The following is a 243,793-nucleotide window of genomic DNA, read 5'->3' as shown; positions in this document are numbered from 1 at the left end:
CTGTCTCCTCCTCTGTGGAGTGGGGAAAGAACCTTGTCTGCATCCCTGTCAATCAGTCACGTAACAGCTAGGAGAGCTCCTGGCACTGTGGGCAGAAGGACCCAGGAGACCCCAGGCCCTCAGGGGCATCCTGGGCAGGCCACAACCCCGAGCTTGCTGGTACAGAGAGGTGATGCCACAAGCCCGTCCTCACAGATAGACCCAACTGCACCCGCAGCCGCCCGCTGCTGACAAACCTCCATAAAAATCAGTGATCCATGCAGTTTTGTTTCAGGTGTTTTATTAAGTGGGCCATACTGTAGCTGGTTTCTAAGTTGCAAAACATAAATTTAATAATAATAACATAGCCAGTTAGATTGTGACAAGCTTTTCCTTTCCTTAAAAAAAGAAAATACTTAAAAACACACAGTGGAGGGTTAAATAAATAAAACATTTTTAAAAAGAAAAAAGAAAAGAAAAACCTGTTAAAACATGCTTATGTTTACTTCTGTGAAACTGTGCCAACAGGAAATATGATATTTGGCACGATGACACATCCCGGCATGTCTCCTTCCCAAATAATACTGACAAAAAAGAAAAGATGTGGGACTGACTCATCAGTGCTTACTTAGAGGCACTACTAAAAATCCCTTTGATTGGAGCATAGGGCTTCCCGCTCAGCACACCTGTGTGTGGCCTATGAAAGCCAAATAACCATAATAATGTTAATATAGAAAACATTAGTTTAAAAATGATGTGGAAGGGCCTCATTAATGCGACGGGGCAAGGAAACATAACTGTCCCGCACGCAGTGCCACAGGCTCAGTCCAGGGAGGCCTCAGGCTTCCAGCATGTGGCCACTGCGAGGGAGGGCACCAGCTTCAAAATAAGCGGCACCGGCCTCGCTCCCTCTCCCTATCACTCTTTCACATGAAAGTGTGTAAAAAGCAAATCGGCAAATAAACTCTAAAATAGATTATTTATTCCAAAAATCCTCTAGTTTTCTTTTTACAGTGAGTGTACATTTTGTCTCCTCCTGCACAATCGCTTAAGTCCGTTTGGGAAGAAAGGTCAGAGCTGCAGGGTGAGTCTTTCTTAGTCCTGCTGCTGACTGGTCCTGGGAGGTCAGATGTCGATGCCCTTGACAAGGGACGTCTCCAGTGTGATATTGAACTCCTGCAATGTCTGCAGCACGCGAATCAAGGAATTGACAAGTGTATGGTCTTTGATCAGTGCCACATCCTCATACATGTGTGCAGTGATGGGGCAGTCAGCCAGCAGGGCAATCCAGTGGTGTAGGAGGTGATCTCTGGCAGAGCAGGAGCAGTCCAGGTGGGTCAAAGGGGAAGGGAAAAGGAAGACAGACAGTTAGTGCAAGGCCAAGGGGGAAACCATGAACTAAGTCTGAAGCTGGAGAAGCTGACAGCTCCCCCACAGCCCCCTTTCCCAAACAGGGACTGGCAAAGAGGTCTTTCAGCTCCAGGACACCAAACAAACCTGACCCAAATCAGCCCTGTCACGAGCCCCCAGGCCTCCTCCTCCCCTGCCTCCCTCGCCCTGCCTAGACAGCCCCACCACCAGTGTCTCCCAGAGCTTCTCTCCTCCCACAGCTACCACCACCAGGAATAATAAGAAGCACTAACCTCACACAGCACTCAGCATGTGCTGGTACTAACATAAGAGTAATCTTCATGATAACCCTATGATATGAGGTAGGTACTATTATTATCCCCACTTTACAGATGAAGAAAGTGGGGTAGATGGAAGTTAAGTAGCTTGTCCAAGACCACATGGCTAGTAAATGGGTAACTTGAGATCTGAACATAGTGAATGCAGTTCTGGAGTCTGTATTTAACCACTATGCCAATTCTCTCCCTTTATGCAGCCTGAATAAACTACTGCCTTAAGTTTATTTGAGCTTCATGCTCTTTCACCTGACCTATAGGAATAACCCCTAACAATCTCGTCCACTCTAATGCATACCACCCATAATATCAGATTAATATTACTTCAGTCTCCTGATGAAACAATTTTGTACTAATATGAAAAGAATCTTTCTCTGTCCCAGCTCAGGGGCCCTATTCTGTTTCCTATTACTGCCCTTGCCACATTCTGTTATTTCCTTCCATTAAAGGCTCACTTAAATACCAACTCCTCCCTGAAGTCTTCTCTGATCTTTCTCCTCTATCTTTTCAGCATATTGTATGAATGTATACTTCATTTTTGGGCCCTCAAAACCTTCTTCCATGTTCTATATTTAATTAGGACAAGTAAGCTTCTAAATGGTGGCTGGGTGTGGTGGCTCACGCCTATAATTTCAGCACTTTGGGAGGCCAAGGCAGGCAGATCACCTGAGGTCGGGAGTTCAAGACCAGCCTGACCAACATGGAGAAACCCTGTCTCCACTAAAAATACAAAATTAGCCAGGCATGATGGCACATGCCTGTAATCCCAGCTACTCGGGAGGCTGAGGCAGGAGACTCGCTTGAACCTGGGAGGTGGAGGTTGCAGTGAGCCGAGATTGCACCATTACACTCCAGCCTGGGCAACAGAGTGAAAGTCCATCTCAAAATAAATAAATAAATAAATAAATAAATAAATAAATAAATAAATAAATGGCAAGGGGCCATGTTTTATTCAGCTCTCTTCCTACCAACTTCCATAAGGCCATTTAAATGTTTAATGAAGGAATAACTAGATATACTCTGCTTCAAACTTCCCCAGTGGTGTAATTTTGATCTTTCCTTTCAAAATGGGGCCCCTCCGCCCCTAGTTACATACACGCTCTCATCCCTACCCCAACAGATCACCACACACATAAGTCATGTGTTGCTTAATGACAGGGATACAGTCTGAGAAATGTGTCATTAGGCAGTTTCGTCACTGTGCAAACTTTATAGGGTTCTCATACAAACCTAGATGGTAGAGCCTACTATATGTCTAGTCTGTTGCTCCTAAGCTACAAATCGGTACAGCCCTGTCACCAGCCCCCAGGCCTGCTCTTCTACACTTCTTCTGGAGCTTCCTGCCAAAGCAGCCTGAAGAATAAAAATGAAGGAATACTGTGCTGAATACTGTAGGCAACTAAAACACAATGGTAAGTATTTGAGTATCTAAACATATCTCAACATGTAAAAGGTACAGTAAAAACAGTCTTATAATCTTTTTTTTTTTTTTTTTTTTTTTGAGACAGAGTCCCGCTCTTTCGCCCAGGCTGGAGTGCAGTGGCCGGATCTCAGCCCACTGTAAGCTCCACCTCCGGGTTTACACCATTCTCCTGCCTCAGCCTCCTGAGTAGCTGGGACTACAGGCGCCCGCCACCTCGCCCGGCTAGTTTTTTGTATTTTTCAGTAGAAACGGGGTTTCACCATGTTAGCCAGGATGGTCTTGATCTCCTGACCTCGTGATCTGCCCGTCTCGGCCTCCCAAAGTGCTGGGATTACAGGCTTGAGGCACCGCGCCCGGCCGAGTATTATAATCTTATAGGACCATCATCCCATAAACAGTCCATCACTGACAAATGTTGTTATGTGGCACATTTTATGTAGTGTGTGACCATACATGATACGCAAAGGAAATTCAAGCTTCTAGGAAGCCTTCTAAGGCCACATCTCCCTAAGGGCACCTGGTGAGCCATTCCTCACCCCTGCACCACACCAGGCCTCCAACACCACCACCAAGGCTAACTGCTGTGCACTCTGGGCCCCGGGTCTGCAGTACCTGGCTCCCAAGCACACCAGCATCTGAAACTTGCCGTCCTTGCCGATGTTCCGGGGAGTATTGTTGATTGCAGTGACAAATCGGCAGAAGTTCCGGGCTCTTGTATGCCAGTTTTCCTCAGAGACTACTTCATTCTGCTCTAATGTCTCATAATAGGTTTGTGCTTTTTCTGTGAAGAGTAGAAAAGCTTGCCAGTGAAAGACTCTCAACACCAACCTGATGGTCCTGCAGGCCACTTGCCATGGGCCTCTCCAAGTCCACGCAGGTAACTTAATGAGAATAGTACAAGTGTTCTGATGTCACCGGTCATGTTTCAAAATCATCCTTAGCTTCCCTATCCTTATTTTTACATTTAGTTATGTGGCCCTTGATCTAAAGATGTTCTTTTCCCTACTCTGAAGACACAAAAAATTCTGAGGATGGTTTCTTGCATGAAAATTCTCCATATTGGTGCAACATAGGGCTTGGGGCTCCAATACACTCAGCTGGACTTTGGGATCTATAAGGAGAAAGTGTGAGGACTCAGAACTAAGTCCATACTAAATAACAGATGTCTAGAAGAATCTTTTCTGTCCAATTCTCAAGAGGTAAGCATTTACCAAGGGGGGAGGAGAGCTCTTGTCATTCCCTTTAAGAAAAACCAGAGCAAACAAATGAGATCTTAGAGTCACCTAATTTGGGTTCTGCCTCTCAGAGTGGTCAGCACCTATGCTATGTTGGTGAGTCCCCCTATATCTCCACATGCTTTTCCCACCCTCATACTCCAGCTCAACTCACCCAGGAAATCCCAAATGAAGACATTTTTGAAGAGCCGGGGTGATTTAAATCCATGCTGGAAAGCCTGTTCCAGGGCCGAGACAAGGCCACACTCTCCACAGAGCAACAGCGTCAGACTGCCTCGCTAAGTAAGGAAACAGGGGAGGATGCCAGGCTTGTCTCAGCCGAGCTGCCCTCCCACCACTGCATCCCTAAACCCACAGCCCAGAGTTGGGAAGGCTGCAAAAGACAGGCTAGGACTCTATCTGTTCCCCTAACACCTGGCACAGTGCCTGGCTCAGAGCAGCTCCCAGTGAAGAGTTGTTGAATAAATGGATGAAAGAAGAGATGAGGGATCTGGGTCACACACAAGGAGATTCTCCACTGGAGGACAAAGCCAGTGTGGCCACTCTTCAAGGAGACCCAGGCAAATCTAGAAGAGGACAGGAATGGGTACTGTTCACTAGGGGCCCAGGGACTCTACTGGGTCATCAGTATGGAGGGAAAATAGGGTAATCTGAGGCAAAGGCCCCCAGAGGAAGGAGTCTGCTCCATCTCCAACTAGCTGAGGCACACACTCTACAAGACTCTAGGGTGTCCACAGCACATGGGCCTGGAAGAGCATAACAGGATAATTGGAAAAACAAAATTATTCTCTCTTACTCAATGTAAGGCCCTGGATTGGAGGGCAGGAAGGCTCACCTCTTTCTCAGGCTTATGGAAGTGCTTCACAATGCCATTGACTGCCTCCCCGATGGACTCCTGGATCTGCCCAGTGTTCAGCTCTAATAAAAATCAAGCAGACATCCCTAACCAATCTCAGAGGCTAACAGTGCTTAGCTGCCTGAGCAGGAGACTGAGGACATGGGGAGGGCCCATAGGAGAGGCAGGGCAGCTGGACCCTAGGAAGCAGAGGCTCTTGCCCACCCAGCTTTGCTGATTTAGCTCTTCCACAAATCTTGGGGGAAAAACACAAAAGCTAACACCTTAGAGTTCTATCTCTAAGAAATGCTGGTAAAGTTTATTTTCCATTTTACTTGGAATTGTGGGCAACCAAAAGAGAGTCATGCCTTGGCTGTGAAGCCCAGGAATCAGGAAGGAGAAGGCCAGAAAGTAGACCCTTCTCCTTTAATGGATCATGCATGAATATAGACAGCACCCAGGCTTGGCAGCATGAGTTCTCTCCCCTCCTGCCAGCCCTCTAAGGAGACTGCCAAATGCTCTCAGTGATTCATAAGAGGAGGGTGCCATATGCCTGAGGTGGCTTTGTCAGCAGAAGTGTTTCCTAAGGCAGCTGCACAGGCTGGGATCTGGGTTCCCCATATCAGGGCTCACAGAGCTCCACCCATTCCCTAGACTGTGTGGCATGAGGGCCCAACCTCTCCTCCCACTTACTGGGCTTGTTGTTGGGTGAGATGGTAACAAGCCTCCGGATGACACTGGGGGACTGCTGCAGCGGCGGGGTCCGGCACGGCCTCTCATCCACCTCAGGCTGGGATGTGAGCAGCTCCCCAACTAGGATCCGCTCCAGGCTTCCATCATCCATGCCCTTCCCTAACCACCGGCCACAAGGGAACCTGAAGGTCAGACAATGGACTGTCAGAGCATCCAGCTCCTCTTTGCTGCTCAGCAAGAGCCATAACAAAGCCAATCCCTGGAGATAGGCTCTGAAACCAGGATAGAGACTCCTTCAAGGCTCTGCTGGTTCCACCATGTATCATCAGAGAAGTGACCTGAGTGGCATGGGTGGCCTGGGATCTGGGCACAGCAATTCCACACATCTTCACCTGGAAACCCTCCTTCTGGCCAGGCCTGATGGCTCATGCCTGTAATCCCAGCACTTTCAGAGGCCAAGGCAGCTGGATCACCTGAGGTCAGGAGATCAAGACCAGCCTGGTCAACATGGCGAAACCGGTCTGTACTAAAAATACAAAATTAGCTGGGCGTGGTGGTGCATGCCTGTAATCCCAGCTACTCAGGGAGCTGAGGCAGGAGAATCACCTCAGCCCACGAGGCAGAGGCTGCAGTGAACCAAGATCATGCCACTGCACTCCAGCCTAGGTGACAGAGCAAGACTCCATCTCAAAAAAAAAAAAAAAAAAAAAGAGGAAACCCTCCTTCTACTTACTTTCAAGTGTATGAGGCAGAGCCAAACAGGAAGTTACCTCAGGTTATCGCAACCTAAAGGGTCTCCTTGGGAACTCCACATACCCAAGCATCAAAGAGCTCCTGTAGACACACCTTGCCCCTCTACCTTACAGCCTGAGGGAACACTTACTTGTAGGTATGTCCTGTGATCTCATTCCTGACCATCACATACTCCACCAGCCATTTGGCATACAGCCCAGAGTTATCATGGCCAATCTGGACAGTAGTAAGCTTCCCCAAGTTCTGGCACTGTTAGAGAATAGAGAAGATGAGGTAGGTCAGGAAAATCAGAGGAAAGAACAGTAGTCCTCAGAGGCACAGATCTGACTGGCTACCTGCAACATGACCCCTCAGCATCTGCAGGGGTAGAGGTCATGGCTTTATATACTGCCAAAACTGCGGTACAGCCCTATCTCATGGGGGCGCCCAAGGCTGAGAAAGAAAACACTCTACCTAGAAGAAGAATAGGGCCTGGGAGCAAGAGGTTCTGGAAGTGGGTTCTAAGGTCTCTGGGAACAGGTGGGCTGAGTAGCTGAAAGAACTCTTGGGGACTTCTCAACACACTATGCATGGAGAGATGTGCAAGTCCAGACAAGAAAGTGCCTTCCAAACAGACACTGTTTAGACAGGGTGGGGTCCCCCTCCTCAGGGTCAGTTCTTGGCTCCAGCCTCAGATCATCTCAGGAAGGTCAGCTATGCTGACACATTACACTGTACATAGCAAGGCCTCTGAAAAATCCTGCAGAAAACTCCCCAAAGCAGCTGTTGCAAACTCAGATCCCCACAGAGCTATGGCCCCAAATAACACATACCTCGAAGGTCATCTCTAGCACATTCCTGGGAATCTGCAGAATCTGTGTCTCACCCAATTCTCCTGATATACAGATCCATGGGTTGGCAGTGAACATGGAGCCCCCCAGCTTCTTGCTTGGTACGATCAGAATGTGGTACGGGATCACTGTTTAGGGGAAGCCACAAAAGTATTGAGGAGAATCAGGAATCCTTCCCAAACCAGATGGGACTCTGACCTGCTCCAGGCAAGCTGGCACAACTGTGGCCCCTGCTATCCTAGCCCAAGCAAAGCCCTGGAACAACAGGGCCCCAGGACCTAGTCCCTGGCTGATGTAGAATATTAGCCAACTATTCCACAGCCCCTCCTCAATTTCACTCCTCTCAGGCTTACCACCCAAACATCAAAGATCCAAGCCTATCTGTAGGCTCAGAGCTAACTGAACCTGTTGGTTAAACAATATCCCCAACTCCTAACGTACTGAACTGCTTTTTAGAGCACTCTTCAATCTATCATCTCATGAACCCTAAGAACAATCATAACAATCTTTGGAGAGGAAGTATTGCAATCCTTTTTCCAAGGCACAGAGAGAGACACGGTTTGCCTCAGATCTTTTAAATTCCAGTCCAGTGCTACTTCTATTAAGCCCATAGCCCTAGTCTCTAAAAGGGAAGATGCAGCATCAGATAGAAACAAGAGTCCATGCTGCTGAGTAATTGGCCAAAGAACTAGCCAAGTGGCAAACTCAGAGACTAAACTCCACCCAGCAGAGAATCCTGGCATCAGGGAAAGAAGAGGCTCAAAGGGAATTAGACCATATTGAACCCTCTTCCCTATTCTGTAAATAGAGAGACTGGGACTCACAGCAGGATAGACTCTGCTCACAGACACATAATAAGTTAGCCAAAACTGGGCCCAGACTTAAATCTCCCACTGGCATCTGGAGTTCTTTCTGCTACCTCAGGCAAGAGCTCTTTTTCCCTTCAGCCTGGTCTGAAATATTCTGTGATGCCAAGTGACACTCTTAGGTGAAAACAAAAGGGAGATTCTTTGTGGGTATGCAGGGAGGGAGGTAAACTGCATCAGCTCAACTGACTCCACTCTACCTTCATCACCTTAGGCTCCCAGAGCAGTGCCTAGGACAACATCGACAACACAATGGCAAAAAAGACTGAGCTCTCCAGTTCAGAACAAGAATGAGAAACTTCGGAGAAAACACAACCTCCAAGGAGGGCAAGTGCACCTCTCTCCCCACAGAAGCAAAAGACAAATAGAAAGTACAAGGGATTAATCTTCTTTCTTTAAAAAGGGGACAATGAGTGAGTCTCAGGCAGGTTCATAAAGACTGCCTTGAGAAGGCCAGCTGGGAGCACAGGGCTACTCACGGATAGTTGTGAAGACATTGGTGAAGCAAAAGTAATCGACGGCATTAAAAGACAGGAGGTGATAGAGGAACTGCTCCTTCTCGTCATCACAGCGCAGGAAGGCATAGCGCTTATATAACTTTCTGTTGGAGAGGAGGCAACACATCAGTCTCCGACCAAAAGGAAGGGAAAGAAACTAGAATTTTCAGTTCTGGAAGGAGACAGCTAAGGGAAGCATAAGATGTCAAGCCTCAAGTTCCTTAGGTTCACCCTATAAAGGAACAAAGCTATCTACTCTGTAACTAATGGACAGAGGGACAATGGTTTAAGCTACGGCAGGAACAACAAAAATCAAAAACTGCCTGTGTCCAAGGTATATGATGTTACTAAAATGTCAAGTATCAAAAGTCATGAAATCTCCTTTTCTAAACTGAGGGTTGTAATGAAATTCCATCAAGGATGACACAGGTCCTCTCAGGCTTCTGGTTAGGCTGTCAGCTAGTGTACGGTGTGTGAGTGGCAGAGGATGAAGGTCTGTGGTCACCATTCATCACCAGGCCTAGTTTCAAACCCTGAGTAGATCTGAGAGCCACGAGTCAGAACACTGCTCTGAATGGGGGTGTAAGCCCAGGACAGCTTCAGAAGCGATAAAGGGCAGGCTTCTGCTCCCGCCTCTGATCCAAGTCACAGGCAAGGAAGAGCCATGCAGATCATATCCTTCCGCTTTTTTCAAACTTTCTCCCTTCATTTCCACTGCCTATTCATCAGAGGTCAACTCCCTTGCCTGACATTCCAGGCCCTCTGCAGCTTCAAAGCAATGATATCTTCCCCCAAATAGAGGAGACACCCAGAGCCAAATGTGCAGGCCTTCAACACAAAGAACAAAAGAAGACAACTGTCCTGGTTGCCCAAGCTGCAATCACCATGGCCAGAGAGGTACAGAATTCAGATCTGTGAGGTTCTACCTAGCCAGGTTTATAAGGCACTTTCAACAGATAATTTATCAACCCAGGCCTGTTATGTCCAGGTGCTGGAAAGCGCCTATCCTCAAATGCAGTCTAAGTGAATAAATCAGGTAAAGGCCATGGTATAGGACTGCTCACAATGAATAATCAAACAAAAGGCTGTTTCTTGGAATTTAAAGAGTCATATGTTTCAGTGGTCCTGGAAGGCCTTCTAGAACAAGAGGGACCTGAAGGGCAGCAGAAATTTAGACAAGTGTTGTACAGATAGGTTTGGAAACCAGTTTGGCTGGAGTTGAGAGTTCAGTGAAGTGATCAGTTAGCAATGAGACTAAGAAGTTAGGCTATTATACCAAGGGTGTCAAATGAAACCAACAAACAAAAAGGCTATTCAAATGAAGGAAGGTCCTAAAATTTTAAACTAAGGACTTTGCAATCTGCCCAGTAAGTAAGGGGTTTCTGCAATTTGCCCTAGAAAAAGGGACAGCCATGACCAAATTCAGGAAATTTAAATTTAGTGCAGGTGAGAAGTGAAAGGGAAATGAGGATTAAACTAAGTCTGTGCAGTAAAAATGGTAAGGAGACAGGTGGGACAGAGGTGAAAGACCTGAAATCTGTATGTGGGAGATAAAGCAAAGCAAGGAGTCAAAACTGACTCCAAATTTTGAATGTAGGTATGGAGAAGAAGTGGGGGTAAGCTTTTCAGAGAGCACAGCGGCGACATTAACAAAAAATCTGAGAGTAAAGTAGTTATGGTGAAGACTCTGTGAAGCTTGCTTTTGTTCTCTCTGAGCTAAAGGTAAAATATCAGAATGGAAATAAATGCAGGAGTGGAGTTCAAAAGACATGTCAGGGCTAGAACTTCAGATGTGGGCATTTCCTGCTTAGAGGTGAGAGAAGTCATGAGAATGGGTGAAATCACCAAGTAAGAGAGCAAGCGAGAAAGCAACAAAGAGTGTGTGCATGTAAAGAATTGAAGACAGTGAAAGCCAACACTGTGCAAAGAGTAAGGGGAGAAAGAGAACAAGATGGTATAAGGTCATGGCAGCCACACAAAGTAAGTTTCAAGGTAAGGGGGGCACTACATGGTATTACTCACCGCAGACAAGTTAAGGAGAAAGAGTTTAGGCTCCCTATATAGGAGCTAACTCATTTCTTCCTTTGGAATTTAGAATTCAGTGGGTACCGTGAATATACAGCCCCCATGAATATACAACCCTGCCTCCACCTTACCACATCTCCAAGCTACAAACAGTCCTGGGGGCTAGCTGGAAATCGCAGAGACTGAGGGACATTCTATCAAGATATACTCTTCACAGGCTGTCCACCTCCTGTCTCTGCAGCTATGCACACCTTTTACGTGCACTGGCTGAATCCCTAGTGGATGCTAAGCAACATGCTCAGCCTTGGGAAAGGGATAGGTTTATGCCTTCAATGAAAGCAAACTTCAGTAAGTAGCAAGCAAATAGATAATGAAAATACAACACATCGTGGTAAAAAGGGGATGAACAAATATTCTAACATATGTTATGCATGCCTGGAGGAGGGATGAACCACATTTCTGGGGAGTCCAGGAAAACTCTGGGAAAGAAAACTGGGCCCTGAAGAAGTTTACCAGGTAGAGTGCAGACAGGGACTAGGGTCATGCAGAAGTACAGACAAGAAAAGGCTACAGACATCCTGAGAGGAGTGAGGGGTATGATGTGTTGAACAAGAGAGAGAAGAGGACATCTCAGAAGTTTCCTTTTAATTCTCCAATCCTTTGCTCCCCAGAACACGAAAGAGACAAAGGAAATGCCTTACGTCCAAGAGATATACATGTCACCTGATTACAGGAAGGAGAGGAGGACCTCATCCTTCTCACCACCTCTCTAAGAAAGCTAGTTTTGGGCATGCAGGTTGGGAAGACAGGGAGAACCGATATAGCAGAAGTATTCTACTGATAAAAAGGGAGAAGAGGAAATACTGCAAAACCTTCATAAGCAAAGAGGTTAGCTGAATGCAGCAGCAATGAATACTCCCCCTTCCCACACAAGTTTCCAATCTCTTCCCTCCATTCCTGGGAGCCTGCTTCTACTCCTGGCGGAGCAGCCTTACTTGGTGAGCTCATGGTCTGAGAGGAGCTGTTTCAGGTGTCTGGAAAGCAACTTTTTTTCCATGGACAGTCGCACCCATGCTCTGGCCTTTCCCACATCAGTCTTGATTTCCCCAATGTTCTGGATGTGCCTGGAGGAAGAATGCAAAAGGAAAGTGGAGGGCGGGATGGGAGATTAACTCACTGCCAAAAACTTACCTGCAAAGCCAAAGGAGACCTGCTGAGACGGCCCTATCCCAACCTAGGAGAACCTATCTCTATATTCTCCAAATACTGGGCTTCCATGTAGCTTTACCAGATAGGCTCACCATATTTTGGGAGGAAAAAAGACAGCACAGACCTTAAAAAGCCAGGCTAACTCTGAGCTCTTAGGGCCTGAGATACTCTCCTATGCTCCCTTACCTCCAAAAATGCCAGGAAACCCAACTGTTTGTAGAGCTTTACAAATGTATTATGAAACACAAGACTTTGTGATTAGAAGGGCTTCCATGTTAGCTGAGATGCTGTAGCAGCCACTGAGACCTTCTTACTTAAAGTGGACACCTAAGCAGCAACTGAAAACAGGATTTTAGTGGCTTATTACATGTGAGCCCATACTGACCTCATATCCTGAATCAGGGAGATCCTCAGGGGAGGCATGAGTGAGCTGGCATCAGACTTCCTACGTTCTGAATCAAGAAGTATTCCTAGAATAAACAAGTTGGTCATGTCCAAAGAGATCTGAATATCCAAATAGCTGACTACCCTTCCCTTATCTTAAATCACAAATTACTATGGGAAACAGTTGGTTACACTGGTAACACTTTAATTGATTGTTTCATAAATATTTATTAAATTCCTACTAGAGATCAAAATTTTGTATTTTTATGGATATTATCTCATTTAATTCTCTAACAATTTATAAGGTAGATAAAAAAGATACCACAATTTCCCCTACTTAACAGAGAAGGAAAATGATATTCAGAGGGGTTAGCTGCTTTGCCTACAACACCAACTAGCAAAGTCAGTAATGGAATACAGATCTCTTGGCTCCTAGCCTATCATGCTCTCATCATGATCCACAGAAGCAGTGCTTCCACTTGGAGCCACTACTCACATCCTGTTCTGGCTTCACAGCAGCCTACAAAAGCCCAAGAGAATGTATAAAGAACAAGAATGTTCTGGTTCTGTTCCAGAATGATAGGACCTCTAGGAGAAGAGAAGATATAATACCTTTATATCCTCATGTCTGGCCTAATGTTTAAAACTCAGTATTTTCCTCATCAAGCTATTGAGAATTTTTGGCTACAGTTTATTTCTCGGCAATGACTTCTATAGCATTCTTAATAAGAACCTGCTTTTACACATCCAGAAAGCGGGCCAAAAAATTCCTCATAAGCCTACCTGGAGAACTCTTGTCCCTAGTTAGTTTTCAGCCAATTATCTCCCCAGGTTCAGTGCTAGTTAAGGTCAACTAGTTCAAGGGCAAAGAGTTCATGCTCATCTTTTTACCCCATTTAACTTGCCTTTACCATTAAGATAAAAACATCCAAGAAAGGTAAACAAATATTTTGGCAGAGAGTGGAGAACAAAGGATGATGTGAAGGGGAGATGCACCAAGAAGTAAAAGAAGAAGGGAGACTACCCTGGAAAGGACACTGTAGGATGGTCTAAACATCAGAGCAGGAGACAAGATGACTGGCTCTTGTCTGGCCTCTTCCATGAGCTCACTTTGTGATCTTAAGTAAATTCAATTCCTCTCCGGACTTGTTTCCTCCTCTTGTAAAATAAAGGGCCTGGACTAGATGACCTCTGGAGTTGCCACAAACTCTGACATTTTTATTAGGTTAGAAACAGAAAGTAAGTATAAGGGATCATTCACACCAAGACTTGACTTTGAGGAAGTCCAAGGAAGGACACTGACCAACAGCTCTCTTGACTAATAGGATAGATAATCATAATGCGCATGTCAGAGAAATAAAACAAAAGACTCTGAAAACAGCCTGCTCCAAACCCGGTACCACAGTAAAACCCATATTCATTTTGAGACTGGCCTCTTGCCCATATAAATTTTCTATCTTGCCAATAAAAAGCATACAGAAATACATAATGAAAGCAAATGCCATGGTTTTGGTATGCTCTGTGGTTCAGAGAGTCTGGTGGTTCCATATTTAAAAGAGAAAACACTCCAGAGCAAAGGCTTCTTTGACCTAGAATGGTTTGCTTCAAAATGATCACTCCAGTGGGTGATGGAAAAGTGGAGAAAGGGCAGACTCTCCAATGCAGAGACTATCTTACCTGACATACTGAGGCTTCCTGATGTGAGTTTTCTCTGCCGGTTGTCCTGATAATGTAACAGGTGGGACCATAAGGCTGATTTCCCCTGGAACCAATGCAAGGGAGAAACACCTATCAGTTTAGATTTCGGGGGTCAAGGCTTTCAACATACAGATAGAAGCTTTTGCTTAAAAAAAAAAATATGTACTGTTTCTTGTTTCAATGTACATCCAGGACACAGCGTATGCAAATATATCAATTTACTAAAATCCAGAAGAAATATAAACAATGGAAGGTAACAGAAAAAGGAAATGGTCTCCCACTGGGAATAGAAAGGAGATGGGAAAGAGAGCCTGGGAAGGGACCGGTGGATAAGAAAGAAAAAAGCAGCTGGGCACGGTGGCTCACACCTGTAATCCCAACACTTTGGGAGGCCAAGGCGGGCAGATCACTTGAGGCCAGGAATTCGATTCCAGCCTGGCCAACATGGTGAAACCCCATCGTCTCTACTAAAAATACAAAAATTAGCAGGATGTGGTTGCGTGTGGTTGTAATCCCAGCTTCTCAGGAGGCAGGAGAATCACTTGAACCCAGGAGGCGGAGGTTGCAGTGAGCCGAGATCACGCCACTGCACTCCAGCCTGGGCAACAGGGTGAGACGCTGTCTTAAGAAAAAAAAAAAAAAAAGAAGAAAGAAAGAAAGAAAGAAAAAAGCAGGCCAGGTACAGTGTCTCACACCTGTAATCCCAACCCCAACACTGGGAGGCCAAGGCAGGTGGATCACTTGAGGTCAGAAGTTCGAGACCAGCCTAGTCAACATAGCAAACCCTTACTAAAAATACAAAAATTAGCCGGGGGTGGTGGCACACGCCTGCTGTCTCAGCTACTCGGGAGGCTGAGGCAAGAGGATCACTTGAACCTGGGAGGTGGAGGCACTTGAATGTGGGAGGCAGAGGTTGCAGGGAGCTGTGATCATGCCGCTGCACTTCAGCCTGGGTGACAGAGTGAGGCTACCTTTCAAAAAAAAAAAAAGAAGCAAATGACCTATCATCCTCTAAATGGTCCTTTGGTTTTATGTCAGCTTGATGGCTTTTGCACAGAGGAGTGGATATGCAGCCTATAAGTTTCCATCTTAGCTCCTGCATTTCCTAAAATATTTAAAGTTATTCCTTTAAATATTGTTCTAGTCCTGATTTTGCTACTTGGCGAACTAGGCAAAGCAGTTTGGTGAACCTCTCTGAATGTCAGTTTTCTTCTCTGTTAAGTGGGGGAAACTGTGGTATCTTTGGTTACCTTACAAGTTGTTAGCACAGGTTAGGGAGAGTAAGTCATCACTATAACGAGGATTTACTATTGAAGGTATAGTTGAAGAAATGTGAAGAAAGGTAGGCTGGTACTTAACTGTATGGCTGAAATAAACTACAGTCAATATAATAGAACCTTGGTGTTTGGAAAGGTAAGAACTGCAATTTACACTATTTGAGACATGTAGTAATTTGTCATTTTGCCAAGGCACAAACCTGAATAGTATTTGCAAGCCTGATGTGAGGCAGCGATTCACCTGGGTAATGAGTGAGCCCAGCTGGTCACCCAGCAACTGCTTTGTCTCTTTCTAATCATCGTTCAGTACATCATAACCCTTGTTAAATGATAACAACTTTATTTCAGATTCATGGTAAATGTTCCCATGTAGATAATAAAATAATATAAAGGTGGTATGTTTGTTTTAGTAAGATTATAATAGTTTTATAAATGACTTTGGTTCTATAATAATGATAGAAGCTACCAGGTCTTGAGGCTTACTATGAACTAAGCACTATGTCAGATATTCAAAATGCAATATTGTAATTAATGCTCCCAACAGTCTAACAACGTAGAGATCTCTATCCCTATTTTCTGTAGAGAAGAAAAAATTGAGGATCGGAAAGGTTAAGTAACTTGTAAGAGGTCACACCATTAGTAAGCAGAGTGTTGGGATCCAAGCTTAAGTCTATCTAATGTCAAAACCATTGCACTTAATAACTATGCTACACGAGATGTTTCTGAAAAGATCACTTAATTTTTTAAGTTATACTTTCTGAAGAAAATTTTGTGCTATGGAATGAATGTGAAGATTTAAGGTCTTAAGATTTACCCCATGAGAATATTGAGGGTCTATTTTGTTTCTATTCACAAACTTGACCTACTCTGGGGAAAAAAAAATCAAACATCTGAATGGTAGGAAACCCTCGCTATAGATCAGCAAGTTGTCAAAATAAGCTTGCTGCATGTTTGTGTTTCCTACAAAAATTCATCAACTTAAAACCCTACAACTTCAAAGACAATTTTTAAAATATATAAAAACTAAAAACTAAAATTAGAAAATACCAGGTTTTATTCATCCAAATACCAAATATTTGAATAAAAAAAAGTCTAACAACATTAATGAGACTTACAAATCCTATACACTGCTTCTAAGAAGGTCTATTGTTTCCTGTTGGGAGCCAAAAAGAAAAAAAAATTTTAATTAAAAAACTTAAAAAAAAAAAAAAAAAGAAGGTTGGCTGGGCGCGGTGGCTCACACCTGTAACCCCAGCACTGTGGGAGGCCGAGGTAGGTGCATCACCTGAAGTCAGGAGTTCAAGACCAGCCTGGCCAACATGGGGAACCCCCATCTCTACTAAAATACAAAAATTAGGCGTGCATGGTGACAGGTGCCTGTAATCCCAGCTACTCAGGAGGCTGAGGCAGGAGAATTGCTTGAACCCAGGAGGTGAATATTGCAGTGAGTCAAGATGGCACTACTTCACTCCAGCTTGGGCAACAGGGTGAGACTCCATTTCAAAAAATAAAACAGGTCTATTAATGTATCTAACAGATAATACAAGAGTTTAAAATATTTATGGTCTTTGACTTAGTAATTCAACTTCTAGAAATCCATTCATCCTTCCATCTACCACAACCATTAGCAAGTAGGTTTCTCAGCATCTAGGTAGACTAGGAAAGCAGCCTAAGAAAAATTAATAGAACTGTCTGAATGTGGCACACATTAAGTACAGCTGGTGACCAGAGAGCCTGACATGCAATAACACCAAAGAACCAAGGACAAGGGCAAAATCAGGCCACTATACCAGAAGGAAGCCCCTGGCCCACAGTGATTACAGAGGTGAGGAGAAAGAGCAAGGGCAAGAGTGGAAGAGCAGCAACTGGGCTGCTGCACTTTGGTTTTTCTAGTTCACAAAACATGGCCTACTCTTTTTCCTCTTTTGCAAAGGGCCTGATTGGGACTGCAAGGTTCAATACAGCCTGACTATCCATTTACGGACATGGACACACAATAAACTGCATCAGATTCTACAAGAATGTCATAAGCAAGAAAGATAAGTAACAACTCCTTTTCATGTGTCAACCCCAAATGGCAGCAGTTACAAAACGAGTATGAAAAACCAAACCTCTCTCTGATAGAAAAACAAACTATAGGTGGAAGTCCATCTCCTTGGAAGATGTCACTGAAAGCCAAAGAGAGTGGTGAGGATAACAGAGGTTCTTATGAAGACTTGCTGCAGGCAGCCTTGCATCCAAGCAGTCAAGGCTAGTAACAAAATTTAAGAGGCCAGCAGCAAAAATGCTGTTTGGGTTCTCTCTACTTTCTAAGCAGATAATAATGGGTGGTTGCTCAGGAAGGTGCCCCCACAGTGGCATAATAAAATCACCCTCTGAGAGCAAATTTAGTCACAATCTGGGTGTATGATAAAGGACAGCAGGTAATGAGGGTGTGACTGCTGGATTGGAAGATAAGTGAAGAATGTCTCAGCAGGATAAAGAAACCAGCAAAACCGAGGCCTAGGGAGAACATGGTGTTAGGAACCCAATATAGATCATCAGGGTCAATCTCCAGCTGAACATGTATCCCTAAGGGCATACATGCCATGCCGGCAAGAACAGATCTTCACTCTCCTCTGGTGACATTGTCACTGCTTCACTTCCAGAGCTCCAAAAGCCAGGACTCAGAACAAAATGGAACTTCAGCTAAAAAGCCCCCATTATTTTGCACTGGTTTCTCATCTCTCCAAAATAAGAGGGGGAGCAAATGAACTCTAAAAGAAATTCCAGTGTGGTCAACATGGTGAAACCTCATCTCTACTAAAAATACAAAAAAATTAGCCGGACGTGGTGGCCTGAGCCTATAATCCCAGCTACTCGTGAGGCTGAGGCAGGGGAACTGCTTGAACCAGGGAAGTGGAGGTTGCAGTGAGCCAAGATCGCGCCACTGCACTCCAGCCTGGGCAACAGAGCAAGACTCCGTCTCTAAAACAAAAAAATGATACAAAAATTAGCCAGGCATTGTGGTGCGCAGTTGTACTCCCAGCTACTTGGCAGGCTGAGGTGGGAGAATCACTTGAACTCAGGATGCGGAGGTTGCAGTGAGCTGAGATCATACCACTGCACTCAGCCTGCGTGACAGAGTGAAGGAAAAAGGAAAGGGAAGGGAAGGGAAGGGAAGGGGAGGGGAGGGGAGGGGAGGGGAGGGAGGAAGGGAGGGAGGGAGGGAAGGAGGGAGGGAGGCAGAGGAAGGAAGGGAGGGCACAGAGGGAGGGAGGAAGGGAGGGGATGGAGGGAGGGAGGGAGGCAGAGGAAGGAAGGGTGGGGACAGAGGGAGGGAGGAAGGGAGGGGATGGAGGGAGGGAGGGAGGGAGGCAGAGGAAGGAAGGAAGGACTTCTTACTGTGAGAATTCCTGCAGAATAATAAATTCCTCCTACAGTGAGAATTACTGCAGAATATTGCTGCAAAGCCTAGAACACAGACTTAGAACATATAATGATACGGTACTATTTTTCAGAATGCAGGAAGAAGCTTCACTAACTCCCTAGAAATTTTTGCAGTAAATATTTAAAAGTTATCGGCATATATGTTTTACCTCAAAGCTAAAAGAGCTCAACTATAGTGCCAGACTTGCTAAATGTTATGGAAAATGATAAAAGGATTATATATATTCTACTCACTTGTTACAGAGAAAAAGAAAGAAGTAAAGCCTTCATACAGAACCCAGCATAATAATAGCTGTCATATTTTGCATACTCATCACACGCCAGGTATTTCCTTTCATTGCCTCTAATTATCACAGCTGAAAGGTATTTATTTAATTCTTTTAACTTTTATTTTAGGTTCGGGGCACACATGCAAGTTTGTTATACAGGTAAACTGCATATCACAGGGGTCTGGTGTACAGATTACTTCATTATTCATGTAATAAGCCTCGTACCCCACAGGTAGTTTTTCAATCCTCTCCCTCCTCCCACTCTCCACCGTCAAGTAGGCCTTGGTGCCTGTTGTTCCCTTCTTTGTGTCCATGTGTACTCAATGTTTAGCTCCCACTTATAAGTGAGAACAAGCAGTATTTAGTTTCCTGTTCCTATATGAGTTCACTTTAGACTATGGTTTCCAGCTACATCCATGTTGCTGCAAAAGCCATGATCTAGTTCTTTTTTATGACTGTGTAGTGTTGCATGGTGTGTATGTATCTCCTTTTCTTTATCTGGTCTACTGTTGATGGCCATTTAGGTTGACAATAACTTTGCTATTGTGAATAGTGCTGCAATGAACATACATGTGCATATGTCTTTATGGTAGAACAATTAATATTCTAAAAGACAGGTTATTAACTATCTATCTTTCATGGATTTGGATTTCAGAAAGTGCAAGTTGCTTATTTAAAGTCATCCAGTGGAGCCAGGATTCAAACCCAAAGTCCTTCTGACTCACAGTTCATAGTGTTGCTACTACACCACAGTCTCAAAATTTTAGGGATGCAATACACAATTTTTAACATTTAAAAAACTCTATAAATGCAGTGTTGTTTACAACACTGAAAAATCAGAATTAACCTAAATGACTAATAATAAGAGATTGATTAAAGTATGGCACATCTATACAATAGATGTAGTCATTAAAACTGAGGTTTTACAATAACCACAAACATTTAGAGAGCCAGAAACCAGGCTCTGAGCTTAGTGCTTTACATTAATTATCGAATCCACACAAGGACCCAATGGAGGTAGGTACTTTTAAAATTCCATCAGGCAGGGCACAGTGGCTTATGCCTGTGATCCTGGCAGTTTGGGGAGCTGAGGCAGGAGGATCACTTGAGCCCAGGAGTTCGAGACCAGTCGGGACAACATAGGGAGACCTCATCTCTACAAAAAAAAAAAAAAAAAAAATTAGCTGGGCATGTTGCCACATGCCTGTCTCAGTCTCCAAGCTGAGGTGGGAGGATCAGTTGAGCCCAGGAGGTCAAGGCTGCAGTGAGCAGTGTTCATGCTAGTGCACTCCAGCCTGGGCAACAAAGCAAGACTCTGTCTCAAAAACTAAACTAAATTAAATATAAAATAAAATAAAATTCCATCATACATACAAGGAAACAGGCTTAGAGAAGCTAGATAACTTGCTCAGTTTCATAAAGTTATTACGTGAAAATCATACTTCAAACCCAGATCTGTCTGCTTTACAGTCAAGCTCTTAAACACTTACTATACTATCATCTAAAAATTAGTTAAGGACACAGAAAAGATATGAGATAAAAACAAAGCGAGTTGCAAAACATTACGTACAGTATTAACTTATTTGGATTTTTTAAAAAACCATTGAGATATAATTCATATTACCATAAAATTCACACATTTAAAGTATGCAATTTTCTGAAAAAAATCTGATTTTTAATATAGAGTTGTGCAACCATCACCACTATCTAATTCTAGAACATTTTCATCACCCCCAAAAGACACTCCATATGCATTAGTAGTCACTTCCCATTGCTCCCTTTCTCTAGCCTCTGGCAACCCTTAATCTACTTTCTGTCTGTGGATTTGCCTATTTTAGACATTTTGTATAAATGAGATCATACAATCTGTGGCCTTTTGTATCTGGCTTCTTTCACTTGGTATGTTTTCAGAGTTCATCCATGTTGTACCATATGTAGGTACTTTATTCCCTTTATTGCTCAATAATATTTCCAATGTATGGATACACCAAATTTAGGTCACCCACTTATCAGCTGATTAACATTTGGGTAATAATAGCCTCATATGATGACACTATTATGACTAATGCTACTATGAACTTTTTTTTTTTTTTTTTTTTGAGATGGAGTTTCCCTCTTGTTGCCTAGGCTGGAGTGCAACGGTGCAATCTTGGCTCACTGCAACCTCCACCTGCCGGGTTCAAGCGATTCTCCTGCCTCAGCCTCCCAAGTAGCTGGGATTACAGGCATGCACCACCACACCTGGCTAATTTTGTATTTTTGGTAGAGATGGGGTTTCATCAGGTTGATCAGGCTGGTCTCAAACTCCTGACCTCAACTGATCCACCTGTCTTGGCCTCCCAAAGTGCTGGGATTACAGGTGTGAGCCACTGCACCTGGCCTGCTATGAACATTTGCATACAAGTTTTTGTGTAGACATCTGTTTTCACGTCTCTTGAGTACGTATCTAGAAGTGGGCTTGCTAGGTCATATAAGAACTGTTTAACATTTTGAGGAACTGCCAAACTGTTTTCAAAAGTGGCTGCACCATTTTACATTCCCAATAGTAATGTATGAAAGTTCTCATTTCTCCACATCCTTAACACTTGTTACTTATTTTAACTACTCCAGTGGATGTGAAATAGTATCTCATTGTAGTTCCATTGGGTTTTTAAATATATAGCTATATATGCATGGGCATGTGTACACAGAAGAATGCTCTGAAAAACATATGTGGAAGATTGTTGCTATACCCATTAGAATGGACACTCCAGGAAGACAGAGATCTTGGTCTGTTTTGTTCACTGAGGTATTTCTAGTGCCTACAACAGTACCTGACATAGTAGGCCCTTGAGAAATACCAATGGATACTAATGTATTTTCTAATTTTTCCACGATAAAACTTCTTTTCAAAAAATTTCAAGTTATTTTCAAATTTAGAAATACATAAAAATAAAATGTATCTATCTTGACTACCAATTGAAAACAGAGTATTTTGAAATAAGGAAATTCTCTGGGTATTAAGTGGAAAAATCAAACTTACTCAACTTCCTGAGGCCTTTTCTCAAATGTTTAAACCATCTGCATACAAAGAAATGTTAATAACAGACTTTTTTTCCATTGTGAATATACGATTAGTGAAGAACCTTTAGTGTACAATTAGTACTTCCCGAGCTCCAACTTCTCTCTTTCTGGTCTATCTCTAGACTAGGGCCAGCTGCCAAACAGGACTTATCAGGTTGGCCTTCAGCTCTACCCCCAGGAAGAAAGATGCCTCTTTATAAAAGTCTGATAAACATACAGATTTATAAAGCTTATCTTTAAGGAAAATAGTTTGGATCACATTTATTTATTTGTTTATTTCAAATCTCACTCCAGAGCACTGCACACCATTCTTCAAAGCCAGTCAGCTGGACAAAAAGAGTGTGGGAAAGCTAGTAACTGAAAACAGGAAGACAATTTGCTCAGCAGAGAGAGGCAACACATCCATTACCTGTTTCACTTGTAGTCCATGACTCCAGATCCTTTCCAGGAGATCACAAAGGCTGGCAATCAGGGTGTTCTCTTCCACCCCTGTGATGTTCACCTCCCCATGCCCTAGCTCCACAGCTTCTCGGCCCATCTTTTCCACCAGCATCCTTTTGGTCTACAAGGAAGCAGTCAACAGGATTAAATAACCACAGTGAGCAGGATCACATACAACCGGAGAGGGTTCTGACAGCCTGCACAGTACATCTGTTGGGCTGGGAAGGACAGGATGAATTAGCCCCAAGGACACAGAATATATTTATACCCATATAGGTCAGGTTATAAGGGAGTGCATGCTTTAAAAATTTAGTTAAGAAAGGCCGGGCGTGGTGGCTCACGCTTGTAATCCCAGCACTTTGGGAGGCCAAGGTGGGCAGATCACAAGGTCAGGAGAGAGGTCAGGAGATTGAGACCATCCTGGCTAACACGGTGAAACCCTGTCTCTACTAAAAATACAAAAAAATTAGCCAGGCATGGTAGCAGGTGCCTGTGGTCCCAGCTACTCAGGAGGCTGAAGCAGGAGAATGGCGTCAACCAAGGAGGTGGAGCTTGCAGCAAGCTGAGATCGCGCCACTACACTCCAGCCTGGGCGACAGAGCGAGACTCTGTCTCAAAAAAAAAAATTTAGTTAAGAAAAGGATAAGAACACAGTAATCTTTATGACTCCTGGCCAGTGACTTCATCACTCTGTATTCAGTTTTTGCATTTACAAAAGAAACAAATAAACCCTTCAGTCATGCTCACCGCTGACATTCTCTGATTCCCACTGCTTAAATGACCCTACTAAACAAACCTTCGAGCATACATACAACTTAGAAATATACCTGAAATAACTGTCAAGGGGACAAAAATTGAGGAGGTAATTTATTTTACATAAAAATTTTCAACTGCTTATTGTAAGATCATAACCAAGAAAACACACACTGCATAATGATAATCACAGTTTTTATTAAGTACTGTGTCAGGCATTGTACTTAGCATTTCATTATCTCATTTAAGCCTCCTAACAATCTATGAAGTAACTATTATTATCACCCTCAATTCACCAATAAGGAAATTGAGAAATATAGTAATCAATATACTAAATTTAAACATAGTATAAAATAATACAGTATATTTATACTCTTAGTATAATTCTCTTAAGTAACTTGCCCAAAATCTATACTTAATATAGCACTATATTAAATTTTATATATATATATAATTTTTATATATATATATAACTTGCCCAAATGAAACAGCAAAGTAGCAACAGATCTGGCCTTCGAACCCATATCTGCCTGAACTTTGAGTCCAAGTTCAAAAGATTTAACTATGGTATAAATTTGTGATATATAAAAATCTAAGAAAAGGAAAACAAATCACCCCAATCCTACCTTTCAAAAGCAGCAACTCTTTTTTTTTTTTTTTTTTTTTTTTTGAGACGGAGTCTGGCTCTGTCACCCGGGCTGGAGTGCAGTGGCCGGATCTCAGCTCACAAAAGCAGCACCTCTTAATATTTTGGCATATATCTTTCCACTATTACTGTTTTTCACCTTTTTATTGTGAAATATATTTTATATATATATATATATGCTATTACATGATTATGACCAGCACCAGGCCAGTATTTTCTTTCTTTTTCTTGAGACGGAGTTTCGCTCTTGTTGCCCAGGCTGGAGCACGATGGCGTGATCTCAGCTCACTGCAACCTCTGCCTCCCCAGTTCAAGCAACTCTCCTGCCTCAGCCTCCCAAGTAGCTGGGATTACAGGCATGCACCACCACACCCGGCTAATTTTGTATTTTTAGTAGAGACGGGGTTTCTTCATGTTGGTCAGGCTGGTCTCAAACTCCCGACCTCAGGTGATCTGCCCACCTCGGCCTCCCAAAGTGCTGGGATTACAGGCATGAGCCACTGCGCCCACCCAGTATTTTATTTATAAATACTGTCTGTTTATACCTTTGAAGCACCCCATGTGCCCTCTTCCATTCACCTTCCCACTCTAGAAGCAACCACTTACACAATGAAACTACAGAAAAGCAAGAAAATTATTACGTATATTTTAAAGCCTAAAATATATGGTTTGGTTTGCCTGTATCTTCTTTTTTTTTTTTTTTTTTTAAAGACTGGGTCTCTCTTTATTGCCTAGACTGGAATGCAGTGGCTCGATCATGGTTCACGTAGCCTCAACCTCCCAGACTCAACTGATCCTCCCACCTCAGCCCCCGCAGTAGCTGGGACTATCGGCGTGCATGTCTCTTTTGTGATTTTTTTTTTTCCCCTTTAAGAGACTGGGTCTTAGTATGTTGCCCTGGCTGGGCCCAAACTCCCAGGCTCAAGCAACCTGCCCACCTCAGCCTCCCAAGTAGCTGGTATTACAGGTGTGTGCCAATACTCCTGGCTTGTGATTTGCTTTTTCACTCATGTTTATATTTGTGAAATTCATCCACACTGATGTGTATAACTGTTATCCATTTCCATTGTTGTATAGCATTCCACCATATGAATATACCACAATATATTTATTAATTCTCTTACTGATTGACTTTTGGGTTGTTTCCAGTTTGGGGCTATTAAAAGAATGCTGCTGTAAACTTCGTGTACATGTCTCTTGGGACATGCTCCAAAAGTTTCTCTAGGGAATAACCTAGGAGAAGAATTACTAAACAATACTATGCTGTTTTCCAAAATCATCATACCAATTTATACTTCCAACAGCCTGTTGCCTCATGTGCAAGCCAATAGTTTGTGATGTTATATTGATTACTATATTTCTTCAATTCTAGATGCACATTGGCCCACATATTAACATGTCTAAAATTGGTATGTATTTCAGTCATCACTGGCTAGGAATAGGAAGTTGTCACAGCCAGGTCATGCATCTCATGACTTAAGAATTTTGACAGTCCAGGCCAGTTGCGATGGCTCAAACCTGTAATTCTAGCACTTTGGGAGGCCGAGGCGGACAGATCACTTGAAGTCAGGCGTTCAATACCAGCCTGGTCAATATGATGAAACCGTGTCTCTATTAAAAATACAAAAATTAGCCAAGCGTGGTGGTGCACTCCTGTAATCCCAGCCACTCGGGAGGCTGAGGCAAGAGAATTGCTTGAACCTGGGAGGCGGAGGTTGTAGTGAGGCGGGATTGCGTCACTGCACTCCAGTCTGGGCGACACAATGAGACTCCATCTCAAAAAAAAGAATGACAGTCCAGCAGCTTAGAAAAAAAAATGTAGAAATGCAGCATCACCAGTGTTCTTCACAGCAGAAAGGCAGAAGAGACAAAATTGTATGGAAAAAAATCACAGATATTACTCAGAGTAAACTGACAGAAGTTTTACACACACACACACACACACACACACACACACACACACACACACGCACACACACAGGCCACGATGCCTGGCCAGAGTTTTTTTTAAACTGAATTTAAAATATCAGTACTGAGACACTAACCAGCCTTTTTTTTTTTTTTTTTTTTTTTTTTTTTTGAGAGAGGGTCTCACTCTGCAGCCTTGACCTCCAGGGCTCAAATGATCCTCCTATCTCAGCCACCAAAGTAGCTGGGACTAAAGATGCACACTACCACGCCTAATTTTGGTAGAGATGGGGTTTCACCACATTGCTTAGCCTGGTCTCAAACTTCTGGGCTCGAGCGATTCACCCACCTCAATCTCCCAAAGTGCTGGGATTACAGGCATGAGCCACTGTGCCCTGCCAATCTAGCTTTAAACACTAATAATTTCTTCTGCAAGAGACAGTATATTTTATTTCCTCCTATAAACGAATATCACTTCAAATGGGCACCACTGAGAACTGAAAGTGCAGGAAACTATTTTTATTCCATTGATAAATAAATAGGATGTAGTGGAAACTGAGATAGTTGAACTGCCCTAAAATTATGGTATGCTGACTTGGTTGAAAGATTCTTTTTATTAGAAAAGACATATAAATTCATAACTAAAACATTAAAAATTAAGAATAAATGTCTTTGTAGAACAGAGAAGAACATCCAAACAATCTAAGCTTAAACTGAATGACACATTTCAGCCTGGCACATAGTAGGTACTCAGCAAATTTATGTTTCTAGATAAAAGATATCATTACTATCAGATTAAAATAAAGGGACAAAAACATTTGCATATATGTAAGACTAATCTGTTGAAGTAAGTCAGAGTGAAGACTAGTCTGATTTAAAGTACTGTAAAATGTTGAAAATTTAAAACTATGCCTGGAACCCCAGCTACTTGGGAAGCTGAGGTAGGAGGATCACTCAAGCCCAGGAGTTCAAGATGAGCCTGGGCAATATAGTGAGATCCTGTCTTAAAAATAAGTTTTTTATGAAATTAAAAACTACATCTCTCTGTTATTTTTGTTTGTTTTGAGATGGAGTCTCGCCCTGTCGCCCAGGCTGGAGTGCAATGATGCAATCTCGTCTCACTGTAACCTCCGCCTCCCAGGTTCAAGCAATTCTCCTGCCTCAGTCTCTCAAGTAGCTGGGATTACAGGCGCACGCCACCACGCCCGGCTAATCTTTAGTAGAGACAGGGTTTCACCATGTTGGCCAGGCTGGTCTCGAACTCCTGACCTCGTGATCTGCCCACCTCAGCCTCCCAAAGTGCTGGGATTACAGGCATGAGCCACTGCGCCTGGCTTGTTGTTCATTTTTATGGAATATACATTAAGTTTATATCAATCAAAGCATGCATGCTCTCAATTAATGGTATATTTTATTTAAAACAAATATACCTAATTTCAAACTAACAGGACCTTAAAATTAGTACTGTCTCATTATATTAATGATTTTTTTTTTAAGACAGAGTCTTGCTCCGTTGCCCAGGCAAGAGTGCAGTGGTACAATCATAGCTCACTGTAGCCTTGACTTCCCAGGTTCAAGCAATCCTCCCACTTCAACCTCCCAAGTATCTGGGACTACAGCTGTGTGCCACCATGCCCATCTTAATACTTTTGTAAAGACAGGGTCTCACTACATTCTCCAAGTTGGTCTTGAACACCTGGGCTCAAGCAATCCTCCTGCCATGGTCTCCCGAAGTGTTGGGATTATAGGCACGAGCCATCACGCCCAGCCAACAGTATTTTTAAAATCCAGAGGGAGTGGTCAGAGCCAATCCTTGGTCTTACCTTGGCTGCTAACAGAAATAGCACACATACAGAGATGTCCACAGCTTACCTTATTGCGGCATTCCTTCAGCAGGCCCTCTACAAACTTCCAGTTGGTCTGGGCAATCACTGACGGAGAGAGGTTGGACAGTTTGGGCTGGCGAATAGTGCTGCCCATAGTCCTGGCTTCCTGGATGTACTTCTACATCAAACAGAAAAATAAAGACCCCTTGTGTCCAAGTACATAAACCAAAGGTCACCAGTACTGACGGGTGCCTGAAGAGGGCATTATTTTCTCACATTTTCTTTTTTTTTGTTTTTGAGACGAATCTTGCTCTGTTGCCAGGCTGGTGTGCAGTGCCGCGATCTCGGCTTACTGCAACTTCCACCTCCCAGGCTCAAGCAATCCTCCTGCCTCAGCCTCCTGAATGGCTGGGACTATAGACGCATGCCACCACACCTGGCTACTTTTTTGTATTTTAGTAGAGAAGGGGTTTCACCATGTTGGCCAGGATGGTCTTTATCTCCTGACCTGGTGATCTGTCTGCCTCAGTCTCCCAAAGTACTGGATTACAGGCATGAGCCACCGTGCTCAGCTTATTTTCTCACACTTTCTTAGCTGCCTCTTTCTAGGCTCAGATAGTTAGGAATACAAAAATTTTAACTTAATTCTTGTATTAAAGGGAAAAACAGATGATTTCTGTTTTAGCAGATGTAAAGCACTCCCTGAATAGTATAATTACCTTTGATTTAAAGATACAAGAGTCAGGCAGGGTACAGTGGTTCATGCCTGTAATCCCAGCACTTTGGGAGGCTGAGGTGGGCAGATCACAAGGTCAGGAGTTCAAGACCAGCCTGGCCAACATAGTGAAACTCCATCTTTACTAAAAATACAAAAATTAGCCAGGCATGGTGGTGCATGCCTGTAATCCCAGCTACTCGGGAGGCTGAGGCAGGAGAATCGCTTGAACTCAGGAGGTGGAGGTTGTGGTGAGCTAAGATCGCGCCACTGCACTCCAGCCTGGGCAACAGAGTGAGACTCCATCGCCAAAAAAAAAAAAAAAAGATACAAGAGTCAAAAAACACATGACTACAGCAAATCTCAAATGTCTGTGTAACATTGAGAAAATAAGTTCCCCCACCAAGCTGAGAGGAATTTAACTCCTCTGCCCATAAAGATATCTACCCTTTCTATCATTAAGTATAAAATTAAGGCCTGGAAAATAAGACTGCACACTCAAAACAACAACTGCAATTATTTTGTATAATGTGCCGGTTATTCTTCTTCATATGTTGTTTAACACGGAACCCACATCAATGCAGTAAAATGCACTCTGATATCCTCTCAGTAGGTTCATGACCAACATTTTTACCCTAAACTTCTCCTTTCCCCCATATTTATTCCAGTGGCATAACTCTGTCCATTCTATCTTATGGCCCCTTAATCTGTCTCTACTACCAACCCACCAAGGTTAGGGTCCAATTACTATTCTTGGACTGCTGTTACCTGTCTCCTAACTTGCTAGCTATCTCCATACCACCCTCCTCCAAAATATTCTGCCCACAGCCTCCTTTACACATTTACACACCAAACTTTAGATCCTGCCATGTCCTCTACTTGAAATGCTCTTCTTACAGCTCCAAGGAGATGAAAAAGAAAAAAAAAAAAGAAAGAAAAACAGCCAGGAGCAGCGGCTCACGCCTGTAATCCCAGCACTTTGCGGGGCTGAGGCGGGTGGATCACTTGAGCTCAGAAGTTTGAGACCATCCTGGGCAACATGAAGAAATCCTGTCTCTACCAAAAATACAAAAAAAAAAAAAAAAAAATTAGCCGGGAATGGTGGTGTGTGCCTGTGGTCCCAGCTACTCAGGAGGCTGAGGCGGGAGGAACGCCTGAGCCTGGGAAACGGAGGTTGCAGTGAGCCAAGATTACACCATTGCACTCCAATCTGGGTGACAGAGTAAGACCCCATCTCAAAATAAAATAAAAGCTCTTCTAACAATCCCATCTTTCTCTAAGGCTTAAAGAGATGCTTACTCCTCTTCCAAATCATCTTGTTTGATGATGACCCCAAGTCGAAGTAACCTCTGCTTTTTCTAATCAGTAATCAAACATTGGTTTGCTCCTCATATGGTCATTTCAAAAGATTATTCTCCTGAAGTTATCTTTCTGTCTGACTTTGCTCCCTTATATCAACTGGTATTCCCTGAGGACAAGACTAACCTCTTTTGTCACCTTTGTATTTCAAAGTGTTTACCTCAGTGATTTTTTTTTTTTTTTTTTTTTTTTTTGCTTTAGCAAAGGATTCCTTGATACCTCAGTGATATGGTTTGGCTGTGACCCCATCCAAATCTCATCTTGAATTGTAGCTCCTACAATTCCCACATGTTTTGGGAGGGACCCAGTAGGAGGAAATTGAGTCATGGGGGCAGGTCTTTCCCGAGCTGTTCTCGTGATAGTGCACAAGTCTCACGAGATCCAATGGTTTTATACGGGGGAATTTCCCTGCACAAGCTCTCTCTTTGCCCACTGCCATCCATGTAAGACGTGACTTGCTCCTCCTTGCCGTCCACCATGATTGTGAAGCCTCCCCAGCCATGTGGAACTGTAAGTCCATTAAATCTTTCTTTTGTAAATTACCCAGTCTTGTGTATGTCTTTATCAGCAACATGAAAACGGACTAATACACTCAGTGATTCTGACCAAGAAAAAGTGGTCAATAAACACTGCTGAAAATAGTAATGAGGAAGTTAGGTGGAAGACAGACTTTTAAAATAACACAAATAACCAAAATTTCTTATGCTACTCTCACAAAAAAAAAAAAATTTCAGTGTAACTATATCCTATAAATCAGCAGTTGAAAATTCATAACCATATCTTACAATTTTAATTTATTCATTAAAAACATAGCAAAGGGAGAATATGTTACTTATTTTCCAATTCACTGAGTTGCCAGACACATGAAAACAGTGTGCCTTCTTGGGTTCTATCTGTGCAAGATGAAAATTATAGGATCTTTTCTCAAAGATAAATTACTGAAATAGGTTTCTGAAGTTAACACTCATTTTCACAACTTCTTTGCAACTAAGTAAGGCACGGTCTACAACCTGAAGTTTATAACTAGAAACTTAAGAAGCAAGTTACAGTAGAGCTGAGAAACTCAGCTTACGAGCAATGAAGATTCAGGAGGTAAATTCAAGAATCTTGTGTTTCCAGGTACCTGATAATAATGTTCCTCTCCTTTAGTCTTTTGAAGAAGAAGGGGGAAAAAAAAAAAAGCCAAGATTATCTGTTTTAATTTAAGGTAAGAAACAGCAGGAAAAAAACTCTAACAGAATTAACTTCTTTCTGGGCCGGGTGCAGTGACTCACACCTATAATCCCAGCACTTTGGGAGGCTGAGGCAGGCGGATTACCTGAGGTCAGGTGTTTGAGACCAGCCTGGCCAACATGGTGAAACCCCATCTCTACTAAAAATACATAAATTAGCTGGGCGTGGTGGTGGTGCCTGTAATTCCAGCTACTCAGGAGGCTGAGGCAGGGGAATCGCTTGAACCCAGGAGGTGGAGGTTGCAGTGAGCCGAGATCGCTTCACTGCACTCCAGCCTGGGCAATAAGAGCGAAACTCTGTCTCAAACAAAAAAAGAATTTAAAAAAATTAACTTTTTTCCTATACACACACGTGCGCGCGTGCACGCGCGCGCGCACACACACATACACACACACAAAACACCAATTTTTAAAGGATTTCTCCCAAGTTTCAGACTCCTAACTTCTGAGGTTCCTATCAAACTCCCCAGGGAGCATCATGCATGAGTAATTACAACATGGTTAGTAGCTAGCTGGAATTTGTAAAACATCCTACATTCTGATTTGTGATAACCCAGGCCCACCATCAGATATCAGGAACTAGACCTATTATTAAGCCTTCTTTATGGGGTGAGGTCAATGCTGAGACATTTGAATCAGACCAGAGAACAGGAAATGAGAAAGAGAAGGAGCGCACAGCATGATAGCAAGGTCATCCTTGTCATTCTTAAGGTATCTTACCTCCCTCTGGTCATTGTCTAAACGCAGGTGTTCTGTGTGCTGCTTCTGCCGATCTTTCCGCCTCCACTGGGCAGGGGCATTCCTTTTCGTCCACCTAACACATCAGCATCAAAGCAGGCAATTAATAATGTCTCACTTAAAAAGCAATGTCAACTAACAGGAGAAAACATGAATGACTAAGAGCCAATGCTGGACACAGGAAATGACCAAGAAGTCACCAGAGACAGCTCAGAGACCTTGAGGAAGAGCAGATTAAAGATGAGTGACTGGACATGAGAGAGATACCTCCTCAGGGAACATGTCTCTCTTGAAACATCTACAAACACTTGACATATAGATCTAAAACTATATTCACTTAACTCTATCTGGGCTTTGATACAGTCATCTTCAAAAGCAACTAATGAGTAATTCTGCTAACTTATCTACTTTTCATTTCAGGCTCTGATTATTTCAACTGCCATTTAATAAATACAATGTTAGCTTGCTGTTGAATGGGATCCAGGCATGAGATGATTTTAACCCATTTGCAGCTTTTTGCAGGTCCTGGACATATGGAGCTATCCCAATCTGCATAGTGGAGGCAGAACTGAAAGACATTCTGTCACATACTTTCTTGTTCAAATAAGCGAACAACCTAGATAGTCTGGGTCTTCTCCATATCTACTTTACAAAATTACACGGTCTTCTGGGGATAACAGCCCTAGCCCAGATACTAGATGACCCTATTATGGCTAGGGAGTTGGATCAGTGATTCCCTGGAGTTGACTCACTTGTTGCTGGCTGGCCCAGTGGAAAGTACATCAGACTGCAGCTTAGGGAAGAAGCCTGGCTCATATTTCCCTTGTCCAATCTTCATGTCAAGTAAATGTGGGTGAACTGCAATATGGTCAATTTTTGCCAGACGTAGTTCAATTGCTTTCTCTGGATGAGAATACAAACACATACACACATAAATACACACACAAATCAAGTCAAACATTTTTTTTAAATCTAGCTACTCTTCCATTTCCAGCCAAGATGGAGTAAAAGGGAATGATTTTCCTGCAAATAGGAAAAAACCCATGCAAAATATATAAAATGATAAATTTCAAAACACTGGACATCACGCAATGAAGGACAGGAACCCTGAGAAACAGGTAACAAATGAGGTAACCCCTAGAACTATCCTAGCTAACTGCTTAGAGACAGCTTCCAGGCTGTGGCTCAGGGAGGGAGGTCTAGGCAGAGACTGGTGGACTCCCTGAGTTAAGGAGACCAAGGTGGCTAGAGTTCATATGAATGGTACCAGGGAAGACAGAGAATCCAGGGGATCTGCAGGGTATTCAGCAGGGTAATGGGTCAGTTCACACAAGTGAAGAAACTACTCAAGGCTGGAGAAAGAATCATTGGAAAGGATTAGGAGAAACAATACAAAATGCTCACACGGGGCTGGGAATAATGCCTGTCCCCACCTGCCAGACTAGAAAACCTAATCACTCATGGGGCACTGAGTAATGTACTCAGAGGGCCGTGCCTCGGTAGTGGAGAATTAATCACAGCCTAAAGGATTCTCTGGTCCTGCCAGAGGAAAACACAAAGGAAAAAGGAAAACACAAAGAAATCGAATTATTTCTAAGTAACTTAACTATATCCCAGAACAAAGATTGAGAATATTTATAGGAATATAGAAGTATCCAGGACTCAAATAGTAAAATTCACAGTGTCTGGCATCTAATCAAAGATTACCAGGACCTGGTAGCTTACACCTGTAATCCCAGCACTTTGGGAGGCCAAAGTGAGGGTATCATTTAAGGCCAGGACTTCAAGACCAGCCTGGGCAACACAGTTTTTGAGACCTCATCTCGTAAAAAAAAAAAAAAAAATGAGCCAGACATGGTGGCATACACCTTTATTCCTAGCTATTCAGGAGGCCGAGGCCAGAAGATCACTTGAGCCCAGGAGTTTAAGGTTACGGTGAGCTATAATTGCACTACTGCTCTCCAGCCTGGGCAACAAAGCAGAACCTCTTAAAAACAAACAAACAAACAACAACAACAAAAAATCAGAAACATAGAACTCAAACGTCTGAAGGTGAAAGCTGTGGAGATGAAAAATACACAGGCTGGGTTAAAAGCACACTCAACAATGCAGGAGAAAAACTAAGTGGGCCTGAAGCCATAGCAACAGAAATTATCCCAAAGAAGTCACAGAGGGAGAGAAAAAGCTGTTGCCATTAAAAGAGTATCAGCGGTGCTGGGATAATTTTACGCAATCCCAGATATTACACATATGTGTAACTGCAGTCCCTAAGGTAGGGATGGGGACAATAGAAAAATTACTGGAAGAAATACTGGCCAGAATTTTTGCAAATTTGATGTAAACAAAAAAATCCACAGATCTAAAAAGCACAATGAACCGCAAGAACAAGAATCATGAAGGAAACTACACCAAGTCACATCATAATCAAATTGCTCAAAATCAGTGATAAAAAGAAAATCTTAAAATCTGCTAGAGAAAGTAGACATTTTGCATATAGAGAAGATCAAAATTAAGGATGACAGCAGATTTCTTATCAGAAAACAATGGAAGTATGATATGGTTTGGCTCTGTGTCTGCACCCAAATCTCACCTTGAATTGTGATAATCCCCATGTGTGGTGGGAGGGACCCAGTGTGAGGTAATTGAATCACAGGGGCGGTTTCCCTCATGCTATTCTCGCCATAGTGAGTGAGTTCTCACAAGATCTGATGGTTTTATAAGCATCTGGCATTTGCCCTCCTGGCACTCATTCTTTCTCCTGCTGTGCTGTGAAGAGGTGCCTTCCACCATGCTTGTAAGTTTCTTGAGGCATTCCCAGCCATGTGGAACTGAGTCAATTAAACCTCTTTCCTTCATAAATTACCCAGTCTTGGGTATTTCTTCATAGCAGCATGAGAATAAACTAATTACAAAGTGAGAAGACAGAGGAGCAACATCTTTTTTTTTTTTTTTTTTTGAGACAGGGTCTCATTCTGTCGCCCAGGCTAGAGTGCAGTGGTGCGATCTTCACTCACTACAACCTCCACCTTCTGGGTTCAAGCGATTCTTGCACCTCAGCCTCCTGAGTAGCTTGGACTACAGGCACATACTATCATGCCTGGCTAATTGAGTGCCTGTGTGTGTGTGTGTGTGTGTGTGTATGTTTAGTAGCAACAGGGTTTCACCATGTTGGCCAGGCTGGTCTCAAACTCCTGACCTCAAGTGATCCACCCACCTGGGCCTCCCAAAGTGTTGGGATTACAGGTGTGAGCTACCGCGCCTGGCCTGGAGCAACACCTTTAGAGTACTGAAAGGAAAAAACTATTAACCTATACTCAGGGAAAATACCTTTCAAAGACAAAAGAATTACAAAAGCTGAAAGAATTCATCACCAGCAGATCTACACTACAAGAAATGTTAAAGGAAGTCCTTCTGGCAGTAGGAAAATAATATCAGACGGAAGTATGGATCTACAGAAAAAAAAGAAGAGCACCAGAAATGCTAACTACACAGTTAATGTATTAGATTTTGTACTTATTATTTAAATCTCTTTAAAAGGCAATTGACTGTTTAAACACAAATGACCATGTAGTGTGAGCTTTATGACATATGTAAAAGTAAAATAAATGACAATACCACATATGCTAGGAAGAGAGAAACGGAAATAGAGTTTTGTGAAGTTCTTTTCTGTTGTTGTTTAGAGACAGGGTCTCATCATGTGACCCAAGTTGGACTCAAACTCCTGGGCTCAGGCAATCCTCCCCCTTCAGCCTCCCAAACAGTGGGACTATGGGAGAACATGACTGTGCCTGGCAGTTCTGTACAGTTCTTATACTATGTGGACAGTGATATTATATCACCTAAAAGTAGACTGTGATAAGTTAAATGTGTACTATAAATCCTAAAGCAATAGCTAAAATAACACGTTATAGCTAGTAAACCAATAAAGCAGATAAAATGAAATCATAAAAAAATGGAAAATATTCAATTAGTACACAAGAGGGCAGAAAAAGAAGAAAAGGGAACAAAGAACAGATGGGACAAATAAAAAACAAACAGCAAAATGACAGGCTTAAACCCAGCAATCTCAATAATCACATTAAATGTACACGGTTTAAAGACCTCAGTTAAAAATCTGAAACTGTCAAATTGGATAAAAATGCAAAACCCAATTACATGCTGCCTACAATAAATACCCTTTAAATATAAAAGAAATAAAAACAGAAATAGATTAAAAGTAAAATAATGAAAAAGACATACCATGTTAGCACTAGTCAAAAGAAAGCTGGAGTAGTTATTAATATCCAACAAAATAAATTTCACAGTAAAGAATATTACTCTGAATAAAGAAGGCTATTTCTATATATATTTTTTTAAAATAAAAATTAGCCAGGCATGGTGGCACACATCTATTGTCCTAGCTACTCGGGAAGCTAAGACAAGAGGATCCCTTCAGCCCACTACTTCAAAGTTACAGAAAACCATGACCACACCACTGCACTCTAGCCTGAGCAACAGAGCAAGACCCCATCACCATTTAAAAAAAAAAAAGGAAAAAATATAATTCACCATATTAACAAACTAAAGCTAAAAACCATATAATTACCTCAATAGAGATACAGAAAAAATATTTGACAAAATTCAACATCCACCTCAGATAAAAACTCTGAACAAGCTAGTAAGATCCTTAACTGATAAAGGTTATCTATGAAAAACTTACAGGTAACATCATTCTTACGGTAAATGCTTTCCCCCTAAAGTCAGGAATAAGATGCCCACTCTCACCACTTCTATCTGACTTCATACTAGAGGTTCTAGCCAGTGTAATACAGCCAAAAAAAAAAAAAAAAAAAAAAGAAAAAGAAAGAAAGAAAAGGAAAAGAAATAAAAGGCATCCAGGGTGGTGGAAAGGAAAAGTAAAACTATCATTATTCACAGGTGATGTGACTGTCTATGTGGAAAATCTGATGGATGTACAAAAAAGCTATTAAAAGTAACTTTAGTATGGTTGCAGGACACAATATAAATATATAAAATTATGCTATTACAGTTATATATACTAGCAATGAACAATCAGAAATTAAAATTAAGAAAGCAATACAATAGTACCAAATTTATATAATACAAAACAATTTAAAATAACACCAAAAAATATGAACTACTTAGGGAAAAATCTGATAAGACATACAAAACCTGTACCCTGAAAAGTACATAATGCTGTTGAGAAAAATTAAAGATGACCTAAATAAATGGAAAGATATGCCATGTTAACGGATCAGAAGACTTGGTACTGTTAGGATGTCAAATATCCATCAAAATCTCAGAAGGCTTCTTTGCAGAAGTTGGCAAGTTGACTCTAAATATGTATGGAAATACAAAGAACCCAGAATAGCCAAAACAACTTTGAAAAGAAGAACAAAGTTAGAAGATTAACACTACTTGATTTCAAGATTTAATATAAGCTACAGTAATCATTTAATGTAAGCTCCAGTAATCAAGACAGTGTGGTATTGGTATAAATGTAGACCAACAGATCAATGAAACAGAACAGAGAATCCAGAAGTATACTAACACATATACAAACTAACAACATTTTGACAAAAGCATAAAGGCAATTCATTAGAGAAAGGATAGTCTTTTCAATAGATGAATATCTATATGAAAAACAAAAATGGACCCCTAACTTACACTACTTATAAAATTAACTTGAAATGGATCAGAGGCCTAAATGTAAAACCTAAAACTATAAAACTTCTATAAAACTCTATAAAACTTCTACAGGGAAATATAGGGGAAAATCTCTATGTGACCTTGGTAGGGCAAAAATGTCTTAGATACAATAAAAGCATAATCCAACTGATAAATTAGGCTTCATCAAAATAAAAGACTTTGTTCTCAAAAAGACACTGTTAAGAGAAATTAGGCACACACAAATCAAAATCACATCTCCCTTACATTTTCTAGTCTTCTCTCTTTACCTGTCAGCCCCTGTTCCAGGACCCTCATTAAGATGACAGTCCTTTTGGCAAAGGTTCGAGGACAAGTTGTCCATGCAATTAGACTACTTTAACTCAGGACATAGGATCCTGAACTAGAAAATACAAGACTTTGAAATAGAAAATGCAAGACTTTGTCTAAACTGTCAGCAGTTATATGTTCAAAGGCTAGAAACAAGCCTGGCATACTCATTCATTTGGCAAATATTTCTTGAAGACTTGCTATACGTTCGGCATCTGGTAGGTAGCTACAAAATGCGGCAAATGAATGATGAAAATATACAAAAATGCCTTAACAAGGACACTGAACATCCTGCAGGAAGTGAATACACCACTTAATCTAATGCTTCAAGCTGAAACCATTCTCTAGCTAAACTGATGTAGATGAGTTCTCTAAACAAAAGGACATGTTCAATCATTTGTGTAGATTACAACATACCTATGTGCTGGGTAAAATGCTAGAAGAATGGGGGTAAGAAAATGAGTAAATACAGTCTCTGCCCTTAAGTTGTTCCCTAATAATGATAGCTATAAAAATTAGAGATTGAGTAAAAGCATGCACAAAGCACCACAGGAACACAGAGGAAGAATCAACTGACTCAGTCTGGGAGCATCAGAGAAGGCTTCATAGAGAAGGAAACATATCTGCTAGGTTTTTGTGACAAATATCATCAACTGCTTACTCATAATTCATTCACCCCTTCTTTCTTGCTTATAGACCTTCATACTGTTCAGGGTAACGTTACACCCAGTTCAATGTTCACTTTCACAGCTTCCCATGCACTTGAGGGTGATCATATAACATGATTTTGGCCTATGAGACAATGAAAGTTGTTAGAAATTTCTGGGAAAGCTTTTGCTTTCTGATAAAAGTGGGAAAATAGGCCGGGCACAGTGACTCACGCCTATAATCCTAGCACTTTGGAATGCAGAGTGCTTGAGCCCAAGAGTTCAAGGCCAGCCTGGGCAACATGGCGAGACTCTGTCTCTACAAAATATAAAAAATTAGCTGGGTATGGTGGTATGTGCCTACAGTCCTAGCTACTTGGGAGGCTGAGGTGAGAGAATTGTTTGAGCCTGGGAAGTCAAGGCTGTGGTGAGCCATAATTGCACCACTACCCTCCAGCCTAAGCAACTGAGTGAGACCGACCCTGTCTCAAAAAAAGAAAAAAAAAGGTGGAATGGCGAATATAGCTGACATCAACCTTCCCCTCTTCTTGCCTCGAATGTGAATATGAAAAGCTTCTGGGGCTGGGTGTGGTGGTTCATGTGTGTAATGCCAACACTTTGAGAGGCCAAGACAGGAGGATCACTTGAGCGCAAAAGTTCAAGACCAGATGGAGCATAGCAAAACCTTGTCTCTACAAAAAAAAAATTTTTTTTAATTAGCCAGGCATGGGAGCACAAGCCTGTAGTCCTAGTTGCTTGGGAGGCTGAGGCAAGAGAATCACTTGAGCCAAAGAGTTCAAAGTTGCAGTGAGCTATGTTCACACCACTGCATTTTGGCCTGGGTGACAGAGAGAGACCGTGTCACACACACACAGAAAAAAGGGCAGAAAAGAAAGAGCTTCTGTAACCATGAGGCTTTCATTGACATCCTTTTAAAAAAAAAAAAAGAGGCAATAGTATGACCATAAAAGCCAACAACAAGGATTCACCGAATAAAAAGACAGAATCTCAGTTCTTGATTACATTGTTGAGCAGCTGAGCCAATACCAGCAACCACCAATTCTGTACTTCTTGCTAATATAAGAAAAATAACCCCCATTTGTTTAACCCACTGCTGATTAGGGTCTCTATTACATACAATGAGATTCCTAACTAACAGTGTTAAAGGATGAGAAGAAGATAACCAGGCAAAAAAAAAAAAAAAAAAAAAAACGAAGAAGATTACAGGCAATGGGAACCACATATGCAAAGGCAGAAACAGAGAAAGAGGCTGGCATATTTAGGAAAAGGGACATGTTAATGACATAATCCAAGAGGCTAGAATGTACAGTTCCAAGGAGGCCTTACCTGCTTCATCCACTGTGGTACACTTCTGGTACATGGATGTACGGAGAGTAGGTGTCCGAACATTCAACAGCCTGATCTTGTCAACTCGGGAATCAAATACCCGGAGCACAGGGTCTTTATCATCATCATCATGACACATTATTTTGTTGTCAATGAAAGATGCAAACATCTGGGTCTCCAGGAATCTTGAGAGGAAGGGCAAGTAGGGCTCAGGCTGATCTGACAGAAAAGATGCCTGGTGGGACCAAAAAGAAGCAGTAATTGACAGGGAAAAGGGTAATGTCAATGTGCCTGAGGAATCCAGTAGGTTAATTATTCTCTGGAGCTGCCTAGGTCTTTAAGAAAAACAAGCTGCAAAATCTCTACATTTAAAAAACAAAACAAAACAAAACAAAAACACTCATGTAAGTTCAGGTATCTTGAAACTTTGACACTGGAACAAACTCACTTGGGTAATCTACTGAGTCAACCAATCTTCCCAGAATCCTGATGTTCACTCTACATGTATATCTTTGTCTTAAGAGGATCCCTTTGGCTGAAGGTAAATCATCTGATAATAATAATCAGCACATCTATTCATAAGCGACAAGACCTATTTTATCAACATCAAATGGACCAACATCAAATGGACCATAAACTTGTTTCCAGCGTATAATAATCTTCCATTACTACTTCAAGTAATTTTCCACTACTTCTTCAAGACATAACTGGCAAGTTCTCATTCCTCACCACCTCCCAAGCAGGATTACACTCACTTTATCAAAGTTTTGCATCTGCTCCCTGTTGGTAAACCAGGATTCCTTATCCTGGCTGGGTTGGATGACAAACACCTCATAATCTGCAAACATCTGAGTGAAACGATTTGCAAAAACTTCCCGGATCTGAATGTTTAGCTGGTAAATCCTGAGTTCTTCTTCATCACACTGAACTTTGAGATCCTTATTGCTGCTGGGGTCTTCACGCACTTCCAACTAAAGAAAAAGAAAAAGCAATTGAGAACACACACACTTTTTCCTTTTAACCCAAGGAACACAATTCCTGATTTTTTTATCTGATTTTTTTCCAGTGCTCATTTACTTAGCAGCAAATCATGAGAACAAAAGAGGAAAACCTGGAAAAAAAAAACAAATAAAAGGAAAGAGACTCAGACATGAAGGAGAGAAAAATCAAAGAGTTTCACTTAAAGATATCCAACAACTCAATGAAAGTGGAGATAAGATCTTTATGGGCAGAGAGAGATTCTGCCATGAAAGAAAAGGTGCTAATTATCTCAAAGGTCAGGGAGAAAGGAAGGAATATGGGAGGTCAATTTAACAAAGCAATGAGGTTAAATTCTGGCTCTCTTGATTTTTTATTTTTTCCCTCATATCACTTTACTTCTTTCTGCAAAAAAAAAAAAACCTTTTGTTTTTTGTTTTGAGACAGAGTTTCGCTCTTGTTGCCCAGGCTGGAGTGCAATGGCACCATCTCAGCTCACCGCAACCTCCGCCTCCCGGGTTCAAGTGATTATCCTACCTCACCCTCCCCGGTAGCTGGGATTACAGGCATGCACCACCATGCCCGGCTAATTTTGTATTTTTAGTAGAGACGGGGTGTCTCCATATTGGTCAGATTGGTCTTGAACTCCCAACCTCAAGTGATCCTCCCACCTCAGCCTCCCAAAGTGCTGGGATTACAGGAGTGAGCCACCACATCCAGCCCAGAAAACCTTTCTCATTTCACCAAATATTTCTCTGTTCCTCTTTAACTGCCCATGATTTTTGAAAAATATCTACTCTACCAGGCAGGAAAAAATCTACTCTACTAAAGCAGAAAAAATGAAATATTTCACTAAAACACAGCCCAACAAGATTATTACATTAGTCCATTGGTTTATAAGTAACTTATAAAAGTAATTTAACAGTGAGAATTCAAGAGGACCAGATTCTAGACTCAGTTCAGCTACGTACTAGGCATTTAATCTTTAGGCAAAACACTTAGGATCTCTAAGCCTTGGTTTCTTTGGCTATAAAACAGTTAATACTTGTTCTGTCTGCCTTAGGTTGCTGTGAAACTCAAAGGGCAATGGATCTAAAAGAGATCTGGGCCTGGCACAGTGGCTCATACTTATAATCCCACCACTTGGGGAGGCCAAGGCTGGAGGACTGCTTGAGCCCAGAAGTTTGAGACTAGCTGAGCATCATAGTGAGACCCTGTCTCTAAAAAAAAAAAAAAAAAAATTAATTGTGTGTGGTGGCATGAACCTGTGGTCCCAGCTACTTGAGAGGCTGAGGCAGGAGGATCACCTGAGCCCAGGAGATTGAGGCTGCAGTGAGCTGTGACCGTGCCACCACACTCTAGCCCGAGCGACAGAGTAAGAACCTCTCTCAAAAAATAAGAGGTCTGAACACTAAGATTACTATCACGCTCTCTCCAATCACTCTGCTGTAGTGTTCACATAGAATGATGGCAGACTCTCCTGGATGTTCAAAGGAGAAGCTACCCAGATTTAGATTAAAGTAGTATTTACTAGGATAACATCTGCCAGATGGAATTCAGAGTCCCCCATACAGAACATTCTTTCACTGCTCACAAATATGACTTGTCCAGAACTGGGTGCTTTCTCATCCCACACTTTACTTCACCAGGACAGCACCCTAGCACAGATCACACGTGTCACAGACTAATATACACATCTTACCTTTTCCAGGCTCACCCCAGTCCTCTTGACCAAGGCTTGCAGCCGGGCAATAGTTTCATTCTCCTTAAGAAGCTCGTAGGAATGCAAAGGGGAGCCAGCAATGTTCCCATTCCTCTTGTCTGAGACAAGCTCAGAGGCCCGAAGCCTCTTCAACTTGGAGGCACTCTCACTGCAATGAAGATTCCCTTCAGGGGGAATTCCAAATGCCATGAGAATCTCAGAGACTTCCTGGACAAACTCCAATTTGTTGGGAAACTGTGGCAAGTCCTCCGGCAACTCAATGAAGTGGTTGTCAATGTCCACAAAGCAGAGGTTAGCCTGGAAGTCAAAACAGGATGAGGAGTATGAATAACTCCAGAGCATTACGGGAAGAAGTTTTAGAAAGGTTAGTGAACAAGAGGGCAAAGACAAAACACCTGAAATGGCTATATTTGAGATATGGTGTAAGGAAGACAGGGCTCAGAAATAATACAGACTTGAGTTCCAATCTTATCCTGCCACATTCTGGTTTTGTGACCTTAGGAAAGTTACTTAACCTTTCTGATTCTATTTCCTTAGCTGTAAAATGGAGATAAAGAGATAAACAATTTATGTTAGAGTGGTGAAGATTTTACAACATCATAGGTGTTTAGCATCAAACACATTTTATAATATCATAGATGTTTAGCATCAAACACAAAAGTCTCACACATGATAAACACTCATTGCAGGCACAGTGGCTCAAATCTGCAATGCCAACACTCTGGGAGGCTGAGATGGGCAGATCACTTGAACCCAGACTGTTGCCTAGTTGTTGTTCTCCATGTTGCCCAGACTTGTCATGGCAACATGGGGAAACTCCGTCACTACAAAAAAATGCAAAAATTAGCCAGGGGTGGTGGCATGCACCTACAGTCCCAGCTACTTGAGAGGCTGAGGTGGGAGGGATCACCTGAGCCCAAGAAGCCGAGGCTGCAGTTAGCCGTGATCACACCACTGTACTCCAGCCTGGGCAACAGAGTGAGACTCTGTCTCAAAAAATAAAAAAATAAATGCCTGGTGAATTTGTGAATTCTACACTCAGTGAAAAGAACCCTAGGAATGAGTTCAAAAAGTCTAGGTTCCAGATCTGACTCTGTTATGATCCCCCTCTATCACCCTGGATATACCATTCTCTCTTTCTGAGGCTCAGTCTTAATTTGTAAGGTTTAGTGGCTGATCTTTGTTCTTTCTGTGCTTCCTTCTGGATTTAAAATTGCTTCTGAGAGAATGTAAAGAGATAGTGCTCATACACTGCTGAGGAGGTAGATAATCTGGATTAACAAACAATTTAGGGGCCAGGAGCAGTGGCTCCTGCCTGTAATCCCAGCACTTTGGGAGGCCAAGGCGGATCACCTGAGGTCAGAGGTTTGAGACTAGACTGGCCAACATGGTGAAACCCCATCTCTACTAAAAGTACAAAAAGCAGCCAGGTGTGGTAGGCACCTGTAATCCCAGCTACTCGGGAGGCTGAGGCAGAATAATTGCTTGAACCTGGGAGGTAGAAGTTGCAGTAAGCTGAGATTGTGCCACTGCACTCCAGCCTGGGCAACAGAATGAGACTCCCTCTCAAAAAACAAACTAACAAAAAAACCCCACAGTAACGTGGCAGTATCTAGCTATCCCTATTTTACAGACAAAACTGACACAGACAGGTTAAGTAACATGTCAAAAGTCACACAGTTATTAACTAGTAGAGCTGGGACTTGAACTCAGTTACCCTGACTTCAGTCATAATCTTGAGTTCTTAACCACCTACTCTTCTCCTCTTTAGAGGTCTTGTACATTTAATTTAAATACTTTGTAGTTTAACAATGGTATACTATTCCACCATAAAAATGAATAAAATCCTGTCATTCATGGCAATATGGAGGATCCTGAAGGATATTATGTTAAGTGAAATAAGCTAGGCACAGAAAGATAAATACCACATGTTCTCACTTGTATGTGGGAGCTAAATATGTTGATCTCACTGAAGTAGAGAATAGAAGAGTGGTTACCAGAGACTGGGAAGGGTGGCAAGGAGGAGGAATAGAAAGAGATTGATTATCCAATACAAAATTATAGCTAGACAGGAGGAATGCAGTCTTCTATAGCACTGCAGGGTGACTATACTCAACAAAAATTTGTTGTACTTTTTCAAGTAGCTAGAAGAGATGATTTTGAATGTTACCAATACAAATTTTAAAAAAAAGGTTTGAGATTATGGATATGCTAATCACCATTTGATCATTACATACACCCACATCTGATCATTACATACATGTACTGAAATATACCATACCCTGTAAATATGTATAATTATGTGTCAATAAAAATATGTGTGTGTACATATATATTTAAATACTTTGTAGTTCTTGTCCCTGTTGGAATGTTCTTGCAGGTATAAATTACAAAAGTCTTTCACTTTTTCATATTTATCTTATATTCATGAACCTGTTCTAGCCAAGACAACATTTCCTTCATTGCAGCACATTATTAAATGCTTAAGGGTGCTTCTGTTCCATTCATGTAACAGGGATAATACTATTACCTACATCACAGATTTGTTTTGAGAATTATATGACAATAAATGTCAAGGATTTAGCACAGTGCCAGGCACACAGTACATAATAAATGTTAATCGACATTGTTATAATCATCATGAAATATACAATCTGAATGGACATATATACAATATTAATGGATAGAAAAAATCCATAAGATGCTAATAATCCCAAATTTACTTGTTAATTTAATGCAAATATTTCCAAAATCTCAGCAAGATTTTTTTCTGAAGGGTGTTATCTAATAACTAATTCTGAATTTTGTCTGGAAGAATAAAAGAAAAAAATAGCCACGACCATTGAAGGGAGACTTGCCTTACTAGATTCTAAAATAGACGAAAACAATAATCCACTAGAAAAGATCTTTAATAGACTTGAATATAGCCTGAATATTTGTCCCCGCACAAATCTCATATTGAATTGTAATCTCCAGTGCTGGAGATGGAGCCGGGTGGGAGGTGTTTTGGTCATAGGGGTGGATCCCTCATGGCTTGGTGCTATCTTTGTGACAGTGAGTTCTCAAAAGGTCTGTTAATTTAAAAGTGTGTGGCACCTCCCAACCACTCTCTCTCATGCTCCTGCTCTGGCCATGTGACATCCCTGCTTCCCATTCACCTTCAGCTATGATTGTGAGCTTCCTGAGGCCTCCCCAGAAGCCAAGCAGATGCCAGCACCATGCTTTCTATAAAGTCTGCAGTACAATAAGCTAATTAAACCTCTTTTCTTTAAAAATTATCCAGTCTCGCTACTGTAGTCCCAGCTACTTGGGAGACTGAGGCAGGGGAATCGCTTGAACCTGGGAGGTGGAGGTTGCAGTGAGCCGAGATTGCGCCACTGCACTCCAGCCTGGCGACAGAGAGGGACTCCATCTCAAAAAAAAAAAAAATATATATATATATGTGTGTGTGTGTGTGTGTGTGTGTGTGTGTGTGTATCCATATATCCATATATATATCCATATATCCATATATATCTATCTCCAGTCTCAGGTATTTCTTTATAGCAATACAAGAATGGCCTAATGCAAGATCCATGCATTGTAGATGAATTTTTCAACAAATGTTTTGGGGACAAATGCTGTCCATTTAAAAAGGTTAACATAGGCCGGGCGCGATGGCTCACACCTGTAATCACAGCACTTTGGGAGGCCGAGGCAGGCGGATCACCTGAGGTCAGGAGATCTAGACCAGCCTAACCAACATGGAGAAACTTCACCTGTACTAAAAATACAAAATTAGCCAGGCATGGTGGCACATGCCTGTAATCCCAGCTACTTGGGAGGCTGAGGCAGAAGAATTGCTTGAACCCGGGAGGCAAAGGTTGCAGTGAGCCAAGATGGTACCATTACACTCCAGCCTGGGCAACAAGAATGAAACTCCATCTCTAAATAAATAAATAGGTTAACATAATACTATACTCAAAAATAAAATTTGAGGCTGAGCGCAGCGGCTCACGCCTGCAATCCCAGCATTCTGGGAGGCTGAGGTGGGCAGATCGCTTGAGGCCAGGAGGAGTTCGAGACCAGCCTGGCCAACATGCCAAAACCCCATCTCTACTAAAAACACAAAAATTAGCCAGGCATGACAGTGCACACCTGTAATCTCAGCTACACGGGAGGCTGAGGCACGAGAATTGTTTGAACCCAGGAGGCACGGGTTGCAGTGAGCTGAGATCATGCCACTGTACTCCAGCCTGGGTGACAGACTCTGTTTCAAATAAATAAATAAAAATTGAGAGATGTTGAAAATTTAATTTTAAAAGCCACTTTTATGTTTTAAAAATAGTCTTATGGGCCGAGCATGGTAGCTCACACCTATAATTTCAGCACTTTGGGAGCCTGAGTCCAGGAGCTCAAGACCAGCCTGACCATAGCTCTTGCTATGCAACATAGCAAGACCTCGTCTCTACTAAAAATTTTAAAAGTAGCTGGGTATGGTAGCACACGCCTGTAATTCCAGCTACTTGGATGGCTGAGAAGGACTGCTTGAGCCCAGGAGTTCAAGGTTGCAATGAGCTATAACTGCACCACTGCACTCCAGTCTGGGCAACAAAGTGAGACTCTGTCTAAAAAAAAAAAAAAAAAAAAAAAACCGGAAAAAATCTGTTAGAGGTACATACTGAATATATCTGGATGGCAAAATAATACTGTGTAAGATTTGCTTTAAAATAATCCATGAGGTGGAGTGGAGAGGAGGATTTACACAGAAGAGTAGCCATGAGTTGATGACTGGCAAAGGTTGTAGTGAGCTGAGATGGCACCACACTCCAGCCTAGGCAACAGAGCAAGACTCCATCTCAACAAAAAAGAAAGAAAGAAAGAATTGGGCTAAAGGAGGGAGTGGTAAAAAGGCAAATTACTAGACTCATACAATAGCCTCGTGCTGTTTCCTCCCACTATACTGAGGGGCTCTGGCACACAGAAGTACTTACAAAATACTAGCAACTCCTCATACATCCTCTTTCCTCAGCTGATGAGGGATTAGTTCTTACATAACAGCTTTGGGGAGAGTAGCCTGGAAGAGGTATTGAACCCCAAGTGATCAGTTTTCCTCTGTTAACCTCCTGCCTTGTTGAGAGGGATTATGGGTAGAGTTAGCTGCTCTGAGATAGTGATCACATGGATCCCCCAAATCCCAAGAAGTCTCCCAAATATCTCCCACTCAAGGTCACAATGATCTTTCCCAATGCTCAGTTCCTAATGTCAAAAAACAGCCAGCTATAAATGCCAAAAAACAGCCAGCCAGTCTATCCTCATGTTATTCATTGAAAAGAAGTTCAACACACAGATGACTGGGAAAAAGCTATTGAAGGAGTGTCCTGAGAAAACGGGGGGAAAGTAGGAAAGAAGGGTCCAAGACAGAAAAAAAATGGTACCCCTTTAATATCCTTTGCTTAATTCTGTAATACAGCTGTGGATGAAATGCCTCCTTCCTGAACTCAGACAACGAAGCTCCAAAGAGAAGCATAAGACAAAGGATGCTTCACAAAGGCAGCTCAGCACTTTCACTTGCTCAGAGCCAGCTGAGCTCATGTGCTGGTACAAAAAGGAACAAAAAGCTTTTTACAGGCTTCTGATGCCCAAAGACGGCAGTAACTGATGAATTCTGATTTGGGGGACTAGGAAATGTACACTCTCTGTCCCTCTGGAGAAAGACCTTTTTATAAACCAAGCTTGCCCCACCTTACTACCTTGATGATGCCCCCTTACACAGTCCCAGGTGAATTTCCCCAGCCCTGCCGGATATGGTTTGGCTGTGTCCCTACCCAAATCTCATCTTAAATTCTCACATGTTGTGGGAGGAACCTGGTGGGGGATAGTTGAATCATGGGGGCAGGTCTTTCCCATACTGTTCCTGTGATAGTGAGTAAGTCTCAAGAGTTCTGATGGTTTTATAAGGGGAAGTTTCCCTGCACAAGTTCTCTCTTTGCCTGCTGCCATCCATGTAAACGTGACTTGCTCGTCCTTGCCTTCCGCCATGATTGTGAGGCTTCCCCAGCCATGAGGAACTGTTAAGTCCATTAAACCTCTTTTTCTTTCCACTCTCAGGTATGTCTTTATCAGCAGCATGAGAAAAGACTAATATATTTAATTGGTACCAGTAGAGTGGGGTGCTGCTTAAAAGATACCCAAAAATGTGGAAGCAACTTTGAAACTGGGTATCAGGAAGAGGCTGGAACAGTTTGGAGGGACCAGGAGAAGACAGGAAAATGTGGGAAAGTTTGGAACTCCCTAGAGACTTGTAGAATGGCTTTGACCAAAATGCTGATAATGATAATGATATGGACAATGAAATCCAGGCTGAGGTGGTTTCAGATGGAGATAAGGAACTTGCTCGGAAATGGAGCAAAGGTGACTCTTGCTATGTTTTTTTTTTTTTTTTGAGACGGAGTCTCGCTCTGTCGCCCAGGCTGGAGTGCAGTGGCGCAATCTCGGCTCACTTCAAGCTCCGCCTCCCGGGTTCACGCCATTCTCCTGCCTCAGCCTCCCGAGTAGCTGGGACTACAGGCGCCCGCCCCTGCGCCCGGCTAATTTTTTCTATTTTTAGTAGAGATGGGGTTTCACCATGGTCTCGATCTCCTGACCTTGTGATCCGCCCACCTCGGCCTCCCAAAGTGCTGGGATTACAGGCGTGAGCCACCACGCCCGGCCAAACTCTTGCTATGTTTTACCAAAGAGACTGGAGGCATTTTGCCCCTACTCTAGAGATTTGTGTGACTTTGAACTTAAGAGAGATAATCTAGGGTATCTGGAAGAAGAAATTTCTAAGCAGCAAGGCATTCAAGAGGTCTCCTGGGTGCTGTTAAAGGCATTCAGTTTTAAAAGGGAAACAGAGCATAAAAGTCTTGGAAAATTTGCAGCCTGACAATGCAGTAGAAAAGAAAATCCCATTTTCTGAGGAGAAAAGTCAAGCTGCTACAGAAATTTACATAACTAACAAGGAGCCAAATGTTAATCTCCAAGACAATGGGGATATATGTCTCCAGGGCATGTCAGAGGTCTTCACAGCAGTCCCTCCCTTTACAGGCCTGGAGGCCTAGGAGGAAAAAGTGGTTTTGTGGGCCAGACACAGGGTCCCCAAGCTATGTGCAGCCCAGGGACTTGGTGCCCTGCATCCCAGCTGCTCCAGCTGTAGCTGAAAGGGGCTATCATAAAGCTCAGGCTGTGGTTTCAGAGGGTACAAGCCCCAAGCCTTGGCAGCTTCCACGTGGTGTTGAGCCTGCAAGTACACGGAAGTCAAGAATTGGGGTTTGGGAACCTCTGCCTAGATTTTTGTGGAGGTACAGAAATGCCTGGATGCCCAGAGAGAGGTTTGCTGCAGGGGCAGGGCCCTCATGGAGAACTTCTGCTAGAGTAGTGCGGAAGGGAAATGTGGGGTCAGAGCCCCCACACAGAGTCCCTACTGAGACACTGCCCAGCAGAGCTGTGAGAACAGAGCCACCATCCTTCAGACCCCAGAATGGTAGATTCACTGACAGTTTGCACTGTGTGCCTAGAAAAGTCACAGACACTCAACACCAGCCCATAAAAGCAGCCAGGAGGGAGGCTGTACCCTGCAAAGCCACAGGGGTGGAGCTGCCCAAGACTATGGGAACCCACCTCTTTTTCTGTTGTTGTTTGTTTTTTGAGACGGAGTTTCGCTATTGTTGCCCAGGCTAGAGTGCAATGACACAATCTCAGCTCACCACAATCTCCACCTCCCAGGTTCAAGCAATTCTCCTGCCTCGGCCTCTCGAGTAGCTGGGATAACAGGCTTGCGCCACCATGCCCAGCCAATTTTGTATTTTAAGTAGAGATGGGGTTTCTCCATGTTGGTCAGGCTGGTCTTGAACTCCCAACCTCAGGTGATCCACCAACCTCGGCCTCCCAAAGTGCTGGGATTACAGGCATGAGGCACCATGCCCAGCCAGGGAATCCACCTCTTGCATCAGTGTGACCTGGATGTGAGACACGGAGTCAAAAGAGGTCATTTTGGAACTTTAAGATTTGACTGCCCCGCTGGATTTCAGACTTGCATGAGGCCTACAGCCCTGTGTTTTTGGCCAATTTCTCCCATTTGGAATGGCTGTATTTCTCCAATGCCTGTACTCTCATTGTATCTAGCAAGTAACTAACTTGCTTTTGATTTTACAGGCTCATAAGGAAAGGACTTGCCTTGTCTCAGATGAGACTTTGGACTTTGGAGTTAATGCTGAAATAAGGCTTTGGGGAACTGTTGGGAAGGCATGACTGGTTATGAAATGTGAGGGCATAAGATTTGGGAGGGGCCAGGGCAGAATGATATGGTTTGGCTGTGTCCCCACCCAAATCTCATCTTAAATTCCCATGTGTTGTGGGAGGGACCCAGTGGGGCATAGTTGAATCATGGGGGCAAGTCTTTCCCATGCCGTTCTCATGATAGTGAAAAAGTCTCACAAGATCTGATGGTTTTATAAGGGGGAGTTTCCCTGCACATGCTCTCTCTTTGCCTGCGGCCATCCATGTAAGACATGACTTGTTCCTCCTTGTCTTCTGCCATGATTGTGAGGCTTTCCCAGCCACATGGAACTATAAGTCCATTAAACCTCTTTCTTTTGTAAATTGCCCAGTCTCCAGTATGTCTTTATCAGCCGTGTAAAAATGAACTAATACACTGCCCCAAAGCTTCCTTCTAAGACTGCAGTTAAAAGACACCACATACTTTAAAGATGTGCATCAAAATATTGAAAGGAGTTCTCTCTGGGTGGTAAAATTTGAGGTAATTTTAATTTTATTCTTTATGCTTTTGTGCACTGTTAGGATTTTTTACTATAAACATGTCATTTCTGAGATACCCCAAAGTTGTCTTTCAAAGCCAGCTCTTCTCCCCCAGCCTAAGGTTTTTCCACAGGAACTACACAGGCTCAGATACCCTAGAGTTTATCTGCTAAAAATCAAGGTAGAAAATACCTAGCTATATAACTGCTCCCACAAATGTATGACCTTCAGAAGAAAAGGGTGGATGAACTGGGACTCTGAAACCCAATAACCACTTATGAAGTACACACACGTAATTCTACTGTTCCACTGTCACCACTCCTTCCCAAGCAGACTACAGGGGAGGCCAGAAGCTCAGATGTAAAGTTTGCAGCAGGGATGGGGAATACAGCAACATGGAGGCTCCAATAGCCCAGAACAGAGAGAACTTTTGGGTTTCTTTTTTGTTTTTTGTTTTTTCTTTTGAGGTGGAGTCTCACACTGTCACCCAGGCTGGAGTGCAGCGGCATGATCTCGGCTCACTGCAACCTCTGGCTTCGGGGTTCAACAATTCTCCTGCCTCGGCCTCTCAAGTAGCTGGGACTACAGGCATGCACCACCATGCCCAGCTAATTTTTTTGTAGAGACAGGGTTTCACCATGTTGACCAGAGTGGTCTGGAACTCCTGACCTCAGGTGATCCACCTGCCTCAGCCTCCCAAAGTGATGGAATTACAGGCGTGAGCCACCACGCCCAGCCAACTTTTGGGTTTCTTAAACAACCCATGGTTTCTTCAACAGTCCCATTAAGAAACCTATTGATCCCTCAGAGGTCCCTTCACATACCCATATACATGAAGTACATAGGCAACAATGTTGAAAAATCCTAGAGGGATCAGAATTTGCCCCAAGTATAAAGAAAGCTGATGCCAAAGAGGAAAATAAAACTGAGAAATCTGGCTTCTTGCTTAGTGGTCTATTTACTAAATTATGCACATAGCTTGCTTCTTTGGCCTTCCACCTTCAACAATTTTTTGTTATTGTTCTTTTTGTGACTTTACAGAATTATAATTAGGTTGACTAAGTTGTATCAATATTAAATAGACATTTGTTTAAAGCAAACAACAAACAGCTCTTCTTTCTCCAGTCCACTCTTCATGGATATGTATGGTACAGTAAGCAAGTACACAAAAAACTTCAATATTATCTCAACTCAATGATTTTATCCATCATTTAGATCTTTTTTCCCTTAATTAATATTGTTCCACCCCAAAGAGCACAATGCTCTATAAAGTCAAAGAAGAAAAAAGGGCAGAAATGGAAGAAGACAAGGAAGACATTTTGATTCTAAAACTAAAGAAGAGAGAAAAGAGCAAAGAGATGCATTTGACTATAATTTAAACATCACAGACATGGTCTAATTATCAGGGCATTCATCAAAGATGTTGCCCAGTCATGCCCAATGACACAGTGCTGCCCAGATCCAGTTCCATGAGAATGCTCTCTTCTTGGGGCCCCTCACTCATATTCCTCAGTCATATACAAAAATCTCTACCCCCAAAAAAAAGGCTGGTAGAGGGAGGAAACAAAGAGCTGTGGTGACACCAGTGTATGTATACTCCAAAGTTTGCTTCCCAGGCCTTTCTAATGACTAAGAAATTCAAAGTAGGAAAGCACTTCCCTGCAGCTAGTTTCACAACAGCCACAAAATTACATACCAGTTCTGCTGGTAATTCTAAAAAAATTAAAAATAAAACAATCTTATTTCTAATCATGCTTTAAATCTATTTAGAATGGAATAGGAAATACATATTTTAAATCAACTCTTTTCTTAGCCAGGCACAGTGGCTCATGCCTATAATCCCAATACTTTGGGAGGCCAAGGCAGGAGGATTACTTGAGCCCAGGAGTTCGAGACCAGCCTGGGCAACATGGTGAGACCCTGCATCTACAAAACATAAAAAAAACAATTAGCTGGATGTCGTGGCACACTCCTTTAGTCTCAACTACTCAGGAGGCTGAGACAGGAGGCTCACTTCAGCCCAGGAGTTCCAGGCTACAGTAAGCTACGATCATGCTACTGCACCCAGCCTGGGTAACACAGCAAGACCTTGTCTCTTAAAAAGCAAAACAAAACAAAAACAATAGTATAAATACAGAAATTACAATGTACGTATGTCAGTTGATAAAGATAGTAAATGTCTCTGGGATGATATAAATTGAACTAAATGTTCATTGTTTTTACTTTTTTCCTGAAAAGTTATTCATACTCACCAAAATAAAAGAAAATAAACTTGGTAACATCATGCATGCTGGGTTCATCCCAAAGCCCTTCTCTCCCCAATCCTGTATTGAGGCCAGAGGCACCAACACTCAAGCTCTCACCTCTTGAGGCAGCTCCAGCTTTGACCGGTCATCCAGGCCATTGGAATGCAAGCCCATCAGGTATGGAACAGGGGCATCTAAGAAATGCAGGAGAGAAGCCGGGAGAATAGGGACATAGACATGCTGCCACTGGAAAGGAAACATGAGAGCTGTAATCGTCTCCGCCACAGTCATCAGTCTCTGGTAATCTGGATCAACAACAACAAAAAAAAGCACACACACAAATCAGTCAAAAACAAGGCACTTGCTTTCGAAACAGTAAGTTAAAACTTTCAATACAATCTCTTATTTAGAAAGGATCAGGATAAACTTCAGCAAGGGTATGCTCAATGTGATTCCCATGAGGGTGTCCGAGAGACAACCAAGAGACCCTTGAAATATACCTACACGGCCGAACGCAGTGGCTCAAGCCTGTAATCCAGCACTTTGGGAGGCCGAGACGGGCGGATCACGAGGTCAGGAGATCGAGACCATCCTGGCTAACACGGTGAAACCCTGTCTCTACTGAAAAATACAAAAAACTAGCCAGGCGAGGTGGTGGGCGCCTGTAGTCCCAGCTACTCGGGAGGCTGAGCAGGAGAATGGCGTAAACCTGGGCAGCGGAGCTTGCAGTGAGCTGAGATCCAGCCACTGCACTCCAGCCTGGGCGACAGAGAGAGACTCTGTCTCAACAACAACAAAAAAGAAATATACCTACACACACAGGTCCTTGCTCATAATAAAATCTAATATAGAAATACAACAAAAATAATTAATGACATCTTGCTCCAAATACTACCCCAGAATGTTAAGTAGATCCTCTTAAGAAAGGGGGTAGCAGAACTGAACAAAAAGAAAGAACAGTAGTTCTGGGTCTCCATTCAGCATGGAAGCAAAAATAGGCTCATTTCTCACTAATATACTTCTGTAGAACATCCTATAAGGAGCTTATGTGAGCTTTGCCTGCAAAATCAAGCACAAAGAACCATCAAGCATGCAGAAGCTGGTTTTCCATGCTAGCCAAGTCTGCCCTTCACCTGGCAACCTTTCCTGAATGAGAACAGCATAAAAATGTTATTTTAACGTTTCAATAAAAAGCCTTCCTAGAGGCCGGGCGCAGTGGCTCGCGCCTGTAATCCCAGCACTTTGGGAGGCCGAGGCAGGTGAATCACCTGAGGTCAGGAGTGCGAGACCAGACTGGCCAACCAACATGGTGAAACCCTGTCTCTACTAAAAATACAAAAATTAGCTGGGCGTGGTGGCATGCACTTGTAATCCCAGCTACTCAGGAGGCTGAGATGTGAGAATCGCTTGAACCTGGGGACCAGAGGTTGCAGTGAGCCGAGACTGCACAGCTGCACACACCAGCCTAAGTGACAGAGCTAGACTCCTAAAAAAAAAAAGAAAAAAAAAAAAAAGGCTTCCCTAGAACTTGAAAGACCCAGAGGATTGACTTTAGTGACTCAAAACTCTTGTTATAGATCAGAGATCATATCATAGCCTAAAGGGAAGGCTCGTGGTCAATATTTGGCTTCTCTTCAGAGTATAATTTCTAGGCCTTTTTTTTTTTGAGACGGAGTCTTGCTCTGTTGCCCAGGCTAGAGTGCAGTGGTACCATCTTGGCTCACTGCAACCTCCACCTCCCGGGTTCAAGTGATTCTCCTGCCTCAGCCTCCCAAGTAGCTGGGATTACAGATGCCCACCACCACACCTGGCTAATTTTGTATTTTTGGTAGAGACGGGGTTTCACCATCTTGGCCAGGCTAATCTTGAACTCCTGACCTCGTGATCCACCCACCTCGGCCTCCCAAAGTGCTGGGACTACAGGCGTGAGCTGCCGCACCCAGCCAGCCTTTTTTTTTTTTTTAATGACTAATAAATATATTGGTAAAGCCAATAAAATTGACTGACTAAAACTTTTTTTTTTTTTTGACGGAGTTTCGCTGTTGTTGCCCAGGCTGGAGAGCAATGGTGCGATTTCGGCTTACCGCAACCTCCGCCTCCCGGGTTTATGCTATTCTCCTGCCTCAGCCTCCTAAGTAGCTGGGATTACAGGCATGCACCACCACCCCAGCTAATTTTGTATTTTTTAGTAGAGACAGGGTTTCCCCATGTCAGGCTGGTCGCGAACTCCCGACCTCAGGTCGAGAGTTCTCCGCCCACCTCAGCCTCCCAAAGTGCTGGGATTACAGGCGTGAGCCACCGCTCCTGGCCTAAAACTTAAATTTTACAAATTACTATTCACAAATGATATGATGGTTTCAGGCATTTAAGGACAAAGCAGAAATATACATTTTTAAATCATATGAGTAAAATCCCTCTGGAATGGCTGGTTTCAAATGAGCTGTCATAGGAATTAAAATGATGTTATGCACTAAAAACCCACCCCACCATTTAAATCACAGGTTGGTTCATAAAGTAGTTGTAAGGAACAAAAAACTTTCTAGGAAATGAAGAAGTCTCAGTACAAAGGGAACAGAAGCTGAAAAGTATTAAGGTAGAAGTTTAGCAAAACATCCTACATTTGCTCACTAATAAAGCTTTGAAAGTTGCCTATCACCTTGCTCCTAGCTAATCAAAGAAGAGCATAACCTGTAGACAACTTTACTAGTATGATAAATACGTATATTTGGTCTTCTTCGCAGTTTCTGAAACACACAGCTGCTAAAACTCTTGGAATCTACTGGGCATTAAAAATATCTTTTAAGTGAGATTGTCTCAAAAAACAAAAAAAGGAATGTCTTTTAAACCAGGTGTAATGGCTCAAACCCATAATCCCAGCACTTTTTTTGTTTTTTGAGACAAAGTCTCGCTTTGTCACCCAGGCTGGAGTGCAGTGGCACAATCTCAGCTCACTGCAACCTCTGCCTCCCAGGTTCAAGCGATTCTTTTGCCTCAGCCTCCCCAGTAGCTGGGATTATAGGCGCACGCCACCACGCCTGGCTAATTTTTGTATTTTTAGTAGAGAAGAGGTTTCATCATGTTGTCAAGGGCGGTCTTGAACTCCTGACCTCAAATGATCTGCCCACCTCAGCCACTCAAAGTGCTGGGATTACAGGTGTGAGCCACCACACCCGGCCCATTTTTATGACTTGTATGTGCAGATAAAGACATCAGACTTGGAATCACTCTATAAATAAGCCCCCTCTAAACAAACTACAGGGCAGCTACTACGTATTTACAAACAATTATAAACTATCCTGGGAGGTTGCAAAACAATGATTAGTATGCCCCCATTTGTGTTCTTTTTAAAAAGTATATATATAGTATATACACAGCTATGTCTACAAGGAAACGGAAAACAGTGGTAACCTCCCTGAAGGAGAACCAGGGTGCAGAGGTAGAAGTTGCACACGTCACTGTACACTCCTCTAATGCTGTAAATTTCTATCCTTCATTTTACACTCTTGAAATGCCTTTTTTCAAGTTTTATTTTATTTATTTATTATTTTATTGGACACAGGGTCTTGCTCTGTCATCCAGGCTGGAGTGCAGTGGTGTGATCTCCGCTCACTGCAACCTCTGCCTCCCGAGTTGAAGTGATTCTCGTGCCTCAGCCTCTTCAGTAGCTGGCATTACAAGTGTGTGCCGCCATGCCCAGCTAATTTTTGTATTTTTAGTACAGATGGGGTTTTATCATGTTGGTCAGGCTGGTCTTGAGCTTCTGATCACAAGAGATCTGTCCTCCTCGGCCTCCCAAAGTGCTGGGATTACAGGCATGAGCCACCGCACCTGGCCTCAAGTTTTATTTTAATATACCATAGAGATTTCATAGTGTATATGTATAATTTAAAGAATATTAAAATCAATACATGTATATTTAACACCTAACATAAAAAACAGTACATTGGGCCAGGCGTGGTGGCTCATGCCTGTAATCCCAGCACCTTGGCAGGCCAAGGTAGGGTGGATTGCTTGAAGTCAGGAGTTCAAGATCAACCTGGCGAGTATAGTGAAACCCCTTAAAAATACAAAAATTAGCTGGGTGTAGTGGCATGTGCCTCTAATCCCAGCTACTCGGGAGGCTGAGGCAGGAGAACTGTTTGCACCCAGGAGGCAGAGGTTGCAGTGAGCCAAGATTGCACCACCACACTCCAACCTGGACAACAGAGTGAAACTCCATCTCAAAAAAAAAAAAAAAAAAAAAAAAAAAAAATATATATATATATACACACACATACACATATATATATAGTGCATTATTAAAAATACCGGAAAAAAGGGAATTTTTAAAAATTAAAAGATTACTTCTCAGGGGTAGGATACTAGATCAACGAAAAAGGGGCCAAGTGCAGTGGCTCACGCCTGTAATCCCAACACTTTGGGAGGACAAGGTGGCCAGTTCACTTGAGGTCAAGAGTTTGAGACCAGGTTGGCCAACATGGCAAATCCCATCTCTGCTAAAAATACAAAAATTAGTCAGGTGTGGTGGCACGCACCTGTAGTCCCAGCTACTCGGGAGGCTGAGGCACAAGAACTGCTTGAACCCGTTAGGGGGCTGAGATCACGCCACTGCACTCCAGCCTGGGCAACAGAGCAAGACCCCGTCTTAAAAAAAGGGGGGTTGGGGGGAACTTCCAACTTTCTCTGTATTATATGTGCACATATTATTTATTTGTTTTTTAAAACTATTGTTTTCATTAAGGATACACAAAAAATTTGATATCTAGCTACTATATGAAGAAAAGAGAGGAAAATATTTGATTCCCTTTGGGATTATTTTAATTATATGCCTTAAGCAATCATTATTTTTACAGTAAAAGACTACTTTAGATAGCAAAATATCATTGGAGATTTCTTATCAGCCTCCACTTAGCCAACTCACTTTATCAATTGATTTTCCCCACTCTGAGTAAAGCATACATTGCTCCCACTCATTTGTTCCCAAACCTGTGCTAGCTGAACTTATTACTGGATTATATAACGTAACCAAATATTGTGTAAATAAATGGTAAAATCTGAGGGTAAAAAGAAAGAATGCCTGTTTCTCTGGAAACAAAATTAAATGCTTTCAAAAGACTCAGTAATACAAAGTCACTAAAAAACACTGTAATTGAATTAGGCATACCATGAAACAATTAAGAATAAAAAACTAAGGAATACGACAAAAATCTAGAAGTAGTCTCTGCTCATGTTCTTTTGCAAGGTTCTTTAAGTTATCACTCTACTTTAAAAAAAAAAAAAAGTAACCAGGGCTGGGCGCAGTGGCTCACACCTGTAATCCCAGCACTTTGGGAGGCTGAGGCGGGCAGATCATGAGGTCCAGAAATCAAGACCATCCCGGTCAACATGGTGAAACCCCATCTCTACTAAAAATACAAATTAGGTGGGCGTGGTGGTGCACACCTGTAGTCCCAGCTACTCAAGAGGCTGAGGCAGGAAAATTGCTTGAACTCGGGAGGCGGAGGCTGCCGTGAGCCAAGATCACGCCACTGCACTCCAGCCTGGTAACAGAGCAAGACTCCACCTACAAAAAAAAAAAAAAAAAAGTAAAGCAAAGTAACTAGGAAATCTAGTCAATGCATTATGGGTGTGGTTTATGCAAGGAGTGCAGATACCTGATTTGTGAATTCATAATCATGAGAAATGCCTGGACCCTTCATCAAAGATTAGTGACTATACAGTTATATGTTTTAAGTTAAATTATTTAGGCCAGGCGTGGTGGCTCACGCCTATAATCCCAGAACTTTGGGAGGCTGAGGCTGGTGGATCACCTGAGATCAGGAGTTTCAGACCAGCCTGGCCAACATAGTGAAACCTTGTCTCTACTAAAAATAATAAAATTAGCCAGGCACAGTGGTGTGCACCTGTAGTCCTAGCTATTCGGGAGGCTGAGGCAGAAGAATCACTTGATCCCAGGAGGCGGAGGTTGCAATGAGCCGAGATTGTGCCACTGCATTCCAGCCTAGATGACTGAGCAAAACTCCATCCCAAAAATAACAAATAATAAATAGTTTAACTATAAAATTAATTGTATATATCATTTTTAGGATTCTGTGACTTAACTGACTTTTTTGGTTTCCAATCAACTACTCTACTAGGCCACTTCAGATAAAGAGTTTCTGTTCTGCATATAATTTTAAAATAAGGCCGGGTGCAGTGGCTCATGCCTGTAATCCCAGCACTTTGGGAGGCCAAGGAAGGTGGATTGCTTGAGCCCAGGAGTTCAAGATCAGCCTGGGCAACATGGCAAAACCTCATCTCTACAAAAAATACAAAAACTAGCCAGACACGGCAGTACATGCCTGTAGTCCCAGCTACCCAGGAGGCTGAGATGGGAGGATCATCTGAGTCTGGGGAGGTCAAGGGTGCAGTGAGTTATGATTGTCACCTACACCATGTAGGTGACAGAATGAGACCTGCTCCAGTGTAGGTGACAGAATGAGACCCTGTCTCAAAAAAAAAAGTAATAATAATTTTTAAACAACCAATTAAAAATTATGCTATTAAAAAACACTATTTCTATATGGACTAAAGAATAAATATTATCCAGAAGTAAATAAAATGACCTATACCAAAAAGAAAACACTGCTTAAAACTGCCAATTCAGCGTTCCAAAGGGTTATACTTTCAGAGTCTTACAATTCAGCCTGCATTCCTTTTCCTCAAGTAACACCTCTTTTCTATTCAGAGGGCAGGACATGCAGCAGGTAAAATCAACTGCAGTGGTGACAGCTTGTTTTTGGCCAGAGTGATTTTTATCCATACAAGGAAGATGCCTTTGGATCATTAATAAAAACTATTTCAAGACAACCAACCTAAATTGTTTAAAGCACTCTATTAACAACAAAAAGCATAACTTACATCCAATGAAAAGTAATCCACTCCACTTTGGCCTCAGCAATATCCAGGAATTTCTGGAAAAAGCTTTCTCTTGTCCATGCTGAACGTGACTTTAGGTCCTAAGTTCAATTCAATTCTACATACTAACCATCTCAATTACATTCAAACCTCTTAAAATTTTTATTATGGATACAAGAACCCATATTCTAGGAAATACAAAAGAAATTCAGATGAAATAATGTTATTTTTCCCTTGTGTTCATCATATTTGTTTCAATCCTCCTTTCCTTGCCTCTAAACACCCCACTGCCTTATAGGTACCTAAAAGTCTACTGTATCTTCTAACACTCTATACAGTTTGGTTTCCTCCTCTCTGTTCTGTTCGAAACCAGAGAAGTTCTTCCCTATTCAACTAAGTCTCCATTTCAAAGTATTTTTATGAAGCTCCAGTCAAGAAATAGCTAGGAAAGCAATATGATTTGTCCAAGTCTGTATTTCACCCAGAGACAGGAGGCTGTAACTTCGTATCTTAAACTAGAAGCTGCAAAGTGAAGCCTCAGGAACTACATTCAGCCAGCAGATGCTTTTTGTTTGGCCTGCAGTGTTTAAAAAGAATATTATTGCCAATATTTAAAAATCAGAGATTTCATGTAAAAAATCTGGGTCCTCATGAAATATTGGAATATTTAGTAACATCAGGCCAGTATACCCACAAGGAATTAACTGGAGCTAATTAGTGGCTGTCCACTTTATATGAGGTATGTGCTCTTGAGTTCAACATAGTTTCCATTACTTCACCCTCAAACTGTATCCAGAACCGAACCATTTCACACCACTTCACTGTTACCTCCTTAGTTCTAACTGACATCACCTCTCACCTGGATTATTACAAATTACCTCTTAACAGAACTCTTTGCTCATTCTCCCTTTGGGGATATACTCTTAATATAATGGCCAGAGTGATCCTGTTAAAAGCCTGAGTTATTCATTCATTTAACAACATTTATTGAGCACCCTTATAAACCAGCCACGGTTTTAGTGCTTGGAATCCATCAGTGAGCAAAAAGCAAAAGCCCTGCCATTGTGGAGGTCCGTTCTTTTGTCCGTGGACCAAATCTGGGAAATTTGAGCATCAAAGTAAATAATTATAGTGAATTATAACTTGAGTAAAATAAAAATCTATGAATCCATACAATAATAAACAAAGGAGAAAGAAACATTCTTCATTATGGTATAATGCCAATTAATAAATACAGATAAAGTTTAAAAACCACTATTTTCCAGCCTGGGCAATAAAGCAAGACCCTAGTTCTACAAAAAAAAAAAGTTTTTTTAATTAGCCAGACATGGTGGTGGGCGCCTGTAGTCCCAGCTACTCAGGCAGCTGAGATGGGAAGATCATTTGAGCCCAGGATATCAAGACTGCAGTGAGCCATTATTGTGCCACTACACTCTAGCCTGGGTGATAGAGGAAGACTATTTCTTACAAAAAAAAAAAAATTTAAGGCTGGGCACAGTGGCACCTGTAATCCCAGCACTTTGGGAAATCAAGGCAGGAGGTTGAATACAAGAGTTTGAGACCAGCCTGGGCAATATAGTGAGACCCCATGTCTACAAAAAATAAAAAATTAGCCAGGCATGGTGGTGCGTGCCTGTAATTCCAGCTACTCAGGAAGCTGAGGTGGGAGGATCACTTGAGCACAGGAGGATGAGGCTGCAGAGAGCCATGATGGCACCACTGAACTCCAGCCTGGGCAGCAGAGTGAGATCCTGCCTCAAAAGGAAAAAAAAAAAGAAAAAGAAAATCACCTTTTTGCTACTATCCTTGAAAAAACTGATTCAGAATAGAAACATCAATAGATGCTAAACTATTAGGCATCCATAAACTGCAAATATAATACAAAAAAATAAAAACTAAAAAAGAAATGGTTACGCAAAACTTTAAAGAACAGAATAATTAGTTTCAAAGTATCTCCCCACAACTTACGTGTTAATTACCAAGGGAAAAATTAAAACTTTCCAGTTAAGAAACCACAGACACCATCTTAACCAAGTGAGCAGATTACTATCACCAAAAATGAGACAAAATGACATCATATGCCTGCCTCCTGTAATCATGAAAACTGACAGTATATGTCTCCTAATATAATGCACTGAGAGAAGCACAACATCACTTCTATGGTATTTTAGGCAAAAATTTATAATCTGAATCTAATCATGAAAACATCAGACAAAATCATTAAGGGACAGTCTATAAAATAACCTGCTTGTACTCTTCAAAAATGTCTATGTCATGAAAGACAAAGGCTGAGAAACTCACAACTAAAAGCAATGCAAGATATCGCACGAGATCCTAAATAAGGAATTTTTTTACATTATCATAATAGACATTATCAGGTACTAGAGAAACTTTAATACAGTACTGTCTCAATGTCAGGTTTTCCAAATTTGATCAATGATAGTTATTTCAGAGAATGTTATTCTTAGGAAATAAACATATGAGAATTTAGGAGTCACAATAACTCTCAATGGTTGTTATGTTCACACACAGAGAGAGACCGTAATAAAGCAAATGTGGCAAAATGTTAACAATTGGTGAATTTGGCATAGGGTATACAAGAGTCCTTTGACCACTCCTTGCAACTCTTCCATAAGCTAAAAATTATTTTAAAATAAAAAGTAAAAAAAATTGAAAACTCTGATGGCTATCTAAGAGCCATCTAAGAGTAAAAGCCAAAGTCCTTACAATGGCCTACAAGATTCTATACAATCTGGCCTCCAGTTAAGTCTCTAACACCATCTCCTACTATACTCCTGCTCATTCACTCCATTCCATCCACCCAGCTTCCTTGTTCTTGAACACACGAAGCACATTCTTGTCTTAGACCATTTATAAGACCTGGGCCCTTTGCCTGGAATACTTTTCCTACAGATATTAACAGGTCACTCAGGGATGCCTACCTAACCACTCTTATTATAAATTGGAACTTCTCTTCCCCAAATATTATCCCTTTCTCTGTTTTATTTTTCTTTATAGCCCTTATTAAGAACCTTACAAACTACATAGTTTATGTATTTGTTTAATCACCTCTCTTCCCCCACTAAAATTTAAGTTCCACTATAGCAACAATTTTTCTGTCTTGTCCACCACAACAATTTTTCTATCTTGTCCACCACTACCCTTGAAACAATGCCTGGCACATAGTACACTCTCAGTAAACATGTACTGAATGAATGAATTTCATGTTACTAGCCTGGTTCATTAAGTAAGCATCTGTTTCTTTCTCATCTACTTTACTATTTTGTCCAAATATGCTGCTTACACTCAACCTCCCATTTATAAAAACAATTCAGTTAAGTAAACAACAAAAAGAAGCAACACATCCACATTTTCTCAATATATAAAGGATTATCCTTTGTGAATCCTCAATTTTACTAGGCTAAGGAAGAGGCAGAAATAACTCTGCAGAATGACAGAACAGAATTGATGGAAAGTCAGCTTTCTGTGACCACCACCTCCTACCCACCCCTCTTTTCACTTCAATCAGAAGGGACATAGGAAGCAGTGTTCCCTTCCAAGACTGGAATGCCCAGCAAAAGGCCATGAAGACAGTTAATCAGAAATACTGGCCCTCTCATGTCCATCAATTTGCCATCCACCACCTACCTGCAAAAGATCTGGGTTTTGCTTAAACTGTAATAGTTCTTAACCTTTACAGTCAGTCCCACTGTATCTGAACATGGAAAGAAAGGAAGCCTGAGGCAGGCAGAAGGCTCTAGTAAGCACTGACTTACGCTGTGAGTAGAGCAGGATTTGAAACTCCAGAAGGGCACAAGTAAAAAGCTGAAACACATTCTCCACCCCGAGCAGTTCAAAAACCTCTTTGACAGGAAAGTCAAACAGGGGAAGCTCATTGGTACTTGGTCTCTGGCAGATTATTGGCCCATAGACCCCAGAAAACTTCAAGGACCGGCCAGGAGGTGGGAGTGGCACCTCGTAGAGTACGTTGTATATGTAGCTCTCAAGGGGCAGTGGAGGGGGCTGAGGTGAAGTGACCGCCTGGTGGAGTTGCTCCAGCACGCTCCGACATGCCTTCATGAAAGACATGGGCGTGATGAGGCAGATGCACTTAGAGACGTAGAGAGTGTCCCGGCTAATGTCATAGGAGTTGAAGCGCTGCAGTTTGGTCACAGGAGTGTCTTCACCATCCTCCATGCTGCTCTGGTCTCTGCCATCAGCAGGGGGAGCATGTAGGACATCATACTCAGCATTGTGCATGTGGTAGAGGGTCTGCATCGCACTGCAGATCTGCTTGCTAGTCACCTCTTCATAAAATGTGAGGGCAAACCCAAATGTCCGAGAGCCATCCTCCCTTGTGATAATAAAGGCATGGAATTGGGGCTCCCTGGGATCAGCCTGGGTCTTGAATGCCAGCCCTTTGGGCATACATAGCTGCAAAAGACAACAAGGCAACAAGCAGTAAGAACACTTACTGGCGATCCTCTTTCAGAACACCATCACTATTTATTTATTTATAGAGCACCTACTAAGCTGAGAGTGTATCTGGCTTAAAGCTCTCTCTTTCTAATGCAAGACACGCAAGTAAATAAAATCATAATGCAGTCATCAGGGATATACAGAAGTATATGCAAAGTACTATGGGAACACAGAACAGACAACTCAGCCTAGGAATATCAGAAAAAAGCTACAAAAACGGACCAGGTGCAGTGGCTCACACCTGTAATCCCAACAGTTTGGGAGGCCAAGGCAGGTGAATCGCTTGAGGCCAGAAGTTCAAGACCAGCCTGGGCAACATGGCGAAACCCTGTCTCTACTAAAAATACAAAAATTAACCAGGTGTGCTAGTGCACGCCTATAATCCCAGCTACTAGGGAGGCTGAGGCATAAGAATCACTTGACCCAGGAGGCAGAGGTTGCAGTGAGCCAAGATCATGCACTGCAGCCCAGCCTGAGTGACAGAGCAAGATTCTGTCGCCAAAGAAAGGTAATGTTAGAGTTCATCAGGTACACAAGGGACAGAAGGATATTTCGGGGACAAGAAGAAAATGCACAAAGACATGGAGATAAAAGAAAACTTGGAGAATTTAGGAAATGGTAGGTGGTTAAGCATGACAGCAAGGCAGAGAGTAAGATATGTATATTAGGAGACAATGCTAGAAATATATCTAAAAACCAGATAGATGCAACTTTATACCTAAAAATAAAACAAACTTGTAAATAGTATTGGACTATCACCTCACAAAATTTTGTCATTAGTAAAACTTATTTTCACATCAAAAAGTATGCTCATTTCATATAAACCAAGGAGATGACAGAATCAGGATAAAGATGTACTGTTTTCACTCTAATTCAGATGGGTTATATAAAGAAACTTGGATAGTTAATCGAACTGACCTGAATCAATCAGTTCCCATTTTCCAGTTTTACATGAACCTGGCTATACAAATAAAATATAATAGCCTGGGTTAACAAATACAAGGGCCTATATTATATTATATCTATTAGCCTTAAACTTGACTTCCCAAAGGCTAGGTATTTCTAGAATATAGCATGTTAAAATGAAATAAATACTAGACTAGGAGTCAAAAAACTTAAGTCTCTCAAAGACAGTTTCTTCATCTGTGAAATAAATAATACAGTTTCCTCTCCCTACTTCACAGGGTTTTTGTGTGCATCAAACAAGACCATCCTCTAAAAACTACAGAATGCCGTTAAGTATGTAATAGAAGGCCAAGTGCAGTGGCTCACGCCTATAGTCGCAGCACTTTGGGAGGTCAAGGTGGGCGGACTGTTTGAGCCCAGGAATTTGAGAACAGTCTGGACAATATAGCAAAACCCTGTTTCTATTAAAAAACATATACAAAAAGTAGCCAGGCATAGTGTCATGCACTAGTAGTCCCAGCTACTCGGGTGGTTGAGGTGAGAGGATCACTTGAGCTCAGGAGGATGAGGCTGCAGTAAGGAGAGACCACACCACTGCTCTCCAGCAGCCTGGGCGACAGAGTGAGACCCTGCCTCAAAAACAAATGCAACAGAGGCAGTACAAAGATAAGGTTAACAGCAGAAGTCTGGAACCAGACTACAGTGCTCAAACTCCAACTCAACTACTTACTGGCCATGCGAGCTTGAATACATTACCTAACCTCTTTGGATCTTAATTTCTTCATCTGTAAAATATGTACGTGTGTATGTGTTTATTTAATACTACCCATGTAAGGAGTACCATGAGGATTAAATAAATTAATTCATGTAAAATGCTTATTAGAGTGCCTAGCACAAGGTGAATATTCAATAAAGGTTAGCTTACTCATAGTGGTATATTCTTCCATATGAGATTTTAAATGCTTTCCTATCTAAAATTATGATGAAACAAAAAAATGAAAATAAAATTATGATGAAACAAAAATATCTACTTCTGTCATATTACTCAGATATATTCAGTGCAGAATGAGAGAAAACAATTTTAAACTAGTGAAGTTTAAAATTAACTCATCATATAATCTCAATGCAATAAATAATCAATAAATCAGGACCACAAAATAAGTTCACTGACACAATACTATGTATTTCTCTGATACAACAGAAACACATTATAACTTTTTGCATAGTTAATATATTCTGAATATTTGATACTTTGACCAAAATACCGAATAATAAACAACAAGTGTTATAATCCTTTCTTCAAAAGTTATTGGTATTTGGTGGTACCACTGCTACCACAGCCTGAATTCACAATCCTATTAAAAATTACTCTGTAAATTATCTCATACTTGTGGCTAACAAATACTAACCATTCCTACTGCATCTTGGTCAAAGGGATTCCATTCTACGTTCTCAGGATATCGTGCAAGGACCTTAGATTTGAATGTTCGTCTCAATGGCGTCTGCTCAAAATTTTCTCCTGTAAGAAAAAGAATGAAGCAAATCATCTCTACAAAATCCCTTTAAGTCACGGGGTTACAAACGTCTGAGCTTGGTAGTCCAGCAAGGTACAGAAATGAAGGCAAGGGGGTTAGTATGCCAACCATCTAAGAATAAGAATAGGAAAGGCATTAAAGTTATTAGGTCAGTAAAGAAGCTGAAAAAGTATAGCATGGTTAATGTTAGACATCACTAGCTGTCAGTTCTTCTTCAAAATGAAACTATTACTACAAACCCAATGGTTAATTTTCTTGGAAGAGAGTGAGAAAGCACAAGGAATGACAAGGATTGTATCTATCTTTTTTTTTCCCTGAAAGTCAGGTTTAATTTGCTTAAAGTCAACTAAAAACATCACAGAAGCATATTTTACTTAAAATTCAGAATAAACTACGCATTTCAATGATCTCTGGGAAAAATACAAAGAAACGAAAAGATATAAGAACATTAACAAAGCAGATTTCAGGGTAAATATAATGAGATATTCTGTCAATTCAGAATTACTTGAAATTTCCAGAACTGTCCTTTGTTTTCCCATTCCCCCTCCTAAAAACACTAGAGTATATTGAAATAAGAACATTAAAGTGAAGAGAGAAAGAACCAAAGAACCCACCACCTAGAGGGATACAAATCTGAATAATCTACTGGTCAAAAAAGGCACAAGAAAGTTAGAAGGTCAAAGGTTACAAAATGCCACTGGAGAGACATATGTAAGAACCATTAGAAAGCTTTGGGTGTTCTCAATTTTGTTTTGTTTTTACCTTCAGTCGTACTTGAAATGAAAGGGCTGGCACCATCCCTGGCTTTAGAAGCCTGTATGTACTGGCATAATGCTATATGATAAATGAAATAACAGAGTATTACAATAAAGCAGTGTTATTCAAACTTTTTTGACCATTATTCCAGTACAAATTACATTTTACATTATGAAGCAATAAACATATACATGTATATGTGTATACACAAATTTACCTAAAGCAAAAATTTCACAAAACAATACTTACCTTTATATATAATGTCCTCTCATATTTCCTACTCTATATCATTAAAACTAAAAATGCTGACTGCAGGCCTACTAATGATCACAATTCAGTTTGAAAAACATTATAATACGGTATAGTAGAATGAAGAGCTCAATTGATACCAAATTACTGTAAAGTCACTAGTGCTCTATCTAAAAGTATACTGTCCCAAATATTGCTTTTCCTAAGGAATTAGGGAGTATGGGACAAATTAAACACATATAAACAGTTCAAACAAATAAATTTTAGGTGTCATGGAAACATATGGGAAACAATCAAGGACAAGTCAAATGAATTATATTACCTGTTTACTGAGTAATCAAGGGACTTAGATACTGCAAGGAATAGAGATGAACCAGACAAAGCACATACCCTCAATGATCTCAATGTCAAATATACAGGAAAAAGAACATACATATACAAATAACCATTTCACAGGAAGGCTATTATCTGGGAGGCTCCAGATCTTTCACCTACATGGCCTAACCATTCAGAGCACACTGGCACAGGGTCCTGTTTGCGTGTTCTAGTTGATAGAATAAATTCTGTTACAAATACAGTTTTTTTAGTTGGTCTGGAACCTAAAGGGACTTGTGGTTATTAAGGAGGATGCATTCTTCACAATTACAGGATGAGATGCACCTAAGTCAGAAAGTCCTTTACCCTAAATCAATCCCAGAGGCACCTCAAAAGTTTCTAAAAGAGAAAAGTTTATAATAACTCTAAGGCACCTGCTCCAGAAACTAGTAATAAGTCCAGTCAGAAAGTTATTGCTTTTATAACTACAATGTCTCCTCTATTTTCTCTGAGGTTTTGTCCAACATCAGAAGCAGCAGCTCACTTATTCACAATTTTCAAATTCTGATAGGACCCAACCTTCTTTCTGTTATTAAAAGCAAGTGCCATAATTTCATTCCTCTTATTTCCTGATCCTTCTTCCAAACAAATTATTCTGAAACTTTCTTTTTGAGCAAATTTCATCCCTCAAAATACATTTGGTAATCTTCACTAAAGAAGACTGGCAAAAGTCAGCAGGCAGCTGGTAATAGCTGCAGCAACAAAGGCCTACAGCTTATGTAGAGCTAGGCTCAGAGCTTTCAGTAACACCTGCAAAGAGCCCACTCATGGTAAGCCTGCACTTACTGTACAAAGTAATTAAGCAGCAAGCAGCTGACATAATGATCTCGTCTACAGTCTGAAATTCTTGGGATGTATTTTTAAACTGCATTCATGGCTGAAAGAAGATAACTGTTTCTTCCTCCTAAGCTTCTTCACTTTCAGTTACCGCGTGCTCATTTATTCCTAACTAGCCAGAAAATCCCCTCAGTAAAAACCATGAAATATCACAACATAGAGAGGAATCATTGTCCTCTGTGAAGAAAAGATGCCTTCCTAAAATGGCTCTAGGCCTCTATGGCCATAACTACCCTAAATGTGCCTGATCTCATCTAAATGGCTGTACGGTGCTCCCTAAGACATGACATGCACGTGTGAGAAGATAGGAAAGCTGAGTGATTAAGGGGAGAACTTTTAAAAAGTGAGAAGAAGAATGGCGCCAAAGGTGAGCATGACCAGCTGATCTGACGTGTGGTCAAAAGGGAGAGAAAGGCTATGAATCATGGGAGAAGTAATTGTTAAAGCCTCTGTCCCCACCACCACCTCTCCACATTTGCCCCTTCTTTAAATCAGCTAAGGGAAGAAGTCTTGTTAAAGAGTCCAGTTCTGAATAAAAGACTATACAGGGTGCCGAAGTTAGACAAACGTCCTTCTGTGAATTAGACTAGACCAGTAGCAAGAGCAAAGTATCTTCTCCACAAGGGGAAAGGAGATGTATAAAGAAGTATGAGGGCCCTGAAAGCAAATCATATTCATTTTAGTCACTCCACAAAGAGTGCCAAAAAGGTAAGAGAAGGGGATTCACAAACCTAAGATTTTTTTTATTGAAATGATTCACTCATCATTTACTTAGGGCTGAGTTTTAAGAATAAACAGTAAGGGGCTGGGCACGGTGACTCATGCTTGCAATTCCAGCACTTTGGGAGGTTAAGGTGGGTGGATCACTCAAGGTCAGGAGTTAGAAACCAGCCCGGCCAACATAGTGAAACTCCATCTCTACTAAAAAAATATAAAAATTAGCTGGGTGTGGTGGCAGACACCTGTAATCCCAGCTACTCGGGAGGCTGAGGCAGGAGAATCACTTGAACCCAGGGGATGGAAGATGTAGTGAGCTGAGATCACACCACTACACTCCAGCTTGGGTGACACAGCGAGACCCCATCTAAAAAAAAAAAAAGGAAGAAACAGTAGGAAAACTTAATCCTCAGAAACACCTACACAGGCCCACCTCCTGAACCCTGTGTATCACAGGTACCTTAAATTTCAATTATTTAGACCCCTGGAAATTCAAACAATATTAGGAATATGACATCGCCACCACAACTGTCCTATTGTCCTAGAAACAACAACTAATTATTTGTCCAACACATACAGATTATACAAACATCAGCAGATCTAGATATCAGATTTTAAGCCCATTTCTAAGAACAATTTCAAAAGCAGTCAACTACGTGTCAGTCTATCCTTATGAATCTGCTTCCAAGGATGTACAGTTCAAATCAATCATAAAAGATTTTTTTAAAACCATACATGCCTTACAAGAACTTCTAATACGTTTTTTATCTGTTCTGCTTTGATCAAGCCAGAAACAAACCGACATTTGTTGTTGTTGTTTTGAGATAGAGTCTCACTCTGTTGCCCAGGCTGGGGTGCAGCGGCACAATCACGGCTCACTGCAGCCTCAACCTCCTGAGCTCAGGCTATCCTCCCACCTCAGCCTCCAGAGTAGCTGGGACCAGCACACCCAGCTAATTTTTTAAATTTTTTTGTAGAGTCAGGATCTAGCTAGGTTGCCCAGGCTGGTCTCAAACTGCCGGGCTCACGCAATCCTCTGATTTCAGCCTCCCTTAAAGGCATGCTCCACCACACCCCATTTAAAGACATTTTTATATCTGGCCTCTTGAAGGTGATAGGGAGAGTAATATAAAGATCTGTGAAACTACAACGGGAAAAAATTGATTTTATCAACAGAATACTTTATATCTAGTTCACAGAGGTTCTGCTTCCAGTCATGGCAGAATAGCTCCCATCAGACCAACTTTCCTGCAGACAAGTATGAGCTTGTCTGGAGAATTAAAAAGCAAGAAGATTCTCAAGTAGGGAAAAAAGTCATCATTTAGAAGAAGGTAATGATACCGGGTGAGTTTCCCTTTTTTATGGCTTCCAGTCAGGCAAGTACCTGTCTGTCATAAGAGGTGGGTAAAACTGAAAAACTCATAATCTTACTAGCTTCAGAAACCAGAGGACACATTTTAAGGCAAACCACAGCAGCTGGGAAGTGAAAGAGGGAAATTCCAGAGAGAACCACAGAAGGGAAGACCCAAAAATCTATGTACAAACTCTGCCTACAAAACTGGCTGATCCCTGAACCACGCATGCATGGAGTAGACCCCAAGCAGCCAAGTTAAGGGTAAAAGAACTGAACTGAGATTTAAGTTGCCACTCACTACAGGGAAACAGTTAACTTAAAAATAATAACAATAATAATAATAAAATAAGAATGCTCTCTGGAGGGAGGTAACAGAATCTAGTTCTTTACAATCCAGAACTGCTCAGCATATAAAGAAACAGAAAAATATGACCTATTCTCAAGAGACAAGTCAATCAACAGAAACCAACCCTAAGTTTACTCAAATACTGGAATTAGCAAACAGGAATTTTAAAGCAGGTATGATCATTATGAATGAAAAAAATAGATCTCAGGCCAGGTGTGGTGGCTCATACCTGTAATCCCAGCACATTGGGAGGCTGAGGCAGGAGTTCGAGACAAGCTTGGCCAATATGGTGACACCCCGTCTCTACTAAAAATACAAAAATCAGCAGAGCGTGGTGGCGTGCGCCTGTAGTCCCAGTTACTCGGGAGGCTGAGGTAGAAGAATCTCTTGAGGTTGAGGCGGAGGTTGCAGTGAGCCAAGATCGCGCCACTGCACTCCAGCCTAGGCAACAGACCAAGACTCCGTCTCAAAAAAAAAAAAATCGCAACAGAGAAACAGACATTGCAACGCAGTGGGCTGGCTTAAAAGCAGATTGGAAACGACAGAGGAGTTACTGACCTTGAAAAAAGAACAACAAAAATTATCCAATCAGAAATACAGAGAGAAAAAAGGATTAGAGAAAGAGCTGCCTGGGCGTGGTAGCTCACACTTGTAACCTCAGCACTTTGGGAGGCCAAGGTTGAGAGGAATGTTTGAGGCCAGGAGTTCAAGACCAGTCTGGGTAATACAGTAAGACCCCATCTCTACAAAATAAAATGTATAAATTTAAAAAGAAAGGGCAGCAGGAGAGAGGGACCTCAGAGATGTGTGGGGCAACAAGTCTAACATAATATAATTGGAGTTCCAGAAGGAAAATAGAATGAGGCAGAAAACAATATTTGAAGAAGAATCAAAATTTTCCCAAATTTGGTAAAAGACAAAAATTTACAGATTCAAAAAGCTCAACGGACTCCAAGCAGTATAAATGCCAATAAAATAATACACAAGTACATCACAGACAAACTTCTGGAAACCAGTGATAAGAGAGAACCTTGAAAAGAGCTAGAAAGAAAGGACACACATTATATTCGGGGGAAGAAACTGAAATTACAACTGCCTTCTCATCAGAAACAATGAAGGCTAGAAAACATGGCCGGGCGCAGTGGCTCAAACGTGTAATCCCAGCACTTTGGGAGGCCGAGACAGGCGGATCATGAGGTCAGGAGATCGAGACCATCCTGGCTAACACAGTGAAACCCCGTCCCTACTAAAAAATACAAAAAACTAGCCGGGCGAGGTGGCGGGCGCCTGTAGTCCCAGCTACTAGGGAGGCTGAGGCAGGAGAATGGCACAAACCCGGGAGGCGGAGCTTGCAGTGAGCTGAGATCCGGCCACTGCACTCCAGCCCGGGCGACAGCGCGAGACTCCGTCTCAAAAAAAAAAAAAAAAAAAAAGAAGGAACACCTTACAAGTACTGAAAAATAAATAAATAAATAAATATCTGTCAAACCCAGAACTTTATGAACAGAAAAAAAAAAAAAATCCTTCAAAAATGAAGGCAAACTTAAATAAAAATAAAAATATTTTCAGGCAAAACAGAGAGAATTCATCACCAGTAGACCTGAATAGGAATAAAAAAAGCCAATCACAACAGGTTACATATTGTATGATTCCATTTATATAATATTCTTGAAATGATAAAATTAGAGAAGCAAAGAATGGTGGGGGAGGGGGAGAGTTGGGTGGCTATGGGGAGAGGAAGGTAGATGGGTGTGGCTATAAAAGGGCAACCCCAAGAATTCTCACAGTGATGGAACTCTTTATACCTTGACTATATCAATGTCAAGTTCCTGGTTCTGATATCTTTTTTTTTTTTTTCTTTTGAGACAGAGTTTCATTCTTGTTGCCCAGGCTGGAGTGCAATGGCATAATCTTGGCTCACTGCAACATCCACCTCCCAGGTTCAAGCAATTTTCCTTCTTCAGTCTCCCAAGTAGCTGGGATTATAGGTGCCCGCCACCATATCCACCTAATTTTTTTGTATTTTTAGTAGAGATGGGGTTTCACCATGTTGGCCAGGCTGGTCTCGAACTCCTGACTGCAGGTAATCCACCTGCCTCAGTCTCCCAAAGTGCTGGGATTACAGGCGTGAGTTTCTAATAATATCTATATAGTTCTGCAAGATGTCACCAATAAGGGAATCTGGGTAGAGTGCACAGGGGATTGCTCTGTGTTATTTCTTACAATTGCAAATAAATCTATAATTACCTTTAAGTTTAACTTAAAGGTAACTTAAAGTTTATCTTAAAAAAAGAAACAAAAAAACTTTTTTTTAATGGTTCTAACAACCTCTCAGGGTTTTTAAAACAGAGACTGCAGGCAATACATTTCAAGCATTCAAAACTATACTGTGGGCAGGGTACGGTGGCTCACACCTGTAATCCCAGCACTTTGAGAGGCCGAGGCGGGTGATCAACTGAGGTCAGGAGTTCAAGAGCAGCTGGGCCAACATAGTGAAACCCCATCTCTACTAAAACACAAAAATTAGCCAGGCATGAGTTTCTGTAATCCCAGCTACTTAGGAGGCTGAGACGAGACAATCGCTTGAACCCTGGAGACGGTGGGTGCAGTGAGCTGAGATTGCACCACTGCACTCCAGCCTAGGTGGCTGAGCGAGACTCTGTCTGCAAAAAAAAAAAAAAAAAAAAAAAAGCAGCAGCAGCAGCAGCAAGCCAGGGAGGGGACAAGGGAACCTCTCCTGTTTCAGTATCACATGGACTGCGCCTCAACTTACCGTATCAACAGCAATCCTATAAGGTCTATTTCACATTATCTGCAGATTATCTGCAGCAAGAATGATGAAATTCTTTCCTCTGTGAATGCATATGTCTAAGTTAATATGCTATCCTTTGCATAGTGGCATTCTGGGATATCCTAAAATTGATACTATTGGTGACCATGGTCATCAACTGAGTGTCATCCATGCTATAATCAGTTTATTTCCCACACTAAAAGATGGCACTGTATCTTTCCTGTTATAAACACTTGTGAAATAGACTGCCCAGCAGCATAGCACTGCTACCAACTCACACTTCTATTTTTTGTACATGTTGAGAGGTAGGTTGTTTTCTCTTCAACTCTCTGGCTGCTCCAGCATTTCAATTCTCCCTATCTTCTACATAATTTCTGAACCCCTATACAAATCAGAGGGCATCACCTGTCTGATGGTGGGGCACAATGTAGGAAGGGAAGAGATTACACATTTCTAATTAAATGAGAATTAACCTTATGATTACTTTTACTAATAGATGACATTCATTAGTATCAGCTCTTTTTAAATAGAGACACCTTAAATACAGGCACACACACACAATAAGGACTGCAGAGTTTTGGAAGCTATCACTCTTCCTTATCTCTTCTTCACATGAAATTAAAGTGATTTTACAACTCCTACACCATGACGTAAAGAAGGTAACTGTTCCTTGAAGAGACAGGCTTTACCTTGGCCCACATCACCAGCTGACTGTGGTGCTCAGGAGTCATGCAAATAAGTACCCAGAATACAAGCAGTGAACTGTCCACTGTCCCCCAACCCCCACCCACAGGCCTTTTTTGTTTTGTTTTGTTTTTTTGAGACGGAGTCTCGCTCTGTCACCCAGGCTGGAGTGCAGTGGCACAATCTTGGCTCACTGCAACCTCTGCCTCCCAGGTTCAACTGATTCTCCTGCCTCAGCCTCCCAAGTAGCTGGGATTACAGGCGCCTGCCATCATGCCCAGCTAATCTTTCTCTTTTTAGTAGGGATGGGGTTGTGCCATATTAGCCAGACTGGTCTCGAACTCCTGACCTCAAGTGATCCGTCGTCCACCTTGGCCTCCCAAAGTGCTGAGATTACAGGCATGAGCCACCGCACAGGTCCCACAGGCCACTTCTAAGTCCTCTTCCAAGGCACTAACCCAGGAAAGCTGCTGACCAGGCTTTTCAATGTAAATTTAAGATAAACCCTGTTACTCCTGTTTTCTCGAGGCAGATTTGTTCACTCTCTTTCTCAACACATTTACTTTGTCAGATCGTTTTAGGTTTGTATATACAGCCATTATTCCTATTGATGTTTTGCCTCCTGCTTAACATCTTCCAGGTACCACACGTGATCCAACTCATGTACCCAGTATTTCTAAAATGGCTGAACTTCTTATGTGAGCAGTTTTAGAAAGACTAGGGTTTGAGAGCCTATCTAGTCAGGACTGTTCCAAACCACATCTAGGACAAACTGAAAGCACTTTTGTTCACATTGCATTCCTTTTAGCCCAGTCAAATGCCCTGCAGAGCACACATTTGTCAGGTAACATCTGGAACTCACATAATTTCCTGTTTAGTGGGTGATGCAACCAGCTGTCCAATTCACGGTCTTTTAGACCAGTCTAAGAAACCCAATCCTGTGTTCTTTTTTTTTTTTTTTTTTTTTTTTTAAGATGGAGTCTCGCTCTGTCACCCAGGCTATAGTACAGTGATGCAATCTCACTTCACTGCAACCTCCACCTCCCAGGTTCAGGCAATTCTCCTGCCTCAGCCTCCCTAATAGTTGGGATTACAGGCACACACCACCATGCCCAGCTAATTGTTTTCGTATTTTTAGTAGAGAGAGGGTTTCGCCGTGTTGGCCAGGCTGGTCTTGAACCCCTGACCTCAGAAGATCTGCCCGCCTCAGCCTCCCAAAGTGCTGGGATTACAAGCGTAAGTCACTGCGCCCAGCCATTCTTTTATATAATTAATAAATTAGTTAGATGTATACACACACTCTTTCAAATACAGTGAGCTCCCAGAGGCTACACAGGTAGGTACACATGCACCTTTCTCTAAAAGCTAGTCCCTCCAGAAAACTGGGCTTAAGCAAACCCATTTCTGTAACTAAAAAGTGGCAGAGGCCAAATCTGAGCAAGGGTCCCCATGCTCTCCTCAATACTGAATGTTAAAGTAATCAGCCTAAATTAAGTCTGAGCAACTAGTTAAGAAGGCAGGAGACAGGATTAAGGACCTAACTTGGCTACTTACTAATTGTATGACATTAAACAATTTACTAAGTCCTGTGAGTCTCATTCTCTTCAGCTGAAAGATGAAGTACATGACTAGCTGCTCATCTCTAAAGGTTTTTCTAGCTTGGTCATTCCATGACTATTGGGCCTAGAGCCTGACACAGCATGGGAATCCCACCTTTTAAACTTTCAGTTAAAGACTGAGGACTGAAGGTATGCATTAGCTCTTCCTCGGCTACCTCTCTCTTTCCAAAACCTTGCTAAAACAATGAGGGATGGGGAGTGGCACAAACCCACAAAATGAGAGCGAAGGTAATAGTAACAACATTTTAGAAGCTGAAAAGCAGATGAATGAGTGGTTACTAACAGTAGGCTTGAGAAAGGCTGAGATACAACATAACCTCCAAAAAGCTCAGGAACTTGTAGCATTAGGCACCTTTCAAAGTGGGGATAAAGATGGAGCTAAAAACAGGAGGACTGACCAAAAGCCTATTTAAGAACCAGCAGGGCCAGGGACTGTGGCTCATGCCTGTAATTGCAATTAATCAGGAGGATGGCCTGGGGCCAGGAGTTCAGAACCAGCCTGGGCAACGTAACAAGATCCTGTCTTTAAAAAAAATTTCTGGCCGGGCGCGGTGGCTCACGCCTGTAATCCCAGCACTTTGGAAGGCCGAGGCGGGCGGATCACAAGGTCAGGAGATCGAGACCATGGTGAAACCCCGTCTCTACTAAAAATAGAAAAAAATTAGCCGGGCGCAGTGGCGGGCGCCTGTAGTCCCAGCTACTCGGGAGGCTGAGGCCGGAGAATGGCGTGAACCCGGGAGGCGGAGCTTGCAGTGAGCCGAGATTGCGCCACTGCACTCCAGCCTGGGTGACAGAGCGAGACTCCGTCTCAAAAAAAAAAAAAAAAAAAAAAAAAAAATTTCTAGTTCTAGATCCTTGAGGAATCGCCATACTGTTTTCCATAATGGTGGAACTAGTTTACAATCCCACCAACAGTGGAAAAGTGTTCCTATTTCTCCACATCCTCTCCAGCACCTGTTGTTTCCTGACTTTTTAATGATTGCCATTCTAACTGGTGTGAGATGGTATCTCATTGTGGTTTTGATTTGCATTTCTCTGATGGCCAGTGATGATGAGCATTTTTTCATGTGTCTGTTGGCTGTATGAATTTGAGAAATTCATTTTGAGAAATGTCTGTTCATCTCCTTTGCCCACTTTTTGATGGGGTTGTTTGTTTTTTTCTTGTAAATATGTTTGAGTTCTTTGTAGGTTCTGGATATTAGCCCTTTGTCTGATGCCATCCCATTACTGGGTATATACCCAAAGGATTATAAATCATGCTGCTATAAAGACACATGCACACGTATGTTTATTGCGGCACTATTCACAATAGCAAAGACTTGGAATCAACCCAAATGTCCATCAGTGACAGACTGGATTAAGAAAATGTGGCACATATACACCATGGAATACTATGCAGCCATAAAAAAGGATGAGTTTGTGTCCTTTGTAGGGACATGGATGCAGCTGGAAACCATCATTCTCAGCAAACTATCGCAAGAACAGAAAACCAAACACCACATGTTCTCACTCATAGGTGGGAACTGAACAATGAGATCACTTGGACTCAGGAAAAGGAACATCACACACCGAGGCCTATCATGGGGAGGGGGGAAGGGGGAGGGATTGCATTGGGAGTTATACCTCATGTAAATGACGAGTTGATGGGTGCTGACGAGTTGATGGGTGCGGCACACCAACATGGCACAAGTATACATATGTAACAAACCTGCACGTTATGCACATGTACCCTAGAACTTAAAGTATAATAAAATAAATAAATAAATAAATGTAAAAAAAAAAATTTAATAATTACTAGTCTGGAGGCTGAGGTAGAAGGATTGCTTGAGCCTGGCAGATTGAGCTGCAGTGAGCTGTGATGGTGCTACTGCACTCCAGCCTGGGTGACAGAACAAGATCCTATCTCAAAACAATAATAAAAACAATAATAATAAGCCAGGCATGGTGGTATGCATCTGTAGTACCAGTTACTCAGGAGGCTGTGGTGGGAGGATCACTTAAGCCCAGGAGTTCGAGGCTGCAGTGAGCTATGATCACACACTACTGCACTATAGTCTGGGCAACAGAGCAAGATTCCATCTCAAAAAAATAAATACAAAAGAATCAGCAGGCATCAGCTAATGAACAGATGAATGAAATGTATAATAATACAATGGAACACTATTCAGCCACGAAAAAGAATGGTGTACTGTTACATGCTACGACACAGATGAACCTTGAAAACATGTCAAGTGGCCTAAGATCACATACTTTATCATTCCATTTATATAAAATGTCCTGGCTGGGCACGATGGTTCACGCCAGTAATCCCAGCGCTTTGGGAGGCTAAGGTGGGCAATCACCTGAGGTCAGGAGTTGAGACCAGCCTGGCCAACATGGTGAAACCTCATCTCTACTAAAAATGCAAAAATTAGCCAGGCATGGTGGGGCACGCCTGTAGTTCCAGCTACTTGAGAGGCTGAGGCAGGAGAATAGTTAGAACCCAGGAGGCGGAGGTTGCCGAGATCTCATCATTGCACTCCAGCCTAGGCAATAAGAGCAAAAACTCTGCCTCAAATTAATTAATTAATTAATTGCCCAGAAAAGGCCTATATATGGAGACAGAAAGTAGATTACTGTTTACCTGGGGTGAGGGGATACAGAGTGACTGCTAATTAGGACAAGGGTGCTTTTTAAAGTGATTAAAATGTTCTAAAATTAAATTATGGTAATGATTGCACAACTCTGCAAATATACTAAAAAACAGAAATTGTATACTATGAGCAGGTACGTAGGTTATGTAAATTACATCTTCATAAAGTGATTTAAAAAATAAAAAGACAACAAAAGAAATTTGGCACACTATAAAATATAGTCTCCTACTGTCAAAGCATGTGTCATTTCCAACAAAGTATCTTTTCCCACACAAAAAAATTATCACAGATAAAAGATATGCAGAGATAAAAGATGATACTACATATATAAAACAAGAATAGACTGTTGTTTTAAAAGAATATTCAGAAAATAAAACAAGGCCGGGCAGTGGCTGATGCCTATAATCTCAGCACTTTGGGAGGCCAAGGTGGGTGGAATTGCTTGAGTCCAGGAGTTTGAGACCAACCTGGGCAACATGGCAAGACCCCATCTCTACAAAATAATAATTAAAAGACTAGCCAGGCATGGTGGTGCCCACCAGTAGTCTCAGCTACTCAGGAGACTGAGGCAGGAGAACTGCATGAGCGCAGGAGGCAGAGGTTGAAGTGAGCTGAGATAGCACCACAGCACTCCAGCCTGGGTGACAGAGCAAGCCCCTGTCTTGAAAACATAAATAAAAATAAAAACAAGCTTGTGGAAATTAAAATGGTGTTAGAAAAATTTTAAACTCAATAGAAAAGTTAGAAAATAGATTTGAGGAAATATCCTCAAAAGTAGGACAAAAGAAATAAAATTAGAGAAAATATAGTAATAAAATTAGGCTGGGTGCAGTGGCTCACACTTAGGCTCAGCTCATGCTTAGGTGGGGTGCAGCGGCTCCCAGCTCCTTGGGAGGCCAAGGCGAGTGTATCACTTGAGCCCAGGAGTTTGAGACCAGTCTGTGCAATATGGCGAAATCCTGTCTCTACTAAAAATACAAAAATTAGCTGGGTGTGGTGGAGTGTGCCTGTAGTAGGCTGAGGTGGGAAGATGGCTAGAGCCCAGGAGATGGAGGCTGGAGTGAGCTGTGATCATGTCACTGCACTGCAGCTGGGTGACAGAGTGAAACTTTGTATGAAAAATAAATGTACTGGGCCAGTGTGGTGGCTCACACCTGTAATCCCAGCACTTTGGGAGGCTGAGACAGGTGGATCACCTGAGGTCAGGAGTTCGAGACCAACCTAGCCAACATGGTGAAACCCCACCTCTACTAAAAAAATAAAAATTAGCTGGGTGTAGTGGCATATGCCTGTAATCCCAGCTATTTGGGAGGCTGAGGCAGGAGAATCGCTTGAACCCAAGAGGCGGAGGTTGCAGTAAGCCAAGATCGCACCACTACACTCCAGCCTGGGCAACAAGAATGAAACTCCATCTCAAAAAAATAAATAAATAAAATAAAATAAATTTATTTATTTATTTAAGAAATAATAATAAAATTAGAGTCCATCCAAGAGGTCTAAAACCCAAATAAAAGTATGCCATAAAGAGGAAAGAGAGAAAATAAAGGGGAGGAAATTATCAACAAAATAATAAAGTTTCCCAGAAATGAAAGGCATGAATTTCCAAATTGAAAGTGCTCTTCAAGGATCTAGTACAGTGGATGAAAACAGACCCACACCAAGACACGTCATGATGTAATTTCAGAATGCCAGGGACAATGAGAAAATTCTAGATGTTTCCAGGAAGAAACAAATTTACCAAGGAAAGAGATCTGAATAGCACTGAATTTCTCAATAGCAACATTGGAAGCTAGCAGACAATAAGGCAATGTCCTCAAAATTCTGTGGGAAAATTATTTCCAGTTAGAATTATATACTCAGTCAAATAATAAGTAAAGTAAGAGAGTAAAAGAAAGAAATTTCAAACATATAATCTCAAAAACAAAATGTATTTTCTATGCATCCTTTCTCAGGAAGCATATGCTCTGCCAAAATGGGAATTAACAAAAAAACGACTTACATACAGGATGGAGGAAACTGGAGCCATCAAAAGAGAGTGACAAAGGGTAACTCCAAGATAAAGTGAGGGGACATCCCAAGATTTTAATGCAATAGGCCTGGCAGGCCAACACTCAAACGATCCTGACTGATGGGGCTCAGGCAAGAATCCACAGCTTGCATCATATTTTCCAAGGGATCTGTGAGCCAAAAAATACTTTAAGCCACTGCTTTAAGGTGTCCATTACAGGTCCTGCACAAGGGACAAATCACAACAGACTTCTGTAACAAAAAGAAATTTTTCAGATGTTACAAATCTCAAAGACAAAGAATGTGGAGTAATGCAGTAGATTAACGTTTTTTCTGATTGGATATCATCATTTAGAAAGAAAGGAAAGAGGGGCTCAGTTAAAGCACTCTAGAAGCCCAGGGAATTTTATTTTATTCAAATGAAGCTTAATACCTTACTCTACAAAACATTCTGAAGAGAGATTGGTTTGGTTTGGTTTTTTCAATTTGTGATTTATGTCCCACCTACCTACCCACCTCAAAAAACAAGGTGGTATATAAGAAAAATCATATAAAAAAATTAAAGCAGGACAAAGAACACTAAAAGAAAAAAAAAAAAAAAAAAGATGTGCTTAAACGCCTGTGGCATAACTTTCTTATAAATTGCAAAAAATGATAGTTTGCTTGCAACATATGATATTTAAAAATAATTCGGGTCAGGCACAGTGGCTCATGCCTGTAATCGTTAACATTTTGGGAGGCCGAGGCGGGCAGATCACCTGACGTCACGATTTCAAGACCAGCCTGACCAACATGGAAAAACCCTGTCTCCACTGAAAACACAAAATTAGCTAGATGTGGTGGCGGGCACCTCTAATCCCAGCTACTTGGGAAGCTGAGACAGGAGAATCACTTGAACCCAGGAGGTGGAGGTTGCAGTGAGCTGAGATCATGCCATTGCACTCCAGTATGGGCAACAAGAGCAAAACTCGGTCTCAAAAATAATAATAATAATAATTCAACACGAAAAAAATATGAATGAAAATACTGGCCAGGAGTGGGTGGCTCATGCTTGTAATCCCAGCACTTTGGGAGGCCGAGGCGGGTGGATCACCTGAAGTCAGGAGTTCAAGACTAGCCTGGCCAACATGCTGAAACCCTGTCTCTACTAAAAATACAAAAATTAGCCGGGCATGGTGGCGGGTGCCTGTAGTCTCAGCTACACTTGGGAGGCTGAGGCAGAAGAATCTCTTGACCTGGGAGGCAGAGGTTATAGTGAGCTGAGATAGCGCCACTTCACTCCAGCCTGGATGACAGAGCGAGACTCCATCTCAAACAAACAAACAAACAAACAACACCACCAACAACAAAAACACTGAATAGGTCCCAACGCACAAAGTGACACCTTTGGATATTTTGAAAATCGTTATCTAGCTCGAGTCATCCCTCTTCTCTGATCTTATGTCAGATCTGAAGTTTCTCTAATTTGTCTGTGGTATATTTATAGGAGAAAATTCCCTTTTTTTGCTCCTCATGCTCTTAAATAACTTTATATTTTAAAAATTCCTAGAAACATAAAATGTTTTACTATTAAAGGCCATTATAGGCTCTTCCAATCTGGAATGACATCATAAATGCTATTTAAAAAAATCCACACCCTTTGATCTGCTAAACCTGCAAGAAAAAGAAAAAGCAAAGCAAATGCCTATCAACAAGAAGACAGTTTGGCACATCAAGGCAATGGAATACAATCTAACCATTAAAGCAACATACATAGGAAAAGAAAAAAGACTAAAAATATTTATTAATTAGCAATACAACTCCAGGGTTAAGAAGTCTAGACAGAGGCCGGGCATAGTGGCTCATGCCTGTAGTCCCAGCACTTTGAGAGGCTGAGACAGGTGGATCACCTGAATTGAATTCAAAACCAGCCTGGGCAACATGGTGAAACCCTGTCTGAAAAATACAAAAACTAGCCAGGCATTGTGGCATGTACCTTTAGTCCCAGCTACTCAGGAGGTTGAAGTGGGAAAACTGCTTAAGTCTGGGAGGCAGAGCTTACAGTGAGCTGAGATGGCACCACTGCATTCCAGCCTAGACACAACAACATGACACTCTGTCTCCAAAAAAAAAAAAAAAAAAAAGTCTAGATACAAACAAGATTAGTCAAAAAGTTTAATGTCAATGGCTCCCAACTAGAATCCTAAAAAGGAATAAATAATAATGGAGGCATCAATTTTAATATGTCAAAAAGCTATTTGGAAATGTATGTAAAAATATTATACAAGCTAATTAAAAGATCAGATTTTTTGCCTTCGGTTGGAAATCTATTAACCCCACGTATATTTCCTTTTTTTTTTTTTTTTGAGATGGAGTCTTGCTCTGTCACCCAGGATGGAGTACAGTGGTGTGATCTCAGCTCACTGCAACCTCCACCTCTTGGGTTCAAGCGAATCTCCTGCCTCAGCCTCCCTCTCGAGTAGCTGGGATTACAGTTGTCTGCCACCACCCCCAGCCAATTTTTGTATTTTTAATGGAGATGGGGTTTCTCTATTATGATGTTGGTCAGGCTGGTCTCGAACTCTTGATCTCAGGTGATCCATCCGCCTTGGCCTCCCAAAGTGCTGGGATTACAGGTGTGAGCAACTACGCCTGGCCTGGCTAATTTTTGTATTTTTTTTTTTTTTTTGAGACAGAGCCTCGCTCTGTCGCCCAGGCTGGAGTGCAGTGGCAGGATCTCAGTTCAATGCAAGCTCCGCCTCCTGGGTTTACGCCATTCTCCTGCCTCAGCCTCCCGAGTAGCTGGAACTACAGGCGCCTGCCACCTCGCCCAGCTAGTTTTTTGTATTTTTTAGTAGAGATGGTCTCGATCTCCTGACCTTGTGATCCACCCGTCTCGGCCTCCCAAAGTGCTGGGATTACGGGCTTGAGCCACTGCACCCGGCCTAATTTTTGTATTTTTAGTAGAGATGGGGTTTCACCGTGTTAGCCAGGCTGGTCTCGAACTCCTGACCTCAGGCAATCCGTCTGCCTTGGCCTCCCAAAGTGCTGGGATTACAGGGGTTAGCCACTGTGTACAGCCAACCCCATGTATATTTCTAATTATTACAAGGAAATCAGAAGTTATAATTAGTAATAATTGCCAATAATGTCTTTAACTGAGAATTTTTTTTTTTTTTAAGACAGAGTCTCGCTCTGTTGCCCAGGCTGGAGTGCAGTGGTGCGATCTTGGCTCACTGCAACCTCTGCCTCCCAAGTTCAAGCGATTCTCCTGCCTCAGCCACCCAAACAGCTGTAACTACAGGTGTATGCCACCACACCCGGCTAATTTTTTATATTTTTAGTAGAGATGGGGTTTCACCGTGTTAGCCAGGATGGTCTTGACCTCCTGACCTCATGATCCGCCCGCCTTGGCCTCCCAAAGTGCTGGGATTATAGTCGTGAGCCACTGCGCCCGGCGAAAATTTTTAATATCCAATTATAATTTTACAAATGCAAGAATCTTTTAAGAGTACATGAGCTTTTTCTAACATTTTATCATAAAAAGTACAATGAACTGCCATGTATCTATCGCCTAGCTTTAGCAATTATCAATGCATGTCTAATCTTGCTTTACCTGTATATCCTCACGCCAGATTATTTTAAAGCAAATCCAGATATATCATTTTATTTATAATATTTCAGCATGTCTCTCTAAAAGACAGTATCTCTTTTTTTAACACAACCTCAATACTATTATTATACCTAGAAAAATTTGACCAAAAAAATTCTAATGCCAAAATTCTAGTCAGTGTTCAAATTTCTTTAATTGACTCATAAATGTTTGAAATCTTTTAGATCACTAAGTGGACTTAAAATAATGTATAATGGCCTGTAATAGTAAAAGCAAAATTTAATGTTTCCAGGAACTTTTTAATATGAAGTTGCTTAAGAGCATGAGAAGGAAAAAAGGCAATTTTTCCCTATAAATACACTACAGAAAAACTAGAGAAACTTCAGGTCTGACATAAGATCAGAGAATAGGGATGAATAGAGCCAGATATAAGATCAGAGAATACAGATGAATAGAACCAGATACAATTTTCAAAATATTTAACAATCTGTGCAGTGTGAGCACCAACCAATCAGAACAAACACTAGCCATACACATATGGCATATAGGCTAGATATCAACCCCGGATACAGCCTTGTATGAGGAAAAGCGAAGAGGCCTCAAGAACGTGCTTTCCATGCTGAAATTCAACCCTACCTGCAGTGGAGCAATAAGCTGCAATTACATCAGTTATAAGCAAAGTTGCCACAAGGTCTTGATATAGCACACCTTCTACCAGACATAGCTATTAAATGCTAAATCACTATAGCTGCAACTGATCATCCCTGCATCTATCATTTGAACTAGCCAAAGAAAGAATCATTTTTGAAGCAATTAGCATGGTAAAGTAGAAAGAGTTCTTGATTGTAGCATGATCTAGAATACAAGCTGCTTGTCTCTGAAAGTTAAAACTGTAATAGCTGGCTGGATGCGGTGGCTCACACCTGTAATCCCAGCACTTTGGGAGGCTGAGGCGGGCAGAATAGGCCAAGGCAGGTGGAGGTCAGGAGTTCAAGACCAGCCTGGCCAACATGGTGAAACCCCATCTCTACTAAAAATTAAAAAATTAGCTGGGCATGATGGCAGGCACCTGTAATCCCAGCTACTCGGGAGGCTGAGGCAAGAGAATCACTTGAACCCGGGAGGTGGAGGTTGCAGTGAGCCAAGATCTCACCATTGCACTCCAGCCTGGGCAACAGAGCAAGACTCCATCTCAAAAAAATTAATTAATTAATTTTAAAAATTAAATTAGCAGGGCGTGATAGCACCACGCCTGAGGTCCCAGCTACTTGGGAGGCTGAGGTGGAAGGATTGCTCGAGCCAGGGAGATTGAGGCTGCGGTGAGCTATGATCACGCCACTGCACTCCAGTCTGGGCAACAGAGCAAGCAAGAGAGAAAAGAAGCATAACATCTGACACTGGTACCTGGGAATGTTAATATCCTTCAACCTATTGACTGTAGGTTACAGCTTTTCCGATAAATTATTCAGCTTACTAAAGAATATAAAAGATAGTCCTCTGTGATTGTTATTTAGAATCCTTTCATAAACAGAGGCATGCCCTGACCATTTAAAAATAAACCTAAAACGGCCAGGTGCAGTGGCTCATGCCTGTAATCCCAGCACTTCCAGGAGGCCGAGGTGGGCAGATCACCTGAGGTCAGGAGTTCAAGACCAGCCTGGCCAACATGGCAAAACGCCATCTCTATTAAAAAATACAAAAATTAGCCAGGTGTGGTGGCGCATGCCTGTAATCCCAACTACTAGGGAGGCTGAGGCAGGAGAATCGCTTGAACCCAGGAGGCAGAGGTTGCAGTGAGCCGAGATAATGCCATTCACTGCAGCCTGGGTGACAAAGCAAGACTCCATCTCAAAAAATAAAATAAAATAAAATAATAAAATAAATAAAATAAAATAAAATATAAACCTAAAACAACATGCCTAAAGGAAGGGAAGAAGGAGAGAACTCTTGAAGGGAAGCAAGAAAGCTTGGGGTTCTAGCATGGTTCAACATATCTCAAGCCTTATGCAAATCACTTTATCTTCCTAGGCTCCAGTTTCTCCACCTGCATATAAGGCACCTGCCAACATCCCTAGTGATGCCAACATCTCACCTCCCATCACGCACTCTCTCCCCCTAATACACTGATTCACTTGAGTTCCCCAAACAGGGTATGCTTTCTCGTGCTTTCATTCTTTGTTAGATGATATTCTCTGCTTAGAATAACCTTTATATCCTTCTTTGCGTGGTTAGCCAATCTAATATTTATTCAAGTGAGTGCTATCAAAATCCATGGTGCCCAGCGCGGTGGCTCATGCCTATAATCCCAGCACTTTGGGAAGCTGAGGCGGGCAGATCATGAGGTCAGGAGTTCGAGACCAGCCTGACTGACATGGTAAAACCCCGTCTCTACTAAAAATACAAAAATTAGCCGGCTGTGGTGGTGCACGCCTGTAATCCCAGCCACTCAGGAGGCTGAGGCAAGAGAATCGCTTGAACCTGGGAGGCAGAGGTTACAGTGAGCCAAGATCGTGCCACTGCACTCCAGCCTGGGCAACAGAGAGAGATTCTGTCTTTTTAAAAAAAAAACAAAAAAACAAAAAAAAACTATAGTATCCCAACAATGTTTTCATCTTCCCATCCCCAAGTTCTTCTGGAACTTTTCTGTGAGAGCTAGGGTCAGAGCCATTTACTGATTATAAAACAAATCTGCTCCTTTGAATGTAGTTCATATGACATGGTTTTCAGTTCCCTCACAATCCTAGTTCCTAGAACTGACATCTAACTCTATGTGTAATTTAACTATTTAATAACACAATTTAAAACAGGACTATGCACTCCCTCTTTTTTGACAATGTATCTCTAGAATAGAAGCCAAAAATCACAATTTTTGGCAACTAAATCACACTTTTGCCATAAATCAAACTCGCAGCCAACTAAAAGTCTTACATTTTTTAAAAAGTGTTGACAGTTGATATTAGGTCACATCTTCTTTCTATAACCTCTACTTCTGCATCACTTATTTCATCATACCGCTTAAATTTCTCTTATTCCCAACTATATCCTAGTCATTCCTGTGAAATATTCTTGAATCCAAAAATGGTAGCTGACAGTATTTCCCGTTCTATCCATGTACTCACCTGAATGAACACATGGTTAGTCTGACCTAACACATTCTTAGTGGGCAGATGTTGGCTCTTAATAATAATAGTTTTGGGGCGGGCACAGTGGCTCACGCCTGTAATCCCAATACTTTAGGAGGCTGAGGCAGGCGGATCACTTGTGGTGAGGATTTCGAGACCAGCCTAGCCAATGTGGTAAAACTCTGTCTCTACTAAAAATACAAAGAAATCAGCCGGGCATGGTAGCACATACCTATCATCTGGCTATTCGGGTGGCTGAGGCAGGGGAATCACTTGAACCTGGGAGGCGGAGGTTACAGTGAACCAAGATCATGCCACTCTACTCCAGCCTGGGCAACAGAGCAAGATTCTGTCTCAAAATATATATATAATTAATAATAACAACAATAATAGTTTTGGCCAGGCACCGTGGTTCACGCCTGTAATCCCAGCACTTTGGGAAGCTAAGATGGGTGGATCGCTTGAACCCAGGAGGTCAAGACCAGCCTGGGCAACATAGCAAGACCCTATCTCTACAACAAATAAATTAGCTGGGTGATGTTGGCATATGCCTAGGCCCCAGTTACCTGGAAGGCTGAGGTGGGAGGACTGATTGAGCCAGGGAGGTCAAGGCTGCAATGAGCTGTGCTCACGCCACTGCACTCCAGCCTGAGCAACAGAGTGAGACCTTGTCTCAAAAATCATCATCATCATCATCATCATCATCACCATCATCATCATCAATCAGGTCTTTTCCTAAACCCTCAGATTATATCCTTAATAAGCTACTCTAGATTTTGACTGGAACATGCCATGCTCTTACCTTCTTCCCAGTTTTGAGATTATGTCTTCTTGCAGTAATTCTATGATTCCTCAAAGGTTATTGACATCTACTGAATGATCTCATCCCAAAATTATCTAGAATCCTGTGGTATAATTTGTCTGGGTCAGGAGACTTTCATTCAGAGCAATTAAATGATCCTGTATAAATGAGTAATGATCTCAGTTTCAGTCTCCTCTTAATCAATTTGGTTCTATCCTTTCCAATCTATATATAATTTACCTTGACAATGGGGGAAAAAAAGTTTCTGGGGCTATTTCAATCTTCAAGGTTTTTGTTTTTGTTTTTTCAAATGTGGTTATTCGGGATTTCACATTTAGAGTATTACCCAACATAAAATACTCTTCTTAAAGAAGTATTTAACACGATAAAGTTTTCCTTTTTCTAATTCATAAAACTGTAAGAGGAAGCAGAGATGCTAATTATAACAGAGCTCTTCTTACCACAGTAGCAAAAACCAAACTGACGAATCTATTCTCAAGTAAGCTAAACAAGAGTTGTGAAAATTAACAAACTTCCTTCAGGTGAAAATTTCCCCATAATCCATCACCATGTCCTACAAATATTTACTGAAAGTGCAAGACTCTGAATCAAAACAATTCACCCAAAACCTCACATCATACTTACACCCTCTCAATAAATCCAAGCTATAAAAATAAGCACAAGGCTGGGAGCGGTGGCTCACGCCTGTAATTCCAACACTTTGGGAGGCCAAGGTGGGCGGATCATCTGAGGTCAGGAGTTCAAGACCAGCCTGACCAACATGGAGAAACCCTGCCTCTATTAAAAATACAAAATTAGCCGGGCGTGGTAGCGCATGCCTGTAATCCCAGCTACTCAGGAGGCTGAGGCAGGAGAATCACTTGAACCCGGGAGGTGGAGGTTGCAGTAAACTGAGATCACGCCATTGCACTCCAGCCTGGGCAACAAGAGTGAAACTCCATCTCAAATAAATAAATAAATAAATAAGCACAGAGTGATATTTTCTCCGCTCAATCACCATGGGATTTATAAAGACCTTATCTTCTTCACGTTGAGCCGTTTTGCTACATTATTACATTATTATTACTCAAACAACTGATCCATCACTTTTCTATTGAGTTCTGACTATCTATACAACTCTATGTTAAGTGCTATGGAAACATACAAATTTATAATTAAAAACCAGTCACTCTTGGAACGCATAAGCACATTTTTATAAACGTGTACCTCCTTCTCCAGGCAAAGGAGTCCTCTCAAATCTGAAAGGGCATCTCATCCAGATGAAGCTGGGAAGGTACTGCAGTACATTCTGTGTTACATACACTATAGTGGAAAGCACAGGACTTTAATGATAGGAAAATTTAGAACTCAAGTACTAGTTCCATGTTTTGTTTAATTTCTTCTAGGTAATTTGTCCAAGGTCTCTGTGAAAAATGCATATTTGGGCCAGGCACATTGGCTCATGCCTGTAATCTAACACTATGGGAGGCCAAGATGGGAGGATCACCCGAGGCCAGGAGTTCAAGACCAGCCTGGGCAACATAGCAAGATATTATCTCTACAGAAATAAAAAATTTAAATTTAAAAAAAATGTGGCCGGGCACGATGGCTCGCGCTTGTAAATCTAGCACTTTGGGAGGCCATGGCAGGCAAATCACGAGGTCAGAGGTTTGAGACCAACTTGGCCAACATGGTGAAACCCTGTCTCTACTAAAAATACAAAAAATTAGCCGGGCGTGGTGGCACATGCCTGTAATCCCAGCTACTTGGGAGCCTGAGGCAGGAGAATCACTTGAACCCAGGAGGTGGAGGTTGCAGTGAGCGGAGATCGCACCACTGTATTCTAGCCTGGGCGACAGCAAGACTCCATCTCAAAAAAAAACAAAAACAAACAAACAAAAAATGTACATTTGGTCTTAGTCCCTGGTTACTGGCATGCAGCTCCTAAAACCTTTGGAATCTCCCAGATGAGGAGACCGTTTGTATGCTAATGACATGACTGGTGACCAGGGCCACTAAATAGCTTAAGGGTGGTGGCTGGTCACCTGAAAGACCAAGGGTGATTACAGAATTGAAACTTTCAACTCCCCACTACCACCTGCAGAGAGGAGAGAGGCTGAAGTGAGTTAATCACCAATGAGCAATTATTTCAAAATTCATGCCAACACAGTAATGAAAACTCCATTTTAAAAACCCATAAGGCCGGGTGCGGTGGCTCATGCCTGCAATCCCGGCACTTTGGTAGGCCAAGGCAGGCAGATCACCTGAGGTCAGGAGTTCGAGACCAGCCTAACCAACATAGTGAAACCCCATTTCTATTAAAAATACAAAAATTTGCCAGGCATGGTAGCATGTGGCAGAAGAATTGCTTGAACCTGGGAGGCAGAGGTTGCAGTGAGCTGAGATCACATCAGTGCACTCCAGCCTGGGCAACAGAGTGAGACTCCATCTCAAAAAGAAAAAAAAAAAAAACATAAACAACAGGGTTCAAGGACCTTCTGGGTTGATGAACACACTTAAGTATTGCAGAACGGTGCACCCAAAGTGGGCATGAAGGCTCCACACACACATCTGGCCACAACAACTTGCCCTACCCATCTCTTCTACTCGGCTGTTCCTGAGTTATATCCTTTATAATAAATGGGTAATAGTGAGTAAAGTACTTTCCAGAGTTCTGTGAGTCATTCTGGCAAATTATGCAAACTTAGGAAGGGGTCATGGGAACACCTGACTTATAGCAGGTTGATCAGAAGTACAGACAGGCGGCAATCTGGGACTTTCTATTGGCATCTGAAGTGGGGACAGTCTTGTGAGACTGAGCACTTAACCTATGGAGTCTGCACTAAGCCCAAGTAGTTAGTGTCAGAATTGAACTGAATTGGAAAATAATAATAATAATAATTGAATTGAATTACAGGACACCCAGTTGGTAACCAGAGAGTTGGAGAATTGGTTAGCATAGTGTTAGATTACAGGCATGAGCCACTGCGCCTGGCCCAAATATGCATTTATCACAGAGACCTTGGCCAAGTTACAAATGTGGGGAAAAAACTCACACATTTGGTATCAGAGGTGTCATGCCTGGTATTGAGGCTCAAAAAATGATACCCCTAAGTAAGACACTCTGGCATGCTGAGTACTATGAACTAAAGGAGACTGGAAGACCTCAGAAATAGCCTCAGAAGCAAAGTCTCTCCTTGCCCTCCTCTTTCACTCCTCTTACTCCCCCAAAGCAAGTCACAGAAACCAGAATCCCCCTTTCCCCAAGGCGGGTCACAGATACCAGAAAAGCAAGCCATAATACCTAAAAAGTATTACCTCCCACTCAAAAGCCATAAACCTCTCCCCCAAAGTAAGCCATAACACCTAAAAATGTCACTCTCTCCCTTCTTCCTTGAAGACCCTCGGCTCCAGCAGGGTCCTGCCCTATACCCAGGAAGAAGGAATGCTGCACAGAGTCTAAGAAGAATCTGAACAGACAGGCTCTGCTGGGTCCCCCTCCCCTACCCAGTCTGTTACCATTAGATAACACCCTTTGTCTACTAACATTTCTACAGGCCTCTTCCTTTCTTCATTCTTCACTGAGCCTAAGCATGAAAAGAGTTTCCCTAGGTCTTTGGGTCTTCATTTCTGAAAGCTCCCATTGCATGTAAAACTTTAATTAAATAAATTTCTTACGCTTTTTTCTTTTTCTTTTCTTTTTTTTTTTTTTTTTTTTTGAGACAGGTCTCACTCTTTCACCCAGGCCAGAGTGCAGTGGCACAAACAGAACTCACTGCAATCTCAACCTCCTGAGCTCAAGCAATCCACCCACCTTAGCCTCCCAAGTAGCTGGGACTATAGGCACGCTCCACCACGCCAGGCTAATTTTTAAAATTTTTTGCAGACGGGTTCTCACCGGGTTGCCCAGACTGGTCTCAAACTCCTGGGCTTAAGCAATCCTCCCAGCTCAGCCTCCCAAAGAGCTGGGATTACAGGTGTGAGCCACACCCAGCCTCTTATGCTTTCTTCTTGTTAATTTGTTTTTAGTTGCAGGAGTGTCAGCCGTTGAACCTATGATGGGTGAGGAAAGGTATCACACCTTTCTGCCCTTACTGTAGAAACACTAAGGGTATTTTTTCTATAAATCTCAATTTCCTCATCTATAACATGAGGATAACAATACCTGCGCCAGGCACAGTGGCTCACATCTGTAATCCCAGAATTTTGGGAGGCCAAGGCGGATCACCTGAGCCTAGGAGTTCACGACCAGCCCAGACAACATAGGGAGACCCGTCTCTACAAAGAAATACAAAAATTAGGCATAGTGGCACACACTTGTAGTCCCAGCCGCTAGGGAGGCTAAGAGGGGAAGATCACTTAAGCCTGGAGGTCTAGGCTGCAGTGAGCAGTTAGCGTGCACTCTAGCCTGAGTGACAGAGCAAGACCCTGTGTCAAAAAAACCAAAACAAAAAACTACCTACCTCATCAGCCTATTGAGAGGAATGAATGAGTTAACATATGTAAAGCATATGGGACATATTTATATGGAGCATAAGAGGTACTCAACAAATATTAGCTCCTTTCTTTCCAAAAGGTCTGTCATATAAGCAAGAGTCATCTCAAAATCTTTAGCCATGAAAATAGGACACACAAATGTGCTAGAAGTTACCAAATGTTTCCTAAGAAGCAGACCTCTACTGCACTAAAGTGGCAACACACATCTGTTTCACAGAATGTATACCACAGCAAAGCCCACAGCAGCAAACGTGGCTATACTAAGAACACCGACATGTCCGCAAATTCAGATTTCAAACCACAACTTATAAGGGACCACCCAGCAGCCTCTTCTTCCCCATAGCACATAAGCAGATTTAAGACTCTGGGAGCCAGGCTGGGTGCGGTGGCTCATGCATGTAACCCCAGCACTTTGGAAGGCAGAGGCAGGTGGATCACCTGAGGTCGGGAGTTTGAGACCAGCCTGACCAACATAGAGAAATCCCATCTCTACTAAAAACACAAAATTAGCAGAGCGTGGTGGCGCATGTCTGTAATCTCAGCTACTCAGGAGACTGAGGCAGGACAATCACTTGAACCTGGGAGGCAGAGGTTGGCGTGAGCCAAGATCATGCCATTGCATTCCAGCCTGGGCAACAAGAGCGAAACTCCATCTCAAAAAAAAAAGACTCTGGGAGCTTCCTGTTAGTTTACCCTCAGTAACATAAGAGAAAGTTTCCTTTACCTTTAAGAACTTTTATAGTAATAAATTCTCTTTTTTTTTTTTTTTTAACAGAGTTTCCTAACCACTAAAATTTTACCAACTGGTACTATATCAAAGCACAAAGACTAGCATTTGTTTTATCAAATGTGCATTAAAAGCACTGTATTGGTCAAATCAAAGCCTTGTTGTACTTCAGGCCCAGCTGTGAGAGCAATGGTAATGTTTCTCTTTCACTTGCAGAATGCTGAAAAATGGCCAAGAAAAAAAAATGGGAAAGCTTTTTTTTCAGGCAGTACACAGTAGTGTTAACAGCAGAGTGTTTAAGAAAATTAGCCCTAGGATTGTAGATTTAAATATGAAAGGTAAAACAAAAAAGCCTTTAGAAGAAAACACAGAACATCTTCATGATCCTGCAATAACAAAGATATAAAATGCACTAAACATTAAGATAAAACATATAAATTGTACATTACAACTTAAAACTTTTGTTCCTTGAAAGTCACCATTAAAAGAACGAAAAGGAAACGCACAGATTACAAGAATATATTTGCATCATATATATATATGAGAAATGAACAAAAGACTCATATCTAGAACATACAAAGAATTGCATTTAATCAATAAAGAAAAAAGATCACTCAAAGAAAAATAGCAAAAGCCCTGAACAGATACTTCAAAAAAGACATATAAATGCCTACCAAACTTTTGAGAGGTGCTCAACTTCATTAGTCATCCGGAAAATTCAAATTTAAATAACAATAATATTATATAACCACCAGAATAGGTAAAATGAAAAGAAAATGCCAAAAGTTGGTAAGGATAGGGAGTAACCTACACCTCATGCACTGCAAGTGGGAATGTAAACTGGTACAACCACTATGGAAAACTGTCTGGCAGCACCTACTAAAGTTGAACATATGTACACCTATGACCCAGCAATTCCACTCCTGAGCATAGACCCAACAGACCAGAAGCCATGTTCACGAAAAGGCACATACAGGAATGTTCATACATGTCACTATTGTAATACTCAAAAACTACAAACTACCCATGTGCCTATCAACCGCAGAATTAACAGATAAGGTGTGGTAAAGTCACACAAGGGCAAACTCTATAGCAGCGAGAATGACCAACCTAAAACTACACACAATATGAATGAATCTCTCATATTGTACAAAAGAATCCAGACACAAGAGTTCACAGTATATAATTACATTTATATAAAGTACAAAGAAATGAAAAACTATGCTGTTAGAAGTCAAAATACTGGTTACCTGTGGTGAGTAGGAAGGCAAATAGTGACGGAAGTAGACTGCTTCTTGCTCACACCCTAAGAAATTCAAGAAGGCTGGTTGCAGTGGCTCACGTCTATAATCCTAACACTTCGGAAAGCCGAGGTGGGCGGATCACGAGGTCAGGAGTTCGAGACCAGCCTGGCCAACATGGTGAAACCTCGTCTCTACTAACACTACAAAAAGTAACTTGGCATGGTGGCGGGCACCTGTAATCCCAGCTACTCAGGAGGCTGAGGCAGGAGAATCGTTTGAACCCAGGAGGCAGAGGTTGGAGTGAGCCGAGATCGTGCCATTGCACTCTAGCCTGGGCGACAGAGCAAGACTCTGTCTCAAAAAAAAAAAAAAAAAAAAAAAAGAAAAAAAATTCAAGACCTACCCTTTAGAACCTCTGGAGTGGGTTGAATGGTGGCCCCAAAAAAGGTATGTCCACATCCTAATCTCCAGAAGCTATGAATGTTATCTTATTTGGAAAAAGGATCTTACAGATGTAATAAAAAATACTGAGATGAGATCATCCTGGAGTAGTTGAGTGTATCCAAAATATCATGACAAGTATCCCTAAAATAATAGACACAGAGGAAAAGATACACACGAAGGTGAAGGCCATGAGAAGACAGAGGCAGAGATTAGAGTGGTGTGGTCAGAAACCAAAGCATAATGCCAACAGTCACCAGAAGCTCAAGGAATTATTCTCCCCAAGAGCCTCTGAGGAGCTGTGCCCTGCTGACACCTTGATTTTGGACTTCTGTCCTCCAAACCTGTGAGAAAATAAATTATTGTTGTTTAAGGCCACCCAGTTTATGGTAATTTGTTGCCACAGCCATAGTAAACTAATATAGGCTGGGCACAGTGGCTCAGGTCTGTAATCCCAGCACTTTGGGAGGCCAAGGTGGGCAGATCACTTAAGGTCAGGAGTTCGAGACCAGCCTGGTCAACATTGTGAAACCACGTCTCTACCAAAAATACAAAAATTAGCTGGGCATGGTAGCACATGCCTGTAGTCCCAGCTACTTGGGAGGCTGAGGCAGGAGAACGGCTTGAATCCAGGAGGCAGATGTTGCAGTGAGCCATGATTATGCCACTGCACCCCAGCCTGGGCAACAGAGCAAGACTCCATCTCAAAAAAAATAATAATAATAATAAGGCAACTAATATAAACTAATACACCCTCCAAACCACATTCCTTTATTCACCCCAATTCTGTAGCAAACTCACCAGTTTTCCTAAGCAAAAGATTCAAAAGCACCCCAACCTCAATCTTTCCCACTGATTCCTCCCCCAAAAAAATAGCAAAAAGAGATATTATAACCAGCATACAGACAATTCACAATATCAGTACAAAGAATGAGTAATTTTTTTTCTATCTACTTGAGTAGTAGTCAACGAAATACAGATTAAAACACAATGACAGCAAAAAATGAAAATCAAGTATTAACGAGGATATGGAGAAAGTGGAAACCTTGTTGGAAACAGGCCCCCAAAAATCTGGCCATAAACAAAATTTCTGCAGCACTGTGACATGTTCGTGATGGCCATGACGCCCACGCTGAAGGTTGTGGGTTTACCAGAATGAAAGTAAGGAACACCTGGCCCACCCAGGGCAGAAAACCACTTCCGTTCTTAAACCACAAACAATAGCATGAGCAATCTGCGCCTTAAGGACATGCTCCTGCTGTAGACAACTAGCCAAAGTCATCCCTTCATTTTGGCCCATCCCTTTATTTCCCATAAGGAATACTGTTAGTTAATCTATAATCTATAGAAACAATGCTTATCACTGGCTTGCTGTTAATAAATGCGTAGGTAAATCTCTGTTTGAGGCTCTAAGCTCTGAAAGCTGTGAGACCCCTGATTTCCCACTCCACACCTCTATATTTCTGTGTCTGTGTGTCTTTTATTCCTCTAGCACCGCTAGGTTAGGGTCTCCCTGAACCAGCTGGTCTCGGCAAACCTGATACATTGCTAGTGAGAATGTAAAATGGTGCACTGCTGTGAAGACATTTTGGCAGTGTCTTAAAGGGTTAAACACAGAGTTACTATATGAACCATTGATTACATTCTTGAATATATACATAAACAGGTGCTCAAACAGAAATTTGTACACAAATGTTCATAGCAGCACTATTCACAATAGGCAAAAAGTGGAAACAACCAAAATGTCCATCAACAGATGAAGGAACAAAATATGGTATGTATTATTCATACCACATGAATATTCCAATAATAGAATATTATTCAGCCACAAAAAGAAATAAGGTATTGACACATGCTACAACATGGATGAACCTTAAAAACATCCTGCTAGGCTGGGCACAGTGGCTCACGCCTGTAATCCCAGCACTTTGGGAGGCCAAGATGGGCGGATCACCTAAGGTCAAAAGTTCGGGACCAGCCTGGCCAACATGGTGAAACCCTGTCTTTACTAAAAATACCAAAATTAGCTGGGCATGGTGGCAGGCACCTGTAATCCCGGCTACTCAGGAGGCTAAGGTAGGAGAATTGCTTGAACCCAGGGGATGGAGGTTGCAGTCAGCCGAGATCGTGCCTCTGCACTCCAGCCTGGGCGACACAGCGAGACTCTGTCTCAAAAAAAAAAAAAAAACAAAACATGCTACCTGAAAGAAGCCAGACACAAAAACCAAACACAAAAGGCCACATGTTGTATGATTCTACTTACATGAAATATCCAGAATAGGTAAATTCAGAGACAGAAAGCAGACTACTAGTTGCCACAGGCTTGAGAGACAAGGAAATGAGAAGTAACTGTTTAATGAGCGCAGCATTTCCTTTTGAGGAGATGAAAATGTTCTGAAACTACATGATGATGATGGCTACACAAAACCATAAATATACCAAACACCACTAAATTACACATTTTTAAACAGGCTGGGTGCAGTGGCTCATACCTGTAATCTCAGCACTTTGGGAGGACAAGGCAGGAGGACTGCTTGAGACCAGGAGTTCAAGACCAGCCTAAGCAACAAGGCAAGAATCCATCTCTACAAAAAATTTAAAAATTAGCCAGGTAGTCCCAGCTATACAGGAGGCTGAGGCAAGAGGATCACATGAGCCCAAGAGGTCGAGGTTGCAGTGAGCCACGTTTGCACCACTGCACTCCAGCCTGGGCAACAGAGCAAGACCTTATCTCAAAACAAACAAACAAACAAACAAATAAAGTTGGCTGGGTACAGTGGCTCATGCCTGTAATCCCAGCACTTTGGGAGGCCAAGGAAGGCGGATCACTTGAGGTCAGGAGTTCGAGATCAGCCTGGCCAATATGGTGAAACCCTGTCTCTACTGAAAATGCAACAATTAGCTGGGCATGGTGGCGGGCGCCTGTAATCGCAGCTACTCAGGAAGCTGAGGCAGGAGAATTGCTCAAACCCAAGAGGCAGAGGTTGCAGTGAGCCAAAATTGCGCCACTGCACTCCTGCCTGGGGGACAAGAGCGAAACACCACCTCAAAAAAAGAAAGAAAGAAAGAAAAATAAATATTTAGTATTTTTAAATAGTAAATTAAAAATGGAAGATACAAGCTAGGCATTGGGCACACCCCTGTAATCTTGGATACTAGGGAGGCTAAGGCAAGAAGATTGCTTGAGCCCAGGAGTTTGAGACCAGCCCGGGCAACAAAGCAAGACCTCTGTCTTGAAAGAAAGAAAAATAAAAAGAAGAAAAAGAAAGAGAGAGAGAGAGAAAAGGAAAGAAGGAAGGAGGGGAAGGGAGGCGAGGGGAAGGGAACAGAAGGGAAGGGAAGGGAAGGGAAGGGAAGGGAAGGGAAGGGAAGGGAAGGGAAGGGAAGGGAAGGACAGGGGAGAGGAGGGGAGGGGAGGAGAGGGGAGGGGAGGAGAGGGGAGGGGAGGGGAGGGGAGGGGAGGGGAGGGAAGGGAGGGAAAGAAGGCATGCAAAGGATCCAAAAGTGTATTTCTCTGATGATCCCAATTTTATAAATATATATTATGTGTATGTATTATTTCATTGTGACTATGTTTGAAGTTTTGATATATTTCCTGACAACCTGTTTTTAATACATAGAAATATATTTAGAACACATAAAACAAAATATTTGTAACAGAAAAAGAATTTCCACAAATCAATCAGAAAAAAAGATAAACACCACAATAGAAATATGGACAAACGGCCTGAACAGACGATTCATAGAATAAACAAATGTATATGAACTATATGAAAAGATGTTCAGCCTAATAATTAAATTCAGATTAAAAAGAGATATGTTCAGGCCGGCGCGGTGGCTCACGCCTATAATCCCAACACTTTGGGAGGCCGAGGCGGGGAGATCACCTGAGGTTGGGAGTTTGAGACCAGCCTGACCAACATGGTAAAACCCCATCTCTACTAAAAATACAAAAGATTATCTAGGGGTGTGGTGGCACATACCTGTAATCCCAGCAACTTCGGAGGCTGAGGCAGGAGAATCTCTTGAACCCAGGAGGCGGAGGGTGCAGTGAGGCAAGACTGTACCATTGCACTCCAGCCTGGGCAATAAGAGTGAAACTCCATCTCAAAAAAAAAAGAAGATATGTTCTTCCTAGTAGACTGGAAATGTTTCAGAAAAGCAGTAACATTTTATTACAGGTATAAAGAAACTGGAATGTTAAACATTACTAGTAGACGTATAAATTGGCACAATTTTTAAGGAAAGCAATTTAGCAATATCTATTAAAATTTAAAATGTACATTTCTTGGCACATGCTTATAATCCCAGCACTTTGGGAGGCCAAGGCAGAGAGACCACCTGAGGTCAAGAGTTTGAGACTAGCCTGACCAACTTGTTGAAACCCTGTCTCTACTCAAAATACAAAAATTAGCCAGGCATGGTGGCAAGCACTTGTAGCCCCAGCTACTAGGGAGGCTGAGGCAGGAGAATCACTTGAACCTGGGAAGTGGAGGTTGCAGTGAGCCGAGATTACGCCACTGCATTTCAGCCTGGGCAACAGAGCGAGGCTCCATTTTAAAAAAAAGGTACATTTCTTGGATTCAACAAAGTCCAGTTTTAGCAATTAATGCTCCAGAAAAACCCCTACAAGTGTGTAAAAATAAGTGTACCTGGATATTTGAAAAAAGAAAAATTTTAAATACTCCACGGGTCCACCAGAAAGATCTTTGTTTTGATGTGGGATCATCTTTTAAGATGTTCTCTGTTATCTCATATACAACATGTTAATTTGATATCAATTCAACTTGAGTAGGTTTTTTGAGTGGGTGTCTGCTCCTTATAATTAAATAACTCTTAACTAAGATCAGTGGAATTTCAGGAGCATACTCATAATAAGTATCAAGAAATACTCATGATAGAACATCAAGTGAAAAAAGTCAAAACAAAATTTTACATTACACATTATCACTCTGTTAAAATATATACACATACACCCACACATAGTAAAATCTAGAAAGAACTGATCCGGGTGATGATTAAATGCATATATATATATATATGAAGCTATATACTTACATACTTAGAATTTGTGCACTTTACTGTCTTTAAATTACTTTTTTTTGTTTTTGAGATGGAGTCTCACTCTGTCGCCCAGGCTGGAGTGCAGTGGCACCATCTCAGCTCACTGCAACCTCCGCCTCCCGGGTTCACACCATTCTCCTGCATCAGCTTCCCGAGTAGCTGGGACTACAGGCGCCCGCCACCACGCCTGGCTAATTTTTTATGTTTTTAGTAGAGACGGGGTTTCACCGTGTTAGCCAGGATGGTCTCGATCTCCTGACCTTGTAATCAGCCCGCCTCGGCCTCCCAAAGTGCTGAGATTACAGGCGTGAGCCACCGTGCCTGGCTCAAAAATATTTTTTAACTGAAAGGAACTACATAAAGACATCAACGTGCTTATAAAGCTTAATTCCAGATAAAGGAATAATGAGTGAATTATTTCCACATCCTTCTATAATTTCTTTTTTTTTTTTTGACACCGAATTTTCTCTCTTGTTGCCCAGGATGGAGTGCAGTGGCTCGATCTCGGCTCATTGCAACTTCGGCCTCCTGGGGTCAGGTGATCCTCCTGCCTCAGCCTCCTGAGTAGCTGGGATTATAAGTGCATGCCACCACACCCAGCTAATTTTTGTATTTTTAGGAGAGACCAGGTTTCACCATGTTGGCCAGGCTGGTCTTGCACTCCTGACCTCAGGTGATCTGCCCACCTTGGCCTTCCAAAGTGCTGGGATTATAGGTGGGAGCCACTACGCCCGGCCTACATCCTTCTACAATTTCTAAGTTTCCTATTAGAAACTGTATTTTGGCCGGGCGCGGTGGCTCAAGCCTGTAATCCCAGCACTTTGGGAGGCCGAGGCGGGCGGATCACAAGGTCAGGAGATCGAGACCACAGTGAAACCCCGTCTCTACTAAAAATACAAAAAATTAGCCGGGCGCGGTGGCGGGCGCCTGTAGTCCCAGCTACTCAGGAGGCTGAGGCAGGAGAATGGCGGGAACCCAGGAGGCGGAGCTTGCAGTGAGCCGAGATCGCGCCACTGCACTCCAGCCTGGGCAACAGCGTGAGACTCCGTCTCAAAAAAATAAAAAATAAAAAAAAAAATAGAAACTGTATTTTAAAACTCAACATTTTATTTATTTATTTAAGAGACAGAAGCCTCACAATGTTGCCCAAGCTGGACTCAAATTCATGGGCTCAAGCAATCTTCCTGCCTCAGCCTCCGAAGTAGCTGGGACTACAAGTGCATACCACCACACCTGGCTCAACCTTTTTTTTTTTTTGAGACAGGGTCTTGCTCAGCTGCCCAGGCTGTAGTACAGTGGTGTCATCATAGCTCACTGCAGCCTCAATCCCTCAGACAAGCAATCCTCCTGCCTCCGCCTCCCAAGTAGCTGAGACTACAGGCATGTACCACTACATTCAGCTTTTTATTTTTTGTAGAGACGAGTCTTGCTATGTTGCCCAGGCTGGTCTCGAATTCCTGGGCTCAAGCCATCCTCCTGCCTCTGCCTCCCAAAGTACTGGATTACAGGCATGCGCTACCATGCCTGGCCAACATTTTATTTTTAAAGAGAGAAAAATACCATTCCTTATATGGATGACCTTCATGTTTCTTTCCTATCCCAAGAGTTCAAACTCTTGGTTCCCTCACTTTCTAGTTGTGTCCCTCTCTTTCAACCCTCAGATTCTATAATTTATGTATAGCCCCTTGGGTATTTTTGCATATATTAAGTGAGTATTAAATTAATCAATGAATAAATCAGAGAGATTATGTTTTTGTTCAGGGTCACACCCAGAGCTATAGTAAATTTTCCAAGACACAAACTGCAAAGCTAGATAACAGTACTCTTTCCCTCTGTTGAACCCCAACAACACATCATCATCTGTTCCTTTTAAAGAACTGATCCTAGGCCGGGCGTGGTGGCTCATGTCTATAATCCCACCATTTTGGGAGGTGAAGGCTGGTCAGGAGTTTGAGACCAGCCCGGCCAACATGGTGAAATTCCGTCTCTACTAAAAATACAAAAATTAACCGGGTGTGGTGGCAAGCGCCTGTAATCCCAGGTACTCGTGAGGCTGAGGAGAATCGCTTGAACCTGGGAGGCGGAGGTTGCAGTGAGCAGAGATTGCGCCATTGCACTCCAGCCTGGGCAACAAGAGTGAAAACTCTGTCTCAAAAACAAACAAACAAACAAACAAAAACTGATCCTGACTGGGCACAGGGCACTCGCCTATAATCCCAACACTTTGGGAGGTCAAAGCGGGCAAATTACTTGAGTCCAGGAGTTGAAGACCAGCCTGGGCAACGTGGCGAAAACCCATCTCTAGAAAAAAGACAACAATTATCCAGGCTTGGTGGCACCTGCCTGTAGTCCCAGCTACTCAGGACAATGAGGTGGGAGGATCACTTGAGCCCTAGAGGCAGAGTTTGCAGTGAGCTGAGATAGTGCCACCGTACTCCAGCCTGAGCAACAGAGACCCTCTCTCAGAAAAAAAAAAGAACTGAAGAACTGATCCTTTCCTACCTTGTTTCACAGTGTGCCTGCCCTTCTCTTCTCCAGCACTCAACACAGACCCTGATAAGGGTCATGGGTGTTGAGTTATTCCTGACAGGCAACTACCCATGACAGGATCATGAAATCTCAAGTAGAAACAAAATATGTGGCTGATAGATGTGGTATGAGATATGTTAACAACCATTCAACTGCTTGTTGAATTAACAACCAGTTAAATTCAACCTATAAATTTAAGCAGTCCAAAATTTGGAAGTTCTTTCATGTGAATAGTTGTCTTGACAGGGACTCATCTGCCCTAGTAACTCTGTCTGTGTGTGTGATGTTTGTGTATTTTTCCCCTCATGTAATCCCCACAAGCTGATCCAAGGCCTCACAACTAGAAAGTGAGGAAGCCATAATTTGAAACCAGAACTGAAAGACTCTAAAGCCAAAGCTCTACAGTCATTCAGGTACTGAACTTAAACCTACATCAGTCCTAAGAATTTGCAGCCATGTAGGTATGTAACATTAAAGCTCTTACAGTAGCCAAAACTGTGGTTCTCAAACCTTAGTATGCATCAGGGCAGTGGCTTGTTAAAATACAGGTTTCTATGCCCCACCCCCAGAGTTTGTGATTCAGCGGGTAAAGGGTGGGGCTAAAATGTACATTTCTAAGAAGTTCTCTGGTGATGCTGATACTACAGGTCCAGAGACCAGACAATGAGAACCACGAGCCTATAAAGCCCTACATCTTTCCCCCACACTCCCTTTCCTTGTCTCTCTAATCTCATCTTCCTACCACGTGTCCCCTCATTTAATACCTCCAACCTCAGTAACACTGTAAACAGTTCTAATACATCAAGTATACTCCTAGCTTAATGCCCCTGCACAGGCTCTTCTCTCTGCCTGAAATACGTTTCTCCACATATACATATGGCTCACTCCTTTGACTCCTTAGAATTTTTCCTCAAATTGTCACCCTCTCAGTGAGGTATACCCCGACCATCCTAATAAAAGTACAACATCAGCTGGGCGCGGTTACCTCCCAGCACTTTGGGAGGCCAAGGCGGGCAGATCACCTGAGGTCGGGAGTTCAAGACCAGCCTGATCAACATGGAGAAACCCCATCTCTACTAAAAATACAAAATTAGCCGGGCATGGTGGCGCATGCCTGTAATCCCAGCTACTTGGGAGTCTGAGGCAGGAGAATCGCTTGAATCTGGGAGGTGGAGGTTGCGGTGAACAGAGATTGTACCATTGCACTCCAGCCTGGTCAACAAGAGCGAAACTTCGTCTCAAAAAAAAGAAAAGAAAGAAAGAAAAGTACAACATCTGTCTCCACCCTGCCCTTACATTCCTGATCCCATTAACCCTGTTTACTGTTTCCATGGCACTTACTTCCTAATATACTATGGAAATTACTGATTCATTATGTTTATTTTTCAATGTCTCCTTCCACTAAAACCAAAGCTTCACAAAGGCAGTTTCACTCATTGATGTGTCTTAAGTACCTAAAATAGTGACTAGCAAATAACAGAAACTCAGTAAATAAGAGCTGAAGGAGGGAATGAAAAACAAACAGAGCAAACTAATTTTGAGATCTTCTAGATAATCACCGATTGCAAGACACTCTCAATTACAAACATACCTTCATTATATCAGTTATCACAGTGCATTGTCGTTATTGGCTTACATGCCTAACCCCTCAGAAGACTATGAGCCCCTCAAGGACAGTGACTGTCTCACTTACACATCTTTGCAAACAAGGCCCCATCACTAAGTTGGTCTTTCAATAACACAAAGGTAGAAGACTTTAGAGACAGGGAGAACAGGTTTCCAATTCTTGCTTTATGGTCTCGGGCATGTTATTTAAATTCTCTGCACTTTAGCTTCCTAATCTGCAACATGGGGATAATGCCATCTAATACCTGGCATTGAAATGTATTCAATAAAAAAATAGCCATTAACTTAAATATCATCTATGAATAACAGGGATGGAATGTTACCAGCCTCATGTTTTTTGGCTCCCTATGACCCACAATATACTAGTGAGCAGGATGGTCAGCTGAGGTTAGCATAAAAGGAGGTCGAGGCCAGGCGTGGTGGCTCACGCCTGTAATCCCAGCACTTTTGGAGGCCAAGGCAGGTGGATAACAAGGTCAGGAGTTCGAGACCAGCCTGGTCAACATGGTGAAACCCGTCTCTACTAAAAATACAAAAATTAGCCAGGCGTGGGGCACTCACCTGTAATCCCAGTTACTCGGGAGGCTGAGGCAGGAAGATCACTTGAGCCCAGGAGGCAGAAGTTGCAGTGAGCTGAGATCACGCCACTGCACTCCAGCCTGGGCGACACAGTGAGACTCCGTCTCAAAAAGAAACTGAGTCGAATAAGGCTAACTGGAATATCTGCTCTTCTGGAGACTAACTCAATGACTTTGGCCTCCTTAAATACACCACACTCATAACCAACTGAGCTAAGCAGTCAACAGTGCTAGATGGGCAGACTGACAATCCTCCACCAAACACTAAACATTCTTCTAGTAGATAAAATTCAAAATGTACTAGTTTCCATACACAGGAGAAAGAATGTGCTTCACACAGATGTTGTGAGACAATGGGTGGGGAGATCTTAGATTAAATATTTAACAAAGAAAGGGTGTAAACACTACGGTTGACCCTGGAACAATATGGGTTTCAACTGTGTGGGTCCACTTATACATAGATTTTCTTCTACCTTTGCCACTCCAAGACAGTAAGACCAACTCCTCCTCTTCCTCTTCAGCCGACTCAGTGTGAAGATGATGAGCATAAAGACCTTTTTGATGATCCACTTCCACTTCATGAAGGACAAATATATTTTATTTCCTGGTCAGGCATGGGGGCTCACACCTGCAATCCCAGCATGTTGGGAGCCAAGGCAGGTGGATTACAAGGTCAGGAGTTCGACACCAGCCTGGCCAATATGGTGAAACCCTGTCTGTACTAAAAATACAAAAATTAGCCAGGCGTGGTGGTGGGCACCTGTAGTCCCAGCTACTTGGGAGGCTGAGGCAGGAGAATTGCTTGAACCCAAGAGGCAAGGGTTGCAGTGAGCCAAGATCGTACCACTGCACTCCAGCCTGGGCGACAGAATAAGACTCCATCTCACACAAAAAAATAATAATAATATTTTATTTCCCTTATGATTTTATTAATAATGTTTTCTCTAGCTTACTTTATTGTGAGAATACAGTATATAATACATTTAACATACAAAATATGTGTTAATTAACTATTTATGTTATTGGTAAGGCTTCCGGTCAGCAGTAGGCTATTAGTAAATTTTCAGAGAGTCAAAAGTTATATGTAGATTTTCCGCTACACGGAGAATTAGTGCCCCCTAACCCCCAACTTGGTTCAAGAGTCAAGTGTATTTGGACATACAGAACCTCAGAGTTCAGCAAAACTGGATGTCGGTTTAGCAGATGATACTCCTAAATTTTTGTTATATTTCTGCTGTGGTTTAAATGTGTCCTTTCCAAAATTCAGGTGTTACCAATGTGATAGTATGAAGAGGTGAGGCCTTTAACAGGTGATTAGGCCATGAGAGCTGCTCCCTTGTTAATGGGATTAAGGCCCTTTTATTTTTTAATTTTATTTATTTTTTTGAGATGGAGTTTCACTCTTATTGCCCAAGTTGGAGCACAATGGCACGATCTCAGTTCACCGAAACTTCCACCTCCCGGGTTCAAGTGATTCTCCTGCCTCAGTCTCCCAAGTAGCTGGGATTACAGGCATATGCCACCATGCCCAGCTAATTTTCTATTTTTACTAGACACGGGGTTTCTCCCTGTTGGTCAGGCTGGTCTCGAACTCCCGACCTCCAGTGATCCGCCCGCCTCGGCCTCCCAAAGTGCTAGGATTACAGGCGTTAGCCACCGTGCTCAGCCTATTTTATTTAATTATTTATTTATTTATTTATTTTTATTTTTGGAGATAGGGTCTCGCTCTGTCACCCAGGCTAGAGTGCAGTGTTGCTATCTCGGCTCACTGCAACCCCACTTCCTGGGCTCAAGCAATCCTCCCACCTCAGCCTCCTGAGGATCTGGGACTATAGGCACAAGCAACCCAGCTCAGCTAATTTTTGTATCTTTATTGGTAGAAACAGAGTTTTGCCATTTTGCCCGGGCTGGTCTTGAACTCCAGGGCTCAAGCGATCCACCCTCCTTGGCCTCCGAAAGTGCTGGGATTACAAGCATGAGCACCGTGCTTGGCTCTAAGACCCTCATGCCTGTAATCCCAGCACTTTGGGAGGCTGAGGTGGGTGAATCACGAGGTCAGAAGACCAAGACCAAGACCATCTTGGCCAACATGGTGAAACCCTGTCTCTACTAAAAATACAAAAAAATTAGCTGGGCATGGTGGCATGCACCTATAGTTCCAGCTACTCAGGAGGCTGAGGCAGGAGAATCGCTTTAACCCAGGAGGTGGAGGCTGCAGAGTTGAGATAGTGCCACTGTACCCGAGCCTGGCGACAGAGCGAGACTCCGTCACAAAAAAAAAAAAAAAAAAAAAAATGCAGTGGCTCACACCTGTAATCCCAGCACTTTGGGAGGCCAAGGCGGGAGGATTACCTGAGGTCAGCAGTCCGAGACCAGACTGGCCAACATGGTGAAACCCTGTCTCCACCAAAAATACAAAAATTAGCCGGGCATGGTAGCACAGGCCTATAATCTCAGTTACTCGGAGGCTGAGGCAGGAGAATCGCTTGAACCCGGGAGGCAGAGGTTGCAGTGGGCTGAGATCGCGCCATTGCACTCCTGCCTGGGTGACAGAGCAAGACTCCGACTCAAAAAAAAAAAATAAATAATAATAATAATAATAATAATAATAATAATAAAAGAGGCCTCACTTTGTGTTGGGATAGCTTGTCCTTCTTCCTTCTCCCATATGAAAACACAGCCAAAAGGCCCTCACTACAGCAAATGCCAGTGCCTTGATCTTGGACATCCCAGCTCCAAGAACTGTGAGAAACAAATTTCTGGTTTTTTTTTTTTTTTTGAGACGGAGTTTCACTCTTGTTGCCCAGGCTGGAGTGCAATGGTGTGATCACCGCTCACGGCAAACTCCACCTCCCAGGTTCATGCAATTCTCCTGCGTCAGCCTCCCAAGTAGCTGAGATTACAGACATGTGTCACCATGCCCAGTCAATTTTGTATTTTTAGTGGAGATGGGGTTTCTCCATATTGGTCAGGCTGGTCTCGAACTCCCTACCTCAAGTGATCTGCCCACCTCGGCCTCCCAAAGTGTTTGGATTATAGCCGTGAGCCACCACGCGGCTCGGCCTTTTTTTTTTTTTTTTTTTTTGTCGCCCAGGCTGGAGTGCAATGGTGTGATCTCAGCTCACAGCAATTTCCGCCTCCCAGGTTCAAGCAATTCTCCTGCCTCAGCCTCCTGAGTAACTGGGATTACAGGCGCCCACCCCCACACCCAGCTAATTTTTGTATTTTTAGTGGAGACAGGGTTTCACCCTGTTAGCAAGGCTGGCCTTGAACTGGTGACCTCAGGTGATCTGCCTGCCTCGGCCTCCCAAAGTGTTGGGATTACAGGCGTGAGCCACCGTGCCCGGCAGGAAATAAACTTCTGTTCTTTTTAAATTACCCAGTCTGTGGTATTCTGTTATGGCAACACTAAGATAATTTCCAAAGGATATTTTTCCCAACAAGAGGTTGCGATCCTGAGCCAACAAAACTGGTTGAATAAATTAAAACTAAATTCATTTTTAAATATACAGATTAGCCAAGAGCAATAATGGCTCATGCCTGTAATCCCAGCACTTTGTGAGGGTTAGAGGGGCGAAATCACTTGAGGTCAGGAATCCCAGACCAGCCTGACCAACATGGTCAAACCCCATCTCTACTAAAAATACAAAATTAGCCAGGAGTGGTAGCACATGCCTGTAATCCCAGCTACTTGGGAGGCTGAGGCAGGAGAATCGCTTGAACCCGGGAGGCAGAGGTTGCAGTGAGCCGAGATCAAGCCATTGCACACCAGCCAGGACAATGAGAGCAAAAGTCTTGTCTCAAAAAATAATAATAATAATAAATAAAAATACAGGTTAATCTGCACTATTACACAATTTAATATGTAAATCATAAAATAATGAGTACAATACAAAATGCTTCTCCCACTACCTTTTTTTTTTTTTTGAGATGGAATCTGTCACCCAGGCTGGAGTGCAGTGGCACAATCTCAGCTCACTGCAACCTCTGCCTCCCAGGTTCAAGCGATTCTCCTGCCTCATCTCCCGAGTAGTTGGGATTACAGGCGCACTTCACCATGTCCGGCTAATTTTTGTATTTTTGGTAGAGACTGGGTTTCACCATGTTGCCCAGGCTGTCCTCAAACTCCCAACCTCAGGTGATCTGCCCACCTCAACCTCCCAAAATGCTGAGATTACAGGCGTGAGTCACCGCACCCGGCCCTACTAGCATCTTATTTCTAGGTCTGACTCTGGTCCTTGGCTTTTTGAGAATTTTGGAAAAACAATCACAGTTCTTGCTATTCTTCTCTTCTATAAAGCCCCCACATTCTCTGCTTACTCAGCACTTAGGAAAGTTGTGGAAGTTTGGCTTATTAAGTTACAAAAAGTTAAGTACTATACGTATATCAGAAAAAAAAAAAAATGGTATAGCCAGGCTTGGTAGTGCGCCTGTATTGAGAGGCTATTTGAGAGGCTGAGGTGGGAGAATCACTTGAACCTGGGAGGCAGCGGTTGCAGTGAGTTGATATTGTGCCACTGCACTCCAGACTGGGCAACAAAGCGAGACTCCATCTCAAAAAAAGAAAAAAAAAAATGGTTACACAGAATTATTTTAAAATCTGAATAGGCAGGCTAGGCACCATGGCTCATGCCTGTAATCCCATCTCTACTAAAAATACTAAAATTAGCTGGGCATGGTGGTGCATGCCAGTAATCCCAGCTACTCGAGAGGCTGAGGCAGGAGAATTGCCTGAACTCGGAAGGCAGAGGTTGCAGTGAGCTGAGATCGCACCACGGCACTCCATCCTGGGCAACACAGCAAGACTCTATCTCGGGGGAAAAAGAATCTGAATAGGCAGCCTCTATTTTTAATTTAATTTAATTTATTTATTTATTTACTGTCGAGAGGGAGTCTCACTCTGTCCCCTAGGCTGAAGTGCAGCAGTACGATCCTGGCTTACTGCAACCTCTGCCTCCCAAGTTCAAGTGATTCTCCTGCCTCAGCCTCCCAAGTAGCTGCGAATACAGGCGTGCACCACCACACCCAGCTAATTTCTGCATTCTTAGTAGAGACAGGGTTTTACCATGTTGGCCAGGCAGGTCTCAAACTCCTGACCTCAGGTGATCCGCCTGCCTCAGCCTCGCAAAGTGCTGAGATTACAGGCGTAAGCCACCACACCCAACCTATCTCTCTTCATAATTAATACAACAAATATTCATTAAGCACCTACTACATAAAGTATGGTGTTCTACCAAAGTTAAGAAATTTGCCTACCTGACTCTGAGATGGAGCAGGGACCCCCTTTTTAGGGCCTGCAGACCCCAAGCAAGGAAATAAAGGAAAATTGTGAGTTCCTTCAAGGAAAATTCCAGCGCCCTAGCTAGCCCTAGAAGTGACTAAGCAACCTGTTAAACAAGACAGCAGCCTAAAACAATAGCCAAGGAAGTCAGTTACAGAGATGTTTGCTTTCCCCACACAAACTAAAGAGAACATCTTAAAATGTATCCCTGAGTTGCCTTTCAGAAATTCAGACACCCACTGAGGTTCCACACCGGACACATAGCCCTCAGATAAAAGGGTTGTAGGGCCAGGTGGGGTGGCTCATGCCTGTAATCCCAGCACTTTGGGAGGCCAAGGCAGGAAGATCATGAGGTCAGGAGATCGAGACCATCCTGGCTAACAGGGTGAAACCCCATCTCTACTAAAAATACAAAAAACTGGCCGGGCGCGGTGGCTCAAGCCTGTAATCCCAGCACTTTGGGAGGCCGAGACGGGCGGATCACAAGGTCAGGAGATCGACACCATCCTGGCGAACCCGGTGAAACCCCATCTCTACTAAAAAATACAAAAAACTAGCCGGGCGAGGTGGCGGGCGCCTGTAGTCCCAGCTACTCGGGAGGCTGAGGCAGGAGAATGGCGTGAACCCGGGAGGCGGAGCTTGCAGTGAGCTGAGATCCGGCCACTGCACTCCCGCCTGGGTGACAGAGCAAGACCCCGTCTCAAAAAAAAAAGAAAAATACAAAAAACTAGCCGGGCATGGTGGCACGCTCCTGTAGTCCCAGCTACTCAGGAGCCTGAGACAGGAGAATCACTTGAAACCAGGAGGTGGAAGTTACAGTGAGCCGAGATTGCACCACTGTATTCCAGTCTGGGCCACAGAGCAAAACTCCATCTCAAAAAAAAAAAAAAAAAAAAAAAGGGAAGTAAAGACTGAAAGTTAACCATCGTAACTTTCTAAGGTTCTAAGGTTTCTTCCAGAGGGGCTTAAAGAAAGTTACTCCCCCTAACTAGTTAACATTTTTCTACTGACCCCAAATTTTTAAACAAAGCTTTTCTTCATTAACCAACTGCAAATCAGAAAATCTTTGCATCTACCTACAACCCGTAAGCCCCACTTCAAGATAGCCCTTCCTTTTAGGCCTAAATCAATGTGTAACCTCCAAGTATTGATTTACAATTTTGCCTGCAGCTCCTGCTTTCCTGAAATTTACCCATGCCTTTAAAAACCCTTGCCTGCAAGCCATTAAGGAGGCCGGGATTTGAACATTCTGCTGCCTAGTCGTCCTTGCTTGGCACCCTGTAGTAAAAGCCTTTCTTTCAATGACTGCAAATCTCAGTGTAGATAACTGGTTCTACTGCACTGGGCAAGCAGACTCCAGTTTAGTTCTACAACAATTCTGAGACAAAGGAGTTTATAATACAGCTCTATAATGTCTGCATTTTCATAATGACCTATGGCTTTTAAAATCAAGAAAAAAATAAAGAATGCTGTTATCAAATAAAAACTCTAGGAAAAACAAGGAGAGAGACACCTAGTGAAGGAAAAAAAAAAAAAAACAAGCTCCGTAAAATATTTAAAGAGATTTATTTTGAATCAATATGAATGACCGTGGCCCAGGGAACAGTCTCAACACGTTCTGAGAAAATGTGCCTGAGATGGTCATGTTACCGTTTGGTTTTGGTTTACAAATTTTGGATGAAGCCTCCAGGTAACCAAGAGTATAGATGGTAAATGTCTCTTTTCAGACCTTAAAAGGTGTCCAACTCTTAGATAATCTTCTAGATCTAGGAAAGCCCTGTCTGTATTAATTGCATCTCTACAGACGCAAATTTCCCCCACGAAAGACAGCTTTGCAGGGCCATTTTAAAACATCTTCAAAGAAATACATTTTGGGGTAAAATATTTTTATTTCTTTCAGGGTCTGCTATGTGTCATGTGATGCTAGATGAGACTCAGGTTGGAATTTGGTATCTTTGGATTTTGTTTTGTTTTTGAGATAGGATCTTGCTCTGTTGCCCAGGCTAGAGTGCAGTGACATGATCTCACTGCAACCTCCGCCTCCTGGGTTCAAGCAACTGGTTCTACAGGTGGGTGACACCTCACTTGGCTAATTTTTGTCTTTTTTGTAAAGACGAGGTTTCACCATGTTGCCCAGGCTGATCTGGAAACTCCTGGGTTCAAGTGATCCACCTTCCTCAGTCTCCCAAAGTGTGGGATAAGCCACAGCGCCCAGGCATAAGCCACAGCGCCCAGCTGGAATTTGGTTATCTTATTGCCAAAGAGTCTCTTTTGTCAGTTTCATGATCTCCATTTTAACATTAATGGTGGTCATGACTTAAAGGGAGGTTGGCCATGCCTCATTATACCCCTCTTCAAAAGAGAGAGGGAAGCTGAGGTAGGAGGATCCCTTGAGCCCAGGAGTTCAAAACCAGCCTGGGCAACATAGTGACACACTCACTATCTCTACAAAAAATTAAAAAATGAGCCGGGTGTGGTGGCAGGTGCCTGTGGTCACAGCTACTCCAGAGGCTGAGTAGGAGGATGGCTTGAATCTGGGAGGTCTAGGCTGCAATGAGCTGATTGAGCCACTGCATTCCAGACTGGGCAAAAGAGAGGGATATAATGAGGGCAACCTCCCCTTGAGTCATGACTTGGAATTTAGTTTTTCAGGTTTCTCTAGGGTCCCCTTAGCCAAGTGGGGGTGGGGGGTGGGGGAGCATTCAGTTGGCTGAGGGACTTAGGGTTTTACTTTTGGTTTACACACCTAACTTACCCAAAATAAAATATTTAGTTTTCTTCAACAATATAACAATATATCCCAAAATTAGTAGCTATCTTCATAACTAGGCTAAAACATTGTCAGAGGGTCACTGTTCTAAAACTACAAAAAGAAAGAATGAAAAAGGCATCGGAGATGATACACCTGAAAAAAGAACCAAGTCCTGGCTGGGCATGTTGGCTCACACCTGTAATTCCAGCACTCTGGGAGGCCAAGGCGGGCGGATCACAAGGTCAGGAGATCAAAACCATCCTGGCTAACGTGGTGAAACCCCATCTCTACTAAAAATACAAAAAAATTAGCTGGGCACGGTGGCGGGTGCCTGTAGTCCCAGCTACTCGGGAGGCTGAGGCAGGAGAATGGCATGAACCCGGGAGGTGGAGCTTGCAGTGAGCTGAGACAGTGCCACAGCACTCCAGCCTGGGCAACAGAGCGAGACTCCGTCTCAAAAAAAAAAAAAGAAGAAAGAAAAAGAACCAAGTCCTCCGACATTCCGGGATAGTAATTCTAATGTATTGTGATGAAAAAGCATGTAATTTGTTATAAATCGGGTTTATTCATTTACTGTCTTATAATTGTGGCCTGTAATTATTTCTTCTATTGTTTCTTTTTGAGATAGGGTCTAGCTATGCTGCCCAGGCTGGAATGCAGTGGCTCAATCACAACTCATTGCAGCCTGGACCTTCCAGGCTCAAAGGATCCTCCCACTCAGCCTCTGGAGCTGAGGCACATGTCATCACACAGATCTCATTTTTTTATTTTATTTTATTCTATTTTTTTGAGATGTAGTTTCGCTCTTGTTGCCCAAGCTGGAGTGCAATGGCGCAATCTCGGCTCACTGCAACCTCCGCCTCCCAGGTTCAAGCAATTCTCCTGCCTCAGTCTCCCAAGTGGCTGGGATTACAGGAGCCCGCCACCATGCCCGGATAATTTTTTTGTATTTTTAGTAGAAATGGGGTTTCACCATGTTAGCCAGACTGTTCTCGAACTCCTGTGTTCAGGTGATCCACCCACCGCGGCTTCCCAAAGTGCTGGGATTACAGGCATGAGCCACGGTGCCTGGCCTCATTTTTTAATTTTTTTGTGGAGACAGTGTTGCACTCTGCTGCCCCGGCTAGCCTCGAACTCCTGGGCTCAAGGGATCCTCCTACCTCAGCTTCCCAAAGTGGTGAGATTACAGTATTGAGCCATCGCACCCGGCCTGATCATTATTTCTAAACCATTTCCTCTTCTGTGTTTGTGCCTTTAAAAAAAAAAAAAAAAAAATCCTTAAAATTTCTCAGGTGTTTTCCACATCATCTTATTATCAAGAATACGGCTAATCAGAAGTCACAGCCAGCCCCCAAACTACAACTACAAAACATGCAAATTATAGGCTACACTGAGGGATATCTGAGGTTAGTAAATGCAAATCTTTTTTTTTCCTTCAAAGACAAACCCAGGCAAAAAGCATAAAACATCCTGAAACTGTCACCAAAAAAAAAAAAAGAAAGGTTTCTTAGAAGCAAACCCCTAGTAACTACATAGTCTAAGAAAAACATTTCCAGAACTGATAAAGAGTAGGGAAAGAGGAAAAAGAACAATGGTCGTTGTTAACTACAATTCTGAAAACAAGCAACCTGCCTCCTCTCCTGACACAGCTCCTCTACTGCAATGTGGGCTGGAGACTGAACCACAAAGAGGCCACACTTCAGCTCTGAATTTCAACGATTATGCCACTGCTTCAGTTTTCCCACATCTATAATTTAAAAAAAACAAACCAACCTCAGTAACAGTAAGACAGCAGACCGAAGACCTGGATTCTAACAGATCTTTCTAACTTGGTGGGTAACAAGGGACAAAACAATTTTATTTCAAGTGAGACTAAAAAAAATAAAAATCATTTAAAAGTACACTGTAAAACTACAAAGTCATTTACAAATATTAATCATTACCATCTGTCAAAAGTGATGGCTGAACTATCTCTGATTTCTAGTTCTGACATTTTTTGATTCTGTGACCAATATAAACAAATGCACATGCATTGTTTGGCCAACTGGAATAGTTTAGAAATCAAGGAATTCCTGCTGGGCACAGTGGCTCATGCCTGTAATCCCAGCACTTTGGGAGGTTGAGGCGGGTGGATCACCTAAGGTCAGGAGTTCGAGGCCAGCCCAACCAACATGGTGAAATCCCGTCTCTACTAAAAATACAAAAATTAGCTGAGCACGGTGGCAGGCACCTGTAATTCCAGCCACTTGGGAGGCTGAGGTAGGAGAATCGCTTGAACCTGGGAGGCAGAGGTTACAGTGAGCCGAGATCAAGCCATTGCACTCCAGCCTAGGCAACAGAGTGAGACTCCATCTCAAACAAAAAAAAAAGAAAGAAAGAAATCAAGGAATCCCACATTCACAGAGGAATGAAACTCAATGTGAGAAACCTCTACAGACTTTTCACTGTTCAGGCCTCTCAGCATTCCAGGAAAGCATTTTAGCATTAGGCTAACCCAGCTAGTTCAGTACATAAAGTAGACCACAGATGGCCAAGCAAAATTTTAACCTGACTTACCCATCACATAATGAACAATAAAAAATAAAAAATTAGGCCGGGCACGGTGGCTCAAGCCTGTAATCCCAGCACTTTGGGAGGCCGAGACGGGCGGATCAGGAGTTCAGGAGATCAAGACCATCCTGGCTAACACGGTGAAATTCCGTCTCTACTAAAAAATACAAAAAACTAGCCGGGCGAGGTGGCGGGCGCCTGTAGTCCCAGCTACTCGGGAGGCTGAGGCAGGAGAATGGCGTAAACCCGGGAGGCGGAGCTTGCAGTGAGCTGAGATCCGCCCACTGCACCCCAGCCTGGGTGACAGAGCGAGGCTCCGTCTCAAAAAAAATAAAAATAGAAATAAATAAAAAATAAAAAATTACCCCAGCACTTTGGGAGGCCGAGGCAGGTGGATCATGAGGTCAGGAGTTCAAGACCAGCCTGGCCAAGATGGTGAAACCCCGTCTCTACTAAAAAATACAAAACTTCGCTGGGCGCGGTGGTGGGTGCCTGTAATCCCAGCTACTGGGGAGGCTGAGACAGAAGAACTGCTTGAACCCGGGAGGCGGAGTTTGCAGTGAGCCGAGATCGCGCCACTGCACTCTAGCCTGGGTGACATAGCAAGACCTTGCCTCAAAAAATATATAAATAAATAAAAATAAATAAAATAGGCCAGGCACGGTGGCTCACGCCTGTAATCCCAGCACTTTGGGAGGCCGAGGCAGGCGGATCACGAGGTCAGGAGATCGAGACCATCCTGGCTAACACAGTGAAACCCCGTCTCTACTAAAAATACAAAAAAATTAGCCGGGCATAGTGGCAGGCGCCTGTATTCCCAGCTACTCGGGAGGCTGAGGCAGGAGAATGGCATGAACCCGGGAGGCGGAGCTTGCAGTGAGCCGAGATCACGCCACTGCACTCCAGCCTGGGCGGCAGAGCCAGACTCCGTCTCAGAAAAAATAAAATATAAAAAATACAATAAAATACAATAAAATAAAATAAAAAATTACTAACCTGGTTCTCTTTAACAGGAAGCTCTACAAGAGACTCCATGTATGACAACAAGCAAATATCAAAGAAAGTACAATATTTGAGAAACACAATATTCTAAATTATACCTATTGCCATCTTACTTCCCAAGTTATATCTGATCCCCCTGGAGGCATACTGAAAACAGCTTGACATCTGGCACATACTCTCATTTTCTGCCATGCCAGGATTCTACCATTCATAAGACTCAGCCTAGGGTTCTACGTACACCAAACCAAAATCAGCAACCACAGAAGATTTGGAATATGGCATTTGACTAATATCTGCTTCACTTAATAACTTCTAAGAACTAAATCTGGCCAGGTGCAGTGGCTCACCCCTGTAATCTCAGCACTTTGGGAGGCCGAGGCGGGCGGATCACGAGGTCAAGAGATCAAGACCATTCTGGCTAACATGGTGAAACCCCACGTCTACTAAAAACACAAAACTTAGCTGGGCATGGTAGCAGGCGCCTGTAGTCCCAGCTACTCTGGAGGCTGAGGCAGAAGAATCGCTTGAACCTGGGAGGCGGAGGTTGCAGTGAGCCAAGATCACACCACTGCATTCCAGCCTGGGTGACAGAGCAAGACTCTGCCACAAAAAAAAAAAAAAAGAACTAAATCTAAAAATCTGGCAGTAATAGCCTGTGTTTAATTACTGAATTCAACCAGGCGCAGTGGCTCATGCCTGTAATTCCAGCATTTTGGGAGGCAGAGGTGGGTGGATCACCTGAGGTCAGGAGTTCAAGACCAGCCTGACCAACATGGTGAAATCGTCTTTACTAAAAATACAAAAATTAGCCAGGTGTGGTGGCGCTTGCACATAGTCCTAGCTACTCAGGAGGCTGAGGCAGGAGAATCCCTTGAACCTCGGAGGAGGAGGTTGCAGTAGCCGAGATCACACCATTGCATTCCAGCCTGGGTGACAGAGTAAGACTCCATCTCAAAAACAAAACAAAACAAAACAAAAAAACTGAATTCCACAAGGAAGTCACCAGCTTCTGAAAGGCAAGCCTCTTTCTCACTGGATATTAGGCCATCTCCAGCAGGAACCTAAAACATACCAAGTATAGGTTCCTTCATGTGTACCCAGGTTCCTGAGAGACCTCTAAGACTACCTGACAGTAATTCAAACTCAGGGATAGCAACAGGAATTTTTTGTTTGTTTGTTTGTTTGTTTTTTGAGTCAGGGTCTCACCCTATTGCCCAGGCTGGAGTGCAGTGGCACAATCATGACTCAACACAGTCTGGACCTCCCTGGACTCAGCTGATCCTCCAACCTCAGCATCCCAAGTAGCTGGAACCACAGACATATACCACTACACCAGGCTAATTCTTCTATTTTCTGTACAGACTGGGTCTCACCATGTTGCCCAGGATGGTCTCAAGCTCCTGGCCTAAAGCCATCCTCCCCGACTCCACCTCTCAAAATGCTGGGATTACAGGCATGAGCTACCACACCTGGCCACAACAGGAATGTAGAAGCTGAGCCAAGTCCAAGTATGCCTTCCAACAAAGACAGCCAAAAAACAAACTTATAAAAGGATGTAGGACTGGAAAAGGGTGTTACCAAAAGAGGCTTTAGGCAAAGAAAACTTTATTTTTAACCTAGGAAGGAAGGTCTGAGCAGGCTCTAAGAGAATTTGATTTAAGCACCAAACACTGTGACGCAGGATTTCCTTCTAAGAAGAGAATTGCAGGGCCCTAATATTACTAAAGTAAAATCAACTAATTTCAATATGATCCTCCCTGCCTGATGGAGTCAAATAGGGTTCTCTTATGTTCTTAGAATATACAGTCTCAGCCGGGCACAGTGGTTCACGTCTATAATCCCAGCACTTTGGGAGGCTGAGTCAGGAGTATCACTTTTGAAGTTGTTCAAAACCAGCCTGGGCAAGATGGTGAGAACCCATCTCTACAAAAAAAAATAATAATTAGTTGGGCAGCCAGGTGCGGTGGCTCACACCAATAATCCCAGCACTTCGGGAGGCCGAGGTGGGAGGATTACTTGAGCCCAGGAGGTCAAGGTTGTAGTAAACCATGATCGCACCACTGCACTTCGGCCTGGGCAACAGGGTGAGACCCTGTCTCAAAAAAACAATGGGTGCAGTGGCTCACACCTGTAATCCCAGCACTTTGGGAGGCTGAGGCGGGCTGATCATCTGAGGTCAGGAGTTCAAGACCAGCCTGACCAGCATGGAGAAACCCCATCTCTACTAAGAATACAAAATTAGCCAGGCATGGTGGTGCATGCCTGTAATCCCAGCTACTCAGGAAGCTGAGGCTGGAGAATCACTTGAACCCGGGAGGCGGAGGTTGTAGTGAGCCAAGATCGTGCCATTCCATTCCAGCCTGGGCAATAAGAGCAAAACTCTGTGTCAAAAAAACAAAACAAAACAAAACAAAAAACAATGAGCCAGGTGTGGTGGCACATGCCTGTTGTCCCAAGTACTCAAGAGGCTAAGGTAGGAGGATCCCTTGAGCTCAGAAATTCGAGCTCAGAAACGCTGAGGAAGTAAGGTATGATTGTCCACTGTACCCCAGCCTGGGTCTGGCTTTGTTAAGCCAGACCACATCTCAAAATATGTATATATACAGAAATTTAGCTTGTATTTTAACTGCCTTGGGCTACTCTGTAATTGTTTTCTGTGTGGGTCTCATCTCTCCTGACTTCTTACTTGTTGTACCTAAAAAAAGAAAACACATAACCTAACTTAAGAACTCTTTCTGTACTTCAGTAGCCTTGACTTCTGGAAGCATCCACAGACGTCTGAGATAAGCCATAAGATTTTGAGTTTTGCTGCAGCTAGTAATCTGGGCTTCAGAGCAGAGATGCCTTTATAAAATGACCCCAAGAATCTGCCCAGAATCAACCAGCCTAGTAGAGAAAGATGAAAATTAAGTTTAGTCCATATGGACTCCTAGTTTGAAACTGGCTTATCAAACTTTTTATAGCTACTTCATCTCCGGGGAGGGGTATCCTTTTCTCTTTGAAATAAGAAGTCTTATTTAAAAGTCTTAGTCGGCAAGGCGCGGCGGTTCACGCCTGTAATCCCAGCCCTTTGGGAGGCTGAGGAGGGTGGATCATGAGGTCAAGAATTCGAGACCAGCCTGGGCAATGTGGTGAAACCCTGTCTCTACTAAAAATACAAAAATTAGCTGGGCGTGATGGCAGGCACATGTAATCCCAGCTACTCGGGAGGCTGAGGCATGAGAATCGCTTGAACCCGGGAGGCAGAGGTTGCAGTGAGCCAAGATCGTTCTACTGCACTCCAGCCTCGGCCACAAAACAAGACTCCGTCTCAAAAAATAATAAATAAAATAAAATAATAAAATAAATAAAAATAAAAGTCTTTGTCTTCCAGGATATGCAAATTAAAACCATGAGATACCACTTAACAGCCACTAAGATGGCTATAAACAAATAGATAAGTATTGGTAAGGATATGAACAAAGTGGAATTCTCATACACTGCTATTAGAAATGTACACTGGTGCAGCTGTTTTGGAAAACAGACTGGCAGTCAGTCTCTCAAAAGGTTAAACACAGGCGGGCACAGGGGCTCACGCCTGTAATCTCAGCACTTTGGGAGGCTGAGTCGGGAGTATCGCTCTTCAAGTTGTTTAAGACCTGCCTGGGCAAGATGGTGAGACCTCATCTTTACAAAAACATTAAAAATTAGTCGGGCAGCCAGGTGTGGTGGTTCTTACTTGTAATCCCAGCACTTTGGGAGGCCGAGGCAGGTGAGTATCACCTGAGGTCAGGAGTTTGAGACCAGCCTGGCCAACATGGTAAAACCCCATTTCTACTAAAAATACAAAAATTGGCCGGCGTAGTGGCTCACGCCTATAATTTCAGCACTTTGGAAGGCCGAGACGGGTGGATCACGAGGTCAGGAGTTCAAGACCAGCCCGTCCAATATGGTGAAACCCTGTCTCTAGTACAAAATACAAAAATTAGCTGGGCATAGTGGTGCGCACCTGTAGTCCCACCTACTTGGGAGGCTAAGGCGGGAGAATTGCTTGAACCTGGGAGGCAGAGGTTGCAGTGAGCCAAGATCACGCCACTGCACTCCAGCCGGGGTGACAGAGTGAGACTCCGTCCTAAAAAAAAAAAAAAAAAAATTACCCAGGCATGGTGACGGGTGCCTGTAATCCCAGCTACTCGAGAGGCTGAGGAAGGGGAATGGCCTGAACCCGGGAGGCAGTGGTTGTAATAAGCTGAGATTGTCCCATTGCACTCCAGCCTGAGCGACACAGCAAAACCCCATCTCAAAAAAAAAAAAAAAAAAAATTGAAAAAAATTGAAAAAAAAAAGGATTAAACACAGAGTTACCATATGACCCAGTAATTTCATTTCTAAGTATTCAGCAAAGAGAAATGAAAACACAGGCCCACACACACAAAAAAGAAGTGTACACAAATGTTCATAGCATTATTCATAACAATCAAAAAATGAAGGCCAGGCACAGTAGCTCACACCTGTAATCCCAGCACTTTAGGAGGCCAAGGCAAGTGGATCACGAGATCAGGAGTTCAAGACCAGCCTGGCCAATATGGTGAAACCCTGTCTGTACTAAAAATACAAAAATTAGCTGGGCGTGGTGGCACATGCCTGTAATCCCAGCTACTCGGAAGACTGAGGCAGTAGAATTGCTTCACCCTGGGAGACGGAGGTTGCAGTGAGCCAAGATCGCACCACTACACTCCAGCCTGAGCAACAAGAGTGAAACTGTGTCTCAGAAAAAAAAAAAAAAAAGGAAGAAAACAATCCAATGTCCTTCCACTAATGGATAAATACATAAAATGTTGTATATTCATACCATGGCATATTATTCTGGCATAAAGAGGAATGACATACTGATACATGCTACAACATAAGTGAACCTTGAAAACATTACGCTAAGTGAAAGAAGCCAGTAACAAGAGACCACACACATTACTCCATGTATATGAAATGTCAAAAACAGGCAAATCTATAGAGATAGAAAGTAGATGAGTGGTTGCCTAGGGTTCAGGGTTAGAGGGTTGGGAGAAAATGAGGAGTAACTGCTAATGGGTACAGGTTTTCAGGGGAGAGTGATTAATACACATTTCAAAATTGATTGTAGTGTGATTGTAAAACTGTGAATAAATTAAAAATCACTGAATTAAATAAGTGAACTGTATGGTATATGAATTATATGTCAATAAAATTGTTTATATATGGACACACATATAAATGATAAAGCAAATGGGGCAAAATGTTAACAATCATTGAATCTGGTTAAGAGATATACTGGAGTTCTTTGTTCTATTCATGTCAATGCTTCTTTTTCTTTTTTTTTTTTTTTTTTTGAGACCAAGTCACTCAGGCTGGAGTGCAGTGGTGCCATCTCGGCTCACTGCAACCTCTGCCTCCCAGTTCAAGCGATTCTCCTGTGTCAGCCTCCTAAGTAGCTGGGATTATAGGCACCCACCACCACGTCCGGCTAATTTTTGTATTTTTAGTAGAGACAGGGTTTCACCAGGTTGGCCAGGCTGGTCTCAACTCGGCCTCCCAGAGTGCTGGGATTATAGGCGTAAGCGACCACCCACGTCTGGCCCTCAATGCTTCTTTAAATGTGAAATTGTAACAAAAGATAAAGCAATAAAGCTATGGGCCTGGGAGGTCAAGGCGGCAGTGAGTCATGATTGTGCCACTGTACTACTCCAGCCTGGGCAACAGAGACAGACTCTGTTTCAAAAAAAAAAAAGATATCCTTAATGATAATCACACACAGTATTCTTTTTTTTTTTGAGACAAAGTCTCACTTTGTTGCCCAGGCCGGAGTGCAGTGGCGCCATCTCGGCTCACTGCAGCCTCTGCCTCCCAGATTCAAGCGACTCTCTTGCCTCAGCCTCCCAAGTAGCTAGGATTATAGGTGTGCGCCACCAGGCCCAGCTAACTTTTGTATCGTTAGTAGAGATGGGGTTCCACCATGTTGGCCAGGCTGATCTAAAACCTAAAATTCTTGACCTCAAGTGATCCACCCACCTCAGCCTCCCAAAGTGTTGGGATTATAAGCATGAGTCACCATACCGGTCCACACACAGTATTCTTTCTTTTTTCTTTTTTAATTATACTTTAAGTTCTGGGGTACATGTGCAGAACATACAGTTTTGTTACATAGGTATACACGTGGCATGGTGGTTTGCTGCACCTATCAACCCGTCACCTACATTAGGTATTTCTCCTAATGTTATCCCTCCCCTAGTCCCCCACCCCCAAACAGGCCCCAGTGTGTGATGTTCCCCTCCCTATGTCCATGTGTTCTCATTGTTCAACTCCCACTTATGAGTGAGAACATGCGGTGTTTGGTTTTCTGTTCTTGTGAGAGTTTGCTGAGAATGACAGTTTCCAGCTTCATCCATGTCCCTGCAAAGGACATGAACTCATCCTTTTTTATGGCTGCACAGTATTCCATGGTGTGTATATGTGCCATTTTCTTTACATAGTCTATTACTGATGGACATTTGAGTTGGTTCCAAGTCTTACTATTGCACACACAGTATTCTTTCTTAACATGAAACAGAAATCTGGACTAGAAAAAAACTACCGTAATGTCTGTTCCTGCCCTGCCAGACAAATTTTTTGCTTGTTCCCCCTACCTCCACCACTCATCAAAGGTCTGCAAAGCATGCAAAATATCACTCAAGTAGCAGAATGAAATGTGGCAAGGGAGACAAATATTATCCCACTTCCTCAGGGCCTCAGTTTCCTCACCTGTAAAATCAGAAGGTTACATAATTGCTAAGGATGCTTTCATGCTTAATGTTCAATAATTCTGAAGTTCAAATTTCACTGCTCAATACAGTTAAGGAGGAGTACAATCTGACTAGTCATCTAGCTTTCCTAGACAGTCACCTTTTTCTCTTTCTTATTTTTATTTTTTATAAAAACAGAATATTAGGCTGGGCGCAGTGGCTCACGCCTGTAATCCCAGGACTTTGGGAGGCTGAGGCAGGCAGATCACCTGAGGTCAGGAGTTCAAGACTACTCTGACCAACATGATGAAACCCCATGTCTACTAAAAATACAAAATTAGCCAGACATGGTGGCACATGCCTGTAATCTCAGCTATTTGAGAGGCTGAGGCAGGAGAACTGCTTGAGCCCGGGAGGCAGAGGCTGCAGTGAGCCGAGATCGTGCCATTACACTCCAGCCTGGGCAACAAGAGCAAAACTCCGTCTCAAAAAAATAAACAACAGGCCGGGCGCAGTGGCTCACGCCTATAATCTCAGCACTTTGGGAGGCCGAGGTGGGCGGATCACGAGGTCAGGAGATCGAGACCATCCGATTGAGACCATAACACGGTGAAACCCCATCTCTACCAAAAAAAAAAAAATACAAAAAAATTAGCCAGGCGTGGTGGCAGACACCTGTAGTCCCAGGTACTTGGGAGGCTGAGGCAGGAGAATGGCATGAACCCGGGAGGCAGAGTTTGCAGTGAGCCGAGATCATGCCACTGCACTCCAGCCTGGGCGACAGAGTGAGACTCCGTCTCAAAAAAAAAAAAAAAAAAAAAAAAAAAAAACAGGGTCTTGCTACATTGACCAAGGTGATCTCAAACTCCTGGACCCAAGCAATTCTCCTGCTTCAGCCTCCCAGAGTGCTGGAATTACAGGGTGAGCTGCTGTACCAGGACCCTCTCTCTCTTCTAAAGGTGACATTAAGAGACTATTTCAGGCCAGGTAAAGTGGCTCACACCTGTAATCCCAATACTCTGGGAGGCCAATGCGGGTGGGTCACCTGAGGTATGGAGTTTGAGACCAGCCTGACCAACATGGTGAAACCCTGTCTCTACTAAAAATACAAAAATTAGCCAGGTGTGCTGGTGCACACCTGTGGTCCCAGCTACTCGGGAGGCTGAGGCTCAGAATCACTTGAATGGGAGAGGCACAGGTTGCAGTGAGCTAAGATCATGCCACTGCACTCCAGCCTGGGCAAAAGAGTGAGACTCCATCTCAAAAGAAAAAAAAAGAGAGACTATTACAGTGTAGTCTCAATTTTCTAAGTAAGTTCATACAGGACACTGGCCAGTTTTCCATCTATCCTTATCCCTAGCCACTTCTCTTCAATTCCTGGCAAGAGCCTCTGCACAGAGCCTGGGAAAATTGGAGTACCAGATGAAAGAACCTAGGATACTTATATCTCAATGCTAGGTGCAGATCAGTTCAGAGGAACTTACAGATTCCAAGGTAAGAAATAGGTCACAAGCATTCAGGAACCTTAATTCTCAAGCAGAGACAAGGAAAATAAACTCATGAACCCCATTTCACAGTAAAGCCTTCTTCTGGGGTCACCTAGTGGTGACCATAAGAAACAAAGAAAAAGAAGATTCACCAGGACATTCGCCCATCAGAGGTAGAAAAAGAAACTGAACACTACCATCTGCCTCTCCACTTAGGATGTGCCAAAAATAATGGAAAACATAAATCAGAAGCAATTCTTCCAGATTTGCTTACCTAACTGACAAGTTCAAAAAGCCAACAAGCAGATGCCATATCCTCAAGGTGGCTAAATTTGTGCTTTGCTCACAGATTACCTTCTTCTTCTTCCAGCCCAAAGAGCTTCCTCAACCAGAAAACAAAATTAATTTTCACACCCTCCTCAATTCCTTGCACAAAAAACAACTCTACATTACTTGCCTACATGCTGAGTCTGCAAGAAAGGGAAAGAGGTGACAGGAAGAGATTCCTATAAAATCCAATTATCTCAATCTATAATAAACACAGCAAGCTCTATGCTTATTTGGGGTTTTTTATTTTTATTTTTCTTCAGGTATATTTATTTATTTGAGACAGGGTCTCCCTCTGTCGCTCAGCCTGGAGTGCAGTGTAACAATCTCAGTTCACTGCAACCTTTGCCTCTTAGGCTCAAGTGACCTTCACACCTGAGCTTCCTGAGCAGCTGGGACCACAGGCACACGCCACCACACCCAGCTAATTTTTTGTACTGCTGTAGAGACAGGGTCTCGCCGTGCTGCCCAGGCTGGTCTCAAACTCCTGGGCTCAAGCCTCAGCCTCCCGAAGTACTGGGATTACAGGTATGAGCTACTGTGCCCAGCCTCCATGTTTATTTGTTGCAGACAGAGGAATGAATCTTAACCTTTCTCCACAAAACAAGAAGGAACACTGAGCATCTTTGATTTGCTTATTCTGGGTTCACTTTTTAAGAATGTAGATGCTACCTGAGCTATGTAAGTGAATTATGTGGAGTGCACCTTCTTAGAGACTCCTCAATACCTTCTTGGAGAACCTGGGTGCAAATTACAATTTCCTGCAGTTTCACTGAGTACAATATCATCAGTTTGGGAGCTACAAGGCAGGCTGAGGAGAGAAAATGCACCCTGGAGAGTCTCAGGAAGAACCTGCTATTTGTATTGTTTTGTTTTATTCAAAGATTCCCTCTGGGAGTGGTGGCTCACGCCTGTAATCCCAGCATTTTGGGAGGCCGAGGTGGGCAGATCACTTGGTCAGGAATTCGAGACCAGCCTGGCCAACATGGTGAAACCCCATCTCTACAAAAGATACAAAAATTAGCTGGACGTGGTGGCGCGCGCGGCTCGTAATCCCAGCTACTTGGGAAGCTAAGGCAGAAGAATTGCTTGAACCTGGGAGACGGAGGTTTCAGTGAGCCAATATTGCAGTACTGCACTCCAGCCAGGGCAACAGAGTGAGATGTGTCTCCAAAAAAAACAAACAAACAAAAAAAAAAAGGTTCCCCCTCTGGATAGTTCAGATTCCCCTATCAACCCACCAGAAATGAAATGAAGGGAGGAAAAAAAATCCTTTCAACATTGCATACTCTAACAAACGCCACCTATTGGAAATGTGGTCTCGGCATTCCACTACTGCAACCACATTTAAAAAAAAAAAAACAGAAAATACCCTTCTTTACACATTTTATACAACTCATCCCCCTTTATTATCCCAATAAACTTTCACAGGGACATAATTTTAGCTTGCCAAAAAGCCAGATAATTAACACATATTCATTAAAAGAGAGTAACATTTCTCTTTTAATGAAATGTTGAAAGACAGTTTTTAAACATTTTTGAAGGTCTACTTGATTAGATTATTTTTATTTACATTCTTTTTTTATAGATGAGGACCCTGACAGGGTTATCTCTAACTTGCTCCCAATCACAGAGATAGTCAATAGCAGGGCAGGAATGTTACCCCAAACTCATGCTCTCACTAACAGTTAACTTCCCAGCTTCATTCTTATGCTCTATCATTCGCAAAACATTCTATCTTCTCAAACCAAGTGTTCATACAATTTGACACCCAAAAGCACAGCATTAAAAAAAAAAGTTTAGGCCGGGCGCGGTGGCTCAAGCCTGTAATCCCAGCACTTTGGGAGGCCGAGACGGGCGGATCACGAGGTCAGGAGATCGAGATCATCCTGGCTAACACGGTGAAACCCCGTCTCTACTAAAAAATACAAAAAACTAGCCGGGCGCGGTGGCGGGCGCCTGTAGTCCCAGCTACTCGGGAGGCTGAGGCAGGAGAATGGCGTGAACCCGGGAGGCGGAGCTTGCAGTGAGCCGAGATCCGGCCACTGCACTCCAGCCTGGGCGGCAAAGCGAGACTCCGTCTCAAAAAAAAAAAAAAAAAAGTTTAGGCCGGGCGCGGTGGCTCAAGCCTGTAATCCCAGCACTTTGGGAGGCCGAGGCAGGTGGATCACAAGGTCAGGAGATCGAGACCATCCTGGCTAACCCGGTGAAATCCCGTCTCTACTAAAAATACAAAAAACTAGCCGGGCGTGGTGGCGGGCGCCTGTAGTCCCAGCTACTCGGAGGCTGAGGCAGGAGAATGGCGTGAACCCGGGAGGCGGAGCTTGCAGTGAGCCGAGATCCGGCCACTGCACTCCAGCCTGGGCGGCAAAGCGAGACTCCGTCTCAAAAAAAAAAAAAAAAAAAAAAAAAAAAAAAAAAAAAAAAGTTTAGGCCGGGCGCGGTGGCTCAAGCCTGTAATCCCAGCACTTTGGGAGGCCGAGGCAGGTGGATCACAAGGTCAGGAGATCGAGACCATCCTGGCTAACCCGGTGAAATCCCGTCTCTACTAAAAATACAAAAAACTAGCCGGGCGTGGTGGCGGGCGCCTGTAGTCCCAGCTACTCGGAGGCTGAGGCAGGAGAATGGCGTGAACCCGGGAGGCGGAGCTTGCAGTGAGCCGAGATTGCGCCACTGCACCCCAGCCTGGGCGACACAGCGAGACTCCGTCTCAAAAAAAAAAAAAAAGTTTATTCCACCACCTTAAAGTTTCTTTTATTGAGAAGAATTATGTTGTTTTTAACATTTCTCAACATCAGGCCAATGAGATGCAGTTTAATGTCATGAGAAGAGCACTGGACCAAGCAATTAACTAGTGGATGCAGGTCCCACTGTCCTTCCTGGGCCTCATTTTCCTCTCTGAGGTACCCTTCCAACACCAATACCTTGAACCGAATTCCAAAAGTTACATCAAAGTCACATACTTACCACATAGGAAAAAGATGAAAAACATCTGTACTATAAGAATTTGAAGACCTTAAAAGATGAACTTGAACAATTATTATGTACCCATCAAAATTGACATTTATTTATTAATTTTTTTTTTTTTTTTTTTTTTTGAGACGGTGTTTCGCTCTGTCTCCCAGGTAGGAGTGCAGTGGCACAAGCTCACTGCGAGCTCCGCCTCCCGAGTTCATGCCATTCTGCTGCCTCAGCCCCCACGAGTAGCTGGGACTACAGGCGTCCGCCACCATGCCCGGCTAATTTTTTGTATTTTTAGTAGAGACGGGGTTTCACCGTGTTAGCCAGGGTGGTCGCAATCTCCTGACCTCGTGATCTGCCCACCTCGGCCTCCCAAAGTGCTGGGATTACAGACGTGAGCCACTGCGCCTGGCCTAAAATTAAAATTTTTTTTAAAGTAAATTAGAAACAATAAAACTACCCCAACAAAAAGCCTAATATTAATTATATTACTGCTCTGCTTCATATTTTCTCTACCTGCTATTGAGGAAATAGCTTATTTTTTTCTAACCTTGTTAAAGCATGAATTTATCACGTTTTCTTTTTTTTTTCTTTTTTCCCAGACAGAGTCTCGCTCTATCACCCAGACTGGAGTATAATGGCGCAATCACCCAGACTGGAGTGTAGTGGCGCAATCTCAGCTCACTGCAACCTCCGCCTCCTGGGTTAAAGCGATCCTCCTACCTCAGCCTCCCGAGTAGCTGGGATTACAGGCACACGCCACGACGCCCAGCTAATTTTTGTATTTTTAGTAGAGACAGGGGTTTCACCATGTTGGTCAAATTGGTCTCGAACTCCTGACCTCAAGTGATACGCCCCCCTCGGCCTCCCAAAGTGCTGGGATTACCCGTCAGCCGCCGGATGGTGAGCCACTGAGCCCCGCCTAATTTTTTTTCATAAGAAACACTGGACTTTTTCTGGTGACCAAAAACAAAACTGTCTTGTCATCGTTGAAGCAAAGCAAGATTAGTCAACAGGATAATCACTTTCGAGAGAGAAACCTTAGAGACAGAAAAGTGAAAAGGGGTTTCCCTCATCAGGATCACATAACCTTAAAGTACAACTCGACAAACCTCCACCCACTTGAAACCCACTAACTGTAAACTCCAGACAAAAACTTATTTTCAAAACTGTTACAATTCAAAGATTCCAATGACAGTGCAGTGGAAAAGTCACGGGGACTGTAATTTTCACGCCTTCTGCAATGAGTGCCAAATCTGATCAGGGCCCCATCTTTGACTCCTCTCATCACTTTCCCTTTGAAAGATGACTTGAGACACACCACAACACACCAAGCCTCTCCAACTAGAATGCTGCTACCCTTTTATTCACAAACGCCTCTGGCCTCATAAAGGACATAAATTACTTTTCAAAAAAGGCATGGCCCCGGGATACAAGCCCTTTCCAGGGCTAAGGGAGTTCCCACTCTTCTTGATGCCGCCCAAGTTCACTTTACTACTTCATGTCCCATCCAGACGTGCAGAGCTGCAATCTGTAGGAAAACTCAGGGGGCCCAGCCGAGGGCTGGGTTATAACGGTTTTGAGGAACTGGTATCACAGGCTTCTTGGGAAGTGGCCAGATACACTCACCAAGTTTTTGTTTTCCTTTTTTTAAAGTCTGGGTGGAACTTACTTTCACTAGGACGTGGGACGCCTTCCCTCCCTAATGGGTGTTGGAGGACAAGCTTTCCTTTATTTTAAACGAAGTCACTCAACCTACACCAAACTGAGAACACACAACCCTCCGTCTTTCTGGTCGCCGAAGACGTGGCCACGGCGCAGCGGGCCGCAGGTTTGGACCCCTTATGGCTCAGAGCCCCTCATCCGTTTCCCCCCTCCAGCCCAACGCCCCCTTCGCCCGCGCCCGCCCTGGTCCTCCTGGCCGACACTCGCCCGGCTCCCGGGACAAAGCGGGGCTAAAGGGAGGTTTCTTCCTGGGTCCCCGACCACAGCGGGCGCGGGAAAGCGGCCCTGGGCTCGGCGCGCACTCACCCGACAGCTCGTCCGGCTCCAGCCCGGTCTCGGTGTCCAGTCCACAGATGACAAAGTAGTCGGCGAAGCGACTGGGCGCCGAGCCCCCTCCGCCGCCGCCGCCGCCGCCGCTCATGGCGCCGGGGCCGAGACGAGACGGGCCGGGCCGTGCGGAGCCGCACGGAGCCCCAGCAACCCGGGCGCCCGCCCGCTCGCCCTCAGGCCGCCCCTCCCGCAGCCGCAGCCGCTGCCGCTGCCGCCGCCGCTACCGCGGCTCAGGCCGCCGCCCCCGGCCCTGGCCCGGTCCCCTCGGCCGCCGCGGCTGCCGTGACGGGGCGGGGGGGCACCGGGCCGCCCCGCGCCGCATCCTGGACACCTTCCCCTCCGCGCCACCGCCGCTGCAGCTAGCCAAGAGCGCCGCGGCCCGAGCGAGCCTGGAGAAGGGCGGAAAGCGCGGGGACAGCCCCCACCTCGACCCTCCTCCCGCCGCGCCCGCGCAGGCGCCCTCCGGGAGGGGGCGGACTCCTGGCGGAAAGGATGACGTGATGCTCTTCGCAGCCCGCGGGCCGCAGCTTCCCGGAGGGTCGCCGCAGCGCAGCCGGCGACTCCTTGGTCGCCCGCAACTGCCACCTCCCCTCCCCCGGGATTGAGACTCCTTTAGGGAGGGCTCAGGAGGTGCGAGAAGAGTGGGCGAAGCCTGCAGAACCGGGCACTTGGCCCATGCTCTGCCCCCAACCACCCACACAGCAACCAGAGGTTCAGAGATCTTAGCGCGGCCTTGCCATGAGGATGGGGTCTCACGGCTGAGCTCGGAAGCTCATCCAATCCTATCTGCAGCGTGTCAGCCTAGACCCCTGACAGGGCCTTCTCCCTGTCCTCTCTTTTGGCAGGGGCGGATCAGCCGGTTTTATATTTACCCTTATTTTCCAGACGGGGAAACTGAGTCTCAGAAAGAAGCAAGGACTTATCCAAGGTTACACTGAGTCTAAGAGACAAAGCCTGGTCTAGAATCCTGGGCTTGTGGTCAGCATCCCATTCCTCGCCGCTCCCACCTCCCAGCCTGCCCTTTTCCCACGCTCTCTCCTTTTTTCTCTGGAAGCCTCTTGAGGCGACTGCCATTTGGGAGCTCCCCTTTCTCTTCACTCTGTGAAAACTCTCAGATCCACCCCTAAACCTGTTTTCCTGTAAGAAGATGGGGAGAAGACGGAGGGAAACTTAAGTATTGGTCCTCGTCCTAGGACCCTCCGATTTCCTTTCCCATAGAAGCTAGGCAGATGTGTCTTTGTTGGAAACTGGAGATCAGAGGCCAGAAAGGCAACACAAGTATAGTGGTTACTAGGATGGGCTCTAGAAAAAAATGCTTGGATTTCAATCCTGACGATCATTTACTTTTGACCTTGAGCAAGTTAATCTCTAAGTGCCAGGCGTCATGGTTTTTGAGACCATTACATAAGATAAATGCAAGTACAGGTAAAGCAATGAGAATACTGCCTGGAACATGGAAATCACTCAGTAAATATTACAGAATTTTTTTTTTTTTTTTTTTTTTTTTTTTGAGATGGAGTTCTCTCTTGTTACCCAGGCTGGGGTGCAATGGCCCGATCTCGGCTCACTGCACCTCTGCCTTCCAGGTTCAAGCGATTCTCCTGCCTCAGCCACCCAAGTAGCTAGGATTACAGGTGTGCAACACCACGCCCGGCTCATTTTTTGTATTCAGTAGAGACGGGGTTTCACCGTGTTGGTCAGGCTGGTCTCGAACTCCTGACCTCAGGTGAGACTCCATTAAAAAAAAAAAAAGTTACAGAGCACAGAAGGAGGACATCTCTCCAGATTGGGGAATGGTCAGGGAAGGTTTCCAGAAGGAGGTATATACTCTGACCTGAGTTCCAGAAGATCAACAGGAAGTTTCTCAGGTAAAAAGGGTCGGGGAAACTAAGTATGTGTAACAACAGGGAGCAACAGATAAAACGGTATGTTCAGGCACCAACAAGTAATTCATTAACATTAAGATGGGAGATGGAGAGTTTAAAGGGAATGAAACCAGGGGAGGAAGAAGAACAGAGGAAGGAGTACTGGATTCAAATACAAGGCTAAAGAATTTATCCTTGGCCAGGTGTAGTGGCTCACACTCACACTGGTAATCCCAACATTTTGGGCACCAGAGGCAGGAGAACTGCTTGAACCCAGGAGTTTGAGACTAGCCTGGAGAACGTAATGTGACCCATGTCATAAATAAATAAACAAACAAACAAAATTTTTAAAAAATAATTTATCCTGTAAGGTACATGAGTTGAGGATGAGTGAGATAAAGTAAAGGAATTCAAGCCAAGGGGTGACAACATCTGACCCAAATCTGAGAATGATCACTTTAGGGGTGATGTGGAAAAAGAAATTTGAGAAAGGAATAAATGTCCTCAACTGAAAAGTCCAGAAACTTTTTATCCAAGGTGTCCGGGGTGATCTGGTGCTAGACGACCTCTCATATTAACTCAACTCATAAAACACAAGTTAAAAACAAATGCATAACTGTATTAATTTGCCCTGGGAAATGTAACTGCTCAGAAGCCCAGACTACTCAACTGTAAAGTGATCTCCTTCCCAGTAGGAAATAAGTTTGGCAGAGTGATTGCTTCTTAGAGAATAAGAAACTATAGGAAGGGATGCTCATAAGATTTTTTTTTCTGGGCCGGGCGCGGTGGCTCAAGCCTGTAATCCCAGCACTTTGAGAGGCCGAGACAGGCGGATCACGAGGTCAGGAGATCGAGACCATCCTGGCTAACACAGTGAAACCCCGTCTCTACTAAAAAATACAAAAAACTAGCCGGGCGTGGTGGCAGGCGCCTGTAGTCCCAGCTACTCAGGAAGCTGAGGCAGGAGAATGGCGTGAACCTGGGAGGCGGAGCTTGCAATGAGCTGAGATCCGGCCACTGCACTCCAGCCTAGGCAACAGAGCGAGACTCCGTCTCAAAAAAAAAAAAAAAAAAAAAATTTTTTTTCTTTTTTCTTTTTTTTTTTTTTTTTTTGTCGCCCAGGCTAGAGTGCAGTGGCTCCATCTTGGCTCACTGTAACCTCCGCCTCCCAGGTTCAAACGATTCTCCTGCCTCAGCCTCCCAAGTAGCTGGGACTACAGGCTCGTGCACCATGCCTGGCTAATTTTTTTTGTTTGTTTGTTTTTTGTTTTTTGTTTGTTTGTTTTTTGAGATGGAGTCTCACTCTGTTGCCCAGGCTAGAGTGCCATGGCAATCTCTGCTCACTGCAAGGTCCTCCTCCAGGGTTCACACCATTCTCCTGCCTCAGCCTCCCGAGTAGCAGGGACTACAGGTGCCCGCCACCACGCCAGGCTAATTTTGTTGTATTTTTAGTAGAGACGGGGTTTCACTGTGTTAGCCAGGATGGTTTCAATATCTCGACCTTGTGATCCACCTGCCTCGGCCTCCCAAAGTGCTGAGATTACAGGCGTGAGCCACTGCGCCAGGCCAAGATTTAATGTTTTTTTGTTTGTTTGAGACAGAGTCTCGCTCTGTCACCCAGGCTGGAGAGCAGCGGCACAACCTCGGCTCACTGCAACTTCTGCCTCCCGAGTTCAAGCTATTTCCTGCCTCAGCCTCCCGAGTAGCTGGAACTACAGGCGTGCGCCACCATACCCAGCTAATTTTTGTATTTTTAGTAGAGACGGGGTTTCACCATGTTAACCAGGCTGGTCTCGAACTCCTGACCTCAGGTGATCTGCCCACCTCGACTTCCCAAAGTGCTGGGATTACAGGCGTGAAGATTTAATGTTTAAATCCCCACTCCCATTCTTACTAGCTGTGTAAACTGGGGCACATCAGTTAAACACTGAAATGAGAAGAGTCATTCTGACCCCTCATAGAATTGCATTGAAGATTCATAAATTAATGGAAAAAAGAAATTTTGAAAATCTGGGACATAATATACTTTTAATAAGTTGCAATCTGGGACACCCATTTTAGGATGAGGAACATGAGAGAGCAAGTGGACATCTGAGGGAACATAACCCCAGGAGAGGGTGTGCGGCAGAGTGTGCCTGGAGTGTTCATAGAGCAATAAGGAAGCCAGGGTGGCTGGAGAGGGTTAGGGTGGGGATGAGTGGTGGAAGATAGTAGAAGGTGTGGTGGAGTTGGCTTGCAATTCAAAACATCAATTTTCTCCTCCATAGTGTGTAGACCCGCCTCCTCAGGGACACTGCCCAGCCCTACTTGCATCCAGATGTGGCCATGTGACTAGTTCTCAACAATGGAATGTGTGTAGGACTTTTTGTATGCCACTGCTAGATGAGGGCACTTAAGAAGCAGATTAGACTTCTCCCTTCTTTCTATTTTTGCCTTCCACCAGCTAGAATTAGAAGATTCTGAGGCTCTAAGTAATGGCAAAGCACATGGAGGAAAGGCTCCAGCTGACCAAGAATACCCACACCGGACTGTTCTGTGAACAAAAAATAAACTTCAGTTGTGTGAAGCCACTGGTACTGTGGGGTTTATTTGTTACAATAGCTAGTATTAACCATCACCAAAGTAGATGTCGGGGTAGGAGGATAAATCATGGAGAGCCTTGTAGGCACACTATAAAGATTTTGCCATTGTCTGAATAAAATGAGAAATCACCGGAGAGTTTTGAGCGAAGGAGTGACACAACCTGACAGCTTAAAAAGAAACACATAGTACTGTTTTAAGCACTTTACATATATTAACTCTAACTGGAATTTACCCCTGGACTCTAGCTTTATATACCCAACTGACTTCTTATAATCTTTTTTTAATTATAATTTTTTTTTTTTTGAGACGGAGTCTCGCTCTGTTGCCCAGGCTGGAGTGCAGTGGCGCAATCTTGGCTCACTGCAAGCTCTGCCTCCTGGGTTCACATCATTCTCCTGCCACAGCCTCCTGAGTAGCTGGGACTACAGGCGCCCACCACCAAGCCCAGCTAATTTTGTTTTGTATTTTTAGTAGAGATGGGGTTTCACCATGTTAATCAGGATGGTCTCAATCTCCTAACCTCGTGACCCACCTACCTCGGCCTCCCAAAATGCTGGGATTACAGGAGTGAGCCACCGCACCTGGCCATTTAATTATAATCTTTTTTTAAATTAAGATGGGGTTTCACCATGTTGCCCAGGCTGGTCTGGAACCCCTAAGCTCAAGGGATCCTCCCACCTCAGCATCCTAAAGTGCTGGGATTACAGGTATGGGCCACTGCGTCCTGCCTCAATGAGTGTTTTGAAAACGTCAGTTTGAAGAGACAGGAGATTACTTGCCTTTTTATTACTCTCTCCAGCCTTGCTTCTGCCTTGGAGGAAGGCACGAACAGCAGAGCTATATCTTGCAAGTCTATACCTTGCAAAAGCAACACCAAACTAGACAGAAGGGAGGATATGATCACGACAGATCAGTCTAAGAGTGGAGGGAATGAATCCTTAGGAAAGGTCCACACAGATCCACTCACAGAGCCGAACCCTGTTTTGAAAACCAGAATGAGGTATTGACATATATCTTGGATCAAATATATATAATTACAAATATACATAATTTGCTGTCTGTAACAGCAAAAACTGTTATAATTGCTGTTTGTAACAGCAAAAACTGAAAACAGAGCCGGGCGCAGTGGCTCACACCTGTAATTCCAGCACTTGGGAGGCTGAGGCCGGCAGATCACCAGGTCAGGAGTTTGAGACCAGCCTGGCCAACAGGGTGAAACCCCGCCTCTACTAAAAATACAAAAATTAGCTGGGCATCGTGGCTCGCACCTGTAATACCAGCTACTCAGGAGGCTGAGGCAGGAAAATCGCTCACCCCCCGGGTGGCAGAGGTTGCAGTGAGCCGAGATCGTGCTACTGCACTCCAGCCTGGGAGATAGAGCTAGACTCCGTCTGAGGGGAAAAACAAAACAAAACAAAACACTGAAAACAATCTAAATACCTAGCTATAGGAGACAGATTAAAGAAACTATAGTTTCTACCAACACTGGAATACTATGCAGCTATAAAACAAAACAAGAGAAAGAAAAAAAAAAGGAAAAACTGTGTAATATGTTATCAAATGTATAAAAAAGAGAAAATAAAAGAATTATGTATTTTTATATATATGCATAGCCTATTTAATACAAAAATTAGCCAGGCATGGTGGCGGGCACCTGTAATTCCAGCTACTTAGGAGGCTGAGGCAGGAGAATTGCTTGAACCCAGGAGGCAGAGGTTGCAGAGAGCTGAGATCATGCCATTGCACTCCAGCCTGGGTGAGAGCAAAACTCTGTCTCAAAATAAAAATATCTGAAAAAAAACAATTGATTGCTTCTGGGGAAGGAAACTGAATGGCTGGGATCAGGAATAGAATGGAATGTTTCACTATACATTGTTTCATACTTTTTGAGTTTTGAACCATAAGAATGTATTACCTATTTGTATTAATCAGGGTTCTCCGGAGAAACAGAACCAACAGGATATATATAGATATAGAGAAAGAGATTTCTTTTGAGAGATTGGCTCATATGATTACGAAGACTGAGAAAGAAGTTCCACAATCTGCTATCTATAAGCTGAAGGCTCAGGAAAGCCAGTGGTGTAATTCAATCTGAGTCTGGAGGCCCAAGAATCAGATGTCCAAAGGCAGGAGATGAAGAATGTCCCAGCTCAAGAAGAGAGAGCAGGCCAGGCATGGTGGCTCATGCCTGTAATCCCAGCAGTTTGGGAGGCCAAAGGGGGTGGATCACTTGAAGTCAGGAGTTCTAGACCAGCATGGCCAACATGGTGAAACCCCATCTCTACTAAAAATACAAAAATAGCCAGGAGTGGCAGTATGCACCTGTAATTCCAGCTACTCGGGAGGCTGAGGCATGAGAATTGCTTGAACCTGGGAAGTGGAGGTTGCAGTGAGCCTAGGTCGCACCACTGCACTCCAGCCTGGATGAATGAGTGAGACTCTGTCTCAAAAAAAAAAAAAAAAAAAGAGAGAGAGAACAAATTCTCCCTTCCTCTGCCTTTTTGATGAATTCAGGACCTCAGTGGACTAGATGATGCCCACCCACATTGGTGAGGGTGATCTCAGTCTACCGATTCAGATGCTAACCTCTTCTGGAAATGCTTTACAGACACACCCAGAAATAATGTTTTACTAGCTACCTAGGCATCCGTTAGCCCAGTCACGTTGACACATAAAATTAACCATCACACTATTAAAAAATATGTAATAGACCGGGTGCGGTGGCTCATGCCTATAATTCCGGCACTTTGGGTGGCCGAGGTGGGCGGATCCCCTGAGGTCAGGAGTTTGAGACCAACCTGACCAGCAAGGTGAAACGCCGTCTCTACTAAAAATACAAAAATTAGCAGGGTATGATGGTGCGTGCCTGTAGTCCCAGCTACTCGGGAGGCTGAGGCACGAGAATTGCTTGAACCCAGGAAGCAAAGGTTGCGGTGAGCTGAGATCAAGCCATTGCACTCCAGCCTAGGCGACAGAGCAAGACTCCATCTGGAAAAAAACCAAAAACATATTAAAACAACTAAGAAATACCTTTTACTGTGAAGTGAGCAAAGCCTTGTGAATCCTTCTGGAGACAGCCTATACCTATGCTAGCATGGGTCAGCTCAGCTCTACCCAGGCATAACCTGTCTACTCTCCAGCTCAGTATAGCATTCAAGAACACATCAGCTGATGAACTCACAGGTGCTCAAACACTTTCTCTCCAACACTCAATGTGGAGTTCACCATGTACAATCGAAACAAATTCCACGTATCGTATAGAAAAATGTAAGCTTCACAAATATGGGCTTTCTTAAGACTAGAAACACCAATATATCTAAGGAAGTAGTGACGCACTCAGCTACCTCTGACGCATCTTTACAAAATAAGTCACATATGCCTCACTTCCCCATACCCTGTGTCCCACTAGCCTCCAACACCTTGCCTGTAACCAGCTTCAGGATCCTCATGTCTCTCAAACACAAGCTTCCTAAATCAGTTGAAAATTAGACATTACCTTTCATCTATCCTAACCCACAGCAACAAAGAAGCCACAAAAAATAGTCAGCCTCAGGCTTACTCTGATACCCCATGGTGAGGAAGTATGAAGTTGAAGCAACAGGAGGAGCAAATTACTGATAACGTCCCCAAGTGATGCAAGATGCAACTTTCCCAGATGTGTGAGCTTGTGTATTTCTGTTTGAGCTTTTTTTTTTTTTTTTTCTTTTTCTTGAAATGTAGTCTCTCTTTGTCGCCCAGGCTGAATTGCAGTGGTGCTATCTCGGCTCACTGCAACCTCTGCCTCCTGGGTTCAAGCGGTTCTCCTGCCTCAGCCTCCAGAGTAGTTGGGATTATACAGGTGTGCGCCACCACACCCGGGTAATTTTTGTATTTTATTAGGGACAAGGGTCTCAGTATGTTGTCCAAGGTGGTCTGGAACTCCTTAGCTCAGGCATTCACCTACTCGTCCTCCCAAACTGCTGGGATTACAGGCATGAGCCACCATGCCCAGCCTGTTTGAGCTTATTTCTATGTGAGTAAGCATTTGTGCATAGTGGTGATCATGTATGTATATTATGTGCTTATATATATTAGATGTATGTGTGTTTGCATGTGTAAGTAATTGTATGTGTGTACTTTATATGAGTTTGTGGGCCATGTGCGGTGGCTCATGCCTGTAATTCCAGCACTTGGGGAGGCCCAGGCAGGTGGATCACCAGAGATTAGGAGTTCGAGAGTTCGAGACCAGCCTGGGCAACGTGGTGAAACCCCGTCTCTACCAAAAATACCAAAATTAGCCGGGTGTTGTGGCATGTGCCTGTAGTCCCTGCTACTTGGGAGACTGAGGCAGGAGAATCCCTCGAACCCAGGAGGCGGAGGTTGCAGTAAGCCAAGATCATGCCACTGCACTGCAGCCTGGAAGACAAGAGCAAAACTCCATCAAAAAACAAAAAAGAAGAAGGAAGGAAGGAAGGGAGGGAGGGAGGGAGGGAGGGAGGGAGGGAGGGAAGAAAGGAAGGAAAGGAAGGAAAGGAAGGAAAGGAAGGGAGGGAGGGAGGGAGGGAGGGAGGGAGGGAGGGAGGGAGGGAGGGAAAGAAAGAATAGTGTGTGTAGAGGCTGAGACAGGGTAGGGTGGCTGGACCAAGGAAGCAGAAGAGTCGCTTTGGCTCTCCTATAAGCCCAGGAGTGACTCCAATGCTCCCCTCAGCCTCTTCCCCCTTCTCCCTGGGTCCCCCTAGGTTGAGAGTATTTTTAGAGTATGGGTGGATGACTTTATCTGCTGCACCCACCCTTCTCCCTTACATTGTGAACACAGTGGCCTCCTTATTCACATCAGTTTGAGAACCAAGAGCTTCCTAGGAAAGGCTGGATGATATAATGAAGGGAAGTGAATGGCACTTGGACCAGATCCCAAAAGGAAGATATATTTAGCTATAGCTGAGCTCTTAAAAGCTTTGGGGAACAAAATTATTATTCTATTTTTTGATTGCATAGTGATTACACAATTATGTTTGCCAAAACCTATAGAACTGTATATTATAGGAAGCAAAACATCTTCCAGATGCCTCCTTAACGCAGTAGGCAGCGCATCAGTCTCATAATCTGAAGGCCCTGAGTTCGAGCCTCAGAGGAGGCAAGGTCACCTTGTTAAGCTGGTGCAAGATAAAGAGCTTGTCTGTATTCTATATATTTTTGAGACAGAATCATTTTATTTATTTATTTATTTATTTATTTATTTATTTATTTAGACAGAGTTTTGCTCTTTTCGCCCAGGCTGGAGTGCAATGGTGTGATCTCGGCTCACTGCAATCTCTGCCTCCTAGGTTCAAGTAATTCTCGTGCCTCAGCCTCCTGAGTAGCTGGGATTACAGGCGCCCACCACCACGCCCAGCTAATTTTTTTTTTTTTTTTTTTTTTTGAGATGGAGTCTCACTCTGTCGCCCAGGCTGGAGTGCAGTGGCATGATCTCGGTTCACTGCAACCTCCATCTCCCAGGTTCAAGCGATTCCCCTGCCTCAGCCTCCTGAGTAACTGGGATTACAGGTGCTTGTCACCATGCCTGGCTAAGTTTTGTATTTTTAGTAGAGGCAGGGGTTTCCCCATGTTGGTCAGGCTGGTCTCAAACTCCTGACCTTGTGATCCTCCCACCTCAGCCTCCCAAAGTGCTGGGATTACAGGAGTGAGCCGCTGCGCCCGGCCTTTTTTTTTTTTTTTTTTTTTTTTGAGAGGGAATCTCGCTCTGTCGCCCAGGCTGGAGTGCAGTGGTGGGATCTTCGCTCACTACAACCTTTGCCTCCTGGGTTTGAGCAATTCTTCTGCCTCAGCCTCCTGAGTAGCTGGGATTACATGTGTGTGCCACCACACCCGGCTAATTTTTGTGTTTTTAGTAGAGATGGGGTTTCACCACGTTGGCCAGGCTGGTCTCGAACTCCTGACCTCAGGTGATCCACCCACCTCGGTCTCCCAAGGTGCTGGGATTACAGGCATGAGCCACCTCACCTGGCCTAATTTTTAAATTTTCAGTGGAGATGGGGTTTTGCTATGTTGATCAGGCTGGTCTCTAACTTTGGGCCTCTAGCAATCTGCTTGCCTTAACCTCCCAAAGCGCTGGAATTACAGGTGTGAGCCACCACCCCTGGTCCTAGATCTTGTCATTAATACAGATATGTGGACCACAAAAGGTAATATAATTCCCATCAAATGTAAAATACATAGTTTTTTTTTTTTTGGTAAGCCTATACAAACTTCTCCTAGAAAAAACACCACTCCCATGTAGTAGGTTTTGACAAATGTTGGAACTGACCAAAAGCCCCCACCAAAACAATCTACCTGGGCTGCCAGGGGCGAGACAATAAAGTGAGAAGCAACTCAACTGACCACCTTTGAGGCTGGGACCCTGGAGTGATATAGCTGGGCCACCCCTTGGCCTGCTGCCTCAACTCCTGCCTGCCACCCTCAAGGTTTGCTAAACTCAAGTTGTGAGTTATCAGCATATGTGACCTGGCACCAGGGGCCCTGCAGGTGACAGGCAGGGCTGCTGTTCATATTTGTGTACCTCGTACCATGAGACACCATCATTGTACTCATTATTAATTTATATAGGTATGATGACAGTTTTCCAACAGATGGCAGTAAAGTATCTTAAGAAAGAGGCATCTGGCCAGGCACAGTGGTGCATGCCTGTAGTCCCAGCACTTCGGAAGGCCTAGCTTCGAGGATTGCTTCAGCCCAGAAGTTCAAGACCAGCCTTGGCAACATAGTGAGATCCAGCACCCCCACCCCCATCTCTACAAAGAAAAAAGAAAGAGGCATCTTCTTTTTCTTTTTTTGAGATGGAGTCTCGTTCTGTTGCCCAGGCCAGAGTACAGTGGTGCGAGCTCATCTCACGGCACCCTCAGCCTCTCGGGCTAAGTGATTCTCCCACCTCAGCCTCCCAAGTAGCTGGGATTACAGGAACGCTCCACCATGCCCTGGTATTATTATATTATTATTATTTGTATTTGTATTTGTATTTGTATTTTTAGTAGAGATGGGGTTTCACCATGGGTGATTTTGCCCAGGGTAGTTTTGAACTCCTGAGCTCAGGCAATTCGCCCGCCTTGGCCTCCCAAAGTGCTGAGATTACAGGCATGAGCCACCTTGCCCGGCAACATCCTTTTCTACTTCATCCCAAATCACCATATGAGCTAACAGTAGGGCTATGTTGCCCAGCGTGGTGCTAGCAAATAGTAGAACACAAGACTCTCAGAACCAGAAAGTCAACATTCATTGTGCTCTGTCACATCACATGGCTTCCTCCCATGCCTCTACTTCATTCTTGTTTTCCATCCTCGCTTATCAAATCCAACATTTCTCTACTAAATAGAAAAGCAGCTGGGCACCATCGCTCACGCCTGTAATCCCAGCACTTTGGGAGGCCGAGGTGGGTGGATCACCTGAGGTCAGGAGTTCCAGACCAGCCCGACTTACATAGTGAAACCCCGTCTCTACTAAAAACACAAAATTAGCCGGGCGTCGTGGCACATGCCTGTAATCCCAGCTACTCAGGAGGCTGAGGCAGGAGAATTGCTTAAACCTGGGAGGCAGAGGTTACAGGGAGCTGAGATTGTGCCATTGTACTTCAGCCTGGGCGACAAGAGAGAAACTCTGTGAAAGAAAGAAAAGTACGGAAGGAAAGACGGAAGGAAGGGAGGGAGGGAGGGAGGGAGGGAAGGAAGGGAGGGAGAAAAGAAAAGCTTCAGGCCCAATTTCTCCCTGAAGTTGCAGAGCATATCTCTGACCGTCCCACCTCCCCACCTCACCCTCCTTCCCTCAGAACCCTCCTACCACACCCAGATTTTTCTAGAAGTTTATCTATTTCATCTAGGTTTCCCATATATTTAACACATATAATTTGGTAACATAAAAAATTTCTCTTTTCCAGTGTGGTGGCTTAAGACTGTAATCCCAGCTCTTTGGGAGGCCAAGGTGAGAGGATCACTTGAGCCGAGAGTTGAAAGCAGTCTTGTTCACGTTGCCTGCTGCCTAGACAAGACAGGGGCATTGCAATGGAGAAAGGGTAATTTACGTAGAGCTGGCTGTGCGGAAAGGGTAATTCACACAGAGCCAGCTGTGCTGGAGACCACTGTTTTTTGTTTGTTTTGTTTTTGTTTTGAGATGGAGTCTCGCTCTATTGCCCAGGCTGGAGTGCAGTGGCATGATCTCGGCTGACTGCAACCTCTGCCTCCCAGGTTCAAGCGATTCTCCTGCCTCAACCTCCTGAGTAGCTGGGATTACAGATGCACACCACCACGCCCGGCTAATTTCTGTATTTTTAGTAGAGACAGGGTTTCACCGTGTTTGTCAGGCTGATCTCAAACTCCTGACCTCATGATCAAAAGTGCTGGGATTACAGGCGTGAGCCACCACGCCCAGCCCCAAATTATCTTTAGCAACTGTGATCCCTCAATGCTCGGGAGACTGATTGGAGTAATAATGAAACATCAGGGCTGGGCACGGTAGCTCACGCCTGTAATCCCAACACTTTGGGAAGCCGAGGCAGGCGGATCATGAGGTCAGGAGATCGAGACCATCCTGGCTAACATGGTGAAACCCCCGTCTCTACTAAAAATGCAAAAAACTAGCCGGGCATGGTGGCAGGCGCCTGTAGTCCCGGCTACTCGGGAGGCTGAGGCAGGAGAATGGCGTGAACCCGGGAGGCGGAGCTTGCAGTGAGCCACGATCACGCCACTATACTCCAGCCTGGTCGATAGAGCAAGACTCCGTCTCAAAAAAAAAAAAGAAGAAGAAGAAAAAGATAATTTGGGGCCAGGTGCAGTGGCTCACACCTGTAATCCCAGCATTTTGGGAGGTCGAAGCAGGCAGATCACTTGAGGTCCAGAGTTTAAGACCAGCCTGGCCAACAGGATGAAAGCCCATCTCTACTAAAAATACAAAAATTAGCCGGGCATTTTCGCGGGCGCCTGTAATCCCAGCTACTCAGGAGGCTGAGGCAGGAGAAACCCTTGAACCTGGAGGCGGAGATTGCAGTGAAGTCGAGATCCCGCCACTGCACTCAACCCTGGGTTACAGAGCAAACATCCATCTTAAAAAAAAAAAAAAAGTAATTTGGCAGGTAGGGGCTTGGGAAGTGGGAATTGCTAATTGGTCAGGTTGGAGATGGAATCATAGGAGGTTGAAATGAGGTTTTCTTGCTGTTTTCTGTTCCTGGGTGGGATGGCAGAATTGGTTGAGCCAGATTACCGGTCTGGGTGGTGTTAGCTGATCTATCTAGTGCAGGGTCTGCAAAATATCTCAAGCACTGATCTTAAGTTTTACAGTAATGATGTTATCTCCAGGAGCAATTTGGGGAGGTTCAGACTCTTGGAGCCAGAGGCTGCATGACCCCTAAACTGTAATTTCTTTTTCCTTTTTTTTTTTGAGATGGAGTCTTGCTTTGTTGCCCAGGCCGGAGTACAGTGGTACCATCTCAGCTCACTGCAACCTCCGCCCCCCAGGTTCAAGCAATTCTCCTGCCTCAGCCTCCCAAGTAGCTAGGATTACAGGTGCCCAGGACTATGCTCGACTAATTTCTGTATTTTTAGTAGAGATGGGGTTTCACCCTGCTGGCCAGGCTGGTCACGAACGCCTGACCTCAGGTGATCCACCCACCTCATTCTCCCAAAGTGCTAGGATTACAGGTGTGAGCCACCCTGCCCTGCCCCAAACTGTAATTTCTAATCTTGTAGCTAATTTGTTAGTCCTTCAAAGGCCGACTGGTCCTCAGTCAAGAAGGGGTTTTTTTTGAGAAAGGGCTATTGTCAATTTTGTTTTTAGAGTCAAACCATGAACTGAATTGCTTCCCAAAATTAGTTTGACCTGGCCGGGCGCAGTGGCTCAAGCCTGTAATCCCAGCACTTTGGGATGGCCGAGACGGGCGGATCACGAGGTCAGGAGATCGAGACCATCCTGGCTAACCCGGTGAAACCCCGTCTCTACTAAAAAATACAAAAAACTAGCTGGGCAAGGCGGCAGGCGCCTGTAGTCCCAGCTACTCGGGAGGCTGAGGCAGGAGAATGGCGTGAACCCAGGAGGCGGAGCTTGCAGTGAGCTGAGATCCGGCCACTGCACTCCAGCCTGGGCGACAGAGCGAGACTCCGTCTTAAAAAAAAAAAAAAAAATTAGTTTGGCCTATGCCCGGGAATGAACAAGGACAGCTTAAAGTTTGGAAGCAAGATGGAGTTGGTTAAGTCTGATTTCTTTCACTGTCATAATTTCCTCAGTTATAATTTTGCAAAGGCGGTTTCAGCCTAGGCAACATAGGGAGACTTTGGCTGGCTCTACAAAAAAAGAAAAAATTTAAATTAGCTTGGCATGGTGGCTCACACCTGTAATCTCAGCTACTTGGAAGGCTGAGGTGGGAGGATCACATGAGGCCAGGAGTTGGAGGTTGCATTGAGCTATGATCGCACCATTGCACTCCAGCCTGGGTAACAGAGTGAGACCTTGTCTTAAAAAAAATATTCTCTCATGCATGTAGCCATTTCTTTTCCTCAGTCTTCATTTTATTTATTGGCACTTTTTCTTTTTGCCTTGATCAGTTTTGCCAAATGTGTAAAACTTAATATTTTCAAAGTACTAACTTTTGTTATTTTTCTGTATTGTTTCTGTCAATGAAAAGAGTCAAATTCTGTAAAATGTTTGAAGATATTTATTTATTTATTTATTTATTTATTTATTTATTGAGACGGAGTCTCACTCTGTCACCCAGGCTGGAGTACAGTGGCACAATCTCGGCTCACTGCAACCTCCGCCTCCCGGGTTCAAGCAATTCTCCTACCTCAGCCTCCTAAGTAGCTGGGACTACAGGCGTGCGCTGCCATGCCCAGATAATTTTAGTATTTTTAGTAGAGATGGGGTTCCACTATGCTGGGCAGGCCGGTCTCGAAATCCTGACCTCCTGATCCGCCTGCCTCAGACTTCCAAAGTGCTAGGAATACAGGCATGAGCCACCAAGCTCGGCTTTTTTTTTTTTTTTCCAGACAGAGTCTCGCTCTGTCACCCAGAATAGAGTGCAATGGCACAATCTCCGCTTACTGCAACCTCTGCCTATCAGGTTCAAGGGATTATCCTGCCTTAGCCTCCCAAGTAGCTGGGATTACAGGAGCCCGCCACCATGCCCAGCTAATTTTTGTATTTTTAGTAGAAGCAGGGTTTCAGCAGGTTGCCCAAGCTGGTCTTGAACTCCTGACCTCAGGTGATCCACCCGCCTCGGACTCCCAAAGTGCTGGGATTACAGGCATGAGCCAACGCGCCTGGCCCATACTTAATATTTTTATTTAGTTATGATTTCCTGTTCTTACATATCTTTATAATCTTGAATATGCTTATTAAAAAATCTATCTGACCCAATTATTCTACTTATAGTGTTATATGTTGTTCAATGTGTTCTTTAATAGTGTTTGTTCTTGGGTGTCTAGTTATATCTCATGTTCTGATATTAGTTTAGTATGTTAATATGTATTGAGGAAGGGCTGAAGGTCAAGCCCCAGTGTCTTTCTCAGTGGATTAAAGAGAGAGATGACCGGGCACAGTGGCTCACGCCTGTAATCCCAGCACTCTGGGAGGCCAAGGTGGGTGGATCACCTGAGATCAGGAGTGGGAAGCCAGCCTGGCCAACATGGCGAAACCCCATCTCTACTAAAAACACAAAAATTAGCTGGGTGTGGTGGCATACGCCTGTAATCCCAGCTACTTGGGAGGCTGAGGCAGGAGAATCAACTGAACCCAAGAGGCAGAGGTTGCAGTGAGCTGAGATCATGCCACTGCACTCCAGCCTGGGTGACAGAGCAAGACTTCATCTCAAAAAAATATAAATATATAGAGAGAGGTTAGGCTGGGTACGGTGGCTCATGTCAGTAATCCCAGCACTTTGGGAGGCCAAGGCGGGTGGATCACTTGAGGTCCAGGAGTTCGAGACCAGCCTGGCCAACATGGTGAAATCCTGTTAAAAATAGAGCCAGCCGAGTGTGGTGGTTCACACCTGTAATCCCAGCACTTTGGGAAACCAAGGTGGGCGGATCACCTGAGGTCAGGAGTTTGAGACCAGCCTGGCCAACGTGGTGAAACCTCATGTCTACTAAAAATACAAAAATTAGCTGGGCGCGGTGGCGTGTGCCTGTAATCCCAGCTACTCGGGAGGCTGATGCATGAGAATCGCTTGAACCCGGGAGGCAGATGTTGCAGTGAGCCGAGATAGCACCATTGCTCTCCAGCCTAGGCAACAAGAGGAAAACTCCGTCTAAAAAAAAGCCAAGTGTGGTGGCATGCACCTGTAATCCCAGTTCCTGACGGGGCTGAGGTAGGAGAATCGCTTGAACCCAGGAGGGGGAGGTTGCAGTGAGCCGAGATCACGCCACTGCACTCCAGCCTGGGTGATAGAGTGAGACTCAGTCTCAAAAAAAACAAAAATAGGCCAGCCTGGCCACAGTGGCTCATGCCTGTAATCCCAGCACTTTGGGGGACTGAGGCAGGCAGATCACCTGAGGTCAGGAGTTCAAGACCAGCCTGGCCAACATGGAGAAACCCCATCTCTACTAAAAATACAAAAACACAATCGCTTGAATCTAGAAGGCCAAGATTGAGATCGTGCCATTGCACTCCAGCCTGGGTGACAGGGCCAGACTCCATCTCAAAAACAAACGAACAAACAAAGAGATTAGAAGAAGCCTTGGGTAGAAATCCTCAGGCACCAAAATTCTGATCATTTCTACCTTTGATTCCCACTTTATCAGGCCACTCCTCTTGTCAGGAATTTGCCTATAAACTCTTGGGGAAAAACTCTCAATATTGGAGGTAGTTTCCTTAGTGAATTCCCAGTCCTGGATGGAGGAAGTAGGGAGACAGAAGTGAATATTGAGGTTGCTAACACCTTCAATTCCTCAGCCTAAAAGGGCTTTTTGCATTACTGTTGTTAAACTGGTGGTAAGAAGCCTGGGCTCTTTTTTTTTTTTTTTTTTTTTGAGCCGGAGTCCCACTTTTACCAGGCTGGAGTGCAGTGGCGTGATGTCGGCTCACTGCAACCTCCACCTCCCGGGTTCAAGCAATTCTCCTACCTCAACCTCCCAAAGTAGCTGGGACAACAGGCGTGCCCCACCACGCCCAGCTAATGTTTGTATTTTAGTAGAGACGGGGTTTCACCATGTTGGCTAGGATGGTCTTGATCTCTTGACCTTGTGATCCGCCTGCCTTGGCATACCAAAGTGCTGGGATTACAGGTGTGAGCCACCGCGCCCAGCCAAGAAGCCCAGATTCTTATTCAATGATGGAAGAGCAAACAATCAAACGTAACTTTTGTTGTTTCATTGCCCTCCAGTCTGCTCCTTGAGCTGTAGTTACCAATATTAATGCAAACGTGCATGTGCACTCCATTAACTAAAGCTTCTTTTGGTTTCTGGGTTTTGTTAATTTCTCAGATCTATTCTTCTCTTTTGCTTCCATTGTTTCTCCAGGGTTGCTTTTACTTTTATGTATTTTTCATTGAAAAGTATTAATTGCGGGGTGTGCTGGCTCACGCCTGCAATCTCAGCACTTTGGGAGGCTGAGGCAGGCCTGAGGTTGGGAGTTCAAGACCAGCCTGACCAACGGAGAAAGCCCATCTCTACTAAAAATATAAAATTAGCCGGGTGTGGTGGTGCATGCCTGTAGTCCCAGCTACTCGGGAGGCTGAGGCAGGAGAATCACTTGAACCCGGGAGACAGAGGTTGCGGTGAGCCACTTTCACACCATTGCACTCCAGCCTGGGCAACAAGAGGGTGACTCTATCTAAAAAATAAAAATAAATAATTAACGAGCCCCGGTGCAAGTGGCTCACGCCCGCCTGTAATCCCAGCACTTTGGAAGGCTGAGGTGAGTGGATCACCTGAGGTCAGGAGTTGGAGACCAGGGTGGCCAACATGGCGAAACCCTGTCTCTACTAAAAAATACGAAAATTAGCCGGGCATGGTGGCCCACATCTGTAATACCAGCTATTCAGGAGGCTGAGGCAGGAGAATCACTTGAACTCGGGAGGCAGAGGTTTCGGTAAGCCAAGGTTGTGCCGCTGCACTCCAACCTGGGTGACAGGGCAAGCGTCCATCTCAAAACAAACAAAAAGACTATTAGGTATTTGGCATAAAAAATTGAATGCGGCCAGGTGCAGTGGCTCACAACTGTAACCCCAGCACTTTAGGAGGCTGAGGCGGGTGGATCACTTGAGGTCCAGATTTCGAGACCAGCTTGGACAGCATGGTAAAACCCTGCTCTACTAAAAATACAAAAATACAAAAATTTAGCTGGGTGGGGTGGTGCATGCCTGTAGTCCCAGCTACTCGGGAGGCTGTGGCAGGAAAATCGCTTGAACCCAGGAAACAGAGGTTGCGGTGAGCCAATATCAGGCCATTGCACTCCAGCCTGGGCAACAAGAGGGAGACTCTGTCTCAAGAAAGAAAAAAAAAAATCAAAAACAAAACAAAACAAAAAAAACCTGAATGTATACATGGAGCTATTTTAAAAATGAAGACTGAGAAACAAAATTGGAGGGCTCTTTTGTAGAGCCCTGTTTCACTTTTTGCATAAAACATAGAATAATTGGAGTCTTAAAGTAATCCCCAAGTTGGGTGAATTCCCAGGTAGAGTCTTCTGCCACTCTCCCCATTCCCAGAACCAGGTCTCTCTTTTGTTTTTGTCCCACATCATCCCAGGGATATCACTGGCTGCTTTAATGTTTAATCTCAGGGTCTCTATCACTGTTAAGGGGAAGGACATGATATGACCTACAAGCTTTCTGTTCACAGGGATCAATTCAGCTCGTTTCCAATCTCTTTTTTTTTTTTTTTTTTTTGGTGGGTGGGGGAGGGGCAGCTAGGGTCTCACTCTGTTGCCCAGGCCAGAGTGCAGTGGCATAGTCTCGGCTCACTGCAATCTCCACCTTCCGGATTCAAGCAATTCTCATGCTTCAGCCTCCTGAGTAGCTGGGATTACAGGCATGCACCCCCATGCCTGGCTAATTTTTGTATTTTTAGTAGAGACGAGGTCTTGTCATGCTGGTCAGACTGTTTTTTTTTTTCCTTGTTTATTTTTGAGACAGAGGCTTGCTCTATCTCCCCGGCTGGAGTGCAATGGCACGATCTTGGCTCACCGCAACCTCAGCCTCCTGGGTTCAAGCGATTCTCCCACCTCAGCCTTCCGAGTAGCTGGGATTACAAGCATGTGCTGCTACATCGGCTATATTTTGTGTTTTTTTTAGTAGTTGACCAGGCTGGTCTCGAACTCCTGACCTCAGGTGACCTGTCCGCCTCGGCCTCCCAAAGTGTTGGGATTACAGGCGTGAGCCACCAGGCCCAGCCTGTTTTTTTCTTTTTTAAAGACAAGGTCTCGTGGCTGGGTGCGGTGGTTCACGCCTGTAATCCCAGCACTTAGGAGGCCGAGGCAGGCAGATCACCTGAGGTTGGGAGTTCGAGACCAGCCAGACCAACATGGAGAAACCCTGCCTCTACTAAAACTACAAAATGAGCCGGGCATGGTGGCACATGTCTGTAATCGCAGCTACTCAAGAGGATGAGGCAGGAGAATCGTTTGAACCTGGGAGTGGGGAGGTTGGGGTGAACCGAGAGCGAGTCATTGCACTCCAGCCTAGGCAACAAAAGCGAAACTCCATCTCAAAAAGAGAAAAAGACAAGGTCTCATAGTGTTGCCCAGGCTGGTCTCAAACTCCTGGGCTCAAGTGATCCTCCTGCCTCAGCCTCCCAAAGTGCTGGGATTACAGGTGTGAGCCACCTCGTCCAGCCTCAATTTCCTATTCTCTTCCCCTTCATATCAGCATTCCATTTCTTTTTACATTCATCCGGTGGGATTGTAATCATGTGTCTGTCCTGCTCTCCCCCGACCAAGTGGTAGGCATGTGACCCCTGGTATGCAAATGCTGAGCAAGTAATGACAAGATGTCTGCACTTTATTTGGCAGTAGCCTGACCTCCATCCCACTGTGAGGCATTTCTGGGTTCTAGCCTCTCCCTTTTGCTTAAGCCAGCCAGCATTTGTTGCTTGCAATCAATAAACCCTCACTGACAGCAGCCACACTGTATGGAGTATCAGGACACGAGTGCGGCCTGCCCCAAATGCCCAGCTTCAGCTCAATATATCAAATGAATGTTTCTGCCCCACACACCTGACTCAGGTAGCCCTTTGTTTTCCCAGAATCTTCCCTATATGTTAAGGCCTGCTCAGATACCATCTGGTTTGTAACCAACCCTTCCCACATTCACAGCTGAAGCCAACTGATGCCCAAGGTTTGCTTTAGGCAGCACTTCCACCAAAAACAGGAAACGTGTTTACTCACTTCTCCCAAAAATCTCACTCACTGGGCCTCTGAACTCAACTCCAGCTCCTCAGATCTGAACTGATGCCTCTCCTTCCAATAAGGCTCTTTAGAATTGTTTTTGTTTTCTGAGGCAGAGTCCTCTTCTGTCCCCCAGATTGGAGTGCAATGATGCCATCTCAGCTCACTGCAATCCCCATCTGCCGGGTTCAGGGGATTCTCCTGCCTCAGCCTCCCAGAGTAGCTGGAATTACAGGCATGCGCCACCATGCTCAGCTAATTTTTTATTGTTAGTAGAGATGGAGTTTTGCCATTTTAGGCTGGTCTCGAAGTCCTGACCTCAGGTGATCCACATGCCTCGGCCTCCCAAAGAGCTGGGATTACAGGCGTGAGCCACCGCGCCCAGTCCCTTGACTGGTGTTCTAACACCAATGAAACAGTCTACCCTAGGCTGGGAAGGTGGCTCACACCTGTAATCCAAGCACTTTGGAGGCCAAGGTTGGCAGATCACCTGATATCAGGAGTTCATGATCAGCTTGGCCAACATGGCAAAACCCCACCTCTACTAAAAATACAAAAATTTAGCCTTGCGTGGTTGCGGGCACCTGTAATCCCAGCACTTTGTGAGGGCAAGGTGGGTGGATCACCTGAGGTCATGAGTTTGAGACCAGCCTGGCCACCATGGTGAAACCCCATCTCTACTGAAAATACAAAAATTAGCGGGGCACGTGGTGGTGGGCACTTGTAGTTCCAGCTACTCAGGAGGCTGGGGCAGGAGAATCACTTGAACTCGGGAAGCAGAGGTTGCAGTGGGCCAAGATAGTGCCATTGTACTCCAGCCTGGCGACAGAGCGAGACTCCGTTAAAAAAAAAAAGGGGGGGGGGCCAGGGCCAGGCACGGTGGCTCACACCTATAATCCCAGCATTTTCAGAGGCTGAGGCGGGCGGATCACCTGAGGTTGGCAGTTTGAGACCAGCCTGACCAACATGGAGAAACCCCGTCTCTACTAAAAATACAAAAATTAGCCGGGCGTGGTGGCACATGCCTGTAATCCCAGGTACTCAGGAGGCTGAGGCAGGAGAATCGCCTGAACCCGGGAGGTGGAGGCTGCGGTGAGCTGAGATCACACCATTGCACTCCAGCCTGGATAACAAGAGCAAAACTCCATCTCAAAAAAAAAAAAGAATTAAATTACATTCAATTAAAAAAAGAAAAAAAAGGGATGTGTAGGGTGGGGGATCAGACTGGGGAGGAACATATACGTAGATAAAAGTACTGGCAATGTTCTGATTCTTGGGAAGCGGAGGTTGCAGTGAGCCGAGATCCTGCCACTGTACTTCAGCATGGGCAACAGAACCAGACTGTCAAAAAAAAAAAAAAAAAAAAAAAAAAAAAATAGGGCCACCCTAGTGATTTAGTTACTAGGCAATCCTGTCTCAGAGGTGAAAGGTACTGAGTTTTGAATCAACACATTAATATTTGCCTGAGGCCTGTTAGCTTACCACGAAAGAATCCACTTTTAGTAGTGTCAGTTAATAATGGGCAAAAACACCATCTTCCAGTGATTCATGATGGGTTTTTATAGGTTTACTCTAGAAAGTTGAGACTATTAAAATATGACTAGTTTTCCATGTAAAATATACAATATATAGGACAATGTATTCCTTCACACTGCTTCCATAACATAGTGTTCTAATGCTAATCTGAGGGTAGTTTTTAAAACTGCCTTCAGACTTTGGTTACCCCAGAACCATAATGGTGAATACTGGGTCAATTTCTACTCCCAGCACTGTATTGAGCAGTCTGGTCATAATGAAGAGTGCTCACTTGGCACAGCTCTAGAAGCTGGATAAGGCACCATACAGCTCAGATGGAACCCGAAAACGTAACAGTTAAGTGAGGTTCCCCCTCCTTCTATTCTCAAAGAGCAATCCCTGCTAACACATAGTAGTAAACAGATGACTTGATATTATGGTTTGTCATACCAAGTGCTATTTCAAGAATTAAAGAACTCTAGAAGAGTCTCTTTATACCTCTATGGAATTCTCATTTTATCTTACTTTGTATTACGAGCAAAGTAATAAAATGGAAATCAATGCAATAAATGGCAATAAAACATCCAAGAAGCAGCTCGTTTTGTTTTTCGATGTGGTTGAGTATTTCATTATAAACAGTATGGTGGCACACATCTGTAATCTCAGCTACTCCGGAGGCCAAGGCAAGGACTGCTTAAGCCATGGAGTTCAAGACCAGCCTGGGCAACGTAGCAAGTCCCAGTCTCAAAAAAAAAAAAAAAAAATACTGGGCACAGTGGCTCACGCCTGTAATCCCAGCACTTTGGAGGCCGAGGTGGGTGCATCACAAGGTCAGGAGTTCAAGACCACCCTGGTCAACATGGGGAAACCCATCTCTACTAAAAATACAAACATTAGCTGGGCACGATGGCGGATGCCTGTAATCCCAGCTACTCGGGAGGCTGAGGCAGGAGAATTGGCTGAACCCGGGAGGTGGAGGTTGCAGTGAGCCGAGATCACGCCACTGCACTCCAGCCTGGGTGACAAAGCAAGGCTGTCTCAAAAAAAAAAAAAAAAGAACGTTAATTTATTTAAATGTGTGTGAAAGTATATTGTAAGCTGTAAAACAAGCTATACAAAGCAAGGTACGCTTAATTTAATATTCTGAATTGGGGCAACTTATTAATCTTTTTCATTAATTTCAGAGAATCCTATCATGTCTGAGCTGTAAGGATCCTGGACCTTAGAGCTCTTTTTTCTAGATGAGAAAAATGAGGACGAGAGCTTAAGCAATATCCTGCCTCAAGTCACCCAGACTAAGTTTGTCCCAGATAAAAGAAAAATAATAATCAGAATACTGAAAACTGCAGTAAGAGGTATCTTCTAAACATCTTAAGTATGACCACTGAATGATTATCAGGAAAGCTTCAGCCCTTTTGATTATACCCATTTTCAAAAAGCCAGAGACCTTTAAAAATATTCCTTTATAAATAACTCATTCTATATACTAGAAATATTTACTTACCTCAACTATTTACTTAGCAACAGGGTGCCACTCTGTAGCCCAGGCTGGAGTGCAGTGGTGCTAACTCGGCTCACTGCAACCTCCACCTCCTGGTTTCAAGCGATTCTCCTGCCTCAGCCTCCTGAGTAGTTGGAACTACAGGCATTCACCAACACATCCAGCTAATTTTTGTTATTTTTAGTACAGACAGGGTTTCACCATGTTGGCCAGGCTGGTCTCAACCTCCTGACCTCAGGTAATCTGCCCACCTTGACCTCCCAAAGTGCTGGGATTACAGGCGTAAGCCACTGTGCCCAGCCTTACCTCAACAATTTAAATAATTGCTTTAGAATCCTCAAAAGCCGGTTGGCCATGGTGGCTCACGCCTGTAATCCCAACACTTTGGGAGGCCGAGGAGGGTGGCTCATCTGAGGTCAGAAGTTCAAGACCAGTCTGACTAACATAGAGAAACCCCATCTCTGCTAAAAATACAAAATTAGCTGGGTGTGGTGGCACATGCCTGTAATCCCAGCTACTCGGGAGGCTGAGGCAGGAGAACCGCTCGAACCCGAGAGGCAGAGGTTGTGGTGAGCTGAGACCGCGTCATTGCACTCCAGCCTGGGTAACAAAAGCAAAACTCCGTCTAAAAAAAAAAAAAAAAAAAATCCTCAAAAACCAAGAATTACAAGTTTTAAATATTTCAGCTGGGCGCTGTGGCTCACGCCCAGCACTTTGGGGGGCCAAGGTGGGCGGATCACGGGGTCAGGAGATAGAGACCATCTTGGCTAACACAGTGAAACCCTGTCTCTACTAAAAATACAAAAAATTAGCTGGGCATGGTGGTGGGCGCCTGTAGTCCCAGCTACTTGGGAGGCTGAGGCAGGAGAATGGTGTGAGCCCGGGAGGCGGAGCTTCCAGTGAGCCGAGATTGCACTCCAGCCTGGGTGACAGAGTGAGGCTCCATCTGGAAAAAAAAAAAAAAAGAAAAAAGTTAAAATTTTTTTTTTTGAGTCTCGCACTCTTGCCCAGGCTGGAGTTTAGTGGCGCCATCTCGGCTCACTGCAAGCTCCACCTCCCAGGTTCACGCCATTCTCCTGCCTCAGCCTCCCAAGTAGCTGGGACTACAGGTGCCCACCACCACACCCAGCTAATTTTTTGTATTTTTAGTAGAGATGGGGTTTCACCATGTTAGCCAGGATGGTCTTGATCTCCTGACCTCGTTATCCACCTGCCTCTGCCTCGCAAAGTGCTGGGATTACAGGTGTTTGAGCCACCACGTCTGGCCCAGAATTTAAGAATATACTTTTATTCAACGACGAATTTGTTTTTAGTTTTTTGAGAAGAGTCTGGCTCTGTCACCCAGGCTGGAATGCAGTGGCGCAATTTCATCTCACCACAACCTCCACCTTCTGGGTTTGAGCGATTCTCGTGCCTCAACCTCCCAAGTAGCTAGGACTATAGGCGTATGCCACCACACCTGGCTAATTTTTCATATGTTTAGTAGATGGGTTTCACTATGATGGCCAGGCTGGTCTCGAACTCCTGACTGCAGGTGATCCACTCGCTTCCGCCTTCCAAAGTGCTGGGATCAAAGGCGTGAGCCACCTTGCCCGGCCAGAGTTTTTTAATCTAAGTACTTCCATGAAATAAATCCCAAATGTGACATTTAGGTTTCTCCAGTACAATTTATTATTATTATTATTACATTTTAGCTTGCATTTACTAAGTGTCATGGAAATATTATACTCAAAGTAACAGAGTTCCAGAGAAAGACCATTAATTAAGAAAGAACAGTTTCACTTTCTTAGCATGTCAACTTCTAGTTAGCCTGCTTGTCTCCGCACCACAGATGCTTGTCTTCTTGTGGTTGTTACCGTATAATTGTCAAGCCAAAGCTTGAATTTACATGTGGCATCAGGCCGAGTCTATGAATCCATGAAGACAGGCCATCAACTGCACTGAGGGTACAGCCTGCTGAAGGGTCCTTTCTTGACAGTCAATGATGATGAATCTGGAAAAACTGTCTATTCTCTTAGGAGAAGAAAATATACCCCACCTAAAGTCGTAGCTACCATTAACAAAAAAAAAAAATTAGCAAAGGGAAAGAATCAATGATAAGGACAGTAAATATACTCTGAGAATAGAGTAAGTACAATTTACACACGCTGGAGTAAATAGTGAAGCTTCTGAGTCTAAGCTCATTTTTAAAATTCTGATAAAAATTTACTCAATTACATTTTATACAGTAATATTTAGTGAATTTGTCCAAAAAGGCTATGTTTTAATTTATGTGTAAAAATAACAAAGGATTTATCAGTCTCTGGGCAATAAGAAAGGAAGAAAGCCTTGCTAGAAATAATAATCTCACACAAAAGGCCAGCTGACATAAGAATACTATAATAATCAATATATTTTCTTTGTATTTACAATAAAATCTATGTTAATACTGTGATAGAAAAAATAATCAGTCCACATCATGTAGTAAAAACAGGCTTTTGAGGATGATTATACCTCTCATAATAAAAACATACAAGGATTTCTCATAGCTAAAGGACTTTTCAACATAATGAGTCATGGGTGAAGGTAAAACTGACAGAACACTTTAGATCAGCTATGTCCTACAATCAAGGAATCAAGGGCATTACCCATTTACCAAGCAGCAAAAAGCACTTTCATTTTTCTAGAACTATTTAAATATAGTAGTTGCCATGTGATCAGTTAATTTTACTTTGTGAGTTAGAAAAAGACTAAATTGGGAAACTGCAATAAGTAATCAAAAGCAGCTCCAAACAAAAAAGCCATCAATAGAAACAAAAGGCATTTTTCTAGGTGTATTATGCATAAAAATAATTACACATTATTAAATGTATTCTTTAATAACCAGATTAATAAATGAGGTAAAATTTAGTCATTGGAACAAATAAACTATATTTAATCACTTGTGTTTTGCTGTCATTGTTTAAAATAATTAATGTCTAAAAACTACAAACTCTTAAGTGTTTGCTTTTTAGAGCCCCTTTTGAGATATTAAAGAGACATAACAAATTATCTGAATATAAATTATCAATACCACGGCCGGGCGCAGTGGCTCAAGCCTGTAATCCCAGTACTTTGGGAGATGGAAGTGGGCAGACAGCCTGAGGTCAGGAGTTCAAGATCAGCCCGGCCAACATGGTGAAACCCCATCTCTACTAAAAACACAAAAATTAGCTGGGCATGGTGGCACACACCTGTAATCGCAGTTACTCAGGAAGCTGGGCCAGGAGAATCGCTTGAACCCAGGAGGCGGAATTTGCAGTGAGCCGAGATCATGCCACTGCAGTCCAGCCTGGGCAACAGCAAGACTCCATCTCAAAAAAAAAAAAAAAAAAAAAATCAACAATATCAAATACGATTCAGTTATATAATACCAATTTTGTACATGCACAGTGGAAATACTGTAAAAACTACAAGATAAAAGAAAACAGACTGGCCAGAACTTTAAATTTCAGACTAATCCATGATAAAAATCTAGAAGATAAAAAACAAAAATGAAATTAACAAAATAGACAACTTGATATCCTTTCTATATTCAGTCGTCTACTAACATGCAATTTCCAAACAAATCCATTACCTCAAAAGAGGAAGAAAATGTAAATCTTTTTAAGTTTTCCAGTTTATGCTCTGAAAAAAGCCTAACATTAACAAAACTTGCAACACTACTTTTAAAAATCTAGAATTTAAGAATATCTATTTTAGTTATTAAAGAGAAAAAATATTCAATTAAATCAAATGAATTAGCTGGATCAACAATTTCCTACCACACTACTATTATCTATAGCTACCCTTGGTATAATACTTTATGTCTAAGATGTCTACCTTAATACCATAATACTTTATGTCTAAGATGTCTACCTTATTGATAGCACTTTCACAGTATACCAATTTCCATTTTTACTTTCTTCTCCCCTTGTCGCTTAAATGTATTACTTTAACTATCTGACAGGAAATTTTACTTTACAAATTCCTTGTTTAATTACTGAAGAGGTGATTTTAAAACATAAATGGATGCACCTGTTAATCCTGAGATGGTGATGACAGGAAAACTAAAAATCAGATGATTATTTTTACTCAAATTTCTGCTTTAGTTTTTTTTGGAAGATGGCTGGCAGAATAGAAAGCACAGCCAAGATCATCAGAATAAATATTGAGTTCCAGGAAACAGCTTCTCCTGCTGTTGTAAGTTGATACAGTGTTGTTCCTGCCTTAATGGCTACAAAAGAAGGAGGTGCAACACCTGAAATAAAAAATAAAAAGATACAGTAAAAACCACCAACTGTTTTTAAAAAATTAAAATTTTCTGTGGGCATAAAGTTTCTTAATAGAGCTATTTTCATTTTGGGAAAAAAAATTAAGAATTTAAAGCTCAAGTTTATTTCCATATAAAGAATTCAATCTTTCCTAATCACCTCTTAAAGATAATGATCTTTTTTTATTTTTTATTATTTTGAGACGGAGTTTCCCTCTTGTTGTCCAGGCTGGAGTGCAATGGTGCGATCTTGGCTCACTGCAACCTCTGCCTCCTGGGTTCAAACGATTGTCCTGCCTCAGCCTCCTGAGTAGTTGGGATTACGGGCATGCACCACCACACCCAGCTAATTTTGTATTTTTAGTAGAGATGGGGTTTCTCCATGTTGGTCAGACTGGTCTTGAACTCCCGACCTCAGATGATCCGCCCACCTCAGCCTCCCAAAGTGCTGGGATTACAGGCATGAGTCCCCATGCCCAGCCAGGATAATGAATTTTAAAAACCCAAGATAAGTGCCCAGAGAATAATTTTATATTTATCAAAAATGCTTCCCCGCCACCCCCCCAAGAGTTTGACTCTATCCACTCATTGCAGCCTCAGTCTCCCCAGGCTTGGGTGATCTTCCCACCTCAGCTTTCTGAGCAACTGGGACTACAGGCATGTACCACCACACCCAGCCACTTTTTGTAATTTTTGTCAAGAGAGGGGGGTTTGCCATATTGCCCAGGCTGGTCTCTATAACTCCCAGGCTCAGGCAATTCGCCCACTTCAACCTCCCCAAGTGCTGGGATTACAGGTATGAGCCACCACACCCAGACTATCAAAAACCTTAAAAGAAAAAAAAAGGCCTGGCACAGCGGCTCGTGCATGTAATTCCAGCACTTTGGGAGGCCAAGGCAGGCAGATCACTTGAGGTCAGGAGTTTGAGACCAGCCTGGCCAACATGGTGAAACTCCATCTCTACTAAAAATACAAAAATTAGCTGGGTATGGTGGCGCACACCTGTAATCCCAGCTACCTGGGAGGCTGAGGCAGAAGAATCACTTGAACCCAGGAGGCAGAGGTTGCAGTGAACTGAGATCACGCCACTGAACTCCAGCCTGGGTGACAGAGAGAGAAAATCTGTCAAAGGAGAGGAAAGGAGAGGAGAGGAGAGGGGAGGGGAGGGGAGGGGGAGGGGAGGGGGAGGGGGAGGGGAAGAGGAAGGGGGAGGGTAAGGGGGAGGGTAAGGGGGAGGGGGAGGGGGAGGGGGAGGGGGAGGGGAAGGGGAAGGGGGAGGGGGAGGGGAAGGGGGAGGGGGAGGGAGGGGAAGGGGGAGGGGGAGGGAAGGAAAGGAGAGGAGAGGACAACACACAGAGGAAAGCAAAGGAAAGGAAAGGAAAACGGAAAGGAAAGGAAAAAAGGAGGGAGGGAGGGAAGGAGGGAGGGAGGGAGGTCTGTTCTAGCAATTTCAAGTTTAAGATACTGAAAGTGTGAGTAAAGAGAGCAGTGCATACAAAAGTACATACAGAATGATGGCATTTCACTAAAAATCAAAACAAAGGGAAAGATATTACTTTAGCCAAAGCTAAAATTAAATCTCTGCCTTTCACCTGTAAAATGGAGATAGAAACAAAAATTCTCTCTTTAGATTCCATGGATATGACATTTAACAAAATTAAAAATTCCCCATGCTGATGTCAGTTTGTCAATTTTTTTTTTTCTTTTCATTCTTTCTTTTTTTTTGAGATAGTGTTTTGCTCTGTCACCCAGGCTGGAGCGCAGTGGCACAATCTCGGTTCACTGCAACCTCTGCCTCCCGGGTTCAAGTGATTCTCCTGCCTCAGCCTCCTGAGTAGCTGGGACTGCAGGCACCTGCCACCACGTTCAGCTAATTTTTGTATTTTTAGTAGAGACAGGGTTTTACCATATTGGTCAGACTGGTCTTGAACTCCTGACCTTGTGATCCGCCCACCCTGGCCTCCCAAAGTGCTGGGACTACAGGTGTGAACCACCGCGCCCGGCTAATTTTTTTTAAAGTAACAATAAATAATTGATTTTGGTTATTCTTTTCAAAAAGAAATATTCTTACAAGAATTAAGCTTTCATAGATATTCAATATGTAAGAAATCTGCTCATTTTTTTTTTGGACATCTAAACAATTCAACTTGAACTGGAAAGAAAAGCAAAACACTCCTACAAAGAATCATGAGAATTCACAAAATATATAAATAATCTTCATGTCCACTGATTAATTTCAAAATTAAGGCCGGGCACGGTGGCTCATGCCTATAATCCTAGCACTTTGGGAGGCTGAGGCGGGCGCATCATCTGAGGTTGAGAGTTAAAGACCAGCCTGACCAACATGGAGAAACCCCATCTCCACTAAAATACAAAATTAGCTGGTCGTGGTGGTGCATGCCTGTAATCCCAGCTACTCGGGAGGCTGAGGCAGGAGAATCGCTTGAACCTGGGAGGCAGAGGTTGCAGTGAGCCGAGACAGCACCATTGCACTCCAGCCTGGGCAATAAGAGCGAAATTCTGTCTCAACAACAAAAACACACACACAAAAAAACACACAAAAAAGCAAAATCAAGTATTATTTCTTTAAAAGCAAGAACGTTTGTTGATCATTGCTTTCTCCATATTTTTGATAACATCCACAATAAATGCTGGTCTCAATAAAAGGAAAAATAGGATCAATTCTCTCCTGAAAATTCAAGTTCAACATTTTAATACTTCATTAGGAAACAAATTTGCTGCCGGGCACGGTACCTCAGGCCTGTAATCCCAGTACTTTGAGAGGCCGAGGCGGGTGGATCACGAGGTCAGATCAAGACCATCCTGGCTAACAAGGTGAAACCCCATCTCTACTAAAAATACAAAAAGTTAACTGGACGTGGTGGCGGGCGCCTGTAGTCCCAGCTATTCAGGAGGCTGAGGCAGGAGAATGGCATGAACCCAGGAGGCGGAGCTTGCAGTGAGCCGAGATCGTGCCACTGCACTCCAGCCTAGGTGACAGAGCAAGACTCTTGTCTCAAAAAAAAAACAAGCAATCAAATAAACAAAAAAAAAAAAACTCCAAAAAACACAAAGGAACCATTTTGCCAAAGCAACATTTAAAAAAAAAAAAAAAGGGCTGGGCATGGTGGCTCACGCCTGTAATCTCAGCACTTTGAGAGGCTGAGGTAGGAGGATCACAAGGTCAGGAGTTTGAGACCAGCCTGGCCAACATGGTGAAACCCCATCTCTACTAATAATACAAACATTAGCCAGGCGTGGTGGCATGTGCCTGTAGTCCCAGCTACTCGGGAGGCTGAGGCAGGAGAATGGCGTGAACCCAGGAGGCGGAGCTTGCAGTGAGCCGAGATTGCGCCACTGCACTCCAGACTGGGCGACAGGGTGAGACTCAGGGAAGGGGAAGGGGAAGGGACATAGGAGAAAATTGCTCAAAAAAGGCAATTTGATTTTTTTTCCTCTCCACTTAGAGGGACTGGAGGTTATAGGTCCTGCTTAACTCTCTATTATTAAAACGATATACAGTAGAAAGTGCTCTTCTTTAAAGAGGCAACACAAAAATAACCTAAATCAACACGATGCAACAAACACTTCTGAGTATCTATTTATACAGCCAGGCTTTGTGCCCAAGAGTTCTAGATGGTGCTGACATATCTGCAGAGAGTATGCATGCAATCTAGATCAGCTGGACACTGTTAGATATGTACACAGTAGCTCATACACGGCAAGAACCAGAGGCCTTACCTAGAAAAGTACCAATAAAAAAAACTTTCAATGGCACGTTTATCACAGGAGATGTGATATTAATAAACCAATTAGGCAGAAATGGTGTTATTCTCAAAAATATAATGTAGTTAATGAGATGTTCTCTATGACGGTCAACCTGTCATAAGAAAGAAAATAATTAGCATCAGATTGAGGACAACTTCAAAATAAGTCGCTTAATATAAACACCTTATTTCAAATTCTCATTCCTGATACTTCAGAGCATACCCAAGACAAATGATCAGGCTGGCATGGTGTTTCATGCCTGTAATCCCAGCACTGTGGGAGGCCAAGGCAGGTAGATCACCTGAGGTCAGGAGTTCAAGAACAGCCTGGCTAACATGGTGAAACCCATTTCTACTAAAAATAGTGGTGGCATGCGCCTGAAATTCTAGCTACTTGGGAGGCTGAGACAGGAGAACCTCCGGGAGGCGGAGGTTGCAGCGAGCCAAGATGCACTTCAGCTTGGGCAACAAGAGCGAAACTCCGACTCGAAAAGAAATGAAAAAAGAGAAAAGATCAAAAAAGGCCAGTGGTGACTCATGCCTGTAATCCCAGCACTTTGGGAGGCTGAGGCAGGAGGGTCGCCTGAGGTCTGGAGTTTGAGACCAGCCTGGCCAACATGGTGAAACCCTGTCTCTACTAAAAATACAAAAAATTAGCTAGGCGTGGTGGCATGCGCCCATAATCCCAGCTACTCGGGAGGTGAGGTAGGCAGGAGCATTGCTTGAACCCAGGAGGCAGAGGCTGCAGTGAGCCGAGGTCATGCCACTGCACTCCAGCTGGGTGACAGAGCAAGACTGTGTCTCAAAAAAAAAGAAAAGAAAAAAATGCACTGGGAGTTGGCTGATACAAGTGTTTCAATAACACATGCACAGAATACTGCATTAACATAAAATGGATAGGTATCTAATTATGTGGATGCCTTTATACTGACACTTTGACTTCTCTGATTGAATTTACTCGGATAAAAATTACCATCACAGGTCTAAAACATTTGTATGTGAAATTATTAACATTCATATTTGCCTACCACCTATTTTTATTTGGTCAGAAGATAGTTGTTATTACTTGAGTTAACTTAGGAAATAATTTGTGTTGGTTTAATACATGTAGCTAATTCATGTAGGCACTAAACACAGAACTTCCAATTAACAAAGAGTTACATCAAATAATTTAACAATACATGTTTACCTGCTGTGACCATTTTACTGCTTTCTCTGTTAGGTATTTGTATACAACTGGTCTCCCAACTAAATAGGAAAGCATATAACAAAAAGAGGCACCAAGTCCAGAACACTGGAAAACAAAAAGAAGCCATAAGCATTTTGTATTTTTCCATCTTACTCACATTGATTTATTCACCTGAGTAAAAGCTCAATTAATTTACTTCTTTTGGAGGTGGGGAGGGTACTCTGCAAGACATCTCTTGTGCAGAGATGATCTAGTACTTTCTCAGACCAAATTGTACCTCAAATGAGATCAGCTAAAACAAACTGGCACTTGTGATTACACCTAGTGACTATATCCAAATAATTAATGCTAGGCTTTAGCCTAAGAATAAAATTTCAGGAGCCAATTTCCAACCTCCTCCCAACCCCCACAATTTCTAAGCTTGAAAACACCACCTCTGGCCCTGGGACTTAACTCATTGTGCTCATCAACACTCTTTTGGACTGTGGCAGTTACAAAATCCAATAGGAAAGAAAAGCTAAAACATAGCTTATAAATGCAACTAAGTCTATAATTGGTCTGTTCTGGGGGAAAAACAAATTGTAACACCTCCTTGTGAAGGGACTTTAACTCCTGGTATGCTTACATAGACTAGTGGGATTAAAATATCATCATCCTCATCATTCTATTGTTTTTTTTTTTTTTCAGTCTCCCAATTTTATTTTTTCATACTTACCAAACAAACAAGAAATAAGGCCAGTGGAAAGGGATAAAGAAACCCTGAAAGTATACTGAGAAATATAGAGCCTGGAATAGCAAATGTTTGCAAGCTGGTAACTTTTAAGTTAAGGATTAGAACACAATTAAGTGGAATTTTAAAAGACAAATGTAACATTTCGGGAAAAAAGTATAAATACAGAAATTATCATATAATGAGATTATAACCAAAGGTTTAGCCTCTAAGTTGACCATTTACTAAACGGTATCATAAATACTAGCAAGTGTGCGCTACTAAAAGGTTTCCAAGACAAAAATTCAGTATGTACTAGATAGAGAGGAATCGGGCACTTTGGGGGAGGAAAAAAGAAAAGATCTTCCGTAATCTTTCAGTGCTTCTCTAATACATTTTACTCCCAAATGTTTTCAGGGAAATCATGTACATGTAATTATTTCTAATTTAATTATGAAGATTTACCTAAATTTACTACTCATTTTAAAGGAATAGGAGCTACAAGAGAATTAAAAAAATAAGAAAAATAAAATAAGAATAGAAATTACAAAATATAGTAAAAGTCACAAATCTTATTTATTTTTGAGAAGGGGTCTTGCTTTGTCACCCAGGCTAGAATGCAGTGGCGCACTCATGGCTCACTGCAGCCTCAACTGCCCAAGCTCAAGCAATTCTCCCACTTCAACCTCGCAAGTAGCTAGGATCACAGACATGTGTGTCACCATGCCAATTTTTATTATTTGTAGAGATGAGGTCTGGCTATGTTGCCCAGGCTAGTCTTGAACTCCTGGGCTCAAGTGATCAGCACTGCTCATCTTCACTTCCTCAGAGGAGATTCTCTCCTTGTTCCCTGTGACCTGCTTTACTTTACTATTCCACTATGCTATTGAAACTTCCTCATAGCCAATATTAATAACTTTTTCTCAACAGTCACCTTTCAGTGATCCCTGCATAGGATTAGACTTCATCCTGCATGAAACATGGCTTCAGTGAACTGTACTTCTTCTTCTACATTACAGGAAATTTCTTCTCTAGATTTTTCTCTTTGCCCTCAAATCTGAAATTTCTCTAACGTTCTGTTAGTCACACTCTCCCTTTCCTTTGACAAATTTGGCAATTTCCATGGCTTCAAGTATCACCCACATATAGTACTAAAACTCAAAACTCTCTGATCAGCCAACCTCAAATTTTCGACCTGTTTCCTACACGTCTCTGTTAAAAACAAAACACACACACACACACACACACACACACATTTTGGGTTACGATTGTATTATATGGGCCGGGTAGGGTGCCTCATGCCTGTAATCCCAGCACTTAAGGAGGCTGAGGCGGGCGGATCAAGAGGTCAGGAGATCGAGACCATCCTGGCCAACACGGTGAAACCCTGTCTCTACTAAAATACAAAAATTAGCTGGGTGTGGTGGTGGGCGCCTGTCGTCCCAGCTACTTGGGAGGCTGAGGCAGGGGAATGGCTTGAACACGGGAGGCGGGAGATTGCAGTGAGTCGAGATCTCGCCACTGCACGCCAGCCTGGCAACAGAGCGAGACTCCATCTCAAAAAAACAAAACGAAACAAAAGATCATATTATGGATAGTTTCACACATATATAAATGCAGAAATATTCAGTGTAAATGATGAGTTGATGGGTGCAGCAAACCAACATGGCACATGTATACCTATGCAACAAACCTGCAATGTTGCACACATGTACCCCAGAACTTAAATAATTAAAAAAAAAAAAAAAAAGAAAAGAAAGCAAGACTCCAAAGGATGAAAGGAGATAAATGGAAATTTTCCCTTGAGGAAACTGAGAGAAGCAGGAATAAATGAGGACAAGTTCCCAGGAAGTGTTTTGTTGTTTTTGTTGTTATTGTTTAATGCAACTGTTTTTTTTTTCTTTTTTTTTTCCCTAAAATTTGGTGAAATTCCTACTTGTCTGAAAAGGAAACCTAAAATTACAGCTGAAATTGGGGGAAAAAAAACAAAGTTGAGAAACTAGTGTTACGATGCCCTATGTCAACATATTTCAGGCTGGGTGCAGTGGCTCAGGCCTGGAATCCCAATACTTTGGGAAGCTGAGGGTGGATCACTTGAGACTAGGAGTTGAAGAACGGCCTGGCCAACATGATGAAACCCCATCTCTAATAAAAATACAAAAATTGGCCGGGCACAGTGGCTCATGCCTGTAATGCCAGGTCCTCAGGAGGTTGGGACACGAGAATCACTTGAACCCAGGAGGCAGAAGTTGCAGTGAGCCACGATCATGCCACTGATCTCTGGTCTGGGCAAGAGTGAGACTCTGTCTCAAAAAATAAAAATAAAAATAAGGCTGGGTGCGGTTGCTCACGCCTGTAATCCCAGTGCTTTGGGAGGCCCAGGTGGGAGAATCATGAGGTCAGGAGTTCGAGACCAGCCTGCCCAACATAGTGAAATCCTGTTTCTTACTAAAAATACAAAAACTGGTCGGGTGCAGTGGCTCACGCCTGTAATCCCAGCACTCTGGGAGGCCGAGGCAGGCGGATCACGAGGTCAGGAGATCAAGACCATCCTGGCTAACACGGTGAAACCCCATCTCTACTAAAAAAGTACAAAAAATTAGCCAGACGTGGTGGCAGGCACCTGTAGTCCCATCTACGCAGGAGGCTGAGGCAGGAGAATGGCGTGATCCCGGGAGGCGGAGCTTGCAGTGAGCCGAGATCGTGCCACTGCACTCCAGCCTGGGCGACAGAGCGAGACTCTGTCTCAATAAAAAACAAAAAACAAAAACTAGCCAGGAGTGGTGGTGCGTGCCTGTAGTCCCAGCTATTTGGGAGGCTGAGGCAGCAGAATGCTTGAACCTGGGAGGCGGAAGTTGTGGTAAGCCGAGATCATGCCATTACACTCCAGCCTGGGTAACAGAGTGAGACTCCATCTCAAAAATAAATAAATATAGGCCAGGTGCAGTGGCTTACGCCTGTAATCGCAGCACTTTGGGAGGCTGAGGCAGGTGGATCACCTGAGGTCAGGAGTTCGAGACCAGCCTGATCAATATGGTGAAACACTGTCTTTACTAAAAACACAAAAATTAGCTGGGAATGGTGGCACGCTCCTGTAGTCCCAGCTACTCAGGAGGCTGAGACAGGAGAATCGCTTGAGCACAGGAGGCAGAGGTTGCAGTGAGCCCAGATTGCGCCACTGCACTCTAGCTTCGGCAACAAGAGCGAGACTCTGTCTCAAAAAATAAATAAATCAATAAAATAAATAAAAATAAAAACCCCACATTTTTCAACGTCCAAATTGTTTATTATTAAAATAATTCCTTTTCTGCCAGGCGCGGTGGCTCACGCCTGTAATCCCAGCATTTTGGGAGGCTGAGGTGGGCGGATCACCTGATGTCACGGGTTTGAGACGATCCTGGTCAACATGGTGAAACCCCGCCTCTACTGAAAATACAAAAATTAGCCGAGCATGGCGGCAGGCGCACGTAATCCCAGCTACTTGGGAGGCTGAGACTGGAGAATCGCTTAAACCCAGGAGGTAGAGGTTGCAGTGACTAGAGATTGCACCATTGCACTCCAGCCTGTGTGACAAGAGTGAAACTCCATCTCAAAAAAAAAAAAAAAATTGGTTTAAAAATGATGATTATTTTTATAACATCAAGAGGTAATGTCTTTCATTAACTGAGAAGATCTGGAAAATAGTTTGGATAAGAATAAAAGATATTAACAAATCAGAAATGAAAAATTAAACTCCACAATTTGCAAAATTAAGCACCCACAGCATAAGCCATTTGAAATAAGGCTATTTTCCTGACTAGTTAAAATGTAATCTATTTCTATAAAATAAATATATATCAAATTGTAAAAAAAATTCATTCCTTTGAATAAGTATCTTAAGAATTTTTACAAAAGAAACAATGCAAGAAAAAAATCATGAACAAAGGAGATTCATAATACATACCTATAAAAATTAACACATTATATCTCCAAACCTAAGAGAACAATTATAAAAATACTATTTTGACTAATAATTTAAAATAATTATATAAACTAATATCATCAGTTAATTAATACAATTATAAATCAAACCCATAAAATAATATGCAGTAAAGGAAAATGTTTGATAAGTGAAAAAAGCAGAATACAAAAGAATCAAAAGAACTTGTGATAAATATTCAGACATAAAAACAGTCCAGGAAACAGGATTAAAGTGATAATTTTTTTCCATTTCAAATTTTCAATTATTTAATATTGTTACGCTGCAATAACAAATTTTAAAAGGAAAATATGTATAAATGAAGAGCAGACCTTTTACACTTTTTCTTGAACAAAATTAGAAAACATTTTTTCAGTTAAAAGGATACAAAATATATGTAGCAAAATAAGCTACAAGTACTTGAACATAAAAGGTGTCCTTATATTTGGATAAAACTTTTCCTAGAGCCTTGGCATCATCCATATCTCTGGGAACCTTCATATTCACTCTTTCTTCTCTAAAGAAATAAAGTGAAAAATTTTAGAACAGAATTTTGCCAAGATAATATCAAAGTCAAGTTCACAACATGAAGTTTTATCCAAAATGATTTGATGCCTTGATCTGTTGTCTAAATTAGCAATTTTTAAGTTTAAAAGTTTATAATGTTTTCTTCATTTACATAGTCTTGCTCTGTTGCCCAGGCTGCAGTGCAGTGGTGGAATCTCAGTTCACTGCAATCTCTGCCTCCTAGGTACAAACGATTCTCCTGCCGCAGCCCTCTCAGTAGCTGGGATCACAGGTGTGCACCACCATGCCAGTTAATTTTTGTATTTTTAGTAGAGAGGGAGTTTCACCATGTTGCCAGGCTAGTTTCAAATTCCTGTGCTCAAGTGATCCTCCTGCCTCAGCCTCCCAAAGTGCTAGGATTACAGAAGTGAGCCACCGCACCTGGCCTATAAATTAGTATTAATTTTATTTTATTTTTATTATTTTTTTGACACAGAGTCTCACGCTGTTGCCCAGGCTGGAGTGCATTAGCGTGATCTCGGCTCACCGCAACCTCCACCTCCCAGGTTCAGGTGAGTTTCCTGCCTCAGCCTCCCAAGTAGCTGGGATTATAGGCACATCCCACCATGCCTGGCTAATTTTTGTATTTTTAGTAGAGACGGGGTTTCACCATGTTAGCCAGGCTGGTCTCAAACTCCTGACCTCAGGTGATCTGCCCGCCTTGGCCTCCCAATGTGCTAGGATTACAGGAGTGAGCCACTGTACCCGGCTATAAATTATTTTTTAATGCTTTAATATAATTTTATGAGACATAATTGTTCTCTTAGATTTGGAGATATAATGTGTTAATTTTTATAGGTATGTATTATGAATTTTTTCTTTTTAATGTCTCAGCAGAATCAGACAGGTAATTTATACATGAAAGTTCTGGATGACACAAACCAAGGGTTAAAGGCATTTGTTCCAACATCGAAATAAATTTTGACTTGAATATAAGAAATGAGCCACTGACCAGGCATGTGGTGGCTCACGCCTGTAATCCCAGCACTTTGGGAGGCTGAGGCGGGTGGATTGCCTGAGGTCAGGAGTTCGAGACCAGCCTGGCCAACATGTTGAAATCCCGTCTCTACTAAAAATACAAAAATTAGCTGGGTGTGGTGGTGCACACCTGTAATCCCAGCTACTCGGGAGGCTGGGGCAGGAGAATCACTTGAACCCAGGAGGCAGAGGTTGCAGTGAGCCGAGATCGTGCCACTGCCCTCCAGCCTGGGCAACAGAGTGAGACTCTGTCTCAAAAATCTCAAAAAAAAAAAAAAGAGAAAAAGGAAAAAGAAAAAAACAAATGAACCACAGATGTTAGTATATTAAAAACATTTAACATCATTTTGGGTAATCCTGATGATAAACCAAATAATAATTTACAATGAAAATTAAGTAAAAATGTAACAAATTCATAGTTTACTTTCTTGAATTCACAAAAAACTGCAAGTTTTCCATTTTACTCTATATTTGGCACTTTGTTTGGAACTGAATGATTTCTTGCTTAGGGAAGCATCGAATAATCACCTTTGTGTTTCATGCATATTATGATCATTTGTGTTGTTTGTTTGTTCTACAGGCAGGCTCCCATGCTTTGTCACCCAGGCTGGATGGAGTGCAATGGCACGATCATAGTTCACTATTACCTCCATCTCCTAGGTTCAAGCGATCCTCTCACTCAGCCTACTGAGTAGCTGGTACTGCAGGCACGTGCCACTATGCTTTGCTAGTTTTGTTTTTGTTTTTGTTTTTTTAAAGACAGTCTCGCTCTGTCACCCAGGTTGGAGTACAGTGGCGCTATCTCGACTCACTGCAAGCCCCGCCTCCCGGGTTCACACCATTCTCCTGCCTTGGCCTCCCAAGTAGCTGGGACTACAGGCACCTGCCACCACGCCTGGCTAATTTTTGCATTTTTAGTAGAGATGGGGTTTCACCATGTTAGACAGGCTGGTCTCGAACTCCTGACCTCAGGTGATCTACCTACCTCAGCCTCCCAAAGCGTTGGGGTTACAGGCACAAGCCACCAAGCCAGGCCACTCTGCTAGTTTTAAAAATTTTATAGGCCGGGCACAGTGGATCACACCTGTAATCCCAGCACTTTGGGAGTCCAAGACGGGTGGATCACGAGGTCAGGAGTTCAACACCAGCCTGGGCAGCATGGTGAAACCCTATCTGTACTAAAAATACAAAAATTAGCCGGGCATGGTGGCACACACCTACAGTTCCAGCTACTTGGGAGGCTGAGACAGGAGAGTCGCTTGAACTGGGAGGCAAGGGCTGCAGTGAGCCGAGATTGCACCACTGCACTCCAGCTTGGGTAACAGAGCAAGTGAGACTCCATCTCAAAAAAAAGTTTTTTGGCCGGGCGCGGTGGCTCACGCCTGTAATCCCAGCACTCTGGGAAGACAAGGTGGGCGGATTGTCTGAGCTCAGGAGTTCACGACCAGCCTAGGCAACAAGGTGAAACTTCGGTCTTTACTAAAATACAAAAAAATTAGCTAGGTATGGCGGCGTGTGCCTGTAGTCCCAGCTACTTGGGAGACTGAGGCAGGAGAACGCTTCAGCCTGGGAGGCGGAGGTTGCAGTGAGCCAAGACTGCACCACTGCACTCCAGCTTGGGCAACAGTAAGACTCTGTCTCAAAAAAAAAAAAATTTTTATAGGGCCGGGCGTGGTGGCTCAAGCCTGTAATCCCAGCACTTTGGGAGGCCGAGGCGGGCGGATCACAAGGTCAGGAGATCGAGACCATCCTGGCTAACACGGTGAAACCCCGTCTCTACTAAAAAATACAAAAAACTAGCCGGGCGAGGTGGCGGGCGCCTGTAGTCCCAGCTACTCGGGAGGCTGAGGCAGGAGAATGGCGTGAACCCGGGAGGCGGAGGCTGCAGTGAGCTGAGATCCGGCCACTGCACTCCAGCCTGGGTGACAGAACAAGACTCCATCTCAAAAAAAAAAAAAAAAAAATTTTTTTTAGACAGACGGGGCCTCGCTACGTGACCCAGGCTGTTCTCAAACTCCTGGATTCAAATGATCCTCCCACCTCAGCCTCCCAAAGTGCTAGGATTACAGGCATGAGCCCTCATTTGTTTACATGGTAAAAAAAATTTAACTGAGCTATGACTGGGAAAAGCGACTCACACCTGTAATCCCAGCACCCACCACGTCTCTACAAAAAAATTTAAAAACTAGCAGAGCATGGTGGTGCAGGCCTCTACTCCTAGCTACTTGGGAAATTGAGGTAGGGGATCGCTTCAGCCCAGGAGGTTGAGGCTGCAGACAGCCGTAACTGTGCTACTACACTTCAGCCTGGGTAACAGAGCAAGACCCTGCCTTAAAACAAAACAAAACAAAAAAAAAAGAGGTGTGAGCCCCAGTGCTGTTTTCTCAAGTCAAACAAGATACCCAGTAAACTAAAGGTTCCTACTTATGAAATTTATAAAACTAAAAAGACTCTAGGCTGGGCACAGTGGCTCACGCCTGTAATCCTAGCACTTTGGGAGGTCAAGGTGGACAGATCACATGAGGCCAGGAGCTCAAGACCAGCCTGGCCAACATGGCAAAACCACAACTCTACTAAAAATACAAAAATTAGCCAAGTGTGGTGGCGCAAACCTGTAATTCCTACTTGGGAGACTGAGGCAAGAGAATTGCCTGAACCCAGGAGGTGGAGGTTGCAGTGAGCTGAGACGGCACCATTGCACTCCAGCCTGGGCAACAATCTCGAAACTCAGTCTCCAAAAAAAAAAAAAAAAAAAAAAAAATTGTGGGCTGCGCACAGTGGCTCACGCCTGTAATCCTAGTACTCTGGGAGGCCAAGGTGGGCAGATCACTTGAGGCCAGGAGTTTGGGACCAGCCTGGCCAACATGGTAAAACCCCATGTCTACTAAAAATATAAAAATTAGCCAGCCATGGTGGCGCACACCTATAATCCCAACTACTCAGGGGGCTGAAGCACAAAAATCCCTTCAACTCAGAAGAGGAGGCAGAGATTGCAGTAAGCCAAAATTAATACCACTGTGCTCCAGCCTGGGCGATAGAGTAAAGAAAAGAAAAAAAATGAAAAATGAAGAAAAGAAAAAAAAAAAAAGAATTGTGATTGAAGGCAATTTGGAGAAAACATGTCCTTCCTGATACTTTTAAAACACATTTCATAGTTCTCCATTACCACATCAGGCTGGCCCTGGTTGAAAGTCTAACTACATCTTAGTAGTCCTTTATATAATCTATGATTATACCAGGGTGGTATTACTAGGGTTTAATAGCTCTGGGATATTTTGCCCTTCTAAAACGTATTTCCAGGCTGGGCACAGTGGCTCACGCCTATAATCCCAGCACTTTGGGAGGCCAAAGCAGGTGGATCACCTGAGGTCAGGAGTTTGAGACCAGCCTGGCCAACATGGTGAAACCCATCTCTACTAAAAATACAAAAATTAACTGGATGAGGTGGCCCACCCCTATAATCCCAGCTACTCGGGTGGCTGAGGCAGAATTGCTTGAATCTGGGAGGCAGAGCTTACAGTGAGCTCAGATCACGCCACTGCACTCCAGCTTGGACAACAGGGCAAGACTGTCTCAAAAAATATATATATATGTATGTGTGTGTGTGTGTGTATATTTTAACATATATATATATAATATACACACACACATATTTATGTATGTATTTCCACATGGGTTTTGTCGTGTTGCCCAGGCTGGTCTCACACTCCTGGACTCAACCAATCCATCCACTTCGGCCTCCCAAAGTGTTGAGATTACAGGTGTCAGCCACTGCACTTGGCCTTAATCCACTTTCATCTTATAAATATCTATACATTTTCAGTTTATTTCCCATACTTACTCACTAAGCTGAGGAAAATTTTTATATACCAAAAACATAACAAAAGCTGCAGATAAGAAAATGGACACCAATATAAGGAGTGACATTCTTGCTGATCCAGCTTCTGCCCAGGATTTTTCTGAAAGAAAAAAGAAGGTATAATTAAGATAAATATAAAGAAAGACATGCCAGCAAGTAATTTCTATAAATGCTTTCCTTCCAGATAATGGTGTGTACTTTTGCCTAAAACGATGTGACATTAAATTTAAGCACTGGGCTGGGCGTGGTGGCTTACGCCTGTAATCCCAGCACTTTGGGAAGCCGAGGCAGGCAAATCACTTGAGATTGGGAGTTTGAGACCAACCTGACCAACATGGAGAAACTCTGTCTCTACTAAAAATACAAAATTAGCTGGGCATGGTGGTGCATGCCTATAATCCCAGCTATTTGAGAGGCTAAGGCAGGAGAATCGCTTGAATTCGGGAGGTGGAGGTTGCAGTGAGTGGAGATAAGAGCCATTGCACTCCAGACCGGGCAACAAGAGCAAAACTTCATCTCAAAAAAAAAAAATTAATTAAATTTAAGCACTGTACAGTACTTGAAGTTTATTAACTGGACATATTACTTTTGGGGGATACATCCATTTTAGAAGTATGAAAAAGCAGAACACCAGAGTCTGTAGCACTGGCTTACTGATAAGCCAAAGGGGAAAAAAAGAACATTGTTCTAAATGTTCTAAATTTTATCACATACTGTCAATTTCATATTTCTATACTGGGAGCCAACAGCATAGACAAAATGGCCCTTTTGGAAAAATGAGGTAATTTGGCAATTACTTCAACTGTTTTAAGAACACAGATATTCACAAATGCAACTGGAGAAATGTTACACTTTCTCTTTATACCAAATGCATCAGAATATAAACTTGAATCTCAAATGTTTTGGGTACCTCTGTAACTCCAACAATGGGAGAATATTTGTAGTCCCACAAAAGGTAATCTCAGTATTAGCTTAAAAAATTATATGAACAATAAAAGTACAGAATGAGATTCAGGAAACAGTAAGTAGAAGGAAGTACAGGGCTGTTCTGCCAGGAACTGGTCAATAGCGCGGAGGCCAGGACAACTTTACATTGTGCTCACTGGGGAAGAGGTAGGAGTGGGTGACTCAATTTTTATTTTACCATTATCCCTTGTGTACACTGATAATACTCAAAAGTATTTAAAAATATGTATACTATATGTCCGGGCACGATGGCCCATGCCTGTAATCCCAGCACTCTGGGAGGCCGAGGTGGGCGGATCACAAGGTCAGGAGATCGAGACCATCCTAGCTAACACGGTGAAACCTTGTCTCTCCTAAAAATACAAAAAATTAGCTGGGTGTGGTGGCAGGCACCTGTAGTCCCAGCTACTTGGGAGGCTGAGGCAGGAGAATGGCGTGAATCCGGGAGGTGGAGCTTGCAGTGAGCCGAGATCACACCACTGCACTCCAGCCTAGGTGACAAAGCGAGACTCCGTTTCTTAAAAAAAAAAAAAAAAAAAATGCATACTATAATTCAGATTTATGATTTTTAGTTCCCTTAAAATGGATTCAACTATTGCACAGGTGGCTTTCAAACATACTTTTATGAAGTATCCTAAAAGTACTGAACTGCCTATACTCTACTACTTTAGCAAATCCTTCTTCATAAAAGTTTATAAATGTGTATTAGACAGCTGTCATTGCTGCTCTACCCATCTCCCTTCCTTTGAATTAACACCCTTCCCTTGTCCCATAAGGGGGCCAATCTCAGGAGCCCCTATTCTTACATTCTACCCTCCCAAACCCAGAAGGCTCTCTGGCCCAGGGTTGGACACTTGACCCAAGTAGAAACAAATCATTACTGGCTGACCGGATTTTCTCTTGATAATTTGAAAAAAAAGAGATACTGGTTGTCAAGGGACAGTGGGACTTGGAGCTAAAAGGTTAAATGGTGGAGGACACAGTAAGCCAAAGTGGTAAGCCAAAGACATGTATCAGAAAATAGGAGAGGTTGGAACAGAAACCCAGAGAAGCAGAATTGGGAAATATAGCTAAGTTACTTGCTGATTTCTAATGTTCCACTTCCCCTGATGCCTACCTCTATTTCTTGCTCAGTGAGATTATTTCTTATATTCTTTTTCTCTTGTTTAACAATCTTCCTTTTTATTTTTCTTAGTTTAAACTGATGTCTATTCCTTTCAACCAAAAAGTCTTGACTAAATAAAAGATAAGCTTCATTTTATCCCTTGTCTCACTACCACAATTGGAATTAGTAAGATTTTGCTAACTTTTTTCCCCCCGAAGAGACAGGGTCTCCCTATGTTGCCCAGGCTGGACTTGAACTCCTGGGCCCCAGCAATCCTCCCACCTCAGCCCCTCAAGTAGCTGGGACTAAGGTATGTACCACTGAGCCCTGACTAGGTATTACTAAATTCTATGTTGAACACATAGAGAAATAGAAACCAACTGGCTCCTTGCTACTGGTAGACTACAAGAATCAGCATTATCAGGAAGCTTGATGGAAATTCAGATTCCCACTGAAGCAAAAATCTGCATTTTAATGATACTCATGTGATCTTCACACACATTAAAGTTTGAAAAGCTAAAATCTGGCCCACTTTTACAAGTAAGAGGCCCAAAGAAGGAGACTGCACTATCTAGTTATAAAAAAAAAATTCCTGAGCCATAGTGGTGGTGGTGTACACCTATAGTCCCAACTACTCAAGAAGCTGAGTCAGGAGAATCGTTTGAGCGCAGAACTTTGATTCTGGCCTGGGCAACACAGTGAGACCCTATCTCTAAAAGGAACCAAATAATGTGAAGCGTATTTCCAAAGCATTTTGTTGTTGTTGTTGTTGCTGTTTGAGAAGGAGTCTCGCTCTGTCGCCCAGGCTGGAGTGCAGTGGCGTGATCTTGGCTCATTGCAACCTCCACCTCCTAGGTTCAAGCAATTCTCCTGCCTCAGCCTCCTGAGTAGCTGGGATTACAGGCATGTGCTACCACATCCGGCTAATTGTTTTTGTATTTTTGGTAGAGATGGGGTTTCACCATATCAGCCAGGCTGGTCCAAGTGATTCTCTTGCCTCAGCCTCCAAGTAGCTGGGATTACAGACGTGCACCACCACGCCCAGCTAATTTTTGTATTTCTAGTAGAGATGGGGGTTTCACCATGTTAGCCAGGCTGGTCTTGAACTCCTGACCTCAGGTGATCTGCCCACCTTGGCCTACCAAAGTGCTGGGATTACAGCCGTGAGTGAACGTGCCCAGTCTCCAAAGCATTTTAATATCTATTTATAATTAACCTGTAATTTCTCTTGAAATAAGAATTGCTTAGGTTAGTGCTTTGATAATACTAAATATAAATTATTCTTACCTATTCGTTAAATTTAGCAAGTTTTCTATAAGATTTTAGTTATGTGAAAAACTAAATTATCTTTTCCCACTTTCAGTAAACAATCAATCTAACTTCCCAACTAGTCCCTATTCTTCTTCTTTTTTTTTTTTTGAGACGGAGTCTTGCTCTGTCTCCCGGCCTGGAGTGCAGTGGCCTAATCTCAGCTAACTGCAACCTCTGCCTCCCAGGTTCAAGTGATTCTCCCCTTTCAGCCTCCGGAGTAGCTGAGATTACAGGCACGTGCCACCAGGACCAACTAATTTTTGTATTTTTAGTAGAAAAGGAGTTTCACGTTGTTGGCCAGGCTGGTCTTGAACTCCTGACCTCAGGTGATCCGCCCACCTTTGCCTACCAAAGTGTTAGGATTACAGGTGTGAGCCACCGCACCCGGCCTCCAACCAGTCCCTATTATTCTAACTTTGTTATGTTTCATGTTAATCTCAAAAAGAAGATTTGCTCATCTCTTATTTCTGAAATTTATTGCAGGAAGGAAGAGGATCATAATATAGGACAAAAGGTACTTTCAGTGGAACAATAAACCAAGCATGCCTATCTCTTAGTACTCTAGTTCATTAACCCACAGATGTATTGATATGTGGCTTTTTAGGAGCACAGAGAATTAAAAACACACTTTAAACATCTCAGGTCAAACATGAAAAGGTCTCTGCAGAATCTTGTAATAACAAATGGCTAAATGTCTGTTACATTTATGCTCTGGTTACTATCTAATTTAATATATATCTTGAGGCCTCCTAATAAGTTATATTCACTCATAAGTTATATTCTCTAAGAAAAGCATAATCAGCAAAAAGTTGCAAAAACATCAGGGTGTACTAAATCCAATTGAACAAAAAATGTTGTTTTGGTTTATAAATATAAATCCCATTTATTTATTTATTATTTACTTTTATGAGATAGTGTCTCACTCTGTTGCCCAGGCTGGAGTGCAGTGGTGCAATCATAGCTCACTGCAGCCTTCAACTCCTGGGAGTTGAACGCCTTCAACTTCAATCCTCCTGCCTCAGCCTCCTGACTAGCTGGGACCACAGGTGTTTGTGACCATGCCTGGTTAATTAAATCATTATTATTATTATTATTATTTTTGAGATGGAGTCTCGCTCAGTCACCCAGGCTGGAGTGCAGTGGCGTGATCTCGGCTCACTACAACCTCCGCCTCCTGGGTTCAAGCAATTTTCCTGTCTTAGCCTCCCAAGTAGCTGGGATCACAGGTGCCTGCCACCATGCCCAGATAATTTTTGTATTTTTCGTAGAGATGGGGTTTCACCATGTTGGCTAGGATGGTCTTGATCTCTTGACCTTGTGATCCGCCCACCTCGGCCTCACAAACTGCTGGAATTACAGGCGTGAGCCACTGCACTCGGCAATTTTTTAGTTTTGTATTTAGAGACCAGGTCTCACTATTTTGCCCAGGCTGGTCTTGAACTCCTGGCTTCAAGCAATCCTCCTGCTTCAGCCTCCCAAAGTGCTGGGATTACTGGTATGAGCCATTGAACTGGGCTAGAAAACCTATTTAAACACAAACCATTTTCACAAGGCTAAAATAGTTATTTTTCTATTTTATTGAATAAAAGGCTATTCAATAAACTAGGTAAGGAATGAGGGTAATATAAATATAAATATTGAGTTTTCTATAGGTTGACATCAAAGTAAAGACACATTATACACACAAGTAGTGTATATTTTTTCAGGACGTCCATTATGATAATTTATAATTATAGAGCGGGTGTGGTGGCTCACTCCTGTAATGGCAGCACTTTGGAAGGCCAAGGTGGGCAGATCGCCTGACGTCAAGAGTTCAAGACCAGCCTAGCCAACAGGGTGAAACCCTGTCTCTACTAACAATATAAAAAATTAGTAAGGCGTGGTGGCACACCCCTGTAGTCCCAGCTACTGGGGAGGCTGAGGTACGAGAATTGCTGGATCCCGGGAGGTGAAGGTTGTGATGAGCCAAAATTGTGCCACTGCACTCCATCCTGGGTGACAGCTATTAATTATAGACAAGTCATAGATAATAAACTGTTTTGGAGATACACATCACATTATATACTTCTTAAAGTTATGCTACTTTTAAATCCATCTAAAGGTATGCTACTTTTAAATCCAATTAACTTACCCCAGCCCAGTTTTTTTTTTTTTTTTTTTTTTGAGGCGGAGTCTCGCTCTGTCGCCCAGGCTGGAGTGCAGTGGCGCGATCTCGGCTCACTGCAAGCTCCGCCTCCCGGGTTCCTGCCATTCTCCTGCCTCAGCCTCCCGAGTAGCTGGGACTACAGGCGCCGCCACCACGCCCGGCTAATTTTTTTGTATTTTTAGTGGAGACGGGGTTTCATTGTGTTAGCCAGGATGGTCTCGATCTCCTGACCTCGTGATCCGCCCGTCTCGGCCTCCCAAAGTGCTGGGATTACAGGCTTGAGCCACCGCGCCCGGCCAACCCAGCCCAGTTTTAACTTACTTTCCTGCTAGAATCAGGTGCAGAGTATAAGAAAAACTAACACAAATAATTTAATATTATAAGCATCTTTTTAAAACCTTCAAAACCTTTTTTTTTTTTTTTTTTTGTAGAGGGAGTCTCTCTCCGTCACCCTGGCTAGAGTGCAGTGGCATGATCTCGGCTCACTGCAACCTCCGTCTCCTGGCTTCAAGCGATTCTCCTGTCTCAGCCTCGGGAGTAGCTGGGATTACAGGCGCCTGCCACCACGCCCAGCTAACTTTTTTGTATTTTTAGTAGAGACGGGTTTTCACCATGTTGGTCAGTCTGGTCTCGAACTCCTGACCTCAGGTGATCCACCCGCCATAGCCTCCCAAAGTGCTGGGGTTACAGGTGTGAGCCACTGCACCAGGGCATTCATAATTTTTTTTATCCTGAAAATATCTGCATACATAAGAATGACTTTTAAGAAAGAATGATGGCTCTTCCTCCCCTTTCTTAGCAATTCTCTTTAGAACTTCTATCCAAGCTATGTACTTAAATATAGTTGTGATTAGCCCTGTCCGCTAAACATCTATTGAGTACCAAATGCTTTGTTCACTCTGTGCTCCTAAGAAGCTGATGCCACCATTAGCTAGCTAGATATTCCCCTTCCCCCGACAAGGAAGAGTAGAGTTAAAAGGGGCATTTAGTTTATAGGAAAGCAAGATCACTGGGCTAGAGTGAAGGCAAGATTCATGGAGTTTGTGGAAATTTTGTTGAAGATTAAAAGATGGGAAAAGGGGGAGGGCGCAGAGGCTCATGCCTGTAATCCCAGCACTTTGGAAGGCTAGGACAGGTGGATCACCTGAGGTCGGGAGATTGAGACCAGACTGGCCGACATGGTGAAACCCCGTCTCTATTAAAAATGTAAAAAATTAGCCAGACACGGTGGTTGGCACCTGTAATCTCGGCTACTCAGGAGGTTGAGACAGGAGAATCGCTTGAACCCATGAGGCAGAGGTTGCAGTGAGCAGGGATCGTGCCATTGCACTCCAGCCTGGGTAACAAAAGTGAAACTCCCTCTCAAAAAGAAAAAAAGAAAAAACAAAAAGATGGAAAAAGAGTCAGCTTTTGTTTTGTTTTGAGATGGAGTTTCGCTCTGTCACCCAGGCTGGAGTGCAGTGACGCCATCTTGGCTCATTGCGACCTCCGCCTCAGCCTCCCAGGTTCAAGCAATTCTCCTGCCTCAGCCTCCCAAATAGCTGGGACTGTAGGTGCCTGCCACCATGCCTGGCTAATTTTTGTATTTTTAGTATATACAGGGTTTCACCATATTGGTCAGGCTGGTCTCGAACTCCTGACCTCAGGCAATCCTTCTGCCTCAGCCTCCCAAAGTGCTGGGATTACAGGCATGAGCCATGGTGCCCGGCCTACAGTCAGCCTTCTATCCTGTACATGTGCAGCTAACTATTTTAAAAGACTTAAATAGGTAATAGTCTTTTTTTTTTTGAAACAGGGTCTCCATCAACCAGGCTAGAGTGCAATGGTGCAATCACGGCCCCCTGCAGCCTGGATCTCCAAGGCTCAAGAGATCCTCTTAACCGCAGCCTCCCAAGTAGCTGAGATTACAGGCGTGCATCATGCCCAGCTAATTCTTGTATTTTTTTTTTTTTTTTAATAGAGACAGGGTCCCACTATGTTATGTTGCCCAGGCTGATCTCAAATTCCTGGGCTCAGGCAATCCTCCTGCCTTGCCCACCCAAAGTGCTGGGATTACATGTGTGGGCCATCAAACCCAGCCTAATGTACTCCTCTTAAGTTAAAAATTAAATAAGGCTTTTAGTATGCTAGCTCTAAAACTATAATATTTTTCTTTACATTATGAATTTACCAGTACTAAAGTAAAGAATAAGATGAGTGAAAGGAGTTAGTGTTTAACTGGACTAAAGAACATTAATTACCCTGAGTTTTCCTTGAGTAGACAGGTCTCTAATTGCTACCTGTCTTATTATAGTTGAATGATGAAATATATAGACATTTGAACAAAATTAAGATCTAAGTTTAACTTGATATTTTCCTCACTCTCTAAAATTAGGCAAACTTTCTCAAGCATTGTATTCTATAGTAACACAAGAAAACAACTGATGAGGGTGCAATAAAGCCTAATGACATTCCACTCTGAGGTTCTCCTTTCGCACAAACTGGTAAACAGAGAATGCTGGCAATTATAATTCAACAATCCTTGGGTATAATTCTAACAAGAGTTCTAAACATAGATTAAAAAGTCATAAATCTTGTTTTTATACGTCTACATTTAAATTTATAGCAAACACATTTATAATGTGCCTTCTTATGGCCACATTACACATACGTGCCTTTTAGCATTACAGCTACTTACACCAGTACTGCTCTATCACCCAGGCTGGAATGCAGTGGCGTGATCTTGGCTCACTGCAACCTCCACCTCCCAGGTTCAAGTGATTCTCCTGCCTCAGCCTCCCAAGTAGCTGGGATTACAGGTGTGCACCACCATACCCAGCTAATTTTTGTACTTTTAGGAGAGACAAGGTTTCACCATGTCAGTCAGGCTGGTCTTGAACTCCTGACCTCATGATCTGCCTGCCTCGGCCTCTCAAAGTACTGAGATTACAAGCATGAGCCACCATATCAGCCTAAGTAATGTATATGACCTGGTGTGTGTATATATATATATATATATATATATAACTCAAGAAAAGATTTAAAAAATTTTTTAAAACCAGCATTTAATCCCAAAGCACTGATATTTTCTCTTCTATTCCATTATTTAAAAATGCTTATTTTTGATTATCCATCAAATTGATTTCACACCCCTCACAAGGGTCATGACTTACATACTGAAAAACACAGGCTGGGCACGGGTGACTCACACCTGTAATCCCAGCACTTTGGGAGGCCAAGGCAGGCGGATCACAACGTCAGAAGATCGAGACCATCCTGGCTAACATGGTAAAATCCCATCTCTACTAAAAATGCAAAAAATTAGCCCCGCATGGTGGCGGGTGCCTGTAGTCTCAGCTACTCGGAGGCTGAGGCAGGAGAATAGTGTGAACCCGGGCAGTGGAGCTTGCAGTAAGCCAAGATCATACCACTGCACTCCAGCCTGGGCAACAGAGCGAGACTCCATTTCAAAACAAAACAAAAAAAAGATAGAGGTTTTTCATCATAATTAAATTTCCACAAACCTCCCCAATCACAAGTATTATAAGTGGAAGTAAAAAATCACATTTTACAGATCTCGAATTTGTCTTCAACATTTAGTTCATCATCTTCAAAAAATAGCTCCCCTACTAAACTCATTAGCTATATGATCTATCCAAGCAGCAACAAGATGGCCAGGCCATGGCAATCCTCTTCCCATTTTCCCTCACCACTCAGGGCTCAACAGCATGGTGAAGCTCAGGTGGGGGTAGGGGATGGAGAGCACAACGGCTACTTTCCCCCATTACAACATGGCATCTGAAGCTTGATAGGAGAGCAGAACTGGTGAGACCTGAGGGAAGGGTCCAGGGCCTGTATTCAGTCAGAATCACTGCTGGAAGAGGAGGAGGAATGCTTGCTATGCTTGTGCATCTTTTTATGAGCTTTCTTCATCTTCTTCTGTATCTTCTTGTCCACTATCACTGCTGGTCTGACCATGCCAGGAGCCAAAGGATTCACAGGAGGCATTCCAGGGGCAGGTGGTAGGTATGGAGGAGGGTAGGGACCCGAGCGTTGGCATCCTGGATACCCTGGCTGTGGCACAGGATGAGGGGCCAACCTGGGGGGAAAGCCGAATTGCCCTGTGGAGCTCCTGGGGGAGGAGGACAGGGACCCGGGGGAAAGGGTGGGTTGATAGGTGGTGGGTGGGCAGGATTGGAACCTACAGGGCACCCGATGTTGGGGGGATATGGATTTGGCCCTGGCTTCCCGGCATTGGGATTCCGCATGTTTAGGTGTGTCCTCCAGCCTTTCCACCACCGCCTGGGCTTGATGCATCCTCAAGAGCTTCTTAACTAGTTCCACCTCCTGTCTGCTCTCTCATCTTCATCATGCAAAAATTAGACTTTCCGTGTTACTTCTGCCTTACTCAAGTATTCAAAGTGGTCCACAGACTACTAGGCTCAGCTCTGAGACTAGAGGCCAGAGTAATGGTAAGGAATCCACTAAATGTGCAAACATTGCAGATAGCGTGTAAAATAGTTCAAACATACATATGATGACAACTACTTATTCGCCAAAGTTATATATGTCACTTAATAAAATACAAATGCATTTCCAAGTATCATGGAATTTACAGGAACATTCTGACACCATCCTGAACAGGCCAACTTCATCGCCTACTGACACCCAACAGAAACCCTCTGCTCTTGACAAGGTAATCTTACCTACACACATAAAAGTTTCACACTAACCTTCAATCCTACTACTCTATTTCTCCTAGCCTGGAACACCCTTCCCTTCTCTCTACTTATGCAAATCTTACTTACCTGGCAAAGCACAATGGCTCATGCCTGTAATTCCAGCATTTGGGGAGGCCAAGGCAGGAAGACACTTGAGCCCAGGACTTCAAGACATCCTGGCCCGCCTCTTCTCTATAAAAAATAAATAATTAGCTGGGCATGGTGGCACATACTTGTAGTCCCAGTTACTTGGTGGAGCTGACGTGGGAAGATCGCCCGAGCCCAGGTGGCTGAGGCTGCAGCGAGCTATGATCATGCCACTGCACTCCAGCACAGGTGACACAGCGAGGCCGTGTCTCAAGCCACTAAAAACAGGCCTTACTTCACCATGAAGGCATGCCTTCACATCCCTTCCCTGTCTTCCTATAGATTTGTGATCTATAGATGTCATGTGACAGCATCATAAGAATAATTGTGTTGAATGTTCTGTTGTAATAAAATAAGATAAAAAAATAAGAGTACTTTGGAAGTTTCAAGGTTTTATTTTTTGAATAGCTTTAGGTAAACATCATGAATAGTAAAACTGGCTGCTACCTCAAATGAGATGTCAATTTTTAGGGATGCCCTATCTGGAAAACACTTTTTCAGGAAATGCAGACCTTGGAATATGTCACCCTCAGTAGTAGAGTCTTCAAAACAATCTTTTATTCAGAGCTGATTTATACATTAACAATGATTCATTTCTCTGTTTTTGAAGTTATATGAAGTTACCTGGCTTCAGTGTATATAAGCTGGAAAAATACCAAATACATAAAGGTGACAGAGTCAAATTAGACTGTTGGAGACATTTTAAATTATTTGAAAATACATTAACATTTTCTGCTACACACTCTTAAAGCTCTCCTTAGCCATCACTGGTGGTGGAACACACCTGTGTGAGCTACAGACAAACTTCTTAGGATCACTTCAAGTTTATGAGCTTTAAAATCATTTAAAGAACAATTCCAGGCCAACACGGAATCAAAGTAGTTTGTAGGCACAGTTTTTTCCTTAAAACAATATTTAAAGCCGTGAGTGAGATTCTGCAATTATAGAGGCAGTAGGAATAAAGAGAAAACAAAAACCAAAAATAAAGCCGTGAGAAATGTCAGGATGTAGTAGGGGGAAAAAACTTTAGAATGAGTGACCTCAGCTGTAACTAAGTAACTGCTAATATTTATTTAGCCCCCACTTCATATCCAAGCATTACTCTAAATCTTTTACGTGAATTATTTCGTTTAACCCACGCACCACCTATTAAGTAGATATTATTATCCCCATTTCACAGTTCAGACACTGAGGTTTTCTGAAAGTTACCAAGTCCAAGATCACAAGAAAACAGTAGGGCAGGGACTCACACACCACCTGCCACCTGGAAGTATTAAGTCCTTGCTCCTAACTACTACTTCACTGATCTGGCTTTATGACTTTGTAAGTCATATACCCACCTGGGCCTCAGTTTCTTCATCTGTATAAACAACGCAACGAATGCTACAGTACAGCTCCTTCCAGCTCTGCCTAGCGTCGTTATTATCAACCTTACAATCTACCTGAGCGTCAACAAGCCAGTGTCATCCTTTCTTTTAAGTGAATTGTACTCAAACAGCATTTACAATGCACCGACTAGGCGTACGGCCTTGTGCTGCGCGAGCGCCCAAGCCCAACTCCCTCACGGTCTCTGCTCCCGCCCCTGCGCCAGCAGGCTCCCTCTTTCCCCACAACTCTCCGAGACCTGCGGGGGTCCTTTTTCCCTCCGGACACACAGAAGCCTCCGCCCACCCCCAGCTCTGCTCCCTGGGCCCACTCACCCTTCTGGTGATCTCCGCGGCCAGGCGCCGCGGGACCCTGCGTCTCCGCTGCCCCGTCCCCCACGGGGGTCGTGTGGTGAGCGCCCGTCCGCGAGCGTTCGGCGACTCTGCCTTTCGCCATGGCAGCTGCAAGGAAGCTGAAAGAAGCGGTGCGGTGCCGCGCCCCCTAAACAACAAAATTCTATCGCAGGCTCCTTACTACGCCGAAGCGCCACGGCCAGATCCACTTCCGGTGCGACCGCCTCACCCGGGACGACCTCAACCTAGCTAGCACAGCGACGCCCTGCAAACACCCGCAGCGCCCGCCCCAGGCTAAACCCCGCCCCGTGCCGCCCCCGAGCCTCGCGCGCTCGTGCCGGCCCAGTAACCGCGAGACAAGTCAGGGTCCTGGACCGCCCCTTTCAGTGCCCCGCCCCACCTACGGGAAAGAGGTAGTCACATGGCGCCGGGGCGAGAGCATGCGCAGTCGCGGCAACCAAGTCACCCGGCTGCGGCTCACTGGCCCTGGCGTCCAAAGCTCAGCCTTAATTACCCGGAAGTGCGGTCCCCGGGACGTCAAACCTTTTGTCCAGGCCGCCGGAAGTGCCTGTGATTAGTCGGCATTTCGCGGCTGAGGCTGATTCAGCCCATTACGTCAGTTCCGCCGCTGCTGTCCTCATTTTGGAGGCGCCAGAGTGCTTGGTCTAAATATGGTGGAAAATACAAAGGCTGAGCAAAACCTGCCTGAGTTTCAGGAAACTAAGGCTCAGAGAGGGCTACGTAAAACCTGTGAAGGTCACAGGATGGCAAAAATGGGCTTAGACTCCAGGTTGTCTTGTTCCCAAAGCTAACCGCTTTGCATTACCTGCTGCCCCCCCCTTCCTTACTACTAAACCCAAGTCAGCTCTACATTTAGCTCATTCGTAAACTAAGCGGAAACATGCCTTTTACACACGTACTTTTTCTGCTTCTACCCCTCAGAGCACATTCAGCTTACTCACCGTGGTTACCTCTTGAAAGTAACTTGGAGGCCAGGCGCGGTGGTTCACGCCTGTAATTCCAGCACTTTGGGAGGCCAAGGCGGGTGGATCTTCTGAGGTGAAGAGTTGGAGACTGGCCTGGCCAACATGGTGAAACCCTGTCTCTACTAATAATACAAAAATTAGGCCAGGTGCAGTGGCTCATGCTTGTAATCCCAGCACTTTGGGAGGCCAAGGCGGGCAGATCACCTGAAGTCGGGAGTTCGAGACCAGCTTGGCCACGTCTCTACTAAAAATGCAAAAAATTGGCCAGGCTGCTGATGGTTCAAGCCTGTAATCCCAGCACTTTGGGAGGCCAAGGCGGGCGGATCACCTGAGGTAAGGAGATCAGGACCAGCCTGGCCAACATGGTGAAACCATGTCTCCACTGAAAATACAAAAAAATTAGCCGGGCGTGGTGGTGGACGCCTGTAATCCCAGCTACTCGGGAGGCTGAGGTAGGAGAATCGCTTGAACCCGGGAGGCGGAGGTTGCAGTGAGCCGACATTGCACCACTGCACTCCAGCCTGGGCAACAGAGCGGGACTCCGTCTCAAAAAAAAAAAATACAGAAATTAGTCGGACATGGTGGTGCACACTACTCTGGAGGCTGAGGCAGAAGAATTGCTTAAACCCGGGAGGCGGAGGTTGCAGTGAGCCGAGATCGTGACTCTGCACTCCAGCCTGGCAACAGACCGAGACTCCATCTCAAAAAAAAAAAAAAAAAAAGAATAAAATACCTAGGAATACAGCTAACCAGGGTGGGAGGTGAAAGATCTCTACAATGAGAATTACAAAACACTGATGAAGGAAATTAGAAACAATACAAACAAATGGAAAAATATTCCATGCTCATGATCATGGACAGGAAGAATCGATATTGTTAAAATGGCCAAACTGTCCAAAGCAATTTACAGATTCAATACAGATTCAATGCTATATCTATCAAACAGCTAATGACATTTTTCTTTTTCTTTCTTTTCTTTTCTTTTTTTTTTTTTTTTTTTTTTGGTGGCGGGGGGGATAGAGTCTCACTCTATTGTCCAGGCTGGAGTGCAGTGGCACAATCTTGGCTCACTGCAACCTCTGCCTCTCAGGCTCAAGAGATTCTCCTGCCTCAGCCTCCTGAGTAGCTAGGATTACAGGCACCCGCCACTGTTCCCAGCTAATTTTTGTATTTGTAGTAGAGACAGGGTTTCACCAGGTTGGCCAGCCTCCCAAAGGAGGCTGAAGCCGGCAGATCACTTAAGGTCGAAAGTTCAAAAATTCAAATTTTCACAGAATTAGAAAAATACAGGCAGGCACGGTGGCTCACACCTGTAATCCCAGCAATTTGGGAGGCCAAGGTGGGCAGATCACTTGAGGTCAACAGTTCGAAACCAGCCTGGCCAACATGGTGAAACCCTATCTCTACTAAAAATACAAAACAATTAACCAGGTGTGGTGGTGGGTGCCTGTAATCCCAGCTACTGGAGAGGCTGAGGCTGGAGAACTGATTGAACCTAGGAGGTGGAGGTTGCAGTGAGCTGAGATTGCACCACTGCACTCCAGCCTGGGGCGACACAGCGAGACTCCATCTCAAAAAAAAAGAAAAAGAAAAAGAAAAAGACATTCTACAGTTCATTTGTAACCAAAACAGAGCCCAAATAGCCAAAACAATCCAAAGCCAAAACAACTTCAAACCAAACAACAAGATTACAGTAACCAAGACAGCATGGTACTGGTACCATAGACCAATGGAATAGATTAGACACACAGACCAATGGAACAGATTAGAAAACCCAAAAATAAAGCCACACGCCTACAACCATCTGATCTTCAACAAAGCCAACAATAACAAGGAATGGGGAAAGGACACCCTATTCCATAAATGGCGCTGGTATGACTAGCTAGACAGAGACAGAAGATTGAAACTATATCCCTTCCTTACACCATATACAAAAATAAACTCAAGATAGATTAAAGACTGAAATGTAAAACCCCAAAACTATAAAAACTGAGAAGAAAACCTAGGAAATACCATTCTGGATGTGGACCCAGCAAAGACTTCATGATGTCGACTCCAAAAGCAATTGCAACAAAAACAAAAATTGACAAGTAGGACCTAATTAAACTAAAGAGCTGCACAGAAAAATCAATGATCAACAAAGTAAACAGAGAAGCTACAAACTGGGAGAAAATATTTGCAAACTATGCTTCTGACAGAAGTGTAATATTCAGAATCTATAAGAAACTTAAATCAACAAGCAAAACCCAAGGAAACCCATTAAATAATGGACAAGGGTTAATTTGTGCAGTGGTAATAGAAAAAAAAAGGAAAAAGATGGGCAAAGGACCTGAATAGACACTTCTCAGAAGAAGACATACATGTGTGGCTAGGCACCGTGGCTCATGCCTATAATCCCAGCACTTTGGGAGACTGAGGCAGGCAGATCACCTGAGGTCGGGAGTTCCAGACCAGCCTGGTCAACATGGCTAATCCCCAACTCTTAGTAAAGTACAAATATTAGTCAGATGTGGTGGCGCACACCTGTAATCCCAGCTACTCAGGAGGCTGAGGCAAAAGAATCACTTGAACCTGGCAGGCGGAGGTTGCAGTGAGCCAAGATCATGCCACTGCATTCCAGACTGGGTGACAGAGGAAGACTCGTCTCAAAACAAAAACAAAAACAAAGCAAATCCCAGGTCGGGTGCAGTGACTCACACCTGTAATCTCAGCACTTTGGGAGGCTGAGGTGAGCAGATCATCTGAGGTCGGGAGTTTAACACCAGGCTGGCCAATATGGTGAAACACCATCTCTACTAAAAATACAAAAAACAGGCCGGGCGCGGTGGCTCACACCTGTAATCCCAGCACTTTGAGAGGCTAAGGCAGGCGGACCACGAGGTCAGAAGATCAAGACCATCCTGGCTAACATGGTGAAGTCCCGTCTCTACTAAAAATACAAAAAAAAAAAAAAAAAAATTAGCTGGGCATGGTGGCGGGTGCCTGTAGTCCCAGCTACCCGGGAGGCTGAGGTAGGAGAATGGCGTGAACCCAGGAAGTAGAGCTTGCAGTGAGCCGAGATTGCACCACTGCACTCCAACCTGGGTGACAGAGCAAGACTCCATCTCAAAAAAAAAAAAAAAAAAAAAATTAGCTGAGCATCATGGCGCATGCCTATAATCCCAGCTACTTGGTAGGCTGAGGCAGGAGAATCACTTGAACCCAGGAAGCGGAGGTTGTGGTGAGAGAAGATCGGTCCACTGCACTCCAGCCTGGGCGACAGGATGAGACTCCGTCAAAAAAAAAAAAAAAAAAAATCCCAGCTAGATTATTTGCGGAATTTGACAAACTGATCCTAAAATTCATATGAAATCCAGGGGACCCCGAATAGCCAAACCAATCTTTTTTTTTTTTTTTTCTTTTGAGATGGAGTTTCGCTCTTCTCTCCTAGGCTGGAGTACAGTGGCATGATCTCAGTCCACTGTAATCTCTGCCTCCTGGGTTCATACAATTCTCCTACCTTAGCCTCCCGGGTAGCTGGGATTACAGACGCCTACCATCACGCCCAACTAATTTTTGCATTTTTAGTAGAGACGGATTTCACCAGGTTGGCCAGGCTGGTCTCGAACCCCTGATCTCAGGTGATCCTCCCACCTCAGCCTCCCAAAGTGCTGGGATTACAGGCATGAGCGGCCGTGCCCAGCCTGTATTGTATTTTCTAAAGTTTTTGCAATTGGTTTGTGTTACCTTAATAATTAGAATAAAGCAATGAAAGCAAAAAAGATTTTAAATGCTTGTAATGTTAGTGAGCATACAATTTTTGCTATGCTTCTTTAATTTAATATCATGTGGGGTTGGGCCTGTAATCCCAGCACTTTGGGAGGCCAAGGCGGGTGGATCACGAGGTCAGGAGTTTGAGACCAGCCTGACAGATATGGTGAAACCCCATCTCTACTAAAAATACAAAAAAATTAGTTGGATGTGGTGACGTGCACCTGTAATCCCAGCAACTCGGGAGGCTGAGACAGGAGAATTGCTTGAGGCTGGGAGGCAGAGGTTGCAGTGAGCCAAGATCGTACCATTGCACTCCAGCCTGGGTGACAGAGCAGACTCTATCTCAAAAAATATATATATATATAATAATAATTTAGTATAATGTGAAGTCTTCTTACCTCTTCCTTGACTAGAGGAATTCAGTGAAAACAGCATCTTCTCCCTGGGCTGTGGGCAGGAAATGGAACCCCTAAGCTTTGCTTTGCAAGATGAGGAGACCTCAGGCTAAGGTGGGAATGGAAATAGTTTAGAAACAGAAAAAGAAGAGCAGTTTCTCAGATTGCCAAAGAAGGAGAATGTTGTCCTAAAAATAGATTAGAATGTGGTGGCTGGAGTCAGGCATTCTGAACTAAATTTTCAAGTCTTAGTATTCAGGAAGCTGTCAGACAAGGCAGACCAGAAGCCAATAGGATCAGGTTCCTGGAAACCAGCTAGTGAAGCTGGAAAGAAGAAGCCGACTATGGTTGCAGGGTAGCCAGGGTCCGCACCTTCCAATACTGGGGCAGCAGTGAGTTCTGTCCCCAAACTGTTTGGGGAAAGGCCTGGGCTCCTGTCAAGGGCAATCATCCAGGCCAACCTTCCTGAATTGACATCACTCAAGTGCCAAAAGAATGTAGGACGCTCAGCTGGACTCTATTTTGAGACAAGGTCTCACTCAGGCTGGAGTGCAGTGGCATGATCTCGGCTCACTGCAATCTCCACCTCCTGGGCTCAAATGATCCTCCCACCTCATCCTCCCGAGTAGCTGGGACTACAGGTGTGCAACACCATGCCCAGCCAAATATTTTTTTTTTTAAATTTTTTGTAGAGACAGGGTTTTGCCATGTTGCCTAGGCTGGTCTCAAGCTCTTGAGCTCAAGTGATCCTCCCACCTCGGCCTCCCAAAGTGCTGGGATTATGGGCATGAGCCACCGCACCTGGCCTTAGCTGCCTTTCATTTGTACTGGGTGGAGAGAGTGCCGGACAGGAGTCCAGGTAGTTCAGGCTTTGAGGCTTGGCCCTCTGGCCCATATCACTCGATGCTATCCGCCCAGGCCAGTAAACAATTCTAGTATCTAAAGAGTCTAAATTACCTGAACAAAATCAGAATATTATTACCTTTTAAAAAGAACAGCTTTAGGCCGGGCACGGTGGCTGACGCCTGTAATCCCAGCACTTTGGGAGGCTGAGGCAGGCAGATCATGAGGTCAGGAGATCGAGACCATCCTGGCTAACATGGTGAAACCCCATCTCTACTAAAAATACAAAAAAATTAGCTGGGAGTGATGGCAGGCGCCTGTAGTCCTAGCTACTTGGGAGGCTGAGGCAGGAGAATGGTGTGAACCCGGGAGGCAGAGCTTGCAGTGAGCCAAGATCGCGCCACTGCACTCCAGCCTGGGCGACAGAGTGAGAGACTCCATCTCAAAAAAAAAAAAAAAAAAAGAAAAGAAAAGAAAAAGAAAAAGGACAGCTTTATTTTCTATGTTTTTTTCATAGAACATATCATCAATCATCATTATATTATACGGCATATTTGCATGGATTTATTTGTTTTATGGTCCCTCCCTAGTTGGAATCTAAGTTCCATGAGGGCAGGGGACTTTTTCTGCTTCCTTCACTGCTGTCTTTTCAAAGCTTAGGAGAATCCCTGGCACATTATTGCTCAGAAAATCTTTGATGAGTTTGTTGACCAAAAAAAAAAAAGGTTACCAAAGGTCAAACAGTAAAGTTCAAAAAGTAAAAGTTGGCCGGGCACAGTGCCTCACACCTGTAATCCCTGTACTTTGGGAGGCCAAGGTGGGAGGATCATGAGGTTAGGAGTTCAAGGCCAGCCTGGCCAACATTGTGAAATCCCGTCTCTCCTAAAAATACAAAAATTAGCCAGGCATGGTGGCAGGCACCTGTAATCCCAGCTATTCAGGAGGCTGAGGCAGGAGAATCATTTGAATCTGGGAGGCGGAGGTTGCAGTGAGCCAAGATTGTGCCACTGTACTCCAGCCTGGATGACAGAGCAAGACTCTGTTCCCCCCCAAAAATAAGTAAAAATTAAGAGTCCCTATCCATATCTTTATCTAATTCCACTTCCCTAAAATAGCGGCTATAACATTTCTGTGTGCAATATTAATCCTAGAACAATCTGTCTTGTTTACTTCTGTATATCCTAAGCAGAGCACAGTGCCTGGCATACATCAAAGTACTTAATAAAAGCTATTTGAAAATTCACTGAATGAGTTGCAAGCAGTTTTGAGGTTGGGGTGGCATGGTTAGCAGGAAGGGTTGGCAGCTGTAGGCTATTTCCCCAGACAAGTTACGGTGCGCTCCTTGAGTTAGCCATTCATTTATGCACCCCAAGTACCCAGAAGCATGCCTGAACACGCTAACATTTATTTATTGAGCACTTGCACAATTATCCAATCATATATTGTCAAGAGGAATTTGATACTGCAGACCGCTACACTACTTCTGACTTCCTTGAATAAGGCTCCCTGCCCTATTAAACTGGCCCAGTGCCTTCCTACCAAAATATGTGGCCTCAGGGCAGAACTCCTACCCCAAGGGGCTCTCTCTGCCTCTTGGCTACTGACCAGGCCAGTAGACACAGACACTCATACTCACGTCCATCATGTCTGGATGGGACACTGCCCAGTTAGAACCTCTAAGAGACAGTGATCTGTCAGCGTCTCTGTGAGGGTGTTGATCGCCTCCTCTTTGGGGGCTTTGTCTGAGAGCTAGCTTCTCTGTGGAAAAGGCAGTCAAAGCCAGAAGTGAACCACTCAGTCACACTGAAAATACAATGTTGAAGCACTAACCTGAAATGTGGCAATTTACAGCTGTCACACCACAATCACTAAGTGAAATCACATTTTGCACCAGACTTCCAAAAACTTAATCATATGAAAACTATTTATATTGCTTTGAAAGATTGGTAAAAGCTGTTTGCCTCAAATGTAAAAAAAGTCTACTATAGGATTTCTGTTGAGAAGCACAAATACACAAGGCAAAGTGGTTCTTTTCTTTTCTTTTCTTTTCTTTTTTTTTTTTTTGAGATGGAGTTTCGCTCTTGTTGCCCAGGATGGAGTGCAATGGCACGATCTTGGCTCACCACAACCTCCGCCTCCCAGGTTCAAGGGGTTCTCCTGCTTCAGCCTCCCGAGTAGCTGGGATTACAGGCATGCATCACCACACCCAGCTAATTTTGTGTTTTTAGTAGAGACGGGGTTTCTCCATGTTGGTCAGGCTGGTCTCAAACTCCTGACCTCAGGTGATCTGCCCGCTTCGACCTCCAAAAGTGCAGGGATTACAGGCTTGAGCCACTGTGCCCAGCCCAAAGTAGTTATTTTCTGTTTTTTCTTTTTTTTTTTTTTTTTTTTTTTTGAGACGGAGTCTCGCTCTGTCACCCAGGCTGGAGTGCAGTGGCCAGATCTCAGCTCACTGCAAGCTCCGCCTCCCGGGTTCCCACCATTCTCCTGCCTCAGCCTCCCGAGTAGCTGGGACCACAGGCGCCGCCACCTCGCCCGGCTAATTTTTTGTGTTTTTAGTAGAGACGGGGTTTCGCCGTGTTAGCCAGGATGGTCTCAATCTCCTGACCTAGTGATCCGCCCGTCTCGGCCTCCCAAAGTGCTGGGATTACAGGCTTGAGCCACCGCGCCCGGCCGTTATTTTCTATTTTTCATCAGAATATATTTAATTATCAATAAAGTGACGTACTAAGCATAGAAGAGTGACTTAGGTGGATTCCTTGATAGTTAAAAACTTTATTAAATCAACAAAACAAAATCAAATTTCCTAGAATTTACCTTCATGAGAGTAAAACTTCTTAGCAGGACTGGTACACTTTTTTTTTTTTTTTTTTTGAGACGGAGTCTTGCTGTTGTCACCCAGGCTGGAGGGCAGTAGTGCAATCTCAGCTTGCTGCAACCTCCACCTCCCGGGTTCAAGTGATTCTCCTGCCTCAGCTTCCCGAGTAGCTGGGACTACAGGCACATGCCACCATGCCTGCCTAATTTTTTGTATTTTTAGTAGAGACGGGATTTCACCATGTTAGCCAGATTGGTCTCGATCTCCTGACCTCATGATCCGCCTGCCTTGGCCTCCCAAAGTGCTGGGATTACAGGCGTGAGCCACCGCACCCGGCCAGGACTGGTACACTTTTAGGTTCCGATTCAGCTTTGTTTTCTTCTTCAAGAAGACAAGAGAAATGTCACAACTATTTGCCATATAGTATTCAATCCTGTATTAGAAATAAAGACCGAGTGTGGTGGCTCACACTGGTAATCCCAGCATTTTGGGAGGCCGAGGTGGGTGGATCACCTGAGGTCGGGAGCTTGAGACCAGCCTGACCAACATAGAGAAACACCCTCTCTACTAAAAACACAAAATTAGCCGGGCGTGATGGCACATGCCTGTAATCCCAGCTACTCAGGAGGCTGAGGCAGGAGAATCGCTTGAACCCAGGAGGCAGAGGTTACAGTGAGCCAAGATCATGCCATTGCACTCTAGCCTGTGCTACAAGAGTGAAACTCCATCTCAAAAAAAGAAAGAAAAATAACAACAATAAAACTAATCAGCTATAAGATGCTATTGGAACAAGTGGGGAAATTTTAGTATGGATTTAACATTAGATAATAGCATTAAGTTGCCAGGCATAGTGCCTCACACCTATAATTCCAGCACTTTGGAAGGCCAAGGAAGGAGGATCACTTGAGCCCAGAAGTTCAAGACCAGCCTGTTCAACATAGGGAGATGTCATCTCTATAAAATATAAAAATAAAATTAGACGGCTAGGCGCAGTGGCTCATGCCTGTAATCCCATGAGGCCAAGCTGGTGGATTACTGAGGTCAGGAGTTCACAACCAGCCTGACCAACATGGAGAAACCCTGTCTCTACTAAAAATACAAAATTAACCGGGCGTGGTGGCACATACCTGTAATCCTAGCTACTCAGGAGGCTGAGGCAAGGAGAATCACTTGAACCCAGAAGGCAGAGGTTGTGGGGGGCCAAGATCATGCCATTGCACTCCAGCCTGGGCAACAAGAGAGAAACTCCATCTCAATAATAATAATAATAAAATAAATAAATAAATAAATAAATAAATAAATAAATAAAAATAAAATTAGCCAGGTGCGGTGGTGTGTGCCTGTGGGCACAGCTACTTGGGAGGCTGAGGTGGGAGGATTGCTTGAGCCAGGGAGATCGAGGCTGCAATGAGTCGTGATCATGCCCCTGGACAACAGAGCAAGGCTGTCTAAAAAAAAAAAAAAAAAAAAAAAAGCATTGATTCAATATTAAGTTTCTCTAATATGGAAATTATTCTGTAGTTATATATGAGAACATCTTTGTTCTGAAGAGCTACATCTTAAAGAGTTTGGGGGTAAAATGTTAATGATGACTACAGCTTACTCTCAACTGGTTCAGCCAAAAAAAGTAAGAGTGTGAGAGAGAGAGTGTGTGTGTGTGTGTGTGTGTGTGCAGGGAGAGAGACAGAGAGAGAAAGCAAATATGGGAAAAATGTTAGCAGTTAGGCAATCTAGACAAAGAGCATATGGGTGGTCATACTATTTTTGCAACTTTTCTTCAGGTTTGAAAATTTTTTAAATAAAAAGTTGGGAAATTATATATATACATATACATATATATCTATTTGCATACTATACTTAAGGCCTACAGTTTTTACATACTTAGTATCCTTTTCTTTCTCCCTATGATTACAGACCTGTCACATTGCCCCCTCCCAATCATGGGACCTCTTTACCTGGCCACAGTGAGTGGCCCAAGGCAATGGTGATAACTCAAAGTATTTAATAGTTGGCAGGTCAGAGGTTGTTACCAATCAGAGTAGACACTGGATAGATGCTGGTACCTGGGCACACTGGTTGAATATCAGTGCTGGTCCAAATGTGAGCATGTGACACACGATGAGCCAATCCAAGTCCTTCCCATGGATTTTTTGTAGAGGACTACGTGCTCGCAAACGAGACGTTCCCGATAAGTCCTGCTCTTGCAAACGAAGCAGGGCGTTCCGGTAAGTCCTGCTCTTACAAACAAAGCAGGGCATTCCTTCCCTGCAAACAGGGAGGACAAAGGAGCCAGCTGCTAACAGCAGACCCTGGGGGCTTGTTTATGTGTAAACATCTTGAAAATCCAGAAAGTCAGGGAAAGGTCAGAAAAACAACAATGTGTCTTGTGACTTGGCAACATTCCACAAACGACTGTATAAAATAAAGCAGAGCACGCCATTGGAGGCGGCCGCCACGTTTGTCTTGTCTTGTGTGTTCATTCCTTTGTTTAGGAAACATGTGGACCCCAACATCTGGCGCAGCGAGTAGGGTCCATGGCTCCACGAGAGCAAGGAACTGGAGGGGGATCACCCCGGGCAGGTAAATAAAGTAAGGGGGACCCACGGGAAAATTATGGGGAATTCCACCTCTCTGGCCTCTGAATATTTGCAGTTACTCCAGGGACTGTTGATGTCTATAGGAGTAGAAGTAAAAGAAAAGACTTTGAAGCGATCATTTGCCCATGTTGAACAATATTGTTATTGGTTTCAATATCAAACCAAAGTGCAGTTAAATCGAAAGGAATGGTTACAAGTGGTTAAAGTCCTGCGTAGAGCTCATCAGTGAGGGCAAACAATGCCTCTGACTTTGTGGACTTTGTGTAGTTCCATTACTGAGGCATTAGAGTTACTTGAAACTGACTCAGAGCATGGCCATACTGCCACAGGAGGTGAGGCATCTGAAGCTCTAGAGAGGAACATATTTATGCCCCGGTTGTTGAGGCCAAGGAATTGGAAAAAGAGCTAATGCCTCCTTCATCTGAAGGAAATTCTAATTTGCAGCGCATTTTAGAGATGTTACAACAGTTGTTAAAATTGCAAGGTACCGCTGCTCCTGTTTCTCCTATCTCTCTGCCACGAGACTTCCCTGTTACCTTCCCTTCTGCTCCTTTGGAAAAGGACTTCCCTTTGCCTCCACCTCCAACCTCTTTGCCTATGTCAGGTCAGGTTTTCTCTGTGACTCTTCCTCCTGTAGGAGAAAAGAAGGAATCAAAGGAAAAGGATGATTTTGAGGAATTAGATTTATTCCCAATAACACGGGCTGCTTTCGGCCCCAATGCTCAGTTCCCAAACGGTGGCCAGAATGTGACTTTTACAGCCCTACAATTTAAATTTTTGAAAGAAATGAAAGCTGCAATTTCTAATTATGGACCTCAGTCACCGTTTGTTCTTGGCCTTCTCGATTCCTTCTCTTCAGAACATATGATGATTCCTATTGACTGGGAAACGTTGGGACAGGCTGTCCTTGATCATTCGCAATGGCTTCAGGTAAAAATTTGGTGGTGGGAGGAAGCAAGAGTACAAGCTAGAAAAAATGCTACCTGAAATCCCCCAGGACCTACTGAAGAGCAGCTTACGGGTTCAGGACAATACGCCACTTTTAATGCTCAGGCAGGCTTAGATGATATTGCTCTCACTCAGATTAAAGCCTTGTTTATAAAAGCATGGACTAAGGTTGAAATAGCGGGTAAAGGCCAGGCACGGTGGCTCAAGCCTGTAATCCCAGCACTTTGGGAGGCCGAGACGGGCGGATCACAAGGTCAGGAGATCGAGACCATTCTGGCTAACACGGTGAAACCCCGTCTCTACTAAAAAATACAAAACCCTAGCTGGGTGAGGTGGCGGGCGTCTGTAGTCCCAGCTACTCGGGAGGCTGAGGCAGGAGAATGGCGTGAACCCGGGAGGCGGAGCTTGCAGTAAGCTGAGATCCGGCCACTGCACTCCAGTCTGGGCGACAAAGCGAGACTCTGTCTCAACAACAACAACAAAAAGGAAATAGTGGGCAAAACTTCTTTATCTTTTGTAAAGATCCTATAAGGAGCCACTGAGCCGTATCCAGATTTTGTAGCCCGTCTTCAAGATGCTGTATTAAAGACTGTAGGTTCAGGTCCTGCTGCTAAAATTCTTTTGGATACTCTGGCTTTTGAGAGTGCTAATCCCGAGTGCCAAAAATTGCTGCATCCTCTAAAAGCTAGTGGAGCTGATTTAGATGAATACATTCGGGCTTGTGCAGGTGTTGGAGGAGCTATTTACAATGCTCAATTGTTTGCTGGGGCACTTTCTAAGGCTTTAAAAGGCAATTCTAAACAAAGTATATGCTATCAATGTGGGAAACCCAGTCATTTTAGAAAGGAATGTCGGAAAAAATTAGGCTCTTCTGCTCTAAAAGAAAAAAGGTTACCATCTGATATGTGTAAACGATGTGGCAAGGGTTGACACTGGACCAATGAATGCCGTTCAAAAACTGATAAAAGTGGGAATGTATTGTCACCCCTCTTGGGAAACGGGAGCCGAGGCCCACAGGCTTGTGGCCCCAACAACTACAATGCAGGCCTACCCCAGTACCCAGTGAGCAGTGGCTTACAACATCGAGGAATGACCTCGAGTCCTCCTTAAAGACATCTTACCCTACCCCAGTTTCTCAGCTTTATGCTGCCACCAAGCAGAGTGCCGCTGCTGACCTAGCTATTGTCCAACCTTATACTTTATCTCCTAATAGAGGAATATATAAGTTGGCTACCGGAGTGTGTGGTCCTTTGCCAAAGGGACATGTAGGACTTTTACTAGGTCGAAGCAGCAGCGCTATGCGGGGTTTAATGGTGGTCCCAGGAATTATTGATCCTGATTTTACTGATGAAATCCTTATTAAGGTACAAGTCTCACAACTTATGCGCCTAGAGGCAGGGGAACGTATTGCACAATTGCTTTTATTGCCTTTTTTTCCTTTCTTATCTAGAGACGTGTCTCGTCAAGGAAGTTTCGGTAGTACTGGGAAAACTGTTTTCTGGGAAGCTTTAGTTTCTGATCAAAAACCTTTATGTTCATTGCAAATTAATGGGATACTTTTTGAGGGATTAGTCAACACAGGAGCGGATGTATCTATTATATGCTTGGCTCAATGGCCTGATCATTGGAAAAAGAAACAAGTATCAGTTACTCTATCTGGCCTAGGTACTGCTTCTATAGTCTACCAAAGTGTCGAGCCCCTGAGCTGTATAGGACCTGAAGGACAACAAGGAAAAGTATTCTTTTATATTATTCCCATTAATATTAACCTTTGGGGCTGTGATCTTTTACAACAATTTGGTGCCTCTTTTTTTTTTTTTTTTTTTTTGAGACGGAATCTTGCTCTGTCACCCAGGCTGGAGTGCAGTGGCGCGATCTCGGCTCACTGTAAGCTCCGCCTCCCGGGTTCACGCCATTCTCCTGCCTCAGCCTCCCGAGTAGCTGGGACTACAGGCGTCCACAACTGCGCCCGGCTAATTTTTTTTTTTTTTTTTTTTTTTTGAGACGGAGTCTCACGCTGTTGCCCAGGCTGGAGTGCAGTGGCGCGATCTCAGCTCACTGCAAGCTCCGCCTCCCGGGTTCCCGCCATTCTCCTGCCTCAGCCTCCTGAGTAGCTGGGACTACAGGCGCCCACCACCGCGCCCGGCTAATTTTTTTGTATTTTTAGTAGAGACGGGGTTTCACTGTGGTCTCGATCTCCTGACCTTGTGATCCGCCCACCTTGGCCTCCCAAAGTGCTGGGATTACAGGCGTGAGCCACTGCGCCCGGCCAATTTGGTGCCTTTTTAAGCATTCCTCATATTTCTTCAACTGTCAAAAATATGATGTTCAAAATGGGCTACAATCCTTTAAACTCTTAGCCACTGTCCACAAGCCTCAAACTTTACAATTGAAGTGGAAAACTACAACTCCTGTTTGGGTGGAACAGTGGCCATTATCTAAAGAAAAACTTAAGGCTTTAAATAATTTAGTTAAGAAACAATTGGCCGAGGGGCATATTGAACCAAGCACTTCTGCATGGAATTCCCCTGTGTTTGTCATTAAAAAAAAAAAGAAAAGGAAAATGGCACTTATTAACTGATCTTAGAGCTGTAAATGCTTGTATTCAACCTATGGGGACTTTACAACCTGGGCTTCCTAATCCAGCTCTTATCCCACAAAATTGGAAATTAATGGTTATAGATCTTAAAGATTGTTTTTTTACTATCCCATTACAACCCCAAGATTGTGAAAAATTTGCCTTTACTGTTCCCGAATATAATAATGGACAGCCTACTCAAAGATATCAATGGAAAGTTCTTCCTCAAGATATGCTTAATAGTCCTACCTTATGTCAAGAGTTTGTTCATACAGCCTTAAATCCCGTTAGATGTCAATTCCCTACTGTGTTAATATACCATTATATGGATGATATTCTATTAGCAACTCCTGATGAAGTCCTACAAGGTCAAGTTTTTCAGGTCTTACAACAACAATTAACTCTATAATTTACATATTTCTTCTGAGAAAATACAGACTCAATTTCCTATTCAATATTTAGGATACCTTTTAGCAGAAAAGCATATTCGGCCACAAAAAGTTCAAATTCGAAGAGATCAACTTTTAACCCTTAATGATTTTCAAAAACTGTTAGGAGACATAAATTGGCTTCGCCCCATCTTAGGCATCCCTACTTACAAATTGCAATATCTATTTGCTACCTTGGAAGGAGATTCAGATTTAAATAGTTCTCGTCAATTATCCCCTGTAGCAGAAAAAAAAAAATTGTCATTTGTAGAAAATAGAATTAGTGAAGCTTGGCCGGGCGCGGTGGCTCAAGCCTGTAATCCCAGCACTTTGGGAGGCCGAGACGGGCAGATCACGAGGTCAGGAGATCGAGACCATCCTGGCTAACACGGTGAAACCCCGTCTCTACTAAAAAATACAAAAAACTAGCCAGGCAAGGTGGCGGGCGCCTGTAGTCCCAGCTACTCGGGAGGCTGAGGCAGGAGAATGGCGTGAACCCGGGAGGCGGAGCTTGCAGTGAGCTGAGATCTGGCCACAGCACTCCAGCCTGGGTGACAGAGCCAGACTCCGTCTCAAAAAAAAAAAAAAAAAGAATTAGTGAAGCTCACCTTGATTATATTGCACCCAATCTTCCACTTTCATTGTGTCTTTTTCATACTCCCCATTCGCCAACGGCCGTTTTACACCAAGATAATATTCTAGAGTGGCTGTTTTTGGCTAATAAAGCCATTAAGAAAATTAACCCATATATTGATAAATTGGCTGAATTAATTATTAAAGGACATCGAGCTCATCAGTTGCTTGGTGCTGACCCTATAAAAATTATTACCCGATTATCTAATCAATACATTGAATCTCTGTTGGAAACTCATGAGGGTTGGCAAGTGGCTTGCGCTGAGTATACTGGTTCTTTTTCTTAGCATTATCCTAGTAATAAATCATTTGCTTTTCTGCAACAATATTCTTTACTGCCATATAATCCTATCTCTTACACTCCAGTTAAAGGTCCCACCTTTTTTACTGATGCTTCAAGCAATGGAAAGGCTGGATACTGGACTTCAGACAATTCAAAAATTTCTCACTATCCATTTGAATCAGTACAACAAGGAGAACTTTTTGCCATTCTTATGCTTCTACAAGACTGGCCTCAAACCCCTGGTAATATAGTTAGTGATTACCAATACGCAGTATACATAACTAAATATATATCTCAAACTTCTTTACCGTTATTTCCTCAAACTCCTTTACAAAAATTATTTTCTTTATTATTTATAGCTCTTACTTCTTGCACTACCCCCCTTTTCATCACTCATATTGGCTCCCATTCGGCGTTGCCAGGACCTTTAACTTTTGGGAATAACCAGATTGATTTCTTACTTATTGGAAGTGTCCAACGGGCTCAGGTTGAGCACCAACTACATCATACAAATAGTTTAGGATTACAACGGCGATTTTCTATAACATGCCTTCAAGCCCGAGCTATTGTCAGAGCCTGCCCATCTTGTGCTCCTATTATTACACCTTTTTAAAGTCCAGGTATTAATCCTCGAGGCACTCAACAAAATCACATTTGGCAAATAGATGTAACTTATGTTCCTTCTTTTGGTCGTTTAAAATATGTTCATCATACAATTGATACCTGGTCACATTTCCAATGGGCTACACCATTGCCTTCTGAAAAGGCTGACTCTGTTATTACTCATTTACTTACTTGCTTTGCAGTTATGGGAGTTCCTGCTGAACAAAAAACTGATAATGCCCCTGCTTATTGCTCTCGTAAATTGGCTGCCTTCCTTTCTTTATACCATATTCGTCATTCCACTGGTATTCCATTTAACAGTCAAGGTCAAGCAATTATTGAAAGAGCCAATGCTACCTTAAAATTACAACTTTTAAAACAAAAAGGGGGAGATGGGCGAGATTCCCCAAAACATCAAATTCTGAAAGCCCTTTTTACTTTAAATTTTCTCAACCATTGGCGCCAATTACAGCAGTCTGCAGCGGTGAAACATTTTCAACGGCCTTTAGAAAAGCCGCAAAACAGTATTCTGTGGGTGTATTATCCTTCATTACAAGGGAAATATTTAAAAGGAAAAGTTTTACAATGGGGCCGAGGCTATGCTCTTGTCCATACAGGTGCGGGAGACAAGTGGTTTCCATCTCGACTGTTGAAACAGTGCCATGGCAAAGTGAAGCCGATCCGAAGAGATCCTGAAGGAATTCCAGGAGCTAAATCTGAGCGCTCAGAGAACATTCACCTTTGGAACTCGACGTGCGGAGCCCCTGACGTGGGGTCAACTGAAAAAGCTTACTCAGAAAGCTGAAGGGGTTGTTCAACAAGCTGGGCAGCCCAAAACCCACTGACTTTATTCCTGGCTATGCTGGCCATAGTAAATTGTCAGGTAATGGCTGGAGAATTTACATACTGGGCTTATATTCCTTTTCCACCCTTATATCAAGGTGTGGCCTGGGGAGACAGAAAAGGCCCAGTACTTACTAATGATACTGCTTGGATGCCATCGCCTTTTTTAAACCAGGATCCTGAATTAGACACTGGCACAGTAAATAGTTCGTATCAATTTGGGGTTGAAGGGTTACCTATATGTCTTGGGGGTAGTCCACATTGTCTGCATCTTTCTCATGAGGCTTGGGCTGTTCGCTATAACCATAGTCGTATCTCTGCCTTTACTATGATTATTGTGGCTCAAAGTTTTAAGTATAATCATACTGCAGTACTTAATGAAACTCTGCCAAGTACATTATCTTTATGCCCCATCCCCGATGTGTCCGGATGTGTTTCCCAACTAGAGTGGACTAGATGTAGAGGTAGTGGGCCACGATTGTTGTTAGAAGTAAAAGGGAAGAGTCATAAATACCTTGTTACAGATTGGAGTGTACATGGAGATTTTCAGACTACATTCAGCCATGTCAACCTGCGTTGGCATAAAGGTAATCACAGCATTTCTGCAGATGGCAATGAAACTATTATTTGGCATGATGGTGGTCTATCACCCCCTATGCCACATTTGGCTAATACCTCACAAATACAAAGTCATATTTGGAAGTTGCTAGCTGCTGGTAAACCAATGTTCACTTTCACAGGAAACATGTCCTTAAATCTTACTACTAATATTGCTAACCCTTTCCATATATCTGCATCGAAATAGTTCTAGATATATTATTGCATGTGTAAGAAAACCTTATGTGTTGTTAACAGGAATTTTTAAATGGGATAATAATACAGGGGTAGTTAACTGTACAAACAATTGTACATTCTTAAGTTATATAAATACTACTTGGTGGAATAATAATTGGAATGAGTTTCATTCTGATTTATATATACTAAGAGCCAGAAAAGAAACCTGGCTACCTGTAAACTTAACATGTACTTGGAGTGAATCTGCTAGGGTTACTCAAATTTACAAGGTTATGCAAGATCTTGTCCACCGCAGTTGGAGGATGGTTGGAATCATCGTGACCGCAGTGATAGGACTTGTAGCAATTGCTTCCACTTCCACTGTTGCTGGATTAGCTCTACACCAGAGTATACAAAATGCAGAATTTGTGCAACAATGGCATGAACAATCACATTTGTTGTGGCAGCAGCAACGAGACATAGATGCTCGTTTGACTGAACGAGTGGATAATCTGGAGCAAGTAGTTTCTTGGTTAGGAGATCAGCTAACAGTGTTGAATACTCGAGCTTTGTTAAAATGTGATTGGAATACTACCCAATTTTGTATTACTCATGTTCCTTTTAACAGCACTGTACATAATTGGACTGAGATAAAGAGACTTTTAATTGGTCATAATAATCTTTCCCTAGAAATACAAGAATTAACACAAAACATTTCTGAAACATTTCGCAATCAGTTACCGTTGCTGACTGGTGCAGATTTGATGACTGGTATTGCACAAAATTTGACATATTTGAACCCTATGAGCCCTGTAAAAACTTTGCTGACCTCTGTTTCTAGTAATGTATTGATTGTTGTTCTTGCCTTTGTCATTTTCACAGTCTGCTGGAGATGGTACCAAAGGGCAAACACCGAATCCCAGCGAGCCCAACATGTAATGATGGTTTTAAAAGAAATTCAAACTTGTAAATAAGGAAAGGGGAAATGTAGAGGACTACGTGCTCGCAAATGAGACGTTCCCAATAAGTCCTGCTCTTGCAAACGAAGCAGGGCGTTCCTTCCCTGCAAACAGGGAGGACAAAGGAGCCAGCTGCTAACAGCAGACCCTGGGGGCTTGTTTATGTGTAAACATCTTGAAAATCCAGAAAGTCAGGGAAAGGTCAGAAAAACAACAATGTGTCTTGTGACTTGGCAACATTCCACAAACGACTGTATAAAATAAAGCAGAGTGCGCCATTCCAGGTGGCCGCCATGTTTGTCTTGTCTTGTGTTGTCTTGTGTGTTCATTCCTTTGTTTAGGAAACACGCAGACCCCAACATTTTTGAAATTAGTCCTTAAAAATAGTGAGAGATTCCATAAGCTGTGAAGTCCTAGGGTAAGCTTCACTTCTCCCTTTCTCAGGGTTTGTTTATATGAACCAACAAATTAACCCTCTGGAGCTTACACTAGTTTGATCTGGACTTCTGTCACTTGTAACCAAAAAGTTTTTAAATTTATTTTCCCAGAATTTATTTATTTATTTGTTTGTTTGTTTGTTTGTGTGTTTGCTTATTTTATATATATTTTTTGGAGATGGAGTTTCCCTCTTGTCCCCAGGCTGGAGTTCAATGGTGCGACCTTGGCTCACTGCAACCTCCGCCTCCTGGATTCAAGGAATTCTCTTGCCTCAACCTCTTGAGTAGCTGGGATTACAGGCATGTGCCACCATGCCCAGCTAATTTTTGTATTTTTAATAGAGATGGGGTTTCACCATGTTGGCCAACCTGGTCTCAGACTCCTGACCTCAAGTGATCTGCCCACCTTGGCCTCCCAAAGTGCTAGGATTACAGACGTGAGCCACCATGTCTGGCTATTTTTCCAGAATTTAATTAAGGATATAAAACATTATTATTATTACTATAGAACTAGATTTGTGGCCAGGCATGGTGACTCACGCCTGTAATCCCAGCACATTGGGGGGCTGAGGCAGGCAGATCATGAGGTCAGGAGTTCGAGACCAGCCTGGCCAATATGGTGAAACCCCCCATCTCTAGTAAAAATTCAAAAATTAGCCAGGTGTGGTTGCGCATGCCTGTAATCCCAGCTACTCGGGAGGCTGAGGCAGAAGACTCACTTGAACCGGGGAGGTGGAGGTTGCAGTGAGCTAACATCATACCACTGCACTCCAGCCTGGGCAACAGAGTGAGGCTCCCTATCAAAAGCAAAACAAAACAGTCCAGGCATGGTGACTCACACCTGTAATCAATCCCAGCACTTTGGGAGGCCGAGATGGGCGGATCATGAGGTCAGGAGATTGAGACCATCCTGGCTAACACAGTGAAACCCCATCTCTTTTGTATTTCTAAAAATACTAAAAATTAGCCCGGTGTGGTGCCTGGTTCCTGTAGTTCCAGCTACTCAGGAGGCTGAGGCAGGAGAATGGTGTTAATCCAGGAGGCAGAGCTTGCAGTGAGCTGAGATTGCGCCACTCCAGTCTGGGCGACAGAGTGAGACTCTGTCTCAAAAAAAAAAAAAAAAAACTAGACTGTGGTTTTGTTAATTTAGTCTTCTCTCCAAAACAAACAATTAAAAGTTAATAATGGGCTGGGCGCAGTGGCTCATGCCTATAATCTCAGCACTTGGGAGGCTGACGGGGGCAGATCACGAGGTCAGCAGTTTGAGAACAGCCTGGCCAAGATGGTGAAACTCCATCTCTACTAAAAATACAAAAATTGGCCAGGCATGGTGGCGGGCACTTGTAATCCCAGCTACTCAGGAGGCTGAGGTGGAAGAATCACTTGAACCTGGGAGGCAGAGATTGCAGTGGGCTGAGATCTCAACATTGCACTCCAGCCTGGGGGACAATAGCGAAACTCCGTCTCCAAATAAATAAATAAAATTGAAATAAAAATAAATTTTTTTTTTTTTTGAGACAGAGTCTCGCTCTGTCACCCAGGCTGGAGTGCAGTAGCACGATCTCAGCTCACGGTAAGCTCCACCTCCCGAGTTCATGCCATTCTCCTGCCTCAACCTCCCGAGTATCTGGGACTACAGGCACCCACCACCAGGCCCGGCTAATTTTTTTTTTGTATTTTTAGTAGAGATGGTGTTTCACTGTGTTAGCCAGGATGGTCTCGACCTCCTGACATTGTGATCCGCCCGTCTCAGCCTCCCAAAGTTTTTATTTTTTTATTTTTTTATTTTTTTTATTTATTTTTTTTTTGAGACGGAGTCTCAGTCTGTCGCCCAGGCTGGAGTGCAGTGGCGCAATCTCGGCTCACTGCAAGCTCCGCCTCCCGGGTTCACGCCATTCTCCTGCCTCAGCCTCCTAAAAAAGTATTTTTAGTAGCCTCCTACTAAAAATACAAAAAAATTAGCTGGGCATGGTGGCATGCACCTGTAATCCCAGCTACTCCGGAGGCTGAGGCAAGAGAATCACTTGAACCCAGGAGGTGGAGGTTGCGATGAGCTGAGATCGCACCACTGCATTCCACCCTGGTGACAGAGGCTACCAACAGTAGGAGAACAAAACTGAACCAGAGTGGTAGACACCAGGGATGCCTCCCAAACAACAGGTGACCCTGCCTCAAGCTGGGGAAGAACCCTGATCACCTCATCTCTCTCCCTGACCTCTTGCCCAGAACAGGGAAGGAGACAAGGTGTGCTGGGCATGGCCTGGCCTCCACCTGCCTTCTAGGGCACCAGAGTGGGAGGAGGATGGAAAATGTCAACCACTCTCCTCTTGCCATAAGTGTAGCTTGGGTTAGAGAGGCAGAGAGCTTTAAACCAATAATGAGATTGACGTTTTAAACAGACAGAGCTGAAATTTAGTAATCAAGTCATAGGATGTGCCCCAGGTTTCATAAGGTACAAGAGAGGCTGATTTACCGCAACACAGTTGAAAGGGTTAATTAAAAATGATAACATTTAATAATTACTGACCAGTCGCAGTGGCTCACACCTGTAATCCCAGCACTTTGGGAGGCCGAGGCAGGCGGATCACTTGAGGCCAGGAGTTTTGAGACCAACCTGACTATACCTGTCCTGAGATTTCTTAGTAAGCCAGTTACCCATATGTTTGGGGCCCACCACATGTCAAGACCATGTAATGTGTCAGTTGAGAGCTCTCTCTTCTGCTTGCTCAAAGAATAAAATCCTGGCCAGGTATGGTGGCTCACACCTGTAATCCCAGTACTGTGGGAGGCCCAGGTGGGCAGATCACTTGAGGCCGGGAGTTTGAGACTAGTATGGCCAAAATGGTGAAACCTCGTCTCTACTAAAAATACAAAAATTAGACAGGTGTTGTGGCTCATGTCTGTAATCCTAGCTACTCAGGAGGTTGAGGCAGGAGAATCACTTGAACCTGGGAGGTAGAGGTTGCAGTGAGGAGAGATTGTGCCACTCCCAAATACTTTGGGAGACTGCTTTCTGATGTAAATTGTTTGCTGTTAAAACATGGGGTTAGAGAGACAGGAATAGCAAGCAGACAGAGCTGATGCCCTCTTAACTCTTCTTGGTAGGTGAGTGAATTTGGCCTTTATTCTACAACAAAAGCTGGACTTACCTTTAAAATGTCTGCTTTGAACAAGCTAAGATTTATCGGAATTCATATCCTGAGAGATTTTTTTTTATTATTTCTGAGACGGGGTCTGGTGGCTCTCTTGCCCAGGCTGGAGTGCAGTGGTAACATCTCGGCTCACTACAACCTCTGCCTCCCTGGTTCAACTGATTCTCTGTGTCAGCCTCCTGGCTAGCGGGGATTACAGGTGAGTATCACCAGGCCTAGCTAATTTTTTGTGTTTTTGGTACACACAGGATTTCACCATGTTGGACAGGCTGGTCTTGAACTCCTAACCTCAAGTGATCTGCCCACCTCAGCCTCCCAAAGTGCCTGGCCCTAAAGGTGTTATTCTTAAACTACATCATCTCTTGCCAGAGATTTCTGCAGTTTTTTCAGTTCCTTTTATAATTCAGTTTGACAAATATTATTGACTACCAGAACTGTTGCAATGAACTGTGTTGAATGGTCCTTCCCTCAAGAAAAATCACACTCTACTAGGACAGAAAGAAAAATACATAACTAGCAGTAACTCAAGTCAGATTGTAATATTTGTTCTAGTGGTGCTATGGCAGTCCAAAGAAGTGAATGTGCAGTCTTTTGGTTTTTTTTTTTTTTTTTTTTTTTTTTTCTGAGACAGGGTCTGGCTCTGTCACCCAGGCTGGAGTACAGTGCAGTGGCACAATCTCAGCTCACTGCAACCTCTGCCTCCTGGGTTCAAGCGATTCTCCTTCCTCAGCTTCCTGAGTAGCTGGGATGATAGGCACTTGCCACCACACCTGGCTAGTTTTTGTGTGGTTTTTTTTTTTGGTACAGACAGGGTTTTGCCTTGTTGGCCAAGCTGGTGTTGAACTCCTGACCTCAGGTGATCCTCCCACCTCGGCCTCCCAAGTGCTGGGATTATAGGAGTGAGCCCCTGCAGCTGGCCTGAATGTTCATTCTTCACAGGGTTTGTCAGGACCTTCATGAAGGCCTTATGGAGGAATTAGCATGTTGCTTGGATTTTGAAAAGATAAATAGGATTTAGATAGGACAAAATGGGAAAACAGCGTTCTGGAGAGAAGGACACCAAATCAAGGGTCCAGCATGGTGGCTCATGCCTATAATCCCAGCACTTTGGGAGGCCAAGGCAGGCTGATCACTTGAGGTCAGGAGCTGGAGACCAGCCTGGCCAACATGGTGAAACTCCATCTCTACTAAAAATACAAAAATTAGCCAGACCTGGTGTCTCACGCCTGTAGTCCCAGCTACTCGGGAGGCTGAGGCAAGAGACTCACTTGAACCCAGTAGGCAGAGGCTGCAGTGAGCCAAGATGGCACCACTGCACTCCAGCCTGGGAAACAGAGCAAGACCCTGTCCCACATGCACACAAAAAAAGAAAATATATTGAAGACAAACACGGACAGTTTAATGTGGTCTAAATAGTAGATACTATTGAGGAATTATTGTTTATTCTCTTAGTTATACTAATGGCCAATTTGTCACTTTTTAAAAAATGCCCATATCAGTTCAAAAAAAGAAAGAGGAAAAAAATGGGAGGGAGCAGGGGATGAAATATGAGAGATACAAATAATAAATATTGAAAAATTATCACCAGATGCCATGGCTCAAGCCTGTAATTCCAGCACTTTGGAAGGCTGAAGTGGGAAGGTCACTTGAGGGCAGGAGTTTAAGACTAGCCTGGGCAACATATCTAGACCCCGTCTTTGCAAAAAATTTAAAAAATTAGCCGGGTGTGGTGTCTTACACCTGTATTTCCAGCTACTGAGGAGGCTGAGGCAGGAGGATCTCTTGAGCCAAAGAGTTTCAGGCTGCAGGGTGCTAAGATTGCACCACTGCACTCCAGCCTGAGCAGCAGAGCAAGACCCTGTCTCTTAAAATACTGCTACTAATAATACTGAATTTCCTCAGTAAAGAAAATACCTATAATGTTGAATTTTAGAGTTCTATGTCAAAATGCATATTCATGTGTCCGTTTCATGTATGTTCTGTTTAATCATGAAATTTATTAATCTGAGACTTCGTGGGCCACTTGTGTTTCTTTCTTTCTTTTTTTTTTTTTTTTTTTTTTTTTTTGAGACAGAAGAGTCTCTCTCTGTTGCCCAGTATGATCTCAGCTCAATGCAACCTATACCTCCCAGGTTCAAGCTATTCTTCTGCCTCAGCCTCCCTAGTAGCTGGGACTACAAATGCGTGCCACCATGCCCGGCTAATTCTTGTATTTTTAGTAGAGACAGGGTTTCACCATGTTGGCCAGGCTGGTATCGAACTCCTGACCTTGTGATCTACCTGCCTCGGCCTCCCAACATGCTGGGATTACAGGCATGAGCCACCGCGCCTGGCTAGGCCACACATGTTTCTATGTTTCAACATGTAGTAACACAACGCTCTTGGCCTTTTTTTTTTTTTTTTTTTGAGATGGAGTCTCGCTCTGTTGCCCAGGTTGGAGTGCAGTGGCGCTCTCTCATCTCCCTGCAACCTCCACCTCCCGGGTTCAAGCCATTCTCCTGGCTCAGCCTCCCAAGTAGCTGGGATTACAGGGGCGTGCCACCACTCCCAGCTAATTTTTGTACTTTTAGTAGAGATGGGGTTTCACCATGTTGGCCAGGCTGGTCTCAGACTCCTGACCTCGTGATCTGCCTGCCTCAGCTTCCCGAGGTGTTGGGATTACAGGCCAGGTGTGAGTCAACACTCCTGGCAACTCTTGTCCTTCTTTTGGATTTAATTTTGTTAATTCTGGCAGACAGAGCAACTATAATTAAAGATATTTAATTAAAACAGCCAGCTTATTCATGGTTTCTGCTAAATAATTTAAAATCTAACAGCAGCCGGGCACAGTTGATCACGCCTGTAATCCTAGCACTTTGGCAGACTGAGGCGGGTGGATCACCTGAGGTCAGGAGTTCGAGAGCAGCCTGGGCAACATGGGGAAAACCCGTCTCTACTAAAAACACAAAAATTTAGCCGGGCATAGTGGCAGGTGCCTGTAATCCCAGTTACTCGGGAGGCTGAGGCAGGATAATTGCTTGAACCTGGGAGGCAGAGGTTGCAGTGAGCCAAGATGACGCCACTACACTGTAGCCTGGTTGACAGAGTGAGACTCTGTTTCAAAAAAAAAAATAAATAAATAAATAAAAAATAAACAGCAGGCCAGGTGCGGTGGCTCATGCCTGTAATCCCAACAGTTTGGGAGGCTAAGGTGGGAGGATAGCTTGAGCCCAGGAGTTTGAGACTAGCCTGGGTAACATAGTGAGAACTTGTCTCTACAGATAATAATAATTTTTAGGGCCGGACTCGGTGGCTCACTTCTGTAATCCCAGCACTTTGGGAGGCTGAGGTGGGCGGATCACCTGAGGTCGGGAGTTCAAGACCAGCCTAACCAACATGGAGAAACCCCATCTCTAATAAAAATACAAAATTAGCCAGGCGTGGTGACGTATGCCTGTAATCCCAGCTACTTGGGAGGCTGAGGCAGAAGAATTGCTTGAACCCTGCTGGTGGAGGTTGCAGCGAGCCCAGATTGCGCCATTGCACTCTAGCCTGGGCAACACGAATGAAATTCTGTCTCAAAAAAATATATTAATAATAATAATTTTTTTAAATTAGCTAGGTGTGGTGGCACGAGCCTGTAGTCCCAGTAACTTGGGAGGCTGAGGCTTGAGCCCAGGAGGTTAAGACTGCAGTGAGCTGTAATTGAGCCATAGCACTCCAGCCAGGGTGGAATCTCATGAGACCCAATCTCATTTAAAAAACTAATAAAAGACTGGCTGGGTGCGGTGGCTCATACCTGTAATCCCAGCAATTTGGGAGGCCAAGGCAGGCAGATCACTTGAGGTTAGGAGTTCAAGACCAGCCTGGCTAAGGTGGTGAAATCTGATCTCTACTAAAAAGTACAAAAATTAATCAGGTGTGGTGGCAGGCACTGGTTCCAGCCACAGAGTAAGACTTCATGTAAAAAAAACAAAAAAACAAAAAAACAAAAAACTAATAATAAAATCATAAATAAAAATAAACAGGCAAAAAAAAAATCTTTCTGGCCGGGCGCGGTGGCTCAAGCCTGTAATCCCAGCACTTTGGGAGGCCGAGGCGGGCGGATCACAAGGTCAGGAGATCGAGACCACAGTGAAACCCCGTCTCTACTAAAAATACAAAAAAAAATTAGCCGGGCGCGGTGGCGGGCGCCTGTAGTCCCAGCTACTCAGGAGGCTGAGGCAGGAGAATGGCGGGAACCCGGGAGGCGGAGCTTGCAGTGAGCCGAGATCGCGCCACTGCACTCCAGCCTGGGCAACAGCGTGAGACTCCGTATCAAAAAAAAAAAAATCTTTCTGAAGTAAAATGGATTGGACAGCATTATGATGGATGATCCCAAAATGAAGTGTCTGTTTGTCTGTTTCTGAGCACATACTTTTACTTTTGGCAACAGACTTAGACCACTGACGAATCTTCACCATTGGGCAAGCTGGTCTCAAACTCCTGAACTCAAGTGATCTGCCCACCTCGGCTTCCCAAAGTCCTGGGATTACAGGCGTGAGCCACTGTGTCTGGCTGAAATTTTTTTCTATGTTTTCAAAGCAAATGACCAAGAAGAACTCTTTCAATTGCCTTATCACCACCCTGGAAAGGCAGACGGGTATTATCCCAATCTGATATGTACAAATGGGCATACAAATACTGAATTATTTTCTGTCATTCTCCATTGTGTTCAGAGGTCTGCCAGGAATAAAAAAAACCCTTTTCAGTCTCCCGACAACACTCTTCCACTCTTCCTTTATTATTATTATTATTATTATTAATTTTTCTTTTTGAGACAGAGTCTTGCTCTGTCACCCAAGCTGGAGTGCAGTAGCGCGATCTCGGCTCACTGCAACCTCTGCCTCCCGGGTTCAAGCAATTCTCCTGCCTCAGCCTCCCAAGTAGCTGGGACTATAGGCGTGCACCACCATGCCCAGCTAATTTTTGTATTTTTAGTAGAGACAGGGTTTCACCATGTTGGCCAGGCTGGTCTCAAACTCCTGACCTCACGTGATCCTCCCACCTCAGCCTCCCGAAGTGCTGGGATTACAGGCGTGAGACACCATGCCTGGCCCTATTATTATTATCATTTTTGAAATGGAGTCTCACTGTGTTGCCCAGGCTGGAATGCAGTGGCTCAATCTCAGCTCACTGCAACCTCTGCCTCCCGGGTTCAAGCGAATCTCCTGCCTCAGCCTCCCAAGTAGCTGGGATTACAGGCGCTTGCCATCTCGCCCGGCTAATTTTGCTGCTGTTGTTGTTGAGATGGAGTCTCGCACTGTCACCTTGGCTGGAGTGCAGTGGCACGATCTCCGCTCACTGCAACCTCCACCTCCCGGTTCAAGCGATTCTCCTGCCTTAGCCTCCTGAGTAGCTGGGATTACAGGCACCCACCACCATGCCCCAGCTAATTTTTTGTATTTTTAGTAGAAACGAGGTTTCACTATGTTGGCCAGGCTGGTCCTGAGCTTCTAACCTGGTGATTCGCCAGCCTCGGCCTCCCAAAGTGCTGGGATTATAGGCGTGAGCCACCGTGCCCTGCCATACTCAGCTATTTTTTGTATCAATATTCTTCTTTTCAACAGAAAACTGGAATATATGAACAGTTCACCAATAATAAACTTCTACAGCTTATTTATTCTGCAAAACTAACCACTAGACACCCACTTAGTCAGGCACCCTAAATAGCTTCTGGCAAATAAACACCTCAGCAGAAAAGACAATTGAGAATTAGCTCTTTCAGCACTTGATCTTTTTCATCCAGTTGTTCTGTGCCTCTTTCCTCCTCTGAATAATCTTTCATCATTTGCTCTTTAGGGAACCTAAGCATTGCATTGCCTTTTGAGAATAAGGCATTTCAAGTCCCTTGTTTGGTAAGAGCAGAATTTCTCACTGTGAGAAAGGTATTCTACTTCTTGTAGGTAGGACTGTGCAGGACTTTTACTTCCTAAGTTAAAGAATTCTGAATTGTTTGAAGTTTTTATGAGTATAAATGCTTTTGTAATCAGAAAGATATATATAAACATTTATATCTTTAAAATCATCAACACCAAAAAAAAAAAGGCAATACCACAGAAAAATTTATTTTACACATGGAGCTCTCCAAGGGGATAAGATTTCCTCTTCTAGTGCATTTTGTCCTTTTTCCTCTTCTAATGGTGAAATTCCATGCTTTCCTAGAAATTTTGACGTCTTAAACTGAACTACAGCTGGGTATGGTGGCTCATGCCTGTAATGCCAGCAGTTTGGGAGGCCGAGGAGGAATGACTACTTGAGGCCATGAGTTCAAGGCCAGCCAATATAACAAGACCCTGTCTCTACAAAACATACAAAATAGGGCTGGGTTCAGTGGCTCATTCCTGTAATCCCAGTATTTTGGGAGGCTGCAGCAGGCAGATCACCTGAGGTCAGTAGCCTGGCCAACATGGTGAAACCCTGGCTCCACCAAAAATACAAAAATTAACTGGGCGTGGTGGTGCATGCCCATAGTCCCAGCTACTTGGGAGGCTGAAGAGAAAGATTGCTTGAACCTGGGAGGCAGAGGTTGCAGTGAGCTGAGATTGCACCACTTCACTCCAGCCTGGGTGTCAGAGTTGGACTCCATATCAATAAAATAAATAAATAAATAAGTAAAAATTAGCCAGGTGTGGTGGTGCATGCCTGTGGTCTCAGCTACTCGGGAGGCTCAGGCAGCAGGATGACTTGAGCCTATGAGTTCAAGGCTGCAGTGAGCTATGATCATTCCACTGATTTCACTGCACCCCAGCTTGGGCAACAGAGCAAGTCTCAAAACAAACAAACAAACAAACAAACAAAAACAAGCTGGTCGTAGTGGCTCACGCCTGTAATCCCAGCACTTTGGGAGGCTGAGGTGGATGGATCACGAGGTCAGGAGTTCAAGACCAGCCTGGCCAAAATGATGAAACTCCATCTCTGCTAAATATACAAAAATTAGCCAGGCATGGTGGCTGGTGCCTGTAATCCCAGTTACTCAGGAGGCTGAGGCAGGAAAATTGCTTGAACCCAGGAGGCAGAGGTTGCGGTGAGCCAATATCATGCCACTGCACTCCAGCCTGAGTGACAGAGTGAGACTCCATCTCAAAATAAAACAAAACAAAACAAAAAACAAAAACAAACCCTAATTTTTTTTTTTTTTTTTTTTTGAAACAGAGTTTCCCTTGTTGCCCAGGCTGGAGTGCAATGGTGCAATCTTAGCTCCCTGCAACTTCCGCCTCCCGGGTTCAAGCAATTCTCTTGCCTCAGCCTCCCAAGTAGCTGGGATTACAGGCGCCTGCCACCATGCCCAGGTAATTTTTTGTATTTTTAGTAGAGACAGGGTTTCACCATGTTGGTCAGGCTGGTTGCAAACTCCTGACCTCAGGTGATCCACCCACCTCCGCCTCCCAAAGTTCTGGGATTACAGGCATGAGCCACCGCACCCAGCCAAACCTATTATGATAACCTCTGGTCTCTGCCTCCAGTCTTGCTCTGTTCAAATCACTCCTAGCACTGTTACCAGAGTGATCTTTCTAAAACATAGATCTGAGTGTGTCACATCCTTACTGCAAATTATCTGAGGCTTTTTATCCCCTGTAATCTTCAAGGACTCCATGTTCCAATCCCTACCTACCCACTTCTCTAGCCCATTACTCTCTACCTATCACCTGCTCTTTAAACTTCCACAATATTAGACTAAGCTTTAAGGGATTGTTCCTCAAAGCCCAGTCCAAACTATTTCTGTCTATGTCCAGATGAGGATGTACAAAGACTTTCGAAAAGCTTGACTTTGCTGGGGCTGGATTCAGGTGTGTTCCTGTCAGTAGGATTGAGGTCATAGGAATTGAGACACATGAGTTGGAAGTAAGGTGGGTGAGTGTCATCACCTTGCTGATTGTCTGTCAATGTCTCTCGAAACCTGCCTTAACAATAGCAGAATCAGCAGTGCATATCCACATCCCTTTGATATCTGTTTTCTCTGTGTGCTGCAACGTCTGCTAAATGGATTACCTGGCATTTCTAAACCAGAAGCTGCCTCAGAATGAGTGTCATGTAGGTCAGAGGCTGCTGTGGCTTAGATTTACTGGGCCTCTTAAGTTGCTGCTGTTGCTGAAGGGATCAGGAAGTGAGGGTGGGGAGGGGGAAGGGACTTAAGGAGTAAGAGAGGCCACAGCAGAGGAGTTCTGTACCCCTAAAGACTGTTTTATTAAAGGCCAAGTTCTTCCTTGCCTGCATTTATTGTGCAATGATTGGAAGCACCTCAAACTTCACTCCCATTGGTTATGCACAGTTTACTGAACTAGTGTGCTGTAAGAACACAAAAAGTGTGTGTTAGTAATTGCACCTGGAGCAAATACAAGGAGAGGTGGTCAAGGTCTAGAAAAGCATCCACTAGAATATAATTAGTAATGTGTCAGGTAGAGGTATTATGGATAACTTTTTTTTTTTTGGAAATTTTAAAATTAATTCATCTTTTAAATAATGTTAACAGAAGAGTGGTTAGCGGGGGAGAATGCTGTCTCCTTGAGACCTGAATTTCTAGAAGCTAATATTATGGAATGCATTTACAGATGCTCTTCAACTTATGATGGGGTTGTGTCCTGATAAACCCATTGTAAATTGAAAATCTAGTAAGTCAAAAGTGCATTTAGGCCAAGGCAGGTGGATCCCCTGAGGTCAGGAGTTCAAGACCAGCCTGGCCAACATGGTGTAACCCTGTCTTTACTTAAAAAAAAAAAAAATTAAAAAAAAAAAAAGGGGCCGGGCGCGGTGGCTCAAGCCTGTAATCCCAGCACTTTGGGAGGCCGAGACAGGCGGATCACAAGGTCAGGAGATCAAGACCATCCTGGCTAACACGGTGAAACCCCGTCTCTACTAAAAAATACAAAAACTAGCCGGGCGAGGTGGCGGACGCCTGTAGTCCCAGCTACTCGGGAGGCTGAGGCAGGAGAATGGCGTGAACCCGGGAGGCGGAGCTTGCAGTGAGCTGAGATCCGGCCACTGCACTCCAGTCTGGGCGACACAGGGAGACTCTGTCTCAACAAAAAAAAAAAAAAAGAAAGAAAAATTAGCCGGGTATGGTGGCGGGCACCTGTAATCCCAGCTACTTGGGAGGCTGAGGCAGGAGAATTGCTTGAACCTGGGAGGCAGAGGTTGCAGTGAGCCAAGACTGTGCCACTGCACTCCAGCCTGGGCGACAAGAGCAAAACTCAGTGTCAAAAAAAAAAAAAAAAGTGCGTTTAGGCTGGGCACGGTGGCCCACGCCTGTAATCCCAGCACTTTGGGAGGCTGAGGCAGGCGGATCACGAGGTCAGGAGATCGAGACCACCCTGGCTAACATGGTGAAACCCCAACTCCACTAAAAATACAAAAAAATTAGCCAGGAGTGGTGGCGGGTGCCTGTAGTCCCAGTTACTCAAGAGGCTGAGGCAGGAGAATGGTATGAACCCGGGAGGTGGAGCTTGCAGTGAACTGAGATTGTGCCACTGCACTCCAGCCTGGATGACAGAGTGAGACTTCGTCTCAAAAAAAAAAAAAAAAAGTGCATTTAGTACACCTAACCTAAACCAAACTTCAGAGCTTAGCCCAGCCTACCTTAAATGTACTCAGAACACTTATATTAGCCTAGACTTGGGCAAAGTCATCTAACACAAAGCCTACTTTATAATGAAGTCTTAAGTATCTCATGTATTTGATTGAATACTGTACTGAAAGTGAAAACAGAATGATTGTATGGGTACCTCCTAAAGTCAAAAATCCTAAGTTGAACCATCATAGATCAGAGACCATCTGTATGCCATAATAATTCATCCCAGTCCATGAGTCACCATGGAGCTCATCAGAGCACACCTGTAGAACTAGAGAGTCATAGAAGGTCCCTACCTTAAAGACAGTCTAGTCCAATTTTTCCTTTCTTTTTTTTTTTTAAAAGAGTCTTGCTCTGTCACCAGGCTGGAGTCCAGTGGTGCGATCTTGGCTCACTGCAACCTCCATCTTCGGGTTGAAGCGATTTGCCTGCTTCAGCCTCCCAAGTAGCTGGGACTACAGGCACGTGCTGCCACACTCAGCTAATTTTTTGTATTTTAGTAGAGATGGGGTTTCACCATGTTGGCCAGGATGATCTCAATCTCCTAACCTCATGATCTGCCCCGCTCGGCCTCCCAAAGTGCTGGATTATAGGCGTGAGCCCCTGCACCCGGCCATCTCGTTTTTTTTTTTTTTTTTTTTGAGACGGGGTTTCGCTCTTACTGCCCAGAATGGAGAGCAATGGCACGATCTCAGCTCACCGCAACCTCCGCCTCCCAAGTTCAAGCAAGTCTCTTGCCTCAGCCTTCTGAGTAGCTGGGATTACAGGCGTGTGCCACCACGCCTGGCTAATTTTGTATTTTTAGTAGAGATGATGTTTTTCTATGTTGGTCGGGTTGGTCTCAAACTCCTGACCTCAGGTGATCCACCTGCCTTTGTCTCCCAAATTGCTGGAATTACAGGAGTGAACCACCATGCCTGGCCCTATTTTTTTTTTTTTAAGAGACAGGGTCTTGCTCCGATGTCCAGGCTGGAGTACAGTGGCACAATCAAAGCTCATTGTAGCTGGGCATGGTGGCTCGTGCTTGTAATCCCAGCACTTTGGGAGGCCCAGGCAGGCGGATCACCTGAGGTCAGGAGTTCGAAACCAGCCTGGCCAACATGGCAAAACCCAGTCTCTACTAAAAATACAAAGATTAGCTGGGTGTGGTGGCATGTGCCTGAGGCACGAGAATCGCTTCAACCTGGGAGGTTGCAGTGAGCCAAGATCATGCCACTACACTCCAGCCTGGATAGGAACAACAACAAAAAAAAAAGCTCACCGTAACTTCCAACTCCTGGGCACAAGTGATCCTCCCACTTCAGCCTCCTGAGTAGCTGAGACTACAGAGGACATACCATCATGCCTGGCTAATTAAAACAATTTTTTTTTTTTTTTTTTTTTTTGTAGAGATGGATTCTCACTATGTTGCCCAGACTGGTCTCTAACTCCTGGCCTCAAGTAATCCTCCCCTGGCCTCCCAAACTGCTGAAATTACAGGCGTGAGCCACTGTGTCCAGCCTCAATTCTTCCTTTCATAGAAGAGAAAACAAACCTAGAGGGTTCAAGTAGTTTTTCCACACTAGCACAACTCATTCGTGGTAGAGCTGAAAAAAGAATTCAGGCTTCTTAGCTTTTGACCAAAGGAATGAATGATTTTAGTCTTTCTTACTACTACCTTTCAAACTCACTGCAACCCCCGCTTCCCTAGCCCTTTACCCTAAGGTCTTTTCTGTCTTCCAACAAGCCTCTCACCTAGCTCTCAGGTGAGATAACAGATGAGTTTCTCTACCTCACAACTCAAGGCACTCATGTCACACTGTCCCAAGAAATCTTCTCACCACATTCTGCTCTAGTTGCCAGTAGCCACAGAGCGTTTCTTCCACTCAGCACATAGCACCATGAGACACTAACTTTCCCACTCACTCCTTGCTTGCCCTTGACTTCAGAGCGAGAAAACCACAGCACTCAGACAGTTCTCTTCAAAGAAATCCTCACTTTTCAAACTTCCTCTCCTTGATTTTCTTTTCTCAGGCCAAAAGTGGGTAATGGGCTACAGGTTTCAGAACCAATTTGGAGGCTACCCCTTGAGCAAGTCCTGCATAAATAATTAGACATGTCTCTTTATATGGGGGTACTTGTCACCTATTGTTTTAAGCTCCAAAACTAAGAAAATAGGAAAATCTAATTTAACATCCTGTCTCAACTGCATTTATTCTTTCCCAATTCTCTTTGTTTCTTAATGCATTCCAGCTGAGGTTTTTACATTTAATTTTTATTAGGTTATGCATTCCAATGAGAGAACACACACCTCCTTTTTTTTTTCTTTTTCTTTTTTCTTTTTTTTGCAGTTCCATGATTTAATAGAGTGAAAACAGAGCTCCCATACAAAGGGAGGGGACCCAAAGACGGTAGCCATTGCTAGCTCCAATGCCTGGGTTTATATCCTGATCATTGTCCCTCCTGCTGTGCTCTCAGGCAACAGATGATTGGCTATTTCTTTACCTCCTGTTTTGCCTAATTAGCATTTTAGTGAGCTCTCTTTACTACCTGATTGGTCAGGTATGAGCTAAGTTGCAAGCCCTGTGTTTAAAGGTGGATGTGGTCGCCTTCCCAGCTAGGCTTAGGGATTCTTAGTCAGCCTTGGAAATACAGTTAGTCCTGTCTCTCAGTCCCCGCTCTCAACAGGAAAACCCAAGTGCTGTTGGGGAGGTTGGCCGACGACCGCTCTAACTGCTTCCTGCTGAACTGGGGTGTAGTAGGGGTTGTGCAGCTGAGATTTCCTCGGGAGGGGTGCCTTCGATGTCATTAACATTGGAGCATGGGCTAGCTGGTCCAGGGATCCGCGGTAGATCTTAGTCATGGACTGCATCTGGGGCTCCATTTGAAGAACTATTTGTAGCTTTACAGCTTCGATTCTGGAAGAGACAAACTTAACAAGGAGGTTAAAGATACAGGGTACAAAGAGGAGTAACAATATTATAGCTGCTAGAGGTCCTAAGAAGGGGAGAATCCAGGGCATCCATTGGCTGAGGAGGCCCCAGGGTCCGGTGATTTGAAGCTCCTCTGCTCTACGTTGTATTCGATCTCAAATTACTTTAATTTTCTCGGTGACGATTCGTGATTGATTAACATAATAATAGCATTCTTCCCCTAAAAATAAATAGGTTCCCCCTCTTTCAGTGGTTAGAAGTCTAAAGCTCTTTGATTTTGAAGGATTACTGCTGCTAGGGAGTTAGGTTGATCTTGCAAGGTGACCAGGGAGTCGGCGCCTGTTCCATGTCACCATTTAGTTCTTGAGATAGTTTGTAGTAGAACTGAGTAGAGGCTGTGATACTGCCAATGCCAGTACCTAGTCCGCCTAGCACTCCTGCTCCAATAACAAAAGGAAGAATGGGTACTCTTTTGTTGCGGAGCTTAGGTACAACGTAATTGTATAAATCTTGTTCAGTGTAGATGGTCATAGGTGGCACTAAGAATGAGAGGAAGCACATAGATTCTGAAGAGCCATTCAAACAACGATAGGCTGAGGCACCACAGACAAAAAATATTCCTAGAGGGTAGACAGACTATTCATGTGGGAGGAGTTACCCACCTGATGCATTGGGAGTTGGTTGTGTCTATAGTATTGCTAAATTTTTCACAGGTGAGGTTTGAGGTATGGGTTATTTCCAGATGGAAACAAGAGGTCCTACTAAAACGGAAGTGGTGTTTATTTCTGTGCTGAAGTTGTTCCATTGTTCAGGTACAGGGATTGAAGTGTACGACCTGAAGTGCAGGGGGAGGCACATCCAACAGTTAGTAGGGTTTTGGGCCGAGACCTCATGGAGCCCAGTGAGAGTGGTATTAAATAGGCTTACCAGGTGAGTATGGGTATGGAGGGTTTCATGTAGTTTTGAGATCTAGTCCTTTGTAGGGGCTAGGGTGCTATGTACTCGGGTCAGTTGGGAGATTACTTCCTTTACATGTTTTTCTCTTGCCTGATCTTGAACTCCACTCCCATTAGACACACCGGTATGAGTGAAGTAAGTCCAACAGACAGTGGCTCCAAGTCCTCCAGTACAACTAGGATTAATCAGTTTCCCTGTCCAATAATGAGTATTTGCATGCATGTAAAGAGTGGCAGAGTTATAGCAGTTGCAGGGCATATGGGCAAACGCCTCCTTTTTATTACTATTATTATTTTTTGGAGACGGAGTCTCGCTCTGTTGCCTAGGCTGGAGTGCAGTCGCACAATCTCGGCTCACTGCAACCTCTGCCTCCCAGGTTCAAGCCATTCTTCTGCCTCAGCCTCCGGAATAGCTGGGACTACAGGCGCGTGCCACCACTCCCGGCTAATTTTTTGTTTTGTTTTGTTTTTTCTAAGTAGAGACAGGGTTTCACCATGTTGCCCAGGCTGGTCTCGAACTCCTGAACTCAGGCAATCTGCCCGCCTCAACCTCCCAAAGTGCTAGGATTACAGGTGTGAGCCACCATGCCCGACGCACCCACCTCCTTTTGAATTTGTTAGACCTTCTTGTGGGACCAGCCTCTGTCTCCTTCCTTCCCCTTAGCTAGAGGCATTCAATACCACCTGCAGGCTCATTCTTGATCTAGTCACTGCACAAAATTTGCCCAGAGGCAGGAGGAATTTATGGCACTTCAGTTCCCCACTCAGATTTTCTTTTCTTTTTTTCCTTTCTTCTTCTTTTTTTTTTTTTTTTTTTTTAGACGGAGTCTTGCTCTGTCACCCAGTGACTTGATCTCAGCTCACTGCAACCTCTGCCTCCTGGGTTCAAGTGATACTTCTACTTCAACCTCCCTAGTAGCTGGGACTACTGGGCACAGGCCACCACGCCTGGCTAATTTTTATATTTTTAGTAGAGACGGGGTTTCACCATATTGGCCAGGCTGGTCTCGAACTCCTGACCTCATGTTTTCCCCCCTCAGCCTCCCAAAGTGTTGGGATTACAGGTGTGATCACCATGTCAGCCAGGATGGTCTCGATCTCCTGACCTCGTGATCCGCCCATCTCGGCCTCCCAAAGTGCTGGGATTACAGGCTTGAGCCACCGCGCCCGGCCTTGTTTTGTTTTTGAGACAGAGTCTCACTCTGTTACCCAGGCTGGAGTATAATGGCATGATTTTGGCTCACTGCAACCACTACCTCCTGGGACCAAACGATTCTCCTGCCTCAGCCTCCTGAGTAGCTGGGATTACAGGTGCATGCCACCATGCCCGATTAATTTTTTTTTTTCTTTTTCCTGAGATGTAGTCTTGCTCTGTCACCCAGGCTGGAATGCAGTGATGCGATCTCAGCTCACTGCAACCTCTGCCTCCTGGGTTCAAGCCATTATCCTGCCTCAGCCTCTCGAGTAGCTGGAATTACAGGCATGTGCCATGATGCCCAGCTAATTTTTGTATTTTTAGTAGACACAGGGTTTCATCATGTTGGCAAGGCTGGTCTTGAACTCCTGACCTCATGATTCACCTGCCTCGGCCTCCCAAAGAGCTGGGATTACAGGTGTGAGCCACCTCGCCCGCCTCAAGTCCCAGTTTCATCCAAAAACTGACCTCCAGTCTCATTCTTGAGATCTAGTTTCGCCTTGGACTCCAGACCCAATGCATGGATTTCAGCCTAATGCCTTAGATCCAGTCCTGTTACCCCTTCCAGTGTCCTGATCTCCCTACAACTGAGGACTTCCTGCTCCTTCCTTCCTTCCTTCCTTCCTTCCTTCCTTCCTTCCTTTCTCTTTCTTTCTTTCTTTCTTTCTTTCTTTCTTTCTTTCTTTCTTTCTTTCTTTCTTTCTTTCTTCTTCTTTTTCTTTCTTTTTTTTTTTTGGAGACAGAGTCTCGCTCTGTTGCCCAGGCTGGAGTGCAGTGGCAAGATCTTGGCTCACTGCAACCTCCGTCTCCTAGGTTCAAGGAATTCTCCTGCCTCAGTCTCCTGAGTAGCTGGGATTACAGGCGTGTGCCACCACACCCGGCTAATTTTTATATTTTTAGTAGAGACAAGGTTTCACCATATTGGTCAGGCTGGTCTCAAATTCCTGACCTCTGGTGATCTGCCCACCTCAGCCTCCCACAGTGCTGCAATTACAGATATGAGCCACTGCGGCTGGCCAAATGAACATCTTTCCTGCTCCTTTCAATTCCTCATTCCCTGGGACTGGAATGCCTTTGAACTTTAGCCGAGTGGCTAAAGTTCTACTACTTGGTTATCAGACTTATCTGTCTGAAATCCTGATGAGCATCTCCTGTCTCAGAATTCTCTGTCTCCCATTAAGACAATATGTCATTCTCTATTTGGCCCCAGATGCCAACTGCTTGTCTACACTATTGCTTGCCATTTGTCACTGTGCCCTCCTAGTGGCAGATTTGGCCTGTCCGGTGCTACTGCAGCTGACCCTGTGTCCCCTTGTGGAACCACTTTCTAGTGTCTTCCTCTCAGTTGACCACCACAGGACTCAAGCCAGGGATGGACCATTATCCATGAGTGGAATGTTTTATTATATAACTACTCCAAGGAACAGTATAACTCTTGGGACCAAACCAAGAAAACCATAGCCCTATGTAATAGGGCCTTTGAGAATGGTATTCAAGAGCAACAGATCATGGAGTTACCTGCAGTATCTACCCAGAAAGTGTCAACCTGGATCAGAGACTGTTGAGTCCTGGGTTCTCATGCAGTGAAAGTGTATGTAATGAATGTCCATTTTGCCCATCCAGCATCCCTTCTTCTGGTGAGGTACCATAATTTGCCTTCCTCATTTCAATCCATAGGGTTCACAGCCTTAACTGACTAATCAGAGCAACACAGCACCCCTTGAACATAGCGACTGTTTCAGGCATGTGTATACGACCCAAGCTGGGCCAATGGCAGTCTTACCTGAGAATTTTATTGGCACTCTTGGAAAAGAGGTGGTTTCTGTTGGAGTTACTAGGTTGGTAGAATGTAAGCTGGAGCTGCTGGTGACCATCTTTGTTACCGCATAAACAGAGCCTACCTGGGAATAAAGTAAACTTAGAGGAAAGCAAAATTGAAAGATGGAAGCAATGTTGCAACCCTGATCTAGTCCTAAAGCTGGCAATCTACCAGTGGACTCCTTGGCTCATTAATCAACATATTTACTTTTATTGTGTAAGTCAGAATGAGTTGGAGTACCATTACTTGCAACTAATACAACTGGCAAATATTTCCTTCTGCTTTACCAGCTGAGCAAGCCTCTAGGGAGGAAATACAGCAAAGAAAAGCAAGTTTTAAAAAAAATGTGCAGGTGGGCACGGTGGCTCATGCCTGTAATCCCAGCACTTTGGGAGGCTGAGGCAGGTGGATCATGAGGTCAGGAGTTCAAGACCACCCTGGCCAAGACGGTGAAACCCCTTCTCTACTAAAAATACAAAAATTAGCTGGGCGTGGTGGCGGGCGCCTGTAATCCCAGCTATTCAAGGGGCTGAGACAAGAGCATTGCTTGACCCGGGAGGTGGAGGTAGTAGTGAGCTGAGATTGCACCACTGCACTCCAGCGTGGGAGGCAGAGCTAGACTCTGTCTCAAAAATAAAATAAAATAATAAAATAAATAAAAAATAAAAGGCCAGAGTGGTGGCTCACACCTCTAATCCCAGCACTTTGGGAGGCTGAAGCAGGCTCCTCACCTGAGGTCGGGAGTTCAAGACTAGCCTGACTAACATGGAAAAACCCTATCTCTACTGAAAATACAAAAATTAGCCATGTGTGGTGGCACATGTCTGTAATCCCAGCTACTTGGGAGGCTGAAGCAGTAGAATCACTTGAACCTGGGAGGCAGAGGTTGTGGTGAGCTGAGATCAGGCCATTGCACTCCAGCCTGGGCAACAAGAGCAAAACTCTACCTCAAAAAAAGAGAAAAAAAGTTTGCTCGGCCTGGCGCGGTAGCTCACACCTGTAATCCCAGAACTTTTGGAGGCCGAGGTGGGCGGATCACCCAAGGACAGGAGTTTGAGACCAGCCTGTCCAACATGGTGAAACTCCATCTCTACTGAAAATACAAAAATTAGCAGGGCGTGGTGGCACGTGCCTGTAATCCCAGCTACACAGGAGGCTGAGGCAGGAGAATCACTTGAACCCAGGAGGTGGAGGTTGCAGTGAGCCAAGACTGCGCCACTGCACTCCAGCCTGGGCGACAGAGTGAGACTTCATCTCAAAAAAAGAAAAAAAAAATGTGCTCAAGGCCGTGTGCAGTGGTTCATGTAATCCCAGCACTTTGGGAGGCTGAGGTGGGCGGATCACCTGAGGTGAGGAGATGGAGACCAGCCTGACCAACATCAGGAAACCCCATCTCTACTAAAACTACAAAATTAGCTGGACGTGGTGACAGGCACCTGTAATCCCAGCTACTCTGGAGGCTGAGGCAGGAGAATCACTTGAACCTAGGAGGCAGAGGTTGCAGTGAGCCAAGATCTCACCATGGCACTCCAGCCTGGGCAACAAGAGCAAAACTATCTCAAAAAAAAAAAAAAAAAAGTGCTGAAAAATGAAAAAAAAAATTTATCCATTCAACCATCACTTAAGAATTGCAACACAGGGCCAGGCGTGGTGGCTCGTGCCTGTAATCCCAGGACTTTGGGAGGCTGAGGCGGGCGGATCATGAAGTCAAGAGTTTCAGACCAGCCTGGCCAACATGGTCAAACCCCATCTCTACTAAGAACACAAAAATTAGGCCAGGCAAGTGGCTCATGCCTCTAATCCCAGCACTTTGGGAGGCCGAGGCAGGCGGATCATGAGGTCAGGAGATGGAGACCATCCTGGCTAACATGGTGAAACCCCATCTCTACTGAAAATACAAAAAATTAGCTAGACATGGTGGCATGCGCCTGTAGTCCCAGCTACTCGGGAGGCTGAGGCAGAAGAATCGCTTGAACCCGAGAGGCGGAGGTTGCAGTGTGCCAAGATTGTGCCACTGTATTCCAGCCTGGTAACAGAGCGAGACTCCGTCTCAAAAAAAAAAAAAAAAAAAAAAAAAAAATTAGCTGGGCGCATGCCTGTAATCCCAGTTACTCGGGAGGCTGAGGCAGGAGAATTGCTTAAACCTTGAACCCAGAAGGTGGAGGTTGCAGTGAGCCGAGATCACACCACTACACTCTAGCCTAGGCTACAAAGCAAGACTCCATCTCGGAAAAAAAAAAAAAAAAAAAGAGCAACACAGTGCAGTGAAAGCAACACAAGATTTGGAGCCTACCAGAGCACTACTCAAATCTTAAGTCCCCTACTTTCTGGCCATGTACACTGAATATGTTAATTAATATTTAGAGCCTCTGTTTCCTTTTTTTTACAACGAGGATAACTATCTATCTCTTAGGGGTATTAGGAGTAGATATAATATACATGGTGTCTGTAACTAAAAGGCTTTCAATAAATGGTAGTTAGCCTTGGCAACATGGCAAAAACCCCTCTCTACAAAAAATACAGAAATTATCTGGGCGTGCTGGCTTACGCCTGTAGTCCCCACTACTCGGGAGGCTGAGGTGTGAGGGTCATTTGAGCCCAGAGAGGTTGAGGCTACAGTGAGCCATCACACCACTGCACTCCAGCCTGGGTGAGAGAGCAAGACCCGCCTCAAAAACAAAACAAAACAAAACCAAAGTCAATGAATGGTAATTATTTTAATTATCAAACACTTTGATCTGCAAGGACTTTGGGCTAGTGTATTCAAGAGGGATTAAAAAACACAACAAAAACTTGAGTCCTATCTCTGGCAGTTAAAATACTAGATTAAAAGAGAAGACACAGATGTTAAATTGGGAGAGAAAAGCAGTGCAAGCAGTGATGTGACTGGCACAGGCCTTGGCAGCTGAGAATAAGAAAATAATTCCCTTTTAGCTATTCATAAAAGGTTTCATGGAATAAGTGAAATCTGGGCCCTAAAAGATGAACAGATTTTCTGTTTGTTTGAGAAAGAGTCTAGCTCTGTTACCTAGGCTCTGGAGTGCAGTGGTGCGATCACAGCTCACTGCAAGTTTGACCTCCCAGGCTTAAGCCCACCTTAGCCTCCTGAGTAGATGGGACTACAGGTGTCTACCACCATGCCTGGCAATTTTTTTTTTTTTTTTTTTGAAGATATGGGGTTTCTCTATGTTGCCCAGGCTGGTCTCAAACTCTTGGTGTCAAGTAATCATCTCAGAATTTTTTTTTTTTTTTTTTTGAGACAGTCTCACTCTGTCACCCAGGCAGGAGTGCAGTGACGTGATTTCAGCTCACTGCAACCTCCACTTCCTGAGTTCAAGTGATTCTCATGCCTCAGCCTCCTGAGTAGCTGGGATTATACACACACTCCACCACACCTGGCAAGGCCCAGGATTTTTGATAAGCAGAAAGTGGGAGAAAGAGCATCCCAGAAAAACAAGTGTTTTTAAAAAACAAAATGCACAGCTGTGTCTACAGGCATTACTGGGTATATCATTATGGCCAGAGTAGAAAGAAAGGGAGAAAGAGGGAGAGAGGGAGGGAGGGAGGGAGGGAGGGAGGGAGGGAAGGAAGGAAGGAAGGAAGGAAGGAAGGAAGGAAGGAAGGAAGGAAGGAAGGAAGGAAGGAAGGAAGGAAGGAAGGAAGGGGAAAAAAAGGGAAGGGAAGGAGAAGGGAAAGAAAGAAAGAAAATCACTTGGGTCTTCTTTCAAACTGCACACTTTCATCAACTGCCCCTAAAATCCTGCCTCAGTGAACCATTGTAACTGATGAGAGTGTGTTAGAACCCTCAGCTGTGTGTTCGAACACGAAAAATGGTTGGGAAACATCAGCCCAGAGGCAGGAAGACTGTTTTAGAGACTATTGTGTGTGGTCAAAAGGACACCTGGGGCTGCGGGCAGTGGCTTATGCCTGTAATCCCAGCACTTTGGGAGGCTGAGGAGGGCGGATCACCTGAGGTCGGGAGTTCCAGACCAGCCTGACCAACATGGAGAAACCCTGTCTCCACTAAAAATACAAAATTATCTGGGCATGGTGGTACATGCCTATAATCCCAGCTACTCGGGAGGCTGAGGCAGGAGAATCACTTGAATCTGGGAGGCGGAGGTTGTGGTGAGCCAAGATCGTGCCATTGCACTCCAACCTGGGCATCAAGAGGGAAACTCTGTCTCAAAAACAAAAACAAAAACAAAAACAAAAAGGACACCTGGATCAGTAAAGCTATTTTTTAAAAAGGAGGGAGGGGGCACTTGTATTCATCCCTCACTTGGTCCCCTATAATCATTTCTTCCTAGCTGCATTCCCTGTCTCCAGTCCCTCTTTCAAATAACTTTATTTTATTTTTATTTTATTTTTTTTGAGACAGAGTCCTGCTCCATCGCCCAGGCTGGAGTGCAATGGTGCGATCTCGACTCACCACAACCTCTGCTTCCCGGGTTCAATCAATTCTCTTGCCTCAGCCTCCTGAGTAGCTGGGATTACTGGCATGAGCCACCACACCCGGCTAATTTTTATATTTTTAGTAGAGACGGGGTTTCACCATGGTGACCAGGCTGGTCTCGAAATCCTGACCTCAGGGGATCCACCTGCTTCAGCCTCCTAAAAGTGCTGGGATTACAGGCGTGAGCCACCGCTCCCGGCCATCATTTTCTATTTCATGTCTAGATTAATCTTCCTGTTCTGATCCTATTATCCCAACCCCAAAACCCTTAATGACAAACCACAATCTACAGAACAGACTAGAATTCTTTGGCTTTCCATAGAAGGCTCCTTTTGGATGAGGTAGCAATCACCTTTCAGATCTCATTTCTTACTATTTGTCATCAGGTATCTTCAGGTCCAGCCAAGCTGAACTACTCAAGAGTCCCTTGCTTTTCTGTCCATGGATTTTTCATGTTGCTCATTCTGCCTAGAATACCACTTCACAGTACTCTTCTCAGCTGTCTTAATCTTCTGGGTCCCTGAAGGCTCAATTCAGACACCTTTCCTTATTCCACCTTTCTCTCCCACCACTGCCTTTGATAATGTCTCTCCATTCTGAACTCCTATAGAACTTTACCTGTACCTTTTGTAAAAAGTAGAGGTTCCTCTTCAAAAACTTTCCTACCCATCTAATTAGGAATAGTTACTTCTCGTAGAAGCAAAATTTATTCAAAGACCTGTGCTAACACTCTTAAATATCTGCTAGCCATAATAAAGAAATCAATGTATTTTATGTTCTTAGCTCCCACAATTTAGCCTAAATATTTGCCCTGATATGCTTATACTGGTCCAAGCAAGCATTAAGTCATAGTCTTCCTTATTTAAAGGTGTTTTTACCTTTCTCAGCTTTCCACAAGTTACTTCCTCCTTCCTTTGTTCTCCTCTGCCTTTGTCTCTTTTAAAAAGTTCTAAGTCACTAGCCAATCAGGACAAATACAAAATGTGAGGTCCCGTTCCAGCCAATGGAAACTGGACACAGTAGTAAGGTGGATGTGTCAGGTTATAAATGACCCTGTCTCCTTTGTTTGGTGTACTCTCATGGCAAAATTGCTGGCAAGTGTACCCTTTCTGCAGAAAGTAAAAATGGCCTTGCTGAGGAAGTTAAATTTATGTTCAATTGCTATTCATTTATGACACCAAGGAACAAACATTTCAATTTCTTCATGCGTGGATCATTGGCTTTTTTTTTTTTTTTTAACTCTGTCATTGTTTATTTTGTTTAAATCAAAATTTAAAACAATGTAATGAATAAAATACCAACCACCCAGAATCACCAACTTTTAACACTGTTTCATATTTACTTCCATATATATGTGTGTGTGTGTGTGTGTATATATGTGTGTGTGTATATATATCTCTATAGTTTTTTTTTTTTCTTCAGAAGGAGTTTCACTCTTGTTGCCCAGGCTGGAGTGCAATGGCACGATCTCAGCTCTCTGCAACTTCTGCCTTCTGGGTTCAAGCGATTCTCCTGCCTCAGCCTCCCAAGTAGCTGTGATTAAAGGTGCCCGTCACCACGTCCAGCTAATTTTTGTATTTTTATTATTTTAGTTTTCATTTTTTGAGATGGAGTCTCACTCAGTCACCCAGGCTGGAGTACAGTGGCATGCTCTCGGCTCACTGCAACCTCCGGCTCCCAGGTTCAAGCAATTCTCCTGCCTCAGCCTCCTGAGTAGCTGGAATTACAGTTGCCTGCCACCACGCCTGGCTAACTTTTGTAGTTTTAGTGGAGACAGGGTTACTCCATGTTGGTCAGACTGGTCTTGAACTCTGACCTCAAGTATTTTCACTACTTTTAAAATTAGCATTTCAACAAGGAAATTAAATAATGCTAAAAAATGTGATTTTAAAAATCATTATATAAATGTACCATAATTTAAAAAACTTATTACATTGTTGCCAGTTTTTAATTTCTAACTAAACAATCTTTTTTTCTGAGAGGGAGTCTCACTCTGTCACCCAGGCTGGAGGGCAATGGCGCAATCTTTGCTCACTGTAACCTCTGTCTCCCAGGTTCAAGCAATTCTCCTGCCTCAGCCTCCTGAGTAGCTCGGAGTACAAGCACATGCCACCACACTCAGCTAATTTTTGTATTTTTAGTACAGACGGGGTTTCACCATGTTTGTCAGGCTGGTCACGAACTCCTGACCTCGTAATCTGCCCACCTCGGCCTCCCAAAGTGCTGGGATTACAGCCACGAGCCACCGCGCCTGGCCTAATTAAACAATCTTATATAACCTAATATGCACCCACATAAATTGAAAATAAATGAATTAAAAATAGATAAAAATGGGATATCTAGAATTAAAAAAATACTGCAGTGACTGGCATACATAAATCTTTACCCACATCTGCTATTATTGCCTTAGGATACCTACATAGAAATAAAATTACTGAAACAACAGGTTTGTACGCTTTTACTTTTATCTGTATTTAAAAATGCATGAAGTTAAAAAATATTTTGATAGCACCAAGAAATGTGTAGTGGAAAAAAGTAGTCTTCTGCCTCATTCCTCTTCATAGCCCAAAGGCAACCATTTTCCACTTTTTTCACTGTTATTTTGGGTATTTACCTCCATGCATCAAAATAATGTGCTTATGCTATTTCTTGATGTATCTGTTTTAAACGCAATCTATTGCTTTCCTGTTATGGTAGATGAGGTTGTAGCACTCTTACAAATACACCACATACCCACCACCATTTCTCCTTCCCCAGCCTCCCAAAGTAGTTAAATCATAATTTTGGTTCACATCAATAGTAAGCATTTACATTATGATTAATATGTGTAATTTTCTTTCTTTTTTTTTTTTTTTTTTGAGATGGAGTCTCGCTGTCGCCCAGGCTGGAGTGCAGTGGCTGGATCTCAGCTCACTGTAAGCTCCGCCTCCCGGGTTTAGGCAATTCTCCTGCCTCAGCCTCCCGAGTAGCTGGGACTACAGGCGCCTGCCATCTCGCCCGGCTAGTTTTTTTTGTATTTTTTAGTAGAGACGGAGTTTCACCGTGTTAGCCAGGATGGTCTCGATCTCCTGACCTCGTGATCCGCCCGTCTCGGCCTCCCAAAGTGCTGGATTACAGGCTTGAGCCACCGCACCTGGCCAATATGTGTAATTTTCACAGATGAGTCAGGAAGTGTGCTGTGATTCATTTCTTGTAAAACTCTATTGAATAGGAAGACCCATTTTACTTCATCTGCACCAACACTGGGTAATAAAAATTTTTTTCTGATATTAAAAACATGTTGCCAGACATGGTGGCTCACACCTGTAATCCCAGCACTTTGGGAGGCTGAGGCAGGTGGATCACCGGAGGTCAGGAGTTCGAGACCAGCCAGGCCAACGTGGTGAAACCTCGTCTCTATTAAAAATACAAAAATTAGCCAGGCATGGTGGCAGCGCACACCTGTAATCCCAGCTACTCGGGAGGCTGAGGCAGGAGAATTGCTTGAACCCAAAAGGTGGAGGTTGCAGTGAGCCAAGGTCAGACCATTGCACTACAACCTGGGCAATAAGAATGAAACTCCATCCCTCCCCCACCCACCAAAAAAAAAACCAACCATGTTCACCATGGACAAATTTAATTCAGAAAAATAAAAAGAAATTAAAATCTACTGTAATCGCAGACACTATATGAACTGCAGCTCTTACCACTTCTGTGATCCCTGTCCTCTCTGCCTGTAAGTACCTATATCAATGCTACTTGGGCCATCTGTTATGTCCCTGAGGTGTCCTTAATCCTGAGGCCCCCTTGGAGCCTCAGCTCTCCCTGCTACTGCCACCTAGAATCTGTCACTGACAACTTGCAGACCTTCACTGCCCATCTCTCTCTGGCCAGTAGGTAAATGCCTTTCTTACATTCAGCTCTTTTTAAAACTGAGGATCCCACAGAGTGTGTGCTGGGTTCTTAATAATTCAATTCTTTCAGCATGCCACGCAGAAGAGGACCTGGGCTCCTGGTGATTCAGTGGTTTCCATTTTAGTACACAGCCTTCTCCTTCCCAGGACTGATAAGCGTGCCCCAAAGGGTTGAGCTGGGGCAGGTTTGAACCTAGAATCCTCACAAACACTGTCTTCTCTAGCACTCAGGCCCTATGGTCAATTCTACTCCTTATAAGGGTATCCTTGGTACAGAATTTTTCCTGTAAGGAATCCATTATTTCTTTCTGCAAACTGTATTTCATCAGGTGGTAATCATTTTAAAACCCAAATTTTATTTCCCACAATACTTCTGGATCCAAGAAGATTAAAGTATGGGGCTTGATGGTTCAAACCTTCTGTAACAGCAACAGAGCAGAGCACAATGATGCCTTCGAAAACCTACAGCAACAAGGACACTCTACTATATACAATATCTATCACAGTGCTGGTAAACGCCTCACAACCATCAAGCCATCTCCCTACCCCATATATTTCTTCCTCTGTGAAGCTTTTCTTCTTCCCCATCTATTCACTGAGTTGCTCTCTGTCCTGTTCACACTTCGATCAGAACACTTATTACACAGTATAATAATGACATAATTATATATTTATCTCCCCTCACTAGAGCTCTGGAGGGCAAGAATCCGAGTACCACAATACAGGGTGCAGAGCAGGCCTAAAATATTTATGGGAAGGATGGGAGCCAGACTATGCTGGAGTGCTTTAAATACCAGTGAAAGGACTTTCCAGTCAAACCAAAAGACAACAGAGTATTACATTTTCTTGCACAGAGGAATGGCTTGCAGAATACAGTGTGCCATAAAAATGCACCTGGTCATTGTGTGAGGTTGGATGGGAATGTAGCAAAACCAGTTAGGAAGTTGCTGAGGTGACCCTGACCATGGAGAGCAAGAACTACATCGAAAAGACATTTCAAAGAAAATACAGGCTGGGTTCGGTGGCTCTCGCCTGTAATCCCAGAACTTTGGGAGGCCAAAGCTGGCAGATCACGAGGTCAAGAGATTGAGACCATCCTAGCCAACATGGTGAAATCTCGTCTCTACTAAAAATACAAAAATCAGCTGGGCGTGGTGTCCTTCGTCTGTAGTCTCAGCTACTCAGGAGGCTGAGGCAAGAGTATGAACCCGGGAGGCGGAGGTTGCGGTGAGCCGAGATCGTGCCATTGAACTCCAGCCTGGGCGACAGAGTGAGACTCCGTCTCAAAAGAAAAAGAAAGAAAGAAAGAAAGAAAATACAAACAAAAGCTCAGACTTGCTGAGCTCCTGCTATGTGCTAGGCAATGCCAACAACAAAGTGGCATCAACAAGGTGGCATGGAATCAATCATCCTCATTTCTGTTAAGTGGGTGGGGGTAGGAGTAAGGGAGTGTCACACATCCGCAAACGGTAACGCTGAACTTCCAAGGTAGGTCCATCGGGCTCTCAGGACCCGCGGCTGTCCGAGGCCTCAGTTGCCTCAATTAGTCTGAGGCTAACTTCCTCCTTGCACCGCAGGGTAAGGAATACTTTCCTGTGCGGAGGCCTCAGCTCCTCAATGTACAGAAAAGGGCCTTGCAGGGCCTAAGCACTGGAGCTCAGGGACCCTTTATCAAGCTGCCAAACCTTGTCAGGGGCTTGGAAGGACACCTAAGGGCGGAAGCGAGCGTGCTGTGGCCCCTCTGGGGCAGTGGGAAGGCGGCAGGGCTTCGCGGGCGGAGGCCAGAGCTCCGCTGACGCCGGAGCGGAAGCGGCTGAGTCATGGTGGGGGCAGGAACACCGCCCATTTGGAGAAGGCTCGGGACGCCGGCGGCTCCAGCATTACTGAGCTGTGACTTGGCGTCCGCACCTTCACTGCAGTCGGGAACCACCAGTGACGGCGGTGACCGGAAAAGCTGAGTCAGCGCAGACAACGCGAGCGACGGCGGGGAGGGGCTGACGCTCCCGGGGCCGCGCGCCTGGGCTCCAGGGCCCAGCGAACCGCCACGACCCTGACGTTGCAATTCCCGCCAGCTCGGCTGGGGCTGCATGGGGCTGGGTCTCCCGGATCCCGGGAGGGGATTGGAGTCTGAGGCTGAAATTTGAAATCTTGAAGTGGCCCCAAGCCACAAATACTACAGACAGGTTTCAGTGGGAATTAGGACCTTGGGAAAGGAGACAGCAGTGCCCCCAAAGACTGGGTAGATTTTGAAGATTAAAGCCACTTGCCTAGGAACAAAAATGATTTGCCTGACTCAGTTCCAAAATGCAGCAAATAATAATTAACGCGAAACACACACGCACTTTTTTTTGTTTTAATGCAAGAGCAAAACTTTTAAAATTCCGAAAGAAAATAAATCTTGGTTTCCGAGATGAATTGCGTCAAAGGAACATATCTTGGGGCCGGCCCCAAGATCACTCAGCTAAAGGGAAAAGTCGAACTGGGAACTGCTTAGGGAAAACCTGTCTCCCATTCTATTCAGTTACCCCTCTGCTCACTAAAATAAATGCGTATCTGATTGCCTCGATTGGAGAGGCTAATCAGAAACTCAAGAGGCTGGGTGCGGTGGCTCACACCTGTGATCCCAGCACTTTGGGAAGCAGAGGCGGGCGGATCACTTGAGGTTAGGAGTTCCAAACCAGCCTGGCCGAAATGACGAAACCCTGTCTCTACTAAAAACACAAAAATTAGCCGGGCATGGTGGCAGGCGCCTGTAATTCCAGTTACTCGAGGGTCTGAGGCAGGAGAATTGCTTCAACGCGGGAGGCGGAGGTTGCAGTGAGCCGAGATCAGCCATTGCGCTCCAGCCTGAGCAAGAGAACCAGACTCCCTCTCAAAAAATAAAAATAAAAATAAATAATAAATAATAAAAATAATAAATAAATAAATAAATAAATAAAAACAGGCTGGGCACGGTGGCTCACACCTGTAATCCTAAAACTTTGGGAGGCCGAGGTGGGTGGATCACCTGAAGTCAGGAGTTCCAGACCAGCCTGGCGAACATGGAGAAACCCCGTCTTTACTAAAAACACAAAAATTAGCCGGACCTGGTGGCGGGCACCTGTAATTCCAGCCGCTTGGGAGGCTGAGGCAGGAGAATCACTTGAACCTGGGGGCGGAGGCTGCAGTGAGCCGAAATCGGGCCACTTCACTCCAGCCTGGGTGAAAGAGGGAAACTCCGTATGAAGGAAAGGAAAGGAAGGGAAGGGAAAAGGGTAGGGAAAAGGGAACAGAAGGAGGGGCGTGCCACGGGCGTGGTGGCTCACGCCTGTAATCCCAGCACTTTGGGAGGCCGAGGCCGGCAGATCACGAGGTCAGGAGATCGAGACCATCCTGGCTAAAACGGTGAAACCACGTCTCTACTAAAAACACAAAAAGTTGGTTGGGCGTGGTCGCGGGCGCCTGTAGTCCCAGCTACTCGGGAGGCTGAGGCAGGAGAGTGGCGTGAACCCAGGAGGCAGAGCTTGCAGTGAACCGAGATCACGCCACTGCACTCCAGCCTGGGCGACAGAGCGAGACTCCGCCTCAAGAAAATAAATAAATAAATAAAATAAAGAAAAAAAGAAAGAGAGAGAGGGAGAGAAAGGGAGGGAGGAAAGAAGGAAAGAAAGCAAGCTCAAAAGAATGCAACCATTTGTCTCCTATCTACCCATGACCTGGAAAGCCCCCATTTCCAGACCAAACCCATGTTGATCTTATATATGTTGATTGATGTCTCATGTCTCCCTAAAATGTAGAAAACCAAACTGTGCTCTGACCACCTTGGGCACATGTCCTCAGGATGTCCTCAGGAGGTCCTCAGGGCGCGCATCCTCAACCTTGGCAAAATAAACTTTTTAAATTAACTGAGACCTACCTCTGATTTTTGGGATTCACAAGTTTTAACAGGATGAGAGTTTTGCAGAGGGAACTTTACATAGGTCCCTGAAACTTGCTCAGAGGTACCGGGACTCAGTAGTTTATCTCTTTCGCTAGTTTCTCCCCACTTCCACACTACTGAGGCCAGAACTCATTTTTGTATAATAGTGCTTAATTAGGCTGGACACAGTGGCTCACGCCTGTAATCCGAGCTACTCGGGAGGCTGAGGCAGGAGAATCGCTTGAACCCCCCTCAGGAGGTGGAGGTTGCAGTGAGCCGAGATTGCGCCATTACACTCCAGCCTGGGCAACAAGAGGGAAACTCCATCTCAAAAATAATAATAATGCTTAATTGATTTTGTTCAGGTTTCTTTTTTAGATGAAAAACAACTATATTATAGAATTTTCTTTGGGGGTGGGGGGAACACACTTAATTGCAGTCGCTAAACCAGAAGTCACAATTACTTTTGCTTCTTTTCCTACATTTTGTTCACAAGAAGAGGTTTTTGTTTTTGTTTTGTTTTGTTTTATTTTGAGATAGTGTCTCACTCTGTCGCCCAGGCTGAAGTGCAGTGGCACGGTGTGGGCTCACTGCAAGCTCTGCCTCCTGGGTTCAAGTGATTCTGTCGCCTCAGCCTCCCGAAAAGCTGGGATTACAGGCGCCTGCCACCATGCCCAACTAATTTATATATTTTTAGTAGAGACAGGACTTTGCCGTGTTGGCCAGGCTGGTCTCGAACGCCTGACCTCAAGTGATCAGCCCGCCTCAGCCTACCAAAGTGTTGGGATTACAGGCGTGAGCCACTGTGCCTGGCCTCAAAGTGTGAGTCTTTCTCAATCATATCAGTGATGAAATGGAGAATACAAAACAAAATAATGGATAATGGTGGAAATGAATGTAATGTCACAGATTATTTTTTGTTTTTTATTTTTCATTTTGAAATGGAGTCTAGCTGTTGCCCAGGCTAGAGTGCAGTGGCACGATCTTGGCTCACTACAACCTCCGCCTCCCAGGTTCAAGCGATTCCCCTCCCTCAGCCTCCCAAGTAGCTGAGATTACAGGCATCTGCCACCACACCCAGCTAATTTTTGTATTTTTAGTAGAGGTGGGGTTTCACTGTGTTGGTTAGGCTGGTCTCCAACTGCTGACCTTATGATACACCTGCCTCGGCCTCCCAAAATGCTGGGATTACAAACGTGAGCCACCGTGCTTGGCCTGTCACAAATTTTTTGTCTTGGGCAATGGAACTGAGGATGAGAGGGAGAAGAAAACAGTCAAGAAGCTATTCCTTTTCATCTGAAAGTTCTTATGCACTTCTTTGTAACCATGTGCATATGTTACTTTTTTCTTTTTTTTTTTTTTTTTTTTTTGAGACGGAGTCTCGCTGTGTCTCCCAGGCTGGAGTGCAGTGGCGTGAACTCGGCTCACTGCAAGCTCTGCCTCCCGGGTTCACGCCATTCTCCCACCTCAGCCTCCCAAGTAGCTGAGACTACAGGCGCCCGCCACCACGCCCGGCTAGTTTTTTTGTATTTTTAGTAGAGACGGGGTTTCACCATGTTAGCCAGGATAGTCTCGATCTCCTGACCTCGTTGATCCACCCGCCTCGGCCTCCCAAAGTGCTGGGATTACAGGCTTGAGCCACCGCGCCCGGCCACTTTTTTCTTTTTTGTTGTTTTGTTTTGGATGTGTGGTCTGAGTGCTCGCTTTTGAGTCACTGGGCTTGACAGTTCTTCAAACTGAAAACTACTCTAAGAGTCGCAGATCTGGTTCTGGTATAACACACACTAGAATTTTGCTATTTTATTGTTTTCTCTTAGGCACCATTTTCAACTGCTGCTATTCATTCATCCATTCAGCACATATTTGTTAAGGGGCTTTTATGTGCCAGGCACTATGCTAAGGTCCTAAAGATGTCCTTCAAACAGCCAGCCAAAAATTGGAACATGTTTTATGCCAGCTACATAGAGTGTGTTTTTGTTAAAGACTTCTATTATTGTGGGCCTTTGTTCTTGTTACTCGTCAATCTTGTGATGATGTAATAGAATGTAGCTTTCTTTGCAACAGAGCTGGACCCAGAACATTCCATTCTGGACTGCAGAGTCCTGCACATGTGAAATAGAGATAGGACTGACTTTGGACACTGTGATAAGTAATTCTCTTCCATTAATACTGCTTTTCTGGAGCTATGCCCTAAGATAATGTTATACCAAAGGGTCCCGTGGACACTTTGCTGCAGAAATTATTTGATTCAAATCAATTCAATATAAAATCATGTATTGAGTGCCTACTACTTATAAGCATGGGGTAGGAATGGGAGATAAGCCAAAGATGAAAATAACCCAGACCCTGAAGCTCATCATTTTTTGAGAGTCTTAAATCTTCCTAAAGACTGATCCAGATACTTCTCTTTTTAAAATCTTTAATGGGTCTCGTTGGCTTTCAGATTTTTTTCATTTCAAAACAAAACAAAACAAAACAAAACCCCACTGCGTTTTAACTGAGTACCAGACACTGTGCTAGGGGTTGGTTATACCATTTCAGAAAATTACATTATTGATGGCAATGGTGTTGATAGTATTTGAGTCACCTGCACAACATGCATGTGTCAATCAGAATTTGCAGCTGTAACATGCATGATTTTGCTATGTATAGTTGCTAGCAAATGACTACTGCTTTATTTATTTATTTATTTATTTACTTACTTACTTACTTACTTATTGAGACAGAGTCTTGCTCTGTAGCCCAGGCTGGAGTGCAGTGGCACAATCTCGGCTTACTGCAACCTCTGCCTCCTGGGCTGAAGCCATCCTCCCATATCAGCTTCCTGAGTTGCTGGGACTATAGGTGCATGCTACCACACCTGGAGAATTTTTGTATTTTTTGCAGAGATGGTGTTTCTCCATGTTCCCCAGGCTGGTCTTGAACTCTTGAGCTTGAGTGATCTGCTTGCCTTGACCTTCCAAAGTGCTGGGATTATAGGCATGAGCCACCGTGCAATTATGTATTGAAATATGTTATTATAAATAACCTTTTTATTTCTTCTTTGTATTACAGTTAGCGCACAACATTGATTTTCTTAAATATATATGTGTAGTTAGTTTGACTGTATTATCTATGGATCTCATTTAATAATAGTACAGAGGAGATTACAAAAAGAACTACTAGTCTACTCAAATACATTTGAATGACTGATCCTGGCAATTATTGCCATCAGTGTCAAACCCCAGGCTTATTCTTATTTGGTACACCTAAGATCAGGCCAAGTTGCTTTACTTTGTATTCCCAGTATTGGAGCAAGCATCTTCCACTCCCACAGCCCCATCTCAGGTCATCTTGTTCTATAACTATAGGACTCTGTCACCTTTGACACATCTAATTGACCTAAGGGAGTCTGTTCATTTTCTGTCCAATTGCCCACAAGAGTTGTTACAGACTGGGTCACACTTGTAATCCCAGCACTTTGGGAGGCTGAGGCAGGCGGATCAACTGAGGTCAGAAGTTCAAGACCAGCCTGGCCAACCTGATGAAACCCTGTCTCTACTAAAAATACAAAAAATTTAGCCGGGCGTGGTGGTGGGTGCCTGTAATCCCAGCCACTCAGGAGGCTAAAGCAAGGAGGAGAATCACTTGAACCCGGGAAGCAGAGGCTGCAGTGAGCCAAGATAGTGCCATTGCACTCCAGCCTGGGCAACAGAGCGAGACTCCATCTCTAAATAAATAAATAAATAAATAAGAAAAAAAAAAGAAGTCCAAAGAGACCAAGATGGAAGTTATAGCTTTAAATTCAAGCTTTCTGTTTCCCAAGTGAGTACAGCAAATCCTACTTTTACCATTTGTTCCCAGACTCATGTATTCTAACCATTTTGAGTACATATCAGCATTAGTTCAGCATATAAATATATCATGGAGGACAGTACCTGAAACCCACAGGGGATGATCTCCAACCTGATGGCTATGGTGAACTTTTAATAGGCCACTCCAATTCTGTTAGCAATAGCTTTAGAACTATTGGGGACTGTGAAAAGACCAGTGGATTTTATGGCCATGCTCTCCGTTGTACTTTCTTTGCCATAAAAAGAGTCCCTGTTCTGAGCAACGTTGTATGGCATCTTATGATTTTTTTTTTTTTTTTAGACAAACTCTTTCTGTCACCTAGGCTACAGTGCAGTGGTAAAAACAGGGCTCACTGCAGCTTCAACCTCCTGGGCTCAAGCAATCCTCCTGAGTAGCTAGGACCACATGCTCATGCCACCACACTCAGCTAATTTTATTTTATTTATTTATTTATTTTGAAATGAAGTTTTGCACTTGTCGCCCAGGCTGTAGAGCAGTGGTACGATCTCGGCTCACTGCAATCTCTGCCTCCTGGGCTCAAGAGATTCTCCAGCCTCAACCTCCGGAGTAGCTGGGATTACAGGCACTTACCACCATGCCCAGCTAATTTTTGTATTTTTAGTAGAGGCGGAGTTTTGCCATGTTGGCCAGGCTAATCTCAAACTTCTGACCTCAGGTGATCCACCCACCTTGGCCTCCCAAAGTCCTGGGACTACAGGCATGAGCCACCATGCCCGGCCAACTCAGCTAATTATTATTATTATTATATTTGAGACACAGTCTTGCTCTGTCACCCAAGCTGGAGTACAGTGGCACGATCTCGGCTCACTGCAACTTCTGCCTCCTGGATTCAAGAGATTCTCCTGCCTCAGCCTCCCGAGTACTTGGGACTACAAGTGCTTGCCACCATGCCCGGCTGATTGTTTTTGTATTTTTAGTAGAGATGGGGTTCCACCATGTTGACCAGGCTGGTCTCGATCTCCTGACCTCAAGTGATCCTCCCACCTTGGCCTCCCAAAGTGCTGGGATTACAGGCGTGAGCCACTGCACCTGGCCTAACTTCGCTAATTTTTAACATTTTTGTAGAGATGGGGTCTCACTACTTTGCTCAGGCTGGTAGATAAGAATTCTGTAAGCGCTAAGGTAGTTGTGCTGGCAGAGGCACAGTGGGTAGAAATAACTCTGTTTCTAGAACAGTTGTTAGTACTAGTTAGAATGAATTGCTGCCATCCTGGCTAACATGGTGAAACCCCATCTCTACTAAATATACAAAAAATTAGCCGGGCGAGGTGGCGGGCACCTGTAGTTCCAGCTACTTGGGAGACTGAGGCAGGAGAATGGCGTGAACCCGGGAGGCGGAGCTTGCAGTGAACTGAGATTGTGCCACTGCACTCCAGCCTGGGCAAAAGAGTGAGACTCCGTCTCAAAAAAAAAAAAAAAAAAAAGAATACATTGCTGCCTACTCCAGGAAGGAAGAGATCTGATATAATCAATCTTCCACCACTGGGTGGCTAGTTCCCTCCAGAGGTAGAGTAATACTGAGAACTCAGCATCAATATCTTCTGTTGGCAGTTTGGCCATTCATCAGTGGCAAAGCCATATCAGCCTTTGGTTAGAAGGAACCCATAATATTGGGCCCATGCTATCACGGCCTCTCCATTAACAGACCCATTGTATAAGCACTGAGATGGCCAAGGAGAGAGTCTGGCTGACATCCACAGGAGAAGTTAACCTGTTCACCTGGATTCTGAGTGCCTCTGGTTGACATTATTATGAGACACAAAGGTCTACACATTTTATGCCTATTTCATCAAAAAAAACTTTTTGGGATTTAATTTAATCTTTTTTTTTTTTTTTTTTTTTTAAATGGAGTCTCGCTCTGTCATCCAGGCTGGAGTGCAATGGTATGATCTTGGCTCCACCTCCTGGGAATTAATTTAATCTTTTTTTTTTAATTTTAACTTTTTTTAGAGACGGGGTTTTGCT

At 43.8% G+C, this 243,793-nt stretch overlaps 2 protein-coding genes and 1 non-coding gene across 13 annotated transcripts; 1 reads left to right on the top strand and 2 right to left on the bottom strand.

Annotated features, from left to right (window-relative positions):
* Positions 1-944: 944 nt before the first annotated feature.
* LOC105488754 (DENN domain containing 5A) lies at positions 945-131,438 on the bottom strand. 7 transcript variants are annotated; one of them, XR_011610839.1, is made up of 24 exons: positions 131,016-131,438; positions 68,064-68,135; positions 67,176-67,285; positions 64,158-64,815; positions 53,602-53,789; positions 42,440-42,757; positions 40,515-40,730; positions 39,760-39,994; positions 32,521-32,671; positions 31,751-31,844; positions 27,771-27,902; positions 22,560-22,712; positions 14,092-14,176; positions 12,416-12,500; positions 11,817-11,945; positions 8,779-8,900; positions 7,416-7,561; positions 6,734-6,852; positions 5,851-6,032; positions 5,158-5,240; positions 4,477-4,600; positions 3,700-3,868; positions 2,895-3,017; positions 1,149-1,288 (listed from the first exon to the last, which is right to left on the bottom strand). XR_011610839.1 is itself a non-coding variant. In XM_011753147.3 (23 exons), exons 1-23 carry the CDS (start codon positions 131,128-131,130, stop codon positions 1,105-1,107), a joined length of 3,870 nt encoding a protein of 1,289 aa, XP_011751449.2. In that variant the 5' UTR covers positions 131,131-131,438; the 3' UTR covers positions 945-1,104. The 7 variants fall into 7 exon arrangements, 6 of the variants coding, with proteins under 6 accessions (XP_011751449.2, XP_011751451.2, XP_011751450.2 ...); XM_011753147.3 differs by lacking the exon at positions 2,895-3,017 and having other exon boundaries at positions 945-1,288; XM_011753149.3 differs by lacking the exon at positions 2,895-3,017 and having other exon boundaries at positions 945-1,288; positions 3,734-3,868.
* Positions 131,439-140,530: 9,092 nt separating this feature from the next.
* TRNAM-CAU (transfer RNA methionine (anticodon CAU)) lies at positions 140,531-140,603 on the top strand. Its single transcript has one exon. It is a non-coding gene; the product is annotated as a tRNA-Met (tRNA).
* A 15,882-nt stretch (positions 140,604-156,485) lies between these two features.
* Positions 156,486-186,527, bottom strand: LOC105488755 (transmembrane protein 41B). 5 transcript variants are annotated; one of them, XR_011610837.1, is made up of 8 exons: positions 186,211-186,524; positions 174,118-174,235; positions 169,120-169,248; positions 164,780-164,873; positions 164,065-164,169; positions 162,850-162,988; positions 158,874-159,096; positions 156,486-158,330 (listed from the first exon to the last, which is right to left on the bottom strand). XR_011610837.1 is itself a non-coding variant. In XM_011753150.3 (7 exons), exons 1-7 carry the CDS (start codon positions 186,329-186,331, stop codon positions 158,927-158,929), a joined length of 876 nt encoding a protein of 291 aa, XP_011751452.2. In that variant the 5' UTR covers positions 186,332-186,523; the 3' UTR covers positions 156,486-158,926. The 5 variants fall into 5 exon arrangements, 3 of the variants coding, with proteins under 3 accessions (XP_011751452.2, XP_070931217.1, XP_070931218.1); XR_011610838.1 differs by having other exon boundaries at positions 156,486-156,888; XM_011753150.3 differs by having other exon boundaries at positions 156,486-159,096; positions 186,211-186,523.
* Positions 186,528-243,793: the final 57,266 nt, after the last annotated feature.

The sequence above is a fragment of the Macaca nemestrina genome, chromosome 12, assembly GCF_043159975.1.
Source record: "Macaca nemestrina isolate mMacNem1 chromosome 12, mMacNem.hap1, whole genome shotgun sequence".
Taxonomy (NCBI): Eukaryota; Metazoa; Chordata; class Mammalia; order Primates; family Cercopithecidae; genus Macaca; species Macaca nemestrina.
Note: the sequence above shows the minus strand (reverse complement) of the source record. Positions and strands in the feature narration are given on the sequence as shown.

What these genes read in the sequence shown, in the direction of transcription:
- LOC105488754 (XM_011753147.3), bottom strand. Translation starts at nt 131,130, where the DNA reads ATGAGCGGCGGCGGCGGCGGCGGCGGAGGGGGCTCGGCGCCCAGTCGC. An exon ending in ACTGGGCCAGCCAGCAACAA is followed by an intron (nt 31,845 to 32,520) that starts GTGAGTCAACTC and finishes CTGATGTGTTAG; the next exon opens with GTGGACGAAAAGGAATGCCC. An exon ending in CAATGTCTTCACAACTATCC is followed by an intron (nt 7,562 to 8,778) that starts GTGAGTAGCCCT and finishes TCCCCTAAACAG; the next exon opens with TGATCCCGTACCACATTCTG.
- LOC105488755 (XM_011753150.3), bottom strand. Translation starts at nt 186,331, where the DNA reads ATGGCGAAAGGCAGAGTCGCCGAACGCTCGCGGACGGGCGCTCACCAC. An exon ending in AATTTTCCTCAGCTTAGTGA is followed by an intron (nt 169,249 to 174,117) that starts GTAAGTATGGGA and finishes TTATTTCTTTAG; the next exon opens with AGAAGAAAGAGTGAATATGA. An exon ending in TATTTTGCTACATATATTTT is followed by an intron (nt 164,874 to 169,119) that starts GTATCCTTTTAA and finishes AAAAGTTACCAG; the next exon opens with CTTGCAAACATTTGCTATTC.